At 41.6% G+C, this 261,093-nt stretch overlaps 1 protein-coding gene across 1 annotated transcript; it reads left to right on the plus strand.

The window, feature by feature from the left end:
* Nucleotides 1-85,080: 85,080 nt before the first annotated feature.
* OTOGL (otogelin like) lies at nt 85,081-243,437 on the plus strand. Its single transcript, XM_038756063.1, has 56 exons — nt 85,081-85,169; nt 99,963-100,116; nt 105,092-105,158; nt 108,389-108,487; nt 109,392-109,546; nt 112,517-112,638; nt 113,126-113,331; nt 131,229-131,356; nt 133,010-133,116; nt 136,769-136,875; nt 138,587-138,712; nt 139,121-139,229; nt 141,051-141,097; nt 141,627-141,772; nt 144,768-144,891; nt 145,189-145,366; nt 148,259-148,383; nt 149,478-149,687; nt 150,119-150,284; nt 151,979-152,053; nt 152,806-152,858; nt 153,228-153,390; nt 157,969-158,076; nt 160,512-160,650; nt 168,229-168,363; nt 169,766-169,912; nt 171,663-171,782; nt 174,703-174,819; nt 179,158-179,314; nt 180,050-180,076; nt 190,572-190,739; nt 193,642-193,920; nt 194,579-194,696; nt 196,887-196,966; nt 197,447-197,581; nt 200,071-200,687; nt 203,423-203,600; nt 204,573-204,715; nt 208,247-208,339; nt 212,896-213,085; nt 216,365-216,579; nt 216,955-217,096; nt 218,491-218,676; nt 225,377-225,589; nt 229,070-229,174; nt 229,351-229,458; nt 230,212-230,313; nt 231,059-231,160; nt 231,243-231,283; nt 231,987-232,050; nt 233,131-233,309; nt 233,837-233,941; nt 235,058-235,177; nt 238,682-238,727; nt 239,581-239,660; nt 243,042-243,437. Exons 1-56 carry the CDS (start codon nt 85,081-85,083, stop codon nt 243,240-243,242), a joined length of 7,716 nt encoding a protein of 2,571 aa, XP_038611991.1. The 3' UTR covers nt 243,243-243,437.
* The last annotated feature ends 17,656 nt before the right edge of the window (nt 243,438-261,093 follow it).

Below are 261,093 nucleotides of genomic sequence, written 5' to 3' on the forward strand. Positions count from 1 at the left end.
AAGCCATTATGCAATCACATCTACCCCGAGGTTTCCCTTTAATCGATCAGTCCTATTTATTGAGCACTTACTGTATCCAGAGCACTGTACTAAGTGCTTGGGCGAGTCTAATAATAATAATAATTGTGGCATTTGTTAAGTGCTGGGACAGATATAAGATAATCGGGTTGGACGTAGTCCCTGTCCCACATGGGGCTCACAGTCTTAATCCCCATTTTACAGATGAGGTAACTGAAGAACAGAGAAGTGAAGTGACTTGCCCAACATCGCATAGCAAAAAAGTGGCAGAGTCGGGATTAGAACCCAGGTTGTCTGACTACCGGGTTTGGTGGGGGGTGGGGTAGGGGGGCGGATACGGAATATGTCTACCAATTCTGTTGTATTGAACTCTCCCAAAATCTTAGTACAATGCTCTGCAAACAGTAAAGGCTTAATAAGTAACCCCATTGTTAATAATAATAATAATAATAATGGCATTTGTTAAGCGCTTACTATGTGACAAGCACTCTTCTAAGCACTGGGATAGATACAAGGTAATCAGGTTGTCCCACATGGGGTTCACAGTCTTAATCCTCATTTTACAGATGAGGTAACTGAGGCACAGAGAGGTTAACTGACCTGCCCAAAGTCACAAACTGATAAGTGGCGGAGCTGGGATTAGAACTCTCGACCGCTGACTCCCAAGCCCTTGCTCTTTCCACTAAACCATGCTGCTTCTCCCCTCCTTATTTCTCAATCCTACCTCCACTTCAACTCTTCCATATCATCTGAGTACTTTGATCCACTCCCCCCTTCCTCTCCTTGTATCACTTCTATGCATATTTTTTAAAACTGTTGCTTTCCCCTACTTGGAAGTTATCTTAGTGTCTGTCTCCCCTGCTGAGATTGTAAGGCCCTCGAGGGCAAGAATTATACCTACTCTTGTACTCTCCCAAGTGCTTAGTATAGTGCTCTGTACAGAGTTGGTGCTCAATAAATGCTATTGATTGCTCTGTCTTCAACCATTCACTCAACCAAGCCCTATTTTCAGGCAAAGAAGTAAACAGGAAGGTAATCTACTGGTCACATTGCTGCATTATTGTATTTTTTTAAATGGAATTCGTTAAGCCCTTATTATGTTCCAGGCACTGTTCTAAGCTCTGGGGTTATTATTATTATGAAGTGCCATCCAGTCGTTTCCTATTCATAGTGACTCCACAATTATACTTTCTCCAGAACGTCCTGGGCTCTACCATAATCTGCAACCTTTCTAACAGTTCTTCCATTATCGTTGTTATGGTCTCTATCCATCCAGCTGCGGGTCTACCTCTTCCATGTTTTCCCTGGAATTTTCCTAGAGTGTCTTCTCTAGAGAATTAGTCCTCCTGATTATGTGTCCAAAATATGCTAATCTTAGTCGAGTCATTTGGCCTTCCAAAGACCTCTTTGGTTTATTTGCTCCAAAATCCACCTGTAAATTTTTTGGGCAGTCCATGGTATTCATAGAAGTCCATAGAAGCAGCGTGGCACAGTGGAAAGAGCCCGAGTTTGGGAGTCAGAGGTCAGGGGTTCTAATCTCAGCTCCACCACTTGTCAGCTGTGTGACTTTGGGCAAGTCACTTAACTTCTCTGTGCCTCAGTTACCTCATCTGTAAAATGGGGATGAAGACTGTGAGCCCCGCGTGGGACCACCTGATGACCTTGTATCTCCCCCAGCACTTAGAACATAGTAAATGCTTAACAAATACCAACATTATTATTGTTCACAAAAGCCTTCTCCAACACTACGTGGCACAATGTATTTGGGGTTCTAAAGTGCTGGGAGTAGATACAAGGTAATCAGGTTGCATTCACGGTCCCTGGCCCACGTGGAGTTCACAGTCTTAATCCCCATTTTCCAGATGAGGGAACTGAGGCACAGAGAAGTGCAATGACTTGCCCAAGGTCACACAGCAGATAAGTGGCAGAGCCGGGATTAGACCCCGGCTCTTCTGACTCCCAGGCCCGTGCTCTACCTACTAGGCCATGTCAGGATTGGAGAGTTCTCACAAGTCCTAGTTTGACACCCCTAGTGTGTCGGATACTCAGCATGGATAATAATAAAAATAATAATAGTAATGGCATTTATTAAGCACTTACTATGTGCAAAGCACTGTTCTAAGCACTGGGGAGGTTACAAGGTGATCAGGTTGTCCCACGGGGGGCTCACAGTCTTAATCCTCATTTTACAGATGAGGTAACTGAGGCACAGAGAAGTGAAGTGACGTGCCCAAAGTCACACAGCTGACAATTGGCAGAGCCAGGATTTGAACCCCTGACCTCTGACTCCAAAGCCCAGGCTTTTCACTGAGCCACGCTGCTTCTCATAATTCTCACCTTTCATAGAGAGAGGGAGTGGATGGGTATGTGAACTCCTTCTGTGCTTTCCCTACCAATGATCTTCCTCATGGAGCTGGCCGCCGTTGCCTTGTAGAAAGAGCATAGGCCTGGGAGTCAAAAGGCCCGGATTCTAGTTCCCACTTGGCTGCTTGTCTCCTGTATGACCTTGTGCAAGTCACTTCACTTCTCTGTGCTTCCGGTACCTCGCCTGGAAAATGAGGATTAAGACTGTGAGCCTTTTGCTTAACAAATACCATTATATATATATATATATATATATATATGTATATATATATGTACGTACCACAATTATTATAATTATTATTATAGTTTGGTTTTAGGTGGAGAATCCAGGAAAGAATTGGAGCTTTCTCTAGCATCCTTCACTCCTAAGGGTGTTTTGCTGATGAGTCTGTCGATGTTGAGGACTTCATTCAAACTTTTTTTTTATTTCGAGTGAACATCCCTTAGATCTTTTATAACTCAATGAAGAAATGGTTAAAAGTTCTTATTTCATATGGTTTACTTGTATCCAAAGCAAATCCAAACATCCAACCCTGTCTTTTTCCAATAGCATTTTTATAGCCTGGTAAATAGATTGCAATCATGCCTTAATCCTGCTATAGCTAGAAGGCTTGGCAGAGTCATGTTTTATTTTAACAAAACAATTTGTCCCTTATGCATATTGTTGCCTAATATTTTTGCAAAGGAGATTGAAGCTGAAAAGTCTAAGGGATATTTTAGGTACTTTAGGTTGGATTTATTTTTTTTTAAGTTGGAATGAAGTATCCCATTTATTCACACACACACACACACACACACACACACACACACACACACACACAGAGCTGTTTGAAGATTGGGCTACTGAGAGTGTGATTTTTTTTAATTGTTAACCTATTTTTCTCAAATATCCCACTTAGCAATGGAGTGATGCATCCGTGTTGGAAAGTATCAAGGAGATTCTTCAATAATAATAATGATTGAGATTTGTTAAGCACTTACTATGTGCCAAGCACACTGGTGTAGACACAAGACAATTGGGTTGTATACAGTCCATGTCCCACATACGGCTCAAAGTCTAAATCCCCATTTTTCAGTTGAGGTAACTGAAGCACAGAGAAGTTAAGTGACTTGCCAAAAGTCACCCAGCAGACAAGTGGCTGAGGCAGGATTAGAACCCAGGTCCTTCTGACTCCCAGGTCCGTGCTCTAATCACTAGGCCATGCTGCTTCTCATAAAAATGTTTTTGGTATCTTTTTAAGAATCTCTTCTTGTCTTGTAAAGAGGGTGGAGTATCTTTAATCTCCAGCAGGGCTGTGGCAGCATTATTATTATTATGATATTTGTTCAGCTCTTAGTATGTATTGAGCACTGTTCCAAGCACTGGGGTAGATATAAATTAATCTGGTCAGGCCCAGTACCTGTCCCACTTGTAGCTCCCAGACTAAATTTTATGGAGACCAGGCAGCACGTACGCATGCATATATATTTTCCAAGGGTGAGAAGTCCTCAATTTGATTTTGTGTCATTGTTTTCCCACCGCTTGTGATTTTCCCTAGCTTTGTCCTGAATTTCACAACACAGGTTTCAATAAGCAAAACTGCTTATGGCTAGTGGATAGAGCACAGGACTAGGGGTCAGGAGATTTAGGTTTTAATTCCAGCTCTGCCACTTGCCTACTGTGCAACATTGGTGAGGCACTTACCTTCTCTCGGCCTCAGTTTCCTCATCTGTAAAATGGGGATCCAATGCTTGTTCTCCCTCCCCCTTTGACTATGAGCCCCATGTGGGACAGGCACTGTTTCTGGTGTGATTATCCTGTGACTGCCCCAACATTTAGCACAGCGGCTGGCACAGAGTAAGCACTTAACAAGAACCACAATTATTATTATTATTTTGAGGGTCATGAGGCTCTATATGATGTTGGTGATTGCTTGTATTTTGACGCTTACTTCTTTGACCTCAGAATTGTCATCAGCAAACTAATCTTGACGTTCTCTCCTATTGGCAACCAAGGGTTTAAAGGATGTTTAGCAGAGAAGTAGCTGGGAGAAGCAGCGTGGCTTAGTGGAAAGAGTACGGGCTTGGAAGTCAGAGGATGTGGACTCTAATCCTGGCTCCGCCACTTGTCTGCTGTGTGACCTTAGGCAAGCCACTTAACTTCTCTGTGCCTCAGTTACCTCATCTGTAAAATGAGGATTAAGACTGTGAGCCCCATGTGGGACAACCTGATTACCTTGTATCTACCCCAGTGCTTGGCACATAGTAAGCACTTAAATACCATTATCATCATCAACAGCATCTTGAAAAGCATCAGTTCATCTTTCATATCAGGAGAGGTAGATAGGGCTGCTTTGGTTATTAAAATAATTTAAAATACTAAGAATAATACTAGCTATGAGGAAGACAGCGTGGCTCAGTGGAAAGAGCCTGGGCTTGGGAGTCTGAGGTCATGGGTTCTAATTCTGCCTCTGCCATTTGTCATCTGTGTGACTTTGGGCAAGTCACTTAACTTCTCTGGGCCTAAAGTACCTCATCTGTAAAATGGGGATTAAGACTGTGAGCCCCACATGGGACAACCTGATCACCTTGTATCCTCCCCAGCACTTAGAACAGTGCTTTGCACATAGTAAGTGCTTAACAAATGCCATCATTAATATTATTATGTGCCAAACAACCAATTGATCAATTGTTTTATTGAGTGCATACTGTGAGCAGAGCATATACTAAGCGCTTGGAAGAGTACAATATAACAGAGTTGGTAGACACATTCCATGCACAACAATGATCTTAAAGTTAAGAGGAGACAGACATTAATATAAATGCACAAATTTTGGATATGTACATAAGTGCTGTGAGGTTGAAGGAGGGGAAAATAAAGGGTACAAATCCAAGTACAAGGGTGGTGCAGAAGGGAGTGGGAGAAGAGGAAATGGGGACCTAGTCAGGGAAGACCTCTTGGGGGAGATCTTCCTTTAATAAGGCTTTGAAAGTGGGGAGAGTCATGGTCTGTCAAACATGAAGAGGGAGGGTATTCTAGGCCAGAGGCAGGATGTGGATGAGAGGTTGGTGGTGAGATAGATGAGATCAAGGTATTCTAAGTTGGTTGACATTAGAGGAGTGAAGTTCATGGGCTGGGTTGTAACTGGAGAGCGGCAAGGTACGGTAGGAGGGGGCAAGGTGATTGAGTGCTTTGAAGCCAAAGGTACGGAATTTCTGTTTGATGAGGAGGTGGATGGGCAACCACTGGAGGTTCTTGAGGATTGGGGAAACACGGACTGAAGAGTTCTGTAGAAATGTGATCTGGGCAGTAGAGTGAAGTAAGGACTAGAGTGGAGAGAGGCAGGAGGCAGGGAGGTCAGCAAGGAGGCTGATGCAATAGTCAAGACTGGATAAGTACTTGGATTCACGTGGTAGCAGTTTGGATAGAGAGGAAAGCTCAGATAATAGCCATGTTGTAAAGGTTGAACCAACAGGATTTAGTGACAGATTGAATCTGTGGGTTGAAAGAGAGAAATGAGCCAAGGATAATTCCAAGGTTATGGGCTTGTGAGACAGATAGAATGGTGGTACTGTCTACAATGACAGGAAAGTGAGTAGAAGTTTGGGTGCAAAGATAAAGAGTTTTGTTTTTGACATGTTAAGTTCGAGGTGGTTGGTAGGACCTCCAAGTAGAAATGTCCTGAAGGCAGGAGGAAAGGCAATATTGCAGAGAAGGAGAGAGATCAAGGCTGGAGATGGATATTTGGGAATCATTTGTATTGAGATGGTAGTTGAAACCATGGGAGTGAATGAGTTCTCCAAGATGGAGAAGGGGACCCAGAACTGAGCCTTGAGGGATTCCCACCATGAGAAGCAGCAAGAGAAGCAGTATGGTTCAGTGGAAAGAGCATGGGCTTTGGAATCAGAATTCATGGGTTCAAATCACGGCTCTGCCAATTGTCAGCTATGTGACTTTGGGCAAGTCACTTAACTTCTCTGTGTCTCAGTTACCTCATCTGTAAAATGGGGATTAAGACTGTGAGCCCCACGTGGGACAACCTGATCACCTTGTAACCTCCCCAGCGCTTAGAATAGTGCTTTGCACATAGTAAGCACTTAATAAATGCCATTATTATTATTATTATAGAGGATAGAGCACGGACCTAGGAGTCAGAAGGTCATGGGTTCTAATCCTGGCTCTGCCACTTGTCTGCTGTGTGACCTTGGTCAAGTCACTTCACTCCTCTGTGCCTTTGTTACCTCACCTATTGAGATTGGGGATTGAGACCGTGAACCCTAGGTGGGACAAGGGACTGTGTCCAACCTGATTTGCTTGTATCCACCCCAGCTCTTAGTACAGTGCCTGGCACACAGTAAGCAATTAACAAATACCATAGTTATTATTGTTATTATAACGGGGTGGGAAGCAGAGGAGGAAACTGTGAAAGAGACTGGAAATGAACGGCCAGGGAGACAGGAGGAGAACCAGTAGAGAACAGTGTCCTTGAAGCCAGTGTTCAACAGTGTCGAAAGAAGCTGAGAGGTCACGGAGGATTAGGATGGAGTAGAGGCCATTGACCTTGGCAGGAAGGAGATCACTGTGATCAAAACACCATGCTTAGTGCTGATAATTAGGTCCCTATCCCAGATCAATGAAGCAAATCAATCAATCATTTGTATTTGTTGAGTGTTTACTACGTACAAGCACTCTCCCCAGTGCACACACAGTAAGTGCTCAATAAAAACGATTGATTGATTGATTGAGACCTGTACTAAGTGCTTAGGAAAAGTAATATACAACTGAGTTGGTAACACAATCCCTCCCCACGAGGAGTTTACAGTTTACAGGGGGGAGACCAGCATTAAAATAAATTACAGATAGAGGGAGGAGTAGGGTAAGAGGATATGTACATAAGTGCTGTGGGGCTGGGATGAGTATCAAAATGTTTAAAGTGTTCACAGCCAAATGTACATGTGAGGGTTCAGGGGAATTAATAGACAAGAGTCCTGCTCTCAAGAACTTCCACCCTAGACTGTATGCTCGTTGAGGGCAGGGAACATGTCTCTGAACTCTGTTGTATTATAGTTTCTTAAGCACTTCGTACAGTGCTCGGCACATAAAAAGTGCAATAAATACTATCAATTGATTGATATAAAGCTTAAAATGCCAAATAATAAGGTATTACTACTACAGGCTAGTACAACCCAGCTCATACACTTTGCTCCTCCATTCATTCAATCGTATTTATTGAGCGCCTACTGTGTGCAGAACAATCAATCAATCAATCAATCGTATTTATTGAGCACTTACTGTGTGCAGAGCACTGTTCTAAGCGCTTGGGAAGTACAAGTCGGCAACATATAGAGACGGTCCCTACCCAACAGTGGGCTCACCGTCTAGAAGGGGGAGACAGAGAACAAAACAAAACATATTAACAAAATGAAATAAATAGAAGAAATATGTACACATAAAATAAATAAATAAAGTAATAAATTCGTACAAACATATATACATATTCATTCATTCAATAGTATTTATTGAGCGCTTATTGTGTGCAGAGCACTTTACTAAGCGCTTGGGAAGTACAAGTTGGCAACATAGAGAGACGGTCCCTGCCCAACAGCAGGCTCACAGTCTAGAAGGGGGAGACAGACAACAAAACAAAACATATTAACAAAATAAAATAAATAGAATAGTAAATTGGAATAGAATAGAGTTCATTCATTCAATAGTATTTATTGAGCGCTTACTGTGTGTAGAGCACTGGACTAAGCGCTTGGGAAGTACAAGTTGGCAACATCTAGAGACGGTCCCTGCCCAACAGTGGGCTCACAGCCTAGAAGGGGTAGACAGACAACAAAACAAAATATATTAACAAAATAAAATAAATAGAATAGCAAATTGGAATAGAATAGAGTTCATTCATTCAGTCGTATTTATTGAGTGCTTACTGTGTGCAGAGCACTGGACTAAGCGCTTGGGAAGTACAAGTTGGCAACATAGAGAGATGGTCCCTACCCAACAGCGGGCTCACAGTCTAGAAGGGGGAGACAGAGAACAAAACAAAACATATTAACAAAATAAAATAAATAGAAGAAATATGTACAAATAAAATAAATGAATAGAGTAATAAATCTGTACAAACATATATACATATATACAGGTGCTGTGGGGAGGGGAAGGAGGTAAGCAGGAAAATAATCAGAGTTCTCTCCCTGACCTTCGGAGGGGGAAATCAAATCCATGAGGGTTTGCCTGCTGGAAGAAAATAAATAATTTTTAACTGCACCCATCTGAGACTCTGGCCCCTGGCGAGGCTGAGAGGTGGACTCTAAAGACAATTCCCTCCGTCAGTCAATCCTATTAATAATAATAATAAGAATAATAATAGTCTTCTAGACTGTGAGCCCACTGTTGGGTAGGGACCGTCCCTATATGTTGCCAACTTGTACCTCCCAAGCGCTTAGTACAGTGCTCTGCACAGACTGTACTAAACACTTGGAAAGTACAATTCGGCAACAGATAGAGACAAGCCCTACCCAACAACAGGATCATAGTCTAATACAAGCAAATCAGGTTGGACTCAGTCCCTGTCCCTCATGGGGCTCAAAGTCTTAATTTCATATTTTACAGATGAGGTAACTGAGGCCCTGAGAAGTGAAGTGACTTGCCCAAGGCCACACAGTAGACAAGTGGCAGAGCTGGGATTAGAACGCATGACCTTCTGACTCCCAGGCCTGTTCTCTATCCACTATGCCATGCTGCTCTAGTGCCAGCTTACTCACTGAGTATGCCCTGATTTCATCTATCTCACAATCAATCCCTTTCTCACATCCTCCTTCTACCTTGGAACTCTCTCTCCCTCCATATACATCAGACCACCACTCTCTGCACCTTTCAAGGCTTATTAAGGTCACATCTCCTCCAGGAAGCCTTCCCCAATTAAACCCCTAGCTCCCTCTTCCTAAACCCTTCTTCGTCAGTCACTGATTCATTCAATCATACTTACTGAGCACTTACTGTGTGCAGAGCACTGTACTAAGCGCTTGGAAAGTCGTCATCTTTGCACATGGTCTCTGACTTTTGGGCATGTGATATTCACATCATCCTCAACCCCACAACACTTATGTACATATCTATAAATTCTATATTATAAATTGTTTATAGTAATGTCTGTCTCCCCTTCTAGACCATAAACTCATTGTGGGCAGAGAACATGTCTGCTAATTCTGATGTGCTGTACTCTTCCAAATGCTTAGTACGGTGCCCACTGTTGGGTAGGGACTGTCTCTATATGTTGCCAACTTGTACTTCCCAAGCACTTAGTACAGTGCTCTGCACACAGTAAGTGCTCAATAAATACGATTGATTGATTGATTGATTGCTCTACACGTAGTAAGCACTCAATCAATACCACTGATTGATTAATGAATTGAAATTCTCAATTCAATAGTATTTCCAGAAATGATTTAAGATGCATGCTTCATATAAATTTAATATCTATTGAAATACTGTATAAAAAAAGAAGGGTTCAGTGAAACAGAGTGGAGGATCATGTCATAATACTTCTTCGGTGGGAATAATATACCTTTTCTGGTAATGTACTTCCCAAACTCCTTTTTCTTTTCTCAGAAGATTATTTATTCCAAAATGAACCAAATCCACAATGGCAAGGGTTTGAGAATCTATCCTGTTTGCTTTGCTATGCCACAGTGTAAAGTAGTGTGGAATGCCATGATGCCTAAATAGGAGGAAATGTGTTGACAGCATGATTGGTTTATGTATTATCCAACTCATTATTTTACACAGGGTTTTCTTGTGGTGAGCGATAAGAGGCTCTCTGGCTACAATCCCATCAGGGCATCACTATGATTCATAGGCAAGCAAAACTGTATCAGCACAGTTTAAAAGAAGAGCCCCTGGAAACCATTACAGGAATCGAGAGAAGAGAAATACCTGGCGTTGAATGCCAGGTTTGTCATTTTGTTTATTTCTCTGTTCCAGTATCCCAACTTCCCAATTGAATAGCCACAAAAGGCATGTTGAAAAACCTTCAAGAAAAAATGCTCTATCCTATTGTTTCACTTAATGAATAAAATAGAATGGTATTCAATACTTCTTTAACTGTATGGCATATTGCGGCTCCCTAGAATACATTTGTGCACTGGTGCAGTAATGGAAAAGAGCAAAAGCTTTGTTGTAATCGTGACCTCCCAGCCCAAAGGCAAGAATGCTATCAACTGAGTCATACTAAACGCTCCTCAATACACGTCTTTATTCCATCACCATCCAACAATTTTTCCTTCTTCAAGACTCCAGTAGTGTGGCATCTTAAAGGCCACGGTGCAATAATTAGTTCTATTCTTTGCTAGGTTCAACCCACCTTTTTATTATCCAGACTAGGGCATTAAATAGTTATTCAAGGACAAACCTTTATTGTTTGTAATACATACACGATTATCTTTTAGGCAGATTAATGAATAACTCCTGCTATCTTTAGGTGTTTTTACAGATATGAAAAGATGAGAAGTGGTGGCTTTCTAATGAGCAGTAAAAACGATCTCTCATTTCTATCATTGCTGGAGGAAATCGGCATATTCTTTCTCAGAGACTGGAGTGTTCTTTCAGAGGGAGGTTACAAATGTAAAATGAAATTGTGTAAATGAAATGCAAATGAAATGTAAATGAATTCCCGAAGTTGGAAAAAAGTTTTCCATATGAAAAAAAATCTGAAAATTTTTGAAATGGGGCTAGTAAATTTTACATATATTTACATACATAACAGTATCATAGGACAAGAATGTTAGAGAAATAGAAAGAGCTCCAAGCATTTGACATAAGGATAAAAAGTTTAAAAAATTAACTGTTCAAAATTTAAATTCAGTAATTATTTGAGAAAAAAATGCCTTTTACTCTCTGATCTTATTATACCATTGAGAAGTCTACATATTCAATGTTGAGGGGCAGCATGATATAAAGCATGATATAAATATATTTATTTTATTAATGATGTGTATATAGCTATAATTCTATTTATTCTGTTGGTATTGACACCTGTCTACTTGTTTTGTTTTGTTTTTTTGTCTATCTCCCCCTTTTAGAGTGAGAGCCTGTTGTTGGGTAGGGACTGTCTCTATCTGTTGCCGATCTGTACTTCCCAAGCGCTTAGTACAGTGCTCTGCACACAGTAAGTGCTCAATAAATATGATTGAATGAATGACTGAATAAAAGTTTTAAAGTTATTATCTAGGCTGAGGATTACCCATATTTATCTATGTGTATAGATATTTACATATCTATATCTGCATCTGTAGATATATATGTATGTATATATATGTATGTATATATTTATGTATAAAAAGGATATATATATACACACATTTGTTCAGGTCTTAGTATATGTCAAGCATTGTTCTAAGTGCTAGGGTAGATACAAAACAATCACACTGAATACAGTCCTTGTTCCATGTGGATGTCACCAAGTAGGAGGGGGAACAGGTATTGAATCCTGTGGAGAAAAATTTCACTACAGAACATAAATGCCTCAGCGAAGGATATGAATTCAGAAATTGGAGTACATGATGTTGATAGTATCATTTAAAAAGAGTTGCTATGTTTCACTGCTGTGATTGGCAGAGATTTCAGGGCACTTTTCATAGAATTAGGAACTTTAAAAAGCTTTTGTGGGATTTTAGGTGATTGTTCACAGATACGCCAAGTCTACGACAAACATACTTTTTTGAAATATTTTTTTCCAAGGGAAAATTCCTTTTTTTGACCCGCATCTGTTCAGGGCAAACTCAAATTTAATTAAGTGCCATGCCATTGTTAGCAGGGATTGCTCCAGGCACGCTAGAATAATGTTTTTTGGAATCAGTCCCACCGCAGAACCTACTCCGCAAACTTCACCATCAGCATGTTTGCCTGTCTGACAGAGAGCACTTTGGGATCGCTTCCAGTTCCCAGCCATACATCCTCCCAATTCAACCCCCTCGGGGAACTTAGAGAGGTCTCTAAATAGTAATAATGATTATGGTACTTGTTAAGTGCTTACTATATGCCACACACTGTTCTAAGCACTGGGGTAGATACAAGTTAATCAGGTTGGACATAGCCATTGGGCTCCCACTCTTAATCCCCATTCTTTTTACAGATGAGGTAACTGAGGCCCAGAGAAATGAAATGACTTACCCAAGGTCTCACAGTAAACAAGTGGTGGAGGAGGGATTAGAACCCATTACCTTCTGACTCTCAGGCCCATGCTCTATCCACTACACAATGCTGCTTCTCTAGGGTGGCTGGGTGTGGATTGAGGAAAGCCATACATGTTGTTCACTTCTCCCTTAGAGGATTTCTGGGTCAGTCAGAAGACACACCAAGGGCATCGTTTTTGGGGTTGTATTGTGGTATTTGTTAAGTGCCCACTATGTGCCAGGCACTCTACTAAGCACTGGGGTAGGTACAAGCTAATCAGGTTGAACCCAGTCCCTGTCCCACATAGGGCTCACAGTCTTAATCCCCAGTTTACAGATGAGGTACCCAAGGCACAGAAAGTTAAGTGACTTGATGATGATGATAATGATGATGGCATTTGTTAAGTGCTTACTATATGCGAAGCACTGTTCTAAACACTGGCGGGAGGGAGGATACAAGGTGATCAGGTTTTCCCATGTGGGGCTCAGTCTTAATCCCCTTTTTACAGATAAGGTAACTGAGGCACAGAGAAGTTAAGTGACTTGCCCAAAGTCACACAGCTGACAAGTGGCAGAGGCGGAATTAGAACCCATGACCTCTGGCTCCCAAGCCCGTGCTCTTTCCACTGAACCATGCTGTGCATGTTCAAACAGCAGATAAGAGGCAGAGCCGTTAATGACCTCCAACTTGGCTGCTCTGGTACAGACAGCATAAGTGGTAAACTCTCCTATTTTTAACTGGTTAATGAGGAGTATTCATTAGGGTCGTGAACCATGTTGATTCCACAACATTTGACACTTTGTCATTAGGTTGGCTCCTTGTAAATTCTGCAATCTTGGCAGTAAATTGACCTAGCTGTGCATCAATTTTTTCCTATAGAAATTGAGAGAAATTTCTTTCTCATCTCTTAGGAAAGGTCACTCACGTCCAGATCGATTGTTTTATCTTTCATCCTACCATCTCTAAGTTATCTTAGTATCTGTCTCCCCACTAAAGCAGCATGAGAAGCAGTGTAGTGTAGTGGATATTACACGGGCCAGAGTCAGAAGGTCTTGGGTTCTAATTCCGGTTCCATCATTTGTCTGCTGTGTGACCTTGGGCAAGTCACTTCACTTCTCTGGGCCTCAATTTCCTCATCCGTAAAATGAAGATTGAGACTGTGAGCGCCTACCTGGGACAGGGACTGTGCCCAACTCAATTTGCTTGTATCCACCCCAGCACTTAGTACGGTGCCTGGCACTTAGTTTGCACTTAACAAATACCGCAATTACTATTAGCACTTGCCAAGCTTTTTACAGGTAGAACCTATTTACAGCCAAAGTTGCCCACAGCATAACGCCAAGGCTGGGCCACAGAGCCCTAACCTGTTGCCTTGGGAACCGGTGCTATTTTTGTCATCCTTGTCAGACAGCTATTTTTCAAGGTTCCTGCTGGGCTTGTCCATTTCGTAAAACACCCAAAGTGATTTTTCAGTTGGAAAACTCCACCACTGCTGGTATAGCCCCTCCAGGCAGGCCTGGGAATAGAATCCAGGTCTCTTGATTCTCAGACCAGTGGGACAATGGCAGGACTTAAGTGCCTTAGTACAGTGCTCTGCACACAGTAGCGCTCAATAAATATGATTGAATGAGTGACTTAGCAATATGTACGTTCATGCTGAGGTTAAGACTAACATGTAAATGCTAAGGGACATGATGGGGTGTTGGAATGAATTGTAGAAGGCGGGATTTTAGAAGCATGCTCTAGTGGAAAGAGAATGAACCTGGGAGTCAGAGGACTCTGGGCTCTGCCAATTGCTTACTGTTTTACTTTGGGCAACTTACTTTACTTTACTTGACTTCTCTCTGCCTCAGTTTCCTCAACTGTAAATGGGGATTAAATACCTGTTCTCCCTCCTACTTAGACTGCAGGCTCTGTGTGGGACAGGAACTGGGTCCGATTTGGTAGGCTTATATCTACCCCATTGCTTAGAATAATGCTGGCTTCCTGGTAAGTGCTTAAAAAAAGGATAATAACAATGATAACAATAAGAATAATAGAAGGGCTTTAATAATGGAAGAGCCGTGGTCTGTCTGAGTAGGAGGGAAAATGAGCCTTTAGCCAGAACTTTTCTTAGAATAGAAGAATGTGAGAAGACTGAAAGTAATTTTAATCTCCCTCCTGAGTACTTCTGAGTCATGTTTCCTCTAGGTGATTGACAATTCCTTCAGTTGCATTTATTTGGTAAATTAGTCATTACTATCCATGGCTTAATGCTTTTAAAAATCCTAAATTTGGGGATGAAGGAAGATGTAGCATGTAGAAATACATTCTCACATGAAATGCAGTCAATCGTTTGAGGGAGTAGATTCAGCCTTCTCTATAATGGAAGGCACACTGAATTCAGACCACTTTATTACAATTAGAGTTCTTTCCTGTTCATAATTGTTTGAGCTAACTGACATCTAAACTCATTATGGAGACCAGGCCAGAAGGTCTATTTCTAAGTATTCCTCTAACTCCTCCCTCCCTCCCTTACAGTTGAGGAAACTGAGGCAGAAAGAAATCAAGTGACCTGTCCAAAGTCACAAAGCGAGGTGCCGATGACTCATGCCTCAACTTTTCACTGAAGTCGCTCAGAGTTCAATCAGAAAAATACATCTGTGTACAATTCCAGCAAAATCAAAAAGTGGCTGTGTGGGAAAAGAGGTAATACTACATTTGCTTACCTGGGTTATTTCAAAATAATATGTCATTACCAGGAGAGAAAGAAAACATTTCAGAGAATAAATGAAAGAAAAGATTAAGGGAAGGAGGAAGAGACCGTGGGTCTGAATGGAGCTGGGTAGGGCAAAGAATCGGAGAAAGAGGCAATATTTATCAGCATTCTTTCTTGGCTAAGAATCATATATTTTAGACTTGTGGGCATGTAGTAGTTTGAAGAACCCATATGCTAGATAATAGCCAAGTGCACCTCAAAACCTCTCAAAGGAGCTGAGATGGGAGTTATTCTAAATGAAAAAAAAATCAAAGGAGCTTTCCAAATCTGTTCTATAAAACTGCGTCATAAGGCCAGGAAGGCTAAAATAAAGAGCCCTGTAACAGAGTGAAGCTCCTGCAAGAAAAATATTTCATCTCCTCCCTGCCATGGCAACTCCAAAATAGTCAAGCATATGCAATGCACCAGCCTCACATGAACCAGGACACTGCGAAATCTGTAGCAAACAAAATGCCTATTTCTGCAGCAAGAGCCAGAAGACTCCTAATAGGAGTTGTGCAGATTTCATAGCATTCAGGGAGAATTCCAATTCATTTGCTGGTGGCAGAAGTCCAGATAACCTCGCTGTTCTTCCCTTTCAATTATTTAAAACTGCACTTTCACCTTGCAATTCTTGGAGTCTCAGACCAAATGAGGTTGGTGCGTGTTAAATGTTCTTTTATTCTGTAGACTTGCCACAGCAAGAAAGAGATGAGATACTTAAGAAGATAAAGTTGCACTCGTCAGATGTTCTTGCCATAGAAACGTTGTTGGGGAAACACAGTCCTTATTTGATCATTTTTGGAATAGGAAAATCAAAATAAGATGTGTGCAGAAGATCCAAAGCACTCAGGGCAGATGAGTGGGAGAGGAACACTTTTGGAAGACCCACAGTTTATTCTTTCTAAACAATATAGCTTCTAAGAAGTCTAAAACTTTGAAAAAGTATAGAAGAGAATAGCATTATTGTCTAAAGTTTGTTCAATTCACCAAAGGAACATACACTCAGAAAGGTGAACACATCTCACGTTTTTCCCTTTAAAAAAAACCCCCAAGGCCATGTGAAAAGCTCTCTTAATGTACTTTGTTTGAAATATGTCATTTAAATATTTAAATGCACCATGTTTTATGTGTTTAATTTCATTGTTTATCCGATGCATAGTTTCCCAACTATGAAGTTGTTGGCGCATAGTGGTTAGATTGTTCTATATTTATAGAGGCATTGCTTTCCAGAAGATTTTGATGTTGGTAGGTGCTTCAATATATATTGCATTGCTCCTTATTTACTGTTGAATATAAAACACTTTAAAATGTATACAAAATTACTAAAGCCTCCTCTGATGAATTGCTAATTCAAGAAATATCTGAAATATGTGCAGTGTTTGGTACCTTGGAACTGCAGGATTTCAGATTGTGAACAAAGTAAATCTTCCATTAATAATATGCTTGTCTTCTCTGCGATGCTGCAAGGATTCTCTTGCCAACTGATTTTGACATTCCAAATGCCAAACAATAATGGAGGCAGCTAAGTAGGATTTTTTAAGATGGTGTATAGCTACTACTTCATTGGAATTTTGAAGAAAATGCTTTGAAGAAAAGGAACCTGAAATTTGTCTATACAACCAGCTTTACACAGGAAGTATTCTGGTGGCCTAACAAATCTTGTGATTTTTGCTACTATGTGTTCATAGATTCATTTCCATGACTGCTCTAAAAATTCACACTAGATTTTTTTAACATGTCAATATCCCCCTCTGCATTTGAAGGCCCCTTTCTGAAATCTTGAAACTAATCCAATGGTCTATGAACTGAAGTCGAGTTGTCTCTGTACTGTGGGAATCTGGTCCAGTATGTATATCAAGAAAAGGTTAAATAGTACAAAATTCAAAAAGGGGTCACCACAGAGTATGTTCTATGTTTTTCAAATACAACAATACAGCACAGGGCTCTGCATGCTTAATAAATATTATTACAATTACTACTTTGCTCACAAACTGAAGAGAATGAAGTCAGAGAATCAATCGATCATAGTATTTGATGATCATCTACTTTATGCACAGCGCTGTAACATAGCACTTGGGGAGAGTACAATGGTGTTCAAAGAATATTAACTCTGACCTCTGGTGCTTACAACCCAACAAAGGAGAACATCACAATATGCTTTAGAGGTGAGGATGACAATAATAATAGGAGACTATAAGCTTGTTGTGGGCAGGGAATGCATTTGTTTTATTGTTACATTGTCTTCTCCTAAGCGCTTAATACAGTGCTCAGCACACAGTAAGCACTCAATAAATATGATTGACTGACTGACTGACAGAAGGAGAAATATCACCAGAAGGTAGCTCTGTGAATGAGTAAGCGCTGGTATAAGAGATTATTCAAGTCAATATGTACATAAGTGCTACAGGGGACTGAGAAGCAGTGTGGATAGTGGAGAAACCTGGGCCTTGGGAGTCAGAGGATCTGGGTTCTAGTCCCTGTTTCACACCTCCCTACTGTGTGGCCATGATCTGGTCACTTAAATTCTCTGTGCCTCAGTTCCCCCATGTGTAAAGTGGGGATTCAGTACCTGTTCTTCATCCTACGTTAGACAGTGAGCCCCATTTGGGACAGAGAGAGAGTCTGACCTGATTGTCTCTAACTCAGGGCTTAGTACCGTACTTGGCACATAGTAAGTGCTTAACTACTCTTTCCCTTTCCTGGTATTCTTCCTAACTCTCTGAGCACTTCTTCTTGGTTTCTTTTACTGGCACTTTTTTCTCCCCTCACTCTTTAATTAAGGGAATCCTACAAGAATCTCTACTTTTCTCACTTTACACAGCTTCTGTTGGGGAACTCATCCACTTGCATCATTTCATCTACCATCTAGTAGTGATAATAGTGATAAGAATGGTAAGAATGGTAATGATAATAATGATAACAAGGTCTTATTAAGTCCTTACTGTGTGTCAACCACTGTCCTAAGTCCTGGGGTAGAGACAAGATAATCAGGTCGTACCCACCTCTTGTCCCTCATTGAGTTCACAGTCTCTGTAGGAGAAGGAACAGTATTTAATTCCCATTTTACAGTTGGAGATACAGAGACACAGAGAAGTTTTAATTTTTTTTTAATGATATTTGTTAAATGCTTTCAATGTGTTAGGCAGTGTACCAAGCACTCGGGTAGATACAAGCTAATCAGGTTGGGCACAGTCTATGTCCCACCTGGGGCTCACACTGTTAATTCCCCTTTTACCTCAGATGAGGTAACGGAGGCACAGAAAATTTAAATGAATTGACCAAGTTCAAACAAGTGGCAGAGCTAGGATTTGAACCCATTTCCTCTGTGAGAGCTGAAAGGGGCTACACTCACATTCATGGGAAAATTTCAGTATGGTACTTTGAAATGTGATCATTCATTCAATCGTATTTATTGAGCATTTACTGTGTGCAGAGCACTGTACTCAGCACTTAGGAAATGCAAGTTGGCAACATATAGAAATGGTCCCTACCCAACAGTGGGCTCACAGGCTAGAAGGGGGAGACAGACAACAAAACAAAACATATTAACAAAATAAAATAAGTAGAATAGTAAATATGTACAAGTAAAATAAATAGAGTAATAAATATGTACAAACATATATACAGGTGCTGTGGGGAGAGGAAGGAGGTAGGGTGGGGGGGTGGGAGGGGGAGGAGGGGGAGAAGAAGGAGGGGGCTCAGTCTGGGAAGGCCTATGATGGATAACTGTGAGTTTCAATCTTGTTCATTTATTCACTCATTCATTCAGTTGTATTTATTGAGCACTTACTGTGTGCAGAGCACTGTACTAAGCACTTGGGAGGGCACAATACAGCAATGAACGGACACATTCCCTGCCCACAACAAGTTTACAGTCTAGAGGTGGGGGGTGCAGACATTAATATAAATAAATAAATGACAGATGTGTACAAAAGTGCTGTGGGGATGGGATGGGGGAAGAACAAAGGATGCAAATCAGGGCGACACAGAAGGGAATGGGAGAAAAGGAAGGGGGTGCTTAGTCAGGGAAGGACTCTTGAAGGAGATTTGCCTTCATTAAGGCTTTGAAGAGGGAAGAGTAATTGTAGGATTTGAGGAGGGCGGGTGTTCCAGGCCAGAAGCAGGATGTGGGAAAGGGAGAATGACAAGATCGAGGCACAGTGAAATGGTTAGCATTAGAGGAGCAAAGTGTGCAGGCTGGGTTATAGTAGGAGAGTAGCAAGGTGTGAGGTAGGAGGGGGCAAGGTGATTGAGTGCTTTGAAGCCAACGGTGAGGAGTTTCTGTTTGATGTGGAGGTGGATGGGCAACCTCTGGTGTTTTTTGAGAACTGGAGAAACATGTCCTGAGTGTTTGTGTTGAAAAATGATCCCGGCAGCAGAGTGAAGTTTGGGCTGGAGTGGGGAGAGACAGGAAGCTGGGAGGTAAGCAAGGGGATTAGTGCAGTAATCCAGTCAGGATAGGATGAGTGACTGTGCTAACGTGGTACCAGTTTGGATGGTGAAGAAAGGACAGCTTTTAGCGATGTGAAGGTGGGGCCGACAGATGGATTGAATATGTGGGTTGACTGAGAGAGGGGAGTCAAGGATAAAGCCCTAACATGTTGAGCTTGAGGTGACAGGAGGATGTCCAAGAAGAGATTACTTGAAGTCAGGAGGAAATGTGAGTCTGTAGTGAGGGTGAGAGATCAGGGCTGGAGATGTAGATTTGGGTATCAACCGCATAGAGGTGGTAGCTGAAGCCATGGGATCAGTGAGTTCTGTGAGGGAGGGGGACCAAGAACTGAATCCTGAGGGGCCCCCAGAACTGAATCCTGAGGGGCCCCCACAGTTAGTGGGTGGGAGACAGAGGAGGGGCCCACAAAGGAGACTGAGAATGAACGGCCAGAGAGATGGGAGGAAAACCAAGTAGCAACAGGCAAAATCACAAGCCTGTCAATAAAGGGAAAATGTTTCATCAAATTCAGAATATAGCCTGGGGGCTTAGATCTATATTTGGAAAATAATTTTTGGTCATGATGTATTTTGTGCTACTAGACAGCAGTACAAATCTTTCTGGCCACAAAAACTCCACTTGTTTCTCTTTATCCAAAACGTTAAGCCTTTTCAACTTTCTGAAATTCCTATCCCGAGTCAGTGATAAAATATACTTTGGGGATGGTGATGGGTAGAAGGAACCAAAAGAAAGGAATTAGTGATTACAAATATCTGTCCTCCCCTGTAGACCGGAAGTTCCTGGTGGAGAGGGAATGTGTCTTCCATCTCTGTTATATTGTACTCTTCCAAGCGATTAATATTGTGCTCTGTAAGTAAGAGCTCATACAGTAAGAGCTCAGTTAATCAATCAATCATACTTATTGAGTGCTTAGTAGGAGTGTACAATGTAACAGAGTTGGTAGACACAATTCCTGCCCATTACACGCTTACAATCTAGAGAAATTCCACTGATTGATGATGTCCTTCAAATGAGAGCTTCTTATTTAAGCTTCATTTAATGCAGGAAACAACCAAGGGAATTAGTGCATTGGTCTCTTGAATGTACAAGTAGAATAACTATATTGGTCACCTGACTTCTTGGAGATTTCCACTATATTGGGTTGTATTCGTGGCTGTACACCACAAGGTTATTGGAGGGTTCTGAATTTACCTGTGGGTCCAGAGACTTTCAGTCAGAATCTCCATGTTGAAAGCATGCATCCTGGGAGTCAGTCACCATTTTTTTTTCATGGTAACTGTTAAGTGCTTATTATGTTCCAGGCAGTGTACTAAGCCCTGGGGTAGATACAAGCTAATCAGGTTTGACACAGTCCCTTTCCCACATGGGGCTCACAATCTTAATCTCCATTTACAGATGAGGTAACTGAGGCACAGAGATGTGAGACTTGCCCTACATCCACAGCAGACAAGTGGTGGAGCCAGAAATAGAAGCCAGGTTATCTGACTCTCAGGCCTATGCTGTTTCCATTAAGCCACACAGCTTCTTCTCTTCCTTTCTATACTGTAAGATCCTTATTGGCAAGAATCATGTCCACTAATTCTGTTGCACTGGACTTTTTCAAGAGCTCAGGACAGAGCTCTGCCAATGGTAAGCACTCAATAAATGCCATCAATTGATTCTGTTTGCTGAGGTCACCCAACAGGCCAAGGACAGAGATTGGATTGGAACCAGATCTCTTCATCAGCAAGATCTGGCCATGAAAGCAACCAAGCTTTCTTTGTTTTTTTGGACAAGAGGAAGGAAGATGCCCTGGCATATTCACACAACTTTTCCTTTCCAGCACTCATTTTAAACCAGATCCTGGACCTCAGCAGGCTCAAAACTTGGGAAGAGGGAGGGGACAAGCACCATCAGTGGTGAGGTAGAAGATTATGTTCCTGAGATGGTCAATGTCACTCACTGCTACGGAAAGGAAGTAGGATAACCTCACCTAAGGAATACATTTCCCAGGAGTATCTGGGAGAGGAAGCAAATTGAGCAGATGGGGCCCCTTTAAATTCAGGACTCCATTGGCACAACAAAAACCTGCCTACCTTAAAGCATGGATTGTTAGGCCTGGAGGCATTCGGGATAAAAATCACAAGGATTACTAGTTTGCTAGCTAACCTTAGTACCTTACCTTCCTCAATTCCTACTACAATTCAGCCCCTGCACTTCACTCCTCTAATACCAACGTATTCACTGTGCTTTGATCTCATCTATCTCACTGTTGACTCTTGCCCACATCCTGCCTCTGGCCTGGAAGGCACTCTTTCTTTAGATTTGACCGGCAATTACTCTCCCCAGCTTCAAAGCCTTATTGAAGGCACATCTGGTCCAAGAGGCCTTTCCTGACTAAGCCCTTCTTTCCTCTTCACCCATTCCCTTCTATGTCACCCTGAATTGCTCTCTTTATTCAACCCTCCTTCAACCCCACAGCACTTATGTACATATCCATAATTTATTTATTTATATTAATGTCTGCCTCTTATTCTAGACTGTAAGCTCATTATGAGCAGGGAATGTGTCTACCAATTCTGTTATATTGTTATATTGGAATCTCCCAAGCTCTTAGTACAGTGGTCTGCACAGTAAGCATTCAATACTTTTGATAGGTTGATTGATTGGGAATGATTATTTTAATCTCCAAGTAAGATTGTCATTTTTTTTTGAAGACTCAAGAAACACTATGAGGTGGATTGAGCATGGGCCTGAGAGTCACAAGGACAGAGGTTCTAAACCCAGCTCTGTCACATATCTGCTGAGTGACCGTGGACAGATCACTTCACTGTTCTATGCCTCAGTTACCTCATCTGTAAAATGGGGATTGAGTGTGAGCCCCACGTGGGACTTGGACTGTGTCTAAACTGTTTTCTTGTGTTGCCCCAGTGTTTAGAACAGTGCTTGGCACATAGCAAGTGCTTAGCAAGTATTATTATTATTATCATTATTATTATTACTGGGTGGACTAGAGAGGAGTTTTAGGTATATCTAAGGACTGCTTGGAGTTTCTCAAAGCTGCATACTCATTCAATCATATTTATTGAGTGCTTACTGTGTGCAGAGCATGTATTTATTGAGCACTTACTTTGTGCAGAACACCGTACTAATCGCTTGGAGAGTACAATCTGACAACAAATAGAGACAATCCCTACTCAACAATGGGCCCACAGTCTAGAATATTCCAACATTCCAAAATTACAAGGTGCTACTTTTGCACTTTGTTGTCTCCTGATTAATGATAGCTAGAGATTTTTTTTTATTGTAGTGGGTTGAATTAAAGGCTGCTAATTGCTGACCAGGGATTCCACTTTACCAAGATTGCTAGGCAATCAAGTGATTCTCAAGATGGTATGAAACAGCTGGTGTGTTGGAATTATGTGCATTTTTCTGATGAAATCGTTTCACGAACTAAATATCTGCCTCGGCAAAGGTCATAGGATCAATTCGCTGAAGGATTTCTGAAAAGCCCCAGACTACAGTTCATTCTATTAACTGTTTAGTAATATCGGATAGTAACTCAAATGAAGAAAAATTGAGAAGAGGCGTTTGCTTGCCCTAAAAATGATCTTTGTGGTGACATTGCAGCCATCAAACGATGAACACCGACCAGCACTTTTTGTTGCACCGGGCTTTCAGATTTTAGCTCACTTCAGGCACTAATCTCAATGGCTCATTAAGCTCTCAAATGACTTAATAAATCTGGGTTTCATTAGGGAGCAGCGTTATGACTTTCTGGAATGAGTAACCAAGTCTCGTTTTTTTTTTGCTTGACAATGTGCTTAAGGGACTATCAACTCAAATATCTTCTTTATGCCTTCAACTTGCCGCACCTTCAAAGCGTTATTAAGGTCATTCTTTCATTAATTTAATCATTTATTGAGTGTTTAAGATGAACAGAGCACCGTACTAAGAGGTTGGGAGAGTACAATACATAGCACAGTGGATAGAGCATGGGCCTGGGAGTCAGAAGGTCATGGGTTCTAATCCCATCTCCGCCACTTGTCTGCTGTGTGACCTTGAGCAAGTCACTTCACTTCTCTGGGCCTCAGTTGCCTCATCTGTAAAATGAGGATTGAGATTGTGAACCCCACGTGGGACAGAGACTGTGTCCAACCAGATTTGCTTGTATCCACCTCAGTGCTTAATACAGTGCCTGGCACATAGTAAGCACTTAATGGATACCATAATAATAATAATAATTACTATTATTATTACAATATAACAGTAGGTCACAACTGTTCCATGAGGCCTTCCCTGACTAAGCCCTCTTTTCCCCCGTTCTCTCTCCCTTCCACATTGTCTATGAACTTGGATCTGTGACCTTTGGGCATTTGATATTCATCTCACCCCCAACCCCACAGCAGTTCTGTACATTTCTTTAAACAATGTATTATAAATCACTTATTTATTCACATTAATATCTGTCTCCCCCTCTAGACTGTAAGCTCATTATGGGCAGGGAACATGTCTGCCAAATCCGTTGTAGTGTAATCACCCAAGTATAGTTTACTTGGTATACTATACTATACTGAGTATAGTATACTATACTCACCCAGTATAGTGCTCTGCACAACAAATACCACTGATTAATAAGTACCACTGAGTATATCAACTCAAATATCTGCCTTTATAAATCCCAGTGTGCTTCCCTGACAAAATACTGTAATGGGTCTGTTACATTAGCTCTTCCATTCACGTTTTCTTCCATTAAAGCAGCTGTCACGGCTTTGACCTTCTTTAGCCCTTCAACTCAGAGAACGACTCCAAAGGGGACATGGTGATCCAGGGACAGAAGAGAGGGCCAAAAGATCAGAAGTCTCTATATCGGGGGAGGATTGTTTTGTGGAGGGTGGTTGGGTGGGAGCAAAAGAAGATGATAAGATTCATTGAGTGTCCACTTGGAAAGTGAGCGAAGTAGGGTGAACAGGACATCATTGGAATTGAGGAGTAATAGGAAGAAGTGGGTAGGAAGTGAACAGGAACGTTGAAACCCCCAATGATCAGTGTTGGAGAGGACAGGGATAAAAGGAATTTGAGAGGGATTTGAGGAATCCCCCCTTCAAAGCCCTTCTGAAAGCTTACCTCCTCCAGGAGGCCTTCCCAGACTGAACACTCCTTTTCCTCTGCTCCTCCTTTTCCCATAGCCCCTACTCCCTCCCTCCATTCTACCCCCTCTTTGCCCCACAGTACTTGTGTATATATGCACATATTTATTATTCTATTCATTTTATTAATGACATGTATATATCTATAATACTAATTATGTATTTTGATGCTCTTGATACCAGTCTACTTGTTTTGTTTTGTTGTCTGTCTCCCCCCTTCTAGACTGTGAGCCCGTTGTTGGGTAGGGATTGTCTCTATCCATTGCCAAATTGTACTTTCCAAGCACTTAGTACAGTGCTCTGCACACAGTAAGCGCTCAATAAATATGATTGAATGAATGAATGAGTCCAACTCCATTATACTGTACTCTCCCAAACTCTGCACACAGTAAGTGCTCCATAAATGTGAGTGATTGATTAATTGTCTGAGAAAGGCATCAAAATCACTCAGAAAATTAGAAATGAGGTCAGAAATAGGGACAGCAACTAGAGAAGCAGCATTTCCTAATGGATAGGGCACAGCTCAGGAAGTCAGAAGAATCTGGGATCTAATCACAGATCTGCCACTTGTCTGATGTGTGACCTTGGGCAAGTCACTTAACTTTTCTGTGCTTCTGTTTCCTCATCTTTAAAATGGGGATTAAGTCCGTGAGCCCCATGTAGAATGGGGACCGTGTCCAACCTGATTAGCTTATATCCACTCTAGTGCTTTGTACAGTGCCTGACACATAGTAAGCACTTAACAAGTACAGTGCTCTGCATACAGTAAGCACTCAATAAATACAATTGAATGAATGAATGAAAATGCCATAAAAACAAACCAAAAACAATTAGTAATTTTAGTTGGTGTGAGAGATGATTGATGCGGGCTTGAGTTAGGGGAAGTGGGAGAAGATGAGATCCCCTTGGGTGAGAAAGGCAGAGGAGATGATGTTGTTTGGAGTGAGCTAGGGATCGGGGAAGGAGAGCAGAAGAAGTGCCTGGATCAGAAATAATTCAGTGACAAAGGAAAAGTTTTAACACATCGATGCGTGATATCAATTCATCACTTACTGACCTGTGATGAGAATGTTCATGAGAGCTTTTAACATCTGTGGATACAGAGATATTGGAGAAGCAGCATGACTTGTGGAAAGAGCATGGGCTTGGGAGTCAGAGGATGTGGGTTCTAATCCCGGCTCTGCCACTTGTCTGCTGGGTGACCTTGGGCAAACCACTTAACTTCTCTGGACCTCAGTAATCTCATTTGTAAAATGGGGATTAAGACTGTGAGCCCCATGTGGGACAACCTGATTGCATTGTATCTACCCCAGCACTTAGAACAGTACTTGGCACATAGTAAGGGCTTAACAAATGCCATTATTATTATTATTATTATTACTATTGTATAAAGTCATTCAACTTCACAGGATGAACGCATTCTTGTCATGTAGTACATTTAAGTGATGTTGTGTAGTTTTTCCTGATATAGGTGGTATAGATCCACCCTTCAGACTCATGATCCCACTGATAGGGGAAATTCCTACTGCTGTGTACAGATGAGGCTGATAAAACCATACATAACTAGCTGTTCTTTTTACATCAAACAAACATCAAAATTGCATTATTTTGTGATACTGTTGCCTTGGCTACTGATGGAAACTGGTGCTGTTTTCAATTCTCCCTTTTGGGTCGTGATCCTCCCAAAACTTGAAATCTAAAATTCATTCATTCTTTTATATTTATTGAGCACTTACTGTGTGCAAAGCACTGTACTAAGTACTTGGGAGAGCACAATATAATAATGAACAGACACATTCCCTGTCCACAACTAGCTCACAGTCTAGAAAGGGAGACAGTCTAAAAGGGGAGTAATAATAAAATAATATTATTGTAAGTATGGTATTTGTTAAACACTTACTATGTGCCACTGTTCTAAGTAGTGGGATAGAAACAAGTTAACCAGGTCAGACACAGTCCCTGTCCCACCTGGTGCTCACAGTCTATTTACCCCATTTCTGATTTCCATATTACTGGATGGCTTGATTTCTTCAGCTGTCTTCTATATGTCCACTGCTTGGCCACATCAATTGAGGGTTGGCTTTGTTGTGTCTCAAAAAAAATTATTCTTGTGTACCTTGTGTCCCGATTTTGGGTCCCAATTCTGACTCAACAGAGAGCAGCTGCCTGAATTGCTGTCCATTATTCTTCAGTATAATTTTCATATTAATAATATTAGTATATATTATTAGCCTATTGGTCCTGAGAGGTTGCACATCACACACAGTAGCTGAAGTTCCCACTTGAAAAATGTAGAGACTATCACAAATACAGAGAAGACATTATGCCAGATTTTTCTTACCTTCGAAAGACAAAATTGTGTCATCATTCAGCCTTGTGTCACTCCCACATAATTGTGTGGGTAAGTGACAATTCTACATAGCCCATAATTCTGGGAACTTCTTGCAATAACAGCTGACTTTTTTAGTTCTTTCTTGTTTGGCTTATTTTAACTTGGGTCATTTGGTCAGGGAGATAATAACTTCTCTTTTGTATTGCACTGAGTAAATGTCATTATAGCCAATCATCATCCATGGCATTGTCATTATTTAACAGAAGGAGGAGAACTATAGGAATAATAATAATTATGGTACTTGTTAAGTGCTTACTATGTGGAGGGACTGTACTAAGTGCTGAGGTGGATACAAGCAAATCAGGTTGGACACAGTTCATGTCCCACATGGGGTTCACAGTATTAATCTGCATTTTACAGATGAGGTAACTGAGGCACAGGGAAGCAACTTACCCAATGTCACAAAGCAGACAAGACAGATCCAGGATTAGAACCCATGACCTTTGCACAGCATCATGGCTGGAGGCAGTATTGATAATTTTCCATTTTTTGCATGCACTAGAAGATCTCCACTCTCATCTTAACCATAGTCCACATTCAGGTCAAAATGTTGTCCGGAATATGCCATCTCCAAAATGAAATGAGAACCAATCAATTAATCAATCAGTTGTAATTATTGAGCTTTTACTGCATTCAGAGCACTGTACTAGGTGCTTGGGAGAGTACAATATAACAGTAAGGAAACATGTTCCCTGCCCATGACAAGCTTACAGTCTAGAGGGGGAGATGGACATTAATATAAATAAATAGATTTTGTATATGTACATAAGTGCTATGGGACTGAGGGAGGAGTGAGTAAAGGGTGCAAATCCAAGTGCAAGGGCAGCACAGAAAAGAGTAGGAGAAGAGGAAATGAAGGTTTAGTTAGGGAAGGCCTCTTAGAGGAAATGTGCTTTTAATAAGGTTTTGAAGGTCGAGAAAGTGATCGTCTGTCGGATATGAGGAGGGAGGGTGTTCCAGACCATAGGCAGGTTGCAGGCAAGAGGTCGTCAGTGAGAGAGACGGAAGAGAGAAACACTGAGTAGGTTGGCATTGGAGGAGCCAAGTATGTGGGCTGGGTTGTAGTAGGAAACCAACGAGGGCAAGGTGATTGAGTGCTTTGAAGGCAATGGTAGAGAGTTTCTCTTTGATGAGGAGGTGGATGGGATGGAGGTTCTTGAGGAGTGGGGAAACATGGACTGGAATGGGGAAAGACAGGAGGCAGGGGAGTCATTGAGGAGGTCGATTCAGTAAATCTGGGCGAGATAGGATAAGTGCTTGGATTAATGAATAGTTTGGCTAGAGAGAAAAGGGTGGATTTTAGTGATATTGTGAAGGTTGATTGACAGGACTTAGTAACAGACTAAATATGAGGGTTGAAAGAGAGAGATGAGTCAAGGACAACACCAGGTTACAGTCTTGTGAGACAGGGAGGATGGTGATGCCATCTACAGTGATGGTGAAGTCAGGAGGAGGAGAAGTTTTGGGTGGGAAGATAAGGAGTTCAGTTTTGGACACATTAATTTTGAGGTGTTGGTGGGACATCTAAGTAAAGATGTCCCGAAGGCAGGAGGAAAGGTGATACTGTAGAGAAGGAGAGCGATCAAGGCTGGAGAAGATGCACATTTGAGAATCATCTGTATAGAGATGGTAGATGAAGCCATGGAAACAAATGAGTTCTCCAAAGGGGTGGTGTAGATGAAGAATAGAAATGGGACCCAGAACTGATTCTTGAGGGACTCCCACAGTTAGGGGGTGGAAGGCAGAGGGGAAGCCCATGACAGAAACTGAGATTGAGCACCCAGAGAAATAGGAGGAGAACCAGGAGAGGACAAGATGAGTGTAGCCAAGGTTGGATAACGTGTCCAGGAGAAGTGTGTGGTCGACAGTGTGGAAGGTAGCTGAGAGATCAGTAAGAATGAGGATGGTGTAGAGGCCATCCAATTTGGCAAAAAAGAGGTCATCAATGACCTTTGAAAGGGTAGTTTCTGTGGAGTGAATGGGGTGGCAGCCAGATCAAAGGAGATCAAGGAGGGAATTGGAGGAGAGGAAAGGAGACAGCACATGTAGACAAATTGCTCCAGGAGTCTGGAGAGGAATGGTGGGAGGGAGATGCTGCAATAACTGGAGGGAGTTGTGGGGTCAAGGAAAGGTTTTTTTAGGATAGGAGAGGCATGAGCATGTTTGAATGCAGTGGGGGGAAAAGCATTGGAGAGCGAGCAATTGAAGATGGAGATCAGGGAAGGAGAATGGGAGGAGGCAAGTGCTTTGATAAAGTGTGAAAGGATAGGGTTAGAGGTGGAGGTGGAACAGGTGGATTTTGAGAGAAGGCAGGGATTCTCCTTTTGAAATACTGCTGGGAAAGGTGGGAGAGTTGAAGAAGTGTCAGGAGGAGGGAGGAACTGGAGAGGAGCTGGGGAGATTTTAGGGAGATCACCCCTGATGGCTTCAATTTTCTCGATAAAATATGTGGCTAGGTTGTCGGGGCAAGAGATGGGGGGATCTAGGAGGACAGGGGATTGAAAAAGTGGAGAACACCCATTTGAAAATGAAAGAACTTTCTTAGTTCAACTACTGTTCTCTAAAGACAAAAAAAGAGACCATTTCACAAGATGGTATGACACTCTGCCAACTTTATAGCATCATATAAGCACTTTGTATTTTATCATCATTGTAGTAAACAAAATCAATAATGCTTTTGGTGTGCTTCAAAATATGAAATCCTAGTTTTAAGTGTGTCCTCTCTTTTTTTGGAGGTCATGGAGCGCCTACTTATAGGAGGTACATTTCAAGAGCATTTCAAATTTACTTTGTGTGCTCTGCAAAGGCATACTGAAAAGTCATTCTTGTGCATTCTCAGCAGTGGAAAGATCTCTCAAGTTATATCCTTTTGTTTTTAAGTTTTCTTCCCCAAGGAAATTTGTTCCACAGCAAGCAATTATTGTCATACAGTACTCTAATTGTTACTCCTCCTTGGAAAAGCTGAATCAAAACCATGGAACCAAAGTGTGGTGGAATATATAAGCTAGCCCAGTGTTTTATCCGTAAAGAAGAGCTATTGTCATTTTTCAGTGCATTTTCTTGAATAAAACCTCTCTTTATTCCCCAAAAGATTCCTGTAACCCACAGAATCTGCATAAGTTGCTTTAAAGGCTGATGTTACCCTGCCTAAATTATACACAAACATATGTGAGTCAAACAGCTCCAAATAATATCCTCATATGCTTCACTGACTCATTTTTCCTGGTTCTCACTTTCATCACACACTCTCATCACTTGTTTCTCTCTTCGACCATTTTAACAAGCAAAGATGCCTTGTTATTTCTGCAGGGACAGAAAACATGACCAAAAATCGAGTTGTAACATTGATCAGTTGCTAAATTATCATGAGAAAAAGCAGCTAGGAAGTATCAAACCGTTATTTAAAAAAAAAAATCTCTTCGTAACCTTGTCATAAGCAGTGCACTCCTGACAAATGAGCACTTTATTTGAATGCTGAACCTTTGTAATTTAGTGCAGAAGCACTATGTTGAGGGTTTCAGGTAACCTTTTTTCATATGTACAATGATGGAAACTATGACTGCAGAAATGCAGTTTATCTTTCATCTTCTAGATTGGAGTGAAATTCCCAGAATCTGCATTTGCCGTTATTTCTTACACTGGGAAAATGCAAGAAGAGGTCCTTAACTAGGTCTGTGACACAGAAAGCCCCCACTTTTCAATAAAAAGTAAAGACTCAAATACTGGATTCTCCTCAATATCACTTACTACAGACCATGGAGAGATAGAGAAATAATCTCCAATATGGTAGGTATAATTCATTTAAGAATGTTTACTTTAAAGAGTATTAATTGTATCTTTGACTACAGGCTTAGAACACTGGGGCTATTTTATCTTCGATTCTTTTGTCCCAATGTTCAGAGTCATGCATCTCCAGAGTAAATGATAAATAAGCAGCAATTATCCATGCCCCTTAATTTCAGCCCTCTTTTCCAGTACTCTGGACTCCTTCCCTTTCCTCCATTTTGTGTGCTAAATGAATCTTCACTACCAGATTTAGTGAATTAGACTGTACATATTTCTGGAGTCACAGTGGAGGCACTCAGCGTGGGACACCATTCCTTCTCATTATGTGCTAGGTCACCCTTTAACTACATAGGGAACCCCACAGATTATGGGGAAGTTTCCATGTAAGAATTAGGCCCAAAATGATTGAGTGAAAAGAAAATACTTAATGGATATTTTCATACCAGAAAAAGCATTTTTTTCCATCTACTAAAAATGAAAGCTCCTTGGGATTTTAAAGCCCTATGACCTATCCTGCAGTTTGTTGATCTGAACACATGGCAGTGGTTGGGGTGTAGGTGGGAAGTTTAAAACATCAAGTGCAGAAGTTCTCAATTTCTTCAGTGTTCATTCTATGCTATTAATCTATCTCTTACATTGAGCTGTAAATTGTGTTTGTTTGAAAATATGTAGTAGCCCAGAAGTGAAATTAACCTTTCCGTTACATTTCAGTATTAAAATCACATTTCCTTGGGAGCAGTGAAATATTATTGCAAGTGATTAAATGAACGTCAGTTGTCGAAATGAAGCAATAAAGTGCATTTTGTGATTTAACTGATTTTTAGAATTCCTTACTCACTGATTAAAACATTCTGCTAAACTATACCCTGTCTCCCTATTATTACTCTGAATTACTAAGTGATATGATTGTAATGATTACAAATACGTTCTTTATATAACATATTTTCCTTCCGAGGCTATTGAGCGTATTTAATCCGCTAGAAGTCTATACAGTGACTTTAATCATTTTGGGCTGGTTATGGGGCCTTCACTTTATCCCAGTGGTTTAAAATCTGTATTATTTTCCTTAGTGGATAGCAATCAAACTCTTCATTTAAATCAACAATGTTTTGGACTATTATCAGTTAAGGTCTACAAAGCGACTTCAACAAGAATGCACTTATGCCAAATAATAAACAAAATTACTGTAAGACTAAATGAATATTACATTTTATGCTTTGCCTCTTTGCATTAATTATCTGAAAACAGCTCTTAATGAAGATTTAAAAGCAGTAGGGTAAACAATTATATTCACAAGGCAGCACATTAAATCTCCCTTGACTGAGAGGAAGTCCTTTCCTTTTAAAATACTAGGCATGTTGTACTGGTATTTTGGCAAATATTATTTCATAATGGGAAAATGGAATGTTCCATTTATACAACACAATTTCTGTTACATCATTAAAAAGATTTATTCTTTTGAAGAATAACTGTACAATTTCTTTTAAAAGATCACTACTTATTTTCCTATATGCAACTGGACTTATTACGGGCACATAGTAAATATCATTAATTGATTGAGAAAATATACAGATATTCATTTGCTTTCATATTCACAATTGTAAAAGATCAGCTTCCCCATTAAAGAAGATGCCAAAGTATTCATTTTCCTTCTTGGATTAAATTTGAAGGAAATGATTAGTACAGCTTCCAGATCCTTGTAGATTTTAGAATTTTTTTAGGAAATGAAAGCTACAAGTGGATTTTTCATAAATGTTCCATTTGTTCATAATTAAATTAAGCTGGTATATTTAGCTATCAGCCTCAAATGATTTATTACCAAGTAGCAATCACTTAAACATAACTCATAGCTATGTGTGTGTGTGTGTGTGTGTGTGAGTGTGTGTGTGTGTTGGGGGAGTGTTGGAAGAGGGAGGACATGGTACTTTTTTTTCTCTCCAAACATGAAACTCCCAATGTTTTCTTTGGCTCCCTGAAGGATTAGTGTTTATCAGTCAATCAGTCATCTTATACTGAGTGCTTACTATGTACAGAGCACTGTACTAAATACTTGGGAGAGTACAATATAACAAAGTTGGTAGATACATTCTTTACCCACAACAAGCTTACAGTCTATCCTTCAAGAACGATATAATAATAATGGTATTTGTTAAATGCTTACTATATGTCAAGCACTGTTCTAAGCACTGAAGTAGATACAAGATAATCAGGTTGTCCCACATGAGGCTCACAGTCTTAATCCCCATTTTACAGATGAGGTAACTGAGGCAAAGAGAAGGTAAGTGACTTGCCCAAGATCACACAGCAGACAAGTGGCAGAGCTGGGATAAGAACCCCTGTCCTCTGACTCCCAAGCCTGTGCTCTTTCCACTAAACCACGCTGCTTCTCGTGTGTATGAGATGAATGTATGCTCTCTGAATAGTCTGGAAGTGTCAGGGGAAGAAGAACTCTTTTAATTCTTTCCTCCTTCTCCATTATCCTAGCCGTTTGCTTTCATTCAGTTATATTTAAATCAATCAGTTGATGGTATTTACTGAGTTCTTACTGTGTGTACTAAGCACTTGGGAAAGTACAGAACAACAGAGATGTTAGACATGCTGCCTGTCCCCAAGGTTCTTGAAGAGTGGGGAAACATGGGCTGAATTTTTTTTTTTTAGGAAAAGGATCCATGCAGCAGAGTGAAGTGTGGACTGGACTGGGCTGAGAAAGGAAATAGGGAGTTCAGCAAGGAAGCTGTTACAGTAATCAATATGGGATAGGATAAGGATTAATGTGGTAGCAGTTTGGTTGTAGAGGAAAGGGCAGCCATGTTGTGAACCACCAGGATTTGGTGACAGATTGAATATGTAGGGTAAATGAGAGATATGAGCTAAGGATAATGCCAAAGTTATAGGAAGGCTGGTAATGCTGTCAAAGTCATGGGAAGGACAAAGTTTGGGTGGGAAGATAAGGAGTTCGGTTTTGGACATGTTAAGTTTGAAATGTCAGAACCTGCAAGTAGAGATGTTCTGAAGGCAGGTGGAAATGTGAGACTGCAGAGCAGGAAAGAGGTCAGGCCTGGAGAGGTATATCTGGGAATCATCTGCATAGAGATGATAGATTAAGCCATGGGAATGAATAATAATAATAATAATAATAATAATGGTATTTGTTAAGCACTTACATGTGCCAAGCACTGTTCATTCAATCATTCATTCAATCGTATTTATTGAGCACTTACTATGTGCAGAGCACTGTACTAAGTGCTTGGGAAATACAAGTCGGCAATGTATAGTGACTGTCCCTACCCAACAATGCTGGGGTAGATACAGGGTAATCAGGTTGTCCCACATTGGGCTCACAATCTTAATCCCTATTTTAAAGATGAGGGAACTGAGATCCAGAGAAGTTAAGTGACTTGCCCAAGGTCACACAGCTGTTAAGTGGCAGAGCAGGGATTAGAACTCACTACCTCTGACTCCCAAGCCCATGCTCTTTCTCTGAGCCATGCGGCTTCTCTAGCGAATGAGTTCTCCAAGAGAGTGGGTGTAGATGGAGAACAGCAGGGGACCCAGAACTAAGCCTTGAGGGACCCCCACAGTGAGGGGGTGGAAGGCAGGAGCAGCAAGGTTCTAATCCCAGCTCTGCCTCTTGTCTGCTGGGTGACCTTGGGCAAGTCACTTCACATCTCTGTGCCTCATCTGTAAAATGGGGGTTAAGACTGTGAGCCCCACATGGGACAACCTGATTTCCTTGTATCAACCCCAGTGATTAGAACAGTGCTTGGCACATAGTAAGCACTTAACAAATACCATAATTATTTGTATTATTATTACTTTAAACATGAAATTATAATGGAGTATCCTTACAAATCATCACATCAGGAGAAAAAAATCCTATCATTCATACTTCAATGAAGTTTCAAACACTATTCATAATTCTAGTTGCCTTCAATTATTTGTAAAGAACCAGCGATTAAACTATTGTTTTCAACGATTTGCGATGGGATGAAATGGTGATAATTCATGTCATAGCCTTTAAGGACACACATTCTTCAATTTTATAAAGTTATAAAGTAATTCTTGATGAAACAATGAAGAGGAGAAACCCACACTTTAATTAAAATAAAGTTTTTTTGTGTGTGGAAAAATGCATACCGCTCTGAGTCAGTTAAATCATTTTGATCCTGGATAGTAATTTTGAAATGTACTCGCATACACACCAAAATCAGACTGAGAATAATTTATACAATTAAAAAAAATCTTATTCTTTCACTTTGGATAAATCTAGTTTAAAGATCTGAAATCAAAATGTCATTGCATTTCTTTTTTTCCCAAGAAAAGTGAAGAAAGTGATTTCTTGAAATATGTCTCTAAAACCTTTGCGAAGGCATTATTAGATTACCAGTTAAGATAATATGGAATCGTGGAATTATTTCTTAAATTAGATTATAATTCACATAAATCTAGTTTCATTGGTGGCTCACTGACACTACTGACATAAAAATACATAAATTTTGGGTGGCAAATGAACGCAATTATATTTCATATATGTAGTTTTTCATGAGTAAACAGTTGGTGACATTGTGAAATACTCTTTGGTTTTCTCCCTATTCCTCCAATTTATCTAGGCACTGATTATTTTTTAGATTAAATATCCAAATGAGTTGTATACTACTTATGGATATACGAATTTCAAGCTTTTATGTTGAAATGCAGTTAACAAAGTAGCTGACACAAACACTCCCTGTTACTGTCTTCGAAAAATAAAACAGATGTGAACAAAAAAGGGGAAAAGATAATTATTCAATTTCTCTGTAACCATTCATAGAAATCTAATTTTTTCATTTAAAATATTTGTATTTCTTTTTGAAATTTGCATATATTGCTTCAGAATGTTTTTAAGTGGAAGTTGAGCTTCTGGTTTGGCAGAAATTTTTCTTTCTCCTTTCCACCACTTGTCATTAGACTAGAACATTAACCAGCTGCCTTGCAATATTGGATGCCAAAATTAAATGTGGGACTACAGCTACGTCATGTGAATTAACAAAGAATTCTCTACAGATAAGCCATTAAAAATTAGATGTTAACTAAACCATTTAGCTCAATATATCAACCAAGTGATCTTTCATTGGGTCATGCAGTTAGAGATGTTAATAAATTGATAGAGCATCATGTGTAGGATTCAGGTGCACTTTTTATTTGAAAGAAAACACATATTAATTAAAATATTGCACTGGATCCTAAAACTAGAAGCAGTGTGGCTTATTGGAAAGAACATGGCATTGGGAGTCAGGAGACGGATTCCCAGTTCTGCTACTGACTTTGATGTCTGTGACCTCTGACCTATCATTTAGCAATCAATCAGTAGTACTTATTAAACACTGTGTTAAGCACTTGGGAGCGTACAAAACAACAGAGTTGGAAGACACGTTCCCTGCCCACAAGGAGCTTTACATTAAGCCCCAGCCTCCTCATCTGTAAATTGGGGATACTACACCTATTCTCCCTTGAGAATGAATGGAGAATATTTGAGGGGCAAGGGGGAAATTTGCTTCATGCCAACCGTCTCCAGCATTTTAATCCTATAAGGTTGTCAGGGCCTAAAAAGAAAGCATTGGAGGCAAAAAAGGAGAAATTTGCTTCATGCAAACCATCTCCAAAATTTCACTTCTCTGTTTAAGGTCTTCAAGGCCAGAAAAGAGAATGTTTGAGGTGAAAAATGAGTATATTTGCTTCATTCAAAACCACCACCTCCTTTTATTTCTCTACCTAAAGTCTTCAAGGCCAGAAAAGAGAATATTTGAGGTGAAAAAGGAGCAACTTGCTTCATACAAATACCCTCCAGCTTTTATTTCCCTCCCTCTGGTCTTCAAGACTATCAAAGTTAGATTATATGAGGTAAATTTCCCCCTTCTAGACTATGAGCCCGTTGTTGGGTAGGGACCATCTCAATATGTTCTCGACTTGTACTTCCCAAGCACTTAGTACAATGCTGTGCACACAGTAAGCGCTCAATAAATATGATTGAATGAATGAATTCTAAGCTGTTTTTGAGTAGGCCATAAATTATTTATTTAGGAAGGTTTATTACATATTTTAAATTACTTGGATTTTACTCAGTTGTGTACTTGTCATCTCTAATGTTCCAAGTGCACTGTAGGGGGTGGAATAAATAAATAATAAATACACCTTCCAAACCCACTAAGCCTTTGTTTCCTTTTCCTTTCCACTCTCTTCTGCATTGCCCTCGCACTTGGTTATATACCCTTTATTCACCTCTACTTCAACTTTCAGCACTTATGTATATTTCTGTAATTTATTTATTTATATTAATGTCTGTCTCCCCTTCTAGACTGTAAGCTCACTGTGGGCAACCAACTCTGTTGTATTGTACTCTCCCAAGCCCTCATTGCAGTAAGTACACTACAGTAGAACTGACTCACAGAAAGCGCCCAATAAATACGACTGATTCATTGATCGATCAATTAAATGACTTGCCCAAGGTCACCCAACAGACAAGTGGTGGAGCCAGGTTTAGAACCCAGGTCCTTATGATTCTCAAGATCAGTTTGGGCATGTCAGGGAAACAGAGTTACTAGGGGTCACGGAACCAACTCTCAACTCAACTCTCAATCTGTTTTTTGTTGTGTTGTACTTTCCCAAGCGCTTAATACAGTGCTCTGTACACTGTAAGCACTCAGTAAATACGATTAAATACCATTGAATGAATGAATGAATGAATGAACTAGGTTTCAGGGGGCTATTTCCCCCTGCAACTCAGAGCTGGAGTAGAACCAGGGTCTAGCAATGGATTTGAGTCGGGGTTGTAGTAGATGGATTATCACTTCTTTTGGTAGCCCTCCTGCAACTAATGAAAACCAAAAAAAAAAAAAGATTATAAACTTACTTCAGTGCAAACCTGCAAGTCTATGGCAAAAATGTACTAGCAATGCTGTTCTAGCATATTCACTTGGTATTATAAATTGATCCAATACTGATTTGGAAGCATTGGACATCTTTTCATAGTGTTGATGATTAAGCATTGTATGCATCACCCAACATAAAAAATCACTTCTGATGAATTAGGAAGAACAGCAATGAATATTTGCAATAAATATTACTCCACAACCACAATAGGAGGTCATTAAAAATAATGACAATTCTGCATCATTTTATTATTATTAAGTGCCATCTAGTCATTTCTGATTCATAGTGACTCTATGGATATACTTTCTCCAAGGCGTCCTGTCCTCTGCCATAGTCTGCAGTGTTTCTAATGTTTCTTCATTATCATTGTTATGGTCTCTATCCATTTAGCTGCTGGTCTGCCTCTTCCACGTTTTCCCTGGAAAACATTTTCCCACGTTTTCTTAGCATTAGTGCCTTTTCCAGAGAATTAGTCCTCCTGATTATGTGTCCAAAATATGTGAATCTTAAGTCGAACCAAAGACCACTTTGGTTTAATTTGCTTTAAAATCCTTTTATTTGTTTTTTGGGCAGTCTATGGTATTCGCAAAAGCCTTCTCCAACACCGCATTTCAAAGGAATTGATGTTCTTTCTATCCTGTTTTTTCACTGTCCAGGTTTTGGATCCATATATTGTCATGGGAAACACGGTAGAGTTGACAATTTGTAGTTTTGTGGCAATTGTTACATCAACAGATTTCATGACTTTTTCCAGGCTCTTCAGAGCAAGTCTTCCTAGCATTGATCTTCAGCATATTTCTTGGCTCCTAGTTCCTTTAATATTAATTATCGATCCCAGGAGGAAAAAATTTGCCAACTCTTTCAATTTTCTCTACATCCACTACAAATGTGTTAAAACTTCCATTTGTCATGCACAATTAGGGATAAATATAACTAAGAGCTAGCAGTAAATCTACAAATAATTTCAAAACAAATTCACACCAGGAAACCAAAGAGCTATACCTATATTTTTTTCCAAAATTATGTAGAAAAAAAAGGTGTTGGCTCTAAGGTTGAAGAAAAGTTTACTATTACCTTAACTCTCAGAGTTAAGGCTATCAGGTGACTGAAACAAATGATCTCTCAAGTTGGGAAGCATCATGTCAGTTGGAAAGAACACAGGCCTGGGAGCCAGAGCACGTGTTTCAAACCTGGCTCCACCACTCGTCTGCTGTGTGAATTGGGCAAGTCACTTCACTTTTCTGTGCCTCAGTTACCTGATCTGTAAAATGGGGATTAAGACAGTGAGCCCCACTTGGAACATGTACGGTGCCCAGCCTGATTATCTTGTAGCAGCATGGCTCAGTGGAAAGAGCATGGGCTTTGGAGTCAGAGGTCAGGGGTTCAAATCCCGGCTCCGCTAATTGTCAGCTGTGTGACTTTGGGCAAGTCACTTAACTTCTCTGTGCCTGTTACCTCATCTGTAAAATGGGGATTAAGACTGTGAGCCCCCCGTGGGACAACCTGATCACCTTGTAACCTCCCCTGTGCTTAGAACAGTGCTTTGCACATAGTAAGTGCTAAATAAATGCCATTATTATTATTATTATTATTATTATTATTATTATTATTATTATTATTATTGTTATTATTGTATTTACCCAGGGCTTAAAACAGTGCCCACAAAACTCCAAAACTCCATATGGGTTATGGACTGTCTCTGACTTGATTATCTTGTATCCACCCCAGTGTTTAGTACAGTGCCTCGCATCTAGTAAGTACTTACTGAGTACCTAAAAAGGTCCCTTCTAGCTACGGTATTCATACTGGCTACAGGAACTGAAGAATTTTCCGTGGTGATTGGGTTAGGTTTATGAGTACTAAGGAAAGAAAAGTGTATTAGAGCATAAGAAGTGAAGAAACACCACTTCTGAGTCAGTCCAGTGGCTCCTCCAGCATGGCTTAATGGAAAGAGCACAGGCTTGGGAGTCAGAGGTCATGGGTTCTAATCCCACCTCTACCACTTATCAGCTGTGTGACTTTGGGCAAGTCACTTAACTTCTCTGTGCTTCAGTACCCTCATCTTTCTAATGGGGATTAAGATTGTGAGCCCCACGTGGGACAACCTGATAACCTTGTATCTACCCCAATGCTTAGAACAGTGCTTGGCACATAGTAAGCACTCAACAAATAACATTATTATTATTATTAGTCATTTATTTATTCATTCAATCATTTTTACTGAGCACTTTCCATGTGCAGAACAATGTACTAGGTGCTTGGGTGAGTACAGTACAACAATAAACAGAAACATTCCCTGCCCACAACGAGCTTCTTAATCTGACAGTGGCCATAGGAGGTTTGAGAGAACTGAGAAGCAGCGTGGCTCAGTGGAAAGAGCACAGGCTTTGGAGTCAGAGGTCATAGGTTCAAACCCCGGCTCTGCCAATTGTCAGCTATGTGACTTTGGGCAAGTCACTTAACTTCTCTGTGCCTCAGTTACCTTATCTGTAAAACGGGTATTAAGACTGTGAGGGGACAACTTGATCACCTTGTAACCTAACCAGCGCTTAGAACAGTGCTTTGCACATAGTAAGCACTTAATAAAAATGCCATCATTATAAAACTGAGTGATGTATGTAGTACTTGTTGGCCAACCAGGAATTGAATAGCAGTAGCACTTTAACCAATGCAACAGGTTAGGCGATGTCATCTTGGCCGCATGACAAACAGGAAACTAAACCGAGATGTCTGTGTTGTTTCTTTACAGCTTAAAAATACATTTGACCCTATCAATGGTAAATTTGGCTGTTCTGAGAAGGTCAACAAGATCTTTAGCTACTCCATGGTGGTGTGGTCAGTTGACTCAGAGTTGAAGTTGACCTTACTGCCTGCCCCTTTCTCCAACACCAGTCAGTCAGTCAGTTGTATTTGTTAAGTGCTTACTGTGTGCAGAGCACTGTACTAAGCACTTGGAAGAGCACAATATAACAATTTAACAGACACCTTTCCTGCCCACAGGGAGTTTACTGTCTAGAGGGAGAAGCAGGACCATGTGGAGATTTAGTTGAAGTCGCTCTTCTTGAAGATGTAATGGGAGACCTCAAAGGTCTTCCAATTTTAAAGCATCCATCCAGCAAGCAGTCATTTATTGAGCACTTTCCGTATGCATAGCACTGTACTAAGCACTTGAGAGAGTACATTATAATGGAGTTGGTAGACACGCTCCCTACCCACAGTGAGCTTGCAGTCTAGAGGGGTAAGTGGACATTAATATAAATAAATTATGGATATCTATATAAAGCTGGGGGGCCAAGGGAAGGGTGAATAAAGGGTATAAATTCAAGTGGAAGGGAGCACAGTAGGGAAAGGGAGAAGAGGAAATGAGGGTTTAGTCAGGGAAGCTCGTCATAAACCTTTGAGATACACTCAAAAGGTATACTTTCAGAATGTGTACTTTCACCTCCAAGCACAGAAATTCGTCACCATTGCCTCTAAAGCACTCAATCACCCTGCGCCCTTCCATCTCGCCTTGCTACTCTCCTCCTGCAACTCGGCCTGCACACGGTGCTCCTCTAATGCCAACTTTCTCACCATGCAAATTCTTGTTTTTCTCACCACCGACCTTTCACCCATGTCCTGCCTCTGGCCTGGAATGCCCTCCCTCCTCATTTCTGACAGACGACTCTTCCCCACTTCAAATCCTTATTGAAGGCACATTTCCTCCAAGAGGCCTTCCCTGACTGTCTTCCTTTCCTCTTCTCCTACTCCCTTCTGTGTCGCCCTTACTTGCTCCCTTTAATTCCTCCCTGCTAGCCCCTCAGCATCTATGTACATATCAGTAATTTATTTATTTATATAAATATCTGTCTCCCCCTCTAGACTGTGAGCTGGCTGTGGGCAGGGAATGTGTCTGTTTATTGATGTATTGTACTTTCCCAAGCTTACAGTGCTCTCTATACAGTAAGTGCTCAATAAATATGATTGACTTTGTGGTTTGGATAGAACACAAGGGCAGAATTAGGTACTGATCTTCCTAGTTTGTGCTTGCTTGGATAGAGCACAGCATGGTGTCAGAAGAAACAGTCTACATTCATGTGATGTCATGGGGGAAGTACCATAACTCAGGGAACATCTATCATGTTCTCCCAGTCACTTAGTACAGTGCAGTCAATAAATAGCGCTCAATAAATGCCATTACTACTACTTATCCTTCCTTAACTCTCTTGTAGCCTTCCAAGCACTTAGTACAGTGTTCTGTAAACAGCAAATGTCTGATAAATGCTATTGATTAATTGAGTGATTAATATGGTGTTTTGCAGAAACATAACTTCTGCATTATAGGACAATGTATCACTGTGTTCTCATCCAGGAACTCCTGCTTGTTGATAAATGTACTTTTGAAGCATATACACATATATGCTTCATGAGCATGAAACATCATGGCCTTGCAGAAAGAGCATGGGCCCAGGAGTCAGGTTCTAATCCTAGCTCCTCCTCTTGCCTGCTGGGTGAACTTGGTCAAGTATTAATAATAATAATGACAATAATAATAATGATGGTCTTTGTTAGGCACTTGCTATGTGCCAGGCACTGTACTAAATGCTGGGGCTGATACAAGCAAATTGAGTTGGAAACGGTCCCTGTCCCATGTGGAGCTCACAGTCTCAATCCCCATTTTACAGAAGAATCAATCAATCAATCAATCGTATTTATTGAGCACTTACTGTGTGCAGAGCACTGTACTAAGTGTTTGGGAAGTACAAGTTGGCAACATATAGAGACGGTCCCTACCCAACAGCGGGCTCACAGTCTAGAAGGAGGAGACAGACAACAAAACAAAACATATAAACCAAATAAAATTAATAGAATAAATATGTACAAGTGAAATAAATAGAGTAATAAATATGTACAAACATATATACATATATACAGGTGCTGTGGGGAGGGGAAGGAGGTAAGATGAGAGGATGGAGAAGGGGGCGAGGGGGAGAGGAAGGAAGGGGCTCAGTCTGGGAAGGCCTCCTGGAGGAGGTGAGCTCTCAGTAGGGCCTTGAAGGGAGGAAGAGAGCTAGCTTGGTGGATGGGCAGAGGGAGGGCATTCCAGGCCCGAGGGATGACGTGGGCCGGGGGTCGATGGCGGGACAGGCGAGAACGAGGCACGGTGAGGAGATTAGCGGCAGAGGAGCGGAGAGTGTGGGGTGGGCTGTAGAAGGAGAAAAGGGAGGTGAGGTAAGAGGGTGCGAGGTGATAGAGAGCCTTGAAGCCAAGGGTGAAGAGTTTCTGCCTGATGCGCAGATTGACTGGTAGCCACTGGAGATTTTTGAGGAGGGGAGTAACATGCCCAGAATGTTTCTGGACAAAGACAATCCGGGCAGCAGCATGAAGTATGGATTGAAGAGGGGAGAGACACGAGGATGGGAGATCAGAGAGAAGGCTGATGCAGTAGTCCAGACGGGATAGGATGAGAGCTTGAACGAGCAGGGTAGCGGTTTGGATGGAGAGGAAAGGGCGGATCTTGGCAATGTTGCGGAGCTGAGATGGGCAGGTTTTGGTGACGGCTTGGATATGAGGGGTGAATGAGAGAGTGGAGTCGAGGATGACACCAAGGTTGCGGGCTTGTGAGACGGGAAGGATGGTAGTGCCGTCAACAGAGATGGGAAAGTCAGGGAGAGGAGAGGGTTTGGGAGGGAAGACAAGGAGTTCAGTCTTGGACATGTTGAGTTTTAGGTGGCGGGCAGACATCCAGATGGAGATGTCCTGAAGGCAGGAGGAAATGCGAGCCTGGAGAGTGGGGGAGAGAGGTAACTGAGGGACAGAGAAGTGAAGGGACTTGCCCAAGGTCACACAGGAGACAAATGGTGGAGCCAGAATTAGAACCCATGTCCTTCTGACTCCCGTGCCCCTGCAGTATTCACTACATCAAGCGGCTGTGCCTCAGTTACCTCAACTGCAAAATGGGGATTCAATGTCTTTTCTCCCTCCTACTTAGACTGTGAGCCCCATGTGAGACAGGGACAGTATCCAACCTGATTAACTTGTATCTACCACTGAGCTTGGAACAGTGCTTGACACACTAAACATTTAACAAATCCCATAATAGGGGAGACATGTCCCAGTTCCACCAATAGAATATTATGAGCAGGTTGTGAGCTAGTTGTGGGCCAAGAATGTGTTTGTTGTTGTATTGTGCTCTCCCAAGCGCTAAGTACAGTGCTTTGCACACAGTACTCAATAAATATGATGGAATGAATGAGTGAATGAATGGAGCTATTGCAGCAGTCTGAAGCAGAGTGTCTAAGGATCATTCCCTTCCAGTACTAATTAATTGTTGCTTTTTACGTTATTGTTAGTCATAGATTTTATTTTTTACTGAATTTATACAACTACTCTTCTCCGTAGAGTGATCTTCTCAATGGGCTAGGAGCCACATTCGAGTCAAATCATTATACTTTGCCCCAGCGCTTAACAGTCCGAAACTACAGGCGTCAGAACTAATGATGTACATAGAGACCTGCAAAACATTATGATTCATTTTGCAGATTCAGCTTGCTCTTGCAGGCTGACAATAAGTCTGAAAAAGACCTATTTCATGTTCCAAGCTACTCCTCAAAAACTGTTCACTAGATCTTTAGCAGCAGCAAGAATTTAATTCCTTCTAGACTGTAAGCTCATTGTGGGTAGGGAATGTGTCTACCCACTCTGTTATATCGTAGTCTCTCAAGTGCTTAAAACAGTGCTCTGCATAGTAAGCACTCAGTAATTACCATTGATGAACTGATTAATTTCTGAGCGCTAGGAGGTACATTATCTAGCCATGTTCAGAAGGATGGAGACGTTGAAATCAAAATAAAAAAGGCCAACATGGGGCTCATAGTCTAAGTAGAAGGAAGAATGGGTATTGAGTCCCCATTTTGCACTTAAAGAAACTGAGGCCCAGAGAAGTTAAGTGACTTGCCCAAGGTCACACAGCAGGTAAGCGGTGGAGTTAGAATTAGAACCCAAGTCCTCTGGCTCCCAGGTCAGTGTTTCTTTTCACCAGGCCCCACTGCTTCCTTGGTGACAACAGGACAATTGAACTGTGTCCCTGGAGATGGAATTCTGAATCCTGATTTGGGAATGGAATTGGCTCATTATGGGCAGGGAATGTGTCAGTTTATTGTTATATTGTTCTCTCCCAAGCACTTAGTACAGTGCTCTGCACACTGTAAGTGGTCAATAAACACGACTGAATGAATGGAATAAATGAATTGGTAAGGGGCAAAACTGACCTCATGATAATTAGGCTGCAGAGTCTGTGCCATCAAGAGGCTGTGAAAAATTACTTTCTGATTATTTAATTCTAACGTTTCTTTTTAAAAGTAAGAAGAGCAATGCGTAGGTGTTTTTCAAAGAATGGTTCTTTCACTACTTGGCTGCAAACCACAGCAGAAATTGACATGTGCTCCACTAAACCCACTGCCTCTTACAGACTGCTATTTCTAGTCCTGTTTCCATGGAAATGGACTTCACATCAGCAAAAGGCTATGAGGAACTAGAAGCTTTTGCCCACCATTTGATATTTCAAGTGATTCCCAATTGCCTCTTTCCCCTTCTGCAAAACTGAGTTGATGCATTTGTCTATGGCATTCTGTCCTAATCTTAGATACAAGTGCTACAGGAAGAAAAACCCCCACTAATATTGATCAATTATTTCTATGCACAAATAATAAAAGTTTTTGCCAAAATGTATTTGTTCATTATTTGGCAAATGTTTATCCAAAACTCTTAGGGTAGTTAAGACTAAGCAATAGCAGACACAGATAAATTCAGTTGAATGGAACTGGTCTTTTGGACCTCCTCATTTTTATTATTCATCTTTCCAAATCCTCTTCTCTCCTTTTCTTTCTTTCTTTTTTTTGGGCTTCATTTCTCATTGTATTTGCTTTCCATTTCTGAGAGAAAACACTGTACTTTATTTGTTCCTTTCAGACACCTAAGTGTGGTTTTATTTACCTTCTCCCTAAAACAAAAAACACTCTGAGGTAGTCCTGGCTCGACTTTCTGACGCAGTGGCCTCCTTGCCTCCAGTCTCTCTCCTCTCTAGTGTCATCACTCTGCTGCTTTGGATCATCTTTTTAAATTTGTTCTTTGCAAATATGTCAACTTCTCAGAAATCTCCAACGATTAGCTATTCATCTTTGCATCAAACAGAAACTCCTGAAATTGGGACTCATCAGATCTCTCTCCCACTCTTCTCCAATTACATCCCAGCTCTCACCCACTCTGTTTCTTCCAACTTCAACTTATTCTCGACTCTCCTGCCTCCTAACCTTGTCTCGTAGGTTTCCTCCGGCCAAACCTCAGCTCTCCCCATTTTCAAAGTCTTCCAGAAATTCTACATCTTCCGGGAAGCTCGATTAAAAACGATTGATTTGCATGATTGAAGTTTTCCCTGATGAATTGTTCTTGTTCCAAGGTCCTGTTATCTTTACTCTCATCTCAGCACTTTTGCACTCATTAATTCTCATGGCACTTTTGTGCATGTCATTTTACATACTCTGCCATTTGAGCACTTCTTTCTCCTGTTTGTGAATTATTTTATGTCCATCTTCTCTCATAAATTATAAACTCCTCCTGGATAGGGAACGTGTTTTATTCTTCTTGTACAGTACTTCCCTAAGCACTTCATACAGCATTATGCACACAGTAGGCACTAAATATATAATCCTGAACGATTTAGGTAGAGCTCTTATCTTTACCCACATATTCTAGTTGAAATGATGAAGTCATTTCAACTCTGTGGGGTGGGCACACATGTTAAGTAATAATAATAATGCATCAGGACTTTATTTTTTAATGCCAGATAGATGACTAATTGACATTAATATACAAATAGGTAGAAATCCCAAATCTTTCACATTTTATGCTGAAAATATCTCTAGACTGTTAGCTCATTGTGGGCAAGGAATGTGTTAACCAACTCTGTATTGCACTCTCTCAAAAGCTTAGTTCAGTGACCTGCACTCAGTAAGAGATTAAAAAAAATCCACTGATTGATTGATTGACTGAAAAAATGATATTTACTATGAAAATACCTAAGATGGCTTTCTTAAAGAAGTTTTTCTTATTCTGTTTAGGATTACAACTTCTCCTGGTTTAGATGGGAGGCAGTTAGCACAATCACTTAAATAAAACTGAGTGGTATGAATTAGCACAATCTACATGACTGTATGTTCTATTTATGACAGCAGGTAGGTGGGTGAAATGCATCTCCAATCCTCTTAACAAAGGATTCTGAGCACTGGGAATTTTCCTTTATGACTCGACTATTGATTATTTTCCTTTTTTGAGCTCCTTCACCCCCTCAGTATTTTTTTTTCCATTAAGGCAAAAACTAGATGCAAAAGTGGGTATTTTAAAAATCTATCTGCATTTACTTTAGCTTTGATCATATCGTGGTTAACAATCAATCAATAGTATTTATTAACCGCTTACTATGTGCAGAGTACTGTACTACTCCGCTCTCTTGGCGAACTCATTCGCTCCCATGTCTTCAACTACTGCTTCTATTCAGATGATTCCCAAATGTACATTTCTAGCCCTGATCTCTCTCTCTCTCTGCAGTCTCACATTTCCCCTTCATTCAAGACATCTCTACTTGGATGTGTACTGTGTTGCCTCAAACTTAACATGTCAAAAACAGAACTCCTTATCTTCTCACCCAAGCCTTGTCCTTACCCTGACTTTCCCATCACTGTAGACAGAACCATAGCCCTTCCTGTTTCACAAGCCCCAAACTTTGGCATTATCCTCTCTCTCATTCAACCAACATATTTAATCCATTTCAACTAAATTTTTTTGGTTCAACCTCCACAATATTGCTAAAATCTGCCCTTTCCTCTCCATCCAAACTGCTACTGTGTTAATCCAAGCACTTTTCCTACACCACCTTGATTACCATATCAGTTTCCTTGCTTTTTGTCTCTCCTCTACAGTCCACACTTCACTCTGCTGCTAGGGTCATTTTTCTACAAAAATGTTCAGTCCATGTTTCCCCACTCTTCAAGAACCTCCAGTGATTGCCCATCCACGTCTGCATCAAACAGAAACTCCTCACCATCAGGCTTTAAATCACTCAGTCATCTTGCACCCTCCTACCTCACCTCGCTACTCTCCTACTATAAGCCAGTCTGCACACTTTGCTCCTCTAATGCTAACCTACTCACCGTACCTCGATTTCATCTATCTCACCAATTACCTCTCTCCCACATCCTGCTTCTGGTCTGGAACCCCCTCTCTCTTCATATCTGACAGACAATTACTCTTCCCCACCTACAAAGTCTTATTGAAGGCACATCTCCTCCATTAGGCCTGACTAAATCAATCAATCAATAGTATTTATTGAGTGCTTACTGTGTGCAGAGCATCTTGTCTCTTCTTCCACTCCCTCCTGCAATGCCCTGACTTGCATCCTTGATTCATCTCCCCGCTGAGCTCCACAGCACTTATGCACATATCCCTAATTTATATTTTATGTTAAAGTCTGTGTTCCTCTCTAGACTGTAAGCTCATTGTGGGCAGAGAATATGTCTGTTATTGTGTCCTCCCAAGCGCTTAGTACAGTGCTTTGCACACAGGAAGTACTCAATAAATATGATTGATGGATTGATTGACTGATACTAAGTGCTTGGGAGAGTCCACCGGAATTAGCAGACACATTCCCTGCCCATAATGAGCATACAGTCTAGAGCGGGAGATAGACGGACATGGTTATACTATTAGAACAACCTCTCCCGCTTCCAACCTGACACTATACAGCTGTGTGGATCATTTACTTGAAGTGTCAGCATGTTTCTCCGCTCTCCTCAGAAAACTCCATTAGCCTCAAATTTCCTTCTGCATCAAGGAAAAACTCCTCCCAATTGGCTTCAAGGTTTTCCACCAACTCTGTTCATCTTACAACTCTCATCACCATGCAGCAGACAAATGGCAGCAAACCTCCTGACTCCCAGGCCTGTGCCCTATCCCCATGCCATACTGCTTATCTAGCGATGGTTATCAATTGATCTCTGGTATGTACTGAGCGCTCGCTTGCTTTGTGGAGAGCCCCGCACAAAACACTTGGGAGGGTACACTCCAACAGAGTTGGTAGATGGGACCCCTGCCCACAAGGAGTTTAGAGGAGGAGTTGGGTGTTAAAAACAGATTATTGGATTGGTTTCATCACACCCCACAGACAAACGTTTTAAGCAATGCCTGCCAATGACAAAGTAAGAAATCATCTTTAGGAGGCGTGAAGATGGAGCCATCTAGTCTCAGCTTGCTACCGCTTCAGCAGAACCCTTTAATTTTTGCTTCATGATGGCTTCTGCTTAGTTACTCGGTTTTATGAAGAAAAATTGGATCTCGCACCTGCAGTATTGGGGAACATCCAGCTCCTCAATTTTACTCGCTTTTGGCCCGCTACACATCCGCCATACACCCCCTGGCCTGGAATGCCCCCCCTCCCCACATCTGCCAAGCTAGCTCTCTTCCTCCCTTCAAGGCCCTACTGAGAGCTCACCTCCTCCAGGAGGCCTTCCCACACTGAGCTCTCTCCTTCCTCTCCCCCTCCTCCCCCTGTCCATCCCTCCCGCCTTACCTCCTTCCCTTCCCCACAGCACCTGTATATATGCATATATGTTTGTACATATTTATTACTCTATTTATTTTACTTGTACATATCTATTCTATTTTATTTTGTTAATATGTTTTGTTCTCTGTCACCCCCTTTTAGATTGTGAGCCCACTGTTGGGTAGGGACCGTCTCTATGTGTTGCCAACTTGTACTTCCCAAGCACTTAGTACAGTGCTCTGCACACAGTAAGCGCTCAATAAATACGATTGATTGATTGATTCACCACTGCTCTGCAGCTTGCACTCTAAATTTGCTTTCTCCCTGTACCTCATTCTCAACTCTCTCTCCTAATTGATCAATCGACCATATTTATTGAGCATGTACTGTGTGTAGAGCAGTGTACTAAGCTATCGGGAGAGTATAGTATAGCAGAGTTGGTAAACATGTTCCCTGCCAACAATGAGTTTACAGTCTAGAGGAGGCGAAGTCCATGTCCCACGTGGGGCTCGCAACCTTAATCCCCATTTTACAGATGAGGTAACTGAGGCCCAGAGAAGTGAAGTGACTTTCTCAAGGTCACACAGCAGACAAATGGTGGACCCAGGATTAGAACCCAGGCCCCTCTGACTTCCAGGCCTGTGCTCTATCCACCAAGCCATGCCGCTTCTCTCCTTCAACCATTTTGCTTATGCTGTTTCCCCAGCCTGGGACTTCCTTCCCAACCAAATCCACCTGACTCCAGCCTTCCCCAGCTTCAAATCCCTTGCCAAATCCCAACTCCTCTAGGTAAATCCCCCATGGATATTTTGCATTATCTAGAGTTAGGGCCTAGCTCCATCTAAAAGGAGCCCTAACCTTTCTTCAATACAATCTCCATTTCTTTTCTGTGCTTTGGTTTCCACAACTGTAAAATGTGGATTAAATACTCATTCTCCCTCCAATTTAGACTGTGTGCCCTATGTAGGACAGGGACTTAATCTGACTTGATTATCTTTTTCACCCTAGTGCTTAATACAGGTCTAGAAATGTGGTTAACACTTAACAAATACCACACAGTATTAAGAAGGGGAATAAAGTGGAGAGTGAGGATGAAAGAGCTAAACAGAAATGATTTTTCCCTCAATTTTGTCCATCCAAGGGCCTAGGTCCCTATAGGGGTTCAAAAGACCCCCTACAGGTTTGAAAAGGGGAAGCACCATGGCCTAGTGGATAGAGCATGGGCCCGGGAGTCAGAAGGACCTGGGTTCTAATCCCAGTTCTGCCACTTGTCTGCTATGTGACCTTGGGCAAGTAATTTCACTTCTCTCTGCCTCATTTACTTCATCTGTAAAATGAGGAATAAGACTGTGAGCCACATGTGGGGCAGGGACTGTGTCCAATATGATTAGCTTGCACCTACTCCAGGGCTTAGAACAGTGCCTGGCAATTAATAAGCCCTTAACAAATACCATAAAAAATTACACACAGGAAAAGTAATGATTTCTTAATTGGAGTCCTAAAAAAAAGACCCTCCTGGAGAATTGGGGGGAATTCTGGAGACTGTAAGCTCCTTGTAGGAAGGGAACATGTCTGCCAACTCTATTGCACTGCACTCTCCCCAAGAGCATAATACACTGCCCTGTAAGCCATTCATTCATTCAATCATTTATTGAGTGCTTATGGTGTGCAGAGTACTGTACTAAGTGCTTGTAAAGTACAATTCAACAACAGAGACAATCCCTACCCAACAATGGGCTCACAGTTTAGAAGGGGGGAGAAAGACAACAAAACAAAAGAAAATAAGTAAACAGGCATCAATAGCATCAATAGCAATAAATAGAATTATATATATATACATCATTAATAAAATAAATAGAATAATAAATATATACTTACATACACAAGTGCTGTGGGGTGGGGAGGGGGTTAGAGCAGAGGGAGGGAGTGTGGGTGATGGGGAGGGGAGGAGGAGCAGAGGAAAAAGGGGGATCAGTCTGGGAAGGCCTCCTGGGGGAGGTGAGCTTTCAGTAGGGCTTTGAAGGGGGGAAGTGTGCTAGTTTGGCAGATGTGAGGAGGGAGAGCATTCCAGCCCAGAGTCAGGACATGGGCCAGGGGTAGACGGTGGGACAGGGGAGAATGAGGCACAGTGAGGAGGTTAACGGCAGAGGAGCAGAGTGTGCGGGCTGACATGTAAAAGGAGAGAATGGAGGAGAGGGAAGAGGGGGCAAGGTGATGGAGAGCTTTGAAGCCAATAGTGAGGGGTTTTTGCTTGATAGGCTTGATTGATAGGCAATCACTGGAGATAAATATCATTAATTGATTAATTCAGCGTAGTCAGGGCTCTTTGTGGTCTTGAAGGGAACAACAGAAGGTTGGGAGAGTGAAGGCATGAAGGCCTCTGGCAGAATTTTGCTTAGTGTCAGTAAGAGAGGTCCCCAGGGGTGAAGTGGGAATTGGGAACGTGGGAAGGCACAGAACAGAACAAGAAGGAAACAAGGATAGGTTTGATGCATCTCCTCCTTTAGTCTGTAAGCTCGTCATGGGCAGGGAACGTGTCAGTTAATACTGTTTCCTTCTACTTTCCCAATTTCTTAGATCAGTGCTCTGCTTATAGTATGGGCTCAATAAATGCCACTGATTGATTGGTGCAGAGCATAGAACCTCAATTTATTAGAGAAGCAAAGTGGCCTGGTGGAAAAGAACACGGGTCTGGGAGCCAGAAAATCTGGGTTCCAACCCTGACTCTGCCACTTTTCTGCTGTGTGACCTTGGGCAAGTCACTTAACTTCTCTGTAACTGAGGCACAGCTACCAAGTGCCTCAGTTACCTCATCTGTAACCCTACGTGGTACAGGGACTGTGTCCAATCTGGTCATCTTGTATACTGATAGTAATCATGGTACTTATTAAGCGTTTACCATGTGTCGAGCACCATTCTAAACATTTAATACAGTGCCTGGCGCGTATTAAGCACTTAACAAATATCCTAAAAAATTATCCAGGATGATCATTATTTTAAACAAGCGAATGCATTAAGCTAACGTGTTTGAACAAGGACATTAGTTATCAGACCTGCAATCCAACATCAGAACAGTTTGGGGATTAAAGGAATACTTAGAGAATATCCAGATAAGACCCTGGGAGCTACTGACAGTGTGCGAGATTACTCACTAGCACATTCCAATTTTCAAGTGGCCATGGATACCCGCCTCTCACCAGCCAAGTCAGCAGCCACAACCAGCGAAAGGAGACGATGGGCATGGCTATGCTTTGTGACATTCTTTGAAGAGGGGCAAAGCCAGGGTGACAAGCTGTTTGGGAAGAGAGAAGCTACAAATCTGGATGAGAAGAAGCAGATCCTGGACTGCTTACATAGCATTCAACGCAGGCAGAAGGCCAAAAATATCATAGGGTGGGCAGAGGAGAAAACAAAATAAAATCTAGCTAGGATTTTTTTTCCCTGCTTCCTCTCATAGGAGGCCCAGAGTCTGACCACGAAGCTAATGTAACAGGGGATTGCCATCACGTGGTGCCTGAACCAAGCTAATATCTGGTCTAAGTCCAGAAAAGAGGTCTTGGGGGTCTATTAAAAGCAGATGAAGAAGAAAAGTCATCCTGAGTGAACGAAAGAGAGATAGAGGGGATCCATGAGGAATGTAGATGGCCTGATGTATTCATTTATTCATTCACTCAGTCATATTTATTGAGGGCTTACTGTGTGCAGAGCACAGTACTAAGTGCTTGGAAAGTGGAAAAAGCACGGGCTGGGGAGTCAGAAGATGTGGGTTCTAATGCCGGCTCTGCCACTTGTCTGCTGTGTGACCTTGGGCAAACCACTTAATTTTTCTGTGCCTCAATTACCTCATGTGTAAAATGGGGATAAAGACTGTGATCCCCAAGTGGGACAACCTGATTACCTTGTATTACCTGATTACCCAGTGCTTAGAACAGTGCTTGGCACATAATAAGCATTTAACAAATACCACAATAAGAATAATAATAATAATACAATACAGGGGGAGGGGAGCATGGGCTGGGGTTGTGGGATCCAATACCAGTTAGAGGGTTGCTCTGACTTAGTGTTGTGGCAAATCAATTCTTGCTTCATGGAAGGAGCAGTGTGGTCCAATGGAAAGAGTACAGGCCTTGGAATTGGGACTGTAGAACCTCTAGACTGTAAGCTCCTTGTAGGCAGGGAACATGTCTAGTGGCTCTGTTGTACTCTCCCACCTGGGTTCTAATGGCGGCTCTGCCACTTGCCTGCTGTGCGACTTTGGGCAAGTGACTTAACTTCTCTATGCCTCAGTTTCTTCATCTGTCAAATGAGCATTGGATGCCTGTTCTCCTTCCCCTTTTAGACTGTGATTCCCATGGGAGACAGGGACTGTGTCTGATCTGCTTAAAATATAAGTTTCCTGGAGTTTAGTACAGTGTTTGGCACATGGTAAGCACTTTAATAATACTAATAATAATAATTGTTAAATGCTTACTATCTGCCAGGTACTGTTCTAAGCCCTGGGGTAGATACAAGGTAATCAGCTAGGACAAAGTCCTTGTCCCCACAAGGGACTCATGGTCTTCAAGCCCATTTTACAGATGAGGGATCTTAGACCCAGATAAATTAAGTGACTTGCCCAAGGTCATACAGCAGACTGTTAGCTCATTGTGGGCAGGGAATGTGTCTGTTTATTGTTGTATTGTACTCTCCCAAGCTCTTAGTACAGTGTTCTGCATACAGTAAACAATCAATACATGTGACTGAGTGAATGAACTAATCCCCATTTTACAGGTGAGGAAACTGAGGCACAAAGAAGTTAATTGACTTACCCAAGGTCACACAGCAGGCAAGTGGAAGAGTCAGGATTATAACCCAGGTCCTCTGACTCCCAGGCCCCTGTTCTTTCCACTAGACCACACTTTTTCTCTTATCCTTCTAACATGGATACAATATCCTGCTCATTTCAGACAACTACTATCTTATCACAAGTTGCATTAACCAAGGACCATTTTAATACTATAAATGAGCCACCTCTTCTTCTTCATATTTGTTAGCTCAACTGGGCTAAGGCTGCTACTTACCCATACTAGTTCTTAGCTGACAGAATTATGGTGTAATATTTGAGAATGCACTTCTAGCCTCTGAAGCACACTAATATATTTCCAATTTAAGAGGCCTGTGTCTCTGTCAAGTCTTATTCACACCTTCCCACAGTCACTAAGTGAACTTGGTTTTGTTTGTAAAGAGATCAACAAACTGAGACAGAGGCTTAATTCAGAGTTCTCTCACCCTCTAATTGCTTTCAGAAGTCCAGAGTGCCAGCAAGGACACTCTAAGGAGAGAAGTTGTTTCCATTGATTTTCTGCATACAGCCTTTGGATCTCCAAAGGTTTCCACATTGAGCCAAAAGCACATGTGAAAAATGACTTTCTTGACATCCTAAAACATTTATCTGCAGTGTTTACGTACTGTTTACCCATAAGGAGCAGAAACTCAGTATCAGGCTTGTGAATACTCAGAAAGATAAAAGAGAGCAGCTCAGGCATGAGATTGGAAGAATATGACTCATCCCTTTTGTTCCTTGACAGGTTTACCTTGACATTTACTTCTATAAACAGTTCTCCAACAAAGAAGTTATTTTATAAAATGCATCTGGACTTCCTCCTCGCTGTCAAATCTCAACTACCTTCGAGTTTTTTGCTCTTCCATTTATTGGATTACTTGTCAGCGGAATGATGACCATGCAGAGTAAATGCAGATGTTTTTGAGCACTGATGGTTTGAAAGTGCTGCGGTCTTTTTTTCCTTAAATTTACATCCTTCGGGTAAGTATATGTCCTTAATTCCCTAACATAAACTTAAATGTGATTGAAGTTAATGAGGGAGAGGTCATGCAGTCCTTTAGGATATATTCTTAGGGAAAGGGTGATAATTATTCCCTCTGCCTGGGAAACACAGAGAGAGATTAAATGCTCTGTGTCACCCAGCAACAATGTGGGATTTAATTCAAAGTCTTTGACTTGCCATTCCATTTTTCATCACCCAGAATTTGCTTGCTTCCTTGTCTATTTCCTCTCTCCTTTTCTGAGTAGATAAAAGCTTTCTGCATCTGAGATGAGGAACATGAAGAATCTGGATGCAACCATAATACTGCATAATAACAATCACTAACAACATAGTCAGTTGCCCAAAGGTGATGATAGAATGTAAACTGGAGATCAGAACATAACAAGATATGGTTTGCTGGCATTGCCAATCTCTGAGATATTACTTTTTTATCAATCAGTCAATAAATCAGTGGTATTTCTTGATCAATGACCGAAGATGGGATGTTCTGGAGAGGGTGTGTCTGGAGTCGCTATGGGTCAGAAATGACTCAACGGCATTTGAAGAAAGATTTATTGAGTGCTTACTGTGTGCAGAGCACTGTACTAAGCACTGGGATGGATACAAGATACTCAGGATGGACACAGTCCATGTTTCACTTGGGGTTCACAATCTACGTAGGAGGGAGTAGGATTTTACAGATGATGAAATTGAGGTACAGAGAAGTAAAGTGACTTGTCCAAGGTTACACAGCAAACAAGTGGTGAAACTGGGATTAAAACCCAGGTCCTCTGACTCTCAGGTCTGTTCCCTTTCTACTAGGCTACACTGCTTCTCATTTCCTGCGTTATGGTAGGATTAGTGAAGAAGCATTGTGAATAAATTCTCCATGGCCTAGTTGCCCCCCTTTTTAGCTTATCGGGAATCCTCTTATGGACTGTAATTTCCTTGTGGGCAGGGAACGTGTCTACCAACATTGATATATTGTAGTCAGTCGATCGTATTTATTGAGTACTTACTACTACTACTAATAATAATGATGATATTTGTTAAGCTCTTAATAATAATAATGATGGCATTTGTTAAGCGCTTACTATGTGCAAAGCACTGTTCTAAGTGCTGGAGAGAAGCGGTCACGCTGGGATTCAAACCCAGGATCTTCTGTTTACTACACAGGCGCTTTAACCATGTAAGCCACGGAGCCAACTACTATGTTCCAGGCACGGTACTAAGTGCTAGAGTGAATACAAGCCAGTCAGGTTGGACACAGTCCCTGTCCCACATTCATTCATTCATTCAATTGTATTTATTGAGCGCTTACTGTGTGCAGAGCATTGTACTAAGCACTTGGGAAGTACAAGTTGGCAACATATAGAGACAGTCCCTACCCAACAGTGGGCTCACAGTCTAGAAAGGGTGAGACAGATACAAAACAAAATATATTAACAAAATAAAATAAATAGAATAGTAAATATGTACAAGGAAAATAAATAGAGTAATAAATCTGTACAAACATATACAGGTGCTGTGGGGAGGGGAAGGAGGTAGGGCGGGGAGATGGGGAGGGGGAGAGGAAGGAGGGGGCTCAGTATAGGAAGGCCTCCTGGAGGAGGTGAGCTCTCAGGGCTTTGAAGGGAGGAAGAGAGCTAACTTGGTGGATGTGCAGAGGGAGGGCATTCCAGGCCAGGGGGAGGACGTGGGCCGGGGGTCAATGGCGGGACAGGCGAGAACGAGGCACAGTGAGCAGGTTAACGGCAGAGGAGCGGAGGGTGCGGGCTGGGCTGTAGAAGGAAAGAAGGGAGGTGAGGTAGGAGGGGGCAAGGTGATGGAGAGCCTTGAAGCCGAGAGTGAGGAGAGGGTGATTACTTTCGGTAGTCTAAACTAATGACGTGGGAAGAGTTTGTAGTGTCTTGTCTCACATTATTCCATTTCCATTGCCAAAGGCCTGGTCTTTAGGTTCCTGAACAGGCTGGATGTTAACGTCCAGATCCCTGATTTCTTTTCTGATGCACCTCACTGCTGCTGCTGCCATATCTTTTGCTATTTTTAAAGGCAGAACACCTGGGGCTCACAGTCTCAATCTCAATCAATTCTCAATCAATTCTCCCAGAAGTGTGGGCTAGTGGATAGAGCATGGGCCTGGGAGTCAGAAAGACTTGGGTTCTAAACCCAGCGTTTCCACTCCTCTGCTGTGTGACCATGGGCAAGTCACTTCGCTTCTCCATGCCTCAGTTAACTCATCTGCAAAATGGGGATTGAGACTGTGAGTCCCACATGGGGCAGGGACTACATCCAACTCAATTTGCTTGTATCCACCTCAGAGCTTAGTTCATTGGCTGGCACATAGTAAGCGCTTATCAAATTCCATCATCATCAATCCCCATTCTACAGATAAGGTAACTGAGGCCCAGAGAAGTGAAGTGACTTGCCCAAGTTCACACAGCAGGCAATTGGCAGAGCTGGGATTAGAACCCATGACCTTCTGAGTCCCAGGCTCACACTCTACATTATGCCATGCCACCCTCCCAAGGACTTGGTACAGTGCTCTGCACATGGTAAGTGCTTGATAGATTCAATTGTTTGATTGAGTCAACCTTGGGTTCTAATCCCGGCTCCGCCACATCAGCTATGTGACTTAGGGCAAGTCACTTAACTTCTCTGTGTCTCAGCTACCTCATTTATAAAATGGTGATTAAGACTTCGAGCCCCATGTGGGACATCCTGATTACCTGGTATCTCTCCCAGTGCTTAGAACAATGCCTGGCACATAGTAAGTGCTTACCAAATACCATCATCATCGTCACTGGAAGATGGGTGGAGTCTATCAAGTGAGAGTCCCCAGGGGGTGAAACATGCTTACGTGTCCACAGTACTACATGAAACGATTTGTTCTTATGGAAAACTGTAACCTTCTTGCCAGCACAACTTCAGATTCAAGTTGTTTCTGGGAAAAGGACTTCTAAGATAGTTCAGTTATTACTTAAAAACATTCCATTATGAGATCCAACATACTATTCAATCATTCTGATTTGATTGAACATTATCAATCGATCAGTGGTATTTATCCAGCATTTACTGGGTGCAAAGGAGTACTAAGTGCTTGGGAGAGTATGAAAGAGTTAGTAGATGCAATCCCTGACCTCAAGGAGCTTAAAATATAAAGGGGGAGACAGACACTAAAATAAATTACAAGGGAGGAAGCAACAGTGTTTAAAGATAGATATATAAGTGCTACTGGTGATGAGGGAGGAGAATGAGTAGGCTATCTGGCCACTTATTTTCAATCTTCTTTCCTGGGCTCCTCCTCTGCCTCCCACCCCTTAACTGTGGTAGTCCCTCAGGGCTCAGTTCTGGGTCCCCTTCTTTTCTTCAACTACACCCACTCCCTAGGAGAACTCATTTGCTCCCACGGCTTCAATGACCATATCTAGGAAGATATTCCCAAGTCTACATCTACAGCCCTGACCTCTCTCACCCTCCCTGCAGACTCATATTTCCCTCTGAATTCTCCTTGGATGTCCTGATGTCACCTCAAGCTCACCTCATGTCAAAGCCAGAATTCCTTATCTTCCCACCCAAACCCTGTCAGCTTAGGGTATAGTGCCCGTGCTCTAATACTGGCTCTTCCACTTGCATGCTGTGTGACTGTGGGTAAATCGCTGCACTTCTCTGGGCCTCAGTTACCTCATCTGTAAAATGGGGCTTGAGACAGCCCCACATGGGACAGGGACTGCGTCCAATCTGATTTGCTTATATCCACCCCAGCACTTTGTGTGATGTCTGGCACATAGTAAGCAGTTAACAAACACTGCACTTATTACTGTTTTGGACAGTTCTATTTCTAAATAGTTTTGTCAAACATTCTCTTTAGGACCAGTGAAGTGGTTTTCTCAATAATGTTTTCTCAATAATAATGAGAGTCTAATGTCTCTCATTCTACAAATAAGAAGTGAATTACTACAATTTCTAACAAGGAAGTCACTATATGATTATTACTTTTCCAATAAAATCATAAATCTCATTTTTAATGACTGGTTCTCTCTTCTGTTATCCAGAACTTCCTTTCCGACAGGAAATGAAATTAGAGAATGATAGTTCACCTAAGCAATATGTACTATCCGGTTTTTCCTGATTGGCTGCAAGTAAAATGAAAAGTGAAATGTGAAATATCCTACCTTATATCCTACCAACATGATATAGTCATAGAGAAAATAACATAAAATTGTATTTCTGTAACTGCTTCCAGTAAAGCAAAAAAAGGTTATGTATAACTAACTGATTTATTTGTAGAAGTAATAATTTCACCAAATTGATTAGCTATCATATGAAGTGGCAAGATCCTAACCTGAGTTCTCCAGGACAGGTTACTGAAGAGTAGCATTAACTGTGCATTCTCCAAATTGCAGGGGGGTGGGGCTGGGTGGTTAAGACCAAAACTCATCTTGATAAATATCATCCTTACAGCAAGACATAAACAGGAAAAGTGTAATGAGCAGCACCAGGACACTGATGGAGTGTTTATAGACCATATGAAATGGATTAAGACTGTGAGCCCCCCGTGGGGCAACCTGATCACCTTGTTACCTCCCCAGCGCTTAGAACAGTGCTTTGCACATAATAAGCGCTTAATAAATGCCATTATGATTATTACTATCTGGCACCATCAGCCCAACTCAGCCTGGCAACATAGTCTAGCAGATAGAACAAGGCCTAGGAGCAGAAAGACCTGGGTTTTAATTTGACTCTGCCATTTGTCTGCTGTGTGACCTTGGACAAGTCACTTCTCTGTGCTTCAATTACCTCATCTATTAAATGGGGATTAAGACTATGAGCCCCATGTGGGTCATGAACTGTGTCCAACTTCATCAGCTTGTGTCTACCGCAGCGCTTACTTCAGTGCCTGGCACATAGTTAGTGCTTAACTGATACCGTGAAAAAAAATTGGTAGTTCTGAAAAGATTATGGGCATCCTATGGCCAGCTGAATCTGAGGTAAAGGGCTTTGTTCAACTTGTTTTCTTCCACCACCAGAATAAAGCAGGGCTTTAGGGCAGATCCAGCCTGATTTAACCTTCTCTGTGGCTATTGTTAGACAATAGAGAAGCAGTGTGGCTCAGTGGACAGAGCATGGTCCTGGGTGTCAGAAGGACCTGGTTTCTACTTCCAGCTCAGCCATTTGTCTGCTGTGTGACTTTGAGCCAATCACTTTACTTCACTTTGCCTCAGTTACCTCATCTGTAAAATAGGGATTAAGACTATGAGCCCCATGTGGGTCATGGACTGTATCCAACCTGATTAGCATGTATTTTCCTCATAGATTAGAACTGGCATATAGTCACAAAGTAAGTGCTTAACAAATATTATTTAAAAAATAGGGGTCACAGTCAGCTTTTGGTAAAAGCTATGTGGTTCCACCACAGAGCTGGTGGAAGGCTAGTACGGGACTTTCAGGAAAAAATAAAAAAGGAGAGAGAACTACACTTCCCAGGAAGCAACGGGGCTGGTTGCCCACATTATCCAGAGGCACTGAGGGCTTCTGGGAGGAATTTGCTCTCTTTGCTTGAGGTGGAAAAGTTTGCCCCTACTGTAGTGGGGTTAAGCCTTTATTAGTAAGTGCTCTGCTTCTCTCTGTTCTGCTCATAGTTCTCCGTTGCACCCTGCTCTGGACCCAGGGCTCTTTGCTAAAGCCTGGGAATGGTGAGTTTTTTTTCTGATCTGCGGATGAAATAGGCTGGGGCTGGAAAATCAATCAATAAACAGCATTTATTGAGTGCTTACTATGTGCAGAGCACTATATTAAGGGCTTGGGAGAGTACAATACAAAAGAGTTGGAAGAGACGTGCCCTGCCCACATAATAATAATAATGATGGCATTTGTTAAGCGCTTACTATGTGCAAAACACTGTTCTAAGTTCTGGGGGGATACAATCAATCAATCAATCAGTCGTATTTATTGAGCGCTTACTGTGTGCAGAGCACTGTACTAAGCGCTTGGGAAGTACAAGTTGGCAACATATAGAGACAGTCCCTACCCAACAGTGGGCTCACAGTCTAGAAGGTGATCAGGTTGTCTCACGTGGGGCTCACAGTCTTAATCCCCATTTTACAGATGAGGTAACTGAGGCTCAGAGAAGTTAAGTGACTTGCCCAAGGTCACACAGCAGACATATGAGGGAGCCAGGATTAGAACCCATGACCTATGACTCCCAAGCCCATACTCCTTCCACTGAGCCATGCAGCTTCCCCTGAATTCACATGAATCCTACAGTTTAGAGGGGGAGACAGACATGCATATAAATAAATAATTTATGATATAATATATAGATCTATCCATTAGTGGTGTGGGGCTGAGACTGAGATGAATACCAAATGCCCAAAGGGTATGGATTCGAGTGTGTAGACGACACAGAATGGGAGTGAGTAGGGGAAAAGAGCACTTAAGCAGGGAAGGCCTCTCGAAGTTACAATCTGAAGCAGCATGGCTCAGTGGAAAGAGCGTGGGCTTGGGAGTCAGAGGTCATGGGTTCAAATGCTGATTCCGCCACTTGTCGGCCGTGTGACTTTGGGTAAGTCATTTAACTTCTCTGTGCTTCCGTTACCTCATCTGTAAAATGGGGATGAAGACATTGAGTCCCCTGTGGAACAACCTGATCACCTTGTAACCTCCCCAGCGCTTAGAGCAGTGCTTTGCACATAGTAAGCGCTTAATAAATGTCATTACCATTATTATTATTATTATTATTATTAAGCACGCTGTAGGCAGGCAATGGGTCTACCAACTCTCTCCCAAGTGCTTAATACAGTGCTTTGCACATGGTAAGTGCTCAATAAATATGATTGAATGAGTGAATGAACTCTGTACTCTTCCAAGTGCTTTGAACAGTGCTCTTCACCCAGTAAGTGCTCAATAAATATGATTAATTGATTGATGACTGATTGATTGACCTTAATGGACACACTTTATAATAGTAGAAGGGAGCATTAAGCTCATGGTACGTAGTACATATTTACCATTCTATTTATTTTGTTAATGATGTGCACATAGATATAATTCTATTTGTTCTTATGATTTTGACACTCTGCTACATGTTTTGTTTTGTTGTCTGTCTCCCCCTTTAGATTGTGAGCCCGTTGTTGGGTAGGGACCATCTCTATATGTTGCCGACTTGTACTTCCCAAGCTCTTAGTACAGTGCTCTGCACACAGTAAGCGCTCAATAAATGCGATTAAATGAATAAATGAATGGGGTGTGAGCTTGCTGGTTCTCAGAGATTCATGAACTCTGTCATACCACGAGGGACAACCCAGTCATTCCAGATCGTCAAATTCCAGTTCATTTTTCAAAATTGGTACCATACTGGTCAGAAGCCTGTAAGCTCATTGTGGGCAGAGAATGTGTCTACCCGCTCTATTATATTGTAATCTCCCAAGGTCTTAATACAGTCATTCATTCATTCATTCAGTAGTATTTATTGAGCACTTACTGTGCACAAAGCACTGTACTAAGTGCTTGGGAAAGTACAGTGTAACAGAGAACAGACATATTCCTGCCACAGCAAGCTCACAGTTCAGAGGGAGAGGCAGGCATTGATATAAACAAATAAATGAATAGATCAATAAATAAATTACAAGTATATATATATATATATATATATACACATATGTGCTATGGAGAAGGGAGGGAGGATGAATGAAGGAGCAAGTAAGAGCGGTGCAGAAGGGAGTGGGAGAAGAGGAGAGGAAGGCTTAATCAGGGAAGGCTTCTTGGAGGAGATGTGTCTTCATGTGCTCTGTACATGGTAAACACTCTATAAGAGAAGCAGTGTGGCCTAATGGACAGAGCATGGGCCTGGGAGTTTGTAGGACCTGGTTTTTAATCCCAGCTCAGCCTCTTGTCTCTTGTGTGACTTTGGGCAAGTCACTTCACCTCCCTGGGCCTCAGTTATCTCATCTGTAAATTGGGGGGGAAGACTATGAGGCCCATGCGGGACAGGGATTGGGTCCAACCTGAATAGCTTGTATTTTCCCTAGCACTTAGAACAGTGTTTGGCACATAGTAAGTGCTTAACAGGTACCATAATTATTATTAAATGCTATTTGTTGGTTGATTATCCTTTCCTGCCCCATTTTAGTACAGTGTTCGGCATGCGGTAAGTGCTCGGTAAATATGACTGATTGTATAGAGTTAATAGAAGAGTTCAATACTACAGAATTAATAAATGTACCTCACTGGCAGGCATTAGCACTGTTTGTTACTATTAAATTTTATAATCGGCACCAGTAAAGTTTGCAAAACAGGAGTAATACTCTAGTGAATAGTACTTTTCTCTAAAGCTTGGAAAGGTTTCTACAAGTGTGTGCATTTACAATATAGTGGCCTCAAAAAAGATTGTTATTCCCTGTAAATAATTCATTAATACCTTTCTATTTATCTTGTGGCTCCAATCTTCATTCAAGCATCAGAACTCCTGTATGGGCAGTTTCTTTTTAATTTGCCCCTTTTCCCATGAAACTGCAGCTGAAGAATAATGTGTTCCATGCTGGAAGAATGAGGATCATATTTTGTCCAATAAAAGATAAAACTTTAAGCCGTTCAAAAATAATTTTTCAATCTCCCTGCAAAAGGAAGGTTTGGAGAGGCATGCTGGCAAAAACGTTAGATCAAAGGGTGACGTTCAGGACTTCTTGACCATGTATTTCACTTTCATCTGGATGAACTGACATGCCAGGTGCAGAGCTTTTTTCATTCCGAGACAGTGAGTAAGTATTAAAATTCTAGGAGGTGGGGACTGGTTTGAAGGGGGAGGTAGGGTTCATATATTTGGTTGGTGGACAAAAAAGAAAGCGAGAAATAAGTTCGAAAGATCAGAGCATCCATAAAATGAGGGGGGAAAGGAGGTGGTTGGAAATGGTTCTCAGGGGTGGTGTGGAGTGTGGGAGAGAAGAGATAGTGGTACTTTGCGTTGCATTCTTCAAGAAAATGTTTCTTTGGTGAAGAACTGCCTTATTTGTAGGTGAAGTTTTAAAATTCCAAAAAAAAGCCCAAAGCCAAATAGAGTCAACATTGTGTTTAATCAGGGTATTCTCAAATGGAATGCAATTTAGCAAGTAGAGTTATGAGTAGTAAATATGTGCAGACAGCTCCATAGATAGGAATTTTTACTGCCCTTATTTTTGGTCCAATAGAAAGAGCATTGTCTTGAGAAATAGAGAAGCAGCGTGGCCTAGTGGTTAGAGGATGGGCTTGGGAGTCAGAGGACCTGGGTTCTAATCTTGGCTCTGCCACTCATCTGTTCTGTGACCTCGGGCAAGTCACTTAACTTTTCTGTGCCTCAGTTAGCTCATCTGTAAAATGGGGATTAAGGCTGTGAGCCCCACGTGGGACAGGAACTCTGTCTAACATAGCTTGTATCTACCTCAGCACTTAGTATTGTGCCTGGTATGTAGTAAGCGCCTAACAAATACTATTAAAAAAAATCTAGAGACAGGTTCTAGTCTTAGTTTGCATTAGTGTGGCCATGCTGTAAACCATAAAGATTTCTGACCTAGGGAGGTGAATGGGTCCAGGAGGAATCATGAAAATTAACTGGCTAATGAGAGCTGCAAAGGTGGCAGTGGCTACCAAGGCCACTGATTATTGTGTAATGGCTCTACCGCCCAGTACTGGGATTATGCTTTAATTGCTTTGCCCATAAATGGTTTCTGGACATGGAAAAAATTTCCCTCAACCCCTTTTTTATGGTATTTGTTACGTGCTTACTTTGGGCTAGGCACTGTACTAACCACTGAGCTAGTATAAGATAGGTTGGACACAGCCCATGTACCACATGGGACTTAGTCTCAATCCCATTTTACAGATGAGGTAACTGAGGAACAGAGAAATTAAGTGACTTCCCCAAGGTCACACAGAGACTGAGTGACTGACAAAGCAGACAAGTGGCAGAGCAGGGATTAGAAACCAGGTCCTTATGACAGCCAGGCCCGTGCTCTATCAACTAGGCCATGCCCTTGATTATGCTGTGGCAAAATGCCGACCCCCTGACTACCTACTTGCTTGTTGCCCACTGTGTCCCCTAGGATAGACATGACTGGCAGGGAATAATATTAATGATAGTAATATCAATTTTGATGGTATTTATTAAGTGCTTATGATTTTAAGCGCTGTTCTAAGTGCTGTGGTAGATCCAAATTAAACAGGTCAGACACAGTCCCTGTCCCACATGGGGCTCACGGTCCAAATAAAAGGGAGAACAGGTGTTAGATCCCCATTTTCCAGTTGAGGAAACCAAAACACAGAGAAGTTAAGTGACTTGCCCAAGGTTATGCAGCGGGCAAGTGGTGGAGCGGGAATTAGAACCCAGGTCCTCTGACTCCCAGGCCCTGCAGAAAGAGTGTGACTGGCATTGTGCCAGTGGTTTATTGTAATTGATTCCTCCGCCGTAGGTTCTCATTCTCTGATCTGAGGCTTACCAGTCAATCCCAATGGGAAACTCTGCTTATGACTGAATCCTATGGAATTTTAAAACTTGAAGTAAATTGGAAACAATGAATCATATTCTATTCCATCCTGGGATTGCCATTTTCATTTATAATGTTTCTTGTCCATGGACAGATTTCCTTTATGCTTTGGGCCTATACAACCTTATTAATAGATGCAGTTGTGCTAACAGAAGCATTCCATTGTGTCTATTTTGGACCCTGATATATTTCCAACAGAAGAAGGAAACTATTAGCGAAATAAACTATGGCAGATTTTTAAATCAATTTCATTTAATGGATTACTCCAGGAACCCAATCGATCTCTGGTACCTGTGCCCTTCAGAATGCTGAAAGAAGAGAAAATCTTTCAGATGAGAAGCTGTGTGGCCTACCAGAAAGACCATGTGCCTGGGATTCAGAGAATGTAAGTTCTAATCCTGGCTCGGCCACTTTAAAAAAGAATGTTATTCATTAAGCGCTTACTATGTGCTCACCTCACCAACTCTTGATATCCCACTCTGACCCCAATCTTCTGACTTGCCTTCTCTCCCAGGTTCTCCTTCCCCCCAAATCTGTCCTGTCGCCCCACTGACCTTAACCAATTTTCTAATGTCACCATACCTCATCAGGTCTCCATACCCAAGCCTGTTGAGGGTTCCAATCCAGGCCCTCCGACTTATTAGCTGTGTGATTTGGGCAAGTCATTTAACTTCTGTGTGCCTCAGTTACCTCATCTGTAAAATGAGTATTAAGACTGTGAGGCCCATGAGGGACAACCTGATTACCTTGTGTCTACCCCAGTGCTTAGAACAGTGCTTGGCACATAGTAAGTGCTTAACAAATACCATTATTGTTATTATTATTATTTCTCTGAACCGACAAATCCATGTCCTCCACACCACCCTCTTAACTGAACTTAATTCCCTCATTCCCCTGTATCCCCATCGATCTCATACCACCAACCACAGCCTTAGATCATCTCCACAATACGCTTCCTCCACTCTTATGCACATGCTGCGGAACACGGGTGGTGGAAATCTAAACATCAGGCTAACCTCATCTGTCTCTAATGCATCCTTACCTCCTTTAATCCTGCCCACCCATCTACCTGGTAACAGTGTTTCTCCATCCTTATTGATGCCCATATTCGCTGCCCTTGTCAGCTGTTTCAAACCCCCTGTTTCCCTTGTCCTCCACTCCCCCCATCTCTTGCCCCTAATCACCGGGCAACATACTTTGTCCATAAAATTGAAACCATCAGATGTGCTGTTCCTCAAATCTCCTCTGCTCCTCTACAATCCATTCCTCCTCCATCCCCTTACCAAACTCTCCCATTTTCTTTTTCTGCAACAAGAAATAGCCCCTGAAGCATAGCCAAGTGGAAAGAGCATGGGCTTGGAAGTCAGAGGATCTGGGCTCTAATCCCCACTCTGCCAATTGCTTGCTGTGTGACCTTGGGCAAGTCGCTTAGCGCTATTGTGCCTCAATTTCCTCAACTCTAAAATGAGGATTAAATATCTGTTCTCCCATCTACTTCCCACTGCCTTCCAACCCCACAGTGCTTATGAATATATCTGTAAATGTATTTATTTGTATCAATGTCTGTCTTCCCCACAATAATAATAACAATTATGGTATTTGTTAAGCCCTTACTATGTGCCAAGCACTGTTCTAAGCACTGGGGAAGATACAAGGTAAGCAGGTTGTCTCATGTGGGGCTCACAGACAATCCCCATTTGACAGATGAGGTAACCGAGGCCGGAGAAGTTAAGTGGCTTGCCCAAGATTACACAGTAGACTAGTGGCGGACCCGGGATTAAAACCCATGACTTCTGAATCTCAAGCCCGTGCTCTTTCCAGTAAGCCATGCTGCTTTTTTAGACCCTGAGCTCATTGTGGGCAGGGAATGTTACTGTTTATTGTTGTATTGTACTTTCCCAAGTGCTTTGTATACAGTGCTGTACACACAGTAAATGCTTAATAAATTCGATAAAATGAATGAATGAATACTTAGACTGTATGGCCCAGGGGAGATAGGGACTGTGTCTAACAAGATAGACTTATTCTTACTAACCCCATATCATAGAACAGTGCTTGACACATAGTAAATACTTTACAAGTATAATAATAATAATGTCAGTTGGCAAAAAGTAGATTGAAGTAGGTGAGGAAGGAATTGGAAGTGGACTTTTGAGATTTAACAGGAAGTTAAAGAACATAAAGTAAGGTATTTTTGCTCTGTTCAGAAGATGAAGAAGTCCAAAACAAAAATAGTTTGTATTTTTTATTGGTTTTCTTTTAGTGATTTCTCCTTTTTGCTTTCGAAGAGTTGCATTTTCTATTTTTATTTTTCTTCTTCCCCTTAACAAAGACACAAGGTTTAAAACATTCTGCAATAGATGTGTGCAACAAATAGTTTTCAATAAGTTTCTGAAAGATAGAGCTATCCTCCTTCAATATTTTTTCTCTATTACTGTCAAAAAGTTCTTACTCTCTTGACAGACTCTTTTTTACTAAAATATAAATTCATTTCCTTTTGTTTGATCCTCTATGGACATGGAGAATGATGTTCAGCATACCCCTCATCAAAACCTTTTATTTATTCTACCCCAATTATTAAGTATTTCTTCAGGTCTCCTTTTCCAGTCTATTCACCATCATCTTCAGCTAAGTCTTTTAATAATTCCCTCTAGGCCCTATTTACCATCCTTTTATTCATTTTGGATTTTATTATTTGGTCTCTGTTGGTTTTCAATCACCAATCCAAATAAATTTATTGAGAGCCTATGTAGAATAATGTACAAAGCACCTCGAACCCTGGATACTGTGCTTTTTTTAAAATGGTATTTGTTAAGCGCAATGTGCCAGGCACTGTACTAAGCACTGGGATAGATAATCTGGTTATGGCTCACAGTCTTAATCCCCGTTTTACAAATGAGGTAGCCGAGGAATGGAAAAGTTAAGTGACTTGCCCACGGTCATGCAGCAGGCAAGTGGTGGAGCTGGAATTAGGACCCAGTTCCTTCTGACTCACAAGTCTGTGCTCCATCCACTAGGGAACACTGCTTCTCAGGTACCCTAATATTGGCCAAATCATTATTTTCACACACATTTTGAGCACATTCTAAAGTCTTTGAAAGACTTGGAGCCCTCTAATTCTCTTTCCACACTTCAATATCCTAAATTTTTATGATTATTAGGGGTCCCCAAAACACACATCGACTCCTTGTGAAATATCTCATCCGGCAATTCTTCTTTTCTTGCTGACCACAGCCTGTAGTGGGGAACAACAGCAGTTGAACTGGACTTTGCTTCTTGCGTCTCATCACCATGTGATGTTGTAAAAATATCTATACATTGCAATAGGATGGAGCTAAGAAAATTGATCACACACAGCACATTAAAAGAGATATTTCCCAACATCCGTTACAAGCGCTTTTCAACCCTAACAAGGTGAAGTAGGCCACAGTTGGGAAAATTTTAAATTCTTCCTATTGCTTTTTCCTCCAGACAAAAAAAAAATGCTTTGTTGATTTGGCAGCATCCTTCAAATAAAGAAGGATTCTTAAGCACAAAAATGATAGCAACCTATAAACAACTCAATGGAGTTTTCCTTTCGCAGTCAGAGGACTGCAGTCAACACTGATTTACTCAGAGAAGCAACCCTTTAGAAGACAGTATGTTCATAAATGGGTCAATGCTAAGGCCATGCCATGTCTAAATCATGGTTATTCTCCCGGGTTGCATTATTAAAAAATGAAAATAAAAAAGGTCAAGGGAAGAAAAGACAATTACTTGCCTCTGATTCGTATCATGTTGTTCAGCAAGAATCAGAGCTATGAAAGACTGAGCTTAGAAGAACGGCACAAAGCCTGGAGTAGTTTTTCCTGTAAAAATTCACTTTGAGAGGTAATAAAGTAATTTTCATTTTGGCAGTGGCTCCAGGCAGGGTCCAGATTCTCTCCTTTAATGGCTTAAGAAAAGCAGCGTGGCTTGGTGGCAACAGCACGGGCTTGGGAGTTAGAGGAAGTGGGTTCTAATCCTGGCTCTTCCACTTGTGTGCTGTGTGACCTTGGGCAAGCCACTTAACTTCTCTGTGCCTCAGTTTCCTCACATGTAAAATGGGGATGAAGACTATGAGCCCCACGTGGGGCAACCTGATTACCTTGTATCTATCCCAGTTCTTAGAACACTGCTTGGCACATAGTAAGCGATTAACAAATACCATCATTGTTATGATGATGATTATTATTATTCTCATCGAAGGTTTTGGCTAGAAGAATACCTCTGTCATGAACTCAATTATAATCTATATGTTTTGAGGATTATTCTGGATATCTCCTTTTAGTGAAAAGATAAAGGTTCTTAACACATTTATTTGGAGTAGCACTGCCCATGGAATCAAGATAACATGTTAGGAACATTTGGAAAATACGGTGGTAGGATGAAAGTAAACAAGGAAAAAATCGGGCTAAAAATCAGGAGACTCAGAAAGTGAATGTCTTTTTTTTGAAGTATAACCAAAGATTGGTATGGGTAGGTGAGAGGAGAGTGCAGATCATTTGAAAATGGAGTTTTGCAGATACCCAAAATGGCAACAGCATTTTCTAGAATGTTGACCTCTTTTGCAAGAGATCATGTCATGTCCAAGACTGAACTCCTTGTCTTCCCTCCCAAACCCTGCTCTCTCCCTGACTTTCCCATCACTGTTGATGGGACTACCATCCTTCCCGTCTCACAAGCCCGCAACCTTGGTGTCATCCTCGACTCCGCTCTCTCATTCACCCTTCACATCCAAACCTTCACCAAAACCTGCCGGTCTCAGCTCCGCAACATTGCCAAGATCCACCCTTTCCTCCATCCAAACCGCTACCCTGCTCGTTCAAGCTCTCATCCTAGCCCATCTGGACTACTGCATCAGCCTTCTCAGATCTCCCATCCTCGTGTCTCTTCCCACTTCAATCCATACTTCATGCTGCTGCCCGGATTGTCTTTGTCCAGAAACGCTCTGGGCATGTTACTCCCCTCCTCAAAAATCTCCAGTGGCTACCAATCAATCTGCGCATCAGGCAGAAACTCCTCACCCTCAGCTTCAAGGCTGTCCATCCCCTCGCCCCCTCCTACCTCACCTCCCTTCTCTCCTTCTACAGCCCACCCCACACCCTCCGCTCCTCTGCCACCAATCTCCTCACCGTGCCTCGTTCTCGCCTGTCCCGCCATCGACCCCTGGCCCACGTCATCCCCCGGGCCTGGAATGCCCTCCCTCTGCCCATCCACCAAGCTAGCTATCTTCCTCCCTTCAAGGCCCTACTGAGAGCTCACCTCCTCCAGGAGGCCTTCCCAGACTGAGCCACTTCCTTCCTCTCCCCCTCGTCCCCCTCTCCATCCCCCCATCTTACCTCCTTCCCTTCCCCACAGCACCTGTATATATGTATATATGTTTGTACATATTTATTACTCTATTTATTTATTTATTTTACTTGTACATATCTATTCTATTTATTTTATTTTGTTAGTATGCTTGGTTTTGTTCTCTGTCTCCCCCTTCTAGACTGTGAGCCCACTGTTGGGTAGGGACTGTCTCTATATGTTGCCAACTTGTACTTTCCAAACGCTTAGTACAGTGCTCTGCACATAGTAAGCGCTCAATAAATACAATTGATTGATTGATTGATTGATTTTCATTTCTTGTTACAAAATTGATTTATTTGGATCCATCAAAGTAAGTATATTTACTTTTATTGGTGAAGCATGTTGGCCATGTACAATCATCATATAATTAAGGTCATTTAAATTATTCTTTCCCTTCCTTTAATACCTATTTATAATTGAAAATTAAGCATTCAACCTGGAAAATAAATCCAAAAAGTATACAAATCTATTAAAAATCATTCTAATTCTGATTTACTTATTTACACCAAGTCAAATTGTAAGCTAATTTCCTACTTTTGGGAATTCAGATTTCAAAATACCAATGACCCAGAATTATTGACTATTAAAATGGCTTCAAAGTTCAGGTATTAATAATAACAATAATAATATTCATTATGGTGCTTGTTAAGCATTTATGTGCCAAGCACTGTTCTAAGTACTGGAGTAGATACAAGTAAATCAGGTTAGACACTGTTCGTGTCCCACATGGGGCTCACAATCTAAGTAGGAAGCAGTAGGATCCTCATTTCATAGAGGAGGTAACTGAGGCACAGAGAAGTTAAATGACTTGCCCAAGGTCACAAAGCAGGCAATTGGCAGAAACAGGATTAGAATCCAGGTCCTCTGACTCTCAGGGCCTTGCTCTTTCCACTAGGCAATACTGCTTCCGAGAGTTCCCAGTGGGTAAAATGGTGAACTCTAGTTGGTATTTTGTCTTTTGCTTTTCTGTAATGGTATTTGTTAAGTGCTTTCTATGGGCCAGGCACTAACTGCTGGGTAGATACAAACTAATCAAGTTGGACATAGTCCATGTCCCATATGGGGTTCACTGTCTTAATCCTCATTTTACAGATGAGGTAACTGAAGCACCGAGAAGTGAAATGATATGCCTAAGGTCATGCAGCAGAGTCAGGATTAGAACCTAGGTCCTTCTGACTCCCAGTTACCTGGTTCTTGGGTTGGGTATTGAGTAGCTCATTAGGGGTTGATTTTGAATCCATTATTTTCATCACTCATAAAAATCATAGAGGTGAATTCTGCTCTACAGATGCTACTGAAAACTAGTGACTTCTTTTGTAAGGCTGTGTTTACAGTAACAAACAATCAGCCTCATTCTGTTCAAAAGTTATTGCTCAAGGATTCTGGGAGTTTTATTATTGAAAACTGTTAATGTTTCAGAGAATAATAATATAATAATAATAGTGATACTTATTAAACACTTACTCTGTGCTAGGCTCTGTATTGAGAGCTTGAGTGGGTATAAACAAATTGGGTTGGACACAGTCCATGTCCCAAAAGGGCCTCACAGTCTTAATCCCCATTTTTTACAGATGAAGTAACTGAGGCACAGCAAAGTGAAGTGACTTGCTCAAGGTCACACGGCAAACAAGTGGTGGAGTTACCAAGGCTTCTATTAGGATATGTAAGCTGGGATGGCGGGAAGGGAAAAGAGCTTGTACAGGGCTTCACTTCAATTGATGGAGTGCTCCATCGGGGACAAAGGATGAGCCTCCTAAATCTCCAGGAACAGAAACCCGTGGGAAACAGTTGATTAAAAGCCAGCTACTTCAAGTCCAATTGGTCCGAAACCCAGTGGGCAGATCCCTCTACTTTCATTCATTCAATCATATTTATTGAGCACTTACTGTGTGTAAAACATTGTGCTAAGCACTTACCTGAAGACTTCCCAATGCCTACAGCAAACTGGCCACTTGTGGCTGGGAAGCAATGTGGCCTAGTGAAAAGAGCACGGGCCTGGAAGTCAGAGGACCTGGGTTCTAATCCCGGCTCTTCCACTTGCTTGCTGTGTGAACTTTGGCAAGTCACTTAACTTCTCTGGGCCTCAGTTTCCTCACCTGTAAAATCAGGATGCAATACCTGTTCTGCTGCCTACTTAGACTGTGAGCCCCATGTGGGAGAGTGACTCTGTCTGACCTGATGAACTTGTATCTACCCTAGTGCGTAGAACAGTGCTTGACACACAGTAAGCACTTAACAAATACCACAAAAAAAAGAAACAGTCAAGCAGCTTCACCCTAAGGAGCTTGGAAGAGAGCCCAGGCCAGACCAAGGTGTGGCAGAGCCCTCTAAGAAAAGCTGTTTACTCCTCCTTGTCCTCTAGACTGTAAGATTGTTGTAGGCACAAAATGTACCTGCTCATTCCATGGTATTGTACTCTTCTAAGAGCTTAGTACAGTGCTCTGCACAGAGTAAGCACTCAATAAATACCACTGATGGGTTGACTGATTGGGCCTTTTCAACACTATAAAGGCCAGCTCCTGCAAATCCAGGTCTTTAGGGTCTTCAGGGACTATGTCCATCTTAATTAGCATGCACCTACTCCAGTGCTAGAATAGTGTTTGACACATAGTATAGCTCTTAACAAATACCATTCAAAAATTCTATACTAAACCATAAAAGGGATGCAAACACTCCCCGAGACTTGAGCTTCTGGTTCAAAGGCAATGTTTGTGGGCTGATACAATCCTGATGATCTCTGATCGGGAACTAATGTGAGCAAAAGAGTCCAGGTACCCATTATGGGCCGAGGCGGCTTTCAGCTATCTCAAGAATGTCACCAGATTGCTGCCCCTTCCTTTGGAAACTTGCTTTGGTGACCACAAATACTCACCAGGGGCTTAGCCCATTGCCACATGCTCTCAGCGGGACTGAAAAACAGACTGGTTTGGAGTCAGTAGTTGACACAGGATTGAGTTTGAAATATACAGATGGAGAATTTAGAGAAATTTAGAGACTTTTTTTCCCATTTCTTGAGCACTGTTTTAGGAGAGCGTTGTCCGGGTGAAAAGGAAAAGAACTCCATATTAACACCATCTATCCCTGATTGGCTAACGGGGTGGTGGGGGGAGAGATACAGCTTTTTCCTGCTAAAGTTATGGATATCTAAAATAATTTGCGACTTTAGCACGTAGTAATTATAGTGAGGAAAGAGAAGGCTGTTCATCTCCAAGTTGGTTGATCAAACAGTGATATTTATTGAGCACTTACATGTTCAGAACACTGCAGTAAAAAGAAGGAGAATAATTGTGGTATATGTTAAGTGCTTACTATATGCCAAGCACTGTACTAAGTAATGGGGTAGATACAAAGTATTCGATCCTACATGGGGCTCACAATCTCACTTGGGCAAGTTCAGTACGATGGAGTTGGAAGACATGAGACAGACCTTGAAATCAATTTCAGACATCGAAAGTAGTTGATGGCCAGAGAGATCTTTCTGAGGGACATTCAGTTATTCAATCGTATTTATTTAGTGCTTATTGTGTGCAGAGCACTGAACTAAGCACTTGGGAAGTACAAATCAGCGACATAGAGAGATGGTCCCTACCCAACAATACGCTTGCAGTCTAGAAAAAGTGGACACTAGATAGGAAATTCTGAGGAACAGTGACTCCAAAAGTATACGCAATCTTGTGTGTGTGTGTGTGTGTGTGTGTGTGTGTGTGTGTGTGAGAGAGAGAGAGAGAGAGAGAGAGAGAGAGAGACAGAGACAGAGATAGAGACAGAGATGAACGCATCTGCCAGATTTCCAAGAAGCATTTCAGTTGACCTGAATTTTCCCTAGATAAATAAAACCATCTGTTGTGTCCAAAGAATTTAGGTCTCCAGAGTGCTGCTCAGAGGATCATAAACAATCAATCCTCTGTAGACCATTAAGTATTTTTTATTTTAAAAAGCTTTCCCACAGCCCCGGCATTCAATTGTTTTATCTGTTTTTAATCACGTAAGCATTTTAGATCTCAGCTTGTGTGTTCCAGTGTTTTATATCTTAGTGTTCTATGAAGAATTCAAAATGCCATTTTGGGGGGTTATATCCCTGTCCTCATCTTTAAAAGCAAAAGGACAATTAATATCAAGCCTGAATCTCTGCTGTGTATAGAACTGCACAGGGGCAGCCTTGCACATAAGCACAGCTTGACACTGTTTTGGTGGTTTTTGGAGGGGGGCTGGAGGGCTTGGTATTTGTTAATACTAATGCTTACTAGTCCGTAAACCCTTATAGTCTGTGAACCCGCTGTTGGGTAGGGACCATCTATATATGTTGCCAACTTGTACTTCCCAAGTGCTTAGTACAGTGCTCTGCACACAATAAGCGCTCAATAAATATGATTGATTGAATGAATGAATGAATACTAAGTGCCAAGCACTGTACTAAACACTGGAGTAGATACAAGATAATCAGATCCTACATGGAGCTTACAATTTAAATATTCATTCATTCATTCAATCGTATTTATTGAGCACTTACTGTGTGCAGAGCACTGTACTAAGCGCTTGGGAAGTACAAGTTGACGACATATAGAGACGGTCCCTACCCAACAACGGGCTCACAGTCTAGAGGGATGAGGAGAGGAGAATGGGGGTGTGAAAAAGAGGTGGGAGGAAGGGGGTAAAGAAGGTCTGGGAGAGAAGAAAGGGGTGTGTGAAAGAATAATGGGGTGTAAAAAAAACTGAGCAGAAGAGGGTGTGAAAAGGAGCTGGGGGAGAGGGGAATGGGTGTGTGAAAAGGGGCTGAGGAGAGGGGAATAGGGGTGTGGAAAGGAGCTGGGGGAGAGGGGAATGGGGGTGTGAAAAGGTGCTGGGGAATGGGGGTGTGAGGGAGGAGAAGGGGATGTGAGTAAGGAGTGGAAGGAGGGAGGAGAGAGTAGGGATGTGAAAAAGACGCCGAGGGACGAGAATAGGGGTATGATAAGGGGAGAATGGCATTGTTATAACGGGCTGGGGAAGGAGGAAGGATGTTGGGAAGAGAGACTAGGGAAGGGGGGAGGCAAAGGCGAGGGGGAGAAAAAGGACGTGAAAAAAGAATGGGGGGAGAGGGAGGAGATGGGAGAGGATGAGAGTGTGACCTGAATAAGAGGGAGGAGAATGGGGGTGGGAAAAAGGGCAGGGAGGGAGGGGGGTGGGTGAAAGGGAGGAGAATAAGGGTATGAAAGGAATGAGGGGAGGAGAATTGGGGTGTTAGAAAGGGGGAGGGAGGGAGGGAGGAGGGAGGGAGACCAGGTATTGAATCCCCATTTAGCAGATGAGGGAACTGAGGCACAGAGAACTTATGTGACTTGCCCAAGGTCACACAGCAGGTACTTGGAGGAGCTGGGATTAGAACCCAGGTCCTCTGATTCCCAAGCCTGTCCTCTTTTCACTGTGCCAGGCACTGTGGTAAGTACTGGGGTAGATACAAGTTAATCAGGTTGGACACAATCCATGTCCCACCAGGGGCTCACAGTCTTAACCCTATTTTACAAATGAGGTTACTGAGGCACAGAGAAGTGAAGTGACTTGCCCAAGGTCACACAACAGGCAAGTGGTGAAGCTGGGATTAGAACCCAGGTCCTTTGACTACTAGACCCAAGCTCTTTCCATTAGGCCTCTCTGCTTCTCACTATAAGCTCACTGTGGGCAGGGAACATCTCTACCATCTTCGTAGTACAGTAATCTCCCAAGTGCTTTGTGCATTACTCTTTGCAAAGTAAGTGCTCAATAAATACGATTGAATCATTGTCTTCCTTCCTTCACGGTTTTGACTACTCTAAGCTCTCTGACCATCGCTTGGACTCCGATCATCTGACCACGCTGTCTGATAATGCTCATCATCAGGCTTCTGTTTCAGTCCGAATTTCGGGTTGCTCCCTGGGTCGTCTTCATGAAACTTTGCTCAGCCCACATCTCTCCACTCCTTTAAAGCCTCTAGTGGTGTCCCATTTCCCTTCTGCATCTAACAAAAATGCCTTAACCTAACCCAGTGGGAAGAGCACATGGTTGGAAGCCAATAGATCTGAATTCTAGTCATAGCTCTGCCACTGGGCTGCTGTGTGACCTTGGAAAACTCACCTAACCCCTCTGGGCCTCAGCTTCCACATCTGTAAAATGGGAATAAGCTATCCGCTCTCTGTCCGAGCTGATCATCTTGTATCTTTCCCAGAGCTTAGTACCATGCTGTAGCACATTGTAAGTGATTAATAAATATAATGATAATAATGATAATAATACTGATAATAATAAAAAATTTCAAGGTTCTTTACCCGCTATCTCCATTTTACATATTGGTCATCTTCACCTGCAATTCCTAATCCATTCTCCTCCACCTCCTACTTGCTTTTTGCCCCCCCCCCCCCCGACCACCACCGGCCCCAACCCAAGTTTCTTCTCATCTCACCTTGAGCCCTTGCTAACTCGTTATCTGTTTGTTGTTACTTTGATCTGTACCAAATGCTCAGTACAGTGCTCTGCACACAGTAAGCACTCAATACCTACTGTTGACTGATTGACTGTCCCCCTAGTCTGGAAGTCTTTACCAATCAGTCAAACCTCAGCTCTCCCCAACTTCAAAGTCCTCCTAAAAACCCACCTCCTCCAGAAAGCTTTTCCTGATAAATCGCCAGTGCTTCTCTACCCACAGTTATCTTTAGCATTTATGTATTTATTCAAATCTATCCTCACCATGTGAAGATTTGTGTATATTCAATTGAACATTCAATTTTTTCTTCTCATTTATTCTGCTATTTCATCATGGCATATGAGTTCAACTCCTTATCTGATCCTTCTTCCTATCTCTCCCACTACAGTAGTCTAAAGAAATGTCCAATGACTAATTTGGATTGCACAAGTCTTTCCATGATAAGGTCAAAATCCACTGAAGAAGAGACACAAGGAGAAGGGTGGAAAATTAAATAACAGAAGTAGGTTAAGGGTCACTAGATCAGAGAAGGTTCTTAAAGGTTTTAGCTCATTGTGGGCAGGGAATGGGCAGGGAATTCATTCATTCAGTTGTATTTATTGAGCACTTACTGTGTGCAGAGCACTGTACTAAGCGCTTGAAAAGTACAATTCGGCAACAGATAGAGACAATCCCTACTCAACAACAGGCTCACGGTATAGAACAGGGAGACAGACAACACCAACTCTGTCACATTGTACTCTCCCAAGCACTTAATATAGTGCTCTGCACAGAGTTAAGTGTTCAATAAATAGGGTTGAACACTTCATGCTGCTGCCTGGATTGTCTTTGTCCATAAACACTCTGGGCATGTTACTCCCTCCTCAAAAACCTCCAGTGGCTACCAATCAACCTATGCATCAGGCAGAAACTCCTCACCCCCGGCTTCAAGGCTCTCCATCACATCACCCCCTCCTACCTCACCTCCCTTCTCTCTTTCTACAGCCCAGCCCACACCCTCCGCTCCTCTGCCGCTAATCTCCTCACCATGCCTCATTCTCGCATGTCCCGCTGTCGACCCCCGGCCCACGTCATCCCCCTGGCCTGGAATGCCCTCTCTCTCCACATCCGCCAAGCTAGCTCTCTTCCTCCCTTCAAGGCCCTACTGAGAGCTCACCTCCTCCAGGAGGCCTTCCCAGACTGAGCCCCCTCCTTCCTCTCCCCCTCGTTCCCCCTCCATCACCCCGTCTTACCTCCTTCCCTTTCCCACAGCACCTGTATATATGTATATATGTTTGTACATATTTATTACTCTATTTATTTATTTTACTTGTACATATCTATTCTATTTATTTTATTTTGTTAATATGTTTTGTTTTGTTCTCTGTCTCCCCCTTCTAGACTGTGAGCCCACTGTTGGGTAGGGACCATCTCTATGTGTTGCCAACTTGTACTTCCCAAGCGCTTAGTACAGTGCTCTGCACACAGTAAGTGCTCAATAAATATGATTGATTGATTGAGTAGAGTAGGCAGAAGGCATCTGGTCACCCAGGAAGATGTGGGATGAAGGAATCTGAAAGGAGAAAACTTTAAAACAAGCCATTTGAGGATTGGAAATGGTAGTGGGGATTGGGGAAGAAAAGGCAAAAATCAGATCTCCCAGCTTCTTGCAGGCTCTAGACTGGGGTTGGGTCTGAAGAGAGGAAAACTGGCTATTCTAAGGATCCTTGGCCTTTAGGATCACCTCCTGAGTAGGATTCCTCCGCTCCTGTGCTCATGCAACAGAGTGCTTTTGGTGGAAACCCAGGCTCCCTCATGACCTCACTCCAAATTCATCCTTACCTTCTATAGCCTTCTATTACGGGAATCAGTGTGGCGTAGTAGATAGAGCATGGGCCTAGGAGTCAGAAGATCATGGGTTCTAATCCCATCTCCACTACTTGTCTGCTGTGTGACCTTGGGCAAGTCACTTCACTTCTGTTTGCCTTAGTTACCTTATTTGTAAAATGGGGATTGAGACTGTGACCCCCATTTGGGACAAGGACACTGTGTCCAGCCTGATTTCCTTGCATCCAACCCAGCACTTAGTACAGTCCCTGGCACATAGTAAGTGCTTAACAAATACTACAATTGTTATTATTGTTATTATTATTATTATTATTATAACATTTATCTCTCTTCCTCTCATGAAGACTATTTCTACCCCCTCATTAACTCTCATGCCCATTACCCCAACCAATTATTCCAAATATTTAGCTCCTTCCTAAAACCTCCAATGCTTTCATTTCCTACCTCTCTCATCTCTGATGACCGCACCAGCAACTTTGTTAAGAACATCGAAATCATCAAGCATGAGTTCCCCCAGATTTCCCTGGCACCTCCCTATCTCCCTCCATTTCTCCTGATTCTTTTTAGTTCTCTCTCAAGAGGATATTTCCCACCTGTTTTCAAAATCTTCTTGCCCCTCTGATCCAATTCCCCCCACTTTCAAAAATAATAATCATTATGGTATTTGTTAAGTGCTTATTATGTGCCAGGCACTGTACAAAGTGCTGGGGTGAATACAAGTAAATTGGGCTGGACACAGTCCCTCTGTCCAACATGGGGCTCACAGTCCTAATCCCCATTTTACAGATGAGGTGATGAAGTAACTGAAGCACAGAGAAGTGAAGTGACTTGCCCAAGGCCACACAGCAGACAAGTGGCAGAGCCAGAATTAGGACCCATGACCTTCTGACTCCCAGGCCCATGCTTTATCCACTATGCCACACTGATCCCACCATGCTGATCCCAGCTTTTGCATCCACACTTGTTCCCCTCCTGGACTTCAGCTACTCATTGTCTGATATCTCCTTCCCATCTGCTTTCAAACATGCCCTCATTTCCCCACCCTCCTAAAAAACTTTCTCCATACGCTACTGCATCATCTATCTACCAGCACACCTCCTCTTCCTATTCCTGTCCAAACTCCTTGAGTGGGTCGGATATACCCACTGTTTCCTCTCCTCCTCCAATTCCTTCTTTCACTCCACTGAAACCACTCTCTCCAGTGTCATCAGTGACCTACCTCATGCCAAATCTAAATGATTTTATTCTGCCCTAATCCTCCTCGACATCTTGACTGCCTTTGACATTGTTGATCTGTCCCTTCTCTTGGAAACACTGTCTAACCTTGTTTTTTCTGGCACATTTCTCTCCTGGTTATCCTCCTACTTCTGTGGACAATCCTTCTCAGTCTCTTTCTGCAGCATATCTTCTACCTCCCTCAAGACTCAGTTCTGGACCCCCTTCTCTTCCCATTCTATGCTCACAGTTTCAACTACCAGCTCTCTGCAACGATTCCCAATATTACCACCTCACTAACTCCAACCTCCCTCCTTCTCTCCAATCTTGTATTTCCTCCTGCTTCTAGGACATCTCTACCTGGTTGTTCCACTGATAGCATATCTCAAACTGAACTAATCTTCCTTCCTAAATCCTTTCCTGCACCCACCTTTCCCTTCACAGTGGACATCACCACCATCTTCCCCATCTCTCAAACCAGAAATCTTGGTGTTATCCTTGACTCTTCCCTCTTTTTCAACCCTATATTGAGTTTGTTGCCCAATCTTGTTGATTCTTCCTCCATAATATTTCCAGAACTTGTCTTTCCTCTCATTCAATCAATCAATCAATCATATTCATTGAGCACATACTCTGAGCAGAGCACTGTTCAAGTTCTTGGGAAAGTAAAATACAACAGAGTTGTTAGATGAGCTTCCTGCCCGCAAGGAGTGCACAGGAGATTGGGGGTGACAAACATTAAAGTAAATTATGGGTCTAAATAGCCATCACACTGGTCCAGCTACTTGTCGTATCCTGGCTTGATTTTCCTTGACTTCTTGGCATCCAGTCTCGCCCATCTTTAGCCCATACTTTGCCCTGCTGGCTTAACTGTTTTTCTAAGATCTTGCTCTTCCCACTCCTCAAAATTTCCTTATATAGCCCATTCCTCTCTACATCAAGCAGAAACATCTGACTGCAGGTTATAAGGCATTCGATTAGCTCTCTCCCTTATCCATTCTTTTCTTCATTCATTCATTCAATCGTATTTATTGAGCACTTACTGCGTGCAGAGCACACTCCAACTCATAATCTTCATTGTTCTCAAACTAACCTACACAACAAGTCTTGTTCTCCCCTCTCCCACCCCAACCTCTTTTCTACACACTCTTTTTATGGTATTTGTTAAGGACGTACTATGTGCTAGGTATGGTACTAAGTTCCGGGGCACTGTACTGAGCACTGTATACTCTCATCTGCCAGGCTTGCTTTTCCCTCCACATCCAACAGATCACATTACCCCTTTCTTCAAAACCCAAACCTTCTGAAGTCACGTGTCCCCCAGGAGGCCTTCCTCAATTTATTTCTAATCTCCCACCTCATATTTTAGCCATTTTAGCTTTTCCACACCACCTAAGCACTCAAGACCTCAATCAATCAGTTGTATTTATTGAGTGCTTTGAGTACTAAATCAATCAATCATATTTATTGAGCACTTACTGTATGCAGAATACTATATTCTTGGGAGAGTGTAGTGGAATAGAGTTGGTAGATGTGTTCCCTGCCCAAAGTGAGCTACAGTCTAGAAGGAAGATAGGCATTAATATACATAAATAAATGCATTATAGATATGTACATTGTGAAGATAACATAAAGCACTTTTGCATGTTTATGTCCCGTTAGCTCCATATGCTCCATGAGAAGCACCATGGCTTAGTGGAAAGACCATGGACATGGGAGTCAGAAGTCATGGGTTCTAATCCTGGCTGCGCCATTTGTCTGCTGTGTGACCTTGGGCAAGAGTCTTAACTTCTCTGTGCCTCAGTTCCCTCATCTGTAAAATGCAGATGAAGACTGTGAGCCCCACGTGGGACAACCTGATTACCTTGCATCTACCACGGTGCTTAGAACAGTACTTGGCATATAGTAAGTGCTTAACAAATACGATCACTATTATTATTATTATTATTACTTGCTCCCATCTTTTATTTAAATGTCTATTTCACCTGCTAGGTTGTCAGCTTCTGGAGGGTAGGGATCTTGCATATGAATTTCTGATGTACTACAGCAAGTCTTTAGGTCAGAGCTGTACACATAATAGGTGCTCAAAATTATGATTGATTAGTTCATTAAAAAAACTTTTCATAAATGTTTTGATTTTGGGGGCAGCAGAGAGGGGGATCCAAAGGAAACATTTTGGGGGCTGAAGGATATCTATAGAACTGAAACCAAGCAGCGTGGCATAGTGGATAGAACATGGCCCTGGGAGTCAGAAGGACCTGGGTTCTAATCCTGCTCCACCATTTGTCTACTGTGGGACTTTGGGCAAGTCACTTAACTTGCCCAACGTAACGGAAGAAGCGTGGCTCAGTGGAAAGAGCACGGGCTTTGGAGTAAGAGGTCATGGGTTCAAGTCCCGGCTCCGCCAATTGTCAGCTGTGTGACTTTGGGCAAGTCACTTAACTTCTCTGTGCCTCAGTTACCTCTTCTGGTAAAATGGGGATTAAGACTGTGAGCTCCCTGTGGGACAATGTGATCATTATTACCTCGTAACCACCCCAGCGCTTAGAGCAGTACTTTGCACATAAAAAGCACTTAATACATGCCATTAAAAAAAGTCACAACTCTTCTAGGCCTCAGTGATATAATCTGTAAAATGGGATTAAGACTGTAAACCCCAGCGATTAGAACAGTGTCTGGCACATAGTAAGTGCTTATCAAATGCCATTAAAAAAATGCCTGGAAAGTTAACATTTTGAAAGGGATGGTCTAGGGAAAAAATCATCCTGTACTCCGAGCTCTGAAATATTTACAGATGTTCTTATTCAAAACATGTATACAAAAGGTTAGTAAAATACATGGCATAGCCTGTACTGGCCTCTGCGGAAGACATGTTTCAAATAACCCTCAAATTGTCCTCTAGGTGGCGCACTGTGTCCTCCTTTGGTTAAACAAACATTTAGTTCCCTTAGTAAAAGGAAATGAAATCAAACGAAAAAGAATTCAATCATCTGGTTAAACACCCCTGTCGTAGAGCTCGGAAAGCAGTTCTCTTTCCTTAAGGTTGGATTTCTTTTCCCTCTTTTAATCTATCAAATTCTACTGGATAAATTTCCAGTCCATTTACTATGAGCCCCATGTGGGACATCCACCCTTTCCTCTCCATCCAAACTGCTTCTACGTTAATCCAATCACATATCTTATCCCACCTTGATTACTGTATCAGCTTCCTTGCTGACCTCCCAGACTCCTGTCTCTCCCCACTCCAATCCATATTTCACTCTGCTGTCTGGATCATTTTCCTACATAAACGTTCAGGACATGTTTCCCCCCTCCCCAAGAAACTTCAGCGGTTGCCCATCCGTCTCCGCATTAAAGAGAAACTCCTTACTATGGGCTTTAAAGCACTTAATCACCTTGCTCCCTCCTATCTCACCTCGCTACTCTCCTACTGCAATGCAGCTGGCACAATTTGGTCCTCTAATTCAAGTCTTCTCGCTATGTCTTGAGCTCGTCTATCTCGCCACCGACCTCTTGCCCACATCCTGCCTCTGACCTGGAATGCCCTCCCTCCTCATATCTGTTAGAAAGTTACTCTTCCTCTCTTCAAAGCCTTACTGAAGGCACAGCTCCAGCAAGAGGCCTTCCCTGACTAAGCCCTGCTTTCCTGTCATCCCACACCCTTCCGCATCTCCCTGACTTGCTCCCTTTATTCATCCCCCCTCCCAGCCCCACAGCACTTATGTACATATCTGTAATTTATTTATTTATATTAATGTATGTCTCCCCCTCTAGACTGTAAGCTTGTTGTGGGCAGGGATCGTATCTGTTCATTGTTGTATTGTACTCTCCCAAGCGCTTAGTACTCAATTAATATGAGTGATTTACTGACTGACTGTCATGGACTGTGTCCAACCCTATTAGCTTGTATTTCCCCCAACACTTAATACAGTAGCTGGCACAGAGTAAAGGTCTTGTCTTTTCTTGTTTTATGCTGTCAAGTCGTTTCTGACCCATAGCGACACCACGGACACATCTTTCCCAGAACACCCCGCTGTCCATCTGCAATCATTCTGATAGTGGATCCATAGAGTTTTCTTGGTCAAAATCCGGAAGTAATTTACCGTTGCCGCCTTCCGTGAAGTAAATGTGAGTCTCCACCCTTGACTCTAACCCATGCCACTGCTGCCCAGTGTGGGTGAATTTTGACTTGTAGTAGATTGCCTTCCACTTTCAAGCCACTACCCAAGCTAGGAGTGGAATGGAGTAGGCTTCTAATTGACTCTCCCTCCCATAGCTGAGACTGGTAGAGTACTGGAAACTAGTGCTTAACAAATACCAAAAACAAAACAAAGCAACCAAAGAACTAGATCCTTTGACTTCCAGGCCTGTGCTCTTTCCACTGTCATGCCGCTCCTCACATTGAACAACATATTTCTGGACATTACCTATCCCGAGCAACCAATTGACAGCATTAGCCATGGAAACCACTGCAAGTAAGTCCTACTGTCACTCATTAGAGTGCAATTCCAAGGTGAGCACAAATCTCCACTCTTTAAAAGTTGGATGACTAACCTGAATTAACTTAGAGAAATCTATTTCATTGATTTGTAATTTAAGCCCAGGATTTGTGGACTCCATCAGTCAATTTTATTTATTGAATGCTTAATGTGTGCGTAGTACTGTAATAAGGGCTTGGGAGAGTACACTATAACAGTAAACAGATGCATACCCTGCCCACAACAAGTTTACAGTCTAGAGGGGCTGACGGGCACTTATGGAACTAGAAGTAAGCTCACTGTGGGCAGGGAATGTACAATTATTGTTGTATTATACTCTCTCAAGGGCTTAGTACAGTGCTCTGCACACAGGGAGCGCTCAATGGTAAATATGATTGTATGAAAGTAGCGTAGCGGCCTTGGGTTGCGGTCGAGGGCCAGGGGGGTGCAGCACCCCTCCTCCTTTGCAGGTTTATATTGACAGCTGGAAGGCAACGATTAAATGTGAGGTTCAGGCCCTATGCAAATAATGCTTTTCCCTTCCACTTTAAACTGCCTCCCAAGAACAAAGAGCCATGTTCAGATAGCAGAGCTTCCAGCAATTGCTTGAAACCAGTTCACAAAAATGAACTTTCCAATTCCCCTCACAAGTAGTAAAATGAATAATCTGTGTACAGTGTTTGCAAATCAACGCAAATAACGTTAGTTCCCAAACACAAAGGTTGTTTGTTATGTAAGTCCTTCGGTTAGAGAATACTCAAAATGTTTTTACCAGTTATACAAAGCTTATATTGTGCTTTCATTGCCCATTTCAGCTAAAGCTGGAAAAAAAGATCCACAGTCATTCCCAGCAGATACTTCTCTGACGTTGTACTGGGTATAATAATAATAATATTTAAGTGCTTACCAGGTGCCAAGTAATAATAATAATGATGATGATGATGGTATTTGTTAAGTGCTTACTATATGCAAAGTACTGTTCTAAGCATTGGGGGGATACAAGGTGATGAAGTGTCCCACGTGGGGCTCACAATCTTAATCCCCATTTTCCAGATGAGGTAACTGAGGCCCAGAGAAGTGAAGTGACTTGCCCAAAGTCACACAGTCACACAGTGGCGGAGCTGGGATTAGGACCCATGACCTCTGACTCCCAAGCCCGGGCTCTTTCCACTGAGCCACAGTGCTTCCATTTGATAAGCACTGGGATAGACACAAGATAATCAGGTCCCACATGGGGCTCGCATTCTAAGTAGGAGGCAGCACAGGTATTGAATCCCCAATTTCCAGATGAAGGAACTGAGGCACAGAGAAGTGAAGTGACTTTCCCAAGGCCACACAACAAACGAGTTCGGAGCTAGGATTAGAACCCAGGTCCTCTGACTCCCAGACCTGTGCTCTTTCCGTCAGTTCACGCTGCTTCCCATGCTGTTGAGTATGATAGTTTAGGAAAGGAATATCTTATCACCCATAAAATAGCCCATGGGATATATATAGGGTGTCCACGAGCACCCTGAAGAATGCAGAACACCCCTTGGATGACCCAAGGAGCAACAGAAGTGTATTCCTTTCCAAGCTTTTTGGCTACATTGTCTTTGAAACAGCCACTCACAGCTCTTGTTGGAGGAGGGTCTGAAGATGTAAGGGATGAAGGAGTTGGGTTAATCAATCAATCGAACATATTTATTGAGCACATACTGTGTTCAGAGCATTGTACTAAACCCTAGGGAGAGTACACTATAAAGGAGTTGGTAGACAAGTTCCTTGCCCACAGTGAGCTTACCGTCTAGAGGGGGAAAACATTTCCCAGAATACAAAAAGTGGTTTCCTTAAAGTTAGGCAACCTTTCCAAGGAAATGAGGGATGGTGTTTGTTCCTAGACAGAAGCAGTGCCTTAATAACTTCTGCTTGAAATCCATCCATTTATTTGGATCTCTCCTCTCTGAGCTGCTGGTAACTTGAATTTACACCCTCTGATGCCTTTCGGCACTGGGAATGATGAATCAGTAAAACAGTCATATTTATTGAGTGCTTTCTGTGTGCAGAGCAGTGTACTTTGTGCTGGAGAATAGATTTTAACAGGCCTACCAATATGGTAAACTTGCCTCTGACCATCTAGTTAATGTTCTGTGGTAAAGTTTAGGTCAGGCACAAAGGGGTTTGGACATGCTTTTTGACTATCCTTGTTTTCTCTGTGAATTCCAGTGCTCGTTTGTTTAAATTATTGCTTGCGATTATTGTGTGCGGAACTTTCCTCTCTCAAAGTGTTTACTGGAAGTTTCATGGCTACCCCGAGGCCATCCACCGACTCATTTTCCAAAACTTTGAAAGATTTATTAGCACTCTAATTTTTTCTGGATATTTCTGGTTGGAGTTGGGGATTTTGCTATTCATTGGGAGATACTTTGCAGAGGTTATCAAGAGTTTCGCAATCTGATGTCTCCAGGTGGGAAGCTTGGAAAAATTCTGGGGAAAAAAATGTGTTAAATCTTGAGACTCTTGACAAGGAAATCAGCAGTTCCAGGGATGAATTGGATCGGTCTCTCCTAATTTGGCAAAGTAAAATAGATCAGAGGTTTAATGGGAATTCAGCATGATCTGATGAGAGGCAGTCAGCCTGTTGGAAAGAGCACAGGCCTGGGAATCAGCAATCTTGGGGTCTAGACCCAGCTCTGGCACTTGCCTTGGGCAAGTCACTGTGCCTTAGTTTCCTCTTCTATAAATTGGCCTAAAATACCTTTTCATTCCAATAGATTATAAGCCCCATGTGGGGCAGGAATTGTTTTCAAGGTATCTATCCTAATGCTAGGCACATAGTAAGTGCTTAATAAATAACACCATTGTTTTTATTTTCTGACTAGAATAGAAGGATTCTAGTTATCAACCTTACCAGACAACCAGGAAGATTTGATTAATAGAAACCAGTGTGATTTGTTCAGGCTGCCCAAGATCACAAAAAACAGTGGCAGAGACGAGATTAGAACTCAAGTCCTTGGACTCCCAGCCCCATGCTCATTCCAATAGGCCATGCTGATAAGCCATTGCAGCCAATTTTGAAGGTGGTAGTAGCTTTGAGATAGTACGTGAATGGCCTAGTGGCAAGAGCATGGGCTTGGGAGTCAGAGGTTGTGGGTCCTAATATAGGCTCCACTTGTCTGCTGTGTGACCTGGGGCAAATCACTTAACATTTCTGTACCTCAGTTACCTCATCTGTAAAATGGGGATTGAGACTGTGAGCCCCACGTGGGACAACCTGATTACCTTGTATCTCCCCCAGTGCTTAGAACAATGCTTGGCACATAGTAAGTGCTTAGCAAATACAATAATAATAATAATAATAATAATAATAACAAGGATAAGAGGATTGCATCCTTTAAAACTGATGATGAGTTTCTGTTTGATGTGGAGGTGGATGGGCAACCATTGGAGGTTCTTGAGGAGTGGGGAAATATGGACTGAATGTTTTTGCAGAAAAATGATCTAGGCATAAGAGTGAATTGTGGACTGGATTGGGGAGAGACAGGGGGCAGAAAGGTCAGCAAGGAGGCTGACAGTAGTCAAGGAGGGATGTGGTAAGTAATTGTATTAACATGGTAGCAGTTTGGATGGAGAGGAAAGGGTGATTCTAGTGATTTTGTGAAGGTTGAATCAATCAATCAATCATATTTATTGAGCGCTTGCTGTGTGCAGAGCACTGTACTAAGTGCTTGGGAAGTACAAACTGGCAACATATAGAGATAGTCCCTATCCAACAGTGGGCTCACAGTCTAGAAGGGGGAGACAGAGAACAAAAGCAAACATACTAACAAAATAAAATAGAATAGATAGGTACAGGTAAAACAAATAAATAGAGTAATAAATATGTACAAACATATATACATATATACAGGTGCTGTGGGGAAGGGAAGGAGGTAAGATGAACTGACAGGATTTAGTGACAGACTATGTGCGTTGAGTGAGAGAGGTCAGTGGAGGAAAATATCAAAGCTATGGATTTTTGAGACAGAGAGGATGATGGTGTGGTCTGCAGTGATGGGAAAGTCTCTGGGGAATATTGGGTTTGGGTGGAAAGATAAGGAGTTCTGTTTTGGACATGTTTAGTGAGTCATTGGTATTTATTGAGTTCTTGTTTTGTGCAGAGTCCTAAGTACGAAGCACTTGGAAGAGTACGACACAGTTGCAAAATACAAGTTCTACTCTCAAGACGCTTGCAGTCTAATGGCAGGCATTAAAATGAATTACAGATAAGATCCCCTCTCACGGTGACACCTGCACAGTTTCCAGTATTCTACCAGTCTCAGCTAAGAGAGGGAGAGTGAAGCAGAGGCATAACCATTCCATTCTTAGCATGGCCAGTGGGTAGCAAGTGGAAGGCAATCTGCTGCAAGTCAAAACTCATCTGTGCTGGGCAGCAGTAGCTTGGGAGAGAGTCAAGGGCAGAGACTCAAGTTTACTGTGCGGAAGCAGGCAATGGTAAACCACTTCCATATTTTTTCCGAGAAAACTTTGTGGATACCCTTCCAGAACGATTGCGGATGGAGATGGCGTGTTCTGGGAGAGATATGTCCATGGAATCGCTATGGGTTGGAGATGACTCGATGGCATAAGACAAGACAGATAAGGTAAGTGACTGAGTATAGCAATGTATATTTTAACGTTGTGGCAGTGGAGATGGAGGGGAGTACCTAAGTGCTTAGTGGGTGAGACCAACTGCAAGGGTGCTTCTCTGTGCCTGTTACCTCATCTGTATAATAAGAATTAAGACTGTGAGCCCCATGAGGGGCAGTGTCCAACTCGATTTATTTGTATCCACCCCAGCCTGGCACATATGCACAAGGCCTGGCACATAGTAAGTGCTTAACAAATACTATCATTACTATTATTAGGGGGATTTGAGCTTAGTTCAGGAAAGTTTTATGGAACGGTTTCAGTTGAGTTTTAAGATGGGGAAAGTGCTGGCATGTCAGATGTGTAGGGAGAGGAGGAGGTTCCAGAATGGAGAGAGGACCTGAGAAAGGAGGCCTTCCCAGACTAAACCCTGCTTTTCCTCAGCTCCCCATCCCTTCTGCATCACCCAGCCTCACTATGAACTAAGAAGAAAACAGACATCACTAGAAAACTAATTTTCTTCCAAACAACACTAAAATATTCTAATTAATGATTTTCTTGTGAGCAAACTTTTATATGAGACAAATAGAGGTAAATGACAATGCAGAAGTATTCCTTCTTTTAACTATCAGCCAATCAATTGCATTTATTGAGTGCTTACAATGGGCAAAGCATTATACTAAGTGCTTAGGACAATACAATATAATAGAGATGATTGATCTGCCCCCTGTCCACAATGAGTTTGCTATTGTTTTGATATGGCTTGTGACTAGTAATATGGCATATCTCAGATTCTGAAAGATCAAATTTCACGTGGGAAAATGAGCATTTCTCTTTGAGCAGAAAAAGAGCCACATTCATTATATAATTTGGTTGTCTCAGACTCTGAACTTTATATCATTTCACAAACTGTTGGATGATTCAGCTGCCAAACTCCTTTTGAAAAGCAAGACTGAAATACAAAGCTGTCAAATAGACATTGGCAGGGAGGATTATTCATAGGAACACAATCAGAAAGTCTTTTTGTAGCTGTGGCTTAGCATTTCATCTAAACCATCCTTTACTTTCCAGCTAGTCATGGATGGTTATTTTGTTTGTAATCTAGGCAACCTGTCATTTGTGCAACAGTGCCGAAGGGGATTTAAAACCATTTTGTTACAAGCTCTCTCTCCTCTTGTAGACCACAGGAAATATTCCTTTCCAGAGAAGCAGCGTGGCTCAGTGGAAAGAGCATGGGCTTTAGAGTCAGAGGTCATGGGTTCGAATCTCCCTCCACCACATGTCTGCTGTGTGACATTGGGCAAGTCACTTAACTTCTACGAGCCTGAGTTACCTCATCTGTAAAATGGGGATTAAGACTGTGAGCCCCATGTGGGACAACCTGATCACCTTGTATCCCCCCAGCGCTTAGAACAGTGCTTTGCACATAGTAAGCGCTTAACAAATGCCATTATTATTATTATTATTATTCCATCTAAATGTATCAACAATTAGAAGCCTTACTTTTGTTATCCTTTTTCATAAAGTAAATACATTAAATTGTGATCATCCACTGTGCTTGTTACTTAGGAAGGCTCAGCACTTAAAAAGTAGAAAAGACAAATCAATGCATTAGGAGAAGGTGAAGCAATCTACCATTTTTTCAATCTTTCTGGCATAACTGATGAAAATAGTTATATGAGGTGAAAAGACTGAATGCCAAACTGTGAGATCAATTTAATTTATAAAGTTGATAATGTACTACACTTTTCTAAAAAAACATGAAATAGGATATTTGGAAAGAAAGTAAGTGAAGTCCTTTTTATACAGTTTCAATTTGGTTATTGTGAAACTGGCTTTTTTGGTGGTTGCTAGTTCTTTAGAAGATTACTTTGTACTACTATGAAAAAGGCTTTTAGTGAATCATAAAATCAACCTGAGGCTTTTCCCTAGGATCTGACAAGTCCCAGGCAATTCTTTTGGAAAGTTGAGATTCGAAGCCACCTCGGCTTATGCAAAGTCAGTAAATCATATTCCCTAAAGCTGGATATAGGGATCTTTTATCAATCAAAGAAATTTATTAAGCTCTTACTGTGTGCAGAGCTCTGTGCCAAGCACTTGGGAGAGCATACTACCGCAGAACTGATAGACACATTCCCACAAGGAGTTTACAGTTTAGGGATTTATGTTTTGCATTGGTTCATATGGAGGCTTTCAGTGCCTCTGAAGAAGAGAACTGAAATACACTCAGTTCTTCTATAAACTGGGGAATTTCATCCTTGACCAACTCTAATTTAAGGGAAGCTCATGAGGTGGGGGAAAAAAAAACCCAGCCATCCCTTCCCCTCATCATTTCTGCATGACATTATTTCATTGGGCTTTGCCCATGTGCAACTTTCCAAGGGTCATCATTACATCCCACTGCAGAGATGCAGCACTTTCCTTGACATGAATAATAATAATAACAATAATAAGAATTGTGGTATTTGTTAAGTGCTCACTATGTGCCAAACACTGTTTTAAGCGCTGGGGTAGATACAAGGTAATCAGGTTAGACATAGCCCCTGTCCCAAATAGGGCATACAGTCCTAATCCTCATTTTGCAGATGAAGTAACCGAGGCACAAAGAAGTGAAGTGACTCACTGAAGGCCACATTGCTGACATGTGGCAGAGCCAGGATTAGTAATTATAGTGATGGTATTTGTTAACTGCTTACTATGTGCCAGGCATTGTACTAAGCGCTGAGGTGGATACAAATAAATAGGGTTGGACATCCCAGTCCCACTTGGGGCTCACACTCTCAATCCCCATTTTACAGATGAGATAACTGAGGCTCAGAGAAGGGAAGTGACTAGCCCAAAGCCACACAGCAGATGAGTGGCGGAGCCAGGATTAGAACCCATTAGTTGGTAATGGAACCCAGATCTTCTGACTCCCAGGCCCGTGCTCTGTTCACTTTGCTTATTATGGGCAGAGAACGTGTCCACCAACTCTGTTATATTGTACCCTCTCAAGGACTTCGTACAGGGCTCTGCACCCAACAAGTGCTCAGTAAATACCATTGATTGATGAATTGACTGGTGGTGTCAGATTCTCTGTTTGGTCTATAAAAAGAGTATGAGAGTATTGGTGTTGCCCTCCGGTCTTTCCCGGTATTTATCCATTCAATCGTATTTATTGAGCACTCACTGTGTGCAAAGCACTCTACTGTATCTAGCATACTGCCAAGATCACAGCTGCTGCTGCATGAGGGAAACAGAGTGGCTTAGTGGAAAGAGCCCTGGCCTGCGAGTCCATTCTCAGCACCGCCATTTACCTGTTGTATAACCTTGGGCAAGTCAACCAGCTTCTCTGGGTCTCAGTTCCCTCACCTGCAAAATGGTGATTCAACACCTGTTCTCTCTCCAACTTAGAATGTGAGCCCAATGTGGGACCTGATTGTCTTGCACGTATATATCAATCAATCAATTGTATCTATCGAGTGCTTACTGTGTGCAGAGTCCAACTCTGGAGTTCAACTCCAACTCTCTCCTAGACCCCCTCCAATCTGGCTTCCGTCCCCTACACTCCACCGAAACTGCCCTCTCAAAGGTCACCAATGACCTCCTTCTTGCCAAATCCAATGGCTCCTACTCTATCCTAATCCTCCTCGACCTCTCTGCCGCCTTCAACACTGTGGGCCACCCCCTTCTCCTCAACACGCTATCCAACCTTGGCTTCACAGACTCTGTCCTCTCCTGGTTCTCCTCTTATCTCTCCAGTTGTTCATTCTCTGTGTCCTTTGCGGGCTCCTCCTCCCCCTCTCATCCCCTTACTGTAGGGGTTCCTCAAGGGTCAGTTCTTCTAGACTCACTCCCTTGGTGAACTCATTTGCTCCCACGTTTTCAACTATCATCTCTACATTGATGACATCCAAATCTACATCTCCGCCCATGCTCTCTCTCCCTCTCTCCAGGCTAGTATCTCCTCCTGCCTTCAGGACATCTCCATCTGCATGTCTGCCCACTATCTAAAACTCAGTATGTCCAAGACTGAGCTCCTTATCTTCCCTCCCAAACCCTGTCCTCTCCCTGACTTTTCTGTCACTGTAGACGGCACTACCATCCTTCCCGTCTCACAAGCCCGCAACCTTGGTGTCACCCTCACCTCCGCTCTCTCATTCACCCCACACATCCAATCCATCACCAAAACTTGTCGGTCTCACCTCTAGAACATTACCAAGATCTGCCCTTTCTTCTCCATCCAAACCGCTACCTTGCTGGTTCAACCTTTCATCCTATCCTGACTGGATTACTGCATCAGCCTCCTCTCTGATCTCCCATCCTCCTGTCTCTCCCCACTTCAGTCTATATTTCACTCTGCTGCCTGGATTATCTTTGTACAGAAACACTCTGGGCATGACACTCCCCTCCTCGAAAATCTCCAGTGGTTGCCTGTCAACCTACGAATCAAGCAGACTCCTCACTTTTGGCTTCAAGGCTCTCCATCACCTTGCCCCCTCCTACCTCACCTCCCTTCTCTCCTTCCACAACCCAGCCTGCACCCTCCACTCCTCTGCCGCTAACCTCCTCACTGTGCCTCGTTCTCACCTATCCCACCATCAACCCCTGGCCCACGTCCTTCCCACTGGCCTGCAATGCCCTCCCTCCACATATCCACCAAACTAGCTCTCTTCCTCCCTTCAAAGCCCTACTGAGCACTCACCTCCTCCAGGAGGCCTTCCCAGACTAAGCCCCCTTTTTCCTCTCCTCCTCCCCATCCCATTCTCTGCCCTATCTCCTTCCCTCCCCACAGCAGTTGTATATATTTGTACAGATTTATTACTCTATTTTATTTGTGCATATTTACTATTCTATTTATTTTGTTAATGATGTGTATATAGCTATAATTCTATTTATTCTGATGATTTTGACACCTGCCTACATGTTTTGTTTTGTTGTTTGTCTCCCCCTTCTAGGCTGTAAACCTGTTAATGGTCAGGGACTGTATATGTTGCCTACTTGTACTTCCCAAGCGCTTAGTACAGTGCTCTGCACACAGTAAGTGCTCAATAAATATGATTGAATGATTGAATGAATGCAGAGGCCTGTACTAAGCACTTGGGAGAATACAATACAACAGAGTTGGTAGACACATTCCCTGCTCACAATGGACTTACAGTCTAGAAGGGGAGACAGACATTTTTAAAATAAATTATGGATGTGTGCTTAAGTGCTGTAGGTCTGAGGGAGGGGTGAAAAAAGGGGGCAAATCCTAGTGCAAGGGTAATGCAAAAGGGAGTGGGAGAAGAGAAAATGAGGGCTTAGTCTTGGAGGAGGAAATGTGCCTTCAATAAAGCTTTGAAGGAGGGGGAGAGTAGTTGTTGGATATGAAGAGGGAGGACGTTCCAGGCCAAAAGCAGGATGTGGGCTAGAGGTTGGCAGAGGGATAGACAAGACTGAGGTACAGTGAGTAGGTTGGCACTAGAAAAGCAAAATGTGTGGTCTGGGTTGGAGTAGAGGAACAGTGAGGTGAGTTAGAAGAGGTCAAGGGGAATGAGTGCTTTAAAGCTGATGGTAAGGAGCTTCTGTTTGATGCTGGGGAGGATGGCATGGCTTAGTAGAGAAGCAGCATGGCTCAGTGGAAAGAGCCCGGGCTTGGGAGTCGGAAGTTGTGGGTTCTAATCCTGGCTCTGCCACTTACCAGCTGTGTGACTTTGGGCAAGTAACTTAACTTCTCTGTGCCTCAGTTACCTCATCTTAAAATGGGAATTTAGACTGTGAGCCCCATGTGGGACAACCTGATTACCTTGTACCTATGCCAGCGCTTAGAACAATGCTTGGTACATAGTAAGTGCTTAACAAATACCATCATTTATTATTATTATTATTATGGACAACCACTGGAGATTCTCAAGGAGTGGGGAAACATTCATTCATTCATTCAATCGTATTTATTGAGTGCTTACTGTGTGCAGAGCACTGTACTAAATGCTTGGTAAGTACAAGTTGGCAACATATAGAGACAGTCCCTTCCCAACAGTTGGCTCACAGTCTAGAAACATGGACTGAACATTCACTCAATCAATCAAATGTATTGAGCCCTTCCTATGTGCAGAGCACTTTACTAAGCACTTGGGAAAGTACAATACAACAGAAATAGCAGACTTGTTCTCTGCCATAAGGAACTTATGGTCTAGAGGGGGAATGTTTTTGTAGAAAAGTGATGTGGGTAGCAGAGTGAAGTATGGACTGGAGCGGGGAGAGCCAGAAGACAGGGAGATCAGCAAGGTGGCTGATAGAGTAATCAAGGTGGGATAAGACAGTGCTTGCAGTCTAATAGAGTGCTTGGCATAGTAAGTGCTTAGCAAATACCACTATTATTTGGGTCTGAAATCTGCTTGTACACATCTAGCTGTGCCTATTGCTGGTGGTGAATTTCATAGATCAAAGCGTGTGCAGCTGAAAAGGTCAATATGGGATCTATAATCCCGGTCGCATTGGGCACACTAAAAGGTTGTGCACATATATACATACACACATGCACACACAGTCTCTCTCACACCCACAACCACGTACCCACAGGCACATTCACACAATGTAAGGCCATGAGGGTAAGGACCATCTCTGCTTACTCATATATACTAACTCTTGTACTCTCCAAAGTGCTTAGCACAGCACTCTGCCCACAATAGACACTCAATACATGGTTATCTTTGTATATCTGAAAGATTCTCTAGGAAAAAAAAATAGTTCCATGCTCTTCCTCCTGGATATCATCTGGAAAGATGATAAAAGTTGAAATGAAGACTTGAGACCTAAAAGCTGGTATCCCTTAACAATGATGAGACTGGATCTTCAGTCCCATGAAATAAAAAAGCAATATCAATCTCACACATCTTTTAAAACACGATAGACAACCAAGCAAATTTGGCCAAAAAAGTGATTTGGTGAAGCTGCTTTGGGGTCTCTATTTCTAGGAAAGTTCATTAAGTCTCACACAACTTTGAGAAGAAACTTCTAAATATTTATAACCAACTCACCTTATTCCCTCCACTTCACTAACTCATTTTTTTAACCAACATTTTCAAGCAAAATCAAATATTCCAGAGACCCTAGAAAGTGTTTAGAGAATTCAGTTCCTAGTTTTTGTTGTCTTCTTTGAAAAGTGGATGGTTCCCCACATAAAGCAAGTTATTAAACCTACATAGAATATGGTTTTGGCTTGGGCATTGTATACTCCTCTTAAAGCACCATGGCACAGTCTCATTATTTTTCTCTGCTACATCTGCGGATGTTACAAAAGGGTAATTCAATCCAAAAAAGGAGTGGGATTTGCAGATGTAGTGGGTGTAACTAATACAGGCTCAGGTAAGATGTTACCATGCATTACTAATGAGAGATTCCTAGCCAGTGAAGTGGCATACCAACTTCTCTAAAGATTCAGAAGGGGTTTGCAATCAGGACGGCTGAGATATCTTTCCACTTCACTCAGCCCTTCTTTATTATTGATCTGTTTTTATGAAATCTTAAGCACACTACAAAGACACGTACCTCTAAGATGTCATCATAGAAAAGGTCATCAATTGGGATACATTTCATCTTAAGAAGCTATACTGAAATGAACATTGTAGGAAAACTCATTTTAATGATACTCTGGACTTTTTTCTTGGTTTATATACTGCTCTTTTCCTTGCAAGGTAAGATCATAGATAAGAAATATAGTTTATATTTGTTGTGTCATGTTCATTGAATCGTTGTTTTTATTAATATAAGGTCATTTTAAATTAAATTTAAATTAATGCAATCATTTCAATTAAGTGAAAAGGTAGAAAGAATTTCTAGAAACCTTAATAATGAATAATGCTGGATGATTTATAGAGATTTTACATTTGATATTTAAGGGGAGATACAAATTAGTAGTAGGCAGTGTGCTTTGATGCTTTCTCTATGCTCTTATTAACCCATGTGCATTTCCTGATATATATATAAATATATGTATATGTATGTATTTACAAGGAAATTAATATATTTATAAGCTTTCTTTGAATAGATGTGTATTAAAATAAAATAGTTGTACCTTCATAAATTCTAATTTCTGAGGCAGTGTCAGACAATTGGATATTTAATGTTTATGCTTCTGAAAAGCATTTCAAAATAATACTGGGGACTCCTGAAATGCTACTGTCATTATTGTTTCTTTTCGAAAAGTATAGCCTAAGAGAGCACATGTGGGCTTGTACTTGACTTGCTAAACTTTTAAGAAAACTGCTGTGAGAATTTATCCTGCAAAGCAGATCAGGAGTGGTATTGGTTGGGTGCTTACTGAGTGCAACACTCTAATGAAAAGAACCAGTGCTTAGAACAGCGCTTGGCACATAGTAAGCACTTAATAAATACTATCGTCATTCTATTTATTTTATTAATGATGTGTACACATCTTAATTCTATTCATTTATATTGATGCTGTTGATTCCTGTCTACTTGTTTTGTTTTGTTGTCTGTCTCTCCCCTTCTAGACTGTAAGCCCATTGTTGGATAGGGATTATATCTGTTGCCCGAATTGTACTTTCCAAGCACTTAGTACAGTGCTCTGCACACAGTAAGCTCTCAATAAATATGATTGCATGAATCATTTGAAGAACCATAAGGTTGGAAGTCACTTTGTGAGTCCATCCAGGCGGTCCATTGCATCTTGATGTGCTACTGACCTAACTGTAGCAGGAAGATAGCAATCTTTTTTTTTTCTTACGAATGTGTGAAGAAGGTGATACCGCAATTATCTTCCACTCATTATTTCAGTCTTTTCAGGCAACCTACCCTTATCTTGAGGGTTGAAATCTCCTGGCTAAATAAGAAAAGTCCAAGTCCAAACTAAAATGTCTCCCAGAACCAATCTGCTCTGGAGTTTTTAAGTACCACAGCCATTAATTCCTTCAAGTTTAAATAAGAAAATATATGTAGCCTAATTTTGAATTATTTTCATCCTAACAGGATCTGTGTGTGCCTCATCTCTCTTGACAAGAACACCAAGGTGAGTATGCCTATTTGTTTACCACTGCATAAAGGCAGATCACATTGGAGTAGGCCAGATAAAATGGGATATTCATATTTATTATTATCTTCTGGGAAAAATTCCTCAGTGGAACACATCAAAAGGAATTTAAATGAGATGCACTCTTGACAGTATTTCCCATGAAATAGTAATTGATAGGCTTCAATCTCATTTGTAAAACAAAAAAAACTTTCTCCACAAAAGAATTGTTCTTAGGTGTCAAGTGACTGCAGACATTAGGTAGATAGTATCTTACTGAATAACTGTTTGTTTCTGTGAAAGGTTTTTAAAGCATGAAGGTCATCTACTTTTTTTTCTCACCATCATTGTTGTTTCATATATATTAAGAGCTTGTTGAAAATGTAAAGAAATATACAATGAAACTGATTAAATTTTAGATATTCACAGCTAGTCTAATGTAACAGTGCTTCAGTGCTTGGCACATAATAGGTGCTTAACAAATACCGTTATTATCATTATTATTATTATTATTTATTTTATGCCAGTTTAGTAATTCCTATAATAATAAAATTTAATTCACTGATAGAACAGTTTTTTTTTTAATTGTATAGACAATAGCATAAAAAATGAATTAAATACTGTTAAAAGGAGAACATGTTCCTGGCAATGAACAGTAAATCAAATTTACAGGCTAGCTTTTAGTTGTAATGTAAAGTAGCTTATTTAAAAAAAGAGAAAGATTTCTTTGCAGTGTAGACAGTCCAATTCCAAATTTTATTTCATCATTACTGAATAATAATGCTATGAATTTGATTATATCAAAAGCTAAGAAAAACTTCAATAATTGAGGATGTGAGTAAGCAAATGATGTCCCCATGAGTTCATTTCCCCAGAGTCACAGTCTGAACGTTGATCCTGCAGTGTCATACTAATTTGTTTATTCCTCCCTCCAAAAGAAACACGTTCCTCCCTGAACAGACAGTTTATATTGGGGATCTGAAAGATCTGTGAGCCTTCTCGAATTCTGTAAATCGAGACTACTTCTCTCTCTTCAAAAGAGGGCACCTTTAAAATGTTAACTCAAGAAAGACCTCTTTCATAAAATGATGGAAATCAGTAAGGAAAAAAACCCGCCAGCTCTCCCTTAGGAGCTGCTCATTCAGGTTGCCTGGAGACCTTTAATTATACAAGATCCTTTTGTTTTCCTCCAGGAATGGGTTTGGTGCAATTCGACAGAAAAGAGATCTCCTAGCAGCTCAGGTAGGTTATGCGTCAGGCAGAAAAAGACAGAGACATACTCCATTCGGCAACTGGGACTTTGCGGCTCCTAGAACAATGATGTCTTTGTGGACGAGAATGGAAGTGGTAATACTAAGACAGGGAAGAAGAGGAAGAGGAGAAGGAAGGAGCAAGAAAAAAGAGGAGGAGAAGGAAGAGGAAGAGGAGGAGAAAGGAAAGTAGTAGGAGGAGAGTAGGGAGAAACATAAAGAGAGGGAGGCCCTTTTTTACATGAGGAAAACTCAAAGAAGAGAAGAGGAGGAAGAGAAGGAGGAAGTGGTGGTGAGGGTAATTTCAGGGCTACTTTTTCAAAGTTAAATTCGTACTAACCTTCATTAAACAAATGAAACAACAGCCTGAAAAAAATGCGCAGTCAGCTCCAGCTACATCCTCATTGCCACTCACATTTAGAGCCATGAGCTAAATCCTAAATTGAATACCAAATAAATAATTCAGACATGGTCCTTGCCCCACAAGGGTCTCACAGTCTAGGAAGGAAAGGATGGAAATCCTGACAAGAAAAATCTAATACAGGCAAGTTACAAACAGTCCATGGCTAAGGGCAAAGAAGGGATATATCAACTATCGTTCATTCATTCATTCATTCATTCAATCGTATTTATTGAGAGCTTACTGTGTGTAGAGCACTGTATTAAGTGCTTGGGAGAGTACAATATAACAATGAACAGGTGGATTCCCTCACAACGAGCTTACAAGCCAGAGGGGCCGGTCTGGAGTGCCCCCCTTTCTCCACAGGTTATGGTCTCAAGCCTCTCCAGCATTCCAACATTTCTTCATTCATTCATTCATTCAATCGTATTTATTGAGCACTTACTGTGTGTAGAGCACTGTACTAAGCACTTGGAAAGTATAATTCAGCAATAAAGAGAGAATATCCCTGCCCACAACGGGCTCACAGTCTAGAGGGGGGGAGTCAGACATTATAACAAGTAAACAGGCATCAATATAAATAAATAGAATTGTAGATATATACATATATACATGAGTGCTGTATGGTGGGGCAATCAGTGGTATTTATTAACTTTTTATGGCACTGTACTAAGCTCTGGGATAGATACAATCCAGTCAAATTGGACACAGTCCATGTCCCTCAAGGGACACACAGTCTTAATCCCCATTTTATCTAGGAGGGAACTGAGGCACAGAAAAGTTAAATGACTTGCCCAAAGCCACACAGTAGACAAATGGCAGAGCCAGGTTTAGAACCCAGGTCGTTCTGACTCCCAGGCCCCTGCTCTTCCTATTAGGCTGTGCTGTTTTATTGAGCACTGTACTAAGCACCTGGGAGAGTAGAATACAACAGAGTTGGGAGACATGATTCCTGCCCGCAAGGAGTTTACGGTCTAGAGGCGGAGACAAAGAGTAAAATAAATTACAGATAAAGGAAATGACAGAGTGTAAGGCTATGTACATAGGTGCTGAGGGGATAGACAGAGTGAATTGCAAGTGCTCTAAAGACAGTCACCACAAGCTTGCAGGATCTGGCTGTTGCTATTCCCTGACTCGTGTGGTGAAGTAGAGTGTGTGTTCAATCAGTCAGTCATCGATCATATTTATTGAGAGCTCATTGTAGTAAGTACTAGGGCTTGGGAGTCAGAGGTCATGGGTTCTAATCCCACTTGTCTGCTGTGTGACCTTGGGTGAGCCACTTAACTTCTCGGTGCCTCAGTTACCTCATCTGTAAAATAGGAATTGAGACTGAGAGCCCCATGTGGGACAACCTGATTACCTTTTAGCTATCCAGTGCTTAGAACAGTGCTTGGCACATGGTAAGTGCTTAACAAATACCATTATTATTATTGTTATCATTATTATATAACATATTTGATAGACATGTTCCCTGCCCACAACGAGCTTACAGTCTTGATGGGGAGATGGGAATTAAAGTAAATTATGGACATTAATTATAATTACTTCGGGGTTGAGGGTGGGGTGAGTAAAGGATACAAATTCAAGTTCAAGGGTGATGCATATGGGAGAGAGAGTATGGGAAATGAGGGCTTAATTGGGAAAGGCATCTTGGAGGGGATATGATTTTAATAAGGTTTTGAAAATGGGGTGAGTGGTGGTCTGTTGGATAAGAAGGGAGAGAGAGTTCCAGGCCAGAGGCAGTATGCTGAAGATGTAGAGGAGACTGAGTTACAGTAAGTAGAGGGGTGTTAAAGGAAAAAAGTGAGCATGTTGGACTGAAGTAGAAAATCAGTGAGGTAAGATAGGAGGAGGCAAGGGGACCGAGTGCTTTAAAGCCAATGGTAAGAAGTTTCTGTTTGATGCAGAGGTGAATGGGCAACCACTGGATGCTCTTGAGGCATGGGGAACAGTGGATTGAACTTTTTTAAAAAAAATGATCTGGGCAGCAGAGAGGAGTATGGACTGGAGTGGGAAGAGACAGAAACAAGGATGAGGAGGTTGTTGCAGTAGTCAAGGCGGGACAGGATACGTGCTTGGATTAATGTGGTAGCAGTTTGGATGGAGTGGAAAGGGCAGATTTTAGCAATGTTGTGAAGGTCAAACTGACAGAGTTTGGTGACAGATTGAATATGCGGATTGAATGACAGTATGAGGGGAGGCATCTACCAACTCATATGTTACTCTCCCAAATGCTTAGTGCAGTGCTCTGACACAGTAAAGCGCTCAGTAAATATGATTAATCAATCAATCAATCAATCAATCATATTTGATTATTTGATTGATTAATTGATTGAGAGAGATGAATCGAGAATAATGCCAAGGTTATGGACTTGTGAGACAGGGAGGATGGTGGTGCTGTCTACAGTAATGGGAAATCGGGGGAAGACAGGGTTGGAAGGGAAGATTAGGAGTTTTTTTTGAACATGTTAAGTTTGAGATGTCCTTGGGACATAGAGGTAGAGATGTCCTGGAGGCAGAAGGAAATACAAGACTGCAGAGAAGGGGAGAAAGATCAGGGCTGGAGATGTAGATTTGGGAATTATCTGCATAGTGATGATAGTTGAAGTCATCGGTGAATCTGTTCTCCAAGGAAGTGACTAAAGATGGAGAATAGAAGGAGGCCCAGAACTACACTTTGAGGGACTCTGCTGTTAGAAGGAGGGAGTCAGAGGAGGAGTCCCTTATTGACCACCCAGACAGAGGACAGTGTCAGAGAAGGCAAAATTAGATGATGTTTCCAAGAGAAGGGGGTGGTCCACAGTGTCGAAGGCAGCTGGAAGGTTGAGGAGGATTAGGATGGAGTAGAAGACATTTGATTTGGCAAGAAGAAGGTAATTGGTTACCTTAAAAAGGGCAGTTTTGGTAGAGTGAAGGGCGTAGAAGCTATATTGGAGGGCGTCAAGGAGAGAGTTGACAAGAGAAAGTGGAGGAAGCAGGAATAGACAAATCTAAGGAGTTAGAGAGGAATGAAAGGGGGAGATGAGGCGATAACAGGAGGGAGCCATAGAGTCAAGGGAGGGCTGTTTCAGGCTCGGGGATACACGAACGTATTTCAAACCAGTGGGAAAAAAAGCCACTAGAGACTGAACAGTTGAAGATGGCAGTCAGGGAGGAAAGAAAATAGGGGACAAGTGTTTTGCCATAATGAGAAGGGATGGAATTGGAGTTGCTGGCATAAGGCAAGTGGAGGAAAGTAGTTCAGAGTTTGGGCCACATTCCAGCAGACCCTGGAGCTTGAGATGTCATGATGGCTCCTAGAGGCCAGGTATTGTGTCCTTTTCTTCTGTGATGCTCTTATAGATATTCCGAGGGTGGTGATAAAGACCCTTCACGAATATTGAGATGTTGCTGGCAACCCCAAGTGCTCTGTTCTTCTGCTGCTGCTGCTTTCATTTTGTGGCTCTAATAATAATTATAATAATTGTAGTATTTGTTAAGCACTTACTATGTGTCAAGCACTGCTCTAAGTCCTGGAGTAGATGCAACGTAATCAGTTTGTCCCACATGGGGCTCACAGTCTCAATCCCCATTTTACAGATGAGGGAACTGAGGCACAGAGAAGTGAAGTGACTTGCCCAAGGTCACACCGCAGACAAGTGGCAGAGCCAGGATTAGAACTCATGACCTCTGACTTCCAAGCCCATGCTCTTGCCACCTGGTTCTAATCCTGGCTCTGCCATTTTTCTGCTGTATGACCCTGGGCAAGTCACTTAACTTATCTGAGCTTCAATTTCTTCATCTGTCAAATGGAGATGAATACTGCAAGCCCTGTGTGAGACAAGGACGGCATCTGACTCGATTATCTTTTATCTACCCCAGTGCTTGGTACAGTACCTGGCCCAGAGTAAGTGCTTAGCAAATATCGATCAATCAATCGAGCTGACCTTGTTTCACACTCAGCACATATCTGGAACCAAGCTGACTTTGCTGTCAAAGGAAAAGGAAAGCACTTGCTTTGAAATAATGCATCCTGGAATGGCCTCCCTGACATCCATTCCATCCAATTTCAGCATTTCACTCTGCATATTTCTCCTTCTCCCTGACCTCTAGGTTCAAGGGCATACGTTATGATTAAGTGTCCCAGAGATGGAATGGTAAGGATAAGAGCAAGCAGTGTGGCTTAGGGAATAGTGCACAAGCTTGAGTGTCAGGAGCACTTGGGCCCTAAACCCAGCTCTGCCACTTTGCTGTGTGACCTTGGCTAGGTCATTTATCTTCTCTGTGCCTCAGTGACCTCATCTGTAAAATGGGGATTAATAGTGTGATCCCCATGAGGGTCATAGACTATGCCCAACCTTAGCTTGCGTCTACCCCAGCAATCAGCATTGTGCCTGGCACTTAGTAAGTGCTTAACAAATACCTGAAGAAAAAAAAAGGGGGAAGGGGGTGGGACCCTGGATAGGAGTGAACATTGGATTGCTGGGTTTTTCCCCTTGCTGGAAAGGCAAAGGAATCTGATGGCAGGGAGAAGAAAAGAAAAGGGTGATATGAAGGATGGACTCAGTGGAAATCACTGACAAAATGAACTCTCTCACAGGAGGAAATGTACCATGTTTTCACATCCTGCTCGGACTATATATGCATGTGTGGGGTGTTGATGTTTATTGCTTTTTTTGCCTCTTTTTTCTAGCTTGAAGCCACATCTCCAAAATCAGATTTTCATGAATCCTTTGTTGCAGCTGAGAGCCGATCTGAAGGTCAGTGCTCTTTTTCTCTTCCAACAAGCCAACAAGAGGGATTAAATTAATCAATCAATCACTTGTATTTATTGAGTGTTTACTCTGGGCAGAACACTGTACTAAGTGCTTGGGAAAGCAAAATACAATACTAATAATAATAATGATGGCGTTTATTAAGCACTTACTATGTGCAAAGCACTGTTCTAACTGCTGGGGAGGTTACAAGGTGATTAGATTGTCCCACTGGGGGTTCTCAGTCTTAATCCCCATTTTACAGATGAGGGAACTGAGGCACAGAGAAGTGAAGTGACTTGCCCGAAGTCACACAGCTGACAGTTGGCAGAGCTGGGATTTGAACCCATGACCTCTGACTCCAAAGCCCATGCTCTTTCCACTGAGCCATGTTGCTTCCCCAGCCACGCTGCTTCCCCAGCATGGAATACAACAAAAGTAGCAGGCACATTCCCTGCCCTGGATGAGTTTATAGTCTGGAGGGGGAGACAGATATTAAACTGAATAAGTAAGTCATTTAAAACATATAATTTTAAGATATGCACATAAGTGTTGTGGGGTTGGGGTGGGGTGGCCTTCAAATATCTATAGGTCACAGTTTAATGGTCATAGATCAGATTGAGGGATTAAAGGGAATGAGTCTGTGATAACAGAGATTTGCTCCATCTGAGATGGAGAAACATGAGCAGGGTGTTGGACTCTCAGAAGGCCCTCAGAGAATACTTGCTGGTGATATTTGATATCTGATGCTGCCACCCCATCATAGTGTGGGCCAGGTGTAGCAATTCAGATCTGATTGAAGTAGCACTTTTGTGTTCATTTCAAAGGATGAGAAAAGGATATAAGAATAATAATAATAATTATTATGGTACTTATTAAGCACTTACTATGTGCCAGACACTCTTCTAAGCACTAGGGTAGATACACGTTAATCAAATTGGACACAGTCCCTGTCCCAAATGGGGCTCATCCTCTTAATCCCCATTTTACAGGCAAGGTAACTGTGGCGCCTGTCCCGCTGTCGACCCCCTGCCCACGTCCTCCCCCTGGCCTGGAATGCCCTCCCTCCACACATCCACCAAGCTAGCTCTCTTCCTTTCTTCAAAGCCCTACTGAGAGCTCACCTCCTCCAAGAGTCCTTCCCATACTGAGCCCCCTTTTTCCTCTCCTCCACTCAGCCCCGCCGCCCTACCTTCTTCCCCTCCCCACACCACCTGTATATATGTTTGTACAGATTTATTACTCTATTTATTTACTTGTATGTATTTACTATTCTATTTATTTTGTTAATGATGTGCATTTAGCTTTAATTCTATTTGTTCTGATGACTTGACACCTGCCCACATGTTTTGTTTTGTTGTCTGTCTCCCCCTTCTAGACTGTGAGCCCACTGTTGGTTAGGGACCGTCTCTATATGTTGCCAACTTGTACTTCCCAAGCACTTAGTACAGTGCTCTGCACACAGTAAGCGCTCAATAAATACGATTGAATGAATGAATGAATGAATGAATGAAGTGACTTGCCTGAAGTCACAGAGTAGACAAGTGTGGTAGAGCCTGGATTAGAACCCAGATCCTTCTGACAACCAGGCCCATACTCTATCCACTAAGCCAGGGTCAAATCCCAGCTCCGCCAATCGTCAGCTGTGTGACTTTCGGCAAGTCACTTAACTTCTCTGTGCCTCAGTTACCTCATCTGTAAAATGGGGATTAAGATTGTGAGCCCCCCGTGGGACAACCTGATCACCTGGTAACCTTCCCAGTGCTTAGAACAGTGCTTTGCACATAGTAAGTGCTTAATAAATGCAATCATTATTATTATTTTTATTACGCCACACTGCTTCTCACATATGCCCAGTCATCAGAAAACAAGTGCCCATAAACCTCCCCACTGAATGAGCCTAGGGGCATGTATTGCTCCTTGTACTTGGGTGGAGTGGGGCCATTCCAGCAAGTTTCTCCTCCTTCTGCCTCATTCCATTGGCCTGAGACATCACACCTTTGTCCATCCTCATCATCTCACCGCCAATCTCCATTTTCAATCAGGCCGGACTGAGAAAATGCAGTGGACTTCTACTCTTGTGCCACATCAGAGGGAAACTGTCAGTCATCCTGTGCTTCTGTGTGTCAACCTGGGAAGATGGTGATGACAGCGATAACAATAGCAATAATATTTTTTAAATGCTTACTATGTGCCAAGCACTGAACTAAGCATTGGGGTTAATGCAGTATATGGAGATAGGACACAGACAGTCAGTCAGTTGTGTTTATTGAGTGCTTACTGTGTGCAGAGAACTGTACTAACCACTTGGGAGAGTAAAATATGAGACCCATGCAATGTGCACAGTGAGGCTACAGTCTAGAGGGGGAGACAGACATTAACATAAATAAATAAGTTAGGGATTTGTAAATAAGTGCTGTGGGGCAGGTTGGATGGTGAATAAAGGAAACAAATCAGGTTGATGAGGAAGGGATTTGAAGAAAAGGACAGGAGGGCTTAGTTAAGGAAGCCCTCTTGGAGGAGATGTGCCTTCAGGAAGTCTTTGAAGTGGGGGAGAGTCATTGTCAGATATGAGGAAGGAGGACATTCTGGGCCAGAGGCAGGATGTGGCAAGAGATGAGATAGACGAGTTTGAGATACAGTGAGTAGGTTAGCATTAGAGGAGTGAAGTGTGCGGGCTGTGTGAATTGCCCCCAAAGCAGAGGGGAGCCATATGAATGCCTTCCACTCCCCACAAGTCCAATTCTAGAAGGGCAGTGACCTCTATGGCCCCCGTGGAGTTGCCACCCCTGGGGCCGTGACAAAAATCGTTTATCACCCTGATTCATCAGAGTGATAAATTGAGGATTTCCTTCCTTATAGCACTTGCCAGTGTGGAGGAGGTGAGTCTGTGTGCAACGTCTGCCAGATTTTCTCACTGCAAAGTCTGCGGCTTGTGCATTTCTGGTTGGTGTCAACGGGGGTTTGGATTCTTCATATGGGAACTTAACCTTTCAGTTGCTTGGAGGAGGCTAACCTTTGCTCTGCTTGCATGAGATTTATATTTCCCTCTTCCCCCTCTGGAGTCCAATTAGAATGCTGCAGTGAAACATTGGGGAGCATAATGGATGAACTATTAAGTCACTGAGGTCTGGTAAATGAGGTTCAGATTGGGTGGGAATCCTAGCTTAAGGCTTTGCTGTATCTTTCCTATGAGGACTGAGAAATTCCGGAAGACAACTACTTTTGTCTTGCAGGTTCTTGCACTGGAGGATGCCTTAATGGAGCCATTTGTTCCCGGAAAGGTACATGTGACTGCCGGACATTTCAGGCCCTGGGAAAAAGGTGCCAAATTGGTAAGTTCAGACAATCCAGCAAAATAGGTGGGTGAACATTTATCCTGAGAACTGTGTGGCAAGCGCACTGAATACTTATTGGAGAGTTTACAATCTCAGCTAAGTAATTTAAAAGCAATGTACACATGAATAACTATCTTCTTTGGGGTAAAATCCCTAGCCTGTCTTAATTATTTGATAATCTTTTTCTGCCTTAGAAAGTGCCAAAGCACAAGTACTGGGACATTTTCTTTTCTCATCTTTTATCCACTGAGGTAGTGATTCCTAACACATCATTATTGTATTCTCCCAAGTGCTTAGTACACAGTAAGCTCTTAATAGGTACCACTGAATGAACAAATGAATAAATTACTTGCTAGTGCTTTGGATGCACTAGGACACTAGGATAAACATGACATTTCAGAAATCGAAAGGCCCATAATTGCAACTTGGGAGAAACAGCATGGCCTACTGGATAGAGCACAAAGCAGGGAGTCAGAAGGACCTGGGTTCTAATTCTGGCTCTGCCACTTATCTGCTGTGTGAGCGTGGTCCAGTCGCTTAACTTCTCTGTGCCTCAGTTATCTCATCTGTAAAATGGAGATTAAGACTGTGAGCCCCATGTGGGACAGGGACTGTGCGCTTACTACGTGGAGAACTGTACTAAATGCTTGGGAGAGTACAACAGAATTAATGGCCATGTTCTCTGCCCAAAATGAGCTTACAATCAGAGGCCTATGTTCTGCCCTTGGTGATTAGGGCTCATTAGTTGGAAAATAATCTCTAATATTCTATACAAAGTCTTGTGTAGAATAAGACGTAAAATCTAAGATGCAATGAACTGTTCTCTGTACTTCCAGTTACATAGTATTGTTCTTTAAAATAAATTGCTACTTACCTTTTCATTTTTCTACATTCCTTCTAGTCCCCAACATAGGGAAGAACAGAGATGGAATTTGCAAAACCTGGGGCCAGTACCACTTTGAAACATTTGATGGTATATACTACTACTTCCCAGGAAACTGTTCCTACATTTTTGCAAAGGACTGCGGCCATTTGGAACCTCAATACACTGTGTGGGTAAGTGAAAGATGACAGAGTTTAAAGTTTCGGGTGATAACATGAGAAGCACGTTAGTGGAAAGAATCACAGGCCCAGGAGTCAGAGGACCTGGGTTCTAAACCTGGGTCTGCTAATTGTCCACTGTGTGACCTTGGGTAAATCTCTCCTTCTCTGTGCCTCAGTTTCCTCATCTGTAAAATGGGGATTCAACGTCTGTTCTCCTTCCTACTTAGACTGTGATCTCCATGCTGGACAGTGATTATTTCCAACCTGATTAACTTGTATTTACTGCAGGGCTTAGAACAGTGCTTGACACATAGTACATCCTTGTGGCTGGAGAAGCAGTGTGCCTTAGTGGAAAGAGCACGGGCCTGGGAGTTAGAGGTCATGGGTTCTAATTTTGACTCCACCACTTGTCAGCTGTGTGACTTTAGGCAAGTCACTTCACTTCTCTGGGCCTCAGTTCCCTCGTGTGTAAAATGGGGATTAAGACTGTGAGCCCCACTTGGGGCAATCTGATAACCTTGTATCTAACCCAGTGCTTAGAACAGTGCTTGGCACATAGTAAGCACTTAACAAATGCCATCATTATTATTAACAAATGCCATAATAATAATAATAATAATAATAATAATAATAATAACAGTAACAATACTATGAAACTTATATGGAACAAGGCAAATCTCCCAAATTTTACAAAGAAACTAATTTAAAAATGAAGTTTAAGTATGAAAGTTACATGTGCAAGAAGGAAGTGGAGGATTACTCTGGGAAAAAAAATACATCTCTGTTAAAAATGTGTGAAGCATGATGCTTTCTGCTTCCCACAACAGACTTCTCTTTTCCCACATCTTTCCAAGTTTGTGTAGGAGGTTTTTTACAGGAAGCAGAGCAGTTGGGCTCCTGGCAGAATTGATGAGATCAAGTGCTCACAACTCTGCACCTTTCAGACCCTGTCACCCAGCTGTGCTGATTTTTCCAGAGCCTGGTATTTTTGCTGTCTGAGCAGAAAGAAAGGCACACATTTTCTTTAAAATAAGAAGCACTTTTTTCTAGTAGAAAGAGCACAGGTCTGGGAGTCAGGAGACCTGGGTTCTAATCCCAGCTTCCCTACTTACCTGCTATGTGACCTTGGGGCTGTCACTCAACTTCTCTGTACTTCAGTTTCCTGGTCTGTAAACTGGGGAGTTAAACTCTTATTCTTCTTCTCCTTTTGACTGTGAGCCCCAAGTGGGACAGGGGCAGTGTATGATGTAATTGTTTTGTATTTTCTCCAGGGCCTAGCATATAGTGAGTGCTTAACAAATACCACAATTGTCATTTCTTCTGCAAGTTCTCAGGGAAAGTCTCTGCATATCTAGAGAACCCTGATCTCACTTTATTCAGGGATTACATTCCAATCCCAAGCAATACTTTTTTAAGTGGAAAAAAAAGTTTAGAAGTTTTTTTTCTTGTTTCTATGATGAATCTTTGAGTTGAAGCTGCCTTTATATGACTGATTCCCAGAAACTCCCACACTGTAGCCAATTGAACTGTCAACAGTGCATATTACAGTCCAAAAAAAAAGGCAGTGCCTTTGAAATGGATAGTGAAGATGTGATGGATTTGAATTTCATATTTCAGATCTTTCTATTGGCTACAAAAAGGTTTAACATCCCTTACAATTCAAGTACATAAATAATTAACAGAATCACTTTTTGAGGCTGTAATGATAATAATAATAAAAATAATGGCATTTATTAAGCACTTACTATGTGCAAAGCACTGTTCTAAGCACTGGAGCTTTGAAAACATGGATTTCATGTTTTAAAATGAGAATATTGCGTACTATAAACCCGTAACTTCCAAAGTGGGTGGTACAAAGTGCCCCTTGTTTCCCTACCATGTAGTTTCTCAAAAAGGAAAAAAAATTGCAAAGGTTGAATTACCCAGATCTCCAGAACTCTGAGCCTTTTCTAGCAAGCTGGCTGTATCCAACACCTTTCATGGTAATTCTGAATTCTCAAGATCTTTAAGACTTTCTAGTTGTTACATAAATGTCTAATGAAAAGAATCCAAGATTTTATAAGTATTTATTTTAAAAATAAATTCTTCTTGATTACAGCTATATCCTGATAGCACTCTTAACTGAGTCCATGAGAATAAAGTGTTAAATGTAAGCAGTAATGGTGTTCGTTAAATACTGACTGTGTGCAGAGCCCTATACCAAGCAGAGCTTCTCATAATAAATAATCCTATGTGCATTAATGTGTTTCAAAGATTTAAAAAATTGGCCCAAATAATGCAAGTATATTAAAAATGGTGATTACAATCCACTAAATTGTAAATTTCTTGAGAGTAGGAATTGTGTCACCTAACTCTTTAAATTGAACTCTCTTAAGCATTTAGTATGGTGCTCTTCAAATAGTAAACATTCAGTAAATACCATTGCTTGATTGCAACACAAAAATATAGTTTCAGGAATAAATAGTAATATAAATATGCACCAATAATCAAAAACTTTCTGTAGGTTTTCACATATGTAAATAGTAAGCTTGTTGTGGACAGGGAATGTGTTTGTTTATTGTTATATTGCACTTTTCCAAGTGCTTAGTGTAGTGCTTTGCACACAGTAAGCGCTCAATAAATACAAATGAATGAAATTTCAAAATGTTGTCTTTTACATCCTATTAGCAAAAAGACACCTAGGACTAGCATACTAAATAAATCTTCCATTACCTAATGTTAAATTTCTATGGGCTTTAACTACTTTATTCAAGTCAGCCAAAATACTTTGGAGATTGAGAGCTGAGAGGAAAAGATTTGTTTAAGATAAATTTTGTGAAAGAAATGGGAATTAAAATTCAACAGTCCTATCAATCCAGAACACTAAAACAAGAATGTTGTTATGGGGCTCCTTGAACTAGTTCTGTGAAAACATAATCCTGTTTTTTAGTAGCTAAGTTTAAAGTATTTTAATGTTTCTGTATTTGCTATTCCTATCTCAAGGTTCACAACAATCCCAACTGCCAAGTGTCAGGGTATTCTTGTCATCGGTCTGTCAGCCTGTTCTTTTCAAGTCAAGAAGAAATAACCATTTCTGGTCATGAAGTAAGAAAGAGAGGAATCAGGTGAGATATTAGAAAAGAGACATGAAATATCTCACACAAACTACTGTCCTAGGGCCTTGTAATTTTTCAATAACTCACATGCAGATTGAGTCCTACAAATGCAAGGATTCTCTCCTCCAAAACTAAGTACTTGGAAGACAACAAAAGATTTGGTAGACACTTTCCCTGCCCACAATGAGCATACAGTCTAGACCTTATAACAAATAGCAGAAATAACAATTATTATAATTGATTATAATAATAATAATATGAAATCCCCTCCTTAGCAAAGTATAATAGCTCCTTCTGTCTTTATAGTGCTTCTTATCAAATACCCCCAGTGTGTTACAAACAGAGAGTTATTTGCAGCTTAAAAGAAAATAATTTAGCAGTGAAACCACTTTCTCCTATGAGAACCAAATGGTTTTTGAAAGTTGTATCATTTTACAAGTATTTGTTAGTTCTATTTAAAAGAGTGTCTATGATGGCTTCTGTTTGATTTTTGCAGGTTAATGTTACCTCAAACAATTGGATATGTTTTTATCGAGAGATTAGCCAACTACATTTTGGTGAAAACTACCTTTGGTTTTTCATTAGCATGGGATGGAATCTCTGGCCTTTACATCAAACTGACTGGAGAGCATAAAGGGAAACCTTGTGGACTGTGTGGAAATTACAATGGTGATCAGAGTGATGATTTGGTAAAGCAGAATTGTAAGTAAAGAGAATAGAAATGCATTTATTCTCTGAAGAAAGCCCTCTCCCCTTCCTTGTAGGAACTGTGGTTTTAAAAGATCAGTATTCTGAAAGGACTTGGAGAACACTGATTAAAATTGATTGGTTTCGTTTTCCTTCTATGATTACGTTAAGTGAAGCTTGAGTAGAATGGAGTTTCTATGTCAAACTTGAAAATCTAGAGTCACTTTATATTTGATTAAATTGAACCCGAGCATTGGAAGGATTTTGGAGCATAATTACTGGCAACCAAATTTAATAAGATTATCTAAAAGGACTGCAAACTGATAGCTTCTATGAAGATAATGTAATTATTAAAACAACCCAAAGACAGCATAATAGTAATTTAGAAGGGTAATATGTATGTGTATTGAATTATCTATTCATTCTAAACCACGAGCTGTCTTTTGTTTAGAGAATTCTATGTTTTCCAACTCCCATATACCACATTAATTCCCACACTATCTTGGATCACTTAAGTTATAAAGATCTGAAGTGTAAATGTATAAATGAACTGAAAAGCAGCTTTAACTTGAAACCTACCCTTGAACTTAACTGAACTCAACTAGGGGAGTAACTTATGCTAGTTCAGTCATGTTCTAATAGGTTTTCTTTCAAATGTTTTCTCCCTTGTAACAAACCTCAGTGACCTATCAGGGAAATTATCCTACTTTCCAAACAAATCTTAAGAAATGAAAGCAGCAGGAGCAAAAATATTATTGAAAATATTTTACTTCAGGCCAACTACTGTTAAAAAGGTTACTCATTTCTCTCCATATCAAGCAGTAGAGACTGACAATTGGTTTTAAGGCACTTCATGAGCTCTCTTCCTCCTACTTGTCAGCATTCTTCTTTTGCCAAATCCTAGCTCCTATTCTTTATTCTTTCAATCTAACTGGTTCACTAGGCTTCTTTCCTCTCTCTCCCATCTTCAGCCCCTTGCAGATGCCTTTCCTCCAGCCTAGAACTAGCTCCCCCTTAAAATATTCCAGACCACAGCTATCTCCAAAGCCCTTCTGAAATCATGTCTCCCACAGAAGGCTATCAATCAATTGGTCAAGCAGTGGTATTCATTAGCACTGTCTGTGTGCAGAGCACTAAGCGCTTGAGGGAGTACAATAGAACAGAATTGGTAGACATGTTCCATGCCCACAAGGAGTTTACAGTCTAGAGGACAAGCTTCAGCCTATCCCCAGTCAATTTTTCTTTTGCTCAAGTTAAATTCTCCAACTCTCGCTTTGGCACTTCTGTGACAAAAGTACACTTCTGTACTTATACCCACCTCTAGCACTTCTGTACATATCTGCTGTCCATTCCTCTCCGTCCAAACTTTCATCACATAGGTCCAAGCCCTTACCACATCCCAAATCAACTACTGCATTGGCTTCCCCTCAGACCTTCCTGTCTCCATGCTCTCTCTCACTGCCTTTTCTCTGCTGCCTGGAAAGAAATATTTTTAAAACATACTTTCACCTACATCTACCCACTCCTCAGGCACCTCCAGTGACTGCCCATTCCTGTCCACATCTAGAGGGCTGGGGATGGACTGAAGACCAGCCTTAGAAATGATTTCTGACTAGGGTTTCAATTTGCCATGGGAATTTACAATCTGAAACACAACTGAACAAAATACCGTGAAGATAAATGCATGAGACCTCATAAAGTTGAGGAGGAATACAAATGCCCACTACACATGATGAACGGCTATGTATAAAAAAGGCAAGGAAAAGTCATGGGGCCATCATGGATGTGAAGCTTACATGAGCAAGCAAAAATAGATACATATAAATAGGAGTACAGAATGAAGGAGATATGAGCTAATTCTCTTTTTATTCCCATGCCCTTATGTTGTGTTGTGTCCCTGTGTGTATATTTGTTTGCATGCGCCTGTGGCTCTCTCTGTGTGTGTGTGTGTGTGTGTGTGTGTGTGTGTGTGTGTGTGTGTGTGAGTGAAGTTCTACACTCCAAATAAGGATGTAGAGCTCTCAAAAAGATTTCCAAGACAAGCCACAGTGACGATTAATATGGCTGGAAAATACGAAAAAAAAAACCCTTTATGATTCATCTGGAAAAGATGTTTCAGACGTACCCAGGGATGTTACCTAGAGGAGAGAGACTAGTTAATTTCCACCTGTACTGACAAAGAAGCAAGAAAGAATATGATTAAGATGTAGAAATTAAGATTTGCTTTGGCTATAAGGATAAAGTTTATGACAGACACAACTGTATGACACTATAATGGAATACTAAAACAGAGCACGCTTTTTATAGACTAGATTGTCATCTGGGAGGAGTATAGAGGTGTGGGTTTTCGTGTAGTCATCAAGGTGGGCAGATAACTTTGCAAAGTTCTTTCTGGTTTCTAGGGTTTATAGCTCTTAGAGGCTAATGATTTGCTCTGAGCTCCATGCTGAGCCTATTCCCAAAGACAGTAATAATAATAATAATACTTGTGGTATTTATTAAGCACTTATTATGTGCCAACACTGTAAGCACTAGGGAAGATACAAGATAATTAGATACCACATGGGGCTCAAAGTAGGAGGGAGAACAGGTATTGATTCCCCATTTTGCAGGTAAGGGAATTGAGGCCCAGGGAAGTTAAGTGATTCGCTCAATATCACACAGCAGACAAGTGGTAGAGCCAGGATTAGAACCCAGATCCCTGCTCTTTCCACTGGGCCATACTGCTGCCTCTTCTCTAGACCCACTAAATTGGCTATCACAATCATTCAAGATGTTGGTAATAGAGATGACTTAACGATGTCTTTATTTAACAAATGAGGACTAGGAGGTATATTGTTGGAGATCTTGTTAAGAATGACAGTTGTATTTGTTAAGCACTTACTATGTGTCAAGCACTGTGCTGAGCTCTGGGATAGATGCAAAATAAGCAGGTTGGACACAGTTCCTGTTCCACATGGGGCTCATAGTCTAATCCCCTCTTCACAGATGAGGAAATCGAGGTACAGAGAAGTTAAGTGACTTGCTCAAGGTCATACAATAGGCAAGTGGCATAGCCGGGATGAAAAGCCCAATCCACTGACTTCGTAGCCTGTGCTTTTCCCACTAGGCCATGCTGTTTCTCCAGCATGCTCATCGAATGGGAGAAGCAAGGTTTTACAAATTCATCCTTATATACCCCTTCTTTCCTACCTCAGCTGTTGAGTTTCCCTGTTGTGATAGGATTCTCTACAATTGTTGCTTCCACTTCCTCTCCTCAAATTCTTTCCTTGACTCTCCTCCAATCTGGCTTCCCCCAGCCCACCCCATTCATTCCATGGTGGCTGCCCTCTCTAAAGTTCCCAGTGACGTCTCTCTTGCCAAATCCAAAGACCCCTAATCCGTCCTAATCCTCCTCTCTCAGCTGCCTTTGACACTGTCTATGCCCCCCTTCTCCTGGAAACATTATCCAACCTTGGCTTCAGTGACACAGTCCTTTCCTGGTTCTCCTCTTATCTCTCTGATGGTTCATTCGCAGTCTCCTTAGTGGGCTCCTTCTCTGCCTCCCACCCCCCAATTGCGGGTGTCCCTCAAGGTTCAGTTCAGGTCCCCTTCTATTCTCCATCTACACCCTTGGAGAACACATTCACTCCCACAGCTTCAATTACCATCTCTACACAGAAAATTTCTAAATCTACCTCTCCAGTCCTGACCTCTCTCCTCTGCAGTGTCATATTTCCTCCTCCTGTCTTCAGGACATCTCTACTTGTATAGCCTGCTGACAGAACCCCTCATCTTCCCCCACCAAATTCTTTTCTCCCCAATCTTTCCCACCACAGTAGACAATACCACTAATCTCCCTGTCTCACAATTGTAATCTTGGCATGAACCTCAACTCATCTGTCATTCAACGCACTTATTCAATCACCAAATCCTGTCAGTTCTACCTTCATAATTTCAGGGAAATCTGCCTTTTCTCCACCCAAACTCCTTCTGTGCTGATCCAAGCATTTATTATATCCTTCCTTAACTACTGCATCAGCCTCCCTGTCTCCTACCTCTCCCCACTCCACTCCTTATTTCCCTCTGTTGCTCAGATCATTTTTCTGCATCTCCACTTTCCTCAAGAACCTCCAGTGGTTATTCATCTATCTGCATCAAGCAGAAACTCTTTACCGTGGGTTTTAAAGCACTCAAGCCACTAACCCCACCGACCTCACCTCCCCAATTTTCTATTACAACCCAGCCTGCGCACATTGCTCCTCTAATGCCAACCTACTCACTGTACCTCGATCTCATCTATCTCACTGCTGACTCCTTGGCCATATCTTCTCTCTGGTCTGGTCTGGTCTTTTAGACTGTGAGCCCACTGTTGGGTAGGGACTGTCTCTATATGTTGCTAACTTGTACTTCCCAAGCGCTTAGTACAGTGCTCTGCACACAGTAAGCGCTCAATAAATACGATTTATTGATTGAACGCCCTCTTCCTTGATATATGACAGAGCACCACACTCCCCACATTCAAAGCCTTATTAAAATCGCATCTCTTCCAAGAGGCCCTATCCGACTAAGCCCTCATTTTCCCTACTCCTTCTCACTTCTGGATTGCCCATGCTTTTGGACCTATACCCTTTAAGTACTTGATATCCACCCCATCCTCAGTTCCACAGCACTTAGGTACATATACATCGTTTATTTTACTATATATCTCCCACTTTAGACTGTAAGCTCCTTTCTTGCAGGGAATGTGTCGATCAACTCTTTTGTATTGTACCTTCCCAAGTACACAGTAAGGGCTCAATAAATATAACTGATTGATTGATCTGAGACCTAGATTCAATATTTGGATTCAAATAGCAATTCATTTCCCTTTAACTAGACTTTGCTGAAAGGCAGCCCTTTCTTAACAGATGTAGCTGGTTTGATTCTGGGTGGTTGTTCATAATTTTTCCAAGCCAGCTCTGAGCACAGCCTTGGCATCATCATCATAATGGTATTTAATGAGCACTTACTTTGTGCAGAGCACTGTACTAAGTGCTTGGGAGAGTACAGTACAAAAGAATTGACAGGCACGTTCCCTGTCCACAACAAGCTTTGTCCCAAAAACAATAAGCAGGCGATTAAAATAGCAACAGCAGCAGCTTTTAGTTTGTGTCTCTTCCTCTAGGTGTTCTTCATTCTGGAAAGAAACATCTCTTGACTCAAAGTCTCCCTCTAACTACTATTATGTTTTCCTTCTCCTTCCCATCTAGCCTCCTACTTAGACTATGAGCCCCATGTGGGACATCAACTGTGTTCAACTTAAATAACTTATGTCTACCTCAGCATTTAGTACAGTGTTTAACATATAGTAATGCTTAACGAATACCATAAAATCCCCAAATTTCCTTGATTGTCCTATCCACTTCTCCAGTCTCTATTTTCTCTATGATAATTCTCTCTTTGACCCTCTACAATATGAATTTCTTTCACAGATTCCAGTGGACTATTCAATTCCAATCCTTCATGATCCCTCAGAAGTGTATCCACCACACCTCCTTTTCAAAAACCTTTTTCATCCTGAACTTCAAAAACACTTGTTTCTCTTCCTATTGTTTGTTTCTTTTTTGTATGGCTTTTCTTATCATATCAGTAGCAACAGTTATTTTTGAGTGCTTATTATATGTGAAGCACTATGCCAGCCTTTTGGGAAAGTAATAGTAGCAATTCTTGCCCTTGAGGGATTGGCAGTTTAATGAGGGCAGATGGTAGAGATTAAAGAATTTGTAACAGGAGAGACTAGATATACACATTAGAAATAAGTGAACAAACAAAATGATTCCAAGCAAATATATTGATGCCTGTTTACTTCTTTTGATGTCTGTCTCCCCACTTCTAGACTGTAAGCGCTGTGTGGGAAGGGATTGTCTCTCCAAGTGCTTAGAACAGTGCTCTGCACACAGTAAGTGCTTAGTAAATACGATTGAATGAATGAATGAAATGAACTGAGGAATGTGTGATTCCAGAGTTGGCGGACTTTTAATACTTCCTCCATACTTACTTAACTGTGAGGCCCATACCCTTGTCAAATGGAAATGGGGCCCAATGTGATGATGTAGTATCAACCCAAGAACTTAGCAGGGTGCTTGCAGTGCTCTGGCACATGGTAAGTACTTAATCAATCAATCAATCAGGGGTATTTATTGAGCATTTACCACATGCAGAGCACTGTACTAAGCACTAAGAAAAGTACAATACAACAGAATTCATCCCAAAAGGAGCTTAGGGTCTATAGGGAGGGGCAAACATTAAATTAGATTAGGGATAGAGGACATAGTAGCATATAAGAATATGTACACAGGCATTATGGGACTGGGGTACACAGCTTAATAAATAGTATTCTTATGAAGACTATCATTTTTACTGTAGGAAGATAATTCAGACAGATGGATAGACAGGACTGAAGAGGGGAGAGTCTGGGGGCATAAAGACTAGTAAACAGACTCTCACAGTAGCAGGGTAGGAGGTGAGGAGCGCTAGTTCCATGTTGCTGGTTGGAAAAGTGGAGTGGAAGGAACAGATTGTGAAATATTAAAGAGGAAGAATTGGCAGGACTTGGAGACAGATTGCATGTGGGAGGTGAATGAAAGAGGAAACAGAAATGAAACTGAGATGGCAAACTTGTGGAATGGGGAAGGTAGTGGTGTTGTTGACAGTGATGAAAAAGTTAGAAGCAGACTGGATTTAGAAGATGAGGAATTTAGTTTTCCCTATATGAATTTTAAAAGGTCAGCAGTCTTCCAGCTGGAGATAGTCTGAAGACAGGTGGAAAAAGAGGACTGGAGAACAAGTGAGGTGTTGGAAGTGAAATTGAGAAGCAATATTGCCTAGTGGATAGACCTCGGGTCAGGGAGTCAGAAGGTCCTGGGTTCTAATCACAGTTCTGCCACTTTTCTGATTTGTGACCTTCGGTATCTGACTTTGCTTCTCTGCCCCTCAGTCAAATGGGGAGTAAGAGTGTGAGCCCATGGGGACATGAACTGGGTCTCACCTGATTTACTTGTATCTATCCCAGCACTTATTACAGTGCCTGGCATGTAGTAAGCATTTAACAAATACCACTTTGAAAAAATGAGAGGATGAGCCCTGAATGGGTGTTAAATGAGAAGAATAGTGGACAAAGAAGCACATTTTGGAATTCACTCCCAGTTAAAAGAAGAGGGGAAGAAAATGATTCAGAAATGAAACTGAGAAGAGCCAATTGAAGAGGAAGGATGAAAACTAAGAAAGTACTAGGGGGAAGGAAGGCTGGGGTGAGCTTTTGGGAGTAGAAGATGGTCTACTACTTAGATAGTAACAGAAAGGTCAAGGAGGATTGTGATAGAAAAGAAGCCATTAGATTTCTCCAGAAGGAGATTTTTGGAAAGTTTTATGGGCACAGACTCAGTTGATTAAGTCTAGGAGTCAAAAAGCAAGTTTCCAGAAATCACTCCATTCGAGCAACCAGTTGTATTTATTGAGTGCTTACTGTATGCAAAGCACTGTACTAAGCACTTGGGAGAATACAGTACAACAGAGCTTTAGACACATTCCCTGCCCACAGGGAGATTACAATCTAGAATAAGCAAGTGCTCCAGTAGATTCATTCATTCATTCAATTGTATTTATTGAATGCTTACTGTGTGCAGAGCACTGTACTAAGAGCTTGGAAAGTACATTTCGGCAACATATAGAGAAAGTCCCGACCCAACAATGGGCTCACAATCTAGAAGGGGGAAACAGACAGGAAAACAGAGCAAGTAAACAGGTGTCAATATCATCAAAATAAATAGAATTATAGATATACACACATCATTCATAAAATAGAGTAATAAATATGTACAAATATTCACAAGTGCTGTAGGGAGGGGAAGGGGGTAAGGCAGAGGGAGGGAGTGGGGGCTATGGGGAGGGGAGGAGGAGGAGAGGATAAGGGGGGCTATTCCTGGGAATGGCCTCCTGAAGGAGGTGAGATCTCAGTAGGGCTTTGAAGGGAGGAAGAGAGCTAGTTTGTCAGATGTGTGGAGGGAGGGCATTCCAGGCCAGAGGTAGGACATGTGCCAGGGGACGATGGTGGGACAGGCGAGAATGAGGCACAGTGAGGAGGTTAGTGGCAGAGGAGCAGAGTGTGTGGGCTGGGTTGTATAAGGTGAGAAGGGAGGTGAGGTAGGTAGGGGCCAGGTGATGGAGTGCTTTGAAGCTAATAATGAGGAGTTTTTGCTTCATGCGAAGATTGATAGGCAACCACTGGAGATTGTTGAGGAGGGGAGTGACATTTCCAGATTGTTTCTGTAGAAAGATAAACTGGGCAGCAGAGTGAAGTATAGACTGAAGTGGGGAGAGACAGGAGGATGGGAGATCAGAAAGGAGGCTGATGCAGTAATCCATTTGCAATAGGATGAAAGATTGAACCAGTAGAATATCAGTTTGGATGGAGAGGAAAGGGAGGATCTTGGTGATGTTGTGGAGGTGAGACCAGCAGGTTTTGGTGACGGATTGGATGTATGGGGTGAATGAGAGCGTGGAGTCAAGGATGACACCAAGGTTGCGGGCTTGTGAGACGGGAAGGATGGTAGTGGTTGTAGTGATGGATGGTAGTGTTGGAAAGTCAGTGAGAGGACAGAGTTTGGGAGGGAAGATAAGAAGCTCAGTCTTGGACATGTTGCATTTTAGATGGTGGGCAGACATCCAGGTGGAGATGTCCTGAAGGCAGGAGGAGACATGAGCCTGGAGGGAGGGAGAGAGAACAGGGGTGGAGATGTAGATTTGGGTGTCATCAGTGTAGAGATGATAGTTGAAGTCGTGGGAGCGAATGAGTTCACCAAGGCAGTGAGTATAGATGGAGAACAGAAGAAGACCAAGAATTTACCCTTGAGGAACCCCTACAGTAAGGGGATGGGACGGGGAGGAGGAGCCCACGATGGAGACTGAGAAGGAACGGCCAGAGAGAGAATCAGGAGAGGATGGAGTCTGTGAAACCAAGGTTGGATAGCGTGTTGAGGAGAAGGGGATGGTCCACAGTGTCAATGGCAGCTGAAAGGTTAAGGTGGATTAGGATAGAGGAGGAGCCATGGATTTGGTAAGAAGGAGGTCATTGGTGACCTTTGAGAGTGCAGTTTCGATAGAGTGTTGGGGATGGAAGCCAGATTGGAGGGGGTCTAGGAGAGAGTTGGAGTTGAGGAATTCAAGGCAGTGAGTGTAGATGACTCGTTCTAAGAGTTTGGAAAGGAAGGGTAGGAGGGAGATAGGGTGATAACTAGAAGGGGCAGTGGGGTCAAGAGAGGGTTTTTTTTTAGGATGGGGGAGAAGTGGGCATGTTTGAAGGCAGAGGGGAAGGAACCAGTGGAGAGTGAGTGGTTGAAAGATGAAAGTTAAGGTGGGGAGGAGGGAAGGGATGAGAGTTTTTGTAAGATGAGAGGCAATGGGGTCCGAAGCACAGGTGGATGTGGTGGCATTGAGAGGAGGGAGGAGATCTCATCTGAAGATACTGCTGAGAAGGATGGGAAAGTAGAGGAGAGGGTTGGGGGGGAATAGAGAAGAAGGAGGGGTGACTTCGGGGAGCTCAGACCTGATGGTGTTAATTTAACTAATGAAGTAGGTGGCCAGATCGTTGGGGGTGAGGGATGGAGGAGGGGGAGGAACAGGGGGCCTGAGGAGGGAGTTAAATGTCCGGAACAGCTGACTGGGGTGAGCTGTATTTGTCCCATTGATGTATTTGTCCCTTTGAAGTTCAGTAAGACAAAGGGCAAGAGGCGCTGGAGGGTGGTGAGGGATTTTTGTTCTTATGTTTGGTTTTGTTCTCTGTCTCCCGCTTTTAGACTGTGAGCCCACAGTTGGGTAGGGACTATCTCTATATGTTGCCAACTTGTACTTCCCAAGAGCTTAGCCCAGTGCTCTGCACACAGTAAGCGCTCAATAAATACTATTGATTGATTGATTGATTGACAGACAAAGCTCAGGTATGTGGGAGAGAAGAAGAGAAAGAGTTCTAGGGAAAGGAGAGGCTAAAAATAACTACATGGCCTAGTGGATAGAGCACGGGCCTGTGAGTCAGAAGATCCTGGGTTCTAATTCCAGCTCTGCCATCTCTGCTGGGTGACCTTGGGCAAGTCACTTCAATTCTCAGTGTCTCAGTTCCCTCATTTGTAAAATGTGGATTGAGATTGTGAGCCCCACATGGGACAGGGACTATGTCCAACCTGATTTGTTCTTATCCACCTCATCACTTAGTACAGTGCCTGGCACGTAGTAAGTGCTTAAGAAATATAATTTTTTTTTTAAAAGTCACTTAACATCTCTGTGCCTCAGTTACCTCATCTGGAAAATGGGAATTAATGCTGGAGCCCCATGTGGGACATGGACTATGTCCAGCCTACTTAGCCCAGTCTCCCTCTCTAGACCATAAGCTCCTTAGGGCAGGGAACATACCTGCTGATTCTGTTGTATTGTACCCTCCCAAGCCCTTAGTACAGTGCTCTGCATAGTAGTAAATGCTAGATAAATAGGATTGATTGATCTGCTCCAGCACTTAGTACAGTGCCTGGCATATAGTAAGCACTTAAAAAATACCATAAAAAAGTAAAAGTCAGGAAGGTGGGAGCAGCAGTTTTAGGAAGTGAGACTGGATAAGTAAAAAAAAAACCATAGGTCGTTGGTAGTTTCAAGACTTAAAAATTTTAAGTTAGGAGATAATAAGACTTGGTAAGAGATTTCCTTTTCAGAAACAGATGGAAAGGAGGAGGATGTGGATGAGAGAAGGAGAGTAATGTGTAAGGGAAAGAGTGTCTTGGAGAAGTTTATTTTGGATTTCAGTCATGTTAACAACGTCATTTGTGAGATCATGGGGGCTTGCATAAAGATCCTCTAGATTGTAAACTCGTGTGGCTAGGGAACATGTCTACTAACTCTGTTGTACTCTCCCAACTCTCGGTGCAGTGCTCTGCACCCACTAAGCACTCAATAAATACCATTGGTTGATTGATAAATTGATCATGGGGGCCGGGGGATTTCTCATTCTCAACTGTGGTTGTCTTCCAAAGCTCAGTTCTAGGTCCTGCACTCTTTTCTCTCTTGATTCAGTGTACTGGAAATTCATCTCCCGTGGTTCAAAAAACCTCGGCCTTGGTGTGTTTCCTCCCAAATATATGTCTTTCTTCTTACCTGTTCTACAATATGTATTGGGGTGCCCCAGATCCATTTAAAACCTAGTATACCTAAACCTGAGTTGTTCATTGCCCTGTATAAATCCTTCTCTTTAACTTCAATCACTAATTGAAATCACTGATTGTGAAGCGGTCTGGCCTTGTAGGAAGACTATGGGCCTGGGATTCAGAGGACCTGAGTTCTAATCCTGGCTCTGCCACCAGTCTGTTGTTTGCTCTTGGGCTAGTCACTTAATATTTCTGTGCCTCAGTTTTCTCATCTGTAAAATGAGGATTTAATCCTGCTCACTCCTACTTAGGCTGTGAGCTCAAAGTGGGGCTGGGACTACTGTCCGACCTGATTATCTTATATTATTATTTATTTATGGTATTTGTTAAGTGCTTACAACGTGCCAGGCACCGTACTAAGCGCTGGGGTGGATACAAGCAAATCGGGTTGGACACGGTCCCTGTCCCATGTGGGGCTCACAGTCTCGATCCCCATTTTACAGATGAGGGAGCTGATAGAGAAGTAAAGTGACTTTCCCAAGGTCACGCTGGAGAGAAGTGGCAGAGCTGGGATTAGAACCCAGATCCTCTGACTCCCAGGCCCATGTTCTATCCACTAGGCCAACTTATAAGTACTTATGTACTTACTGCACTTTCCAAGGGCCTAGTACAGTGCTCTGCACACAGTAAGTGTTCAACAAATACAATTGAATGAATGAATTGAAACCTTCACAAAGGTAGAGACAGTGTTTTTTTCACTTTATTGCATGTTCCCTAGTACAGTGCTTTGTCCCCAAAAGTGCTGACTGAATGCTGCCGCTGATGTATGTCATTGTAGAGATTTTGGGTTGCATGCCTATTTTCTCAATTAAAGAATGAACTGCCTGAGGGCTGGGATCTTGTCCCATAAAGTATTTGACTCTTAATTCCCTTCAGTGCCTAGGACAGTATTTGCACAAAACAGACTCTCAATAAAGGCCAGTCTGCCTCCTCTTTCTCATTCCTTATCCTTGTCTTCCTCTTCCTCATTCATTCATTCATTCATTCATTCATTCATTCATTCATTCATTCATTCACTCATTCATTCATTCATTCATTCATTCATTCATTCAATCATATTTATTGAGCTGTGTGCAGAGCACTGTACTAAGTGCTTGGGAAGTACAAGTTGGACTTTTTCCTCCTCTGGCTTCTCCATGTCTACATATCTGCCAATTCTGTTGCACTGTGCTCTCCCAAACATTTGGTACAGTGCTCTGCACACAGTAAGCACTCAGAAAATACCACTGACTTGAGTTTCCCTTTTCTCATAGCTGCTTCTGGGTTTTTGTTTATTTATTTGTTTTTTATAGTATTTGTCAAGCGCTTACTATGTGCCAGGAGCTGTACTAAGCGCTGCGGTTCATACAAGCTAATCATCATCATCATCAATCGTATTTATTGAGCGCTTACTATGTGCAGAGCACTGTACTAAGCGCTTGGGAAGTACAAATTGGCAACATATAGAGACAGTCCCTACCCAACAGTGGGCTCACAGTCTAAAAGGGGGAGACAGAGAACAAAACCAAACATACTAACAAAATAAAATAAATAGAATAGATATGTACAAATAAAATAAATAAATAAATAAATAAATAAATAAATAAATAAATAAATAGAGTAAAAAAATATGTACAAACATATATACATATATACAGGTGCTGTGGGGAAGGGAAGGAGGTAAGATGGGGGGATGGAGAGGGGGACGAGGGGGAGAGGAAGGAAGGGGCTCAGTCTGGGAAGGCCTCCTGGAGGAGGTGAGCTGTCAGCAGGGCCTTGAAGGGAGGAAGAGAGCTAGCTTGGCGGATGGGCAGAGGGAGGGCATTCCAGGCCTGGGGGATGACGTGGGCCGGGGGTCGATGGCGGGACAGGCGAGAGCGAGGTACAGTGAGGAGGTGAGCGGTAGAGGAACAGAGGGTGCGGACTGGGCTGTAGAAGGAGAGAAGGGAGGTGAGGTAGGAGGGGGCAAGGTGATGGAGAGCCTTGAAGCCGAGGGTGAGGAGTTTCTGCCTGATGCGCAGATTGATTGGTAGCCACTGAAGATTTTTGAGGAGAGGAGTAACATGCCCAGAGCATTTCTGGACAAAGATAATCCGGGCAGCAGCATGAAGTATGGATTGAAGTGGAGAGAGACACGAGGATGGGAGATCAGAAAGAAGGCTGTTGCAGTAGTCCAGACGGGATAGGATGAGAGCTTGAATGAGCAGGGTAGCAGTTGGGATGGAGAGGAAAGGGCGGATCTTGGCAATGTTGTGGAGCTGAGACCGGCAGGTTTTGGTGACGGCTTGGATGTGAGGGGTGAATGAGAGAGCGGAGTCGAGGATGACACCAAGGTTGCGGGCTTGTGAGACGGGAAGGATGGTAGTGCCGTCAACAGAGATGGGAAAGTCAGGGAGAGGGCAAGGTTTGGGAGGGAAGACCAGGAGTTCAGTCTTCGACATGTTGAGCTTTAGGTGGTGGGCAGACATCCAAATGGAGATGTCCTGAAGGCAGGGGGAGATACGAGCCTGGAGAGAGGGGGAGAGAGCAGGGGCAGAGATGTAGATCTGGGTGTCATCAGCGTAGAGATGATAGTTGAAGCCGTGGGAGTGAATGAGGTCACCAAGGGAGTGCGTGTAGATCGAGAACAGAAGGGGACCAAGCACTGAACCTTGGGGAACCCCCACAGTGAGAGAATGGGAGGGGGAGGAGGAGCCTGCAAAAGAGACTGAGAAAGAATGACCGGAGAGGTAAGAGGAGAACCAGGAGAGGACAGAGTCTGTGAAGCCAAGGTCAGATAGCGTGTTGAGAAGAAGGGGGTGGTCCACAGTGTCAAAGGCAGCTGAGAGGTCAAGGAGGATTAGGACAGAGTAGGAGCCGTTGGATTTGGCAAGCAGGAGGTCATTGTTGACCTTTGAGAGGGCAGTTTCCGTGGAATGTAGGGGACGGAAGCCAGACTGGAGGGGGTCGAGGAGAGAGTTGTTATTGAGGAATTCTAGGCAGCGAGTGTAGACAACTCGTTCAAGGAGTTTGGAAAGGAATGGTAGGAGGGATATGGGACGATACCTAGAAGGTGAGGTGGGGTCAAGCGAGGGTTTTTTAGGATGGGAGAGACATGGGCATGTTTGAAGGCAGAGGGGAAGGAACCAGTGGAGAGTGAGCAGTTGAAGATGGAAGTTAAGGAGGGGAGAAGGGATGGAGCGAGAGATTTCATGAGATGAGAGGGAATGGGGTCAGAAGCACAGGTGGCCGGAGTAGCACTTGAGAGGAGGGAGGAGAGCTCCTCTGAGGACACTGCTGGGAAGGATGGGAGAGTAGCAGAGAGTGTTGAGAGCCGGGGGGATGGAGAAAGGGGGGAAGAGACTTTGGGGAGGTCGGACCTGATGGATTTAATTTTGTTAATGAAGTAGGAGGCCAGATCGTTGGGGGTGAGGGAAGGAGGAGGGGGAGGAACCGGGGGCCTGAGAAGGGAGTTGAGTGTACGGAAGAGCTGGGGGGGGTGATGGGCATGGGTGTCAATAAGGAGCTAATCAGGTTGGACACAGTCCACATCCCAAGTGGGGCTCACAGTCTCAATCCCCATTTTCCAGACAAGGTAATTGAGGCACAGAGAAGTGAAGTAACTTGCCCAAGGTGACACAGCAGACAAGTGGCAGACCTGGGATTAGAACCCATGATCTTCTGACTCCCAGGCCCATGCTCTAATCAATAGGCAACATTGCTTCTCATGCTGTGGTTTTCTGGCACAAGTAGGCAAGCAGCCTTCAGCTGGAAGGAAGACATAATAGCAGTCCAGCACGACCTACCCAATAGTAACTCCATCTCGTATTAGCATCTCTATTCTACCCTGGAACTTTGAAGCAGCAACTAGAGTTCAGCTGCATCTCTGTCTTTGTACATGAATCTTACGGTTCTGCCTTGACTGTACAGCTCCATTATGGAGTGCTTCCTCTATGCTCCAATCCCTCAGTGAGGACAGAAGGAAGGATCTTAAGAAATCTAGTAGACTGCCTGGACCAGAAATCGTATCATTATTCTTTATATTTTTTAAAAGACTATACCATTAAAAGCCTTAGTCACTTCACAATTGCAATGTGCTTGATTTACATTTAGCTTTTAGCCACTATGTCAGTAGCTGAATTATCAATGCTTGCCATTGTTTTCATTTATAAGGAGGTAGTGTTGACTGCTGGAAAGAGCACAAAAACTCAGTCACATCACCTGGATTCTAGTCCCGGCTCTGCTGGGTGACCTGGCGTGACTTTGGGCAAGTCATTTAAAACTCTCTGTGCCTCAGTTTCTTCCTTTATAAGATGGGCATAATGCGTATGCATGCTCTCCATCCCTCCTAGACTGTGAGCCTCATGTAGGAGAGGTACTGTGTCTGATCTGATTATATTATTATTATCATTATTATTGTTATTGTTAATTCAGTTCTTCCCTTCTATCCTCATCCTTGAGGAGCATTCATTCATTCATTCATTCATTCATTCGTATTTATTGAGCACTTACTGTGTGCAGAGCACTGTACTAAGCGCTTGGGAAGTACAAGTTGGCAACATATAGAGATGGTCCCTACCCAACAACGGGCTCACAGTCTAGAAGGGGGATACAGACAATAAAACAAAACATATTAACAAAATAAAACAAATAGAATAGTAAATATGTACAAGTAAAATAGAGTAATAAATCTGTACAAACATATATACAGGTGCTGTGGGGAGGGGAAGGAGGTAGGGCAGGGGGGATGGGGAGGGGGAGAGGAAGGAGGGGGCTCAGTCTGGAAAGGCCTCCTGGAGGAGGTGAGCTCTCAGTAGGGCTTTGAAGGGAGGAAGAGAGCTAGGTTGGCGGATGTGTGGCAGGAGGGCATTCCAGGCCAGGGGAAGGATGTGGGCTGGGTGTCGATGGTGGGACAGGCGAGAACGAGGCACAGTGAGCAGGTTAGGGGCAAAGGAGCGGAGGGTGCAGGCTGGGCTGTAGAAGGAAGGAAGGGAGGTGAGGTAGGAGGGGGCGAGGTAATGGAGAGCCTTGAAGCCGAGAGTGAGGAGTTTTTGCCTGATGCGTAGGTTGACTGGTAGCCACTAGAGATTTTTGAGGAGGGGAGTAACACGCCCAGAGCGTTTCTGCACAAAGATGTTCCGGGCAGTGGCGTGAAGTATAGACTGAAGTGCCACCTAGTGGAAAGAGCTTAGCCGTGGGAGTCAGAGGATCTGGGTTCTAATCCTGACTCTGCTACCTGTCAACTGTGTAACTTTGGCCAAGCCCCTTAACATCTCTGTGCCTCAGTTACCCCATCTGTAAAATGGGGATTAAATGATCCTCCTTCCAATTTAGAGTAGGCGCCACCTGTGGGATAGGGACTGTGTCCATTCTGATTAGCTTATATCTATCCCAGTGCTTAGAATAGTTTCAGCACATAGTAAATGTTTAGCAAGTACCGTAATTATTATTATTTTTGTCCTTTTTCTCTTCCTCTCTTTCTGTTTTTGATCTCTTCCCTTTTCTATTTTTTTCCTTTCCTCTGCTGAAAGATTTTGTTTCTTTATAAACATTTTTCCTCTTCGATGATTGATTTTACTCCTATGTCTCTCTTTCCTTTATCTTATAATTTTGGGTTTCCCCATGCTCCAAAGTAATGACACTAAACCAGGAAGGTGTCTTCTTTTCAGTTCTTTTCAGTTGCTCTTTTCTTTTAATGAGTATCTGTCCTCTTAGTTACTTCCTTTTCTTCTTCCTTCTCATCCTCCCTTCTCCACTCCATCCAATTCTCCTCACTATCTTGCCTTCTCTGTGTTTCACCTCAGGACTGGATGTAAAGACACTGGCTAGTCTCTGTTGCAGGAAAGGGTACAATGATCTAACTATGTTTAGAATGAACCTCAGCCTCAATACATGAACAACCAAAAAACTAGGCTGAAAATCCAACCACTCAACCAGCATACAGCTGTTGGCTAAAATTTGATGTAGATTGCCTGAATTCAGTCAGTCGTATTTATTGAGTGCTTACTGTGTGCAGAACATTGTACTAAGTGCTTTAATGTGTGGCATAGTAGGAAGATTGGGAGTCGCTTGACCTGGCCTTCTAATCCCGGCTCCCTCACTTGCCGGTGGCTATATTATCTTGGGCAAATCACTTAATTTGTCTGTGCTTCAGTTTCCTCATTTGTAAAGTGGGGGTTAAATTCCTGTCCTTACTCCTCCTTAGATGTGAGCCCAACAAGAGGTGGTGATTCTTTCTGTCTCTCTGTCGGTCTGTCTGTCTCCCCCTCTAGACTGTAAACTCGCTGTGGGCAGGGAATATATCTATCAACTCTGTTGTATTTGATTCTCCCAAGTGCTTAATACAGTGCTCTGTACTCAGTAAGTGCTCAATAAATAACATTGATTGGTTGACTGATTGTATCCAAGGTGATTATATTATATCTACTCCTGTGCTTATACTAGTGCTTGGCCAAAGTAAATACTTAATAGCGCAGTTACTATCTATTTATTTTTTATGCTATTAATCTCCCACTTTGTATTGATCTATCTATAATTTCTTCCTGGATGCACCATAGGATATCTGTCCCCATTAAATTTTGTTCTACCTGTTTCTACTACCTTGAGCAAGGTTATTTTGATTGGTTATGTCATATCAAAGCCATTCAGCTGATATCCTTGACAAAAATCCCAGTCCATATGTCTACTTTTGTGTTGGAGGAAATATATGTGTGCAAAATCAGGTTGTTGATTTTTTGGGGGCTGCAGATGAATATACCGAAGACATTGCTGTTTTTATGAACAGCTGGACTGTACAAATCCCAGATGATAACACATGCATTGCCACTGGCTCGGATTTTCCCAGCCCATGCCTGACTAAAGAAGCGACATTTGAGGTAAGTTAATTCATGAATGTTTTGACACAGATAGCACATTTGTTGATATGGGCCACCTAATCTGGATTGCCCTCGTTTGTAGGGGACATCTACCTTTGCAGAATATAAAATTACATCTAGTCCCTGCCCTCTAGGAGTTTATATTCAGAGTCAGGGCTAGTTGAAGTTTCTGGTGGCTCAGAGCAAGGAAAACCAAGGCAACCCACTCAAATTCATTCATTCATTCAACCGTATTCATTGAGCACTTACTGTGTGCAGAGCACTGTACTAAGCGCTTGGGAGGTACAAGTTGTCAACATATAGAGACGGTCCCTACCCAATGACAGGCTCATAGTCTAGAAGGGGAAATACACTAGCCTTTCCGTTGGGGAATCGAACCCCGGTCTCCCGTGTGACAGGCAGGGATACTCACCACTATGCTCCAAAATTCAGTCATCCTCTGTGTGTTGGGATGTCCCTGTTGGGATGACCACAGTGAAACAAACCCCTAGGTGATCAGTCCCCCAAATTGTTCACAAGTTAGTGGTCTAATCCTAAGACCCTCACTGGTTCAATATTTTTTTTTTCATATCATTCCTGGGAGCCACTGTTTTCTGCCTAAGCATCCTATGCCAAATATCACAAGCCAACCCACCAACTGTTTTTTATTTTCAACTCTCTTGCTGCTGAGCAGCAGCTTTCATCCTCCCTTCTGTTTAGAACTCCCTCCTCCATTACATCCCATAAATCCCAACTCCCCTCCTGTTCAAGATGCTTCTGAAATCACATCTCCTACAGGAGGCCTTCCCTGATTAGTCTCTCATAACCTAATCCACACTCCCCTTCAATGGATATTTCAGTAAATCCCACCACTTAAACCCTCAGGTACTCATACCCCCTCATTGCATTTGTGTATACAAATTTATACTCTACTGCTTCTTCCTACCTATGATTTATTTTCATACCTGTTTCCTCTCTCTGTATTGTAGTTGACCTATAATTTATTTTCATACCTGTAACTGACCTGGAGGGCAGAGATCATATTTACTCACTCTCACGTAGGCTCTTAAGTGTTTAGTACAGTGCCCTGAATAAAGTGCTCAATAAATACTATTGATTGATTGACTTTGTCCTTAAAATGAATTTTCTTAATGATATAATTGGTAATGCTATAGGTAGTTTGGCATTTTAAGTGCCAGCCCAGTCACTCCATTTATTAAAATATTTTATATGAAACAGTTCCACATAAACACAAAGGACACATAAACTCTGGATATTGAATGAATGAATTGATTAGTTTCAGCGCTTAGAACAGTGCTTTGCACATAGTAAGCTCTTAATAAATGCTATTATTATATGTTTTGAATGATCATGAAGGCAATGAACAATGAAATTAGTTATTTGGTTGGAACATCTCTGCTCATTCTGTTTAATTATCTGGATCCTAAGTGATCTGATGCTCTGATTGTGTCCCTTTTTGCTAACAAGGATGGAGGCTGAAGTAATAGATATACTAATTAAATCAAGGATAATAAGGTTATTTTTCAGCCCACAGAAGGTGAAAGGGGTGAGAAAAATGAGAAAAAAATACATTTCATGAAAAAATATTCTAAACGATGTATGTATATCTATGTTTGTATATATAAAACACATAATATATTTTTTTTTCCCTAGGGCATCTTCTTCAAGTGTCAGATACTCCTGCAATTTCCTTTCCTCAGTTGTCATGAGAACATAGACCCTTACTCATACATTGCTAGTTGTATCAATGACCTGTGCAAGTAAGTATAATCATGTTCTGGCAGACCATTTCTTAAAAGAATGCCTCTCTTCTCTCTTTTGCTCTAAGACCTTTGAATTTTTAATTATTTGTGCCTTCTAGATGTACTCTAAAAACTTGAACACTCCTCCTCCTTGAGGGCCCTAATGGTCCAAAAGATTCTAGATCTTGAGACAAAAGTCTCTGGTGAGGGAACTATCCGGAAAGCAAGGAGGGTAACCGAGGTTTGCCAACTGCTGTAATTTAGAGCTACTCCACGCAAATTAAATGATTTCCTTATGAAGAACATTTTCAGGGAAATAATAATAAGGGTTTTGCTCATGCTGAGTGGATATTAGTGATACTATTCTTTACATATTTGGTCTCTGAAGCCCAATTAAAGCATGAACTCACTTTGACGCAAGTTATTCTAAATAAAGGATTTTTTTTTCTCCCTGGGGACATGTAGGTTCAGAATTTAGCCTCTGTTCTGATTTCCATGAAATTTGATACTGTTTCCCTCTTAGATCTATTTTTGTTTGATTTAAGAGCTCTTCTGTCCTGCTGTATTTTTAGATTCCTGCAACACTCACATTCTCCCAATCCAACTCTAGTTGGTTCATTCTAAGTTCTTAGACAATGCACCCCTCTCTCTTTCAGAAATGAGGACCCAAGGCCTTTTCCAGCTAAAGGCATTCTCTAGGAATTGGTTCTCAGTTATTCTTCAGTATGGAACTGTGATTAAACCCACATCGATTTTTCCCCAAAGGGGATATAGTTCCTCTCCAGGAGTAAAATGCTTCAAATAGAAGCAGCTTGGTGTAGTGGATGGAACATGGGCCCAGGGAGTCAAAAGGATCTGGGTTCTAAGCCCAGTTCTGCCACTTGTCTACTGTGTGACCATGGGCAAATCATCTAACTTCTCTGTGCCTCAGTTACCTTATGTGCAAAATGGGAATTGATCAGTCAATCAATGATATTTATTGAGCACTTACTATGTGCAGAGCACTGTTCTAAGCACATGGGAGAGTACAATACAACAGAATAACAAACATGTTCTCTACCCATTAAGACTGCGAGCCTCATTGTGGAACATGGATGGTGTTCAACCTGATTAGCCTGCTAATCAGTCTAGCATGCTGCCTAATTCAGTGTGTGGCACATAGTAAGCACTTAACAAATACCTAAAATTTGTAAGCAGCATGGCCTAGTAGATTATGGGCCTGGATGTCAGAAGGCCATGGGTTCTAATCCCGCCTCCACCACTTATCTGCTGGGTGACCTTGGGCAAGTCACTTCACTTCCCTGTGCCTCAGTAACCTCATCTGTAAAATGGGAATTGAGACTGTGAGCCTCATGTGGGAAAGGGACTTTGCCTAACACAATTTGCTTGTATCCACTCCACCCCTTAGTACAGTGCCTGGCAATAGAAAGTGCTTAACAAATACTACAATTATTATTATTATTATTATTATTATTATTATTGCTAATAATAACAGTAATAATAAAATAAATGAACATGTGAATTCCATGCTTGGAAGTAATTTCTTTTTTGGACTTAATTGCAATTAAATTGAAATAGGGCTCTGAAAATCGATAATTTCTAGGTAAATTTAGTTTTCTTCAGTTGTGATGGTGTCCATTTTGTCCATTTTTTAATTAAACAGGAGTACTGGGACAATAGTGTTTTATTGGCTTGAATCAAGTGCTAAGTTTTGAGATCACCAGTTTTGTAGGGAATTTTTTTGATCAGTGCTGCTTTCTCATCACTTCAAAATTCTGTTTTAAAATTATATATCATTTTGTGCCTACAAAAACAGGTAAATTTAAGAAGGTACATAGAGTCAACAGCTAATTTTCAGGAGCTTCAGTGAGGTGCAACATTTTTACATGGTGGTTAAAAAGTGAGTGAATATTTTCTGGCTAGAAGGAACTTCTGAAGTCCTGGGATCTCATTAAATTAAGCTTAAATTGCTGGCAAACAAGACTTACATTTACTAGTGGCTTCATTTCACTTAATAGGTTTTCTGCAGCTCAGCAACCTTTCTGCCAAGTTGTTCTTTCTATTAAGTCCCCTTAATTGGAAGTAGACAATCTACCCAGACTCTGATTACAGTAGCAGAGAATGCTGTGGGTTTTTTTAGGATGGTAACTTTACAATAGGTATGTTGAAAGCATCAAGGCATACAAAATACAGCATTCTTGAAGTGATTATCCTGCAGAATTCTGTGTTTCCAGCAAAACATTATTTTGTGGTGCTGAAAGATGAACCTAGTGTATGTTTGTAATCCCGCTTACTTTATAGACTAGTGTCACACTGGTCTATTTCAGAAATTACTGGAGTGCTTACGATAATTGTCATGGTGGATCTAAGATAACACAAAAAATGAATCCCGGATATTTGCTATGAAACTATTAGTATGGCAAGCTACGGGCGGAGTAATTGAAACCTAAAAACTCAAGTATAATTTGGTGTATTTTATTTCAAAGGTGCACTTGGAAGTTTCATGAATTTTGTGCCCTATTAAGGGAGATTGTTCTTACAGGATTGAATGGGTTAGTGGAAGGTTGGGAGAGGAAGCAGCAAGGGCTAGTGGAAGGAGCACGGGCCTGAGAGTCAGAGGACCAGGGTTCTAATTCTGGCTCCACCACATGTCTGCTGTGTGACCCTGGGCAAGTCACTTTACTTCTCTGTGCCTCAGTTTCTTCAACTGTAAAATGGGGATTCAGTGCCTGTTCTCCCTCTACTTAGACTGTGAGCCCTATGTGGGACAGGGACTTGGTCCAACCTGATTAACTTGTGTCTACATCAGTGCTTAGAACAGTACTAAGACACAGTAGGCATTCAACAAATATGATAATAATAATGATGAGAGGAGAATGGAAAGATAGGTGGATTAAGAGCTTACGTAGTAGTGCGTGTACATTGAAATGTATGGCAGAATCAATAATTAGAAGTTTTTATTTTATGTAATGTTAAGAAATGGGGAGACATTGCAGGTTTCTGTGGAGAGAAGTGATGAAGTTCTAATAATGTGTAAAGACATTATTCTGCACTAGGCCATCGTACTTCTATATCACTTCACTACTATATTAGCCTTCTCAGATGAGGTGACAGAGGTACAGAGAAGTTAAATGACTTGTCCAACATCACAGGGCAGACAAGTGGCAGAGCTAGGATTAGAATGCAGATCCTTCTGACTCCCAGGCCTGTGTTTTATCCACCACGCCACACTGCTTTTCCAAATTGATTGTGTCTCAGTCTCCAGCTCACAGTATTCCTGCTGGCTTGGAACTCCCTCCATTCCCAAATGTGACAGAACATAGCATTCCCCTCCTAAAATCCTACAATCTACAACAAGATTTAGTGTTCCCCTCTCCTTATTTTCACTTTTTAGAGATGTAGCATGGGCTAGTGGATATAGCAAGGGGTTAGGAGTCAGAAGGACCTGGGTTCTAATCCCAGCTCTGCCACTTGTCCGCTGCGTGACTTTGGGTGAGTCACTTCACTTCTCTGTGCCTCAGTTTTCTCATCTGTAAAATGGGGATTAAGACTGTGTGCCCCATGTGGGACAGGAACTGTGTCTAACCCAATTTGCTTGTATCCACCTCAGGGCTTAGCACAGTGCCTGGCATGGAGGAAGCATTTAACAAATACTATTTTTACTTTTTAGGAGTGATGATGAAGACAGTTACTGCCGAGCAGTGACAGAATATGCCAGGGCCTGCTCTCATGCTGGCTATCCTGTTCGAGATTGGAGGGATGACTTTCCAGCATGCAGTATGTTTTATATGTTCCTTTTGCTTCTTAATAATAATAATAATGATAAGAATGGTATTTGTTAAGCGCTTACTATAATGATGGTATTTTGTTAAGCACTTACTATGCGCCAAGCTCCAAGCACTGGGGTAGATACAAGGTAATCAGGTTGTCCCACTTGGGGCTCACAGTCAATCCCCATTTTAACTGATGAGGAAACTGAGGCATAGAAAAGTTAAGTGGCTTGCCCAGAGTCATACAGCTGATAAGTGGTGGAGCCGGGATTAGAACCCACGTCCTCTGACTCTCAAACCCGAGCTCTTTCCACTAAGCCACGCTGCTTCTCTCAGAGGGTGGGTCTGGGAGTGAGGGGACCTGGGTTCTAATCCTGACTCCGCCACTTTTTTAAAAAATGGTATTTAAGTGCTTACTATGTTCCAGTGACTGTACTAAGCACTGGGATAGATGCAGATCATCAAGTTGGACACAGTCCATGTCTTACATGGGGCTCACAGTCTTAATTCCCTTTTCACAGATGACATAACTGAGGTGCAGAGAAGTGAAGCAACTTGCCCAAGGTCATAGAGCAGACAACTGGCTGAGACAGGATTAGAACCCAGGTCCTTCTGACTCCCAGGCCCGTGCTCTATCCACTAGACCACTCTGCTTCACACACTGCTTGTCAGCTGTGTGACCTCAGGCAAGTCACCAAACTTCTCAGTTACCTCATGTTTAAAATAAGGATTAAGACTGTGAGCCCCACGTGGGTTATGGATTGTGTCCAACCTAATTAGCTTGTACCTACCCCAGTGCTTAGCACAGTGCCTGGCACATAGTAAACACTTAACAGATGCCATAAAAAGTGTTAGCTTACTCAAACACTAAAATGTGATTCCCAAACATTTGGTAATGAGGACTGTAAGATGTGATGCAGCTATAGAGGATTTTAAAGTGGCCTAATGGAAATTGCACAGAGTCAGAGGATCTGAGTTCTAATTCTGTTTCTGTCACTTGCCTGCTGTGACTTAACTTACTTTACTTCTCTATACCTCAGTATTCTCATCCATAAAATGGAGGTTCAATACCTGTTCTCCTTCCTACTTAGGATTGTGAGCCCCCTGTGAGAAAGGAAGTATGTCTAATTATCATGTATCTACCCTAGCATTGAATACAGTGACTGGCACATAGTAAGTGTTTAACAAATACCCCAACTGTAATACTACTACAACTACTACTGCTCTTAATAATTAGGGTATTTCTTAAGTGCTTACTGTGTGCCAGGCACTGTACTAGTACTGCTACTACTATTACTACCACTACTAATAACAATAACAATAATAACAATAATAGTTTTTTCATAAGCTCCAAGCACTGTACTAAGCACTTGGGTAGATACAAGGTAATCAGGTTCCACATGGGATACCCAGTCCAAATAGGAGGGAGGACAGGTATCGAATCTCCATTTTGCAGATGAGGGAACTGAGTCACAGAGAAGTCAAGTGCTTTGCCTAAAGTCACACAACAGGAAAGTTGTGGAGCCGGGTTTGGACTCCATTTCCTCTGACTCTCAGGCCTGTGCTCTTTCCACTAGGCCACACTGCTTCCCTAATTATCTTTATAATTATTGTTGTTATATTTATTATTGTTACAGAATTGAAATTTAGTCCCCGCCCATAGACCCAGCACTTCTTAATATCTCACGTTTATTGCCACCTCTGTTTATATGTTCCAGCTGAGAAGTGTGACGATAGTTTTGTTCACCGAGATTGTATCAGTTGTTGCCCACCAACGTGCACATTTGAAAAGGAATGTCTTGGAAGCAATCTCCACTGCCTAGATGGGTGTTACTGTCCGGATGGTAGGTAAATCGTCTTCTGACAACTTTTCTGATGATTTTCAACAACTCAATAGTGAACAGATAGGAACAAATATCAGTGAGATCTAGGAAAATATCTGGGTCAGGTTATGGTTGCCCAATATCAATTAATCAATCAATGGTATTTAGTGAGTGCTTACTGTGTGCAGAACACTGTACTAAGCACTTGGGAAAGAACAATGTAAGCTTGTAGTGTCTGTTTATTGATATAGCGTACCCTCCCTAGCTCTTAGCACAGTGCTGTTGATGCAGTAAACATCCAATAAATACAAATGAATGCAGTGGAGTTGGTAGACACATTCCCTGCCCACAAAGAGCTTATATTTGGGAAGTGTAAAGTATTGGAAATGATTGCTATCTTCATTTGAAATCAGTGTCATGTACATTTAGGCCTCATAATGGACAATGGAACCTGTGTCTCCTTGGAAAAGTGTCCCTGCAGTTACCACGGGTCTTCTTATGCAGTCGGATCAAGAATTGAGCAGGAATGCAGTGAGTGGTATGTCATCATCCTTTCTAGGGTTGCCCATTTCGCGTTGTCAAAGCCCGCAAACCTCGTGTCATCCTTGACTCCGCTCTCTCATTCACCCCACGTATCCAATCCATCACCAAAACCTGCCAGTCTCACCTTCACAGCATCGCCAAGATCTGCCCTTTCCTCTCCATCCAAACCGCTACCCTGTTGGTACAATCACTCATCATATCCAGCCTGGATTACTGCATCAACCTCCTTTCTTATCTCCCAACCTCCTGGCTCTCCCCATTTCAGTTTATATTTCACTCTGCTGCCCAGATTATCTCTCTACAGGAATTCTCTGGGCAGCGCTCCATCACCTTGCTCCCTCCTACCTCACCTCCCTTCTTTGCATCTACAGCCTAGACCGCACACTCTGCTCCAGTGCTGCTAACCTCCTCACTGTGCCTCATTGTCACCTGTCCCACTGTCAACCCCTGGCCCATGTCCTACCTCTGGCCTGGAATGCCCTCCTTCCTCACATCCACCAAACTAGCACACTTCCCCCATTCAAAGCCCTACTGAAAGCTTCCCCCATTCAAAGCTCACCTCCTCTAGGAGGCCTTCCCAGACTGAGCCCCCTGTTCCTCTGCTCCTCCTCCCCTCCCCATTGCCCCTACTCTGTCCCTCTGCTCTACCCCCCTCCCCGCCCCAAAGCACTTGTGTATATATGTACATATTTATTATTCTATTCATTTTATTAATTATGTATATATATCTATAATTCTATATAATATATAATATAGATAGTTATAGATAATCTATAATTTATATTGATGCTATTGATGCCTGTCTACTTGTTTAGTTTTGTTGTCCATCACCCCCTTCTAGACTGTGAGCCCTTTGTTGGGTAGGGATTGTCTCTATTTTCTGCCAAATTGTACTTTTCAACCACTCTGAAAATACAATGGAATGATTCATTCATTCATTCAATTGTATTTCTTGAGCACTTACAGTGTGCGGAGCACTGTACTATTGTTTTATAACAATAAACAGACACGTTCCCTGCCCAACACAAGCGTACATTCTGGGGGGTGATCTGGGGGGTAGTCAGGGAAAGTAAGCTGTTGCTTGATTGACAGGAAGAATCCAAAAGGACAGGTCCATTTTACATCTGATGAAATAAATCCCAGCATGGGACTTCTCTCCCTCAATATAAATACATGAATGTTGGTTGACTGATTGTGCTATTCTGGGCAATTTCAGTAAAAAGGGAGAACAGGACCTGGCGATTGGAGAATCTGGATTCTAATCCTAGCTCAACTATTTGCCTGATGTGTGACCTTGGGCAAGTCACAAAACTTCTCAGGGTTTGAGTTTTCTCATTTGTAAAATGGGCATTCAGTGTCTTTTCTCATTTATATTGGGAGTCCCAAGTAGGACAGGGACTGTAATGTACCTCACTACCCAGTATCTACTCCAGCACTTAGTACAGTGCTTGGTACCCAGTAAGCACTTAAAAATATCACAATTATTATTATCAATATTATTATTATTGTTAGGAGTAGTAATAATAGTATCATCATCATCCTTGGTTGACTACCAATAACCATCTATAACATTGTCCTTAGGGAAAATTCATTTCAACTTCCATTTAGACTTAAAATGCAGTTTTCAGGAATTCATTGTGTCATAAATCTGAGAACTGCCTGCATTCCAAATTTCCAGGTCACATTTGATATTCTATCAGAACAGTGTCTGGTACACAGTAAGCACTTAAATACCATCCTTGTTATCACAGATTTCATTTCAACTTCATAGAAAAACAAGCATTGCTCGTAAATTCATATGTTGCATTCCATTTAGTGTTTGCGTTGGAGGCGTTTGGAACTGTACTGAGCAAGAATGTCCAGGTAACTTTTGAATTTTAAATATTTATACTGGAAATTTTTCTCAGTTAATGGGGGAAAGAAAGCAGATATGGGACCTGTTTATGAAGAGATCTCAAATGAAATGAAGTTTAATTTGAATAACTTAAAGGGAAACTGGTGAAGCAAAGAAAGCTGGTGAGTAGATAAATAAAAGATATGTATGAACTCAGGATTTTAATATAATTCAGACCATTTAAGAGTTAGTCCATACAGGAAAAAATATTTTGAAATAAGTCTGGGAAAACTTGGACTTTACTTCTTAAAAAAAATTGTCAAAGAAATGCAATAGGAATCAAATAGAAATAGAGGTAGATCTATCATTCCAATGATTTAATATTATGTCATGTAACATGTAATTTGGGAATTGTAGGTATAATAGCACCTTCATCATGGAATTGTCCAAAACAACTCTGGTAGATCCTTCTACCTAAGAAATGATTCAATTGCTCTGAGTTAATTCCTTGTTTGGAGAACATGTAGGACAAAAGCATATTCATTTTGTCTTTTCAAGTTGAGTGTTCAGTTGTTGGTGATTCTCATTTCACAACTTTTGATGGTCGTCATTATACCTTCGTTGGTGTTTGCCAGTACATTCTTGTAAAAGGCACTGGGAATGATAAATTCACCGTCACTCTCCAGAAAGCTCCCTGTGGTCAGGTAAGAGATAATCTACCTTAATTTAAAATCAAACGGGTAAGTAGGTACGTTGGTATTCTGGCACCCCAATTAATGAAATTGTAACAAAAACAGATGGCATTCTTTCCATTTTTCATTTTTTTAAAAGCAAATTAACTGCATAAAGAAGGATTTTTATTTAATTGCCAAGTACTTTTCTTGGAAAAACAGTTTTTGCATTACTCAAATTGAGTTTGATGAAGATTTCACGCATGATTACTGAGTACCTAAGTATTTTGTTACATCATGAAAAGGTACCTTAGAGAGGAAAATAGTTGTGTTGACAGGATGAATATACTCTCAAAAAGATAAAGTACATTCTATGACTGAGTGGAATTTTTTGATATCAAATTTCTTGACATTTGATTTCTCAGTTTTCCTCTTTGCACCAGTGGAAGTTATGTTCTTTAGATTTTGAGAGAAGAACAACAGTCTTTCCCATCATGAATACTCTTCTTTCCTAGAATAAAGAGGCAAATTTGATGATTGTGTCTAGGAAGTTTGTCCTGATTGCAAGATTCCTGGCAGAAGCTGTTGGATGTGTGTGTTCTTTTCAGAGTGCAGAAGTTGCCTGGGGGAGCAAAAGGGCAGGGAATTCCTACTGGACTCTGGGAATTTGAGAAATTGTGGCCTCCTTGTTAACATATGATGCTCAAGGAATGAAGATATTAACCCCTCATACTCATGCCCTCCAAAGGAATTAAAAAGGCAGAGACTCAGAGCAGTCCTGCATACTGGCCTTCACAAAATCCCTAGTGACCATGGCTAGACTAGATTCTCAGGCAAAATTATGGCCAATGTAATGTTCAATCAATATTACTGTTGATAACAATTTAAAAAGGAGGTTTGGAAAGCAGAGTGGCCTAGTGGAAAGGTTATGGACATGAGAGTCAGAGCCCATGGGTTCTAATCCCAGCTTGGCCACTTGCATGCTGTGTGACCTTGGGCAAGTCATTTCACTTCTCTGGCCCTCAGTTTCCTCATCTGTGAAAGGGGAATTAAATCTTAATCCCACCTTCTTACACTGTGAGCCCCAGGTGGGTCAGAGACTGAGTCCAACATGATTATACTGCAGCTATCCTAGCGCTTAGTACAATGCTTGGCAAATAGTAAGCACTTAATAAATACCATTATTGTTACTACTGTTAGTGATAGGAGTATGCCTTCTCTTTCTCCTCCTCCCCCTTTCCCTCCCTGCCTCCTTTCCTCAATTCCCCTCCTTTACCTTCTTTATCCACCTGTCAGTATGTTTATGTTTTTTCCTTTATATTTGGTTATTGTGTTATTTAAAGTTGCCATGATGGTATATGCAGGGCCAGGTATCTTCTTTAATAACTGGTTTTCTGGTGTGCTGCAAAGCTTGGATGTTTTCTGCCTTGGCAATCCACACTACCTGTAACTTTCTGTAACTTTCACTTTCCTCTAGACTGTGAGCTCATTGTGGGCAGGGAATGTGTCTGTTGTTGTGTTGTACTCCCCCAAGTGCTTAGTACAGTGCTTTGCACAGAAGCAGCATGGCTTAGTGGAAAGAGCACGGGCTTGGGAGTCAGAGGTCATGGGTTCTAATCCTGGCTCCGCCGCTTGTCAGCTGTGTGACCTTGAAAGTCACTTACCTTTTCTGTGCCTCAGTTACCTCATCTGTGAGACTGTGAGCCCCATGTGGGGCAACCTGATTACCTTGTATCTACCCCTGTGCTTAGAACAGTGCTTGGCACATAGTAAGTGCTTAACAAATACCAATATTATTATTATTATTATTAATATGATTGAATGAATTAATTAATTAATGAAAAGATTCTGCAAGATTGTTGGAACATTGTTTTCTGCAAGTAGACAGTTGTATTTGTCAACCGGAACACTGTGGAATTTCACAAAGAAATAGAAGGCCTGGTCCCTGCTCTTGAGAAACTTGCATGATGAACACAAATAAACAAACACAAATGAGGACTGGATCACTACCCATTGGACACTTGGTATTGACCCCACCCTCAACCTCACAGCACTTACGTGCACATTTATAATTTATTTATTTATATAAACGTCTGTCTCCCCCTCTAGACTGTAAGCTTATTGTGAGCAGAGAACATGTGTACCAACTCTGCTGTACTGTATTCTCCCACTGCTTAGTACAGTGCTCTGCACACAATAAGTGCTCAACAAATTCTATTGATTGATTGAGGATTCATGAAACCCGTGTGGCAGAGACATTAAAACATTTTGCATACAGACATGGGCAGGGGTCTCTGGAGCATTGGAACAACTCCATTCTTTACTAGGCATTCTTTTTTAAGGATTTAGTTGAAAGCTCAATCAATCAACCAATCAGCCATATTTACTGAGTGCTTATGTGTAAAGAGCACTGTACTAAGTGCTTGGGAGAGTGCAGTACAACAGAGTTGGTAGACACATTCCCTGCCCACAACAAGAAGTTCATAGCCTAGAGGGGGAGACAGATATTATTATGAATTAATAAATTATGGATATGTACAGAAGTGCTGTGGGGCTGAGGAGAGAGGGGTGAATAAAGGATGAAAATCTGGGTTATGCAGAAGGGAGTAGGTAAAGAGGAAATGAGGGGTTAGTCAAGAGAGGCCTCTTAGAGATGTGCATTCAAAGACACTTTGAAGGTGGGGAGAGTAATTACCTGTCTGATATACAGAGGGAGGACATTCCAGGCCAGAGGCAGGACATGAGCAAGAGAGAGTTCCATGACAGGATAGAGGAGATTGAGGTACAGTGAGAAGATTAGCATTAGAAGAGTGAAGTAGGTGCGGTGAATTGTAGTAGGAGAGCTGTGAAGTGAGGTTGGAAGGAGCAAGGTGGTTGAATGCTTTAAAACTCACATAAATCAAGTGAAAAGTTTTGCCATTACTTTTGATTTACCAGTTCTAAGTTGACCAGATACTTTTATTGAATCAAAATTTTTTGTGTGTTCATGATCATGGGTTGTTTTATTTTTTAATTTTTTAAAATGCAGAACCTTGACCTTGCCTGCCTCCAATCTGTCACGTTAGTTCTTGGAGATGATTTGAATAAACAAGTGACTCTCAGTAGAGGAGGTGAAGTTTTCACTGGCCCGAACCATGGAATCAAGCTAAATGGTAAGGACCATTTTTGTAGCGTTCCCTAAAGGCTGCAGGGTTGCAGGGCATGCTGGACTGCTGTCCAAATAGCCAGAGAAACACCCAAAGGAGAGGACCTATGTTCTAGACTGTACGCTCGTAGTGGACAGGGAATGTGTCTGTTATAGTGTCATATTGTACTCTCTTGAACACTTAGTATAGTGCTCTGCACATTGTAAGTGCTCAGAAATATGATTAGCTAATCCGTGCCCTACCACCTGCCTGCTGTGTGACCATGGGCAAATAATTTTGCTTTTTTTTTTCCATTATGTGCAGGGGAGGTTGAAATTCGGAACCTGTCCTCTCTGTTTATTCTTCTGAAAACGAGATTTGGTTTAAAGATTCTGTTTGCTAAAGATGGGCAAAGACTTTATATTCAAGTTAATAGTGTTTGGAAGAGAAGAACTCTGGGTCTATGTGGAACTTTCAACGGCAACTTAAGAGATGATTTTCTGTAAGCATCCTCTTTGTGTAGCTGGGATTTAGAAACCATTAACTGCGTAGTTAGACCAATAGTAATCTAACCAGTTTACCTAAAATCCTCTATACTAACAAACCTAGCAATTAATTATAGTTAGTACATTTTGATTTCTGGAAACCTCGGTGTTTTAAAACTAAGTGGACTCAGTATCATGCACAATGAAAAGCTTTCTAGACAAATAGAAATGGGAAACAGAATACATAAGATATCAGGAATGGGTAGGTAGGGGCTTTAATCCACATCCTGATTTTTAAATTTTGGAAGTAAAGAGTTTTTAATGTTTTTTTGGACATCTTCTTGGTGCCTACCTCAACTAACTGGCCTATTTGCACTACATTTGTCCACGGTTGGACATCATAGCCAAGACTTGGCACACTTCAACATGAAGTAATTAGGCTCAGTCAGAGCAGGGGGTCCCTCCCCTCTGGGCGCAGTGTGGCTTAGTAGAAAATGCACAGGTTTGGGAGTCAGAGGTCGTGGGTTCAAATCCCAGTGCTTCCTCTTGTCAGCTGTGTGACTCTGGGGAAGTCACTTAACCTGATTACCTTATATCTACCCCATCACCCAGAACAGTGCTTGGCACATAGTAAGTGCTTAACAAATACCATGATTATCAAGCACTTAGTACAGTGCTGTGCACACAATAAGTGCTCAGTAAATACGATTGAATAAATGAATGAATAATTTTGATGCCCGAATGAGAGACTTTAATGGCTCATTTCTGTTCCCCAGTTCCCACTGTCATGGTTGCCAAAAGGCATTGGCTTGAAGTAGTTTCTCAATGTTATGGTTTTCAACTACACAAAAATATGGTCCAGTAAATTATTAGAGGATTGGCAGCAAAATAGGATGGACTTTTGTTTGTTTGTTTTGGTTTTAGCAGTGGAAAATGAAGTTGATACATCACCCTTCAAAAGGGACAAATTATAAGAACATGAAAGCATTCTGATTTCTGGCTCATTTTAATTTCTTCTTGTTGAATAAATGATCCAGTCAGAGGTATTTATTGAGCGTCTCCTTCTGCATGTGGAGCAGGATATTAAACTCTTGGAAGAAAATACCATAAGGAAGAGAAATAACTTCTGTTCTCAAGGGGCTGGCAATCTATTGTACAAGAATGAAACTTAATGTGAGTCAGTTCATGACTAAAAATGTGTTTTAATCAGCTATTTTCAGAGGATTGGGCTGGCCCTTTCAATCAGTCAGGTCTAGCAGTTATTTATTATTATTATTAGTAATAATAATAACAATGATTGTGGTATTTGTTAAATACTAAGTGCCAGGCACTGAACTAAGTGCTGGAGTAGGCAGAAGATAATTGGATTGGACACACTCCCTGACCCACGTAAGACTCACAGTCTCAATACCCATTTTACAGATGAGATAACTGAGGCCCAGAGAAGTGAAGCGACTTGCCCAAGGTGACCCGCCACACAAGTGGCAGAGTCGGAATTAGAACCCAGGTCCTTCTGATTCTCAAGTCCATACTAGTATCATTCTGAGAATGGCTGCCTGGGATTCTGGAAATGATGACACGGGTGGGAAGGGTAAGAATTGGAATGGCAGTCTGATTACCTGAGTAATGTGAGGCAGAAAAGTGAAAAAAAACCCACTCCAGGTTAGAGTACTCCCTTTTCTACTTCCTCTTGGGATTCTCTTCCCTTTCTCTCTCATCTACCTCCTTCCCTCTCAACATCTCCCTTCCAGTACTCGAGAATCCAGATCCCAAAATGCAGTCATGATTTAGAAAGAGTAGCACATAATAATAACAATAATAATAATAATAATAATAATAATGGTATTTTTAAGTGCTTACTATGTGCCAAGCACTGTTCTAAGCACTGGAGTAGATACAAGGTAATCAGGTTGTCCCACATGGGGCTCTCAGTCTTAATCCCCATTTTCCAGATGAGGTAACTGAGGCACAGAGAAGTTAAGTGGCTTGCCCAAGGTCACACAGCAGACAAGTGGCAGAGCCAAGATTAGAACCCACATCCTCTGACTCCCAAGCCCGGGCTCTTTCCTCTAAGCCAAGCTGCTTCTCTCAAAAACTTTGTGCTGGGAAGAGACACATACAGATATTCCCTAGATTTCAGTCACCCCTGGAGTACAACCTTGGGAAACAGCTGCTATGGCTCAATACCTCACCCTGGGTTATAGCCACCCCATAAGTTATGTGGGGATATAGACATTCTGACTTGACACCTCAATGACCCAAATGGCAAGATGCCAAAAGAGGCAAAAAGGTTCCTGTCTCTCCACTACCACCTAAAATTTTAGGTGGGAAGTCTCACATCAATTTTTCAAAATGCAGATGAATTTATACAAATGATTGAAGACCCTGATTGAAAGAGGAGTTCAAAGGTATAAAGAGATGTTCAAAAGGAGTTGGCCTGCTACAAGGTATCTTATTAAGACAAAAAGATTGTTTAGGCAAAATTGATAGTCAAGTTTAAAACCACCACCCGTCACCAGACCAAGCTTCTGCATTTGCTGCCTCCTAGAAGATTCTTATCTATATTTATAGATATATCTATATTTATATAGTTATATTTATATTTTTATCTATAACTAAATTCCTCATTTAGTTAATGTTCTGAGGTAACGCTTTAAATTATTCCAACAAAGTTTAGTGATTCTTACTGTAACAGTACATAGTACATGAAGAAATTCACATCATTTTTCCAGAAGTTTTGGATTGGATCTTTTTCATAACATGTAAGACTATGGGAAACTGTGCCATGGACAATAGATGCATGGCTTGAGGAATACTCACAACTAGATCATGGGGAATGCCTGTGTATGATTAAAAACGAATACGCTCTAAGAGAACTACCAGTCCTAATTCGTCTCTTGTTCATTCAGCTCTCCAGCAGGTATGATTGAAGGAACCCCACAGCTTCATGCAAATGCATGGAAAGTTTCTTCCACATGTTTTGCACCTGTCAATGTGCCAGTGGTGGACCCATGCAATGTTAACCAACAAAACAGTAAGTGCTATGTTCCAAATGGAAATCCTAGTAACATCTTTTGCACAGCTATGGTTGGTCGAAAATAACTGAAGTTGATGATGAACTCTAGTTTTATTCACTCTCAAAAGGAGCATGATTCTATGGGATGATCAGATTTTAAGGAAACATTTAGAAAATTTGATTTTTGTTTGGTATTTGTTAAGTGCTTAACTATGTGCTTGGCACTGTACTGATCACTGGGGTAGGTACAAGCTAATCAGGTTGGACACAATCCATGTTTCACATAATAATAACAGTGGTATTTGCAAAGCGCTTACTGTGTGTCAAGCCCTGTTCTAAACTCTGGGGTAGATACAAGTTAATCAGGTTGGACAAAGTCGCTGTCCAACATGTGGCTCACAGTCTTAATCCCCATTTGACAGAAGAGGTAACTGAGGCACAGAGAAGTGAAGTGATTTGCCCAAGGTCACACAGCAGACAAGTGGCAGAGCCGAGACTGTAACGCACGTCCTTCTGACTTCCAGGCCTGTGCTTTTTCCGCTAGGCCACCTGGATGGGTTCAAAGGTGAGTGGCAAGGATACTGCCTGCCCGTCCCAGGTAGGAGAGGGCATTGCCACCACACCTCTCCCCGCACCACCTTCTCTGCCTCTGCCAAGCCCCATTACCCATTTTCTTCTTGTATCCCAGGTCCATCCTACTTTCAGCACTGGTGTGGAGGGGGTAAGCAGCATGGCCTAGTGTAGAGACTACTGGCCTGGGAGTTAGAAGGACCTGGGTTCTAGTTCTGGCTCTGCCACTTGTCTGCTGTGTGACTTTGGGCAAGTCACTTCACTTCTCTGTGCCTCAGTTACCTCATCTGTCAAATGGGGATTAAGACTGTGAGCCCCATGGAGGACAGAAGCTGTGTCCAATCTGATTAGTTTGTATCTACCCTAATGCTTAGAATAGTGCCTGAAACATAGTAAGCACTTAACAAAAACCATAATTATTATTAATGCTCAGAGATCTGCAAGCCTTGATAGGGGTGCTTCTTTCCCAGGGAATCATAGAGTGAATCCCAGTTGGATTGTCACTGAATATAAATTGAAGAAAATGTATCATTCTTTCTCAGTTGGCTACGCAGCACAGTGTGATATCCTGAACCGTGAACTTTTCGCTCCATGCCACGCCTTCATCAGTCCGGGATTATACTATCATCTATGCCGATTTGATGCTTGCAAGTGTGGAAGTGGCTGTTTATGTAATGCACTTGCCCACTACGCCTACATCTGTGGGAAGCATGGCATTGTTATTGATTTCAGATCCCACATGTCTTCCTGTGGTGAGTGATCAATTACTGGTAAAGCCAAGATGAGTTCTCAATCTCTACTACTGCTATGCTATTTCCACTATGCAAAAGAACAAAAGCATTGAGCTTGTTAGTAATAAAAATGTAAAACAAACCTGCATTTTAAAGTTGAAGCTGCCATTTTGGATAGCTATACATTTTCTAATCACTTTGTTAGCATCGGGACACTGTGGTTTTAATTTTCATTGAAATTTCTGGGTGTTTTCATTCCACTTCAAACAAAATAAAGGTGTACACCCCCTCCCCCCCACACTTTTCCAGGACACTTGAATCCTTCTCAATTTCCTTTTTTTCTGTTCTCGCTTACAATGCGATTGTCCCGTTTTGGAGATCAAAAACTCCATCAATGATCAAAGAGCCTCTCATCTCTGTGAAAATGCCTCATATGTTGCTTCCTCCAATAGCTGTCATATGTCAGAGAGGAATGCTATACCACCGCTGTTCATCTTTTTGCCGACACTCCTGTACATCTCTTTCTACTGGGCGAACCTGTGATGATGAATGTGCTGAGGGCTGTAATTGTCCAGAAGGCAAATACTTTGAAGAATCGATCAACTTCTGCGTGCCAGTGTGAGTCATTGAAATGATTTTAAAATATAATATGATTTCATTTTTCTTTCTTGGGAAAATTAAGATGGCATTTCTTTTTCTCATATTTTGAATTCTCTATTGTTTGAATTCTTATTTTGGCCAGTACCATGCAATTAATCCAGGTTTTATTTTTCCTGACTAGCATTTACCTCTTTAAAATTGTACAGGGCATCTGGTGTGAAGATGGATCAGAATTTTTAAATTTTCATTTTTTAAAGAAGAATAGCAATAATTGGAAGTGGAACGATCTTTCAGCTAAACAATGAAGAGTTTTCCTCTGAGGGCTAGTCAGGATAAAGATGGAATCTTGTAGAGACTGCTAAAATGGCACTGGGGAGTGAGAAGGAAACCAACTCATACTTCCCCTTTCCCACTGAAGTTCTTTCAGGAGAGAGTGGCAGGGGGGACAGGGTCATCTGCAGTGAGCCAGGTTTTGGTGAGAAGGAGAAGGTCAGGAACAGGTCAAAGATGTTCTCGTGATGCAACAGGGTTTCCACAGGCCATATTTGGCTGAAATTGTGGAGGGGGGTGTTGGAGAAGGGGATGGCAAGAAGGCTGTGGAGGGCTTGGATGGGATTGAGCTGAAGGGGGCCAGCTTGGTTAATTGGGGAGGGGGATGAGGGGTAATGCTGGAAGAGGAGGAGGGGGATAGGTTGGATGGAGGGAGATGAGGTGCGACATTGAGAAGGAAGAGCAGAGTTGGGTAGTTTAGAGGGCAGGGATGCAGGGGACATGGTGAGATCAGAGAGGTTTAAGGATTATAAGGGAACATGTCAGCAGAAAGAGCAGTTTAATTTGGTGGTTCCCTTGGTTAATGCTGAATTGAAAACAGGTTCCTGGGTCCTTAAGAATAAAGGCGCAAATGTTTAGGAGTAAACAAGCTGTAATGTGAAAGCAGGCAGCTCTTGATATGTAAAAAGTTGGTCTGCCTGTTTATGGGTGAAAGCAGGAGAGATCAGCAGTGGCAGAATTTTCTCTGTAAAATTTGTAATCTATCTGATATTGTAAATTGATGTTAAAATAATTCTATCCAAAGATGTTCCCATGCTTAGACTCTAAACTCATTATGGACAAGGAATGTGTCTGCTAATTCTCTGTAGTGTACTTTCCCAAGTGTTCAGTACAGTGCTCTGCACATAGTAAGTGCTAAATAGATACAATTGATATATTACTATTCTTTTAAAAAACTCTTGCTCCTTATGTAACATAGTATGTGAAATCTTGTTGCATTTTAAGTTTAGCCTTAAAATGTAGACACATGATTAGTTATACTATCAACCTATATTTTAAACATTTCTTTATCATCATCATCATAGTAATAATGATAATAATAATTGTGGTATTTGTTAAGCGGTTCCTTTGTGCCAAGCACTGTACTGAGTGCTGGGTAGATATGAGATCATCAGGTCCCACATGGAGTTTACAATCTCAGTAGGAGGGAGAACAGGTATTGAATTCCCATTTTGCAGATGAGGGAACTGAGGCACAGAGAAGTTAAGAAACTTGCCCAAGGACACACAGCAGGTATGTAGAGGAACCAGGATTAGAACCCAGGCTCTCTGACTCCCAGGCCTGTGCTGTTTTCACTAGTCCATGCGTTTTCTCATGTCATCATTGATATGTCTTTTTATGCCATGTTGTGAATTTTGAACCCAACCCATTGATTTTTACAGATTCAGCTGCCGTTGTCATCACAGAGGCAGTGTTTACCAACCAGGGGAACTCATACCCACACCATCAGGTTTATGGTAAATTTTCCTTTGGGTGTTTGCACTTGTCAATGGACACGTAAAATCCCTCAAATGTTATTTTGGTGCTGTTGATATTTACTCTCAGTGAGAGAGATCAGCAGATTAGGGCAAATGAAAGTTATGACCCATTTTATAAGGGACGGTCTTCATTTAAAAACAAAATGTAGTGATAATGAAGAATGCTAAACGATTACCCCAGAGATAGTGTAGTTTTCCCAGATCATTTTACCAGTCTGTAAAGTGCAAATTAAGATATAAAAGATTAAGGAAACACAGCTAACTTTTTATAATTCAGGGTTAATCGATCCATCTCCCTTTTTCCACTTCCCATTCTTTTAGTCACATTACATCACTGCATATCACCACCTCTATCAAAAAGTGGAAAGAGATGAAAAAGGAGATGAACCCAATCCAGACCATTTTTGCTGCTTTTAGCAGCTCTGGTAAAAAGAAAATTAGGGATTGTTGTGGATTTCAAATGTTCATTCTAATTAAAATTTATGTAGCCAGCTGAGGGTAATTCATAGATTAATATTTTAACCAATTCACTCATATTACTGTTGAGGATTGGTTAAAGAAGCCCTTTTTATAGACATTTTCTATAACATGAAATATAACTGGGGCAAAATTCTGTATCCAGTTAGCTATCTTGAACCACTTACTCTCTAAAGGCAAACCTGAGCATTGATGAGCAAAGGAGACAATTGGAGTTATGATTGCTATAATAATTATTTATTTGCTCCCATTAGCCAGTGCTCAAATGGAACTGTGAAATGTGCTGAATCATCTCCAACGTCTGTGGGTGAGTCTGTGTCTGGGGCTAGAATAGCTTTACTTAACTGTCAGTGGATTGTTTAGAAGCTGGAAAGGTGTAAGAGTATCATGTAGCAGGAGAAATATTTCAGGTGGATCAAGAGAGAAAAGATTTTTGGAGTAAAACCTGAACAGTTGTGTGAGAAACTTCAGGAAATCTGAAGAAATTTGAGACAGTCAATCAGTGGTACTTTTTGAGCACTTATTATGTGCAGAGCAATGTACTGACGACTTGGGAGAGTACAGTGCAACAGAATTAGTCAGACGCTCCCTGTTCATAATGAGGAAACAGGATTCATTGACATATTTACAGGTGGGGAGTAACTGCTCATTTTGAACCTTGTCTTACTTTTTGAAGTGCTTACATGCCCGGAAGGAAAAAGCTTCTTTGACTGCAAATTTCCTGTTCCTGGATTACCTGCCGCTGGGGTGAACTGTGAGACCACCTGTGCAAACCTGGCCATGAACTTCACCTGTGCCCCTTCACTTCCCTGTTCAAGCGGCTGTATTTGCCCCCCTGGGTAAGCGTCTGTCAGAAGGTTAAAAAATGGCCAGTAATAATAATAATGATGGTATTCGTTCATTCATTCATTCATTCAATCGTATTTATTGAGCACTTACTGTGTGCAGAGCACTGTACTAAGCACTTGGGAAGTGCAAGTTGGCAACGTATAGAGACAATCCCTACCCAACAGCATGCTCACGGTCTAGAAGGGGGAGAACAGTCTAGAAGGGGGAGAAGTGCTTACTATGTGCAAGCACTGTTCTACGTGCTGGGGAGGTTACAAGGTGATCAGGTTGTCCCACAGGGGGTTCACAGTTTTAATCCCCACTTTACAGATGAGGTAACTGAGGTACAGAGAAGTTAAGTGACTTGCCCAAAGTCACACATCTGACAGTTGGCGGAGCCAGAACTTGAACCCATGCATGACCTCAGACTCCAAGCCCATGCTCTGAACCATGAACCAGTGGTGAACCTCTGAACCAGTACACATGACTTCAATATTGTTTTGTTAATGATATTTGTTAAGCACTTACTATGTGCCAGGCACTGTACCAAGTGTTGGAGTGGATAAAAAGTTGGACACAGTCCATGTCCCAAATGGGGCTCCCAGTGTTATTCCCCATTTTACAGATGAGGTAACTGAAGCGTAGAGATATAAAGTGACTTGCCCAATATCATTCACCAGAGAAGTGGTGGAGCCAGGAATAGAACCCAGATCATCTTACTCCCAGGCCTGTGCTCTTTCCATTAAGCCACGCTGCTTTCCTGTTGGAGAGATTGTAGATACTCAAAGCTTCTAAGCCAAGCTGCTTCTCCAGCTTGGTTTAGCAGATAGAGCTTAGCCCTGGGAGTCAGAAGGTCATGGAATCTAATCCCACCTCCATCATGTCTGCTGTGTGACCTTGGGCAAGTCACTTAACTTCTCTGTGGCTCAATTCCCACATCTGTAAAATGGGGATTAAGACTGGGAGCCCGATGTGGGACAGGAACTGTATCCAACCTGACTACCTTGAATCTACCACAGCGCTTAGAATGGTGCTTGGCACATAGTAAGTGCTTAACTACCATTATTCTTATTATTATTCAAAATCCTCCACCATATCCAAATGCCATTACTCTCACCGCCAAAAGAAAGCCTGTGCTAGAACTGTTGGTAGATAAAATATCTTTTATTTTCTGAATTATTAGGTAATATCTATCATGTATCCATTATGTGCTAGACACTGACCCTACTGACAATGATATACTGTCCTTTTTCAGTACCTCAGAGGCAGAAGAATTAGTGGGTAGCAACCTAAATTATCATGCCATACTCCCTAGTGCTGCTTTGATAAAGTTCCCTTGGGCAGATTCTTGCCAGCACTATATCATTTTCTTTTCAAATTAGCCTCAGTGAGGAATCTATCTAGAGTATTGCATTTTTTGAGTGGGGAATATTCTACTTTCAATTTTATTTGGGGCAGAAGTGCACTTAGCTTGCTAATTTTCATTACATTCTGTGGTAGCTGGCTACTTTTCTTCCACAAGTAAGAACACACATGCCCACAGGACTGAGTAGAGACAGTCCACATGCCAGCAAACAAATTGTTCAGCCTTAATACCTGACCAACATTCAATCAGAGAAAGGGACATCAGGTGCCCAAGTCAAGCAAGAGGGGTCTTTGTGGGTTGTTTCTGAGAGGACACAATTGTGAAAGTGACCCCTTCCTTCTGTTATTCTAAAAACCAGAGTTTGACCTGGAACAGTCATATTATCTTTTGTTTACAAGAGAGATAAGTTTGGAGATGGAGAAAGTGGGTTAGGAGCGAACAAGTACCCATGTGTAGAGAGTTAGAAATCAAGTTATCAGAGTCAAAGACTTGTAACCTACCATGGAGGCAGAAACCCCTAACTACTTCTGGTAAGGAGGGAAAGTAAAACCTTTATTATAATGACAGTACAGACCCACAGGAATGATGCTTCTCCATCACTGTGGGAATGTCCTTTCGTTGTTCTTTTTTAGGGGTGAGGGTCGTATGTATTTCCCCCTCTGTTATCTTATTTTCATTTTCTTCCCTTTTGGTTAAATATTTCCTTAAACATCCTCTTCTTAATCAGCCAAAAAATATTTTTGACCAAAAAATATTGAAAGGGTTTTGGCCGTTTCATCACTTTAAGCAGCATAGCCTAGTGGAAAGAGCATGGGCCTGTGAATCAGAGACCTGGGTTTTAATCCTGACTCCGCCACTTGTCTGCTGTGTGACCCTCGGCAAGTCATTTAACTTTCCTGTGCCTCAGTTCTCTCATCTGCAAAATGGGGACTCGATACCTGTGTTCCCTCCTATTTAGAATGTGAGCTTCAAGTGGGACCTGATTATCTTGTATCTATCCTAGCACTTAGTACAGTGCTTGCACAGTAAGCACTTAACAAATACCATTATTATTACTATCATTGAAGGCCATTTGTAAAAGGTATTTATTTCACGATTAGGTGCAGAAATCTGGAGTTTTTTCTCATGGTCTGGGGAGTTAGGTAGGGAGCCCTGTTCAAGAAAGACAGGTTGAAGAGTCCTAAAAAATGATCTGCAGTATTACATTTTCCACTATGCTGATGTATTTCTGAAATGTCCTTTGAACAAAAAGGAGGAATTCAAATTTTAAAATGTAGCCCTATCCATAGACTTTTGACTTTTTCTAGAACAATTGCATGGTTGACATCAGAATCTCCTTCTTTTTTTCTGGTTTGCCTGATCTTTCTTTGCATAGGAGGTTGATCAAATCACTCTGCATGAATTGCAAATTGAAGGTAAATCAAAAATTGTCCCCTTTTAAGGCTGAAGCCACCAAACCTGTACAAATTATTTCTAATGAAATTGCATGTTAACACGAGCTACTTGACTGATTCATTGAAATAATAGACTATATAATGCTAATTTGAAAGACACCATTGTGAAGTCGCTCATCAAAATAGAATGCTATTTCTGTGTTCAGTTCCATTACATTTATTCAGGCATGTAGAGTGTGCATAAGTTATTCTGTTCCAAGTTTTATATCCTCTAGACTATGAGCTTGCTCTAGGCTGTAAATTCCCCCTCGGCTATAAGCTCGTTGTGGGCGGGGAATGTGATTGTTTATTGTTGTATTGTACTCTCCCAAGTGCTTAGTACAGTGCTCTGCACACAAAAGTGCTCCGTAAATATGATGAATGAGTCATAGAGCAGCAATCAGTTGGACCATCAAGCTCTGATTTTCAGGTATGGATTCCAAAAGGACATTTCTAAGACTTTCACATTTCTTTGGATGCTAGCTGAAAGAAAAATCCCAGAATGATAACTGGTGTTTCATATAATCCCGGCTCTGCCACTTGTCAGCTGTGTGACTTTGGGCCAGTCACTTCAGTTCTCTGTACCTTAGTTCTCTCATATGTAAAATGGGGATGAAGACTGTGAGCCCCACGTGGGACAACCTGATCACCTTGTATCCTCCCCAGTGCTTAGAACAGTGCTTTGCACATAGTAAGCACTTAATAAATGCCATTATTACCCACATCCTCCCCCTGGCCTGGAATGCCCTCTCTCCACACATCTGCCAAGCTAGCCCTCTTCCTCCCTTCAAAGCCCTACTGAGGCCTCACCTCCTCCAAGAGGCCTTCCCAGATTGAGCCCCCTTTTTCCTCTCCTCCTCCCCATCCCTCCTGCCCTACCTCCTTCCCCTCCCCACAGCACCTGTATATATGTTTGTACAGATTTATTACTCTATTTATTTTAATTGTATATATTTACTATTCTATTTCTTTTGTTAATGATGTGCATTTAGCTTTAATTCTATTTGTTCTGATGACTTGACACCTGTCCACATGTTTTGTTATGTTGTCTGTCTCCCCCTTCTAGACTGTGAGCCCATTGTTGGGTAGGGACCTTCTCTATATGTTGCCAACTTGTACTTCCCAAGCACTTAGTACAGTGCTCTGCACACAGTAAGTGCTCAATAAATACGATTGAATGAATGAATGAATAAATGAATATTAAAGTATTAATTATATGAATTTTTAGAAAGGACAAAAGTAATGAGCAAAGAGTGAAGTGGGGCCTGAGCTTGCTCCATTTTCATTATTAACTGGAATGTTTTCATTTCTGATTGTCCATTTTTTAATGGGAAAATTAGCTAATTTTACATTTAGTTATAACTAAAATATTCTTGAGTCTAAAGATTGTTTTATTCAGGATCATGCTATTTCTGACTCAGCATTAGGTCCATCTAACCAAATTGATGGAGAAGGGTTTAGTTCCCATTCAAACCTGTTGCACAGTTTGGCTCAATTAATCAGTCAATCAATCAGTGGTATTTGTTGAGCTGTTACTGTACTAAGCACTTGGGAGAGTATAATATAACTGAGTTGGTGGACACATTCCCTATCCTCAGGAGCTTACAGTTTAGAAGGGGTTCTCTCAGTAAACTAGGCCCTGATCCCTGTATTGATTGCCTTTTCTAAAAACCCAGAATATGATATAAAAAATGTTTAGGGGGAGCATATATTGTTAAAGTTGAAATGAACACATGGCGTAGAATTTTGTTGAAATCATTGATACTAAACAACGTTTTTTTTTTTTTAAGAATGGCTGAACACAGAGGAAAATGCTATGTTCCCGATAGCTGTCCATGCACCTGGAAAGACTGGGAATATCTATCAGGAGAAGTGATCGCTACACCTTGTTATACCTGGTAATTACCTTGCCTTTAATTTCAGAAAAGTGTCCTTCAGTGGCCACAGCGTGGCTCAGTGGAAAGAGCACGGGTTTGGGAGTCAGAGGTAATGGGTTCTAATCCCGGCTCTGCCACTTGTCAGCTGTGTGACTTCGGGCAAGTCACTTAACTTCTCTGTACCTCAGTTACCTCATCTGTACAATGGGGATGAAGACTGTGAGCCCCACATGGGACAATCTGATCACCTTGTATCCCCCCAGCGTTTAGAACAGTGCTTTGCACATAGTAAGCACGTAATAAATGCCATAAAAAACCCCTTCGGTCAAACGTAGAAAATTTAAACAAGCTAGTTATTAAAATACATATAGCATGGTCTAAAGCAGAGATTGTAAAGTTCTATAACACCAGATGAAGAGTTATTATCTTTAAGGAGATTACTCTGCTACTTATTCATTTCAACTTGGAAGAAGAAGATAGAACACTGCAACTATAAATACTAGCTCAGGGGAAAAGGGCAGGATCACAAAATGGTGGTTAATGCAAAGTAATCATCGAGTGATTTAATGAATTATTTTCTATTTAGGAAAAGGTAAAATACAACTTTTGGGGGAAAATATTATTAAGATGAAGTGATTTAATAATAATAATAATAATGACATTTATTAAGCACTTACTATGTGCAAAGCACAGTTCTAAGCGCCGGGCACTGAATGGAGTGTGAGAATATGGACAAATACTACTGGCAGGGAATGTTACTGTTAATTGTAGTATTGTACTTTCCCAAGTGCTTTGTACGTGCTAGACACATGGTAAGTGCTTAATAAATGCAATTGATTGAATGAATGAATGTTTGTATGTGTAGGGGAGAGGTGCATCAGTGAGTTCTCTTGCCTAAAATATGAGAACAGGGTTTTCTCTCAGGACATGGGAACATGAGGCTGGGCAGTGGAGGAGGGTCTTCTGAAAGCAAGGCTAGACAGGTCCTCTAGAATAGTAGGAAAATCATAATGGGCCAATGCCCATGTGGGCTGGTCTGGGCAATATCTGGCATAATGTTGTTCCTTACGAACAAGCCACTCAGAGCAAGACAGGGGCTGTACGGAGCAAGTTAGGAAAGTGGCAGGCAGCGCTTAGTACAGTGCTCTGCACACAGTAAGTGCTCAATAAATACGATTGAATGAATGAATGAATGGTGGAGGAGCTTCTTCTGCCTTCCACTGGATTTCCCAGGAACGACCTTGGAGCCAGCCTGGCCCTCCTTCAAAGAGTTCAATTGTTACAGCAGACAGTAGAGGCTGATAATGGGAGCTATTGCAAGCCCTGCAGGGGGAAAAAAACAAAACAATGGAACTGGCAGGAGAAGAAAGCATCTTCTCAGTGCCCAAGTCTTTGAGACAAAAATACCATTTTTCTCTACTCACCTGCCCTAGCTCTCTGCTCTTTTTACTGCCTGACTATTTCTCTGTATTGCAGTGGGTAATAATAATAATAATTATGGTTCTTATCAACACTTACTACTTGCCAAGCACTGTTCTGAGTGCTGGGGTAGATACAAGTTAATCAGGTTGGACACAGTCCCTATCCCAGTTGGAGCTTCCAGTCTTAATCCCCATTTTACAGATAAAGTAACTGAACCACTATAAAAGTTAAGTGACTTGCCCAAGGGATGTGCATATTTCAGTGTGTGTGTGTATGTGTGTGTGTGTGTGAGTGAATGTATGTAATTCTGTGTGTGTGTGTGTGTGTGTGTGTGTGTGTGTGTGTGTGTGTGTGTGTGTGTGTGTGTTATTTGGAAGAGGAGGCTGGGTGTGGTGGGGAGGCCTGGATGTTGTGGGGCGATTGCTACTACAGGTTATCTCTCCAGATTACAAAGATATCATTTCTGCTGGAGAACTTCCCAGATCTATCGCTTACTTTCAGTGCATCTCAGGCCCTACTCCCAATTGCTTGGACTGAAATATAGGAGCATTAATCTCCATTTGCTATTGACCTCAAAAAGACCAGCCAGAATAGTAATGTAAAATTTAATAAGAAAAGTGAGTAGAGCTAACAATTCTTTTCAGAACTCCCTGCTTAGCATTGAACATATAGGTTGTCAGTCTTAAGTGGGCTGAAATAACAACTGTGGAATTAGTTAAGCACTTACTATGTCCAACTGCCAGAGGAGATGCAATATTAATAGATCAGACTGTTGGTGGGCGAAGAGGTAACTTACTCCCATTTTACAGTTGAAGAATCTGAGGTGCAGAGAAGTCAAGTGAGTTACCTAAGTCACACTGCAGACAAGTGGAGGAGCCAGAATTAGAACTTGTGTCTCCTGGCTTGTGTGCTTCCCCCGAGACCTCACTGCTTCTCAGTAAATACACTGATCCTGTCTGAAATGAACTAGCACCATTTAAGCTTCTTTGAAAACAATGGCCTAAAAAGAACATGATTTAAAACATTTTTTACAGTATTTGTCGGCGAGGAATATTCAATTGCACATACCATCCCTGCCCTGCAGTGTGCACAGTGTATGGGGATCGGCACTATTCTTCTTTCGATGGACTGGAATTTGACTACATCAGTGATTGTCAAGTTTTTCTGTCAAAGGTAGGCCGATCATTCACCTACATACATATTTGTTCCACGATTCTTATTCCAAAATACAAATGTGCAAGTGAAGTATATTAAAATTAAAATTTGTGCTAGAGATACAATACCTACACAGAGGTCAGAATAAAAAGTCAACAGCATGGACAGATATTTACACTCTTCCTCTCTATGAGTGTCTACAAAAGCCCATGTATGAGAACAGTCCTTGACTGACATTTATGAATGTATTAAAATATCAAATCCTAGGGCCAACTTCAAACAAAAAGCAAGAGAGAAGCAGCAGTGCCTAATGGTAAGAGCCCAGGCCTGAAAGTCAGAGGATTTGGATTCTAATCCCAGCTCTCTCACCCATCTGATGTGAGACCTTGGGCCAGTCACTTAACTTCTCTGTGCCTCAGTTCCCTCATCTGCAAAATGGGGATTCAATATCTGCTGTCCTTCCAATTTAAACTGTAGTCCCCATGTGGGACCTGGTTATCTTGTATTTACCCCAGGGTTTAGTACAGTGCTTGGCATATAATAAGAGTTCATCCAAAATCACAATTATTAGCACTGAGAGAGGTAGCTATACTGGGCACACCATTAAAGATCATCATATTACCATCATACCATATCAGAAATGCCATCATGTTAATGTCTATCTTCCCCTCTAGACTGTAAGCTCATTATGAGCAGGGAATACATCTGCTAATTCTATTTTATTGTACTCTCCTAAGTACTTAGAACAGTGCTCTGCACATAGAAAGGGTGCCACACTTTTCCTCATCTTCCACTCCCTTCTACGTCACCCTGACTTGCTCCCTTTGCTCTTCCCCCCTCCCAGCCCCAAAACACTGATGTACAAATCTGTCATTTTTATTTATTTGTATTGATATCTGCCTTCCCTACTCTAGACTGTGAGCTCATTGTGGGCAGGGAATGCCACTGTTTATTATTGTATTGTACTTTCCCATATGCTTAGCGCAGTGCTCTGCACACAGTAAGCACTCAATAAATCTAATTGAATGAATCAAATGAATGAATAAATACCTCTGATTGATTGATTGTTTAAAGGGGTGGTAGTAGCTGGCAATTTGAATCAATGTAATCAATCAATCATTGGTATTTATTGAGTGCTTACTGTGTGCAGAGCACCATACTAAGCACTTGGGAGAGAACAAGACAACATATCTGGCAGGCACATTACCTGACCACAAGGAGTTTACAATCTTGAGAGGCAGACAGATATTAAAACAAATTATATATATATATGTACATAAGTGCTGTAGGGCTGAGAATGGGGTGAATATCTGTCACTTAGGGAGTACAGATCTACGTGCAAAAATAATGGAAAAAATCATCATTCAGGAAATTTTATCTGAGAGGATTTTCTAGTCAGAACTTGGGAATCAAAACAGTTTTGATGTAAGATGAAAACTGTTAGTCGTGTGCACAACGTGAATGATGTGCACAGCATTGTGTGTGTCTATGTGCCTGATATCTGCATTTAGGGAGGGGATGGCTATTGTTTCCCACTTTGGGATAACCAAATATATAATACTGGCCCTGGAAACCCCCAAGACCCAGCCCAGTCTAGGGGACACAAATATTAAAGTGTAAAAACTATTTTTAATGGTATTTGGTAAGCATTTACTATGTGTCAAGTACTGTTTTAAGCTCTGGGATAGATACAGGGTAATTGGGTTGGACACAGTCCATGTCCCACTTTGGGCTCACGGTCTCAATCCCCATTTTACAGATGAGGTAATTGAGGAACAGAGAAGTTAAGTGATTTGCCTAAGGTCACACAGCAGGTAAGTGGTAGAAGCAGGATTAGAACAGGAGTCAGACCTCTTCTGACTCCCAGGCCTTTGCTCTTTCCAATAGGCCATGCTGCTTCCCAACCTATGTAACAATGAACCTAAGTTACAAAAGCATATAGATTACATCTTCATGTTCCCAAAACACCATTTTACTCAGCAATTAGGCAATCTCCCATGGCATAAGCACTGACATGTTACCAACAGTAACAGGAAAGTCTTAACAAGTGCTATTTGTTTTAGTGTCATCAATTGAACAAAATGCAGTATGTTTTTTAAACCTTAAGGACAAATAATTACTGACTTTTTTATATTTTTAAGGACATCTCTGGTCTAATAATCAATTTTAAAATGCCAACTTGGCAGTTGCAGTGATAGCTTTACAAAAGTCAATACATAAACTCCTGACCTCTTCAGAGACAGATCGTAATGGATATGCTTGATGAGTGTGTGCTTTTGTAAGCATTATCCTTCAGGTTATTAGAGATTCGTTGTGAAGAGCTCTAGTTCAGAAGGGTGACTTTGTAAGGAGATTAATTACCCCTGATTTGTAAACCATTTAGGTCAAATGCAAACTGAACTGTTCAGATCTACAACTTCTTTAACATTAGTGTCTGAAAATCTCCTTCAGCATTAACATTAGTAGATCCAATTTTCCTTTTCATAGTCAATCATTTATACCTTCTGAAACAAATCTCAAGGAGGAGTGGGAGTTCCTAAGTTAATAGAATTGGCAGACACATAATCATGAGGGATGGCAAATTGCTGGTCGTTTCATCCAGTAGACTGGATGGCATAGGTGAAGAAACCCTGTGAGAATTTGCAATGTCAGAACAAACCTCGTTTTAGCAAATACAGGTGCAATGTGGACTTGTCTAGTCTTTTCAGAATCTGGATTTGTCAATCAAGATGTTCAGAAACAGAGGAATCTTGGTATGTCAGATGTCTTGTCAGACAGACATTGAAGCATATTTTTCAGTTAAAATGATCTAATGTGTTAGAAACGTGTTTGGATATATTTGAAATATGGCATGAAGGGTATCAGCGTATTTAGTAACCAATTTTTTAAAAGCCACAGTGTTACTTTAGAGCATATCAATGCAATGCAAATGTGGTTTTGCTCCATGTCAGATGCAGGGAGAAACCTCCAGATAACGGTGTTTTTTTGATCATACAAATTTATTTGCTACATCAGCGAACCAGGACTCTGACAAATATCTGAAAAGTTTGGCCACCTTGAAAAAATAATCAAGATATTAAGATTGCTCCATGATGATGTGTTTGGTAAACATATTGGAATTAGATAAGCCTTGCCAGATCATTTCCCTAACACCAATGGAATAAAGAATGGCTATGTTCTAGGTTCAGTCCTGTTCAACCTATTGTAGACTACCACTACGGGGAATCTAGAAACTGATGTCAGAATATGTTTTCTGATCCTCCAGAAAACTTAATTCAAACTTTCACCAACTTTCAACAAACTTCAAATCTTTGATGCAGAAATATGGAGAAAAATCACTGGTTCTGAGACTGGAGCCCTAAGTAGGCAAGCTCTATTCTTCTTCAGCAATTGTACCAAGCACTAGCTTGATTATTACCAACACAATCTTTTGCTTACAAATGAAAGAGAGATACTATGAATGCACTCAAGATCAAAACAGTGGTTTGTGTGTGTTTATAAGTACATATCATATTCATAAATATTCATAAATATTAATGCATTTATATTTATATACATCATTTGTATATCATCTTTATATGATATAATAAAACACATTTATTGGGCATTCACTGTGTACAGAGCACGCCATTAAGTGCATGGGAGAGTACAATATAAAAGAGTAATGATAATAATAATTGTGGTATTTGTTAAGCTCTTACTATGTGCCAAGAACCGTACTAAGCATTGGGATGATTACAAGGTAATCGTGTTGAACATAGCTCCTGTCCCACATAGGGCTGACAGTCATAATCTCCATTTTGCAGATGAGGAAATTGAGGCACAGGGACCTTAAGTGACTTGTCAAGGTCACACAGATGACAAGTGGCAGAGTAGGGATTAGAACCCAGGTCCTTCTGACTCCTGGGCCTGTGCTCTATCCACTAGGCAACACTGCTTCAAGTTCCCTGCCCACAAGGAGTTTTTAGTCTCTCTCTCCCCAGGCTCGCATCTCCTCCTGCCTTCAGGACATCTCCATCTGGATGTCTGCCCGCCACCTAAAACTCAACATGTCCAAGACGGAACTCCTTGTCTTCCCTCCCAAACCCTGCCCTCTCCCTTACATTCCCATCTCTGTTGACGACACTACCATCCTTCCCGTCTCACAAGCCCGCAACCTTGGTGTCATCCTCGACTCCGCTCTCTCATTCACCCCTCACATCCAAGCCATCACCAAAACCTGCCGTTCTCAGCTCCACAACATTGCCAAGATGCGCCCTTTCCATCCATCCATACTGCTACCCTGCTCGTTCAAGCTCTCATCCTATCCTGTCTGGACTACTGCTTCAGCCTTCTCTCTGATCTCCCATCCTCGTGTCTCTCCCCACTTCAATCCATACTTCATGCTGCTGCCCGGATTGTCCTTGTCCAGAAACACTCTGGGCATGTTACTCCCCTCCTCAAAAATCTCCAATGGCTACCAATCTGCGCATCAGGCAGAAACTCCTCACCCTGGGCTTCAAGGCTCTCCATCACCTCGCCCCCTCCTACCTCACCTCCTTTCTCTCCTTCTACAGCACACCCCACTCCCTCCGTTCCTCTGCCGCTAATCTCCTCACCGTACCTCTTTCTTGCCTGTCCCGCCATCGACCCCCGGCCCACGTCGTCCCCCGGGCCTGGAATGCCCTCCCTCTGCCCATCCACCAAGCTAGCTCTCTTCCTCCCTTCAAGGCCCTACTGAGAGCTCACCTCCTCCAGGGGCTTCCCTGAGCCCCTTCCTTCCTCTCCCTCTCATCCCTCTCTCCATCCCCCTATCTTTCCTCCTTCCCTTCCCCACAACACCTGTATATATGTATATATGTTTGTACATATTTATTACTCTATTTATTCATTTTACTTGTACATATCTATTCTATTTATTTTATTTTGTTAGTATGTTTGGTTTTGTTCTCTGTCTCCCCCTTTTAGACTGTGAGCCCACTGTTGGGTAGGGACTGTCTCTATATGTTGCCAACTTGTACTTCCCAAGTGCTTAGTACAGTGCTCTGCACACAGTAAGTGCTCAATAAATACGATTGATTGATTGATTGATTGATAGAGGGAAAAGAATATGAGACGCAGCATGGCCTATTAGCAAGAGCACGGGTTTGGGAGTAAGATTACGTGAGTTCTAATCCTGGCTCTGCAACTTGTCTGCTGTGTGACCTTGGGTAAGTCACTTAGCTTCTCCGTGCCTCAGTTACCTCATCCTCAAAATGGGGATTAAAATTGTGAGCCCCCTGTGGGACAGGAACTGTATCCAACCTGATTACCTTCTGTCTACCCCAGTGCTTGGCTCATAGTAAGCACTTAGCAAATACCTTAATCATTATTATTATCATTAATTATTATACATGTACACATATAGGTAAGTATACAGTATATCTATATCAACATCGATATCCATATAGATATGTATGTATCTTTGTGAAGACACCATCGACGGTGAAATGTGAGTATTTGTGAGAGAGATGCTGAAAAGGCCAACGAGGAGTTCAGAGTCTTGGCCACCTTGTCCGTACAAAAAGGCTATGCTTCTTGTGATGTTATGTTTACAGTGCCTAGAGATGTTTTAGCTTTTAGCCACCTTGTGTCTCCTTCTTTGGTGGTAAGTGGGATACTTGTTTCTGGGCTCATAAGGGGCTCAACATCAGTGGTGATTCTCCACACAGACTGCTCCTAGTGGCTTGAAATGTCAGTGCCTCTTTGGTGGGCTGCTACTGCTGCTTCTTTCAGCAAAAAATAGAATAATAATAATAAGCAATGGTAATGATAATAAGAATGGTATTTGTTAAGCACTTACTATGTGCCAAGCACTGTTCTAAGCACTGGGGTATGTACGAGGTTTTCAGTTTCGACACAGTCCCTGTCCCATGTGGGGCTTATAGTCTAGGGGTACTGATGATGGCATTTATTAAGTGATAATTATGTACCTAGTACTGTAGTAGGTACAGGATAATCAGATTGGACATAGGCTCTGTCCCACAGGGCTCATGGGAAGGGAGAACATATTTTACCCCTATTTTACAAATGTGGAAACCTAGGCACAGACAAGTAAGTGATTTGCCCAAGGTCACACAGCAGAACTAGACTTTAACTAGGATCCCCTGACTCTCAGTTACATGGCCTTTCCCCTAGATCGTGTTACCTTCCTTGTGCAGCTTTTGCTTATAAAGAGCCATGATAGCTGCATACGGCAATTGACGCCCCTAGAAGGGGGAGACAGTGAGCCCACTGTTGGGTAGGGACTGTCTCTATATGTTGCCAATTTGTACTTCCCAAGCACTTAGTACAGTGCTCTGCACATAGTAAGTGCTCAATAAATACGATTGATTGATTGATTGACAGAGAACAAAATAAAATAAATAGAATAAATATGTACAAGTAAAATAAATAAATAGAGTAATAAATATGTACAAACATATATACATATATACAGGTGCTGTAGGGAGGGGAAGGAGGTAAGGTGGAGGAGATGGGGACGGGGAGGAGGGGGAGAGGAAGGAGGGGGCTCAGTCTGGGAGGAGGGGGCTCAGTCTGGGTTAAGCTAAACTCAATAACTTGCTTAGCTCTTACTTGTTAAGCTCTTACTGTGTGCGAAGCACTGTTCTAAACGCTGGGGGGATACAAGGTGATCAGGTTGTCCCCAGTGGGGCTCACAGTCTTAATCCCCATTTTACAGATGAGGTAAACTGAGGCACAGAGAAGTTAAGTGACTTGCCCACGGTCACACAGCAAACAAGTGGCAGAGTGGGATTCAAACCCATGACCTCTGATTCCCAAGGCCGGGCTCTTTCCACTGAGCCATGCTGCTTCAAGGCAACCATCTGTTCAGGCATGGTGCTACAACACATCAGTTCTAAGCAGCAATCACTTTAGCTGTAAATGGGCCCTACGCACGCAGGCACACACACACACACACACACACACACACACACACACACACACACACACACACACACACACACACACACACACACACACACACCCCCACCACACACCTTCGCCCCCCCTTCCCCCCCACCGTGGGAGTTGGAAGTACCTGGGTTCTAATCCTGGGTCCTCCACCCACTTATCTGCTCTGTGATCTTAGGCAAGTCACTTAATTTCTCTGTGCTTCAGTTCCTGCATGTGTAAAATAATAATGATAATGATGGTTTTTCTTAAGCACTTACTATGTACCAGGCATGGTACTAAGCACTGAATGGGGAATGAAACTATGAGCCCCATGTGGGACATGGACTTTATCCAACCCATCACCCACCCCAGTGCCTAGTACAGTGCCTGGCCCAAAGTAGGTACTCAACAAATACCACAATTATCATTATTGTTGCATTTTGTGTCCTATTGGAACGTGACTGGCAGTGATGAAAGTGTGCGAGTGATACTCTGCAGATCATTATCACTATAATCAATTCCTCCATGCAGGATTTGGTCCTGAAATCTCAAGACTAAGGTGGATCCTTCTTTCTCATTGGAAGATGCCATCACTCAATTTTTAACTAAGAATATTGAGTTACATTTGCATTATTTTACCTGGTTTTAGGTATTAATACCTTTTTCACCGTGACATTACAGAGTGCCGATGATTCAAACATGTCTATTATCGCTCAGAATAAGAAGTGTTTTGATAATGACATTGTTTGTTCAAAAAGCGTTCTGATCTCCATTGGGAACACTGAGATTTTCTTGAATGATACTCCTTACAAGCAGGTTAGTGATTTTTATTCCTTTTTTGATATATTTTAATGTTTTGAATGTATATATTTGCCCATACTTCCGTGCTACATTAATACATGTAGAAATAAGATGGACTTAGATAAGGTGGTTGGTCATCATGATTTCAGTGGGACCACTGCTTGGCACAATGTTCTGTACATATTAAGCACTCTTACTGCTACTGTCCCAAGGTTCCTGCTGTACCCCCAAATGTCTGAATTTAGGATATACCTGCAGTGGCTGATCATCGCCAGCAAAACTGATATTAAGTTGCTCTGAGTTTCTAGACAGTTCAGGAGTGCTCTTGAAGGTTTACCTGAAGGCTCTACAAGTGTCCTGAGAGATGGGATGTGTGAGGAGATTGACACTTGTACACCTCCAAGGCAAATCCATTAATTTTATCGCCAAAAATCCCTCAGAGGGAAAGTCTGTAGCCGTGCTTGCCGAGTGTTTGGCGGGGGGGAGAGAGAGAGAGACAGACAGAGAGAGAGACAGAGACATAGAGAGAGAGTGAGTTTGTGTAATTGTGAAAGAGACAGTTTTTTAGTGGTGGGGAAGAAGAGAAGGGGGATGATGAGAAGAAAGAAGAGGAGTAGAAGGAGTGGGAGGAGGAGGAAAAGATGACAGTAGCCTGAAACTGAGAGGAATTGAAAAATATTGAGAGCTGATGCAAGTGCTGATGCCAGGTACTCAAGGTAAGTGCCTATCTGGTTGAGGAAAGGGGACTTGAGACCTTTGAAAGAGGTGATTATGAAAGACTGTGTGTGTGTGTGTGTGTGTGTGTGTGTTTCTGTACCTGTATCTGAGAGTGTGTATGTCTGTGTGGGAAATAAAGGGAGGATTGAGGTGCAGAGATACAGTCCTGCCACAGCCAATCAATCAATCAATCAGTGATATTTACCAAGTGCTTACTGTATACAGACAACTGTACTAAATACTTGGGAGGACACAATACAGTGAAGTTGGGAGACACACTCCCTGCTCACAGGATGCTTTCAGACTAGAGGGGAGACAGCTAGGGGAAATGGGAGAGTATATGGATGTGTCCGTAAGTGCTGTGGAGCTCGGGGTGGGGTACAGATATCAAAGTACAGATCCAAGTGCCTAGGCAAAGCAAAAGAGAGGGCAAAGAGAAAGTGAGAGATAGTCAGAGAAAGCCATATGGAGAGAGAAGTGTGCAGAGCACTGCACTAAGTGCTTGGGAGAATACAATATAACAATAAACAGACACATTTCCTGCCCACAATGAGCTTAAAATCCATAGGGGGTGATAGACATTAATAAAAATAAATAAATTACAGATTTGTAAGCCCTTTGCAAATACCTTAAATTATATCGGTATCACTGCATTTTCATATCAGGTCAAACTCATCATTTGAATCTTTGTTTTCCTTAGAAACAATCAGTGGTTTTGGAAAATAAACCAACATATCAGCTCTGGAAGGCTGGATATTATGCAGTGGTGCACTTTCCAGAGGAAGATATCACAGTTCTCTGGGATAAGAAAACAACCATACATATCAAAGTTGGACCTCACTGGAAGGTAGGTCAACATTCCAACTTCCCATGAAGGAAGAGAACTAAAATTCCTTTGGAGGAGGGTGAAAGAGGAACATTCCTGTTATTCCAGATATTTTCCTCTTCAGATTTTTAGTTGAAACTGACTCTGGCCACATTTTAAATGAGTTCACATTGGCACTTGGCATTTCCAAAGGAAACAGCCCTACAAATTCCTGGACAGTTTTGTATAATTCAGTGTATCTAAAGTTCTTAAGACCAGTAGACATGATAGAGATGAGAAATACTTACATTATATGGGGAAGTGAGAAACTTGAGTATCTCCTGCCTTCTTCTGTATATACTATATATGGGAGGAGGTATAGTATCACCAGTATTAGGATCACCAGCCTCAGGTATGACCACTGCCCTCTGATTTCAGAAGGCTTTAATTGACACGTTTACGTCAAAGAAATACTGAAGATGATGATGATGGTTCTATTGGCTTTAGGTGACTGGGAAGCAACATGACCTAGTGGAAAGAGCATAGTCGTGGGAGTCAGAGGACTTGGGTTCTAATTCCAGGTCTTCCTTTCTAGGTTTGGAGAGGACCCTTAGATATAATCTCATTATCCCACTAGCTGTAAGCTCTTTGAGGGCAGAGATCATGTCTTTCACATCTGTTGTATAGTCTTAAGTGCCTAATAAAATGCTCTGCACTCAAGAAATACTGATGATGATGATAATGATAATGATGTTGATTCTATTGTCTTTAGGTGGGACTGGGGAGCAATGTGGCCTAATGGAAAGAGCACAGGTCTGGGAGTCAGAGGACCTGAATTCAAATTCCAGCTCTTCCACTTGTCTTCTGTGTGACCTTGGGCGAGTCACTTAACTCCTTTGTGCCTCAGTTCCCTCATATGCAAAATAAGGTTTCTATACCTTTTCTCCTTCCCACTTAGACTGTGAGCCCCACATACAATCTGATTATCTCATCTCTACCCCAGCGGTTAATACAGTGCTCGGCACAAAACAAATACTATTGTTATTATTATTACTATCATTATTATTAGTGGAAAAATGGGAAGTCACTGCTGCCACTTGTGCTGAGAGAGTGGAAAAGGAATGTTTTTGGGTGTTCATTGGATTACATCAGGCTATGCTGCACAATGCTCCAGTCCTTAGAGCAGCCTCAGCCTGGTAGCAATATGGATGGAGAGGAAGGGGATGATTCTAGAGATGTTATGAAGGCATTACTGAAAAGATTTGGCATATTCAGTTAGGTGTCCAATAAATACCATTGATCCAGTCAGTCATACTTATTGAGTGCTTACTGTGTGCACAGCACTGTACTGAGTGCTTGGGCGAGTTCAGAGTAATAGATTTGGTAGTCATGTTCCCTGCCCACAACAAGCTTAGACTCTAGAGGGAGATACAGACATTAATATAAACATATAAAGTACAGATATGTACTTGAGTGCTGTGGGGCTAAGGGTGGGGTGAATGAAAATCCAAGTGCAAGGGTGTCACAGAAGGGAGAGGAAGTAGGGGAAATGAGAACATGTTGATGAATTGATTCAATTTCGTATCCACTTTGTGTGATACAATCACAGTTAAGATAATGAGGAACCTGAGCTGAAGGGTTAAACGTATTCAACAATTATGATTTAAATTGTTTAGAAAGCTAAAATGTTTACCACATCTACTGATGATTTTTTTTTACATTTTTGGTAAACTTTCACTTTTCAATTAATGAAGGGAAGGAAGGTATCTTTAAAGATTTTTTTAAACTTTAGGGGAGACTGGCAGGATTATGTGGAAATTTTGATAAATACACTTCAAATGATATGACCACATCTAATAACCTGGAAGTCAGAAGTGCACAGGTGTTTGGAGAGAGTTGGACAATTGGACAGGTAAGTTCAAAGGTCATTTATACATATACATGCACATTAAATAGCTATACAGTATTTGATTTTCTTTACAGTTGACTCCATAAGCAGCGAGGCTCAGTGGAAAGAACACGGGCTTTGGAGTCAGAGGTGATGGGTTCAAATCCCAGCTTCGCCAATTGTCAACTGTGTAACTTTGGGCAAGTCACTTAACTTCTCTATGCCTCAGTTGCCTCATCTGTAAAATGGGGATTAAGACTGTGAGCCCCCCGTGGGATAACCTGATCACCTTGTAACCTTCCCAGCACTTAGAACAGTGCTTTGCACATAGTAAGAGCTTAATAAATGCCATTATTATTATTATTATTATTATTATTATTCTAACACACACAAACACACACATAGTATATGTATATATTCATTCTAGTTGTCTTTTACAGGAGAGAGTTAAGTTATTTAAAAGTAGCTCTGTTAGCCCGCACTGAGTTACATTAAGTTTTGCTACCAAAACCTTTCCTCCCAGGATCTCATCTCTCCTCAAATACCCCCTTACCTCACTAAACTCCATATACTTAATCCTGGAGTCTTCATTTCAACATATCCCAAACTGAACTCCTCCTCTCCCCTCCCCCAACAAATCCTCACTCCTACAAAAGCTTTCCACCTATGTATTTAGCATGGATATATATATAACAAATCCGATCACTTAATGTTATGTCCCCTTTCCTTCTTCTTCATATCCACACAATGATTTGATGTCTAATCCTAACCCTAACCCTCCTATTCCCTGAGACCAGAGATCATGTTTGCTAGGTTTATTGTATTTTCACAATTGCTTACTGCAGTGGTCTGTTCACAGTAAGCACCTAATAAATACTATCATTACTACCAGATTTTTCTAAGGATAATTAGGGAATCTTAAAAATATTTTTCAATTGACATTTTTTTTTTTGGACCTGGAGAAAAGCACTGTCATGTGAGTGGGGAGACAAAGGAAAAGAATTGCTAATGGAATTTTTTTCTGTGTGTAAAAGTTGCTTCCAGTTAGAAGTCATTAATGTCTAGAGTAAGGTTAAATTCATCCACGTGAATATAATATTAAGAATCTATTTTATACTTGTTCACTGTGTGCATGAAAAAAGGTAATCCCTGAATTACCTTTGAAAATATAGTAATACTCATTTTTTTGATCCCTTACTGGGATGCTAGGGAAGGGGTGTTGTGGCTTTTTTGGGGATTCTCTGACAGGAATCCTTATGAAGATGTCCGTGAAGGCAGCTGTCCACAACGTGCATTTCTAAATTAAGCTGGTGGACATATTGACCAGGGAAGTGGAAACTGATGATCTGTTTTGTGTTTTTTTTCCAGTGTAAATGCTAGCATGTGATTTTAAATGTTTGAATTTACTCTGTTGCATCCTATTCAATTCTACCTCCAATTAAAATGTTAATTGTTAGCAGCCATGATTATTCAGAGATTACCTTTTTTTCAAAATACTCAAGGCAGTATTTTGAAAAAGTCTCACCTTTCAAATTCTGGTGAGATTCTACATTTCTTTTATTCCTTTTGAATACCTTATCTGAACAAGGGCTAATGCTTCTTCCTGTGGGTATTTAGAAGGTACCTCTATCTAACAAAAAAATGAGGAAAAGAAACAATTAAAGCCTAGCTTTTTCCAGCACACCAGCCAGGAGCAGGTGGGCAGGGAATGTTTCTGTTTATTGATATGTTGTACTCTCCCAAGTGCTTAGTACAGTGTTCTGCACACAGTAAGTGCTCAGTTACAATTACAATTGTGGTATTTGTTAATCAATCAATCGTATTTATTGAGCGCTTACTATGTGCAGAGCACTGTACTATTTGTTAAGCACTTACTATGTGCCAGGCACCATACTAAGTGCTGGGGTGGATACAAGCAAGTCGTGTTGGGCACAGTCTCTGTCCCATGTGGGGCTTTTTCAATCCTCATTTTACAGATGAGATAATTGGGGCACAGAGAAGTGACTTGACTTGCCCAAGGTTACACAGCAGACAAGGGGTGGAGCAGGGATTAGAACCCATGACCTTCTGACTCCCAGGCCTGTGCTCAATAAGTATGATTGAACTAATTGAATGAATGGGAAACCATGAGTCCCCAGGAGACCCTTTTTCTGGGCCAGGCCAGGAGGAGAACTGGCATACAATAGAAATAAACTATCCTGCTTACTGTTCTGTTGGGCAGATCCTGTGAGTACAGTGCTGTTGAGTGAGACTCTCACTATTCATGTATAAAGTATTGGTAAGTAGAGAGGATTCAGTCATGGTAGTTCTGGTTGCAGATCAAAAAAGAATAGGGGAAAAAAAGTAAAGTAAAAATATGTGGAGTCTGCATATGAACTTCACATTCTTTTCCATTTTAGTTATAGTGCATCCTTTAAGAATGTACTACCACATAATTCTGTTCATTTCCCCATATCTACATTCCTACAAAAGGTACCTTAACATAGTGCTGGGAGAGGCCAAAGAAAATAAGATAGAAATAAAATAAATGCCCCCATCAAACATTTATTTAGATACTGCCAGTTCCAGGTGTTGGGATCAGTGTGTTTAAATTGCTTTATCTTGTTCCTTACCTGAAACTCACTTTGACCTGAAAAGTCAAACAGATATAGCCTTATTTGAAGTCTGCCCAGAGCCAGGCATTCATTATCTCTGTTTAGAGGTTTTAGCCAGCTCTCAGCTCTTATGATATTATGATTTCCTTGTATAAAAATGATGAATGAGTATGAAAGGGGAAGAAATAAAACATTGTATCTAGCCTTCCCAGCCTCCTTCCAGAAAAGAAAATGGGTTTTAGCATTTGGCAACATATCTATTACACCATTAGGCTAGATTGCATTTTGTTACATTTCTCAAATGTGGTATATTGCAGTTTTCCATAATCAATTTCTCTCTTTTACAACAGTGTGAAAACCCTAATGAGACAGTAAAACCCTGTGAAGTTCATCAAAGCAAGTTTCCTTATGCCAAAAAAGAGTGCTCAATCCTGTACAGTGATGTTTTTGCACCCTGTCGCAATGTGGTAAATAAATTATTAATTAAATTTTTCAAGATGAGTAGTTATGGTCACCTCTGACATTATCAGAGCTAGAGGATCAGTATTATGTCTACCAATTCATGATCTTCAAATTCAATGAACTAGATATTGTTCAGTGATAAAAACTATTGCATACACCAAAGACTGCTAATATAAATCTAAAGTTGTACTTTTTCAGTACTTAGTACAGTGCTCTGTGAGGATTACAACACCATATCATCAGACCCTGGCTGTGGCAACTACTGAAAAAGTTCAGTTATCCTGAAAATTGTATCAAGATCTTAAAATTTCCTGATGATCAATCATTGGTATTTCTTGAGTGCTTAGTATCTGTAGAGCACTGCATTGAGATCTTGGGAAAGTACAGTGCAATAGAGATGGTAGACACAATCCCTCTTCTTCAGTTAACTACTTCAAAACTGATATAGTCTTCTTTGATCTTCTCTTCAACCTCGGTGGAATGGCTCAAGATTGTATCTTAGTCCAGTCTCCTAATATGAATAATAACAACAGGGGCATTTATCAAATGATTATGTGTTGTTAAGCACTTACTATTTGCCAAGCACTGTTTTAAGTGCTGGGGTAGGTACAAGGTAGTCCCTGTCCTTCATGGGACTCACAGTCTAAGAGGGAAGGAGAACAAGTATTTAATCCCTTTTTTACAGATGAGGAAACTGAGGCACAGACAAGTTAAGTGACTCTCCCAAGTGCTTAGAACAGTGCTCTGCAATGATTGATTTTTGTTCAATCAATCATCAATCAATCATTTATTGAAAAATAATAATTATGGTACTCGTTAAGCGCTTACTATGTGCTGAGCACTGTTCTAAGTGCTGGGGTAGATACAAGGTAGAAAGGTTGGACACAGTCCCTGTCCCACATAGGGCTCACAGTCTTAATGTGCAGGGCACTGTACTAAGACAGACATTAAGTATAAATAAAGCGTAAATAAATACATTATGGATATGTATATAAGTGCTTTGGGGTTGGGGGCATTGATTGATTGTTATTCTTATTGATTTATTAAGTGCTTAATATGAGAGTTGGGGAAGATAGAAGATAATCAGGTCAACACCCAGGGCTCACCTTCTTACTAGGAAGGAGAACAGGCATTAAACCCCCAGTTTACAGATGAGGCAACAGAAGTAGAGAGAAGTGAAGTGAGTTGCCCAAGGATACACAGCAGACAAGTGGTGGAGTCAGGATTAGAACCCAGGTCCCTCTGACTCTTCAGCCTAGGCTCTTTCCACTAGGCCACACTGTTTCCCAAGATGTAAGAAAATGGGGGAGGTTGGTTGGATGGGGGTAATGCTTTTTACTTCAACCAGTAGTGATTCAGAGATCTCACATTCTCTCAGAGAAACACACTCTCATAGAGACACTGAGATATGCTCTGCACAAATCCAAACAGAAACAGAAGAAGCTAAGAGATGACAGCCACTGAGCAGAGCAACTGCTAGTACTAGCTCCCCTAATGGGAGGAGCAGGGAAGTAACCCTTTCCAGTAAATCCAAGAGCTAGTGGCCCTGGAGAATGGCCTGCCTCCTCCTACAGCTCTTGCTAGGCGAGTTCTGGTTTTAGTTCACCGGTTTTCAACAATTTCCTGAAGTGGACCATGTTTCTGTCCCAAAGCATTCTGGTAGATAATGGAACCAGTTGATGTCATAAGCGATGATTTTTCAATGACCATATCATTTTCGAGATCTCTTCCGGGGCTCGAGCGAAAGATTGCAGTGATGGTGAAATAATAATAATGATTGATAATAATAATAATAATAACCGTGGTATTTGTTAAGCACTTACCATGTGTCAGGCACTGTACTAAGACCTGGGGTGGATACAAGCAAATCAGTTTGGACACAGTCCCTGTCCCACATGGGCTTCACAGTCTCAACTACATTTTACAGATGAGGTAACTGAAGCACAGAGAAGTGAAGTGACTTGCCCAAGGTCACACAGCAGACAAGTGGAGGAGCCGGCATTAGAACCCATGACCTCCTGACTCCCAGGCCCTTGCTGTATGCACTATGACATCCTGCTTCTCCAGCAGCGAGAGTCCTCTTACCAAATTGATCTGAATGTAAGGGTAACAGATGAGCCGTTAACAATCATGAATGAAGTAGTTCACAAAACTTGAAACTTGAAGATTAGAAATCATCCCTTTATCAGAAAATGCTGTGAATCGAAAAAGATCTATCTGGAAATTATAGAATGAAGCATTCAGAACTCAGCAATCTGTTGTGTCAACTTCGAGGGCTTTATTCACCTCTCAAAGAATGCTTCTCTCTGAATTTAGGTTTTTTCAACACGAATTGGAGTCTTAGGTGTAAACAGTGGTAAAAGTAAAAACCAATTCTCCTCTCCCACTACTCCCCACTACTACTACTACTATGCCTACTCTCCCCCACTACCCACCCCTGAACACACCCAGCATCCCCCCTGCCCAGGAAGAACAAAGTAATCAGGAGTATGGGCATGGAGAGGGATGCCCAGCCAGCTTCTAAGGGACATATAAGCACACATCTCAGGGCCTCAGGGTGGAATAATAATAACAATAATAATAATAACATTAAGTGCTTATTGTTAAGTGCTTATTTTATACCAAGAACTATACTAGACAGTGGAGCAGATATAAGATAATCAGGGCAGATACAATCCCTGTCCTACATGGGGCTCACAGTCTCAAGGAATAAAATGGGAACAGCCAAATGGTGACTAGTGGTGATCCATATCTTTAATTTATTATATCTGTAGTTTATCATATCTGTAATTTATTTATATTAATGTCTGTCTCCCCCTCTACAATGTAAGCTCATTGTGGGCAGGGGATGTGTCTGTTATATTGCTATATTGTACTCTTCTAAGAGGTTAGTACGGTGATCTGCATACAGTAAGCGCTCAATAAATATGATTGACTGACCAAAAGATAGCCAACAGAAAGGGCTAGGAGAAGGGTTGGGGGAGGCAGCCCCTTCCTACCCTTCCCCCCTCCACACTCCCCTCAACAACCTCCTCCATACTCCTCCACTCCAGAACACCCACTCTAGGACTTTATCAATCAATCAGTGGTATTGTAGCAGAGCCAGGTTTAGCCAGTTCTGACTTGCTTCCAACACTTTCACCCTTGTGTTTTAATTGCTACTGCAAAACCCTCAGATGTTCCAAACCTTTATGCTGCTAATGGTATCGCGGATAGAGCCCAGGCCTGGGAGTCAGAAGGTCATGGGTTCTAATTCTGCTTCTGCCACTTGTCTGCTTTGTGACCTTGGGCAAGTCACTTCACTTCTCTGGGCCTCAGTTACCTCATCTGTAAAATGGGAATTGAGACTGTGAGCCCCACGTGGGACACAAACTGTGTCCAACCCGAGTTGCCTGTATCCACCTCAGTGTTTAGTACTGTGCCTGGCACATAGTAAGGGATTAACAAATACCATTATTATTATGAATTAGATTTTAAGGTCAAATGATTTTACACTGACTAAATATAGCCTCTGTAGTGGTGGCCACTGACACCCACATATTATAAAATTTTGTTTCAGAGAATTTTGACAAAAAAGTCATGGCATTATATTCTATAAGAAGACCTTAAATATTTCATAAATATTCACCTTCTTAAAATCATGGAAAACACATTGCTATTAAATGATATTTTAATTGTTTTGGCATTTACTGTTAGGATTTGAATGGGGGAAAAGGCAGGTGAAGTGTCGCCTAGTGGATAGAGCAGGAGCCTGGGAGTCAGAAGGAGCTGGGTTCTAATCCTAGCTCTGACACTTGTCTGCTGTGTGACCTTGGGCAAGTCTTTGTGACTCAGTTACCTCATCTGTAAAATGGGGATTAAGACTGGAATCCCATGTGGGACATGGATTGGGTCCAACCTGATTAGCCTGCTTAGTACAGTGCCTGGCACATAGGAAGCACCTTACAAATACCATAAAAAGGGGAGGGGGAGGTTAATTTATTTTGTTTTTTAGAGGTGTCTGCAGCATGAGGAAAAGTCTGTGAAAATGATATCTGATAGTCAAGCAGGTTTTTTGGGGAAGGTTGGAATCAATGAAAGTGGTGTGGTTTAGTTCAAAGAAAAAAATAAGCCCGCTCTGTGTCTATATCATGGCTGTAGAGTTGTTTTCTTCTTCAGTGATAAGAGTTTTAGTGTGAAGAACTGGCACTCAGTGGAACGCACTAGGTGGCAGTGTTACACTTGCAATTCAGTAAATAAATGGCATGTACATTTTTTTCCCATTTTCTTGTATTCAGTAGATTGCCCCAACTGCATAAAATGAGATTGAATTGAATAATTATCTTTTCCAATTTCTCTTACAGATTGATGTGACACCATTTGTCAAAAATTGCCACACGGACACCTGCAATTGTAATCTTGGCGGAGACTGTGAATGTTTGTGTACAAGTATCGCTGCCTATGCGTACAAATGCTGTCAGCAAGGCGTATCGGTTCACTGGAGGTCACCGACTCTTTGTGGTGAGTACCCAAGTCTGAACATTATTACAGCATAGCTTCATAGGTGTTAATACTCTCTTGGACACCACTACCGTGAGATAAAGATCTAATTTTTGTGATCTATGAACAATGAGGAAGATTTTAAGTGTGCCTAGAAAATTGCAAATGCAGAGCTTTGGGAATGTTCTTTCCTGCTTTTGTGACTCTGATTTCAATCAATCAATCAGTGGTATTTACTGAGCACTCACTGTGTGCAGAGCACTGTATCAAGTGCTTGGGAGAGTACAATACCACAGAATGAGTAGACACATTCTAAGCACTTATAATTGGAGTTCTTGATTTGTAAACTGTGACCAAGGGGAATGTGTTATGACCATAACCATTTTTCATACCTATAAAGTTTGTGTGGTTGGGATTAAAGCAAGTTGTTTTTAAAAAGCTCACTTTGGGTTCGCTTCCTGACACATTTTACTTTCTTTTCCACTGTGTAGATGGGAAATCAGTCAAAAATTAATTAATGGTATAGAGGGTAAAAGCTGACCCTCCTAATTGGATCCAGATGTTTCCCACCTATTAATAACCTCTTAGAAGAGTGCTGTAATTAATTCAAATATATCATAGTCAAAGTAATTTTTCTTGATTGGAACAAGTTGCCAAATTATGCTTTACTTATGGTGTCTCTAGATTGCTGGTGACAGACCTGGCCTTGGATCGAATATTTTTAAGGTTTAATATTTTTCCACTTTTCTATTTCAGCATTGGACTGTGAATATTTCAATCAAGGTATGTTACGATTTTTTGAAAGAATAACATTACTTCATTAAATACATCCTCGGGCTCTGTCTTTGAATTGTTTGAGTTGGCAGGAAAGGGTTTATTTTGATGACCAAAACTGCTCATTTCGTTTGATCCATCTCTGCAAAATTCCTTCACGGAAATATTTTCTCAGCCTCAATGTTTCAAAAGTGTCTTTATTTATCCCCAGTTCCTTGAACTCTCTTTATTTAGGAAGAATTTGTGACTAATTCTTGCAGGTGTTAAGAATGATTAGCATGTTTGTTCTGCAAATGTGAAAGATGCCATAAATTAGAAGAAACCCTATTAGCGAACAGATAAAGGGTGAAAATTGTGACAAAACTATAGCTGTTAATTCATCTCTTTTAATTGAAGCTTCATGAATGCCTTTGGATTTTGATTAATCTCTAGAATGTTGTAGACTATTAAGCAACAGATTACATCCTTTATTCTTAAATAAAATGTAAAATTTAGATTAGGGAGTTGTTTAAAAAGAGTATTCACTATAAGAAATCACTACCTCTAAGCAGAACATTTACAAATTAGTTAAGCTAGGTCCTGGAGATAGACTTTTCAAAATGAAAAAAAAAAAAAGTGTTTTAAAATGATGCTTGTGAATTTTAAAAACAAATGTAAATGAATGGTACAACACTACACTGGATTCAACATAATTTGAAAGCACTTGCTTTTTTTGATTTAATTGAAGACAAGTCGATTTTTCAGCCTTGTAATAGGCAGAATACAATTTGACTTCAATTGACCAGATTTAAGTTGGTGAAAGGGCCTACTCAGGCCTGAATTACTAGTTATTTGAGGCCAGTCTTAAGGAAATGTTTACTGTAGTGGGGCAATAAGGGTCTCTCTATTTAGAGTGACAAGGAAAGCTATGAAGATTAAGGTTATTTGAGAGATCAGGCTTGATGAATAGCTTTGGGGAAGTGTTCACTGAAATGAAGAAAAACACCTAAGGGGATGCAGAGATGTCAGTTCTACTGTGTAGAGCAGAAAGGGCATCAACGTTAGTAACCGGTCTCCATGACAAATTGCTCCCCCAACCCTAGAGAAGTCAGAGCTCTCTAAAGAGAGATTAATCAAGAAAGGCCTCCTAGAGGAAATATGATTTAAGAAGGGCCTTGAAGATGGGGAGAGCAGTGGATTATTGGATGTGAAGGGGGAGAGAGTTCTAGCCAGAAGGTGGGGAGTGAGCAAGAGGTCAGGAGCAAGGGAAATGAGAATCAGGCCCAATTGAGTAGGTTGGCCTGAGAAGAGTGGAGTGTGCAAACTGGGGTGCACTGGATGAAGAGCATGGATAATTGTGGGTAATGGTCAGGAGCTTCTTCTTGATGATGTGGAGAGGACTGGGCAACCATGCGAGGAATGTTTTCCACCATCGGTGGGGTATAAGTCCCTTCAGTCTGGCCTCAGACCATGATGGGTAAGAAGGATCCTTGACTTGCTTCCAAAGCCTGGATGCTGGAACTGGACCAGGAGACTGGCAGCCTCAGTCTGCTGACTCCAAGTGGCTTGGTGAGATGGGATGGGGGCATGGCAGGACAGGCTAGTAATGGCTGATTGGCCTGCTCAAATTGATGAACGAAGTCATTAGTTTGGTCTGCATACTTTGAGTTTGGGGAAGACAATGGAGACCATCACGCTCCCAGCTCAAGCTGGTCAGAGTAAGGCAATGTCAGCCAGTGAAGGGGACCAGACTGCAGGAGCAGGTAACAGCATTAGCAGGGACAGATGGGAATGATGCAGGAATGGGCAGGGCAGGAGCAGGTCATCGCTGTGTAGCAGGTTGTTGGCAAATTGACAGATTGACCTACGACACAGAATCAAACATCATGCCAAGTTGAAGTTCTTTATAGCTGTTCTAGTGCTTCTAATCTTCTCTTTGGCTATTGGGTTAGTTAAGCTAGGCCCATACTTCTGAAGACACAGCTTCTCACCTCTCCTCCAGGAGACCTGCCCTGATTATTTTTTAACCTCACCACTTTATATCCATGAATATCGAAATCAGTACTTTCACATCATCTAAGCACTTAAGTCCTCAAAACACCCATAGCATTTTTTTTCAAAATTGATGGGGATTAGCCATTTGTCAAAGGAAACTTCTCAGTGGCATTGGGTCCATGGTTAACTACGATAATGTGTTGATTTAAGTACATTCATTCATCCAATCAAATTTATTGAGTGATATGCTTTGCATATAATCAGGCTTTATTCAGATAATGTACAAATCTGGGTAGGCCTGCTAATGAAAATTTTTATTCCCCATACTTCATACTAGACAGTTTGGTTTAAGAGAGAGAGAGAGAGAGAGAGAGAGAGAGTGCATGCGCACATGTGCTCATATATGCTGGGATGACTTAGCAAAGGGGTATCTGTTATACTGAAGTGTGCTGACAGGAAGAGAGAATGTGGGTATCACTGGGCAAATCATCACATCTTTACAATCTTTACAAGCTCTTAGTCCAGATGACACCGAGGCTCATTTTTGATGGGAGACACAATCCATTGATGAATGCCACTAGGGGCCACCCATCTGGGCCAGAAATTGCCATTTGGGTCAATCATCAGTGAGTGATATTTATCCAGCACTTCCTGTGTGTAGAGCACTGTACTAAGCACTTGGGAGAGTACAGTATAACAGAGTTGATAGACATGTTCCTTGGGTCTGTTGCCTTCTAATTTTATCTACTTTTGGGCACAGCACCAAAGCTAGTTTCCGGGGTCAGGGATCCTCCTGTCTCCCATGGATTCGATGCTGGATAAACTTGCCTCCAACTACCGACCAGTTCCTGGGAGAAATCTGATTTCTCTGAATTCACTTGGTGATCCATCGGGGGGTTTCCAGTTTATTCTGTTATGCTGGGCAGGTAGCATTTCTTGTGGAAACCAGATGGCTTATGGGGGAGGTGGTGGGGAAAGACAGCCGTCAGTGCCTGCGTGCGAGCTTCTGGAAAAAAGAACGTCACTGCCGTCCCTGGAGAGTGGAGGAGTCAACAAACCTGAGGAAGGATGGAAAATGGGAAGGATTGCTGAGCAGTCAAAAAGGAGAGAAAATAGGGAGGAATGACAGAGGGAGTGGGAGAGAGTGACAAACAAAACCAGGCTCAGGCGACGAAAAAGTAACAGTATAAGTGGAGGGGGTGGTGGGAAGGGACAGCTTTGAAATGAATTCTATTGCCTTGTTACATGTGTCAAGTGCTATCAAAATATTCAAGCATTCTTTTTAAACTATTTATGTAAAGGATTATTCTGCAGATAAAAAAATGAACATGAGAAATTAGAGTTTTCTACTAAAAATTTGATAGTCTAGAACCATAAGGGCCCTTAAAGGGTTCATTTAATAATCACATACCTGTAAGTTTATTTTTATATTTCTGAAAAAATTGATATTTTAGTCAAAAACTAGCGGGTAAGGAGAATTCTATCATTGATGTTTAGAATTAGGGAATATTTTCTAAAGTTATGTAATTAGAAAATTTCATTTTGTTGAATTTTAACTGTTTCGAGTTTCTCTTAAAAATGGTTCCTCAATTAAAATTCCTTCCTCCGTAAAATGAAATACCCTACTGTTTCCCCAATCCCTAATCTATTTTAACATCTATCTCCCCTTTTAAACTGTAAACTCCTATGGGTAGGGATTGTATCTGCCTACTCTGGTATATTGTACTTCCCCAAGTGCTTAGGACATTTGATATTCTCCCCGCCCCCAACCCCACAGCACTTATGTATGTATCTTTAAATTATATGTTATAAATGATTTATTCATTCATTCATTCAATCGTATTTATTGAGTACTTACCGTGTGCAAAGCACTGTACTAGGCACTTGGGAGAATCCAGTATTAACACCTGTCTCCCCCTTTAGACTGCTAAGCTCGTGCTGCTAATGCTAATTGTATAGTACTCTGCCAAGCGCTTGGTACAGTGTTCTGCACATAGTAAGCACTCAATAAATACCACTGATTGATTATTAGCATGCTCTGCACACAGAGCCCAAATTTTTCTTCACCTATAGTAAAATATAGTGTAGAACCATATTGTGGACAAGGATGGGTCTCAAAACATTGAGGTGTCTTTTGGAAGCGGAACCAGGGACAAGGCTACCCAAGTAAGGCGATCACGTCTTGGCACATTGTCAGAAGGTCAGCTGCCGCTCAGCAGTTGAGTGGGTGGGTAAAAATTTTACAGCTCCTGCAGATGACATTCATTCATTCATTCATTCATTCATTCCTTCATTCATTCATTCATTCAATCGTATTTATTGAGCACTTACTGTGTGCAGAGCACTGTTCTAAGCGCTTGGGAAGTACAAGTTGGCAACATATAGAGACGGTCCCTACCCAACAGTGGGCTCACAGTCTAGAAGGGGGAGACAGACAACAAAACATATTAACAAAATAAAATAAATAGAATAGTAAATATGTACAAGTAAAATAGAGTAATAAATCTGTACAAACATATGCTGTGGGGAGGGGAAGAAGGTAGGGTGGGGGGATGGGGGGAGAGGAAGGAGGGGGCCCAGTCTGGGAAGGCCTCCAGGAGGCATGACTACTAACTCTGTTCCATTGTACTCTCCCAAGGATTTAACACAGTGCTGTGCACACAGTAGTGGATAGGGCACAGGCCTGAGAGTCAGAATGACCTGAGTTCTAATCCCGGCTCTGCCACTTGTCTGCTGTGTGACCTGGGGCAAGTCACTTCCCTTCTCTGGGCCTCAGTTACCTCATCTGTAAAATGGGGATTGAGACTGTGAGCTTCATGCAGGTCAGAGACTGTGTCCAACCCAATTTGTTTGTATCCATCCCAGTGATTAGTACAGTGCCTAGCACGTAGTAACTGCTTAACAAATACCATAATTATTATTATTATTATTCACTTCTCCAGGCCTCAGTTACCTCACCTGTAAAATGAGGATTAAGACTGTGAACCCTATGTGAGACAGGGAATGTGTCCAACCCAATTACTTCATATCTACCCCAGTGCTTAGTACAGTGCCTGGAACATAGTAAGCACTTAACAAATGCCAACCACAGTAACTCTGGTAACTGGGTAATAGCTAGTTCATTGAATCAATCTCATTTATTGTGTACTTCCTGTGTGTACTGTACTAAGCTTTTGGGAGAGTACAATGATTTTATCTCATCACTTTTTGGTCCAGGGCTGGCAGCTGTAGCCAGCCTTGTGCCCCACATCTACCCTACTCCTTTGAGCTGGAAGTGGAGACAAGATGGAGGAGGGATTTTTGCCTTCTTGCTGGCAGGAAGTTGGAAGAGAAAGGTGGGATCTCCACCACCACTGCTGCTTATTGACTTCCCATCAGATGCCATGCTGCATTGCCAATGTCTCCCCCCAACCCTGCTTTAGGGTCTGATGGGTAGGTGCCATTCACCCCCCAACTTCACACATATTTGTCCATCTGGATGTCCCAGGGGCGATCCTGGGAGTCAGTGCTCCAGAGCACGTCGGTCAGCCAGTCAGCAGGCAGTCAATCATATTGATCGAGTGCTTACAGTGTGCACCACACTTGTACTTAGGAGAAACAGTGTGGCTCACTGGAAAGAGCATGGGCTTTGGAGTCAGAGGTCATGGGTTCGAATCCCAGCTCTGCCACATGTCGGCTGTGTGACCTTGGGCAAGTCACTTAACTTCTCTGAGCCTCAGTTCCCTCATCTGTAAAATGGGGATTAAGACTGTGAGCCCCACGTGGGACAACTTGATCACCTTGTATCCCCCCCAGCGCTTAGAACAGTGCTCTGCACATAGTAAGTGCTTAACAAATGCCATTATTATTATTATTACTAAGCTCTTGGGAAAGTACACAGCCACAGCTGTGACTGTTGACCAACCCAGTCAAAGGGCAGCACAGCAAAGCAGCACTCTTGAGGGCCCATGGAGAGCTTGCACCTCAATGGTCTTGGAATGTGTGCTTCCTGCAACAATCCCAGTAGATCCTTGGAAGTGACCAGTCAGAGGAAGTGGGGTGCGGAGGTGGACATTCTCTGTCCATGGGCCCTTGGCTCATGAAATACATCTGACTCCATCACCTGGTGACTCCCTTCTGAGTCACCCTGACTTGCTCCTCCCTGCTCCCAGCCCCTCAACACTTATGTCCATATCTGTAATTCTTATTTATTTGTATTGATGTCTGTCTCCCCCCACTAATAATAATAATAATGATTATGGTATTTGTTAAGACTTACTATGTGCCGAGCAGGGTATTAAGCTTGGTTCAATGGAAAGAGCACGGGCTTGGGAGTCAGAGGTCATGGGTTCAAATCCCGTCTCCACCAATTGTCAGCTGTGTGACCTTGGGCAAGTCACTTCACTTCTCTGTGCCTCAGTTACCTCATCTCTAAAATGGGGATGAAAACTGTGAGCCCCACGTGGGACAACCTGATCACCTTGTATCCTCCCCAGTGCTTAGACCAGTGCTTTGCACATAGTAAGCGCTTAACAAATGTCATCAATAATAATAATAATAATAAAATATGAGCAAATCGGGTTGGACACAGTCCCTGTCCCACATGGAGCTCATAGTCTCAATCCCCATTTTACAGATGAGCTAACTGAAGCCTAGGGAAGTGAAGTGACTTGCTCAAAGTCACACAGCGGACAAACAAGTCAATCCAAGATCTGACTCCCAGGCCCACGTTCTAGCCACTACACTATGCTGTGTCCATTAGACTGTAAGCTCGTTGTGGGGAGGGAATGTCACTGTTTAGTGTTGTATTGTACTTTCCCAAGTGCTTAGTACAGTGGTCTGCACACAGTAAGCTCTCAGTAACTATGACTGAATGAATTGAATGAGTGAATAAAAGTGGCGGTGAAGACGGTAGAGCTGAATCCTTTCTCATTTCTTCTTTCTGTCTTTTTCTCTCTTCCTTTTCCTCCTTCTTCCTTCCCTCTTTTCTCCTCCCTTTTTCCTCCATGAGCCTCCTTTTGCTTCCTGTCCCTCTTCCCTATCCTCTCAAAGGCCTAAACCCCTACTATCCTTCCACCTTTATCTTCATCATAAAATGATACTTATTGAGTGCTTGCTGGTTCAGAGCTCTGTACAAAGTGCTTGGGAGAGTGCAATACAAGAGAGTTTATAGAGACGCTCCCTACCCATAGTGCACTTACGGTCTTAGAGGGGGAGACAGACGTTAATATAAATAAATAATTTATAATAGATGATTTGTAGATATGTCCATAAGTGCTGTGGGGTGAATATCAAATGTCCAAAGGACACAAATCCAAGTGCAAAGATGATGCAGAAGGGAGAGGGAGCTAGAAAAAAGAGGGCTTAATCAGGGAAGACCTCTTGGAGGAGGTGTGACCTTAATAAGGGGAAAATGGTGGTCTGGCATATATGGAGGGTAGAACTTTATGCTCTACCCCAAAGTTTATCTACAAAGTCAAAATAAAAAGTTGATGCCCTTGAAAGTATGCGCCCGCCCCCACACACCCGCCCCCACACACCCGCCCCACCCGGCTTATATTTTTTTTCCAAATAAAACCGTTTACAACACATTAGGGACTTGGATGTTTGGGTCAATGTCTGTGTAATTCCAATTTTGCTGTAGTTAGTCCCCTTTTTTTCCTTTCCTACAATTTGTAATTCAGTCCTTTTGTTGGCTTCAGTTCTTGTTATTTCGACATGTTTACTGAGACCCCGAGTTGCTTTCTGGCTAATATCTCAAAAAACAACTGTAGATTGGCTAATACCACAGGTCCTTTGGCTCTATACTGTGTACTTCTAGATATTGAACATACTGCAAAACATTTTTAAAGGCTCACAGGTGAATACATTTATCCAGAAACACCTTAATAAAAGTTTTTAACAAGCTCAGAAGCCTTCCACTGCTATGGGAAAGGATTCTTAATTAGTAATTCTCGCTCCATATTGCCACAGGGATTCTGAGTAAAGCATCTCTTTGCAGAAGGAGTTGATAATTTGTGCTTCTTTTCTGTCTGTGCTTGTTGATCCTATTTTTCATTTTGGCTTCATTCTTTCGTGCGTTTACATTTGGCGACTAAGGAGGGGCTAAGCCCCTTGGTAACTTCGGTCACAGAAATCCAGAAAAAGTCCGGTAATCCAGATTCTTTCAAGTGTAACTTGAAGGAGTCGAGGACTGCTTCAGGCTGCTCCAGGATTCCTGGAAGTTGTAAAGTATCAGGGCACAGACAAATGACGGCGAAGCGAACTGGGCTGCCCCTTATATGGTCTGGCCTTCTACGATTCCTGGTGAAACTGGACATCCTTATTAGGACAAGGGCCTAACATTGCATTCCTATCAAGCCTACTGCCAGAAGTCGACAATGAGGAGCAGTGCATAACAGAGACGTGATATCAGGGTGGGAGGCTGGGCCATGCTTGACAAGAAATTTACAGTTAGACTTGAGTTTTACAGAAATCTAAGTCATAGCAGTTATGGCCAAGGCTACTTCTCTCAGCCTCAAATAATTTTTATAGACAGTTGCTCCTTTTCTTGACTAGCCAGGATTTTGCCTTTTTTTAAAATTTGTGCTTCCTTAAGAAGTGTATTACACAGGAGATTTTCAACCACTCTGAAACATTACAAAGCTCTCTTCCTTTCTCCCTCTGTCTTAGACGATGATTTTACTGATTCTAGTGATGATTAGATTTTATTGGGCTTTTGTCAGTGTGACTGAAAGGCTTCTTTTGAATGTCCTCTTAGAGAAACACTCAAGAGGAGTGGCAAATATATATGCAAGTGCTGATTATGTATACACATACTGGAAAGAGAAAGGAACACAGCAATTCCCTGAGAACTTATAGACAATGGTTGCTCCTCACTAAGATTATCCTTACATTTCTGGCCTGAAATATATATTTAACCTAAATACTGTAGATACTTTCAAGACGAAAATCATTTATCTGGAAAATTGAGGCCAAGGTATAAAAGTTTGTTTTCTTTTTTAAAGAATGCTGTGCATTTATCAGGTTGTGCCTTTCCATAAGTTTTGTGGTATCAGTCAATCAATTCATCAAATGTATTTTTTTATTTTTTATTGTGATTTGTTAAGCGCTATGTGCCAGGCACTGTACTAAGCACTGGGGTGGATACTAGGTTGTCAGGTTGGACTCAGTCCCTGTCCCACATGGGGCTCACATTCTTAATCTCCATTTCACAGATGAGGGAACTGAGGCACAGAAAAGTGAAGTGGCTTGCCCAAGGTTACATAGAAGACATATGGTGGAGGCAGGATTAGAACCCAGGTCCTTCTGACTCCCAGGCCCATGCTTAGTGCTTACAGTGTGCAAAGTACTGTCTATAACAGATTTGATAGACACATTCCCTGCCCACAATGAGCTTAGGGCCTAGAAGGTAAATTTAGAGTCTAAAGGACTGTAAAATCTTTATTTAGATTATAAAAGTCTAGGTGGCAATAATATGTAATCAAATTTTTACTCAAATTTTGTTTACAGCCTATAATCATGCCTTGTAAACAGTAACCCTTGTGAACCCTCAATAAATGCACATAATGATCACAGTCATGAAAGAATATTCCTGGGACTAGAATTATCCAAATATTTAGATCAATTAAGAGAAAAATAGCATATTGTCATTGAGCCAGAAATACCTAGCTTGTTTTCTACTTGATGTTCATTCATTCATTCCATTGTATTTATTGAGCGCATACTGTGTGCAGAGCACTGTACTAAGCGCTTGGGAAGTACAAGTTGGCAACATATAGAGACGGTCCCTACCCAACAGTGGGCTCACAGTCTAGAAGGGGGAGACAGAGAACAGAACAAAACATATTAACAAAATAAAATAAATAGAATAAATATGTACAAATAAAATAAATAGAGTATTAAATACATATAAACATATATACATATATACAGGTGCTGTGGGGAGGGGAAGGAAGTAAGGCGGGGGAGATGGGGAGAGGAAGGAGGAGGAGAGGAAGGAGGGGCTCAGTGTGGGAAGGCCTCCTGGAGGAGGTGAGCTCTCAGTAGGGCTTTGAAGGTAGGAAGAGAGCTAGCTTGGCGAATGTGTGGAGGGAGGGCATTCCAGGCCAGGGGGAGGATGTGGGCTGGGGGTCGTCGGCGGGACAGGCGAGAATGAGGCACAGTGAGGAGATTAGCAGCAGAGTAGCGGAGGGTATGGGCTGGGCTGTAGAAGGAGAGAAGGGAGATGAGGTAGGAGGGGGCGAGGTGATGGAGAGCCTTGAAGCTGAGGGTGAGGAGTTTTTGCCTGATGTGTAGGTTGATTGGTAGCCACTGGAGATTTTTGATGTGCCATGGTGAAGTTGCGATACTCTGACAACTTCACAACAGGAAGATGTGGGATGAGCATATTAAAAAGTGGCTTTCATGAGTCAAAGTATAACCCCACTGCTTATTCATCATAGTTTCTACATTTATTAATATGTTCTTCAAAATTTATATTTGAAATAGCCGTTAACAATTGAATTTTTCCTCTTACAAATGAAAATTTCCATTACTTTTGTTTTCCTAGGACTGGGAGAAGGACCATATATTTTGGCTAATTATGGTCACAGTGATACTGTTCTGGGAGTTGATGTTATCAGTAGAAAAATCCTTCCTTTACCAAGAAGTCATACACATGACAATGCTTTTTTCTATTTCATGATAACGCCAGGTCTTTTCAGAGAAAAAGATTCATGTGAGTATATATTGAGAAATAAGACAAAGCTCTTATTTTTTGGCAAAGGTATTTCTTTGACTCCTTACTCGTAAGTACATGCATTAGTACTGCAATGCAAGATAATGAAATTGGTAATTCCAAATAACACTCATTTAAAATTTTCCCATCTCAGCCTCTCGGTTTCTAAATTTGCTTAGAATTATCTTGTCAATGTCAAGCAAAGCCCCAAGAAAACAAGGAACCCTTGGAACGATGAATGAAGATCAACATATCCAAGTTGACATAATAGCGAGAATAAATCTCTGAATTCAGGAAACATCACTGAGATGACAGGAGTAGTGGTGTTTGTTCAAATAAAGAGGATGTCATTGCACATACAGCAATAGTCCATCAATCAATCAGTGGTATTTATTGAGCAGTTATCATGTGCAGTGTTTCGGAGAGGACAATACAAAAGAGTTGGTAGACATAGTCTTGCCTTCAAGGACTTTACAATCTCAAGGAGGAGCTTGCAATCTACTACTACTACTAATGATAATAATTGTGGTATTTAACACTTACTATGTGCCTAGGACTGTACTAAGGGCTGGGGTACATACAAGATAATTAGGTTGGACACAGTCTTTGGTCTCTCATGAGGCTCATAGTTTAAATAGGCAAGAGGACTGATATGGAATCCCCATTTTACAGATGAGGCATTTGAGGAACAGAGAAGTAAGTGACTTCCCGAAAGTTACACAGCAGGCAAGTGGTAGAGTTGGGCTTAGAAGCCAGTTTTTTTTAATGGTATTTGCTAAGTGCTTACTTTGTGCCAGGCACTGTACTAAGTGCTGGAGTAGATAGAAGCAAATAAGACTGGACATAGTCCATGTACCACATGGGATTTACAGTGTCAATCCCCATTTTACAGATGATAAAACTAGGCACAGAGGAGTTAAGTGACTTGCCCCAGGTCACAATGCTGCTTCTGAATTATTGGCTTCCATAATTTTGATCTTGAAGATCGGATTTTAGGAAGAGAATCTTTTTCTCCTTGCATTGATATGAAAGCTTTCTTCTGCTACAGAGAACATTAATGGAAAGTACAATTGCCTAGACTGAGTGTGTGTGTGTGTGTGTGTGTGTGCACATGTGTGTGTGTGTGTGTGTGTGTTTATATGCACCTGAGTGGGGGTGTATGTATGTTTGGAGAAACACCTTCCCCTCTCTCAGTCCCATAACACATGCACAGACTTTAATTTAGTCATTTATATTAATATCTGTCTCCCCTTCTATAATGTAAGCTGATCATGGGTAGGAAACAGCATGGCTTAGTGGAAAGTGCATGAGCCTGGAAGTCAAAAGGAGATGGGTTCTAATCCTGCCTGTGCCACTTGTCTGCTGTGTGATCTTGGGCAAGCCACTTCACTTCTCGGTGCCTCAGTTACCTCATCTGGAAAATGGGGATTTTGATTGTGAGCCCTATGTGAGACAGGGACTGTGTCCAATACGCTTACCTTTCATCTATCCTAGCACTTAGTATAGTGCCTGGCATACAGTAAGCGCTTAACAAATACTATAAAAAAATCTGGATTTGTGACAACTGCATATCAAATTTGACTGTTGGGAATCACCACCAGTCAGAGAATCATTCACAACTAAAGAATCAAAAGAAGTATTTTCAAAATGCAAACACTAAATTTTTTTTTTAATGCTTGACTTGTAAAACATGGGAAAATTTCTAGGACGTGTAAGACAGAAGGGTGAGAATTTTTTTCCTAATTATGTGGAAGTGAAAGTGTTTGGTCAGCTGATCTGCCAGAATAGGCAGAATAATGGCAAGAGAAAAACTGACTTTTTTTTGGTTACTTGGGAAATTGGCTTGTAAATGTATGCATATGATGTAAGCATCCCTGTTATGTACCTCAAGTGTACACAAGAAATCATCCTTCTCACTTTCTCATGCCTTTCTGTTCATGTTGTCTGGTGGTTTTGAGACAGTGATTGCCGTCTCTTGAAAACTGCCCACGTACAGGATTGATGCTCTAATTGGAAGTAATAGCAATCCTTAAAGAAAAAAATACTTTTTCTTAATGGTATTTGTTAAGCGCTTACTATGTGCTAGTTATTGTACTAAGCTCTGGTATACATACAAGCTAATCAAGTTGGACACAGTCCATGTCCCACATGGGGCTCACAGTCTTCATCTCCATTTTATAGATGAGGTCACTGAGGCACAGAGAAGTGAAGTGACCTGTCCATCATCACACAGCAGGCAAGTGGCAGAGCTGGAATGAGAACCCAGATCCTTCTGACTTCCAAGGCCTTCAAGGTCTTTCAACTAGGCCAGAAACAGTAGTAACCCTAATAAAATGGAATTACATGATACTGTTCTCAGAGAGAGATGCACAATGCATTAAATACCAAAAAAGGTATTGAGAGTGTAAGGCAACATAAATGTCTAGTTGTACCAAAATTTGACCTTTTTCTGGTGCCACCCGAGTTCTTCCTTAATGATTTAGTGGGAATAAGAGCTCAACAAAAAACATTGATTAATTCAATAATATCCATATTGTTAAAACTGGAACTAAATATTATGTCTTCAAAAACTGAACTCTCAAGACCTTTTGTTGATATGTAATGCATTCTGCATCTCTCAGAAAGGTATCATGTCAGCCTATTTTACTAGTGTTACTATTGCTTCTCCCATTGAGTATTTCTGTATTTTAACGATTCCTTTTACTTTGTCTATTTAGAGTATCAATCCTATAGGTTGGCAATTTTATTAGTGCAATTCCATTCGTAAAGCGTACTTTAATCTATCATTTCCCCTTTGGTTTCTGCTGGGAAAACCTGCCTGATTGCTTCATTCATTCATTCAATTGTAATTACTGAGCACAGAGCACTATACTGAGCACTTGTATTGCTTCCTCTGTTTCAGCACTGACACTTGTCTCTCTGGAATCAGCTGAAAGGCCAAACTACTTTCTCTATGTCCACGGTGACGAATCTATTACCTTGGAACAATGGGAAGCAAATACAGCCTTTCAGCAGACAGCTACATTTTTCCACCACCAGGGTCTCTGGATTCCAGGTTCTAGTGCCTTTGAATTACACAGCAAGAAAGGTTTTTTTATTACCTTTATTGACTCCAGTGTCAAAGTGTCCAAATATGATAATTCTGAAGAGTTTAAGCAGTCCAGTAGTTTCAGTATAGAAGGTAAGCTATTTATTCCCCCCCACAACCTCAAAACTCACAAATTATTCAGTAAAAAGATGTTACACGAGGGTGTTTTAACTATCAAGATAAAAAACGTTTTTATTTTTCCTTCTAACTCCTGTAGGTTAAATTCAGAGATAATATTATTAAAGCTCACCAAATAATTATTTTGTAAAGGGTAGTCATGCTTTTCTAATTTGAAATGCAAAACAATTGCCTTTATATTATACTTTCATTGAGTCTGAGCAAGCAACACGATAGGAAGTGACATCAATCAATTATATTTATTGAACACTTACTATGTGCAGAGCACTGTATTAAGTGCTTTGTGCAGAGCTTGACATCTTAGAATTCCTCTATAAGGGGAGGTGGAATTCTGTTTCAGTGTATAATGTAAGAATTTCCAAACAACGCACTGTGTGAAGTCACCTATCTTTGCCTAAAATTGTCTCTGTCTCTCATCAAGCAGGATGCTAGGAGAGGACATCTTAGAATTCTTCTGGAAGGGGAGGTGGAGTTTCATCTTCCAGTGTATAATTTACAAATTTCCAAACAACACACTGTATGACATCACCTATCTTTGTTGAAAATTAGCTCTTAAAAAGGGAATACAAAATGCCCATTTTTGTTGGGGGGGGGGGGTGTTTTGTTTTTTCAGAAATTCAGGCAGCCATCCCATATAGAAGGATGTGTGAATGGAGATATGAGCCTTGTGCTACCCCGTGCATTAGGACATGTAGTGATCCTGAAGCACTGTCTTGTAAATTTCTTCCACCGTAAGTACCATTCCCCATTTAAACCAGCATGTACCAAACTTTACTATGATTTCAAAAATACTGTAGTCCTTACAGGCCTGAAAAACATGCACCTGTCTTGTGCCTGGAAGCATATTCCCATTATGCAGTTGCTCTTCCACACTCACCAATCCATCTCATCTTTTTCTCCTGCACATAATTACTAGTAGATGATGATCACACCCTCCTCAGCTGGAGAGTAGGGAGGGTATATATGAGCTCCCTGGGCTTGAGGGCTTGAGGAAATCTGAGCAATTTGGGCCCAGACTGTAAGCTCGCTGTGGGCAGGGGTTGTAACTTTTGACTCTGTTGTATTGTACTCTCCCAAATGCTTATTACGATGCTGTGTCTCCTCCTTTAGATGGTAAGCTGGTTGAGGGCAGTGAATGTGTCTGTCATATTGTTATGTTGTACTCTCCCAACTGCATACTACAGTGGCCTGTGCACAGTAAGCTCTCAATAAATATAATTTATTAGTTGATTGATCAGACAAAAAAGGTGCTTTAGTAATCCACACCTTGATTGATTGATTAAGAAGTCAGGAGAGTTGTTTGGGTCTGTCCTGCTTTTAAGCTTTGGCAAAGTATAAGCTTGTTGTGGGAAGGAATGTGTCTGTTGTTATATTGTACTCTCCCAAGTGCTTAATACAGGACTCTGCACACATTAAGTGCTCAATAAATAGGATTGAATGAATGAATGGGCTATTAGTGGATTTCAGGTGCTGAAGGTTTCTGAGTGACGAATAACTTAGAGGATTCTGCTAGGTGGACAGATCCAGTAGGAGCCTGGAAAAAAAGCTGGTTTACATGAACGGCCAAGACAGCTGTGGTTTCCATGGAAGCTGTCTGCCAGCTCCTAGTGCCAAAGTAGGGCATCATCGTGATGCTGCCGTGACTTTAGCCAGAAATGGGCACTGCACCTAGAATACCTTACCAGGCACTTTACCCCTGCCTATCTTGCTGGTGTGTTGCACTCCATGCCCCAGTGGAACAAGACTAGCCGAAAGCAAGGAACGATGTACGTAACCACTAGCTCTATGATCTTCATTGCCTACTAAAAATAGAGAGAGATAATACTTCAAAAGCTGAGTTAGGACTGTGGATTATTAAAGCACAATCAATACATTACTAAAAAATTCTGTTTGGGACAACTGGAAATTTGCCTACGCTGTAAGATTAGGGAATGTGTCTGCCAACTCTGTTATTTTGTACTCTCCCAAATTCCTAGTAGTAATAATAATAATAATAATAATAATAATAATAACAACAATGGCATTTGTTAAGCACTTAGTATGTACAAAGCACTGTTCTAAGCACTGGGGAGGATACAAGGTGATCAGGTTATCCCACATGGGGCTCACAGTCCTAATCCCCATTTTACAGATGAGGTAACTGAGGCACAGAGAAGTTAAGTGACTTGCCCAGAGTCACACAGCTGACAAGCAGTAGAGCCATGATTAGAACCCATGACCTCTGACTCCCAAGCCCATGCTCTTTCCACTGGGCCACACTGCTAGTACAGTGCTCTGCACACAGTAAATGCTCAATAAATATGATCGATCGATTGATTGATGAAATTAGGCTCGGTTGAAGTGCTTAATGTTGGGGAACCCTAATGATTCTCATGGTTCTCCATTCTCTTCTTGTATTGTATTTACCCCATTCTCAACCCCACAGAACTTATGTACCTATCTATAAACTATATATTATACATTACTTATATTAATGTCTGTGTTCCCCTCTAGACTCTAAGATTGTTGAGGGCAGGGAACGGTATGGCCTAGTGGATAGAGCACCAACCTGAGAGTTAGAAGGACCTGGGTTCTTATCCTAACTCTGCCACTTGTCTGCTGTGTGATCTTGGGCAAGTTGGCCAAATATGTATGATCACTACACACCAGTCTTACATTGCAATCATTCCCAACTTATACCTGTATTGAAGAAACTACTTTGTACCAGCAGAATGATACTGCTTGTGACATTTACAATTGGGTGTTTCCAGAGGATGAGGATGTAAATTCAAAGCTCATAAATGGAAAATCCCTCCGAGTTAAGTTCTGGGAATAGAATTGCCTTTGGAAAGAATGCCTTCTTTTAAATATGCTATGCTGACAATTCTTTTCCTAATTCAATTTCAGGAATAGTAGTAATTTATTTTAGTTTTTCTACATAGGGTTGAGGGATGCTTGCCATACTGTTCAAAAAACATGATTCTTGATGAAGTCACCCTTAAATGTGTTTATCCTGGAGACTGTAAGTGTCTGCTGTTTGTTTTTTTTACTTTTACTTTCAAGTCCATTTCCAGTTTACCAATTAATCCATCCAATAGCGTTACAAAAAGTTAACCAGCAGATCCATTTTGCTACAGCAGTATTCAATTTCTCCCCTTTCTCATGAAGGCTGCTCACCAGGATTTTGAGGATTCATTTTGATTATTGGTTTCTGTATTGTGGTTGTTAAGAAACGTTAGTGGAGGGGGAGGGGGTACTTAAGTAGCTGTCCTTTGTGATTTTCACCCACATTGGCCCAATGATAAGATGTCTCTGCCACTGAGAATCTCCCTCTGTGGTCTGACAACCTGTCCTCTAGGGATTAGGTGGACATCAAAATTTAATCTCACATAATTGTAGTTTTTTAAATCCACACTGGAGCCTGAAGTTGAAAAAGCCTTTTGAACTCTTGAATGGGGAGGAAATATGTAGACTGAGAAGATAGTCCTTTGATTCTTTACAGGTGTATTGGCATCAGATTCAGAATCAACACAGAAAATGCAGCCAACAGCAATGACACCTCATATGATGGATGCCGTAGATACATTTGTTCCAGGAAAAACATCTGTGCCTATTGATGCCCAGACAACCTTCACAGGTATTGTATCATTACCAAAAACACTCCAAACCAAGGCACAATCTGAAGGAAAGAAAATTGCTGTAAGATCCCTCCATACTGCAAGCTCTTGTGGGCAGGGAATATGTCTGCTATGTTGTTCATTCACTCATTCAATCATATTTATTGAGCGCTTACTGTGTGCAGAGCACTGTACTAAGCACTTGGGAAGTACAAGTTGGCAACATATAGAGATGGTCCCTACCCAACAATGGGCTCACAGTCTAGAAGGGGGAGACAGACAACAAAACAAAACATGTGGACAGGTGTCAAGTCATCAGAATAAATAGAAGTAAAGCTAGATGCACATCATTAACAAAATAAATAGAATAGTCAATTTGTACAAGTAAAATAAATAGAGTAATAAATCTGTACAAACATAAATACAGGTGCTGTGGGGAGAGGAAGGAGGTAGGGTGGGGGGGGATGGGGAGGGGGAGAGGAAAGAGGAGGCTCAGTCTGGGAAGGCCTCCTGGAGGAGGTGAGCTCTCAGGCTTTGAAGGGAGGAAGAGAGCTAGCCTGGTGGATGTGTGGAGGATGTTGGTGGGTCGATGGCGGGACAGACGAGAATGAGGCACAGTGAGGAGGTTAGCAGCAGAGGAGTGGAGGGTGCGGGCTGGGCTGTAGAAGGAAAGAAGGGAGGTGACGTAGGAGGGGGTGAAGTGATGGATAGCCTTGAAGCTGAGATTGAGGAGTTTTTCCCCGATGTGTAGGTTGATTGGTAGCCACTGGAGAGTTTTGAGGAGGGGAGTAACATGCCCAGAGCATTTCTGCACAAAGATGATCCGGGCAGCAGTGTGAAGTATAGACTGAAGTGGAGAGAGGCAGGAGGATGGGAGATCAGAGAGGAGGCTGATGCAGTAATCCAATTGTGTTGAACTCTCCCAAATGCTTAGTATAGTGCTCTGCACATAGTAAGCTCTCGATAAATATGATGGATTGATTTATAGATATTTATTTACTGGACTTACCCCATTTTTAATCTACATTTGTCACTAGTTCAGGGGATTGTTTTTAGCGACTCAACTATTTCTCAACCTCTGGATAAAATAAATAATAATAATAATTATTATTATTGTATTTATTAAGCACTTACTATGTGCCAGGCACTGTACTAAGCTCTGGGGTGGATACAAGCAAATCGGTTTGGACACAGTCCATGTCCCAAATAGGGCTTACAGTGTCAATCCCCATTTTAAAGATGAGGTAACTGAGGCCCAGAGAAGTGACATGACTTGCCCAAGGTCACACAGCAGACACATGGCAGAGCCGGGATTAGAACCCATGACTTTCTGACTCCCAGGCTTGTGCTCTCTCCACTACGCCATGCTGCTTCTCAGTCTCTGAAGCTCTCTATCCTTAAGCTATTTTCAAACTTTAGTTCAATAATGACTATGACTTTCTGCCAGGACCGTCCCCTTGGGTACGCAGATCACATTTGATTAAGCTGTCTGTATGTCATCGTGATCATCATTAAATATTTTTATGCGTGTCTACACTGTGCATAAAGAGAGACGTATTGCCCTAAAAGAGCACGCAGTCTAAAATAGATACAAAAAAACAGATCGATATCACACAATCTAGTGTCAGTAATAGACCTAACACAAGAAACCAGTGAATGCACCCTGGATCTACAAATTATATATTTTCCCCAATATAGTTTATAAAGATACTCCATCTCAACTGACGCTCATTCCTAAAGTAGAGAGGTAGGATTAGAGCAGTGTGGTGGAGGGAGGTTCTTGGAGAAAGAAGCAATATGGTCTAGTGGATAGAGCTTGGGCCTGGGAGTCAGAGGTCCCGGGTTCTTATCCCAACTCCACCACTTACCTGCTATGTGATCTTGGGCTAGTCATGTCACTTCTCTGTGCCTCAGTTCCCACATATGTAAAACAGGCATTAAGTTTGTGAGCTGTATGTGGGACAGGGACTATGTCCAACCCGATTATCTAGTATCTTAACAGCTTAGTACTGTGCTTGGCACAGAATAAGCGCTTAACAAATGCCATAAAAAAGAGTGCATGACCTTGAGCTTCTCATGAAGACCAGTCCCGATGTTATTATTATTATCATTATTAATAGGCAACATTTTTACCGTACTTGTTAGGCACTTATGTGCCAGACACTGTACTAAGTGCTAGGGTAGATAAAAGAAAATAAAGTTTTACAGGGCTCTGCCCTACATGGGGAAAATGGGACATATGTTGGGCTCCTATTCTAGGTCGGAAAGGGGAGGATTTACCCCCATTTTTCACATAAGGTAAATGAGGCACAGATAAATTAAGTGACTCTCCCAAGGTCACACACCAGACAAGTGGCAGAGCAACTGACCTAGAATCCAGATCTCCTGCTCTTAGTGCTGGGGAACAAATCTTCAGTGTAATCTGAAAGACCTAGACACTTTGAGAACTTGTCTTTTCCATTTTGTGTAAGTAAATGCCTAACATTTCCTCTGCTGCTTTTCTCAACAGCAACAATGACAGAAGACTCAGTGAGACCTCATGCTGAACTCGAAACTGTGTCAACAGGGCAAACCATGGATGGTCTTCTTTCTAGAGAACCTTTCACATTTCCATCCCCATTATTTACCAAGCTACTATTGACTCCAAGGCCAGTTTCACACCAAATCCCTGACATTGTGCTCAAACCTTCAAGTTCCTCAGGGGTATCTCCAGAGGGAACCACAGTGCCTGATTTTGCAGAAACCTCCAAATTAACATCTCCTTCTTCAGGAGTCTTCCAGACTCAGAGAAGTCAGACTACGCATTTACAAAACAACATCACCAAGTCCAAATCTGAAACAACTGAGAGATCTTCAGTAACAGAGTTGACATCTTCAGATCAGACAGTGGGCAGTACTAGAAAACCCATTTCTCATGCTGAGGTGACCAACGTGACACTGTCATATTCTGGGATCCCGCAAACTTTTGCTCCAGAATTGGACGTCATGGGACTGATAACTACCCTGCCTTCTGGAACACAAATTCCACCAGATGGCCCGGAAATGTTGATTACAGCCTCAGCAGACCACATTTCCCCTGGCACAGTGATCCATACACTGATCCCACCTGTCTCTTCAGGATGCTTGGTATGAACCCATCATTTTGCCTGATCACATTTTGGTCCCATAAAACATTCTTATTTCTCTGTTTTACCCTGCTTGAGACTTCAAACTCAATTTCTGTGCTTTTCTGATACCTGATTTTTAGCAGCACACTTCTTTCATATGTCAATTTTATCCTGTGTGTGTGTATATATATATATATATATATATATATACATATACATATATATATACATATAATTATTGTCCTTTGTACTTGAAGAAGATACCACTGACCATGAAGCAGCGTGGGGTAGTAGAGAAGCAGTGTGCCTTAGTAGATAGAGCATGGCCCTGGGAGTCAGGAGGACCTAGGTTCTAATCCTAGCTCCACCACTTGTCTATTCGGTGACCTTGGGCAAGTCACTTCACTTCTCTGTTCCTCAGTTACTTCATCTATAAAATGGGGATAAAGACTGTGAGCCCTATGTAGGACATGGCCTATATTTAACCTGATTAGCTAGCATTTACCAGTGCTTAATACAGTGCCTGGCATATCGCAGGTGCTTGGCATAGTGGATAGAGCATGGGCCTTAGAGTCAGAAGGTCATGGTTCTAATCCTGGCTCTGCCACTTGTCTTCTATGTGACCCTGGGCAAGTCACTTCACTTCTCTGGGCCTGAGTTACCTCATTTGTAAAATAGGGATTGAGACTATGAGCCTTACATGGGACAGGGACTGTTTCCAACTTGATTTGCTTGTATCCACCCCAGCGCTTAGTACAGTGTCTGGCCCATAGAAGCAGTGTGGCTTAGTGGAAAGAGCACGGGCTTGGAAGTCAGAGGCCATGGGTTCTAATTCCGCCTCCACTATGTTTCTGCTGTGTGACCTTGGGCAAGCCACTTCACTTCTCTGTGCCTCAGTTACCTTATCTGTAAAATGGGGATTAAGACTGAGTCCCACATGGGACAACCTGCTCCCACATGGGGCAACCTGCTTACCTTGTATCTACCCCAGAGCTTAGAACAGTGCTTGTCACATAGTAAGTGCTTAACAAATACCATTATTATTATTAGTATTATTATAAAATACCATAATTTTACCATAAAAAAGTTTGCATGACTTTGTGTGAGACTGAAAAAGCCAATTCCTCTAGACAGTAAGCTCCTTGTGAGTAGGGATCATGTCTACCAACTCTGCTATACTGTACTCTCCAAAATGCCTAGTACAGTGCTCTGCACATAGTAAGTCCTCAATAAATACAATTACCTGATTGATTGGATCCACAGTCCAACCATATTCGCCACACAAAAAGCTTGTTCCTTGTTGTGTTGTTATACTTAATGTTTTCAGTACCTGGAGCTGTTTTTTCCCTTTGTCTCCTTATCTCACTTTCCATGCCAAGATTTTGCCCCAGGAAATACATTTTCTACTTGATTTAAAAAAAAATTTTAATGGTATTTGTTAAATAGTATTAATGGTATTTGTTAGCACTGTACTAAGCGCTAGGGTAGAAACAGGTTGACGTAGTCCATGTCCTGCATGGAGCTCACAGTGTTAATCCCCATTGTACAGATAAGGTAAGCGAGGCACAGAGAAGTTAAATGACTTGCCTAAGTTCACACAGCAGACAAGTGGTGGAGCTGAGATTAGAACCCAAAGCCTTATGATCCCCAGGCCCATATTCTATCCACTAGGCCATGCTGATTCCTTGTGGGTAGGGAATGTGTCTACCAACTTTGTAAAATTGTATTCTGCCAAGTGCTTAGTACAGTGCTCTGCACCCAATAAGAGCTCAATAAATATCACTGATTCATTGATGTCAGGGCCCTGGGATCTTGTTATGAAGTATCAGGTGTAATAGAAACTTAAACTAGATATGAGACTACTTTTGCATGGAGCAGGCCTATTTTTAGAAGAAAAAGTCTGCACTTGGTTCAAATTGCATGGGAAATCCTACTTTTCTTCCTAGCCTTGCCTGAACAGTTTACGTGCCTTGCACTGCTTAAAAAAAGTTTCCTCAATTTTAAGGTCACCAAGCTACTAATTTCTTGAAATTTTTTTAGCTGATTTTGAAAGAATGACATTTACACAGAGTAGCAAAATAGCTCAAAACAAAGTGAAGGGACAGGCTTAATTTCTGATAGAGGCTGGGGCTTAGTCTTGGCATCTTTCAGCACAGCCTCAACCCCTTCAACCTCAGAACAAGAAGGATTAATGCTGAGAAAGCGTGTGCCTCAGAATTTTCTAGGCCTTATACCTCTCTTCCCTGGTGGCATTGGAGAGACATCATATAGAGCATATGGAGACCTGATCTATTTGACACAGCCGTATACCTGGTTTCTGACTAAATGTAGGTAAAATGATAGATATAACTGGTTAGGTCTGTCGGTGTCAACAGTCAACATGGATCTTTCCATTTTCCAAGAAGTTCAGCTCAAACCAAGGTATTGGTGTTTAAATGAATATGTGTCTACCAACTCAGCTGTACTCTCTCAAGTGCTTAGTACAGTACTCTGCACACAATAAGCTCTCAATAAGTACCACTGATGATGATGATGATGATCCGGATAACTGCAGATCTGACACTTGCATTTTAAAATTAGGCTTAAATTAAATCAATGTTCCTTTATTCTAAAGTGGTTACCAAGGAAAGATGACTATTTTTTTGAAAAAGTCTTTGCTTCAAATTAACACTGGGAAATTGTGCTTTTAAAAGAGTGTTTCATTTGCAAATTTACAATGACAGCAATACTTTTTTGTTCTTAATTACATCACAGCCAGAGTATATTGAACCTGTGGATAGATGCAACCTATATGTATGCATTAATATGGGGTGGAAGTTATACAATATGTCAGAGAATTGCTACAAGGATGTGAAAATTCCTGACTGTGGATTTCGGGGGATGCCAATTCAGGTGAACATTGATGACTGCTGCCCTGAATGGGAATGTCCTTGTAAGTTGTGTTTTTAAGACATTTAACATGGTGAACCTAAACTTCAAAAGCCTCATGTTAAATCATCATAGTTCTTTGGAATATGAGACATGGGGATTTTATTTTTAGCAACTAAATTAAAATGTTATTCTGATGTTAGAAGCACAAGACATCTTATAGACTGTAGTGAAATTTTTAACTTTTGCTACTGATTTTTCCATCTGATAAAAGGGCCACAATTTCTAATCTTCATGTTACCAAAATAACCCTTAAAATGATTTCCATTCTGTCAAAGAAATTGTCATATTTATCCAATACCAAGTGAAGTGGAAAAGTTGCAGCTATCCATTAGGCAGCCAGATAAAATAAATCAGGCCCTAGAGAGAATTATTTTTGAAAAGAATTTTTGTGATGGTTGTCTGGATTATTGGCAAACCTCTACTTAATTTTAGACTGCAAATTTGGGGGACAGCTTGGCTTAGTGGAACGAGCACAGGATTGGGAGTTGAGAGACCTTTATTTTAGTCCTGGCTCTGCCATGTGCCTACTGTGGGACCTTGAGAATGCTACTTAACCTCTCTGGCTCTTGGTTTCCTGACCTGTAAAATGGTGATAAAATAGATTGAGTCCTGGGTTGGAGAGAGACTATGTCCAATATCACAACCTTGTATCTTCCCCAGGGTTTATCACTTAGTAAGCCCTTAATAAATGCGATTAGGAAATTTGGTTTCTGAGTAGCCTTTTGGAGTTGATCCCTTTAATTATGGGAAGAGATTTCTTATTGAGCTAGATGATGCAATTCTTCACCTTTTTCATCCACCAGATTTTCATCCAATGCAGCATAGGTCACTCTATCTTTGCCTTTTCATTAGCAAATAAAATCAGGCTAAGGTGTTTGAGTTTCTTTAGAATTTCTGAAAATTGATGTATCTGTTAAAGTAGAGCACATGAAGAGATGAAACCTATTCATATAGACACATATTGTCTTTTTAGGTCAATGTTCCATGTTACCTGAGCTGAGCATTATCACCTTTGCTGGCGATACCATGGCACTCTATAATCTCGCTTCCTACATTCTAGTCAAGCTTCCTGGGGAAATTATCATTGCTCATATTGAAAAATGCCCCATTTACCAGGTAACTTACTCTGTGATATCATCTAATGTGGCCTAAAGGTAAAGTAAAGCAGATGACAATGATTCAAAGAAGCAGTGATGTGATATCATCTAATGTGGCTTAAAGATACAGTAAAGCAGATGGCAGTGATTCAGTGAGGACATGGGTTCTAGTCTCACCTCCGCCCCTTGCCTGCTGTGTGATTTTGGTCAAGGCACTTAACTTCTTTGTGCCTCGATTCCTTCATCTGTAAAATGGGGATTCAGCACCTGTTCTCCCTCCTACTTAGACTGTGAGCTCCCTAGGGCACCTGATTTTCTTGTATCTATCCCAGCACTTAATACAGTGTTTGGCACATAGTAAGGACTCAACAAAGACCACCATTATTACTATCCACTACTCATTCATTCATTCATCATTCAATCATATTTATTAAGTGCTTACTATGTGCAGAGCACTGTACTAAGTGCTTGGGAAGTACAAATCGGCAACATATAGAGAGGGTCCCTACCCAAAAAAGGGCTCACAATCTAGAAGGGGGAAGACAGACAAACAAACAAAACAAAACAAGTAGATAGGTGTCAATACCATCAGAATAAATAGAATTATAGCTATATACACATCATTAATAAGATAAATATAGTAAATATGTACAAATAAAACAGAGTAATAAATATGTACAAATATATACAAGTGCTGTGGGCAGGGGAAGGGGGTAGGGCAGAGGGAGGGAGGGAAGGAGGAGGAGAGGAGAAAAAGTGGGGCTCATTCAGGGAAGGCCTCCTGGAGGAGGTGAGCTCTCAGTAGGGCTTTGAAGGGAGGAAGAGAGCTAGTTTGGCAGATGTGTGGAGGGAGGGCATAACAGGCCAGAGAAAGGACGTGGGCCATTCATTCATTCAATCGTATTTATTGAGTGCTTACTGTGTGCAGAGCACTGTATTAAGCGCTTGGAACGTACAGGTTGGCAACATATAGAGACAGTCCCTACCCAACAGTAGGCTCACAGTCTAGCAACATATAGAGATGGTCCCTACCCAAGAACAGGCTCACAGTCTAGAAGGGGAAGACAGACAACAAAACAAAACATGTGGACAGGTGTCAAGTCATCAGAATAAATAGAAGTAAAGCTAGATGCACATCATTAACAAAATAAATAGAATAGTCAATATGTACAAGTAAAATAAATAGAGTGATAAATCTGTACAAACATATATACAGGTGCTGTGGGGAGGGTAAGGAGGTAGGGTGGGGGGGATGGGGAGGGAGAGAGGAAGAAGGGGGCTCAGTCTGGGAAGGCTTCTTGGAGGAGCTGAGCTCTCAGTAAGGCTTTGAAGGGAGGAAGAGAGCTAGCTTGGTGGATGTGCAGAGGGAGGGCATTCCAGGCCAGGGGGATGACATGGGCTGGGGGTCGATGGTGGGACAGGCGAGAACGAGGTACAGTGAGGTGGTTGGCAGCAGAGGAGCGGAGAGTAGAAGGAGAGAAGGGAGGTGAGGTAGGAGGGGGCGAGGTGATGGAAAGCCTTGAAGCCGAGAGTGAGTAGTTTTTGCTTGATGCATAGGTTGACAGGCAACCACTGGAGATTTTTGAGGAGGGGAGTGACATGCCCAGAATGTTCCTGCACAGAGATGATCCGGGCAGCAGCATGAAGTATAGACTGAAGTGGGGAGAGACAGAAGGATGGGAGATCGGAGAGGAGGCTGATGCAGTAATCCAATCGGGATAGGATGAGAGATTGAACCACCAAGGTAGCGGTTTGGATGCAGAGGAAAGGGCGGATCTTGGTGATGTTGTGGAGGTGAGACCGGCAGGTTTTGGTGACAGATTGGATGTGAGGGGTGAATGAGAGAGCAGAGTCAAGGAAGACACTAGGCTGCAGGTTTGTGAGATGGGAAGGATGGTAGTGCCGTCTACAGTGATGGGAAAGTCAGGGAGAGCACAGGGTTTGGGAGGGAAAATAAGGAGATCTGTCTTGGACATGTTGAGTTTTAGATAGTGGGCAGATATCCAGATGGAGGTGTCCTGAAGGCAGGAGGATATATGAGCCTGGAGGGAGGGAGAGAGTACAAGGGTAGAGATGTAGATTTGGGTGTCCTCAGAGTAGAGATGATAGTTGAAGCCATGGGAATGAATGAGTTCACCAAGGGAGTGAGTGTTGATGGAGAACAGAAAGGGACCAAGAACTAACCCTTGAGGAACCCCTACAGTAAGGAGATGGGAGAGGGAGGGGGAGGAGGAACCCATGAAGGAGACTGAGAATGAATGTCCAGAGAGATAAGAGGAGAACCAGGAGAGGTCGGAGTCTGTGAAGCCAAGGTTGGATAGTGTGTTGAGGAGAAGGGGATGGTCCACAGTGTCAAGGGCAGCTGAGAGGTCGAGGAGGATTAGGATAGAGGAGAAACAATTGGATTTGGCAAGAAGGAGGTCATTGGTGACCTTTGAGAGGGCAGTTTCGGTGGAGTAGAGGGGACGGAAGCCAGATTGGAGGGGGTGTAGGAGAGAGCTGGAGTTTAGGAATTCAAGTGGAGAAGTAAACCTTAGGCAACCTTGCAGATAGAATGAGGGAGGCAGAGGAGGATCTTATACTGTCGACTGTAAGATCCTCTCTAGACTTTAAGCTTCTTGTGGGTGGGGAACATATTTATCAACTCTGCCCATTGTACTCTTTCCAAGAACTTATTTCAGTGTTCTGCACATAGTAAGCCCTCAGTAATGCCATTGATGATGAATTGAGACTGTTAAAGAGTAGGAAGGAGCAATCAGAGAGGTGGGAGGGAACCTGTAGAGAGCAGTGTTGGTGAAGGTAAGGTTAGTTAATGTTTTCAGGAAAAAGGGGTGTCGAAGGCAACAGGGAAGTCGAGGAGGATTTGATGGAGTGGTGGCCATTGGATTTACAAGAAGGAGATCATTGGTTACCGTTTCCATGGAATAAAGGGGTAGGAGCCAGATTGGAGGAGTCAAGGAGAAGCAATAGAGGCGAGGAAGTGGAGGCAGTGAGTGTAGACAGTTTGCTCAAGGATTTTGGAGAGGAGTGGTAGGAGGGAGATGAGGTGATAACTAGAGGTGCCATGGGGTCAAGGAGCCACTGAAAAGTGAGTTTGAAGATAGTGGTCTGGGAGAGAAGAAGGAGGCAAGTGTTTGGATAAGGTGTGAGGGCTGGGATTGGGGGCATGGGGGAAGAGGTAGAATTTGTGAGGAGGTGGGTGATTTCCTCTTGAGCTAGTGCTGGGAAAGATGGGAGAGTCAAAGAAGGGGCAGGAAGAGAGTGGGACTGGAAAGTTGCAGGGGAAATTCTATGGAGATCATGCCTGGTGGTTTCAATTTTATCAGTGAAATAAGTGGCAAGATCAGTAGAGGTAAGAGATAGTGACATGAGAGGGCATGCGTTTCAAGGAGAGAATTAAAAGTCAGAAAGAGCTATTGTAGGAAATGAGCATGGGAGGAGGAGCAAGACTTTGCTTAGGATTTAGGATCTTTTGTTTGGAATTTTCATTCACTGCAGGAAACTTTTTATGCACTTGTAAATTTTTTAATTTTATATTTTTTAAATTCAGGTCTCATTCAGCACTACATTAGGACTTTGTATGAACAAGTTAAATATAACAACCCAAATGCATAAAGTACTGGTCAGCCGTTTAGTGAGAAAGGTAAGAATGAGATGTGCATCCCATTGCTATTAAAGGGATAATGCAAAATGGTTTTATTTGGGAACTAGTATGTCATCCTGAATTGGTCCTAATGGAGGGAAGTGAAAGTTGGACGTGCTAAGGGAGGTGTCTGAATTATAAGCATTCTTCTGAGAGCAATCTAGAAAAATGTTCATGAATACTATGTCCTCCCCATATGCCTTTTACTTGTTCTTGACCCTTGCTTCTTCAGAGAATAGCTTCCATTTCCCATGAGATATGTTTCAAAGCATTCTCAGATCATCATCATCATCATCATCATTATTATTTTCATTAAGTGTTCACTATTTGTCAAGCACTATTCTACGAATTGGGGTAGATTCAGGTTAGCCAGGTTGGATACAATCCCTGTCCTACATAGAGTTACAAGTCTAAGTAGGAGGAAGAACAGGTATTGAATCTTCATTTTACAGTTGTGGAAACTGAGGCACAGAGAATTTAAATGACTTGTCCAAGAAAGTAGCACATCTGGCAGAGTGGGGATTGGAATCCAAGTTCTCTCACTCCCAGGCCTGTGCTCTTTCCACCAGGCCTTATATTTACCCCAGTGTTTAGTTCAGTGCCTGGCACGTAGTAAGTTCATTCATTCAATCTCATTTATTGAGCACTTACTGTGTGGAAAGCACTGTACTAAGCTCTTGGAAAGTAAAATTCAGCAATAAGGGGAGACAATCCCTGCCCACACTGGGCTTACAATCTAAAAGGTGCTTAACAAATAGTCCCAGCTCTGCCACTTGTCTGCTGTGTGATCTTGGGCACTTCTCTGGGTCTCAGTTACCTCATCTATAAAATAAGATTGAGTGTGAGCCCCATGAGGGACAGGGACTGTGTCCAATCTGATTAACTTGTATCTACTCCAGCGCTTGGAACAGTGCTTGGCAAATTGTAAACGTTTAACAAGTACCATAATTATTATTATTCTTAAAAAATACGATAAAAATATAAAAAATACGCCATGCTGCTTCCCAAGGCCAAGCTGCTTCATAGAGAAGCAGCGAGGCTTAGTGGAAAGAGCATGGGCTTGGGAGTCAGAGGTCATGGATTCTAATTCCAGCTCCGCCACTTGTCAGCTGTTTGACTTTGGGCATGTTACTTAACTATTCATTCATTCATTCATTCAATCGTATTTATTGAGCACTTACTGTGTGCAGAGCACTGTACTAAGCACTTGGGAAGTACAAGTCGGCAATATATAGAGACAGTCCCTACCCAACAACGGGCTCATAGTCTAGAAGACATCTAGACAGGTGTCAAAATTGTCAGAACAAATAGAATTATAGCTATATGCACGTTACCTTATCTGTAAAATGCAGATTAAGACTGTGAACCCCATGTGGGACAACCTGATTACCTTGTATCTCCCCCAGTGCTTAGAACAGTGCTGTGCTTAGAACAGTGCTTGGCAGATAGTAAGCACTTAACAAATACAATCATTATTATTCTCACTTCCTGCTGTTTAGTTTAGAATCAGCGTGGCTCAGTGAAAAGAGCCTGGGCTTTGGAATCAGAGGTCATGGGTTCAAATTCTGGCTCCACCAACTGTCAGCTGTGTGACTTTGGGCAAGTCACTTAACTTCTCTGTGCCTCAGTTACCTCATCTGGAAAATGGGGATTAAGACTGTGAGCCCCCCGTGGGACAACCTGATCACCTTGTAACCTCCCCAGCGCTTAGAACAGTGCTTTGCTTAACAAATACCATTATTATTAGTATTAGTATTATTACGTTGGTGATCTAAACGTCTGGGTGCTAATGTTGGCACCAGAACTTAGTACTAAAGACTGTGGAAATAACATGGGTAAGGAGACACCAAGTTTGCATATTTTTATGTGTGAAATGTTTCAGTACATCTTAAAAGTTCCCAATACGTCATTCCTGCACTACTCTCCCAAGTGCTTCATACACATACTAAGTGCTCAATCAATACTGTTGATTGATTGATTGATTGATTTTCTTCTTTTTTGGGGTCTTTCTTAAGCACTTACTATGTGCCAGGCACTGTAATTAAGCTCTGGGGTAAATACAAGCTAATCAGGTTGGACACAGTCCCTGTTCAACATGGAGCTCACAGCATTAATCCCCATTTTACAAATGAGTTAACTGAGGCACATATAATTTCAATCACTTACCCAAAATCACACAGCCATCAAGTGGCAGAGCCAGGATTAGAACCCAAGTAATAATAATAATTATGGTATTTATAATAGTAATAATAATGATGGCATTTGTTAAGTGATTACTATGTACGAAGCCCTGTTCTAAGCGCTGGGGAGGATACAAGGTGATCACATTGCCCTACATGGGTCTCACAGTCTTAATCCCCATTTTAGGGGCTCACAGTCCTAATCCCCATTTTAAAGATGAGGTAACTGAGGCTCAGAGAAGTTGTGACTTGCCCAAGGTCACACAGCAGACATGTGGGGGAGCCGGGATTAGAACCCATGACCTCTGACTCCCAAGCCCATGCTCTTTCCACTGAGCCACACTGCTATTTCTTAAGCACTTACTATGTGCCAGGCACTGTACTAAGTGCTGGGCTAGATACAAACAAACCAGGTTTGACACAGAGCTCACAGTCTTACTCCCCATTTTGTAGATGAGGTAACTGAGGCCCAGAGAAGTACAGTGACTTGTCCAAGGCCTCACAGCAGACAAGTGGCAGAGCTGGGATTAGAACCTATGTTCTTCTGACTTCCAGGTCTATACTCTATTCCCTTGGTAACACTGCTTCTTTTTAGCCTCCCTCCCTCTTGAATATGTGCTATTTAAGGATTGCTTCTTGCTGAGCTGCTTTGGCTAATGTTTGGTCCAAGTTTCATTGATCAGATTCAGAATAGCTCTCTAGTAGTAGTAATGGTATTTATTAAGCATTTACTGTGTGCAGAACACTGCACTAAGCACTGGGTGAGAATACACAGGTGGAAATTCAACATGAACCCCGTCCCTCCGGGGATTTCCAACCTAAGTAACCCCAAAGCAAGGGACCATATCTACATGATGTAATGTGGGCTGATATTTCCATGCATAGTTGATCTAAATAATTTGTTTAAAAAGAAGTTATATAAGAAGAATTTGCTGAATCCTATTTGCCCTTTATATGCTTTTAAGGCACTAAGTATATAATTTAGCACCACCACATATTTAGGACATGGAAAAAAACGGGTAAGGCATAAAATCAGGGTCTGGAAAATTAAGGGTTTTAATAAAAACCAAATGTAATCCTCAGGCTATTGACATTGATGACTACTTGTTGAACACACACCTCTGGAAAGGATGCGGAATTGAATTTCTATTCCTCAGAGGAGTGCAATGGCAAGAAAAATATTCTTAAAGGGAGTTGAATATTGCCCTTTTTCCTCATCCTGACACCACACTTGTGCGCACGTGCACACACACACATACACACACTCACACATATAGAAGCATGCACACACATTCACAGCCAATTAGACCACAAGTTCTCAGTTGGGGTGAATGTAATAGCAGTGGCAGAAGAAAGTAAGCAAAATAGCATGGCCTAGTGGAAAGAGCCCGGGCCTGTGAGTCAGAGGACCTGGGTTTTAATCCTGGCTTTGCCACTTTGCTGTGTGACCTGGGGTGAGTCATTTAACATCTCTGTGCTTCAGTTAGCTCATCTGTAAAATGGGGATTAAGACTGTGAGCCTGATGTGGGGTATGGACTATAATTTTCATGTATCTTCCCCACTGCTTACATCAATGCATGGCACAAACTAAGCACTTAAGAAACATCATTAAAAAAAGATAAAGAAAAAGAAACCAGGATAAGTTGCCACAAATACCATGACTGCCACCACTGGTTGCAGGAATTCCCGGGGCTAACCTGTAGGAACTAAAAGAGGCAGGAAATCTGGGGTACCAATGTCCAGAGCCACTACACTGGTTGCCCCCAGCTTTCATTTCAGTTATCTTTTGCTGTTGCTGCTTCTTTGATATCCTCCATGGCGAGTCCCTGGTCAATGAAGTTGCTTGCTTCTCATATTGCCCATGTAGACTTGTGGGCTCCTTGTGGGAAGGGAACATGACTACCAAGTCCACTGTATCATGTTCTCCCAGACATTTAATGCAATGCTCTCTGCACACAGTAAGCGCTCAACAAAAGTGATTGACATTCCTCACCTCTTCTGCTCTTATGGTATTAAAGCCTGGAATTCCAGTTAGTCAGTGGAGACAGTGTTATAGGGGCAGTAAGCAGTACATCTAATGTTCATGTGTTTGCTCTCTCCTACCCCATCTGCTCTATGTCACAAGACGTTTGGGTCAATATGCATCCAAACCCAAATCCAAATATATAATGAATGTGTGTTGTGGGAAAGTGTGTCTGAGTAAGACTGGTGTCTTAGTCAAGTCAATCATGTAAGACTGGCGTTCTGATTCTATTATTTTGAGCTCCTGTTTCTGCCTCCGCCTCCTCTTATCTCAGTCTGTAAAGTAGACATTTTACTTCTCTCACATCTATGAGAAGCTGATTCTACTTAAATGATATTTTTAACTGTTTTAGGTAGAAGTGGATTCTGCCATTCAGTCTTTACCTTTCTCAAAACATGGCCTATGGATTCAGGATACTGGAGCCATGTATGTCATTGGCACTCCATCAGGACTTATCATTAAGTGGGCTCATGTTACAGGAATTCTAGACATTCAGTATGGCTTGCAGTTTAATATTTCTACCAAGACAGAAGGACTTTGTGGTGAGAATTGCTCTATTATATTCACTTTTGTTTCTCTACAATTTGCACCTGTTATTGCCTTTATACCCTTGAAAAGCCAGAATAGTAGTATCTTTCATCTCCCTTATACTGGAAACTATTGGAGAGGTTGGAAGAGCTATTGACGCTAAATAATTTCGAACTGTTGAAAACATGTAGAAATGTTTACACTGAGGACTTCAATCCCAGATCTCCCATAATGACTCAGAGCATACTCCCTTCCTTTGTTTGAAGCAGAAAAAGGGTCACATCTGAAATACCTGTCCATAAATGTGATTGCTATTTGGAAATCAATAGGGAATATTTACTGTAGGAAATTTCTGTCCAGAACTTCTTAAAATCTGTAGGAAAGTAGCATATTTTACTTCCTCATAAGGAAAAGAATATAGAATGTGGTACATGGATTAAAAAAAACAGTAAATGGAGTATAAAATCTGCCTGGTTGAACTTTCATGTTCTTGATAATCCCCCTCCCATTTACTTTTTTTATAGGAAGTTTTAAAAGCTATGTACAACTAGTCCAGCCTTAGCAGTTAGAAGTTACAGGTGCAGGAAGCATTAATTGTTCTTATCTACTCTGAAGCATTAATTGTTCTCATCTACTCTTTTACATATGCTCTAGATTCAGTTTTTTCCAGAATAGTATTTAATCGAAGCTAATTTCAACATTTGAGATGTGGACAGTGACTAGGGATTCTGAGTTGGTTAGAAAGAAAGTAGGGTCACTACTGGAATTTTGCACTCTGGGCCTATTGGCCAAGTGAATTGGGTTTCAGAACCCTGATAGTGTGATGAAGGAGCCGGTGACAGCCAGACCTGTAGGATAGACAGCAAAATCTCAGGCCTGAAGAAAGCAAAGCTGTGGATAGCTGTGGGCAAGTAGTCAACCATGTCCATATAATAATAATAATTATGATACTTAAGAGCTTACTATGTACCAAGGATTGTTTTAAGCACTGACGTAGATACAAGTCAATCATGTTTGATGCAGTCCCTGTCCCACATGAGGCTCACACTCTTAATCCTCATTTTGCAGATGAGATAACTGAGGCCAGAGAATTGACTTTCCCGAGGTCACATAGTAGACACATGGCTGAGTCAGGATTAGAACCCAGGTCCTACTGACTCCCAGGCCTGGGTTCTATCCACTAAACTATGCTGGTTCTTTACTAAGCCATGCTGAGAAGGTTAATGATGACTGACTCCTGGCACCAGAGTCAACTCTCTGCTCCAAACATTTCTACTTCTAAATCTTACTATGGACCAGTTTAGAGAAGTGAAAATAGCTGTTTCTCAATATAGCTCATTTAATTGGAAAACATTTTGGCAGAAAATGTTTAATAACGTGAACATTCCAGGAGCACAAGAGCAGCTATAGCAACTCTAAGATTGACCCAACCTACTTAGAATCAGCTTCTCAAAATGGAAAGACCACATGGTCAACTTTTCTGGTGAAAGATTCGATAATTAATAACTGTCAGAATCCAAAACTTCAGAAATTTTTTGAATGTGAGCTCAGCTGAAAATTTCAAAACTTAGGTCTTCCCTGAAATAAAGCTTACTTTATTCATTCATTCATTCATTCATTCAATCGTATTTATTGACTGCTTATGGTGTGCAGAGCACTGTACTAAGCTCTTGGGAAGGTACAATACAACAATAAACAGTGACATTCCCTGTCCACAACAAATTTATAGGCTAGAGGGGTGGAGATAGGCATCATTAAAATAAATAAAATTACAAATATGTATATAAGTGCTGTGGAGCTGGGAGGGGGGAAGAGCAAACAGAGCAAGTCAGGATGTAGCATAAGGCAGTGGGAGATGAGGAAAACTGGGGTCTAGTCCGGGAAAGCATCTTGGAGGAGATTCATTCATTCATTCACTCAATCGTATTTATTGAGTGCTTACTGTGTGCAGAGCACTGTACTATGTGCTTGGGAAGTACAAATTGGCAACATATAGAGACAGTCCCTATCCAACAACGGGCTCACAGTCTAGAAGAGGGAGACAGACAACAAAACAAAACAAGCAGACAGTTGTCAATACCATTAGAATAAATAGAATTATAGCTGTATATACATAAGGCTTTGAAGAAGGGGGGAGTAATTGTCTGTCATATTTGAGGAAGAAGGGCATTTCAGGCCAGAAGCGGGACTTTAGAACCTTCACCATGGTAAATAGCTATTCTGAGGAAAATGCTTTACATACCAGTTATTATTACTTACACTATAATCCAGATGCTCCTCAAAAGCCAGAGCTAAATGGAAACCAAATCACTCAACATTAGTGCAGATCATCTGGTAGGAGTGTCCTGCTGTTTATTGTTTATACTGGAGAAATTCCTCTTGATGATCCTTGGAAGGAAGGTGTGAGATGATGAAGTCCTAATGTTTTGTGATCCTCAGTGTGGCATAGGAAGTGGCAGGCTAGTTAGTTACCTGTTTGTTCTTTTCCCTCTCCATGACATCTTCCTGTCTTTTGAGCTCAAAAGAGCTCCCCACAGAAAGGAAGTAGGGTTATGGTGCTTAGTACAGTGCCTGGCACATAGTAAGTGCTTAACAAATACTATTATTATTATTATGAGAGCAGCATTGTGTAGTGGATAGAGCACAGTCCTAGGAGTCAGAAGGTCATGGGTTCTAATTCAGGCTCCAACACTTGTGTGCCATGTAACCCTGGGCAAGTCACTCAACTTCTCTGTGTCTCTTCTGTAAAAAACTGAGGGCTAAGAGTCTGAGCCCAGTGTGGAACAGGGACTGTGTCCAACCTGATTAACTTGTATCTACTCCAGCACTTAGAACAGTGCTTGGCACATAATGAGTGCTTAACAAGTACTATTATTATTATTATTATTATTATTATTATTGGAGCAGAACAGGGGACTAGGAGGACAACAGGTAATCTCACTGAAGGTTTATGGGCTGTGTTTGAGGTGTGATTATAAAAGTGCAACCCCACATCTATTTCTCTTTTCCCTTGCTCCCCAGAACTCTTTGTCCACTTTCTCTAGACAGTAAGCTCATTGTGGGCAGGGAATGTGTCTATCAACTCTATTGGGTTATACTCTTGCGAGCACTTAGTACAGTGCTCTTCTCCCAGTAAAGTGCTCAATAAATACCATTGATTGATTGCATTTCCACATGCTGCCATTGAGAGTTTTTTTAAAAAAAATCTTATTCCCCAATCCAAATTGAGCCTGCTTCATTTATGTTTTTCCTGTAAGAACAATTAGCCCCTAAAAATTACCAACCATTTCTAGGTTTCTGTAATGGCTCTCCAAAAGATGATCTGAAAATGCCAAACAGGACAACGATTGCAAGTGTGGAAGAAATGGAAGCATTTATTCAGACCTGGGAAATGGAAAAATCATATGATGTAGTCCCCAGAAGACAGGGGGCAAACTGCACTGAAGGAGATTGTGCTCCCTGTATAGAGTTGTTAAATAAAAGGATTTTCACTCCATGCCACACTAAAGTAAGTTGAAGAAATCATGAGAAGGAACTGCTACATTAAATGAAACTTAATGTGAATGCACACGACTAGTCATATTGTTTTCCTTTAGACTATAAGCTTCTCCTTTAGACTGTAAGCTCCTTGTGGGCAAGGAACATGTCTACCAAATCTATTATTAGCAGGTTGAAGAGGAGAGTACACACCTGGAATCAACTGTAGATTTCATTCCTAAGGAATCAGACATTTGTTATTGTTCGGGAGGCAGTAGAAGTTTTCGTATTTTGAGAAGCAATCTTTCACTTGCAAACCACTAATGTTTCAGATGCCCAGTAACTAAGTTGAACTATTACAATGTCAAAATCACATGACTCAGGCCAAATTAAAACATATTTCTAGGTTTCCCCTGAAGATTTTTGTGAGAAAATGTGGCTGAACAGTACCTACTTCTGGAACTACGAATGTGACACATTATCTGCATATGTAGCTTTGTGTCACAAACATAATATCTGCATTCAGTGGAGAACACCAGACTACTGTTGTAAGTATTTACTTCTGAATACTAGACTGAGGCACAGAGAAGTTGGGTGACTTGCCCAAGGTCTCACAGCAGTCAAGTGCAAGAAGTGGGATAAGAATTCAGGTCCTTTTGACTCCCAGGCCTGTGCTCTATCCATTAGGGAACACTTTCAGTGCCTGTGGTCCTCTGGAACCTTAAACATTGTGTTTTTATCAAATGTATATTTCTGGACTTAGTTCAGTTTCTATCAGACCCCAGTATTTAGTGTGGATTTTTCCCTTAGCTACTGCCCAATTGTATCTAGTTTTCTGCTTCCTCGGATTCAGGCAACTGTTTTGTGGGAGAAAGAATAGTTTGGGAAAGGGAAAATGTGTACAGGTTTTGTAAGGCCAGCAGCTACTGGACAGCTATTTGCATTTCAGTCAGTTAGTCAATCATATTTTTTGAGCACTTACTGTGTGCAGAGCACTGTACTAAGATCTTGGGAGAGTACATATAACAGACACATTCCCTGCTCACAATGAGCTTACAGTCTAGAGGGGGAGACAGACAATAATATAAATGAATAAAATTGCAGATATATATATAAGCACCGTGGGGCAGTTATGGGGGATGAGTAAAGGGAGCAAGTCAAGACACTGCAGAAGGGAGTGGGAGCAGGGGAAAGGAAGGTATAACCAGGGAAGAAAACCTCTTTCTTTCAAATGAAAAGCTTGCTATCAAAATCCTACATGTGTTTTGCATAAAGCTGTTGTGGCTTTGTTTTACAGTCTTTCTCACAAATCCATTTCTTATGAGAAGCAGCATGAGCTATTGGAAAGAACAAAGGTCTGGAAGTCAAAGGACCATGGTTTTAATTCCAGTATTGCCATTTATTTGCTGTGTGACCTTGGGCAAACCGCTTAATGTCTCTGTGCCTCAGTTTCCTCAACCATAAATTGGGGATTAAATGCCTGTTCTCCCTCCTATGTAGACTAGGAGTCCCATGTTGAGCAAGGATTGTGTCCGATCTGATTATCTTGTATTTTGTCCAATGCTTAGTATGCTGTATGCTGCTTAGTATGTAGTACAGTGCTTTGTGCACAGTAAGTACTCAGTAAATATGATTAAAAGAATGTTTCATACATAGTAACTGCTAAACAAATACCACAATTATTTTTAGAACCCTTAAGGAAAAATCTGCTCTTCTCTGAAGATACAGGCCAACACAGACAGGAGATGTGGTCTTAACTGATGGCAAACTCCATATTCTGGCAATGCTACAGTCAGGGGGAGGGCTTGGAGCATGATGCAGCAGTAGCCAAATTTCCTCTCCCCTAAAACTTGCTCCTCTAGACTCTGGCTTCATTTTCCTATGCATAAATCCACCCTGCAGACAAGTGCTAAATTTGCAGTTTGCTACTTGTAACTTACAGCCTTGACTTGCCCAGAAGGGAAGGAATATCAGCCTTGTGTGCAGCCCTCTGTAGCCAAAACATGCCTGAATTGGTGGTACTACGAGACGGTACCCTACTCATACTTAAGAGAAGACTGTGTGTGCAAAATCGGAACTGTTCTTCACAGGACACACTCAGACCATTGCATTCCAGAGGGAAAATGTGGTGAGTAGCATAGTAGAGAATTTTCTCTCTCTCACTTCCTCCCTTTCTCTCTCCCCCTCTCTTTCTTTCCCTCCCTCTCCTCCCAATCTCATTTCCCTGGCTTTACTTCTATTTGTCTAATATGAGTCTGAAGCCCATTAGATATCTAGCCTTCTAACCTAAAAAGGTCAAGTCAAACAAAAGTAAAGGCTTGGTGGAAAGAACACAGATTTTATTAGGTAATTTCAAATGAAGAATAAAGGGTTTGGACACTCCAACTATGGTTTAATTTTAACTGGACTGGAAGTTCTTTGAGGGCAGGGATTATGTATACTAACTCTATTAGGCTCTCCCAAGCACTTAGGTCAATTAATTGATTTGTCCTGGAAAGGGGTGCTAGTGTTTTAACTTTCTTAGCTGCTTCCTAGTAGGGAAGCAGCCTGGCCTAATGGAACCAGCAGGGGTCTGGGAATCAGAGGACCTATTAGTGTTGTTAGTGTGTTAGTTTCCTCATCTGTAACATGGAGATCGAAAGTGTGAACCCCAGGTGGGACAGAGACTGTGTCCATCCTGATTTGTTTGTATCCACCCCACTGCTTAGGGTAGGGAATGTGTCAATACAATACAACCCTGTTGTATTAAACTCTCCCAAGCATTGCACATAGTAAGTGCTCAATAAATACCATTGATGATGATGCTGATCTATCCCTGTGCTTACTTCACTGTTTGGCACAAAGTAAACATTTAACCAATACCACAATTATTACGATTATTATTATTATTACTTCAGTCACACGTAGAATACTGTGTGCTTGGATAAGATCTATTTTCCTCCCTTTAGCATCAATTTTTATGAATTTTTATGACGTTGTCTTTAGCCTTGTAAGCTCCTGGAGGGAGGAATTAAATACATCTTACCTTGTCTGTTCTCCAAGTGCTTTAATACTGAGTGCTGTAGACATCAAGTGCTCAACAAAAACTGCTCAAGGCAAGGATTTCTCCATCAGTAGTGTCATCTTCAAAATCAAAGGGCAGCTGTAGAACAACTCTGAACAGCTTCTGAGAAATCCAGCGTGATCATTTTTAGTTTAGATTCATTTTTAGGAAATTAAAGCAATATAATTGAAGCCATGTAATAGGAGAATGACAGTATTGTAGTACTCTAAAGTATGTACTGATTTTAATGTCTCTTAATGCCACCTTATTAAAAATACACTTATTGGGTTGAGCATTTAAAAAATTATGACTGGGCTTTACAAAGACATTTTTGCAAAATGAAAGATGAAAAGTTTTTGGCTGTATTTGAAGTGCAAAAGTTCCCGTCAGTGGGAAAAGAATGGTTTTTATTACCACTGCAAAGTGGAGATTCAGATGTAATGCTTTTTACCTTCTCACCCAACCCCACATTGTCTTCTCACTAGGTAATGTTTCTTTGCCAGTCTGGTTGGATGGAGGTGAGGACAAATAGGTATATAAAATAACTTGATCTTTAAAGGACAACTAGAGAAGCAGCTTGGCTCAGTGGAAAGAGCACGGGCTTTGGAGTCAGAGGTCATGGGTTCAAATCCCAGCTCCGCCAATTGTCAGCTGTGTGACTTTGGGCAAGTAACTTGACTTCTCTGTGCCTCAGTGACCTCACTGTAGAATGGGGATTAAGACTGTGAGGCCCCCTGTGGGACAACCGGACCACCTGGTAACCTCCCCAGTGCTTGAAACAGTGCTTTGCACATAGTAAGTGCTTAATAAATGCCATCATTATTATTATTATGATTATTTAACTAGGTATGTTGGAAAACTCAGTTTAAACCAATCAACTGTACTTTCTCTTTTTTCTCCTGGAGGTTATACCCCTTTAAATGTCAACATGGCACTTCTGTGCCAACCGCAAACCTGTTTACTCATTCCACCTGAAGCACTTTTGCAAATGTCGTTTAACATATTGCCTAAGGAGAGGCAGTGTCCTGTAGTGGAAAGAGCATGGGATTGAGGAGTAGGAGGGCTAGGTTCTAATCCAGGTTTTGCCACTTGCCTGCTAAGTGACCTTGGGTAGGTCACTTATCTTCTCTGTTCCTCAGGTTCCTTAACTGTAAAATTAGGATAAAATCCCTATACTCCCAAGGTGCAGGGGAATGTATCTAATAATAATAATAATGATGGCATTTGTTAAGCACTTACTATGTGCCGAGCACTGTTCTAAACGCTGGGGCAGGTACAAGGTTATCAGGTTGTCCCCTGTGGGGCTCACAGTCTTCATCCCCATTTTACAGATGAGGTAACTGAGGTACAGAGAAGTTAAGTGGCTTGCCCAAGGTCACACAGCAGACAAGTGGCAGAGCCGGGATTGGAACCCATGACTTCTGACTCCCAAGCCTGGGCTCTTTCCACAAAACCACACTGCTTCTCTAGCTGTTATATCGTGGTCTCTCAAGAATTTAGTACATCATCATCATCAATCGTATTTATTGAGCGCTTACTGTGTGCAGAGCACTGTACTAAGCGCTTGGGAAGTACAAGTTGACAACATATAGAGACAGTCCCTACCCAGCAGTGGGCTCTGCACACTGTCAGCACTCAATAAATACGATTGACTGACTCTCTTAGACTGCCAGTCCCTTTAGGGACACACACTGGGTTTAATCTGATTATTTCATGTACAGTCAGTACAGTCCTGAGCACAGAGTAAATGGTTAATGAACATTGTCATTATTGTAATACTACTAATAATTGTGGTATTGGTTAGTAATAATGTTGGTATTTGTTAAGCACTTATGTGCCAAGCACTCTTCTAAGCGCTAGGGTAGATACAAGGCAATTAGGTTGTCCCATATGGGGCTCACAGTCTTAATCCCCATTTTACAGATGACGGAACTGAGGCACAGAGAAGTTGAGTGACTTGCTCAAAGTCACACAGCTGACAGTGGCAGAGCGGGGATTAGAACCCACCACCTCTGACTCCCAAGCCCGTGCTCTTTCCACTAAGCCACGCTGCTTCTCTACACGCTTACTACATGCCAGACACTGTTTTAAGCACTGGGGGAGATAGAAGCTAATTGAGTTAGTCCCTGTCCCATAGAGGGCTCCCCATCTTAATACCCATTTTAATAATAATAATAACTGTGGTATTTGTTAAGCACTAGCTACATGCCAGGCACTGTACTAAGTGCTGGGGTGGATACAGCAAATCAGGTTGAACACAGTCCATGTCCCATGTGGGGCTCACAGTCTCAATCCCCATTTTGCAGATGAGGGTACTGAGGCCCAGAGAAGTGAAGTGACTTGCCCAAGGTCACACAGCAGACAAGTGCTGGAGTGGGTATTATTGTCTTCCCTCCCAAACCCTGCCCTCTCCCTGACTTTCCCATCACTGTTGATGGCACTACCATCCTTCCCGTCTCACAAACCCACTTGGTGTCATCCTCGACTCCGCTCTCTCGTTCACCCCTCACATCAAAACCTGCCGGTCTCACCTCCGCAACATTGCCAAGATCCGCCCTTTCCTCTCCATCGAAACCGCTACCCTGCTCGTTCAAGCTCTCATCCTATCCATTCTGGATTACTGTATCAGCCTCCTCTCCGATCTCCCATCATCCTGTCTCTCCCCACTTCAATCCATACTTCACGCCGCTGCCTGGATTGTCTTTGTCCAGAAACGCTCTGGGCATGTTACTCCCCTCCTCAAAATTCTCCAGTGGCTACCAATCAACCTACGCATCAGGCAGAAACTCGTCACCCTCGGCTTCAAGGCTCTCCATCACCTCGCCCCTTCCTACCTCACCTCCCTTCTCTCCTTCTACAGCCCAGCCCACGACCTCTACTCCTCTGCTGCTAATCACCTCACCGTGCCTCGTTCTTGTCTGTCCCGCTGTTGACCCCCGGCCTACGTCCTCCCCCTGGCCTGGAATGCCCTCCCTCCGCACATCCGCCAAGCTAGCTCTCTTCGTCCCTTCAAGGCCCTACTGAGAGCTCACCTCCTCCAGGAGGCCTTCCCAGACTGAGCCCCCTCCTTCCTCTCCCCCTTCTCCCCCTCCCTATCCCTCCCGCCTTACCTCCTTCCCCTCCACACAGCACCTGTATATATGTATATATGTTTGTACATATTTATTACTCTATTTATTTATTTATTTTATTTGTACATGTTTATTCTATTTATTTTATTTTGTTAATATGTTTTGTTTTGTTTTCTGTCTCCCCCTTCTAGACTGTGAGCCCACTGTTGGGTAGGCACTGTCTCTATATGTTGCCAACTTGTACTTCCCAAGCGCTTAGTACAGTGCTCTGCATACAGTAAGCGCTCAATAAATACGATTGAATGAATGAATGAATGAATGCTTAGTACGGTGCCTGGCACTTAACAAATACCATAATAATTATTATTATCATTATTGTATTCCCAGCTCTGCCACTTGTCACTGTGTGACCTTGGACAAGTCATTTGACTTGTATGTGCCTCAGTTTCCTCATCTGTAAAATGGGAATTCAATTCCTGACCTCCCTCCTACTTAGACCGTGAGCCCCGTATGAGACAGGAACTGTGTCTAAACTGATCAGCATGTACCTACCCCAGGGCTTAGAACAGTGCTCGGTACATAGTGAGCGCTTAACCAATACCATCTTTATCATTACTGTGTGCTCTGCACGCAGTAAGCGCTCAATAAATATGATTGAATGAATGAATTATTGTTATTATTCCCTGGACCCATTGTGATCTCCTTGGGGCTGGGTGAAAGGTGAGGAGGCTTGAAGATTGAACAAGGTTGGGAGAAGAACATTCCAGTGTCACCTCCTGGTTGGCCTAACGTGCCCAAGTATGCCAGGATGAACCTTTGCTAGCCCCACGACAATCGACAGACCCATGCATGGACAGGGAATGTATCTCGTTATTGTTGTATTGTACTTTCCCAAGTGTTTAGTACAGTGCTCTGCACACAGTAAGTGCTCAATAAATACAATTGACTGACGGGACTATTTGATTTTTGTTACTGGGGACATGAAAATACAATAGTGTAATGTAGTGGATAGAGTACAGGCCTGGGAGACAGAGGGTCATGGGTTCTAACACTGGCTCTTCTGCACTTGAATGCTCTGTGACCTTGGGCAGGTAACTTCACTTCTCTGGGCCTCAGTTACCTTATCTGTAAAATAGGGGTTGAGACTGTGAGCCCCATGTGAGACAGGGATTGTGTCCAACCCTATTTGTTTGTATCCCCCCCAGTGCTTAGTACAGTGCGTGGCATATGGCAAGTGCTTAACAAATATTATTATTATTATTATTATTACCCCTTATGTTCTAATTTACTTGTCTTTGTGATCATTTTCCAACATCTTCCATTCTTTTAGGGAAGATTAAATTTTCTGGGTTTGAGTAGGTGATGGAAGAGATGAATAGCAGATCAATCATTCAATCAATCAGTAGTATTTATTGAGTGCTTATTCTGTGCCAGGTATTTGTAAGAGCTTGAAAGAGTAAACTATGGTTAGTAAACACTAACCCTATCCTCAAAAAGATATTACATTCTAGTGGGGGAGACAGACATTAAAATAAATTACAAATTGAATGAAGCAACTAAAGAAAGGGATGAGTTATTGGAAGACAAGAGGCAGACTAGACTATGTGTACTAGGAAGGTCCAGCAGTACATTTTATAATAAAGTTTTCAAATGCAGGAGGAAAAATGTCAGAATTTGTGGAATGTTTATGTTTGTGAATAGTCTTTTGGGTCAGTGAGAAGTTGGGTATCGCTGCATTCATCAAAAAAAGATATCACAAAAGGAAACTTGTGGTCACTAGGTTTATCATAGAATACAGGTTTTCTGAAAAATGGACTCACAATGCATTTTGGGCAGTACATACATCCAAGTTCTTTATAAAGCAACAACCATAATTACTGTTTGATTGGTACTGCTTTTATTATCTCACTTAGATTTTCACCAAGTATATTTATTTTCCATAACTGCAATATTGAGGTGGTTATCCTCAGACAGTATAAACTTGTGGCATTTTTATGTATTTTAAAAATTAAGTAAAATATGATGAAATATTTGGGGTTCTCTTTTAAATATAATTTTTTAAAAAGAAAGAAGACAAAAGATAATTGCAAGAGTCAGCCAATTTACATGAGAGGTCTGCTGGGTGAACTTGGGCAAGTCACTTAACTTTTCATATGCTTCAGTACAGTATCTGGCACAGATACCAGTAAAAAAAAAAGGCGTTAAATGAAAAACCTGTTAAATGTAGCAAACCAAAAGGGGTATTCAATATGAGAAGCAGCATGATTTAGTGGATAGAGCATGGATCTGAGAGTCGGAAGGTCCTGGGTTCTAGTCCCGGCTCCTCCACATGTATGCTGTGTGTCCTTGGGCAAGTCACTTAACTTCTCTGGGCCTTAGTTATCTCATCTGTAAAATGAGGATTTATAGCATGAGCCCCTCATAGGACAGAGACTGTGTCCAACCCGATTTGCCTGTATCTGCCCCAGTGCTTAGTACAGTGCCTGTCACATAGTAAGTGCTTAATAAAAACCATAATTATTATTATTATTATTTATTATGAATGGTACATATCTTAAAATAGTGGTGGACTGAATTTTAAAAGCCGATCAAAGTAGGCCTAGGGTGTTGTTCTGGGGTAATGATGAACATGTGAAATAAATGGAAGAACTGCTTAGTCTTCTTTAGTGATCAAAGTCAATTATGAGAATGAAAATGTTGTTTGTCTCCGCTAGCATGTACTGATCACGAAGGCCAACCACACTCTGCTGGTGAAGTTTGGAATGGAGCCTGTACTGGATGCTGCATGAATAAGTGTTTGGAGAATGGAAGCATTATTCACATTGAACCTGAGTGCAGTGATGAGCCACATCCTGCTTGTGAACAAGAGGGTGAAGTCATCATCAGAATAATTGAAAAGACATCATGCTGCCTGAAGACAGTGTGCAGTATGTATACTGGCGTATACTTTTCTGAACTGTAATCAATCGATCGATAAATCCTAAGTATTTATTGAGTGCCCAACCAAGCTAAGCACTTTGGACAGTACAGTAGGTGTTGGGTATGTAATCTCTGCCCACAAGCAACTTGCAATGTAATGAGGGAGAAAGTCTCACAATGTACAGGTTGGAGAAAGAAATATTCAAATAACAGAGCATGCCACTCAGTGTACAAAACGCAACAGGAGGTTGTAAATAGAAAAAGGCTGAGATGGTAGTTGAGAGGATGAAACCTATAGAAGGAAAGAAAATACTAGATATACCTCTATATAATAATGATATTTGTTAAATTCTTACTATGTGTCAAGCACTGTTCTAAAAGCTAGTATAGATACAGGTTAACCACATTGGGCCCAGTCTCTGTCCCACATGGGGATCAGATTCTAAGTAGGAAGGAGAAATATAAGTAGGAGGAAGGACTGGTATTGAATCCCCATTTTATCCCCATCCCTATCTTCTAGACTGTGAGCCCACTGTTGGGTAGGGACCGTCTCTATATGTTGCCAACTTGTACTTCCCAAGCGCTTAGTACAGCGTTCTGCACACAGTAAGCGCTCAATAAATATGATTGATTGACTGATTTTATAGATGGGGATACCGAGGCACAGAAAAGTTGTGACTTGCATAGCAGACAATTGGCGGAATCAGGATCAGACCCAGGTCCTCTGACTCCCGGGCCTGTGTTTTTCCTGTGGGCCATGCTGTGTCTCTGTATAAATAATAGTGCCTTGAATTTACCTAGCATTTTTATTTCCCATAGCACTTTCAATTTCCATATCTCATTTTTGTATACACCACGTCCCTGTGAGGTAGCAAGAGAAGGGTATTTTACCACAGTTTGCAGATGAGAAGCAACATGGCCTAGTGTATAGAGGATGGATCTGGGAGTCCTAAGGACCTGAGTTCTAATTCTGCTCCACCACTTGTCTGCTGTATGATCTTGGGCAATTCATTTCTCTGGGCCCCAGTTACTGCATCTCTAAAATGGGGATTAAGACTGTGAGCCAATGCGGGACAGGGATTGTGTGCAACTTGATGAACTTTTATCTGCCCCAGCACTTAGTACAGTGCCTGATGCATAATAAGTGCTTAACAAATACCATAAATTGAAAAAAGAATAGGATTTGATGGCAAAGGGAGGCAAGGTAGCCAAGCTGGGAGATGACAACAGCCTAGACCTACATAGTGGCCATTTGGATGGAAAAGGAGAGGGAAGGGGAGAAATAATAATAATTATGGTACTTGTTAAGCAATTAGTATGTGCCAAGCACTGTTCTAAGCGCTGGAGTAGATACAGGGTAATCAGGTTGTTCCACGTGGGGCTGATACTTTTAATCCCCATTTTACAGATAAGGTAACTGAGGCCCAGAGAAGGTAAGTGACTTGCCCAAGGTTACATAGCAAACAAGTGGCAGAGCCAGGATTGGAATCCATGTTCTCTGACTCCCAAGCCCGTGCTTTTTCCACTAAACCATGCTGCTTCTCTGTGCTGCCGAGAAAGTGAGAGGGAATTGACAGGATCTTGCAATAGTCTGAGACATGACAGATTCAAGGAGTGGGTTCCAGGACAGGAGGCTGGTGCGAGCCTGGGGATTGGAGTTAGACTTGGATTGAGTTGTACTGGAGAGAAGGATGGTGAAAAAGGGCATCAGAATCACTGAGAATAGCAGGGGCAGATGCCTTAAAGTGGTAGATATGGATGATGTGAGCTTCAGAGGAGGAGAAGGTGAGGAATGGCAGGGGTGGGATGGGATGAAAGTGACATTGGCAAGTAGGTGGGCTACAGAGCAAGACTGAAGATAGAGCACAGGGGATCTTTTTGGGGTGCAGGGAAAGATTGGATGGGTTGGCTGGTTGGGTTAGGTAGGAGGAAACGGGAAGGGAGGACTGAGATGGGAGAGGAATTGAAGCAAAAAGCAAAATCTGTTACTAAGGTAAAGAGCCCAAGAGTTCAGAGCTGCCCATTAAAAAATTCCTTAATTAATTCCACCTTCTCTGGGTTATGTCATCCCATCAGTCACTTGAATTTAGTCTTTATTTTCTTGTAGTTAATTATTTCTGTGTGCTCATTTACTTGTGTCTATTTTCTCATGCATCCATTAAACAATCATACATTTTTGCTTAGTAACTCCCCCATCATCTGGTAAACAACTTAATGGCTGGGCCAGAATGATGATGATGATGATGATGGTATTTGGTAAGTGCTTACTATGTGCAAAGCACTGTTCTAAGCACTGGGGGGATACAAGGTGTTCAGGTTGTCCCACGTGGGGCTCACAGTCTTAATCTCCCTTTTACAGATGAGGTAACTGAGGCACAGAGAAGTTAAGTGACTTGCTCAAAGTCATACAGCTGACAATTGGCGGAGCTGGGATTTGAACCCATGACCTCTGACTCCAAAGCCTGGGCTCTTTCCACTGAGCCACGCTGCTTCTCTAATCTCTAATCTCAGAATCATTTATTCATTTATTCATTCAGTCAGTCGTATTTATTGAACACTTACTGTGTGCAGAGCACTGTATTAAGCACTTGGGAGAGTACAATACAACAGTAAAAAGACACATTCCTTGTCCATAATGAGTTTACAATCTAGAGGGGCTTTTACACCTTCGGTATATTCCCCAGGCTCTCAGTACAGGGCTCTGGACACAGCAGGCACTAGAGAAAGACTATTAATCCTGGCATTGTTGGAATTTCTCTTCAGCTTGCTTTGCTTTCAGTCCCTCTCTGTTACCCCTCAAATTCCCAACTCTCTTTCCCATCACAAAACAGTATTTGGTCTCTGTTCTCTGCCCACTTCATATTCAGCTAAAGCATGAACAGCTTAGGTGTGGTTCATTGTTTTGTAATCCTGCTTTGTCAGCTGTTGATAGGGCATCATTGTTAACAATCAGGTTTCCATTAGAGGCAGAGTTAGGGACAGAGAAAGAGAAGTTGAAAAGGGAAATAGGAAAACCATCATTAGGGGAAGCTCTAAAGTGGAGTCCTCTTTAAAATGCCGGGACTCCAGGGTTCTTGGTCTGGTTGCTTACTGTAGATCTGGTCATGTGCTCTGATCACAGTAATTTTAGATTACAGATTCATCAGATAGAGAATCAGTGTGGCTCAGTGGAAAGAGCATGAGCTTAGGAGTCAGAGGTCACGGGTTCTAATCCAGCTCCCTCACATGTCTGCTGTGTGACCTTGGGCAAGTCACTTAACTTCTCCGAGCCTCAGTTACCTCATCTGTAAAATTAAGACTGTGAGCCCCACGTGGGGCAACGTGATCACCATGTATCCCCCCCAGCGCTTAGAAAAGTGCTTTGCACAAAGTAAGCGCTTAACAAATGCCATCATTATTATTAGTCACCAGTTTTTGATGGTCATCACTGTAATATGAGTCAAAATGCTTGACAAAAATGTGTTTCTTCATTCCTTTTATTTCTTCAGATTGTAACATGACTTTGTGTGAATCTGTTCCTCCAACATGTAAGAAGAGTGAAAAACTTGTTTCAGGTTATAATCCCCTTTCATGTTGTCCACAGTATCGATGTGGTAAGTGAGCTACCAAAAAGGTCTGTTGCAAACAAGGGATGAGGGTCTAAAAATACCTTTCTGGAAACTTGAATTAGGACCTGCTTGGGCAAATCTTGCTGAATGGGGACAACTGTATTTCTGATCCTGTTTTTCTTAATTTCAAAAATGTAACATCACTGTTCATCTTCCCGCAGAATGTGACCCTTTAGCATGCCTCAGTGCTTTACAGCCAGAGTGCAGAGATGATCAGTTCATTGTTGAAATTAAGCAAGAGGACACATGCTGTTTCTCCAATGTCTGTGGTAAGAAAGTTCTTTAGGTTGGTAGAATTGTAGGTAAACAGGACAGTCAGTGAGATATCTTCTATTTTGTGGAGATTTTGTGACATTTAACACGCTTCAAATTCAATATTTCATTCATATCATGCTCAAAATTGGCATGGAAATCTGTGGCAAAGTAGTGGGAAGTTTGAACATTACAAGAGGGAGGAATACTACCATGCCATAAACAATAAACACAGAACCTGAATTGTTTTTAAAAGGTCTTGGAGATTGATAGGGGGTTTACCCATCCTGACTCAAGCTATGGGATCACGCACAAAATATCTGGTTCATTATTATCTATGAATAAACTTAAAATTAATATTAAGAAGTATTCATAACTCCATTAGTGCAAGGAATACATTCTTGATGAATACACATTAAAGCAAACTTGCACGTATTAAGCACAACCATTTCTTTCAAGTTCTGTCCAAGCAGACACATAAAGTTGGAATGATGTTCCCTAGTTTCCCAATAGAGTTCTATCACAAAAGCGAGAAATGAGTCTCTTTTCTGAGAAAATGAAGGACTGTAGATGGAATCAGGTGCACTGTTATTGAATGTTGAACATTAGCCCTACTCCTGGTTAAATCTTCATTATCTTTGTCTTCCCTTTGTCGAAGAACTCTATAACAGGCAATGCATAGGATATTTTCATGTTTGCCAATGTGTTTAGGCACTAATGAACATCTGGAGCTCAATGCTTCCATTTGGTTTATTTTGTACACTCTTTAGTTTGTGACCCCTGCACGGACCCTATTCCACAATGCATGGAGGGAGAAATTCTCACTGTGGATCTGAAGAGCACACGCTACTGTTGTCCTAAATACTACTGTGGTATGTTTATTTTAATTACAAATTCCTAAAGGTCGAAGGGTTTTGGCTGAATTATTTCACTAATTCAATCACATTTAACATTCTCTGTATATGTATGTATGCATATATATGTACTTTTACATATTTTAGTGGTATTTGTTAAGCACTTCCTCTGTGCCAGGCACTCTACTAAGCACTGGGGTAAATACAAGACAATCAAGCTGAATACAGTCCATGTCCCACATGGGGCTCAGAGTCTTAATTCCTGTTTTATGTATGAGGAAACTGAGGCACAGAGAAGTGAAATGTCTTGCCCAAGTTCACACAGCAGACAATGGTGGAGCTGGAATTAGAAGCCAGATCCTTTGATTCCCAGGCTCATGTTCTTTCCACTAGGCCATAATAAATACTACTAATAATAATAATCATGATATTTGGTAAGTGCTTACTATGTGCCAGGCATTGTAATAAAAGCTGGGGTGGATACAAGCAAATGGTTGGACCCAATCCTTGTCCCACATGGGGTTTACAATCTTAGTCCTCATTTTACAGATGAGGGAACTGAGGCACAGAGAAGTTAAGTGACTTGCCTGAGGACACTCAGAAGACAAGTGGCATAGCTGGGATTAGAACCCAGGTCCTTCTGACTCCCAGCCCCAGCATTTCAAAAGACAGGCATTTTAGAACACAATATTAATTACATTATTGAATACCACCATATAGGAAAAAAGAATCCCTCTTGATTCAAGTATTTAACATTTTTTAGTTTGTGAGGAAAACCGCTGCTCCATACCCGTGAACTGCACAGCTGATATGAAACTTGTGAAAGAAGAAATTTCTGGGCAATGCTGCCCAGCATGGCACTGTGGTAACTATGATTTTGTTTGTCTTATAGTTTACTAGCTTAATAACTATAGATGTATATAATTGATTGCCTCTTTCTTTTATAGAATGTAGCTGTGGCAACCTAATCATACCAACATGTAAAGTGGTAAGAGCATTTATTTTGGATTGAATTAGTGGGTAAATATTTCTTCCCATTTTCCTTTCTTGAATTTTTATTTTCAAATTTTGGACAGTGGATAGAGCATGGGTCTGGGAGTCAGAAGGTCGTGGGTTCTAATCCCGGCTCCTCCAATTGTCTGCTGTGTGACCTTGGGCAAGTCACTTCACTTCTATGTGCCTCAGTTCCCTATCTGTAAAATGGGGAGCGTGACTGTGATCCCCAGGTGGGACAGGGACTGTGTCCAACCCAATTTGCTTGTATCCACCCCAGCACTTAGTACAGGGCATGGCACATAGTAAGCGCTTAATAAATGCCACAGTTATTGTTCTCTGGGTCTCAGTTACCTCATCTGTAAATTGGGGCTTAAGAATGTGAACCCCATGTGGTACATGGACTTGTGTCTACCCCAAAGTCTCCTAAATATATATATATATATATATATATATATATATATATATTATATATATATATATTTATGCATATAATATATTTTTTATATTTATAATATATATAATATATATAATATATATATTTATTGCATATAATACATATGCAATATATCCCTAATGGATAATTTGAGTAGTTGTAGTGGCTTTAATGTGTTTAGCATAGAAGTAGGTGTATACATTTTGTCTTGGCCAAGTGTGATGTTAGCCTATGTGAACTAAATGTTATTTTTTATCAATAGGGTGAAGTTCAGAAAATAGACCCTAACTTTCAAAGTGCTTGTGGATGCATCCAGTATTCTTGTGGTAAATTTTCTTTTCTTACACTTTGTTTTTTAAGTATCAATAAAACAGAATTTGCACCTAGAGGTTCCTGCTGTTTGGGGTAATAGGAAAAAAAAATCAAAAAATGATTTCCACTTTTTATTATTATTTCTTATAACAGCAGTCCCTTTTCAATTACTCTGTGACTGCTCTTGAGGGTACAACATCCAGAATAATTTTTCTACTTACTATTTTGTCAGTCAAATGGGTGGAAACTTATTCTGCACTGAACTCATGGTTCCAGCTTCCCTGCTCAGTTTCATGCAACTCATTTTCGTGCTAATTTCTATCTTTAACTGGAGAAATTTAATGAGTGGAATGACCACGTTATTCCTTTGCCCTTTGGGGCTTATCATTTTCTGGACTTTATGAGTAATCTAGCAAAGTGAAAGTATGGGCAAACACTCATACATGCAAGTGTATGGGTTTTTGTCTCTATAGACAATCATACACCCCATTAATTTTCTCATAACAAACCATTTCTCTGTGGCTTGTATTGTATTATTGTATTTGTATTGTACTTTCCCAAGCACTTAGTACAGTGCTTTGCACACAGTAAACACTTAATAAATATGATTGAATGAATGTATAAATTGATTTTGATATATGATCTGTCAGTGATGGTAATTCCTTAGGTCCTTCAGTTTAATTCAGGTTTGCCACAGGAAATAACTGGCACAGTTGATTCCAAATATATGCAAATCAGTTTTCAAAACAGGACACCTACCTATTGTGTGGCATTTTTGGCTGTTGTACGTTTTTCAAGTTACATAAATTTATGTGGTGCCTTGATTAGATTTTACGTTCTGAGAAGAGAACTGAGTGGGAAGTCAAAAGAACAATTGGTTTGCATTAGATACCAGATTCTATATTTTGAAGAAGGTAGAAATTCACTATGAAGCAAACCAGTAGGGTGCTATCAATAACTAAGTTCTTTTCCTTTTTTTTGAAGTTTTGAGGCATATTGGAATGACAACCCAAATTTGAGTAGACTCAATTTTCCTATGAAAAGTGAGCATGTTCTCTTCCTACTGACTGATTTAATGACTGCTTTTTCCTTAGAAAAGGATAATGTATGTTTATTCCAAGAAGTAACAGTTTTGAATCCTCGTCAGTCACTGATTCAGTATTTGGATGGGGAACTTTGTCAAACAATACACTGTTTAGAAGAAAAAGATTACAAAACAGGCTATCATACTCTGGATTTTACAGTAGAAAACTGCTCAAAACAATGTGAAGCTGTGAGTATTTTGTAAAAATTAGCTTTGGTGGCATGTATGTATCCCAGTGTCTATTTAAGTGATGGAAGTAGCAAAAATGCATGTACAGTTGATTTTTCATCATAATAGACTGCTTATAAATTAAAATATTTAAAACACGTTTCCATATTTCTCTTGGCCACTCATCAAATATGTAATCATTTATTTCAAAATTATTATATTGGAAGTTCTTTTCAATTGAAACAGAACTGGAAATGTACCTATCCTGCTTCAGAAAAATAGTACAACACAAATTATGACACATAATATCATAACTGTATTTTAGATCTAGCTTAATGGTACCTTTCTTCCACTCCTTTCTTGTTGAGCTATTTCTCAAATTAAAATAACCTTGCTATACCTCATTTCAAATATCCATTGAAAGTTCCCACTCATTTAATAACATCCCAATACCGTTTATGTAACCTTCGAAGTAGCAATTCATGAGAAGCATTAAATAATTATATTGGGCAAGAAAGGACTAATTATTGGTTCATTGTTTCACACAGTATCAGATATACAATCCTCCTTCTAGTCATGATATATGCTGTGGAAGCTGTAAAAATGTGTCATGTGGTTTCTACACGGAAAATGGAACAAAAGCTGTATATGAGGTAGGATCCCATACATTGTAAGTGTTAACAATCTGTTGCTGTACTGAGGGTGGGACTGTCTTGAGTCCAAGATGCTGGTAATCAACCAATCATATTTATTGAGCACTTTCTGCATGCAGAGCATTGTACTAAGTGCTTGGGAAAGTACAGTATAGCAGAGTTGGTAGACATGCTCTCTGCCCAGAAGGGGTTTACAGTCTAGAGGCCCCACCGTTACCACCTAATCCCTGTAAACAGTAATAATAATAATAATTATAGCATTTATTAAGCACTTACTATGTGCCAAGCACTGTTCTAAGTGCTGGGGCAGATACAAGGTAATCAGATTGTCCCTCATGGCACTCTCAGTCTTAATTCCCATTTTACAGATGAGGTTACTGAGTCACAGAGACATTAAGTGGCTTACCCAAGGTCACACAACAGTCAAGTGGCGGAGCTGGGATTTGAACCCATGTCCCCTGACTCCCAAGCCCATACTCTTTCCACTAAGCCACGCTGCTTTTCACCAGGCCAAACACCTGCTGCCCCTCGGATCTTGGCTAGTAGAGCCAGCCTGGAGCAACCATTTATGTCCACAAAATTCCCCTTCAGTCAATTATGATTGTAAACTCAATAGTTATGGGAAATTGAAACTTTCATTCATTCATTCAATCGTATTTATTGAGCGCTTACTGTGTGCAGAGCACTGTACTAAGTGCTTGGGAAGTACAAGTTGGCAACACATACAGATGGTCCCTACCCAACAACGGGCTCACAGTCTAGAATGGGGAGACAGACAACAAAACAAAACATGTGGACAGGTGTCAAGTCATCAGAATAAATAGAAATAAAGCTAGATGCATATCATTAACAAAATAAATAGAATAGTAAATATGTACAAGTAAAATAAATAGAGTAATAAATCTGTAAAAACATATAGGTGCTGTGGGGAGGGGAAGGAGGTAGAGCAGGGGTGATGGGGAGAAGGAGAGAAAAAAGGGGACTCAGTCTGGGAAGGCCTCCTTGAGGAGATGAGCCCTCAGTAGGGCTTTGAAGGGAGGAAAGAACTTTCTTATAGAGAAGCAACACATTTTGAGGTAGAGATCATGATTGGAATTTGTCCTATTTTTTTTTAAGGCAGGAACTACGTGGACATCTAACTGCACTAAATACGAGTGTGCCAAGACCTCCGTGGGGGCTGTTCTTTTGAGTTCTGAAGTTATCTGTCCCAATTTTAATGAGACTGAATGTATAAAGGTTTGTACTTTGAGTTTTTTAAATGATTCTAGCTAATATTAGATAAAGAAGCAGCATCGCCTAGTGGATAGAGCATCAACCTGGGAGTCAGAAGATCTGGGTTCTAATTCATTAAGTTGTATTTATTGAGCACTTACTGTGTGCAGAGCACTTCCAGCTTTGCCCCCTGTGGTCTGCTCTATGTCCTTGGGCAAGTCACTTAACTTCTCTGGGTCTTAGTTATCACATCTGTAAAATGGGGATTAAGAGTGTATGCCCCATGCAGGGCAGGGACTGTGTTCAATATGACAATTTATTATCTACCCCAGCTCTTAGTACAGTGCCTGGCACATAGTAAGTGCTTAAACATATCTATATCTATATATATAGTATATATATATATATATATATATTCATATATATATATATATATATATATATATTCGACTTCAACAACGCTTTGAGAACCTACTAAACAAAACATTTTCAAATACAAATGTTGAACTTTGAACCTCCTGTTTAATTTATACATTTAAAAATTAAGGATTTAATGGATCTACTGCTGCTGCTGCACTTCCAGAATAAAATGGTGAACTGACATCCACTGGAAAGGTTCTGGACCTCTGAAGCAGCAACCCTGAGCCCCTGTGGGCTTTAGGGAGGTAAATTATAAACTGGAGCATCTCAGTTATACCAGCAGAAGAGCAAAGCTGGTTCCGGGCAGAACAAACTCCAGATTTCTGGGAATTATTGAAGGCCTTTAGAGCATGAGCCTGGGAGTCAGAAGGACATGGATTCTAGTCCCACCTATGCCACTTGTCTGCTGTGTGACCTTGGGTGAGTCACTTCAGTTCTCAGTGCCTTAGGTACCTCATCTGTAAAATGGGAATTAAGACTATGAGTCCTATATGGGACAGGGACCGTGTCTGACCCAATTTGCTTGTATCCACCCCAGTGGTTTGAACAGTGCCTGGCACATAGTAAGTGCTTAACAATTACCACAATTATTATGCTTATTATTAATAATAAGCACTATGCCTTGCTTGCAACTGCATCCCCCAGAGATTTTTAAGACTCTCACTCATCCCCCCTTCTACAGTTCATGAGACACTGCTAAGACACCAGTGAGTTGAATGCAATGAGCCAAGCATTTTAAAGTTCATCTTAGTCCCACCAGGCTGTTTGGGGTGAGGCAAGATTTGCCTGATTTTGTTGGCAGCATCCCTGAAAAATTGAGAAAGGTCCTAGATAATCATCCATCCTAAGATCAGGAAGATCAGTTGGTTCTGCACTTTGATACCCTTTCACCATCAGAAGTTGTTCAGGTCAGAATTTTGACATCCTGAAGTGTACCTGGTGGGGATCCTTTTTTATGGTATTTGTTACTATTATTATTATTATTATTAATAATAATAATCATAGTAGTATTTGTTAAGTACTATGTGCCTGGCACTGTTCTAAGCACTAGGGTGGATACCAGCAAATTAGGTTGGATACAATCCCTGTCCCATGTGAGGCTAAAAATCTTAATTCCCAGTTTACAGTTGAGGTAACTGAAGAACAGCAAAAGGAAGTGACTTGCCCAGAGTCATGGAACAGGCAAGTGGTAGAGGCAGGATTAGAACCCAGGTCCTCTGACTCCTAGGCCCATGGTCTTTACATTAGATCAAGAGTGTCTGTTAATATTGTTATATTGTACTCTCCCAAGCACTTAGTACAGTGTTCTGCACACAGTAAGTGCTCAATAAATATGATTGACTGACTTGTCCAAATCCTGAGGGAAGGAAGAAACCAAGCATTACCTGACCTCCAAAGTTCTTGGGATCTGCGGATCTCCTATAGTAATCTAGGCCACTGAGAGCCTTCACTGATGGTAGAGCACAACCCTATTCCCTTCAGGAAAACCCTATGGCCAAACTGATCTCCCCAAGAATTCAGCAGAACTTGATTGGGAAGTGACTAATAGTGTCCGTCTCCTGCTGTAGGCCGTAAGCTACCTGAAGGTAGAGGTCATGTCTACCAACTACATTGTATTGTACTTTCCCAGTGCTTAATACAGTGCTGTGCACATAATAAGCACTCAATAAATACCATTGATTGATTGATTCGCACTGAAGCTTGTGAACCCCCTCTAGTCGGTAAACTCACTGTGAGCAGAGAATGTGTCTATTTGAATATTGTTCTACTCTCCCAAGTGCTTAGTACAGTGCTTGCACACAGTAAACACACAATAAATATGATTGAATAAATTGATCAGTCACTCAACAAAGTACTAGTCATCTGTTTTTTTCTCTGAGTTCTGACATGGTTTAATTACATCAGCACTCCTGGGTTTATATCAAAATGGACTGATTTAGGACCACATTGGAGAGTTTGTGCCCATGGACATCAAATCCTAAGGATCTAGACTAGAAATTACTACCCTACGGAGGCTGGATGATTTCTGTTACCCCATTCTGCACCAATTCCCCCTGAAGGAGGGATTTATTCCAAGATCCAGGAGGCTGGAGTTCTAGCAAAATCCATTCTACCATTGGGAACTTCCCAGAACCCTGGAAATGCCAGGGTCAGAAATAGCAGTGTGGGAAGGCAACTGAAGGTCTGTTCCACTAAGGAAATTAATTTTCCTTTGGGGAAATTTGGGATACTCTTGAAGAGCTCTTGACAAGTCCAACCAGTATAGAACAATATGACAAGTCCAACCAGTATAGAACAATAATCGGGTTTGACGTAATCTCTGTCCCACATGGGGCACAAAAGACTAAGGAGGAAGCAGTAGGATTTAATCCTCATTTTACAGATGAGGTAATTTAGGGCCATAGAAGTTAAGTGACTTGCCCAAGGTCACTCAGCAAACAAGTGGCAGAGCCCCACAGCACATAATAATAATAATGATGATGGCATTTGTTAAGTGCTTACTATGTGTGAAGCACTGTTCTATGCGCTGGGAGTGGATACAAGGTGATCAGGTTGTCCCATGTGGGGCTCACGGTCTTTAATCCCCATTTTACAGATGAGGTCACTGAGGCTCAGAGAAGTTAAGTGACTTGCCCAAGTTCACACAGCAGACATATGGTGGAGCCAGGATTCGAAAAGGGATTCAGGAGCCGGGAGCCGGAATGTACATAGCCATCATTTATTTATATTAGTGTCTGTCTCTCCCTCTAGACTGTAAACTCCCTGTGGAGAGGGAATGTGTCTACCATGGGCAGGAAACGTGTCTGCTAATTCTGTTGTAGCGTATATGCCCAAGCCCTTAGTACAGTGCTCTGCACATAATAAGCGCTCAATAAATACAATTGATTGATTATAATACACTCTTCCAAGAGCTTAATTCAGTGCTGTGCTCATAGGAAGCACTCAAAGAACACCATTGATTGATTAATTAATGATATTATGCTCCTTCTCCCTTTCATTCTACTGAACTCCCTATCAAAGATACTTCTATTTTTAGGCTTCCTGCTAATTAGCTACAACCAAATTTTGATTTGAGCACAGTCATTTGACAGATTTTTCTCTTTTCAGAATGGTGGACTTGTACACACTTATAATGAAGGTTGCTGTAAGACTTGTAAGTGAAAAAGCTTTACGTACGTTACCATTACAGGCTGGTTTGTATTTGATTTTGAGGGAGTAATATGTTTTTTCTCCCCTCCTTATTTCTTTTAATTCAGGGCTAAGGTAAAAATGGAAAGAAAAAGGTCTAAGAGCCAGAATAAAGCAATGTGTTTATTTCGTTATGAATTCTTTCAATGCCTGGCTTCATCTGGTGCTGCTTATTTGATCTTTATATACCCTTCTATTTAAACATTTCTTCCGCCTATCTGTAAATTATTAAGTACCTGTCTCCTTCAGCTCCTCATGGCCAGGAATTGTGTCTTTATCTACTGTATTCTCCTAAGTGTTTTAGTACAGTGCTCGATACACAATAGGGGCTTAATAAAAACTATTGTTTGATGGTGTACATACTTCTGGACAGTTTGATAAAATTAGGGTATCCAGTCTTGATTCAGAAACCAATTCCCCATTTATAGCATTTTCCCTATGACAAAATTTGTTTTGCCTTACAGTATTTCAACTTCAGATGCAGTTTTGAGGAACTAAGTGTGTCATAAATCCTGGGAATACCAGGAAGCACACTCCTCTGTCTATTCACAAGGATGGTTGTACGATCTGACATCTTGCAAATTCTATAAAACAAATTCCATAAAAATGTATGCTGCTCTATTTGGAAGTTAACATGCAGAAATAATTGTGTTTATGACTTTATGAATGATTAACAATTATTTCAATTGGAAATATCCTCAACGCATAAAAGTGAAAGTTTTTTTGTTGTGCTAACTTCATCACCTTAGAAGTATTATACAAAAGTCATTGCAAAACAGCATTTGTAGAGTGAAATAACCTTTCTTATATCTTATTAGGCAAAAGGGAAGAAAAGGTATGCCAAAAAGTTACAGTAAGAACAACTATCAGAAAGCAGGACTGTATAAGTCAAAGCCCCGTGAGTATTAAAATTATTACTCATTTTCATAATGGACATGTTATTCTAAAGACAAGTATATTTGTATTGCAATTTGCTAGTTATATCATGCACTTAAAATAATTACTTTTCCACAAAGATTTCCCTGTGAGCATATTTTATTTTAGTATATTAGAAAGTTCTTCCCTAAGTGAAAAAGTGCTAATTTATGTATTTACAAAAAAGTACTAATTATTTTTTCCTTCTAACAATGTGATAAAAAAGTACTGATCTTTTGATAAAGAGGTGAAAACATCTCATTTTCAATTAAGTACTTGAGTGCACATTCCTTTTTTATTTCTTTCAAATCTTCTTTCTAACCATAGATACCTTCCTCACTCTTTACTGACTTTTTTTATGGTATTTGTTAAGTTCTGTGCCATACTGAGAGCTAGGGTAGATATAAGGTTTTCAGGTTGAACAGAGTCCCTGCCCACATGGGGCTGACAGTCTTAATTCCCATTTTACAGATGAGGTAAATGAGGCATAGAGAAGTTAAGTGACTTTTCCCAGATCACACAGCAGACAAGTGGCAGAGCTGGGATTAGAACTCAGGTCCACTGATTCCCAGGCCCATGCTCTTTCCTCTAGGCTACACTGCTTCTGTGTGAAACACCATGGAAATACATTTTTTTTAATGCAACAGAATGGAAATTGTATCACAGTATATACCTGATTAAATGGAGCTATAGTTTTAGATTACCTTAGCTATTTAGGTAGCTTCTTCCTTTATTCTTTATTTCTTTTCTTTGGACCACTCATATATTTTGCCAACTAACATCTCTCACTAATGTTACAGAGAACTTTTGGTTATCCAGATGAAACTCCAGTTCAGATGAACCAGCAAGGTGAAAGTGAGGGTCTTAGATGATAAAGCTTTCATTATGACTCAAATTTGGATTAAAGTCACCCCAGCTACCCAAAACAGGTCTGTAAGAAATGAGGTGTTAAAAGATTCCTGAGAAGTATTGGAAATGGCTTTTGAGAGGCATTACATATTTAAAAGGTCAGGTTGACTATTTAGACACATATTTAGAGAAAAACACTAAAAGAGGAAAGTAATATAATTCCAAATCACCTATCACCTTGTTAAGCATCTTTGAGAAAGCATCCACAGGAGTTATTGCTTTAATAAGCTCCTAAAAGTGAGGCAAAACAATGTGGCTAACATACAAACAAGCAGCATGACCTACTGGATAAAGCAAGAGTCTGGGAACCACAGAACCTGGGTTCTAATTCAGACTCTGCCACCTGCCTGCTGTGTGACCTTGGAAAAGTCACTTAGCTTCTCTGAGCCTCAGTTTCCTCAACTGTAAAATAGGGATTCAATACCTGTTCTCCCTACTACTTGCTTATGAGCCCTGAGTGGAACAGTGACTGTCTCACCTGATTAGATTGTATTTACTCCAGCACTGATAACAGTGTTTGACAGATAATAAGCAGTAAACAAATACCATAAAAGCAAAAACAAACAAAACAAAAAACTGGCATTGGGCAGAGGCAAAATGGCTCCACCTCATCTTCTTTTAAGGATCTTGTGCTGCCCTTATACTTGGATATTCAGGAAGCCCAGGACATGTATTCTTGTAAGTGTAGTCTCTTTAGAGTGCTTTCCTACATCCTGTTTCAGTTTAAAAACAGAAAATGCCCCTTACCCAATGAGAAATATAGGCTTTCCCTACTCAAGACTCCTTTACCCCTCTATTCCAGAGAAGCATAATCAATAATTAGGCTAGTGGTGTTTCAGCTTGGGCTCATCAACCCACCAGCTGTTTGGATAGCAAGCACAAGTAGAAAGTTTCTTGATCTTCAAGAGAAAAGTTGGAATTCTTTAGTCAGAGCATGCCTCATGTTTCTCCATTTTGGCTTGGAAATTGCTGCCCCAGAGCAAAAGTAGATGAGCCAAAGAACTTCAAGCTTCACTGTGAAAGCCATGATTTTGTCATTGCTCACCCTATTTTCCCTCAGTTCTGCATCACCTATTTAACCTAGTTCATACCCCCTAGCCTCCCCAGCCCCTGAGGACCTGCTCATATCCTTCCTTACACTCTGTTGCTTCCCCATCTGTAATTTATTTTATTGTTCATCTCCTCAACTAGATCGTAAACTCCTTGTGGTCAGGAATAATATCTAGCAACTCTATGGTACTCTCCGAAGCGCTTAGTACTGTGTCCTGCACAGAGTAAGTGTTAAAAAAATGCCATCGATTGATTTATTGATCCCAAGACCTGCTCACCACCTAAAAGTCTGCTCAACACTGGAAGTCAGGGGACCTGGATCCTAATCCTGAGTCTTCCCCTTGCCAGCTGTGTGACCTTAGGCAAGTCACTGAACTTCTCTGTGGCTCAAGTTCCTCATCTGTAAAATGGAGATTAAATGTGTTTGGGCATGTTTGGTAAGTAAACCCAAGTGATGTGGCAAGAAGCTCACAGTTGTTCTGTAGTGCAGGAGAACTGCATCAGATTAATCAATAGTGCACTGGACTTCCATAAAAATCCTAGCAAATGACTAGTTTCTATGCCATTTTACTTTGAAATTGATGCAGTCTTTTTGCTTTTGAATTTTTATTATCACAGTGACCAGAGATATGATCAATTCTGAAAATATTATTTGAAGCCACTAATGTTTTTACTGTCCTTTAAACATTGCTTTCCATCCTTTTTCCTCATATTTTGTTGTGATACCTGCCAAAGCCATATGTGATTTTTCTTCTGGTTCTTTCATTTCTATTCAGTTAGAGGAAGAAATAATCTGCTGCATTATTGTTTGTTCTTTCTTTACACTCTGCTTTAGGCAATAAAATCGATTAGTAGGCTCATTCTTTCTTAGCCAGATCACATAGAATTCCAAGGGAGATTATACCTCTTATCAACTCTCGCCAATAATCTATTTCTGTAGAGGGAGTTCTGGCAATTTGGCTAGTTTCAGATGTGTCTCTGGGACAACACTAGTAGTCTGAAAATATCTCAAACGGTATTTTGAGAAATTAATGTAGTAGCCTTTAGATAATAACATCTCATTATGCAGAAAATCAACTAATAGTTTGACTGCAATGATCAAAGAATATTGGTATCCACAGGTATATCACACAAATTAACTCTGGGGGAATCGGTTGAAAATTTGTGGAAGTGAATGTAACTCATTACGAGTTATTCCAGTCATGAAATTCTGGCAGCCATTTTAGAACTATTGAAGAAGAGTAGATTGGTTATAACTGCACTGTTTTAACCAATAATGATGCTTCTTGTAATTTTGCATTTCATTTGTGCAGATGGAACAAGTATGATACCTCTTGTAATCTTGCATTTCATTTGTGCAGATGGAACCCATAATGGACCATTTTACTCTTTCTCTCCTGTGCAGATAAACGTGGCTTCTTGTGATGGGAAATGCCCATCTGCTACAATTTATAACATCAATATTGATAGCCATTTAAGATTCTGTAAATGTTGTCGTGAAAATGGAGTGCGGAATTTCACTGTGCCACTATTCTGCTTGGGAAATGGGACTGAAGTCATGTTCAGCATCCAGGAGCCTACCGACTGTTTTTGTCAGTGGAATTAAACAATTAATGGATTTCCAATACTGTATATCATTTCATATTATCAACTAAAAATGGTCTCCTAGGACTCTTCCCCTGGCAGTAGATAAATTTAAGAATACTATAAAAAAATTCTTATCCATATCTGGATATTACACAATAAGAGATGAGCAAAACTGTTTCTGTTGCCATGTTAGCTTTTATTTTTACTCCAAATACTGCAGATTAACAATGTGATAGCAATTTATTTAAATCAAATCACTTTTAGTGTGCTGATGAAATAGTTATCACTAGAAATATCATAGTTAGCTCATTTGGATTATTTGAATTCTTTGGGAAAAGGTAATGCCTGAGAATTCTTTGCATTTCTCCTGGTAGCAGTTTCCTGTAAATATAGTAATTAAATTAAATATCCATTCATGATTCATAAAAATGGTTGTTATTTAGAGTCAATATCCCTTTTAGACTGTAAGCTCATTGTGGGCAGGGAATGTGTCTGTTATATTACTATACTGTACTCTCCCAAGCACTTAGTACACTGCTCTGTACATGGTAAGCGCTCAGTAAATATGACTGCTGACTAAAAGATCCACAAATTTAACGTTACATTCCACAAAAATATTTTGTATGTAATATATAAAAAATTCAATTAGCTGGCTATGACCCAAAGGTGATGTAATTGCCCATATCATCCAGGAATTCCTCCCAGTGTATTCTTGACAAATCAGAACCTAGAGCCACATGCACAAATTCTTTTGGAGTCAGAAACTTGGTACCGTGGAACTGTGAATTTCCATGGGTTTGTCCCAAATGTAAAGTTGATGTTGGAATTTTTTTGGTAAATTAAAAATTTTCTCTTTGGGGATTTTCCCTGCAGTGAAGTAGTTTTGTACAGGAAATTCTCAAGGTGAAATTTCAAGATTAGAAAAAGGCCCCAAAAGTTGCAGTAGTTAGTCTTCCCATTCCTTTCTCAACTTTGCCCCAGGTGGTAATGGAAGCTACCATTATTGAAAGACTGAACTTAGATAGCTTTGGGAATTTAAATCTAACCTATGTCTACTTAATAATCTAAAAACAAAACACGTGGCTTTTCCCTTTTAGGGTCTGAGATTTAGTGACGAGATTCCGAATGCATCCTTAGCAGACCTGAGGTAGGAAGGGATACTGTTCCTTTAATGTATATCTTTAGGGTACCTGTGTTAAACTACTATCAAAAGAATTCATTTAACAATTCCTAAGGTGTTAGGTGGGCATTACGTTTAATTTTAAGATGAATGCACAGTGGGATCATGTATGCTGCTCATACTACTTCTCTGTGACTGGAACATGGAATGAGCTTTCTGTGAATGTATTATAAATATGTAGCTGAAAAAGAAAGATGCACCTTACTTTTTTTTGGTTTATGTTTTGAAATGCTTGTGTTTAAAGTTGAAGGATTTCCATTCCCTGCCCCCCTAAGATAAACATCGTTTTGATAGCATTTTCAAGGGCTTATTTTTAATTATTGTTGACATTCAGAATAAATGGAAATTTGTTTTTCTTTAAAATATAAAACAAACCCACTATTAGCTATGCTGATTTTTTTCAACTGGCTACAGTAAGTAATCTCTGTTTATTTTCTGTTGGTTATTTCTGTACCAGTTTTTTCTTCAATTGGATTCCACTTAAGCAGAGGAAATTTGTAACCGATTCCTTACATAGTAAAAAGGAAGGAATCTCTTGTTTTTTTAGGTGATTTGTGCTTTATGAGTTGATTTTCAAACTGTCATAATTTCTAAAAGATGATCGATTCTGTTGTATTTTCACAATTACTTTTTACTTAAAAGATTATTTCATCAGGATATAGTAATCATTTAAAAGTTAGAAGTATTTAAAAATGTATAAAGGTTATGCTAACATTTTTCTTTAAAATAATAGATGATTACAATTTAATAAATTCAGAATTTATAAATCAAAGCTCATTTTTCTTTTAATTAAAAGATATCATTTTTCTCCCTTTCATATTGACGAAGGAAACAAATTTGGAGCCAAAGGCTTAAATGTAATTCATTTTTGCCAAAATCTGGCTTCAATTGAAAATTTAAGCTTGTAACAAAGAGCGGTAGAGATTTTCATAAGCACTTTATTTTCTTTCAAATTGAATTTATATATGATTGATTTGCCAAAAAAAAAGCTATAAGGCTCAGACTTGTATGCATTTGACATTTAAAAATCAATAAATTATTTTAAAATTTTCTATTTACATTGGATGTCATGAAAAATAGTTTGACTCTCTTTAACTTTTTCATCCAATTAATTGCAAAATCCAATTTTGACAAAGGTCGAATGACTTCTGAGGTTATTCGTGCATTTGCTCAGTGGTCTGGGTGGTAAAATTAACCTTTTGCAGAAGGGAGGTGACAACGGTGGCTCTTCTACCCTGCCCTTAATCCTGCTCACTTGTGTTGTGACACTGCAGATTCTCAATCTCCTTGTCTCAGCTGCATCCAGGAATTCACATGATTTATTGGATAGAGGTGGTCTATACAAGGGAAAACAGGAAAATCCATGAGGACGGGGTTTGGGAGGGAATATTACATACTATGGACTATACAAGCCTGATGTCATAAAGCCAGATCTGATGACCTAAACTGGAAGGTGGTGTAAATTCAGAGATGTGTCATTTAATAATAACAATAATAATGGCATTTATTAAGCACTTACTATGTGAAAAGCACTGTTCTAAGCACTGGGGAGGTTAGAAGGCGATCAGGTTGTCCCTTGGGGGGCTCACAGTCTTCACCACAATTTTACAGATGAGGTAACTGAGGCCCATAGAAGTTAAGAACTTAAGTTAAGAAGTTAAGTGAGATGACCCCCCCAAATCTGTCCCCCCATCTCTGCCCCTTTTGTTAGTATGTTTGGTTTTGTTCTCTGTCTCCCCCTTCTAGACTGTGAGCCCACTGTTGGGTAGGGACTGTCTCTATATGTTGCCAACTTGTACTTCCCAAGCGCTTAGTACAGTGCTCTTCACACAGTAAGTGCTCAATAAATACGATTGATTGATTAAGTGACTTGCCCAAAGTCACATAACTGATAATTAGCGGAGCCAGGGTTTGAACCCATGACCTCTGACTCCAAAGCCCGGGCTCTTTCCACTGAGCCACACGTGCTGCTTCATTTGTTGAAACTTCAACAGTTGTAAAAGAAGAATGTCCTGTACTGGAATATTTTAGTTGTATTCCATACCTCAGCAAGATCATGGCTGGCAGGGAAGACAGTGGGAGTGGTGCCGAGCAAGCCACGAGCACTACATTCAATTCCCCTGGTCAAGCCTCAAGACCAAGGCTCACACCCACCACTTCCAACAGATACTTGATCACTGGGGTATTTCACCAAACTCTCTGCAATCAGTTGTTTCTCTTCTAAAAGTGATTATTTTAAACTTTAGGCTTTATGACAGCAGGCTTGTATAGTCCTTACTATGTAACATTCCTTCCCAAAACCCATCCTCACGGATTTCCTGTTTTCCCTCGCTGACCACCTCCTCTTGCGCCTTATGGAACCACTAACCTTATAGAACCTTATAATGATAATAATAATAATGGCATTTGCTAAGCACTTACTATGTGCAAAGCACTGTTCTAAGCGCTGGGGGGGATACAAGATGATCACGTTGTCCCACATGGGGCTCACTGTCTTTATCCCCATTTTGTAGATGAGGTAACTGAGGCTCAGGGAAGTTAAGTTACTTGCCCAAGGTCACATAGCATACGTGAGGGGGAACAGGGATTGGAACCCATGACCTCTAACTCCCAAGCCTGTGTTCTTTCCACTGAGCCACTTTGGGGCAAGGATGTCTAATAATGACAGTTGTGGTATTTGTTAAGCCTGGGGACTCACAGCTCTGGGCTTGCCTTTGAGGAAAAATCCACCTCCTGTCACTTGTATTACCCTGATGAATTAGCAGTTATCCAAAATGAGGCTCTTCTGGCTGAACAAATGTGTGAATTAAAATAAAAATTAGGATAAATGGCTGGAGAAGCAAATTCATTCATGCCTGGTAATTCACACTTCAGATGACCTGAACTATTCCTGTTCCCAATTATTTTTGATGATCATTTTTCTACTCCCAGGATCGTATTCCTTATCTTCCAGTTTACAGTATACTTTCTAAGATTAATTATTGCCCAATTAACCCCACTCTTTTCTTTCAGAACATGCCATTCTTGAATAACATTTCAATGGAAACAAAAAATAATTGAATTGTTTAAAAAGGCAGGGTAGGGGGAGAGGGAAATGCTTCCATTACTAGAATGGAATGTGCCACTCAAATTCTAATTTAATGGACTTTTTTTCAAAAGTAAATCCTGCTGATTCTTCAAAAAGAATTGTTTACACAGACACCCTTTTCCTTCTATGAATACAAATATGTATGCATCTATGTAATTAAATAACTGAGTATTCAGCAGTTGACTTTTGGAATTCACAGCTAACAAAACATGCTGATCCAGAATTTTTAAGATGTGGGTGTTTCAGAAAAAGAGCATACATCTCTTGACGACATGGGATACTTTGGAAATTCTTGATATGTTTTACATCTTTTTCCTTCTACATCAGGTCTTTGAATTTTACATTTCTCAAGTTGTTAAGTAGTTGATATAGACTTCGATAGTTTCAATTTAGAAATTGGGTAGAAAATGACATCAGAATAAACTGCACAATTGCAATTTGAATCATTTCTGCAACTTGAACAGCCAAAGACCATTTCATTTCGTGTATCACCTCTCATTCACTAAAGTGTGGGTATCGCAAAAGGCTCTGTTCTGAATTCCCTACACTTTTCACTCTAAATTCATTCTCCACATATTCAATCATATTGCTTCAGCTATCACCTCTATGTGGATGTTTTGAAGTCCCTCCTACTTCAAATCTTCCAGGCTGCTTGCTGCTTCCCCAGTTTATTTCCAACAATCCAAGTCACATCAAAGAGCCACCTTTAGAATGCTTTTTCAGCATTTAGGTGTATATTGAATATTCAGTTATTAATTTCAGATATCTTATCCTGAAATATTTGTTATATATTATGTCTTTGTTATTCCTTCTGTTTTTACTGTTTGTAAATGTCTCACTCGCTCCCCCATTACTATTATTTTTATTATGCCATTTGTTAATTAATTGTGGTGTTTCATTGAGCACTTACTATATGCCAGGCACTGTACTAAGTTCTGGGGTAGATGCCAGCAAATCAGGTTGAACACAGTCCCTGTCCCACATGGAGCTCACAGTCTCACTCCCCATTTTACAGATGAGGGAACTGAGGCATAATGAAGTGAATTGACTTCCCAAGGTCGCACAGCAGGCAAGCAGCGGAGCAGGATTAGGAGCCAAGTCCTTCTGACCCCTGGGCCTGTGATCTGCCCACTAGGCCACGCTGCTTTGTGAAGTGCTTATTAGGCATCAAGCAATGTAGATAAAAGATAATTAGTTTGTTTCCCTTTCTAGACTGCGTGATTGTTATGGGCAAGGAATAGGACTACCAACTCCATTATACTGTACTCTCCCATGCTCTTGGTACAGTGCTCTCCAAACAATAAGTGCTCAATACATACAATTGATCTATTGATTCTGGCAATTGATTTCAAGGTTTTCCATCAGTTTTCCCCTTCTTCCATTGCATCTTCAAAAGTAAAATAAATACGATTGATTGATCTTCAACTGTTCCCTCTCTAGTGGCTTCTTCCCCAGTGCTTTCAAACATGCTCATGGCTCCCTTCTTTAAAAAGACAAGAAACCTCCGTTGATCCCGTGGCTCCCTCCAGTCATCGTCCTATCTCTTTCCTCCTATTCCTTTCCAAACTCCTTGAGTGAGTTGTCTACACCTGCTGTCTCAGATTTCTCTCCTCTAGTTCTCTCTTTGATCCCCTCCAATCTGGTTTCCATCCCCTACACTCTATGGAAACCACCCTCTCAAGCTTCACAAATGATCTCCTCCTTGTCAAATCCAATAGCCTCTACTCCAACCTAATCCTCCTCAACCTCTCAGCTGTCTTCAATCTTGTCAGCTCAACCTTCACAACACCTCTAAAATCTGTCTTTTCCTCTCCATCTGAGCTAGTATCAAACTAATCCAGGTATTTATTCTATCCCGCCTTGATTACTGCATCATCCTCCTTGCTGACCTCCTTGCCTCCCATCTCTACCCACTCCAGTCTATACTTCACTTTGTTGCCTGGATCATTTTTCTAGAAAAATGTTCAGTCCATGTTTCCCCACTCCTCTGTAGCTTCCAGTGGTTGCCCATCCACTCCTCATCAAAGAGAAACTCCTTACCGTTGACTTTAAATCACTCAATCATCTTGCCCCCTCCTACTTCACTTTGCTACTCTCCTACTCCTCTGATGTCAAACTCCTCACTGTACCTTGATCTCATCTATCTCACCACCGACCTCTCACCCACGTCCTGCCTCTGGCCTGGAACACCCTCCCTTTTCATATCCTACAGACAATTACTCTCCCCAACTTCAAAGCCTTATGGAAGGCACACCTCTTCCAAGAGGCCTTCCCTGACTAAGCCCTCATTTCCTCTTTTCCCACTCCCTTCTGCTTCACTGAGCCCTACAGCACTTATGTACATAATTTATTAATTTATACTAATGTCAATCTCCCCCTCTGGGCTGTAAGCTCACTGTGGGAAGAAAATGTGTCTGTTTTATTGTTATATTGAACTCTCCCAAGTGCTTAGAACAGTATTCCGTACACAGTAAGCACTCAATAAATGCAACTGGGAGAGACAGGAAGCTGGGAGGTTAGAGATGAGGCAGATGGATAAGTGCTTGGTTCAACCTGGTAGGAATTTGGATGGAGAGGAAAGGGCAGATTTTAGCAGTGTTGTGAAGGTAGAACTGATAGGATTTGGACAGAGTGAATATGTGGGTGGAATAAGAGATGAGGTGAGGACAACACCTAATTCATGGGCTTGTGAGGGAGAGGGAGAGAGGAGAGTGGTATTATCTACAGTGATGGGAAAGACAGAGGGAAGACAGGGTTAGGTGGGAAGAGAAGGGGTTCAGTTTTAAACATGTTTAGTTTGAGGTGTGGGCAGGACATCCAAGAAGAGATGTCCTGAAGGCAGGAGGAAATGCAAAATTGCAGGAAAGGAAAGAGGTCAAGGGATGGAGATGTAGATTTGGGAATCATTTGCATAGAGATGGTAGTTTAAGTCATGGGAGCGAATGAGTTCTCCAAGGGAGTGGGAATAGATGGAGAACTGAAGGGGCCCTAGAGCTGTCAGAGGAGACAGCAAAAGAAATAGAGAAGGAGCAGTCAGAGAGATAGGAGGGCAAGAGAGGGCAGTGTCAGTGAAGCCAAGGCTGGATGAAGTTTCAAGAAGGGGGTGGTCTACCTCGCCAAAGGCAGCTGAGAGGTCTAGGACAATTAGGGTAGAGTAGAAACAGTCAGATTTGGAGCGAAGAATGCCATTAGTTACCTCAGATGGGCTGTTTCTGTGGAGCTAAGGGTGCAGAAGCCACATTGGAGGGGGTCAAGGAGGGGATTGGAGGAGAGATAGTGATGTAAACAGCTCTCTCAAGAAGTTTGGAGATAAATGGGAGGAGGGAGATGGGGCCATAACCTGAGGGAGCTGTGGGATAAAGGGAGAGTGTTTTTTTTAGGATAGGGTACACATAAGCATGTTTGAAAGCAGTGAGGAATGAAGCCATTGACGGCAGTCAAGGAGGGAAGAAGGCTAGTGCTTTATAATGGTATGAAGGGATGAGGTCAGAAGCACAGGTGGAGGGGCTTATTCTGAAAGGAGGCAAGAGGTCTCTTCTTGAGTTACTGCAAGAACTACAAGAGAATGGAAGAGGGTGGAGGATTAGAGAGAAGTAGGGGAGAAATTAGGGAAATCACACTTGATGGTTTCAATTTTGCTGATGAAGTATGTGGCCAGGTCATTAGGGGAAATTAATGGTGGGGGAAGTTGGGAACAGGAGGTTTGAGGAGGGAATTAAATGTTTGGAACAGCTGGTGGAGCAGTGGGTATAGGAGGGAATGAGAAAGGAGAAATATGGTTGGCCAGCAAAGGAGACGGCTGAAGTGAAACAGATAAGGATTAATTTAATAGGGTGGACAAGGTCAGAGAGATGTCTGGATTTTCACCAACAGCAATGACACAGGAGGGGAAGGCAATCGCACAGTCCACTGACTGTAAAGGTGATCCAGGATTATATAGAACAGGAGAAGGGTCAGGGGAGTAAGGGAGTCGGGTTCAGTAGAGAGGGTGGTATTGAGGGTGTCAACTTGTGTATCAGGAGAAGACAGTTTGGTTATGGAGACCAAGTGGGGTAGGATGGCTGGAGAATATTCTGGGGGGTGTCCAAAGAACACAAGGATCTGTGTGGGGGAACAGGACATATTTGCGGTGGTGGGAAAGAGCGCAGATGGGAAGCTTGTGGTCTGATTAAGGATTTTCAGAATTGATGAATTTAGAAATTGTACACTTTCTAGAGATTGTAAATTCAAGTGTCTGCTCAAATTGATGAGTGTGTGAGGTGGAGTGGAGCAGGAGGACACTAGAGTAGAGGAATGAGAAGAGGTGGACAGCAGAAGGATTGTTGGGTATAATAATAATAATGATGGCATTTATTAAGCACTATGTGCAATGTACTGTTCTAAATGCTGGGGAAGTCACAAAGTGATCAGGTTGTCCCATGGGGGGCTCACAATCTTAATCCCCGTTTTACAGATGAGATAAGTGTGGCACAGAGAAGTTAAGTGACTTGCCCAAACCCACACAGCTGACAATTGGTGGAGCTGGGATTTGAACCCATGACCTCTGACTCCAAAGCCCGGGCTCTTTCCACTGAGCCACGCTGCTTCTCAGGCTCATTGTATAAGGCTCACTGTGGTGATGGAGAAAGACAAGGAATTTGAAAAATGGATCAAAATGGTTCCGGAAGTTGGAGAAGGGGTCTAAGGGGTAGATGACTGTGAATAATATCTTGAGTGGGTGGATGATAATGGGTTTCAAAGAAAATAAACAGAAAGGATAGGTGAGTTGGGATGGAGTATAATCCTGGCCCTGCCACTTGTCTGCTGTGTGACCTGTTATCGACAAATAGGGGGCAAAATAAGTTAACCAGTGTAAATCGACCGCAGGGTTCGAGAACCCAAGGTGGTGACACAGATAGGAAAAATGACTTGGAGACATGAGTTCAGATAGAACAGTAGAGGTAAGAAAGTTGACTGCTCGCCTGTTCACCTCCGGAGAGGTACGAGTGACAAACAGCCCCTATCACAGCCGCTTCTTCCCTTTTATTTGGTTCTCCATCGGAGCCACACAAAGGATTCCCGGGCGGGAAACTTTGGCACCCTGTTAACAGGAGGTGTTAGCAGGAGACATCACCCACACAGGATGGGGTCGTTTTAGACAGGGCGTAGCCGCTTTAATCACTGTCAGCCCTCCTCGATTACAGGATCTTCCGCGAGGCCGGCGCCTATCCCTCACATATCCTGGCGTTGAGCCTTGTACACAATGGCGTCGGTTATGCTAAACCGTTAGGGAAAATGCAATCAACGCCGCTTCTGCTGGAGTATGCGGCCAGGATGGACACCAGACCTTGGACAAGTCACTTCACTTCTCCGTGCCTTAGTTACCTCGTCTGCAAAATGAGAGTTGCAACTGTTAGCCCCATGAGGGTTAGGGACTGTGTCCACCCTGATTTGCTTGTATCCACCCCGGCACTTAGTTTAGTGCCTAGCAAATAGTAAGCGCTTAAGTACCATAATTACTATTATTTAAACTTTGCAGAGAAGCTAGGATGGGACTTACTAATCGTATTTCTTGAGTGCTTACTGTGTGCAAAGCACTGTACTAAACGTCCACTGGCAACCTCTCGTGGCAGCCCTTTGAGGATTAGCAAATGCATCAGAAATGCCACCTTGGGCTTTTCTCCAAGGAATGCCACAGTGCAGCCCCAGCATTTCCACCTCCCGCGCCCCCTCCTCTCCCTCTCACCCCCTCCACCGCTTCTGATTAAGTGTTGCTCCGACTCCACTCGCCTCACTCCCTCCCTGTTTCCATGGTGATTTTTCTCCCCTCCCACCCAGGCCCAACGAAGAGAAAGGGCGGTGATGGGCAGGGAGGATAGGGCCAGGGGAAGCAGCAACAGGAGGAAGAGCGGCACCCTCGGGGAGTCGGCAGGGCAGAGTGGAAGCGCACGATTCCACCTGGGAGCCCGTTGTTGGGTAGGGACCGTCTCTATATGTTGCCGACTTGTACTTCCCAAGCGCTTAGTACAGTGCTCCGTACACACTAAGCGCTCAATAAATACGATTGAATGAATGAATTCCGCCACGCTGCCCTTCAGGACAGGTAAGGAGCGTGATTTAGTGGAAAGAGCCCGGACTTGGGAATCAGAGGTCCCGGGTTCTAATACCGACTCCTCCCCTTGACATCTGTGTGACTTTGGGTAAGTCACTTCACTCCTTTGGGGTCTCAGTTACATCATCTGTAAAATGGGGATTAAGTCTGTGAGCCCCATGCGGGACAACCTAATTACCTTGTATCTTTCCAGCATTTAGAACAGTGCTTTGCACATAGTAAGCGCTTAATAAATGCCATTATTATTATTACCCCCAGCGCTTAGAACAGTGCTTGGCACATAGTAAGTGCTGAACAAATACAATTATTATTATTATTGTTAGTAGTAGTAGTGCAGAGAAGCAGCGTGGCTCAGTGGAAAAGAGCACGGGCTTTGGAGTCAGAGGTCATGGGTTCAAATGCCACCCCGCCAATTGTCAGCTGTGTGAGTTTGGGCAAGTCACGTAACTTCTCTTCGACCCCCGGCCCACGTCATCCCCCGGGCCTGGAATGCCCTCCCTCTGCCCATCCACCAAGCTAGCTCTCTTCCTCCCTTCAAGGCCCTACTGAGAGCTCACCTCCTCCAGGAGGCCTTCCCAGACTGAGCCCCTTCCTTCCTCTCCCCCTCATCCCCTTCTCCATCCCCCATCTTATCTCCTTCCCTTCCCCACAGCACCTATTTATATGTATATATGTTTGTACATATTTATTACTCTAGTTATTTATTTATTTTACTTGTACATATCTATTCTATTTATTCTATTTTGTTAGTATGTTTGGTTTTGTTCTCTGTCTCCCCCTTTTGGACTGTGAGCCCACTGTTGGGTAGGGACTGTCTCTATATGTTGCCAACTTGTACTTCCCAAGCGCTTAGTACAGTGCTCTGCAACAGTAAGCGCTCAATAAATACGATTGATTCTCTGGGCCTCAGTCACCTCATATGTAAAATGGGGATTAAGACTGTGATCCCCCCGTGGGACAACCTGAACACCTTGTAACCTCCCCAGCGCCTAGAACAGTGCTTTGTACATAGTAAGCGCTTAATAAATGCAATTATTATTAATGCTTAATAAATGCCATTATTATTAATGCTTAATAAATGCCATTAATAAATGCCATTATTATTATTCGGCTCTGCGCACCGCGGGCTGTAGGTCCCACGTCCAGCCGAGGCTGCGGCGGAGGAGAGCGCATGTGCAGGGTGCTAAATTCTAAAGGGAATAGAGCTGGTGGTGTCTGCGCAGGCGCAAAGAATGTCACGTTTTAATAAGGTATTTATCAGGTGTTAATAATAATGGTACTTGGTAAGCGCTTACTAGGTGCCAAACACTGTTTTAAGCACCGGGTTAGATACAAGATAGTTTGGGCACAGTCCCTGTCCCATATAGGGCCCATACTCTTAATCCCTATTTCACAGATGAGGGAACTGAGGTCCAGACAATAATAATAATAATAATGAATCCTATTTATTCTGACGGTTTTGACACCTGTCCCCATGTTTTGTTGTCTGTCTCCCCCCTCTAGACTGTGAGCCCGTTGTTGGGTAGGGACCTCCTCTATATGTTGCCGACTTGTACCTCCCAAGCGCTTAGTACAGTGCTCTGCACACAGTAAGCGCTCAATTAATACGATTGAATGAATGAATAATAATAATGGCGTTTATTAAGCGCTTACTGTGTGCAAAGTACTGTGCTAAGCGCTGGGGAGGTTACAAAGTGATCAGGTTGTCCCACATGGCGCTCACAGTCTTAATCCCCATTTCACAGATGAGGTGAGGCCCAGGTAAATGAAGTGACTTGCCCAAGGTCACACAGCAGACACGTGGCGGGGCCGGGATTAGAACCCATGACCTTCTGACTCCCAGGCTCCCGGGCTCAGTCCACTAAAACACTGCCTCTCTGCCCTTATTCCTTCTCTCTCCTCCCACGCATGACCACTCCCCTCGTGGAAAAGCTTTTCTGTGATGTGTTTTTTCTGTGTCTCGTGTACTTTGAAGTCCTTGTTTCACGTTCAGTTGTATGTCAGTGACAACGTGCTTTGCACACACTAAGCGCTCAATAAATACGATTGAATGAATAGTAATAATAGCGTTTGTTAAGTGCTTACTATGTGCGAAGCACTGTACTAAGCGCAGGGGTGGCTACACGCCCATCGGGTTGGACACAGTCGTTGTCCCACGTGGGGCTCACGGCCTCAATCCCCATTTTAACAGATTAATGGACGTGCAAAATTACCAGAAACGCTCTTCTCAGTTTTTTTTTTATGAATCAATCAAAGATATTTACTGAGTGCTTACTATGTGCAGAACACTGTACTAAGGGCTTGAGAGAGTACAGTACATCAGAATTAGCTGTCAGGTTTGCTGCCCATAACGCGCTTGCAATGGTATTTGTTAAACTCATACTATGTGCCTTGCACTGTATTAAGCGCTGGTAGATTACAAGGTTGGACATAGACCGCGTCCCAAGTGGGGCTCACAGTCTTTCTTTCAATTGCATTTATCGAGCGCATACTGGGTGCAGAGCACAGTCTTAATCTCCATTTTGCAAATGAGGTAAGTGAAACTCGAGTTTCCTGCAAGTATCCAAAGACAAAGCCTAAGAAAAGTGATGAAGTAGAAGGTTTGTTGGAAAACAATATTTTGTGGGCTTTTAAAGCTCTGAATTGGCGCGTGTGTATGTGTATGATGCATGATGAATATTGCACAGGCGATTGCTGAGCACATTACCATGACGTAGTGAATAGAGCACGGACCTGGGAGTCAGAAGGGCATGGGTTCTAATCCGAACTCTGCCTCTTGTCTGCTGTGTGACCTTGGACAAGTCACTTTACTTCTCTGGGCCTCAGTCCCCTCATCTGCAAAATGGGGATTGAGACTGTGAGCCCCACGTGGGACAGGGACTGTGTCCAACTGGATTTGCTTGTATCCACCCCGGTGCTCAGTATAGTGCCTGGCACACAGTAAGCGCTTAATAAATGCCACAATTATTTCCTACCCCAGTTGTTATTACCGGGTGTAGAGACATACGAGTCACTTGGGGACATAATACTAGAATTTAAATCCAAATCTTGTCCTCAAGAAGCTTACATTATGGGGATGAAGACTGTGAGCCCCACTTGGGATGACCTGATGACCTTGTATCCCCCCCAGCGCTTAGAACAGTGCATCACACATAGTAAGCGCTTGACAAATACCATCATCATTATTATTATTACACTAGGAGGGTCGTGCCTCCCAGCGCCCATCCGTGACACCAGCACCCTTATTCCCCTCTCCCACCCCCCAATACCCCACCACCCACCTTTTCCTCTTCTCCCACTCCCTTCTGCGTCGCCCTGACTTGCCCCCTGTATTCATCCCCTCTCCCAGTCCCACGGCACTTAGGTACACCTGTAAAATTTTATTGCTTTAAATTAATGCCTGTCTCTCCCTCCAAACTGTAAGTGCACTGTGGGCAGGGAATGTGTCAGTTTATCGTTGTATTGCATTATGCCAAGCGCTTAGTACAGTGCTTTGCACACAGTAAGCGCCCAATAAATACGATTGACTGACTTCCTGGGGAGGATATAGACTGTGAGCCCACTGTTGGGTAGGGACTGTCTCTATATGTTGCCAACTTGTACTTCCCAAGCGCTTAGTACAGTGCTCTGCACACAGTAAGCACTCAATAAATACGATTGATTGATTGACACCCTCATTCTCCACTGCGTCCGTGCACGTGGATTTGGGATTGCACGAGAAAGGAATCTCAATTTCCCCTCCTCACTCACCTGGCCCCCAACACCCTCCAAAGAAGCTGGACAGCGGCTCACCAAGACATTAACAACGTGTCGACAATCATCCATCACATCTCACGACTTGATAGCGTTCCCCCATTCACTGTAGTCACCCTAATGACCCGCTAATCGCAATTTCAAACTTGCAGATCACCCCGCATCTAGGAGCTGCCGAAGCACCATCCACCAGAAGCAGCGTGGCTCAGTGGAAAGAGCCCGGGTTTGGGAGTCAGAGGTCATGGGTTCTAATCACGGCCCTGCCACTTGTCAGCTGTGTGACTTTGGGCAAGTCACATCACTTCTCTGGGCCTCAGTTCCTTCATCTGTAAAATGGGGATTAAGACTGTGAGCCCCACGTGGGACAACCTGATGACCTCGTATTCCCCCCAGCGCTTAGAACAGTGCTAGGCACATAGTAAGCACTTAACAAATACCAACATTATTATTATTATTAGAAGAACCTGCCTTGGACACTGGAAACCATAGTTTTGGTAAATGAGGTACATGAAGTTAAAGAGCTATGGCTCAGATAATAATAATTATGGTATTTATTAGGCACTTATGTGCATAGCACTGTTCTAAACTCTGGAGAAGATACAAGGTGATCAGGTTGTCATTCATTCATTCAATCGTATTTATTGAGCACTTACTGTGTGCAGAGCACTGTACTAAGTGCTTGGGAAGTACAAGTTGGCAGCATATAGAGACAGTCCCTACCCAACAGCGGGCTCACAGTCCCACGTGGGGCTCACTGTCTTAATCCCCATTTTACAGATGAAGTAACTGAGGCACAGAGAAGTACAGATTGCTGGAGCCCAGATGTTTCTTTTATGCCTTAGCCCCTTCCTAATGAATGAATGAATTAAATCATATTTATTGAGCACTCACTGTGTGCAGAGCACTGTACTAAGCGCTTGGGAAGTACAATTCAGCAACAGAGACAATCCCTGCCCACATCCCATGTGCTCTCCGTCCCCTTCCTCTGATCCTCCAACCCTTCACCCTGCATCCCCTTCTAATCTTCTTCTCCACAATTCAGCACCCATGAACTCATTCCCATCTAACTTCTCTTCATCCCGTGTGCATCCTCCACCCCCTCATAAGAAGACATTTCTAAATACCTTAAAACAAAATCTTGTAGCATGTTCACTATGAAAACTAAGGCTAAATATTTGTTCAGTTAATTTGCTTTACTTGATTTACAGCTTTCTTTGACACTAAGTATAGTTATAATAATTATGGTATTTGTTAAGCGCTTACTATGTGCCAGGGACTGAACAAAGCACAGGGATGAACACAAACAAATCGGTTTGGACACAGTCCCTGTCTCACTTGGGGCTCACAGTCTCAATGCCCATTTTACAGATGAGGGAACTGAGGCCCAAAGAAGTGATGTGACATTCCCAAGATCAGACAAGCAGACAAGAGGCAGAGCTGGAATTAGAACCCAAGATCTTCTGACTCACAGGCCTGAGCTCTATCCACTATGCTTTTTGTTTGCAGGGTGACAAAAAATTGCCCTGAGGTTTCAAAATGGATCTCTAGATTATGGTGCTAAATGTTTAATTTTTAATTTGAGGCACAGCTGAAGCATGTTGCCTTTAAAATTTACTTTTTTAATGAAACGGTAATCCTAGAATGTTGATGTCTAACATTCACTAAATGAGTGAAATGTGCACATAAAATGGTGTGGGGTTGTGTACAATTATTTTAATTTGTTCAACAATTTTGCACAATTTACTGAAATTTTGCATAATTATGTGGTAATTCAGAATGCTTTATTTTAGTATGCAGTTTTTAGAAGCAAACTTTTTTTATTAGAGTTTGCTCAGCTTTACATAGATTGGATTGTGGCTGTAAGCTTAAGGGAGTTTTATCTATTTCTTGAAATCTCCCAAACATTTCGTACAGTGCTCTGAGTGGAATAAAAGCTCGATTGATATCAGATTGTTGATGGCAACCTATTGAATTACAATGTGATAATGGCATTTATTAGCACTTACTATATGCTAAGCACTGGTGTAGTTATGAGCTAAGGAAATCTGACAGCTTCTATCTCACACAGGGCTCACAGTGTAACTTCCACTCAATAAGGATTCAGTTTGCATTTCAGTCTGTCGGTCAATGGTTTTTATTGAATGATTACTGTGTGCAAAGCCCTGTAGTAAGCTCTAGGAAGAGTACAATACAATGGAGTTGGTAGAAAATTTCAAATGATGTGATGTCTAAAGTGGTCATTCTTGTATTACCTGTATAGCTTGTGATTATTTTCTGACTAATTTGCCCCAAATAGTCCAGCGTAATTTTGACTTAAGGCCATAGAGCAGCAACACATTATAGAACTGGAATTGGAACTGGAAGTATAAAACCTGATGGACAAAACAATACTTCTGCTGCTTTTCTTAGGCTGTCTTTTTCAGGTAAGAACTTTTTTTTAACTATCTAAAGTATTAGATATGTTAAATCTAGCACAATAATCCACCTGGAGAATTCCATCAATCATGATAGCTATCGATGGACTTCCATAACATCTAAGATCTTAAAATGCTTGACTTTATAATAATAATAATAATAATGGCATTTATTAAGTGCTTACTATGTGCTAAGCACTGTTCTAAGTGCTGGGGAGGTTACAGGGTGATCAGGTTTTCCAGTGGGGGTGCTCGTAGTCTTAATCCCCATTTTACAGATGAGGTAACTGAGGCATAGAGAAGTTAAGTGAATTGCCCAAAGTCACACAGCTGGCAATTATTGGAGCCGGTATTAGAACCCATGACCTCTGACTCCAAAGCCCATGCCCTTTCCACTGAGCCATGCTGCTTATCTCTCCAGAGCAGGCCTATAGCTATCCGTGAGTCATTCATTAATTGTCGTACATATTGAGTGTTTACTATGTGCAAAGCACTGTACGAAGCACTTGGGAGAGTACAATACAACAACAGACACCTTCTCTGTCCACAAGGAGCTCACAGTGTAGAGGGGGAGTTATCAGACATTAGCCTCATTAGAGATATTTAAGGTTTTAGTGGGCCCTGAGTTTCCTGCGTAGTCACAAAGCATAACCCCCTCCACACTCAATCAGTGGCATTTATTGTGCCCTTACTTCTTACAGAGCACTCAACTTGGTACTTGGGAGAGTACTATAAAGTAGATGTTATTCCTGTCCGCAAGGAGTTTATAATGTATTCTGTACTAGGCAGCATGGAGGAAGAGAAAGGTAGGTGGTTGGACTCCTTTGGTCCATATTGACCCAGAGGGGGATTCTTGCTGACATCTGATCCTAAGAAGTTGACCTCCAAGGTGGCAGGGGATCCCTTGGTGGCCCCCAAGTCTGGACTGCAAGACCCCCTCTAGACTGTAAACTCCTTGTGGGCAGGAACTGTGTCTACCAACTCTGTTATATGTAATCTCCCAAAACTGAGTACTGTGGCCTGCACACAGTAAGCACTCAATAAATACCATTGATTTAGTGCCCAGGCCATGAAGGCAGAGGTAAACGCTGTTCTATCTGTTTTGTTTTGTCTGTCTCCCCCTTCTAGACTGTGTGCCCGTTGTTGGGTAGGGACTGTCTCTATATGTTGCCGACTTGTACTTTTCAAGCACCTAGTACAGTGCTCTGCACACAGTAAGCGCTCAATAAATACAATTGAATGAATGAATAATCCTTGAGTTAGGGCCCATTTGGATTGAACAATTTTGGGCAGTTCATGGATAATGTAGGGCTCAGGGCATTAAGGTATTGCAGAATTCAGTCT

Source organism: Tachyglossus aculeatus, chromosome 14, assembly GCF_015852505.1.
Source record: "Tachyglossus aculeatus isolate mTacAcu1 chromosome 14, mTacAcu1.pri, whole genome shotgun sequence".
Taxonomy (NCBI): Eukaryota; Metazoa; Chordata; class Mammalia; order Monotremata; family Tachyglossidae; genus Tachyglossus; species Tachyglossus aculeatus.

Bases quoted from the DNA above. Each gene is read 5' to 3' on its own strand.
- OTOGL (XM_038756063.1), top strand. From the start codon at position 85,081: ATGCCGCTCCTCACATTGAACAACATATTTCTGGACATTACCTATCCC. The intron at 138,713-139,120 runs GTAGGTAAATCG...ATGTACATTTAG, and splicing joins TGGGTGTTACTGTCCGGATG to GCCTCATAATGGACAATGGA. The intron at 194,697-196,886 runs GTAAGTACCATT...TTTTCTACATAG, and splicing joins TCTTGTAAATTTCTTCCACC to GGTTGAGGGATGCTTGCCAT.